Source organism: Dermacentor andersoni, chromosome 10 (genome assembly GCF_023375885.2).
Source record: "Dermacentor andersoni chromosome 10, qqDerAnde1_hic_scaffold, whole genome shotgun sequence".
NCBI classification, from domain to species: domain Eukaryota; kingdom Metazoa; phylum Arthropoda; class Arachnida; order Ixodida; family Ixodidae; genus Dermacentor; species Dermacentor andersoni.
The window spans coordinates 123,657,295-123,877,885 of NC_092823.1; the positions used below are offsets into that span (position 1 = coordinate 123,657,295).

Consider the following 220,591-nt stretch of genomic DNA (forward strand, 5'->3'; position numbering starts at 1 on the left):
GCCGTTCGTAACCATAAGGCAGCGTTAAAGAAACTCAAGAAAGGAACCATATTACGATCATCGTTTGCAAAATAAGCCCAAATGGGTGCCAAGTATGGGGGCGGGGTCTTTTATATATACGTATATTCTGCAGTTTTTGCCACAGGGAACGAATAATCGCTTAGTCTTCTCATCAAGTTATCACAGGAAGGGTCAATATATATGAAGCCTAGAGAAAAAAGTCTGTTACCGGAGACATACGCTTTCCCAGCACAATTCAAAACATAAAGCTTTGTCAGTTGTTAAGGGCGAACAAATCGCTGATAACGTTTTCGGCTCTACAGAAGGCGAACTTGTCCACATCAACTGATATAAACTATAATTTGCCGTGCATGTGTCTATAGCTTCTGGGAACTTCGTTTGAAAAGATCCCAATTCCAGTTCCTCGACCACTGATGTGATCTGCGTTGAGGGACTACACCCTGATGTGGTGGCCCTGAACAGCAAGATAGATGAGTCACAGACCGGAATGACCAATGTCCCACAATATCGCAACGTTATTTTTGCAATGGCATTAGGAGTGTCAAAGTGGAAAAAAGGCATGCGCGTGAAGTGTGGCAAAGCGGTCACGTCGTGGTAGAGGGGGGGAGGGAGAGCTTAGAAGAGCCTATATATATATATATATATATATATATATATATATATATATATATATATATATATATATATGCAACTGACGGTGCTCTGCTCCGCACCTTAATCAGTTGCACTTAAGAGACAAGGTTTGGGTCGAATGAGCTCGTGAACCACACTTTGCAATGCGGTGAACGCAGTTCAAAACATGAATCCGGGACCTCAAAGAGGTGCGACGTAATGCTATACATATAACGCATTTCTCTCGCATTCACCGATAAATCTGGCCACTGGACTTTGGGCATCTGGCATTATGGAGAAAGTTACCTCGCATTGGAACAGCATGTATTATGTTTTTCTTCTTGTAATTGGAGGAAATTATCTCGCATTGGAACAGCATGTATTATGTTTTTCTTCTTGTAATTCGGCATCCGATGTAATGCCACCTAGATGATTATTGAGGTAATATTGTGTAAAAAGAAAGACACAAAGCATAACCCCTTAACTGGGAAGCTAAGAAACACCTTACCTAGAACGTTTTTATTTCTTTATTTCTTTTTGATGTTGTTCAAATACATACCAAATGACATATGACAGGGTTTCTCTGAAGACTAAGTGACATAAAGCGTGTCAAAAATATTGTTGACCAGCTGATTAGAGGCCAACGTATGGTCCAAAACTTGTGTTTGGTACTTGCTTTGGCAAGGTAAATGCGAGTTCTTGAGATCCACATCAAAGGAGACAAAAAAAAGGAAAAAAAAATTCTCATTAGCGATAGCACGACCACCACACGTCGATACCGACGAGGTGTTCCGAGTTTCGTCACCAAAATATCTGCTGCTGCTTACGGTCGACATCTTTGCGATTACCACTGTTTAGCAGGCACAAATTAATGTAAGATGACAGGCACATTCTAATATTTGATGTTGTATAAATTTTGCAGTCATTTTTGTAATATCGACAATATAGCTGAGCTGCCAGTTAAAGGGTTAACCAATGGGTACCCCCTTCGCTGGGCGACCTCACGAAGCCTATATTGTCTGTAATGAAGGGTATGCGTCTTCGTTCTGAACGTTGCAGGCGATAAGAAAGTGCTTCCTGATTTAGCCACGCCCACGTTATTCTACATCTCCATGCTTCCGTTGCAGCCCCCGGAATGCCGGGAAACGGCACTCGCATGCACATCAGTACGGCGTCAGACGCAACGCGCATGGCCGCTGCAAAGTGACTCGAGTCCAGCACAATTTTCCATCCGACTCGCTCTTTTGTGTTTTCTTTCGATTTTTATTTACAGCTTAAATAAGAGCTTAGCTGAAAGTCGAGCGTCCTCGGTAGCGACACAAGACGAAGCGCTTGTTTGCTTTGCGCACAACACAGGGCTACCTTCCAAAGAGCAGGCGAACCATCGCGGCGTCTTGCTGATGCCGATGTCAATGCTGCTCGCGATGCTGTTGTGGCCGCAGCTGGTTGCCGCTGCTAGTTGGTGGCTGCTGACGTATTTTAGTGGTGGCTGATGGAGATAAAAAGATGGAGAGGAGAGACGGGAAAAAGGTTCGGGAGCCCATCTCCCATTTTTTTCCTCTTCCCCTACTTCTCCTCCTGCTCCTTTCTGCTCGCGGCAAACTGTCCGCGCCACGCGAGGTCCACACGAGACGCGCCCATCGCATGCGGGAGCTTCGACGTCACGGTCGACGGTGGCGCCCTCTACAAAATGTTCCTTATGTACACGCACACACACACACACAGGAGATGTGACGAAGCGATGCGATTGTCCCGGGCGTATCACAAGAGGGCGCGCACATTCTGCAGGCGAGACGTGATCGGAACACGCGCGCGTTCACCCGCAACACATGCACGACGCGCACCGCGGGCTTCCTTCTTTTTGTTGTCTCCTTTTTCTTGGCCCTCAGAGAACTTGGAACTTCCAGGGAGCACCGCCGCTTCCTTTGTCCCCAGCCGACGACACGCCGTACTCCAGGCAGTCGCCCGCAGGCGGCGTCCTCGTACTCAGCGTCCCGGGCCGGTCCTGGTGGTGGGACGTCGGGTGCGGGCCTTGGAGCGACGACGGATGGGGTGGGGGCGGCGTCTGGTGCATGGGCCCGCTCAGGTAGTCCATGCTGCCGTAGTAGGGCGACGCGTAATGTCCCGCGGGGGCGTAGCAACCTCCCGACTGGAGCGAGTGAGGTGGGCCGTGCTGAGGCCCTCCGCCGGAGAGGGCCGCCTGGCTCGCCGACACGGCGGGTCCCTGGACGACGTGAGAGGAGGCGGACGAGGTGCCCGTGTGGTAGGGAGACCGCTGGTGGGCTGCGGCTCCGGCCATGAGCTCGGCCACGGCCGGCCCTATGGCCGCGGGACTCCAGATGGAGCTGGCCTGTTGGTGCAGCGGCGACGCCGCCGCGCTGGCCAGCGGGGAGGCGGCGACCAGCGCCGAGGGCTTGTACGGGGACTCGCCGCGACTCGACGATGTCGGGCTCGAGGAGGGCGCGGGACTCTTGGCCTTCTTTGGGCGAGGCTTGGAGGAGGCCGAGCCGTTCTGCTGCTGTTGCTGCTGCTGGCGGCACTTGGCCCGCCGGTTCTTGAACCAGACCTGCGCACATCAAGGAATCTTTTATGTATTCTGACGCGATGAGTAATGGGCAAGTGATTCGACATTGGCCGGACAAGGAACGTCTCAGGAGACAAACGTTTTCTGACTTGTCCTCGTCAGGGCAGCAGTCGTGCTCGTGACGGTCAGGACAAGTCCTCCAGTCGAAACGTTGCCCAGATACATTCCTTGTATTGGACAACTGTTCAGCAATTACGGACGATAGTCACATTTCAGGAATGTTGCACAACACCGCCGTTGATGACTGTTATTGAAAGGTGTAGAAGGCACTCGGGCATCAATTGAGGAGGAACGAAATGAATGCATATGCAAATATTGCAACTTTCAGAATAACCTAAAGGGATATCAATGTTGATTAGGCGTTATCTAAAAGCAGGAAGAATATGTCGAGTAAACACAGCACGAACCCTTCATGTAGCGTAATGCGAATTGTTGTAGTGGCGTGCGACCCGAGATGTCATTTAACGGAGTCTTAAAGTCGCAGGCTCGATCGCACGCATACCCTCATCGCTCCATCGCTCACTCTTACGTTGTGTCCAATTCGTTCATGTGCAGTGATAATGTGCCTCTGCTAATGATGTTCCTTTCTTTTAAATATCATTCAATTATTTTTTAATACATCAGACTGCTGCTATAGCTTTCGTTTAGTGTATTCTGTGACCTTTCGCAGATTACCGCAGCAGTCGCCGCCACTGTGATGTATGTATCATAGTAAAAGACGTAATCGGCACCTTTCGTGCGGTTAGTATATTCTTCTCTGCCTGGTGATAATTACACTCGGTAAACTTAAATTTAAATGATAAAAAATACAGACATTAGTTCAATCAACTAGTGATGTTCCTTCCAGTCTCATTTCATAAGAAGCCAACAAACATTGACACCAAGGACAACATAGGGGAAATTACTTGTGCTTAATAAATGAAATAAAGAAACGAAGAATTAATTTCCATTAATTCTTCGTTTCTTTATTTCATTTATTAAGCACAAGTAATTTCCCCTATGTTGTCCTTAGTGTCAATGTTTGTTGGCTTCTTATGATATGACTAATAAAATCGGGACCCTCGGTTAACCCCCTTTCTTCTCGTTTATTCCAGTCTCATTGTAATTCTACATTTTGGAATAAAAAGGAGCAGCGCTCACTACAATGTCCTTTTTTAATGCAATACTAATATAATAAAATGTTCCCATGCAGTATGACGAGCCATCCACGCCGTACTTTTTGTTAGCTGTTAAAAAACCGTCAACCGGTATTCACAATTATTTCGTAATACGACGGTCGGAGTGCGACCAAACGATATGCAAGAAACCCGACCTTTGAGAGTATGTAATAAAACAAAGGTCCTGCGACGACGTCCCTCTGAAATCAGCATCTGTTTTATTATATCTTGGAAACACGCACGCACAGCCATTCGATGATGTCATAGCTTTCTATAGTGTTCCCCAGCCGGCGTTGCCAGGTGAAGGCGAACGGAAATGTGTGATGTCACTTGGCCGCTGTGTTAATTGAGATAGACCCTGCACCTGCCTTTTTTTTTTTACCGCCTGTTTCTGCAACGATTGGCTCTGATAATTAAAAAAAATGAAGGGGAAAAGGGATTCGAGACAAAGGATAATTTTTACTGACCAAACTTCGTAGCAGCGGCAGATATCAGAATTTGCGCGATAATCACCAATACGGTCACGAACTATTATCATAGCGCTAACGAACCTTTAAATTATTGCTTCTACCATAGTATACATTTTCTAACTGCATAAGTGAACTCTGTCAATGCTCAATGGATAAGCTTACTAGAGAAATTATATGCCGTGCCAAAATTTCGAGACATTGCCAGTAAAATGTTCGTCGAAATACAGTACTCAGTCATTTAGTATGTGTCCGCACCATGAAAGTATATAGTACAGAAAAACTGCTGACTGGAACAGCAACGCATTACAAAGTACATTTTGAGTAATGTTTTGTAATGTAATGTAATACACATTTGTTGCTTTGGGACGAAAAGCTATACGTGAAAACCCATACAGGTTAGGTAAGATCCCAAGTCAATCCCACAGCAAGCAGCGCCAGAGAACACTTTGGGTAAAGCAACGAAGCCGAGATCGTCATCTGTTCGGGCCTCCTTGCTTGTCCCTAAAGCATTCTCTGGCGCACTTTGCTGCCTTAATCCCTTGACTTCCGATGACGAGATAACTGGATGGATGGATGGAAGGATGGATGGATGGATGGATGTTATGAGCGTCCCCTTTGAAACGGGGTGGTGGGTTGCGCCACCAAGCTCTTGTGCTCGCCATCACAACGAGCCGCCTCTGGTGTCCATGACGAGATAACTCGTCGTTAATTTTCGAAAATTCTTGCACATGTGTATGTGTCCAGTTTCTTGTAATTTTTGACAAGAAACTAACACACAATAACTTCCGCCGATTGCGTTTGCACTTGAAAAATGTTTTCGGAATTTCAAACGGCAGTTAAGGGACTAAGGAACAAACCAGCCCAACAACACATTTTTCATCATTCCGACAAGGGTCTAATAAGCTACAGAACTTCAATTTCGTGCAAGACGGTGCCGGAAAACGAAGACGCAACATCCGACAACGCCCGGGTGGCGGACCGCCGGTTAATTCGCTTCGAAGTGCATGCCACGACCTCAAAAGCATACACGCCCATAACACTCAGCCCCCGAGCGAAACTCGCGCTTCATCGCGCGCAAAGCATCGACCAAACGGAAACCGCGCCGGCCGACGCTGCGGGAGTCACGCCCACTGTGGTGAATACCTTTCGCCATGTACTGCCCGCCGCAAAGTGGGTAGTACACCGACAATCGCGCCGCGGTGGGCTGTTCTTATATGCCTCCCGGCGCGGCGAATGCGGGCGTTAAAAGGTTTATTCCGGGCCCGCTCGCGACCTCAGGCAAAGAGGCACCACCGCCGCACATCGGTCACGCACACACACGCGCGCAAACTCACAGACACATGCATTTGCCCAGTCTCTTGAACTTCGCCGCCAAACTCCTCGCGGACAGCACAGTTCACGGAGCACAGAATAAGCGGCGCTACATAGTCTGTTCTGCGGTGAAGTGAAGTGAAACCGAGCCGGCCGACGAATGGAGATCTTTTGCTCTGCGTTAACCAGTGCGGCTTCGCCGGCGACGGGCACAAGACCTTAGAGGGACGTGAGGAAGGGCAATTCCCTGCCGGCCTTCTAGTACACGATGTGCATGGATGCGCGGCCACGCAGAAAGCCTGCCTGCAGGGCTTGCCGCAAAGGGGGGGGGGGGGGGGAGGACAATGGAAGGAGACGCAGCCAGCTCTCTCTTTCCGTGCTTCTCTCCCCCTCGCTTCAGCGAGTAGCTACAGCGGTAGCTGTTCCAGCTGACGCCCCCTTTCCTCCGGCTCCTGTCCTCGCTTAACACACGTCGTGGGAGGATGCCGATAACGCCCCGCAAATAGCCCCGGCGCGCAAATGCAGGCGGCGATGGGGCCACGGCCGTGGGATCAGCGAGGGACACGCGATACAGTGGCTGGCCACCGAGGCACACACAGAAAGAAGGCATCACCGTGCGTGCGTGCGTGCACACGTGAGCAGCGCGAACAAGGAGGCCGAGGCGTACGGTAGAACTCCGCGCTAGTCCCGCTCCCGTTCTGCGCTTTCTTGTACGGAGAGAAAAATAAAAAGAGGGGGGGACGGAGGAAGAGGTGTTCTTGTCGGCAAGCTCACGCTTCTTGAATAAACAGAAAAAGAGTTTTTTCTTCTTTTTTGGGGGGAAAGAGAAGCGGCGGCTCCGCTCCTCTTCGTCATCCCGCACACCTCGCCGTGACGACTGTCTCGCACGTCGCGGAGCGTATACTATGGAGGAGGCTGCTCTATAGCTGCACGCGGGAGGTAGTAGGTGTCTGTGCAAACAAGCCAGGGAGGTTTCGGTCGCAGCGTTGGCGGCGGTCTTTTGCCGCTCAGGGTCCGGCGAAAGTGCGTGGAAGTAGGGGAGGGGAGGGGGCTTCGGATAGGGGGAACCAGGGGCTGTATTCGGCGTGCAGGCGTTCTTTAGAAAATCGTGCCTTTCCGGTTAACGCCGGTAGGCGCTGTCCTTTCTTACACAATTTTTTTTTTAGACTTCGCGGAAGACTAGAGCGTGCTGCGGCAACGAGATAGAGGCGCGAATGATGGGTGCGGCCCGTGCACGCTGTGTTGGCCTAAACTTCCTGTGGATGGATTAAGTTGATTAATTTTTAACCCTTGTCCGCAGTTACGCGTTCGTGTGGAGTAGCAGACAGTACAACCCTCTGGTTAACCTCTCTGCCTTTCCTTCTCTCTCTCTCCCTCTCTCTATCTATCTCTGTATCACATATATCTGCAAGTCGGTGAAAATGCAGTGGCAAATACACCGCTGTCTCACACGAAGAAAATTTGTATACATGCGTCAGCCAATTATGTCCGCTCATATCTAGGACGTCATGGCGGAGGCGATCTTTCAGTACCGGCGTGTCTCTGGAACTATGTTTTGGGGCGCGGAGGAATACAGAGGATGCAGATGCAGTGCGATAATGAGGGCGGAGTTCGAAAATTCTTAGGCTTTCATATACTGGCGATCTTGTAGCGCATCCCATATTTCTCTGGCATATGTTATCCGGTAATGACATCCGTTCTGAGCTGAATCCGCAAAATCTGAATCCACAAATTCACAAAATCCACAAATCAGCTTTCTGACAAGCTGGATACTCGCTACAGCATTTCCTGCTGACGAGACGGTCACTCACTTTTATAGAGCATTTGTGGACCATATTGCACTCCATCCGCTAAATAAGCGCACATTCCGCAGTCGCATTGCAATCCATACATGACTGAAATCGTGAACAAATACAACACTCAACCCTAGACGGAGTGCGATCCGACTGTGGACTATGGAACGTAGCCTTTGAAGTGCAATACGGTATACTGCGAAAATTTCAATGGCTGCATCAATGTGGCATGGCGATCTACTGTGCGTTACTACTGGAGCGTACAAGATACCTGTGGAGTCTTCTCGACAGATTATATGGAAGCTGCTATCAGTGACTGAAACTGACGTTGGAAGCACAGGGTGTAGGCGGCCGCCTTAAAATAATTAATTTTGCCCTGCAAGCCACTCATATTCCAGAAGGATGAATGCCCTGCAGCTCAGTGACTCCGTGTATCACGAGACGGACGATCAAGACAAAACGCTGTATTCTAGCAGAAGAAAGGACGCCAAGAAGGGAAAGGAGCACCACCGGATTTTCCTGTATATTTCCGCTCGTACACAGTCAAAACGTCGGTTCAACACAACCCGATTCAACGAAATTTTCTATTTAACGTGATGATTTCCAAATATTGGCGCATGTTCATGAAGCCTATAATGCTTTGGAAAGCACGAGGCTAAACTTCACGACTTTCTCGATTTACCGAAGTGTACTCTAGGCTATTGTTCAGGCAACGGGCGTCATCGTCCTGTTAAGAAGGCTCCCGTGAAAGAACATGGGAAGCGCTCGAAAGGCTCTGTACATAAGCGAGCTAAGGGTGTATGCAGGCAAAGATTTAGTCATACGTCGTAAGCTAGCCAAAGATGAGACAAGTAAGTAAGTCCCGATGAGGAAGAAGCGGAATATTGGTGGACAGATATAAACAGTCCAAGCCGTCATGATGGCCTGATCACTTCTAATTGTTAGAAATTTGGCGCAGTCGACAGGATACGCTACCGTCAGACCGCGAAAGTCGCAAGAACACGTGACGTCTGCGTCGCTGAGAATTAGTTATGGCAATTTTGAAAATCTTCGCAAGCGTTCCAGTTCAGGGAGTCAAGCTTATAATAGTGAGAGTTGAATATGATCACGGCTCACTCGAGCAGGACCGCTTTTCGCCGTACACGCACTATACAACGCCCACCGGCTTAATTACGTCCTCGCGGGCCGCCGTAATGTTCACGCCCATTGTACACCGAAAATCGGAGCGACTCAGGAGTGCACCATGACCCTGTATTCAACTGTGCCAAATTTGTAACGTAGGTTTACTCTTTTTGTTTCGAATAAATAGACATTCGCGTAAGGTTCCCAACAGTTTCTGATTCAACCAAGGAATTTATTTATCGAAGCAGTTCTCGAAAACGTAACGCATCGACTCTCAACTACAGGCTTAAACAGACATACAACGTTTAACCCCCACCAGAGGCAACGAGCTCAGCATGTGATCGCTTACTGTGAGACAGATACACTCAACCCCGGGAACTGACAGGTGGTCGTCCCGGATGGCCACTGAGCGATACGGTCAGGCCCGCGTCTTAGGAAAGAATAGACAGACGACCTTGTCTTTTCTGCCGACGTCTCTTTCCGTGCTTTCAGTATAGAGCATACCCTGCTTCGAGGAAGAAAACCAACTCCCACTCCCCAGGCATACAACGAGCAATACACTGATCGCGGTCGCGACCATACGCGCGAACACCACCGCCGTCAAGAGGGTGCCCGACGGCGCTTCCGAAAAGACATCGCAGGCGCACGCGAGATTGCATCTGGCTCGCGGTGCCCTGTGTGTGCGGTTACAAGGACTGCCCACGACCGCATTCAAGCGACCTGCCTTGCGTGCAGCTTTTTTTTTCTCTCCCGTTTCTGTTGCGAGTCTCCACCGCGGCGGGGCGCCACTGCGGCCGGCCGCGCTTCCACAACCGTGCACCGCGAGTGGCATGCGGCGGCGCTCGTCGTGTTCGCACGGGCGTTCGTTCTCTAGAGTGAGTGAGTGCAGGATCGGGTGTCTCTCGACGAGCCCGCGACGCATTGTGTCGAGTACAGCAGCATCACGAGCCCACGACAACCCCCCCCCCCCCCCCTCATCCACCAACCCTACATTTTACTTGGCGTTCTCCCATGCCGCGTGTCGACAAGACGCGACGGGGGCGTCCATTTGCATGACAGAGAGCGCGAGCGAGCCGGGACACTGCCACCCTCAACGCAGCAACATCGCGTGTGCCGAAGGGAGTCGTCGTCCCCGCGTGTAATTGAAACCGGGATCTGTCTGTGCGTGCGTGTCCTTGCATCTGTGAGCGTGCGTGCACGAAAACGAGCTGTTACAGCTGACGACAAACCGCCGCGTTCCCGGGCACTTTCACGCTCATACATGGCGAGCTAGGTCGGCTGGCTGCACCTCGCAGCTCTATGGGACAACGGTTCGGCGACCGTGCGGACGGAGGCGTTCGTCGCGCTCGGGGTTCGAGCCTGGTTTCACGGCTCTCCCAGCGCGCGCGGAGCCCGCCACGGAACGCCGCGCGACGGGTCACGTGCGTTGGTGCTGCTTCGCGCGATGCGAGCGCCTCCCCCCGCCCAGCTGGTCGGGTGGGTGGGCGCGGAGTCTGTGGCTCGTGTCACCCCCTCTCATGAATAGCCGATTAGGATTTTCGCGGACTGTTTTGCCCGCCAACCGCCGCGGAAAATTTCGGGGTGTGATTTCGGGGGAGACGATCTAGCGTCCAAACGAGACCGCGAGTTCATGGGAAGAGACGCAGCTGACCGGCTGTAGCTCCGAGACTTTACAGAGCGCAGAATACAAAAGCTGTGAAGCTCTTGCTTACAGTCATGATTGCTTAATGTCATCAAAACCACAGCCCAGGCCGCCAGCCGAGTTCCTTTTCTGGCCCATGAATCTGGGTAAACGGCAAAAAAAAAGTTTTTTTTTTTCCTAGAATACTTCAACTTTTCTTCAATCTCAGATTGCACCAATCAGCAAAGACAGAGGTCCGAGTGTGCGCGGACATCACTGTGCGAGCTTGCTCGTTAGGATTCCATGAAAGATGGCGCGGGAACTAAGGTCCGTCGCGGGCTTCGTACTGTTCTTTCGGTTGTTTGTTCTTCAGATGTAATACGAGGAAGCAGCAACGACGCACGAAATGTGCAGCTGGAATTGCGAAGCACGGGACTGCTTCAGATAGCCATCGCCTAGCTAGCCGACCCTACGACTTGGAAAGCAGATGCTTGACACAGCCATCTGTTTCAAGTAAACAACGATATATATTGAAACATGAATCAATTGCAAGGGCGCCGAAGCAAGAGTAACAGAGGACTCGAATACTGAAGACGTAGAATGCTGTACCACATATGCCGCGCACAGCTTCTCGCAGTTACTGGATTGAAACGAAATCACCAGTTTCCTTAGAAACGAACCAAATGATAGTCGGTTAATTTCTTTCGCATAACAAGTTGCGAACCTTCGTAGTTTCCGTCATGTGTGCTTTGCTATAATAACTACGACTAAATGGGAAGAATCAAATGATAAACTAGATTGATTTCTTTCGCACGACAAGTTGCGAATCTTTCACAGTTTGTGTCGTGTGTGCTTTTGTGTAATAACTACGGCGCAACGAGAAGCTTCGCTACCGAAGAACCCGCTATCCAAAGCCGTAGCTAAGAGCTCAATGCGTTGTCTGTGGTTCTCTTGTGCACTGCACTTCTGTAGCGTAGTCAGCCAATAGGTATTCTACAAGAACGGCAAGTCGGCTTTCCCGCGGACTTTCATTGCATTGCGGCCAATGCGCTGTTGAAGCGTCTTTAAATGTGTGTAGCGCGAGTACTTCTCGACAGAGAGTGTGCGTCCGCTGTACTTGAGACTAGCTCAGCATTCAACTTTCGCTTTAGTTCGGCCAATTTCGTGTTTAACTTGAGCATGGAAGTGTCCACAAGCTTCAGAACTAAAGGCAAACAAGAACGCCTGACGGGGTCCTGTGATGCCCTCAGCATAGTATTGCACAAAAAGACACAAACTTACAGCATTTCAGGCACAAACAGCAGTGTTACTAAGTACTGCACAGTAGCAATTAAGAAGCAGCACCATCAAACTTCCGAGAGTGCGCTATGCTGGAAAGCCAACTAACGTTTCGCAATAGGGGTCCCCCCATGTTAGGGAATCTCTACATTCGCACCTGCTCGTTACAATGGATACCTACTTACGTCCATCGAGAATGGTCATCAAATATCGGCTGCAGAGCGCTGCTGCTAAAAAAGACTTGTTTAACAATTTATAAAAAAGCACATAGGCAATCTCAAATAGTCCACGCATATGGTCTTCCTCTTTTATTGACTTTTGTTACAAACGACAATATAACAGCCCACTTGAAGTCAATTTAGAGCACACGTACCGACATAAATATACTTGTTGCGACTATACGAGACAGTTTGTAAATGCTATATCGAGGAAAGGGATCAGTGGGAGTACTTCATACGCAAACTGTAAATACATGGCTGTATGGTCTATATCGGCTCCATGTACGTCACAATCACTAACACCTTCCATTCCATGTGGTGCGCGAACTTTAAAATAAAATTTACCTAGAAGTCGTTACATAACACACAAGATCTACGCGACCAAAGCCATGACCCTAGATTATGCCAAACGTATTACCCCTAAATATATAATCGAGTCGTGAGAAGTCTCTAAATCTGAACTATGACAGTATACAGATGGGTGGGGGGGGGGGGGGGAGGTGCACATATCCGAGTTAGTTCTGCAATCTCACGTTTACCTCAGTCCCCATAAATAACTGCAAGGACTCTTAGTTCTGCAGCGCCACGTTTACCCCTGTCCCTGCATATGAGCTGAAAGGTACAAGCCGGGCTTACCTGCACCCTGGACTCCGGAAGGTTGATCTTGAGCGCTACCTCCTCGCGCATGAAGATGTCCGGGTAGCGCGTCTTGCTGAACAGCGCCTCGAGCACGTCCAACTGGGCCCGCGTGAACGTGGTCCGTTCTCGCCGTTGCTTGCGAGGAGCTGGTCCTGTCGCTGCAAAGACAGACAGAGATGGACGACAAGGTCAGTCTCGATGTGTACATGCGGACTGCTGGCACAGATTTATCGAGCTGTCTAGTTATTCGCGAAAGCGTGTGGGGGCAGGAGACCAACTGTGTGCGATTCGACGTGCGATCCACCGCATGACCTGTCGTGTATATACCGGACCACAACAACCGCGTCCAACAACGTTCTATCGAGTTACAAAAGCCGGAGCGGCCATGTTTCAGGCACGTCGCGCATCGTGAATCAGCCGCGTAGAAGTACGCACTGTTTCGTTTTAAGTCTGCAAGAATTAACTAATTAACTGTAACGAAATAAATTCTTCAGTTTTACGTGCCAAAACCACTACATGATAACGAGGTTCAAGCCATTGAGGAGGACTCCGGATTCATTTTGACCACATGCATATGGGGTTCGTTAAAGTGCACCTAAATCTAAATACACTATAGTGTTTTCCTTTTTCTTTCTCTCTGAATTTCGCCTCCATCGAAATACGGCCGCCGTATGGCCGCGGCATCGAACCCGCGACCTCAAATCGAGCAGCGCAACGCCATAGCTACTGGGCTATACCATGGTGAGTGACGAAGAGTTCGCATTTCATCAACATAACTATATATTGTTTCAATATGTATATCTGTGTCCTTTTTATGTGTACATCCTACGGCATTCCTGCACTTATTTTTCTTGGCGTACCTTTCGCATACCCAACCACAAAACTTTAAAGACCACCGAATCCGTGAAAACGTTGAATTTTGAGCAGTTCGCGAACGTTGCGAGCAAAACACCGTACAAAACTGTTCACACACCCACACACACATGCAAACACACATATATATCACTGTAGTCCATCTTTATGAATTAGGGACCTCTGCATAACAAGGCGGAATAGTTTGAAGTCAAGCTGATTAATGCTGCAGCATTTACCCTCTAGCAAAATGTTACTGTCAAATATAATGAAACTCAATTTGACAATCTGCGCATGCCTTTACTATAGCGCTATTGGTTTATTTGCAACGCTGGGCACACGTCACGAGTCTTCAGAAGTGTTTTGTGTCGTAATGCCCCCCCCTTTCGTGGTAACGACCATCATCATAGTTTCCTCATCCTGCCGCTTTCACTTGCATGTGTGGTGAGTATAGCTTTCCAGAGTGCGGTGCCAAATCTAGGATAATTTCTCAACTTTCCTCGATGAATACGTCGCTATTACTACAACTTGCAGTGCCTCGCCTAACACTTGGCATTATAACTTGGACCATATGCCTGCAGTTGGGTCTTTTTCTAATGCTTGTGGGATCCGCCCCTGTAAAATATCGGCGTTCTGTTGGAAGTCCTATATATATGCGCAAAAAATGAAACAGTCAACAAACCGGCGTGCAGGACAGCCGCGCCTACAAGGTTTTTAACTCTTCAGACCCACGTTAGCATCAATTTTCATTTCGTGACCTATAGGGATACCAATACGTATGATGCAAGGTATCTGTATACTAATGATGCGTCACAGAGATCTGTCGTAACAGCCCGTATCATGAACAAGTGAATGTGATACCCTGCGCTTCGTGCGCACGTGACGAACATTGTCAGAGCAAGAATATCCAGATTGCTACGTGATTCACTTTATGACAGGATCAAAATATGACGACCAGTAGGCAACGTAAGATCAGGAGCTACGCATTCGGAGCTCACTGTTAGCTTAACGGCTAACAAGTTGTGTGTGTGTGTGCGTGTGTGTGTGTGTGAGAGAGAGAGAGAGAAAGAGAAAGATAAAAGAGATGAGAAAGGCAGGGAGGTTAATCGGAAGATAGATATCCAGTTTGCTACCCTACACTGGGGAAGGGGCAAGAGGAGACAGAAAGATCTCAAAAGAAAAGAAAAAAGTGCACCCACATGAAATGAATGGGAGAGGAAAAAGAAACACACACACACACACAAAGGAACGCAGGTGTGTCACAGTCGTTCAAGCAGGCCGCTTGACCGGAGAAACCTCAGTAGCGCCTTCACCGCCTTCTGGTGTGAAGGTCGCATCAGCCAGCACTCGAACATCGTCTGCTCATAAAGCGGTCGGTCATCGAGGCGCGCCAACGCCATCCCGAGTGACTGTCTCCGGGAGCTGTAGCGAGGACAAGGACAGAGGATATGTTCGATTGTTTCCTCGCTACTGCAACTGTCACAGTCAGCGCTTTCAGCCATTTCGATGCGGCAAGCAAGTGCATTCGTGAAAGACACTCTTAGCCATAGTCGGCAAAGAGCAGTTGTCTCGATTCGGGTAGTCCAGATGGAATGCGTAGTAGAAGGGATGGGTCCAGGCGTCGCATTTGAGTATGTGAGAAACCTGGCGTGTTCCACATGGATCGTGTGGCATCACGCGCTAGTATATGCGAAGCTTCGTTGCTGCATCAGTTCTCGATAGTGGGATGGGTCCCTTCACGGCATCTTCGTGAGCCCTCCGAGCAGCTTCATCGGCGTTTTCATTGCCCTTGATGCTGCAGTGGCCTGGGAGACACTGAAAAGTGATGTCATGTCCTTTCTCAGCTAGCTGGTGACATAGCTGCCTTATATCTAGCATAAGTAGGCATTGTGGTCCACGACGTACAGCGGATAGCAAACAATGCAGGGCTGTCTTCGAATCGGTGAATATGCTCTATACTCATGGTAGATATTCACTGATCATGCGAAGTGCGCTGCGAAGTGCGGCAAGCTCCGCAGCAGTCGGCGTTGTCCGGTGAGATGTTTTAAACTGACTGGTCACGGATTTTTCGGGGAAGATCACAGCTTCTGTAGATCCCTCCACAGTTGTAGAGTCATGAGTATAAATCTGGAGATGGTACTTGTATGTCTCGTGCAGCATGAGTAGAGATAGCTGCTTGAGAGCTGGCGACGAAAGTCCTACTTTCTTTCGAATACCCGGTACTGAGAGCCGAACTTGTGAACGAGCCAAACTCCAAGTAGGTGCCCGGAGCCCCTCGGAAGGCGTAGAATCTCAAGGGAGGCAGCTACAGTACGCCGATATCTCCTGGCAAAAAGAGGCACTGGGCCGGTATTTCGGCAGCGCGGCGAGGTGGTGGAAAAGGCCGCGGGCAACGTGCCTGATGTGTGCTTTGAGCACTTCCAATGTCATATGAGTTGTGACTAGGTAATCTTGAGTTATGGCACTTGTGTCCGCTGTTGATGTGCAGTGCGGCAGTCTAAGACAAGCCCCGAGTGCCTGAGCCTGTGCACGCTCGAGTGTTCGGATGTTACTTCTGCCGGTATTCCTCAGTGCAGGTAAGCTGTACTTCAGATACCCGAGAAACAGCGTCCTGTAGAGTTGTAACATTGCGTTTACTGACGTACCCCACGTTTTCCCTCCAAGAAATTTCAGAAGGTAGGAATTGGCCGTTATGAGTTTTTTCAGGTAGGCAACATGGGGACTCCAACTGAGGTACCTATCTATGATCAGCCCTAAGAATATGTGCGTCCTGGAGTAACATAGATTTTTCCCGTTGATAAACATGGCGTAGGACGTCAGTGGCTTCCGCGTAAACGCGACCAGCGCACGTTCCTCAGGTGAAATCTGGAGAACTTGTTCGGCAAGATACGCCGATATTGAAGTCGCGGCTTTTTGAAGCCCCGCGCGCACCTGATGTCCACACGCATATGTCATCGGCGTACACTGATATCTGGACAGCACTTGGTATGCGTTCCACGAGACCAACAAGAACAAGATTGAATAGTGTGGCTAGCAAGTTGTAAAGTAACGTAATGAAAACGAGCAAGAAACACTGCGTTCTCATCATCTGCTGTGGCAAAGCAACCACATTGCGTTCAGGTCGCCATCCTAATGGAATCACTAAAGCTTTCCTCTGCGCCATGTATCATGTCGCTCGAGTTCTCTATGGTAGCGCAATCGAGGAGTGATGAAACATCAGCTGAAGATTTCATCGCGGCACCCGTCTATTTCTTTTAACCTCTAGCGCTAATTCCCACCATTTACGCTCTGTAATAAATTCGAGCTTAAACGACCCGCTGTAGCCTGGCTTTGTACTTTAACACCCCAAAAGCACGTCGACACACGTTCTCTTTTAGCCACGTGTTCAGTCCCTCTTGTCACGTGTCCGCACCCCCTAAATGTGAACCAGGCTGGCACAGCACCCTTCTAGCACAGTCTCCAGCAGTCTGCGTCGCCCACATTACCACCCATCCCCACGTTAGGACGCCAGGCGCTGGGGTCTCCGTCTCCCATGCCAAAGTTTCCCAAAAGCGCCGATGGGTGGCGTCAGGCGCGCGCCCGCGTACAATGCGCCGCAGCAGCCGCGCTCGCGCTCAGCGTCACGCAGCGCCACGCATCGGCGATAGCGGGCGAAGCGCGCGTGCGCGTCCTCGCATACAGCCACAAACCCGGCTAGGCTAGGCCAGGCCGCGGCAGGCAGGCAGCCAGCTGTGAGGACAGCGCCGCTACGCTGCGGCGCCGTCTGTCTCCGCTGCAGCCGCGGGGTTCCTTTCATCTCGGCCGCCATCTCGAACTCGCGCGTGCAGCAGGTTGCGTAAACTACGCGACACTGCGGCGGCGGTGGCGTTGGACGCTCGCTCGCCCTAGCGCTCCCACAGCAAGACCGCGCGGGCGACCAGTCTTCTTCCGCGGAAAACAAGAAAAACAAGAAACTGAATAAAAAAAAAAACTCGCTTGCACTGTCCTCGTCTTCTCTTACCGTAAAAAAAGAGAAAATAGGGGAGGACCTTGCCTTCCTCGATTCCTGCGCTGCTACGAGTCTTTCAGAGCGGCGGATTCCCGAGAGCCTGCCTTACAGCACGAACGAGCGGGGGTGCAAAGCGGGGCGATAGCGAGAAAGAAAATGCGAAGACGATCCTATTAGAGTCGAAGAGTTACGGTGCCCACTGAAGAGCGTGTAGATGAAGTAAAAGAAGAACAAATAATTGCGCACTGTGTTTGCGCTTCCGATTGTGTTCTCTTTCTTCTTCTTCTTGGTATTCTTTTTTTTTTTGTAGGAAGCGTTTCTTTTTGCACGTGCGTGTCGGAAACGTTCTTGCGCGATGCGTCTCGGTTCGCTGCAGTGTGTACACCCGCCGCTCGCCGCAGCTTCCGCAGTTTTGCCCACCTTGTTTCTGTCTTCTCTCGGTAGGCAAATAAATGACGCTGTTACTCGCGCTGGGCGTTACAGCGGCGTTTTGTTAGGTCGAACGAACGTGGCTTCTCTTTATTCTTCTTCGCCAACTCGAGAACTGCACAATTCTTCAATGCAAATCAATGCACGCTGCACTTTGTCAGGCCGCCTAGTTTTTTTTTTTTCTTGCTTTCACGAGCATGGCAGTATCGAACGGAATATTTAGCAGTTCTTCGTCGAGATGTGCTATTATACTGTATACACCTACAGCGAGGCAATGTAACGGTAATCACTTAGATCTCAAGTCAAAGTAGACCGTGCGGCTAAAGTGGTATAGGATTGGCTGGAGCCGCTCATTTGGGTGGATTGGATGGGGCCGCTGGCAGATCCACAAGAGTAAAACATCCCCAGCTCTCATTAAAGCCTCAGGAATAATAATATTGTATGTATTTTAAGACTGTGTATAATTATAGGCTACGCCGCGCCGAAGCGCCTTCCCACTCGGCTTACCACAATACGAAACAGACCATGTTGCACTGTTTATGACTAGACGTACGGCATTGATGAACTGCTTTGCCTTCACCATTGGAACGGCCAATACTGCCCAGCTGTACACATGCAGCTTTCTCGAGACCTTCACACGTGTGCCTCCTATGGCTTTGTCCACGCTTAGTGCCTATAAGCAAGCGATATGGGCAGTGCTCGACAAATCGACAGTCCACTATCAGAACAGAAAGCTCCATCGGTCAGTGTTCCCAAAGGAGCTCCACACAGAAGACTGAGGTACGCGGGTCTACATGAGAGATCTGGAGGACACCATGTCCTACCGATGCTACGTCAGGACGCTGTATACGTACTACCGTCCTGTGTTTCTCGTCTGTCTTCGTTAATTCGCTCTGCAACAAAATGGATTGTACACGTGCGTTATGTTACTTGTGCTCATTATTTTTCTGTACAACCCCTTACCGATACCACGGGGCATGGTGACCAATCGGAACTATACCACTGGTTAAGATCCCTGCTTTTACATGCATTCATTCGCTCTCTTCCCAATCAGCGGCAATTTTTTTTCGTGTCACATAGTAAACATGGAAATGTGCAGTTTGGTTCCTCTCTGTTTCCGCTTGCTCGCGATCTGTGATCAATTGCTGGTCTTCCGACCAATCACACAAGCCAGCGCCAGCAGATGAAATTCGCGCTATATATCATCGTCTTTTCTTCAGCAGATATAGCTGCTTAACCAGGTAGCCCGATTTGCTATCCTACGCTCGGACAGGGAACAATTGAAGAAATGTAGACTAAAGGAGAATGGAACATACGCTTGGTTAACTGTCATAGCTAAACTGCTCCACTGTCGCACTAGAGCGGTTCACTGAAGCCATGCAACAGTTCTCGAAACTGGTAACAGCTACTCGAGGAGGCGTTACCATGGACAGTTTAGAAGTTTATTACAGTACAAATGCAGAGTAAAGGCACAGTGGCAGGTGGGAAAGTGCGTGCAAAATCATTCTAGCACACTAAATCTTCGCACTGTGGCATTATAGAAAACTCTCGGCGAACAGCAAACACAGCTCAAATCTGCATACTACACAGCTGTATACGGTGTGAGCTGTTTCCCCATGCGTGCACGTATGATGGTCTTCACTGTAAAGCTACAAGGGGCTGCAACGCTACAGCGGCAAGGAGGCCGGTGCATGTCAAAACGTACGCCAAAGCCCCGCAATGTCGCACTATCAGAGACTTGTTGGTCGCATTCGGTCGTATATAGTCTCAGTGCGATTACCTTCACGTCGTTTCAGACTGAACAGCCACCTCACGTCCTGAACTCATGTAAATGAGCAGCGCGCCACGGCAAGGTGCCTCCTCGCCGGCTCATCCGGGGTGCATCAGCGGAGGGGATGGAGCGAGTATACGGTATATCGCGCACCTCCACCCGCCGGCAGAGCGCGCGCCGGTTCTCGATAGGATCTGCGGCTCGGCTCGTATCTTTTCGCGACAGGCGCAATCCGGATAATCCGCTCCTGAGCCAATCGGCTTTGGGGGAGGATTCTGTTGCGCGGAATCAACTTGCGCTTTTGGGCACGCGTTTCCGAAGTCGGAAGACGAGAACGAGATGCTTTCGCCGGCTATAATCGAATCTGATCTCGCGGATAACGTATATATACGCGCGTGGCTCGAGAGCTGTTGAACGAATGGCGTTAACCATGCAGTGGAGCCGTTTCGGTGGTAGTCGAGTGATTCGGCGCTGGTTTTCTGATTACACGTTCAGGAGCTTTCAAGGCGGGTAGTTCTGGAGTATAACTGATTGGTCTGTGCGCGTGCTTGTGAGCAGAGTCTAAATGAGCATTGAATGGGTATTTCCGCACGGTAATGTTCAGCGATCGCGAGCAATTTGTAACGCTTTAGGTGTTCGTAATTACATCGTCAAAAGACAAACCAGATATTCGATCTACGTCTGTAATTTTATGCTACCTCTCGACTTACCATTTATCTGCGCATCTTGTCTTACAACGAACAATCTTAGTTATCTCATCTCTATGTGGCATTGTAGTTCTATCGTGATTATTTTTGCGTTCAACTCATCACAGCAGGGACCATTCCTGCCCTTGTAACAACAAACAATGAAATAATACATTCGCTAAATAACGTCACTCAAGACATGAGCATTCACGACGAGAACAACGCATAAAAAAGCCTTATATATAATATGTGTTCATATGTATATATTGGCGGGAATGCAACATGCTGAATTATTGCCGTTGCACATTCTCACGCTCCCTATTTCTTGAAAAAAGAAAGCAGAGTTATAGACAAAACTGGGACCAGAAAGTTGGAGGTTTCTAACCTTCATTTACTACTTTCCGTAGGGAGTATTAGATTAGCAAAAGCATTCGTTAAGCAAGAACTCAAACTTTTGCGTATGCAAGTCGATTACTTCTTTTAGCTTAAAACTCATGCTAGCTCGAACTTAACACCTTTCAATGTACTCTGGTGGCCTGCATTTGAGGTCCTGAACTTCTGATGGCGATATTTTCCCCCAGGTCCGCGCGCAGCTCTGTAGGGCCCGCGGACACCTGTTGGCTTCCTCGGCCGCGATCACCAGCGAATCGGCAGCCCTGCCAAGAACGCACGCGGTGCCCCGAGCTTCTCCTTCGCATCGCCAGGGCGCGCTACCGTCCGCGATCCGCGCGCCGGGCCGGGACCGCAAGCGTAGCGGCCGCAAAAGGTACCGTGCGGCCAACGCCATCTGTCGGAGATGGCGCAGCGCGGCATACTTCCGGCCGCCCACCACGAGCGAAGGGGGGGGGGGGGGCAAGAGGGGGCGCCACTGCCTTGTTATCGAGCGCCGCCGGTAATCCTCTGGCGACGGCGACGAGGCAAAAAAAAGGGGGCCTTCCCTCCCTGCTGCTGGATTATAACCCCACCCCGGGCGGATTAAAAATCAGCCGCGTCGCGGGAAAGACGCCGCAGCGGCGGCGACACAGCCCGGGCCGTTCTCCCTCGGCCGTTCTCCGATCCCCTCTCCTCTTCCTCACCGTACCTTTGCCGGAGCACAAGGAAAAAGCAGGCGAGAAAGAGGCCGGCGCGAAACCGAAACTATTCATGGCGACCCATCGGCATGTATGATATAATGAAGGCGGTTGGCCGACGCAAATCCCGGGAGCGCCCCCGAAAAATTGTTCCTTTGTGTTCCATATCGGTATCCAACGACTCCCCTCCATCGCCGGGCTCGCTAATCCGCCGGGGGTTCCCGTAATAATCCCCGCTTTTGTCCAAGTGAGCAGCGCATCTGCGCGCGCCGCGCCTAGCCATTCACGGGCGCCGCCAAACAGGGAGGCGGTGGGCGCAGGAGAGAAGGTGGTGCCTGAGCGAAGCCGAAGCCACGTCTCGCGGGTCGCGCGGCCACCGTCGCTACAGTGAGCAACGGTGGTGGGGGAGGAGGGGGAGGGGGCTTGCGCCCTTGCTTACCCCCCGCCGAACCCCAATTAGGAGCTCCGGAACCCCCGGCCGCGAAAAAAAATGTATCTTTCTTTATTTATTTCTCTCTTTCATTCTTACCTTCTCCGGGCAATGGGGAACACCCGAGCGCAAAGAGGACACAATACGCGTCTTAGGCCTATCGCCGTGGTGCAAGCAAGCACGGCACGTCGCTTTCACGGCAACACGCCTGACATTGGTTGATCTCGCCGACGACGCTTCGTGCCCGTTCGGTGCGTCTAAATACACACGCAGTGGCTACGCTGTAGCCCCGCGCGCAGAAGACGCCTGGGTGGCATAGGCTACCGCCCCTATAATAGCCTCCTAGCATTCTTTTCACAGAGCGCCGTGGCAAGTCGTCGTCTGCTACGTCGTCTGCACACTTGCGTCGCGTATATAGCCTCGCCGCATGTGTGGACACAGTGTGCGTTGCTCCTTCTCTCTGCGTCTGCAAGCCCCGACAGCTCCTTTGTGTGCCCACAGCACTTGCTTAGTTCAACACGCTCAGAGACAGACGCACACGGTGCTGAAAGACGTCGCAGCATATATATATATACATACACACTCTCGCAACCAGGGACGATGACAATGCGCGTCTTTTCTCCGGTTTTAAGCAGGCTTTTGTACATGGCACTTGCTCAAACAGACGAAGCAACAGACGTACAGATGGCATATGGTACGGTGGCAGCAATGGAGGCTGGATGCCAGCGTGTTTCTTTACCTTCTTTTCGACGCGGCCTTGAAGGTAACCCCCTAACAGTTCATGTTTGGTTACACCCGAAAACGAGCTCACTATATATATACGTGCCGCGTGTAGGAAGAGTCACAGAATCCTCTTAGGCTTAGCAGAACCGCAAATATGTTGGCTCAGATTACGACGCGCGGAAGGCGATGTCACTGGCACGTGCGCTGGCTAGAACTCGATACGCACTTTTTGTAGGAGTTGTTTGCGCTCTTAATGCCACTGCCCTCACGACAAAGCCAAAGTGCTTAATGCGATTTCCGACGCGTGCGACTTAAACCGCCTTCTGTGTGGACCCGTATCTTCGCCGGAGTTCATCTTAAACCCTTCCCCGCCCTAATCCCTTCTTAACTGGAGAATGTGTGTATATGTGCTTCCGTTTCTTACATGTAATGCCTTTGAGTACATGTGCTGGCTTCGAATAGCCTGGCCTTGCCCTTTGCTCATACCATGTGTACCTGTATACAGCATAATCTCATCCGACTGACTTCCTTGGGCTGTTTTGCGGGTTAAACATTTCGACGTCTCGCCTTGTACGCAATAACTGAAATAATGAAGGTCTAAATAAGCAATTCCATCCAATTTCACAAAAGTGCAATCAAAAGAAAATGAAGCGCTAATATCTGCAGAATCCGCCACTATGGAAACTAATCTAGCGCGACAACAAGTAATGCATAACATTTCCATGAAGTTCATCGCCATAACTTTCAGTCTCCAGATTTTTGTCCTCAGGAATCCGTCGTTAATATGCTGTTTTCAGAGCTCCGATTAGAAAAAGAAAGGAAAGCTATTTAGAACGTGATTTCACGCTGCATCAAGATATTGCATAGGCTTATTTAGTATACATGCTATACGCTAATAATTCTTCATTCATCAGATGCGCTGTATATTCCACAGGAAATCGATTTAGTTTCGAATGTCAAACATCTGCTAACTACAAAAACCTAATCTCAGATGATTAAAAAAAGCCTGAATGAAGCTTATTGTCTGGTCGAAAGAAAATTACTGGCTTCTTTGATTATTGAAAGAAACGAATTTTACTGGTTATCCCATCACAGTGACAAGCTACCCCCTTGCAATCTTCTAAAGCGATTCGCCATACGACAGATGACATGCGTACGTTTGGCTTCAGCAGTAAGTTAGACAAGATGCAGTTCCTTACGGATTCACGTTTTACTTGCCCATTCAAAATGCACGGCTGCCGCAAACAGCGGTTCCTGTACTGGGTTTATAAGCTGCAAGATACAAGATCAGGGCAGCATGGTGTCTCAAGCAATATTCAAAACATGTACTGACTTCTATGCATACGCTTGCGTATACTATACCGTGGACGCATGAAACTGAAAAATGACATTTAAAATTTAAAATTAGAACAGTGAAATCGCAAGATTGCTTTTGACGCATGTTAGTGGCGTATCCATGAACCACACGTCGATGTAACGTCGTTATTTGAGCGGGAAAAGAGCTTTATCCTTTTGCGGAACCTATGAGTACGGGCTTTGGATTGATGTTTGACTACACCCGCGATTGCATTCCACTTGTCCGTGAGAGCAAATATCCGCCCTTGACGTGGAACGCTGATAACCCCTTTTTTGTGCTGGAGCTGCTTCTTGTTCCATGTTTAACGATATATGCTACAGAGTTGTGCTTTCTGATAAAGTAGGTTACTCTGCTTGCATCCAGTTAGACTGTACGGAACTTGATTAAAGTATACGGTCACTTTAAGAAATGCAACCAAGCATGGGGCACGCAGTTACATACGCACAACAAGAAAGTAGCCAGTCTCACTTCTGTCTTCGGTATACGCACGTCAGATCTGGCTTTAGTGCGCACTAAACATTCACAGTGCCGGACAGCGACGGGCTTCAAAGAAGGCTCCCTCCACCTTGGGAAACTCCATATCGCTGATCACGTGACACGCGATGCGCGCCCATAGAAACCAGAGGGCTAACGTAAGATCGTTATCGCTTCGGAAACATGACAGAACCCGTTGACAAGCGGAGGGGGAATCCCCGCGAGTCATCAAAACTTTCATTGTGCGAGCCCACTCTGTTCTCTCGAACGTATACGGGGAGACAGACAGAGAGCAAAAAAAGGAAAGGAAAATACCGAACCTAGGTTACGCACGAAATGTGAACAGTATCAATACGTCCGCGCCGTCGGTTCAACCTAGATATAGAGGGGCACACGGCAACAAAACGTTACACGTGCCTTTTGGAACATCATCGAGCAGGCCGTCGGGCGAGGCCGTGTATATACGCATTTCAACGGCAGCTGGTTTGTGGCACCACGACAAAAGGTTAGGCTATACACCGAGGCTCGATGGGAACGCGTGCAACGTACGGGAGATCGGTAAGTCGATTACAAGCGCACTAGCGGAGGTCGCCGCAGAGTATACATATGCGCATAATTTATATTTTTGGCACATAAGGCGCATCTGCGCTGAATTGCCAATTATGCGCTCGCAAGAAACGGAAGTCAAGCCGCCTAAATTAATGCTAAAGCGTTTCGCTGCGCCATATGTAATCTTTGCGCCTTTTTTGACACTATCGCCAATCGCGACCGCAGCAGGCGACGATAAGAGCTTTATTGTGTTCTTTTTCTCGCTACAGATGTGTTTATCTGAATGACAGACAATAAATATAACGCGCCGTCGCCTTCCCCCTTCTTGATTGCAAATTTACAATTCGGCCGCTTGGGTGTTGAGACTTTTGGCACCGCATGGACTAAGTGGAGTGCCCGCGACTCCTTCACAAGGGAGTAAAACTGCTTGTCCCACATTTAACTCCCATTTTCGAGGCTTAACCAATACTTCCCAAAAAAGGGTGCGCGCATTCCCGAAAATGGAGTGAAATATAAAGCAACTCACCCATAAAGGTAGTCAAATATAGGAGGAGCACTTACGCCTGCATTAGGGGCTGCCCGTATACAATTTTCGCAAGTTTAGTGTATTCTCCGAAAAATTGCATGCATGTTCACCCTGTTTGTATAGTTTCCGCCACTCTGAGTGATCGTGCTCTGTTAGGGCTGCACAAGAACTACAGAAAATGGAGCCAAATATAACTCGCGCGAAATGAATTGTCAGCACACAACTTGTAAGAGTTCTCCTACACTCCCGGGAGTGTAAGCTTAATCTACACCTGTGCCAGATCTTAGCCAACATGTAGAATGCTCAACTGAGGAACATGCAGGTAGTCCTGCAACGCAAGTAGTCATTAGTATTATTGCTTTCAGGATATATGTGAACATCAACAACGGTTAAAATAGAGGCAGAGAAAAAAGCATTTTTGTATTTGGGAGGGATATGGGGTTTACGAATTGTGCCCAAAGTGATTTAGAATCTTCTTTCGCCGCCTTGATGAAGTTTGACATCGAGCTGAATACCTTGGTATTGTTTTGTTACATGGAATGCATAGAGCAACATAACAGGCACGAGTAGGTTCCAAAGCATAAACTGTCGGTGGGACATCTCCTACATATAGCCTAAAGAGAACGCGCGGTTGCCAACAGAAGCTCAAATTGGCGGAATAGACAAGTGTGCACGTACTCGAAGTAAACATCGTGCAAGAAAAACCACATATACTACAACAATATTACGCAAGAATGTACAAGTTCGTGCGTTTAATTTTACGATATCGCTAAAACATTTACACGCAACATGCCGCGCATACACGTTGAGCCAGTGAAGGCAAAGCTGAGCGCCATTTTACTACCGAGCAGCGCACTTGTATTCAAGTTCAAAGCCTGCAGTGCAGACAACTGGTATCTCTATAGCCACAACGTGTTATCCCGCATTCACGTTGACGAGATGCGACGCGAGAATTTACATTGCAGTCTTCACTGTAGAGGAGCAGCCGTCCAGATGTTACAGAACATATTTTACTGCTTCAAGTGCCCAAGACTTTGATCACAGCTGCATTGGGTGATCGTAACTCGCTGGTTGGCACGGCATTGGCGCCAGATGCTGAGGCGATTGCAAGGCTGTAAAAACTCGGCAAGGCGTATATGTACTACGAAGCTTTCCAAGTCCACCGCCAAGCTGCACCAACGACGTTTTGAGGCCAAGCAAAGCGATGGTTCGAGCCCCCTTTGTCTTTAACTGTTCGCAGCAACGTTGATCGACCTTGATCGCACTGATCAGTTATGCGGTGCAAGTCGTTCGCTTGACGCCTTACCGCGGTAATAATATGGGTTTGGTGGTTGCTACCTATTTTTGTCTTTGGTCTGATATACCTTGGTGCCTTGTCGGTGAGTGCATGACTCTGGATACATACTATGAATTCTAAATTATTTTTTAGTTATTTTCGTTTGGTCCACCTAATTTCTAGTCGGCAAGGCTGCTTAGATTGAAAGCGCCCTTTGTGTAAATGCAAAGGAACGACCCTAAAGAGACGATAATGAATTTTCAACAAATTTCCATGAGTTCGCTTACCTCGTACATACGGAAACGCTCAGTTTCGTCCCCCACAAGGGTTGCTCCCAATCTCGTTATCTAATATTTTCCTCACGAAAACACTTTCAGCGCAGAAAATACAGCATTATCTCTGGTCACTTGTCCACATAACTAGTGCCGTATGGTGACGTCATCAAACTGGCAACAATGCGTTCCAGTGTTAACTGTAAGAATGTATGACGCATTCTTGCGGCACGATATGGCTGAAGCTAGCTGGACGTCAAACAGGTTCACCTCAGATATAGCCCCCCTTTCGATGTAAACCGGTTAACTTGCCGGGAGTTCACAACAGTTAACGCGGCGGCAAGGAATGGCACACTGAGTCGGCGACAGTCACGTGCCTGTGATGCTTGGATACCGTTCCTCGTCTTCACGGATTGACTGATTTATTCGGGATTGGAAACGTTGGTCGCTGCAGTACATTATACATTTAAGTGTATGTCGCCAGCTTCTCCACGACGTTAAATTGTTAAATGAATGATAGGTGAAGTGAAACCTTTCAGTTATTACGCTAACTTCAGCATTAAACTGAGGTCGCCAGGCAACAAATTGATGACTGCGATACTATAACTTTGTAGCTGAAGTCAAAACCACCACGTCATACCGTCGACCGCACACAATAAGCAGTAGACGCGCCCACAACGCAGATGTAAGAATTCACACGCGCTGAGTCAAGCGAACCGGCAACAAATGGGTATCGTTGCGCGTAGAGCTTAACGTCGACTCCACTTCGGTTGCACCCATACGCAGGCGCTCTCGGACTTTCTCTGTATAGTTAAGCCGACCACGCGCAACGCTAAGAACGGAAACCGTTCGCAACAGCGAGCAATGCTGGCATCGGAGACTAACCACCGCGTACTGTCTTTCCTCGTGACATTCTTCCAACTAAACCGTGGCAAGAGCCCCCTCCGCCCATATCCTACGCCCTCTTCTCCTTCCACCTTGTAGCCCGCGCCGAACAAGCGTCTCCCGTCTCTTGCGCCGATGAACAGACTCGTCGGACACACAGGCAGGCGGCTCGGTACAGGCGCGTAAGCCATGCAAAGTGTCTCACTCGGCGCGCTTCGGCGCTCTGTCATCAATGCATGGCGGATTCTGGGCATCCATCATTGCTCGGGGATGTTGCCGCTTGCCGCCAACTCTCGTCGGGCGGCCGCGGTGCGGTACGCGCACGTCACGGGGCGGTAAGGGGACGTTCGTCTTCGACAGGAGCGCCTCGGCCGCGCCGCTCATGCATCAATGACAGCGCTAGGAAGGTCCGCGCGCTCGGCTCGTCGCCCTCCCGCCCGCCCGCCGCCGAGCTTCCCTCCGGGAAAACAAGAACTCGGGAGGAAAGCGCGGGAAATAAAAGAAACAATGCCGGATGTTGCCAGGCGCGAGCCCGTCGACGACGAAGTCGGCGGGGGGAGGGCGAGGAGCTCTCTTTTCGGCGGCGAGAGCTACGGGCGTTATTGCGTCAGGCGCGGTTTACAACTGCGTCGTGAGCTGCGGCCGCGTCGGTCGTCGTCGGCGGCGCCGTTTCTTTTATGGTGCGGCGGTGGCCGCCGCTGCGAGGCGCTGGAAGCGCGCGCGCGGCGCGCGAGTCGTAAATGGGCGCCCGCTGTTTTTACGCGGCTTCCGAGCCATCGAGATGCACATGCATGCGCGAGCATCAGAGAGCGGCAACGATTTCGTTTTTTTTTTGTTACGAGGACCTCGCCGAAAGAAACCACCGCCACCACCACCCTCGGTGTTGGCTGGTGCATACCTGTAGGACCCGGACAGGTCACAACAGGACCCCGCCGTTGCCTCTGCTTCGTCGTGAAGTGCGCCGCACTTGTGCGGTGGTAGTCTAGGCGGTATAGTGACGGTGTTGGGGCGAGCAGTATATCGCTGCAGGTGTACGGCTGTGGCCCTCTGCGCGGAGCCCCTAACGCTTATTGCGGTCATGAAAAGCGAGCACCAGAAGAAGACGTACGGGCTTTTTTCTATTTACTTCTTTTTTTTCTCTCTCCATCTCTGGGGTTCTTCTCAAGGAACTTCGAAAATTGAATACGCCAAGTCACGCTCCACCACCGGATCGAGTGCCATTGTTCCAACTTTCGAAGCTTCACACGCCGAAATAATTTGTTGCCTCAACACAGTGGCACACATAAACATACGTGCCCGATCAAGGAGTATTAACCCCGCGGAACGCAATATAACCCTCACTCAGTCAGCAACAAAGAAATGAAAAAAGACCATATATATTTATACTGGAACCAGTATGAGATAGCAAAAAGAAACAGAAACCAGAACAACGCGTGGTGAACGGCATACGTAAGCCGCGATAAGTTCGGAATGCAACAACGAATTTGCGGAGAGCAGACAGAACGACACTGTGGTTGGCACACAGTTATGCACTAAACGACCAGAGACTTGAGACCGACAATGGTGAACCGGCTGTAAGGGGCCCACTGGCGGTGGCGGGTAAAGTTCTTGTTTTTCTTTGTCCTACATACGACGAGCTGCCGTAAAGAGGAGGATGAGGTAGTGGTCTGAAGGTGGTGACCTTACTGAATCCAATTGATCATTCTAATAGAGTAATTTGCCTATTTCCTTTGTTTCTATTACCTTTATTAAATGTTTTACTTTGATGCTGTTCTTATTCGTATACTTATTTTCCGACCCCTAGAATATTTATCGCTAAGTGGCAACAACGAGAACGACGGCGTAGCGCACGTACAGGGCGGAAAGACAATGAAAAAACAGTTCTGAGTTTGTCCCACGCTGTCGCACGCAGTAACAGAATCGCGTTCAAAACAAACAATCAAACGGCTGCCGAAATCAATCCTGTCAAATACTTGCTGTCGTTCTGTAGTCAACCAGGCAAACTTTTTACGCACATTCAACGGAGTAAAACTTTATATTTCGAGGAGTCAGAACATCGCCATCTTTCTGTTCCCCTAACGCTGTGCGAATTAATGTGTGAACAAATGTCTGTGGATCGCGCAACAAAATAGAATACATTCTCGTCTCCAGGGACCTCCGGAGAATTGGGAATCCAAATACGAATCTGAAATTATGTTTTAAATTGACATGCCCGGTTCAAATACCTGATATTTTATCGCTTCGAATATACGGTAACGACTGAATATGCCGGGATATATATAGGGAAGCCTGTCTATAATGCAAAAAGAATAATAATTTATGCGGATACAAAGCACATGTTGCAATCTATGTGAAGGGAAGTTTTCGTGAAACTGTTAATGAAAGGCTATAAATTTGTTCGTTTCATTCCTGCTTCTTTGGCGTAAAGGAATCAAGCGTGCGCATGGGGTCTCACGTACGCGTGCTACGCAATGTGACAAATCTTATATAGGTTTGTGTTCCTTCCTTACTTCTTATTTGTTTAGATGCCTGCTATATAGAGTCAGGAGAATAATTTTTTTCCCTTTCATGGAAGTACGGTTGCAGAAAAGCTTAAGAAAGTGAAATGTTATTTTAGTTGAAACCTAATTCATATAGTGAATAAGTGATTAGCAACTGACCTGCTATCGTACCAAATACCGAGATCTCGCTTCAGAGTAACAATAGTGATGATATAGTCTGTGTGTAACGTTTGCCGTGCCTAAAACAGAATTTGTACATCTCTGTATATATGGGTATTACAGGGTCAACGTCCCTGCTTTTTCTTCTCTCCATATCTAGAACCTAAAGATATTCGGCATTCAATTCGATATTCGAAGTTCGTATTCGTGCTATATGCTCACACTTTCACAACGTATCTTTCACTACTTGGACACACCAATTCAGCTTCCACGCGCAGCCCTAAAGAACACGGTAGCTCCCGTATCCACGCCGGCGAGGCCGTAGCCGCCAGATGTGCGGGTCGGATGGCGGGGGAACTGTAAGCGCATGCCGACACAGCGCCACGGCCGGCGAAGAGGCGGTCGATACACGGTGACCCCGCGTTGCGCCGCTGGGGCTGCGGCGACAGCTAGAACCCCGGGCCTCCGGACACAAGCGGGATCCCTGGGAGGCAGGGTATGCGCGCAATGCACCGCGGGCCCGTATAGGCTTAGCGCGCGGAGCCAACGTCCCCGGCAGCGCCCTCTCCCGACGAGAGCTGCCGGCATCCAGCGGCTCCCGCCCAGAAGCCCGGTCGATACCGCGTCGCCCAATGGAATCGAGACGCCAGTCAATCCCCCTCGCCCTCGCTTCGCCCCCACCCTTCTCTCCACACCGCACTGACGCCGCGGCGCAGACCCTTGGCGCAGCGTGTGGTCCCGGCGCTGTTGATCGCAAGGCACGATGGGACCTCTCGACGCCTCCCTGAGAGGCGTCGGCCATCTACGAGGGCCGTCCAGCGAGGCACTAGAAGCACGCCACTTGGGCACCCGGTGTGTGTATACGGATACGGCTTGTCACTGGCGCACTGCGCGCCTTGTCGCTTATGCACCCCCTGCCAGAAACGCAACGCCGATCAAAGGAAACGAGATGCAGAGTGCGTCTCGAGGGTATATTCCTTTCGAATGTGTCGATTCTGTCATATACGCGTACGTACAAAAGGTTTCGCCAGGAACACGGGCATGGCGGGCTGGACAGGGGTGCGGAGTGCGCGCCCGATTGTGCGAAAAGATTTAACGCGCCGTCGGGATGTATACCGCGTCCGTATACGGGAGGGGTTGCAACCTCTGTGTACGACAGATGGCACCAGCGAAGAGATTTGCGAAAGTCCTGCAGAACTTACTCGAACTCTGCGTGAGTTCATGTATATGCGTAGTGTTCGATTCTACAAAAGCGAGAATCAGACGTTCTTCTCGACGAGACTCGCCAGGCATACAAGCAAGGGTGCATGCAGCTCACGGAAGAACAACTATGGGCAGACGAGAGACCACGCCATGTCTGTACCCTAGCTCATATATCACCATAGTTAGCTGAGCAAATGAGTTTCTCTTTAATTAACACGATACGTACTGCAGCGTGATAGAAGTGACGCAGGACGAAGGTGACTGAAAGACGAAGCGCTGGAGACATGCGCAACCGAGGTCAGCACAACCAAGGCGATCGCGCGATAATGCCCACGAAGAAGCATCGCGTAACCCAGACGAGCTAATGAAGCACGTGTTACGACGATGCAGTGGCAAACAAATAAGAATTCGTTTGGTTCAAGTCGTTCTATACATCGCTAAACTCGGGCTAATTTCTAAGCAAACTAACGAAATTGAACGACAACGTTCATCTTTAAATAGATCGACAAGCAATTTTTATGGTATACCCGCTTTTCCTTTAGTGCAACGGTAAGCTTACCGGTCATATGGTCCGATCATAGAGCGGTAACGCGGAATACGCAGTGGAAAATTTTTTATAAAAACTTTTTTATCAGCAGAGAGGACGTAGTAGTACGACGGAAACCTATTGGAAACAGTGATAGGTGAGTGAGCACGACAGCGATTATACGCCAGCATTGCTGGTGTTAGGACTTTGGTTCTGGGTTTGTTGTTTCGGAGTCGGACGTATCATTGATGGGTCGCTTGCCTATGCAGCCGGAACGTCTCAAACCGGGAATTTCGCATGCGCTTCCGAGGCGTTGTACTATAGCTGATTAAGCGGACCTGTGTCGTTGTCCGTGTCCATCGCCGTGAGTTACTTGCCAGTGAGGAGATGAGGCCGGGAGGTTGCAGTTGAGAAACGGGTTTCTTTACATTTACAGCTAGCATTACAGCGCAAAGCTGAACGGTTATTAGAGCACACTAAATGTCGAATACCCGACAACACTCTTGAAGAAGTCTTCTTAAAGCGATTGCTTTTCCTGTGTCCCTAGGCAAGCGACTCTGATATCATGACCTCGTTCCGACCAATCGGAGTAGTCGACTTTGTGCTGCATTTCACCCATGATGTCACATCTTGCAAAACTCCGCCCGTGATGCCTTCGTATTCGCCTACAATGCCACCGAGAGGCAATCGGGAAGCGAAGCTACACTCCATTTCCACAGTAGTCGTCGGACGTGGGAGCCTTGTAGCACAATTAGCTGGCTCTCCGTGGCCGTCAGTTTGGGCTGGTTGCAGCGACTGCGGTTTCAGACCAACACAGCCGCTTGGCAAGCATGTAGGCTTCGGCAGACGAGTTCCACAATCACAGCGGCGTCGACCTGCCTGAGTATGGGCTCTTCATGGCTTCGCAAAGCTGACGCACACTCCCGCTGGAATGCTGTGCTTGTCAGCAGTTCCACGATCCCGGCGTCCAATCGTAAATCTGGTAAGAACTCGTAACCCATGAAGCCATTCTCCAAGCTCTTGAAGCTGCTGAACTTGGAGGCCACGTCTTTAGGTGGATTAGGAGCTATCTCTCACGGAGATTTGTGTTTGTGCTTAGAGAATATTGCCCGACAAATAGGTATATGACTCCAATACTATCTGTCTTAAAGCCTGCGAAACAACCAACATCGGCATTGAGGTGTCTCCGGCAAATTCACGTGTGCCATTCAATTCCTGGGATTGCCAAGAAGGCAGACTTGTCACCGCTAGTCATGAAGCAGTTGTCTCTGCTTCTTCTCAACGAGTCTTATTTTGACATACACATTTACACGGACGGTTCCAACAATTCAAACAGCTGTAATGGAGCAGTAGTTGTTTCGTTGGAAGCCGTCTCTTTGCAATTTAAATATTCGCACAATACCACGCATACAGCAACAGAACTTGATGCTCTTCAAGGTGCACTCGAGTATATGCTCCAGCAGCCACCATATCGTTGGGCCATGTTCTGCGATTCTAAAGCACTCCTACAAACTCTGCAGTTTGTCCTACGTCATGGGTTACACGAGCAGCTAGTGTACGAAATAAGTCACGCTCGTCATCACGCGTTCGAGAAAGGCCACACCATCGTATAGTTCAACGGTTGCCGAATGATAACTCAAAGGGAAGCTCATTAATTTTCGAAGCGAGATCGGGATGCCTTAGTACACGTACCTATAAGGTGAGATATAAGAAGGAAGAAGAAGCGTGTGCTTGCTGCGGTAAAGCTAGGGAAACTATGGAGCATGTTTTATTAGAATGTGAAGACGTCTACCCAGCGGTCGATTCAGGCACCGCTAGCCTCCTTAAAGCCCTTGGGTTCAGCGAGGGCAGTGGAAAAGTAAACATGTCCGCAGTAGGAATTAGTAAGATGCAATTGGAGGATTGGTGGAAGAAAAGTAGGGAAACGACAAGAAACGGAAACGTACAAAAGCACAGTTCGCAATAGGGGATCAGAAAATTTGGTTGTGGGAGTTCATAGCGTTTTTTTTTTCTTTTTTATTGTTTAACCTAGGTAGGACATTGGCAGTATAATAGCAAGAGCTTGGTGGCGCAACCCACTACCCCGTTCCAAAGGGGACGCTCATAACATCTATCCATCCATCCGGTCGGCGATGACAACGCAGATGAAGCTGCGCGTTTCGCTCATCAAAAACATCATCGGGTACCTATACCACTTTCAAGAACTGATGCTTCAGGACAACTTCAATCACTTGCTCGCCACATCTCACTTATACAATATTTTCACCGGGTTTCACCCAACTCACGCTTACACTCTCTCGACCCTAACTTGCAACTTCGATTGCCACTTGGATTCTCCCGTCGCGAAACAACTTTATTGTGTCGCATGTGGTTGGGCGTCGCATTTACCAATGCCTATTCATTCCTAATAGGGATGGCCAACAGTGCGGCGTGCAACTTGTGCGGGTGCGATGGTACTCAATAGAGCACCTTCTGTGTCACTGCTAATCTTTTGACACTCAACGACGTACTCTACAAGCTAAAATCAATCTGCTAGATAAGAGAGCGCACTCGGAAGAAAAGATCCTTGGACCATGGCCTATGCATTCTTGCATGCAAAAGACCAGAAACCCTTCTGCATTTCGTGAAGGATTTTGCATTGTATGAACGCTCGGGACAGTGGAGATTCCTCTGCGACATACTGTGAATGGCTGACTTATTTTTCTTTTCTTCAGCGAACTTCTTTCTAGCCCGAAAGAACGCGCAAAACAAAGCGCGTGGGGTCTATCCAATATAAAGACTGCGATATTAAACTATATTGGACTGCATGACAACAGCCTTACGTACATATACAGAAATTTCAATGCATACATCTCAAGTATAAGGAGGTTTGACCGCCATTTCGCACCGTTTGCCTTTTTTTTTTCGGCTTTCTTCGCCAATTGAATATCATAACTCCTACTCAAATTGCTAACAGCATGCATGCAAGCTCGTTTCTGCCACAACACATCGTGGTCTTTTCTGGAGGGTTGTTAAAGCTGCACCGCAACCCGACAATTGCGGAGCAAAGCTGGGTATTTGGGAGCCTATACAACTTCGTTACGCTTATGAATTGCGCAAGTAGACACACATTCGGAGATAGTGAACAGGTCTAGCGCTCTATGCACTCTCACCGCGAGTATGTATACTCTGTAGCAGTTGGTATACAGCATGCTCTCTTCCTCTACATGCGTCCTTACGTGCAGAGAATCGCATCTGCACAAATAAACAAGGTGTTGGATGTTTCGCGAGCGGCAAAAGTTGTCCTAGGAGTTTTACCTGTAGTGCTAGTTGGATAAACATACAACTCTTAGAAGGCTGGAAATTGAAACGTGTACACCGAGAAAAAAGCGCTTATTAATAACGGATCTAACTGGATGCAACACATTTCCAGGGCGGTCCCTGTACCAGCCCAGGAAACCCTGCAGATTACCAGCAGCACACCAATCTGTTTTGTAGTCAACTAGCGTATATAGTTTGGACGGATGGTGATCGCAATTGGAAAAGTGCATCATTTCGACAACATTTGCTCACGCAAAATGGGCTGTCTGATGATAACGACTGCTCGAAAAATCGTTCGTTAACTGGCGTCGACCTCGCCCTATGCGTAGGCAGGAGATTAGATAGATAGATAGATAGATAGATAGATAGATAGATAGATAGATAGATAGATAGATAGATAGATAGATAGATAGATAGATAGATAGATAGATAGATAGATAGATAGATAGATAGATAGATAGATAGATAGATAGATAGATAGATAGATAGATAGATAGATAGATAGATAGATAGATAGATAGATAGATAGATAGATAGATAGATAGATAGATAGATAGATAGATAGATAGATAGATAGATAGATAGATAGATAGATAGATAGATAGATAGATAGATAGATAGATAGATAGATAGATAGATAGATAGATAGATAGATAGATAGATAGATAGATAGATAGATAGATAGATAGATAGATAGATAGATAGATAGATAGATAGATAGATAGATAGATAGATAGATAGATAGATAGATAGATAGATAGATAGATAGATAGATAGATAGATAGATAGATAGATAGATAGATAGATAGATAGATAGATAGATAGATAGATAGATAGATAGATAGATAGATAGATAGATAGTAAGCGAGTGAGTGGTTGGGCGAATGATGAGGGGAATCTACTGCCACTGACACCCACACAGTGTCTTGATATTGCACGGCTTACGTCTGAGCGAACAAAACAGCGCAACACTGCACGAATTAACGAAGAAATAACTTCTTGCTAAGCAATGTTGCCGTCATATGCAATATAGGTTGCAGCAGATGACGTGGTGGTGTCGCTACTTTCCGCGAAAGGGCACGACTGTCGGCGGGCCGACACGCCACACAGCACACAGACACAGACACACACGTGTCCACCGGCGCACCAGACGCATTGGACACAGTCCTCAGTCCGGTCACCCCCCTGCCTCCTCCCCATCCTCCCCCCCCCCCCCCCCCACACACACACGGGACGTGCTCGGATTCCCGCACACAGTCGCAGTGTTCGCGCCTCCACCAACACAACAGACCCATGGTTGCAAACAACCGCCCCGTGCTATTGCTTTCCGTTTCTCCACGCTGCTGCTACGCTGTACCGAGAGCCACAAGTGAGGAGGCATACGTTTCTCCTGAAGGAATTTTGACAGACACGGCGGCCACAAGCGTCGCCCGTGACAATGAGACCCCGTCTTGTCGTACGCTTTCTTCCAGCACAGCCTCCCCGTTTCTTACTGCATTTTTCTCGAGCTCGCCGTTCCCGGGTCTCACTGGACACACACACACGCAGTGCAGACACGCCAGCCACCCACGCGCCCGTGCAATTTCAAACTCCGCTGTGGTGCCCACCGGGAAGCGATCGCACAATGCACGGTGGCGGAGAACCCGTCGCGCCAGTGGGCCGATGATCACTGGTAGAACTGTACTGCCACTGGGGAGGCCGTGCGCCGACGCATACAAACAGCGTTGCTCCCGCGGGCGAGACGCGAGAAATGTCCACCCCCGCCAGGCCGAGACAGGTCGAAGAAAAGAAGGGGGGGGGGGGGGCTGCCACGCTCGCGCGCACGCGCAAAGGCACGCTTGTCAAGTCTCAATCAGCGTGTCTAAATATCCTGCGGAGGCCAGCCCCGCGCGCTATACTTCGATAGCTACGCTTGGCTTGGCTTCGCCTCGCGTCCCGCGCCGACGGTTTGCAGAAACTGCGGGCCTGCAGTTCCGCGGAGTCCTGCCACGTGCGCGCGACTCCAGACAGTTCGTCGCCGTCGTTGAACGACTAAGGAGGAGCTGCGAGTTCTTGGTAGGCGAACGCCCTTTGTTGAGACTAAAGAGGTGCCGCGCTAATGGAGAGCTTTAGCTCTAACGCAAACACCGCAAAACGCTTAAGCTTTTGTGGTTTGCCGAGTAACGGGAGAGGTACATGGCCGCTGCAACGCTGGCAGCGACTTCTTGCGAAGCAGAGTTCAACCAGAGAGCACACTGCAGCAACCTATGGCATAATCTATGGCATAATCGGAGAAAACCGTGCAAGAGAAACGAGACAAGAGAGGACCAACCCCGACAAATTGACCCGTTTTTCTCGCGCCGTTTTTTTTTTCGTCCATGAAGTAGTACCATGAAGCTCACGGTTCAGACCAATTTTAAGCTACACCATATCACATTACACCGCGTCGTGTAAAGCGTTGGTATAGTGACATCATAGTTAACGTGCAGTCCATTTATTGTTTTCCTTCGACGATAACACTCGCGCCATACCAAATGTTTTCAAACTCATCGTACTTCCAGAACCGCATCACAAAATGTCGTTACCAGCAGTGCTACTGCCTCCCACGGGGGTGCCGGGTAACGCGGTAAACCGTCAGTGGTAATAAGTTTCCGGACAGGCTAAAACTCGCTGTGGTCACTCACTCAGGTGACGCACCCGTGCGTCACGAGAGCCGAATTGCACAAGAAGAAGAAGAAGCAGAAGAAGAAGAAGAAGAAGAAGAAGAAGAAGAAGTTGATGATGATGATGTGGATGATGATGATGATGAAGAAGAAGACCTCCGAAAGTGGTATACTTACTCCGGAGCAATTATCAGAGGCAACAACGTCATTTCTTTAAATGGTAGCGCCGGCTAAACGCAACCACTCCGTATAAAATTGTTCAACGAGACATGCTACATGCAAAGCATACGGCAAGACCGATATAATTTAAGGATTCATTTGCCGCGATTCTGTTCCTGTCTTATCATCCACCGCTCTCGATAGGCTGATCGCGTGCAGCACCGCTCGGACCACTGAAAAAACGCGAAAAGAAATGGCGTATTGGAATATAATTACGTTAGCCACGAGGGCCCTGAACTGTATATTAACGTGCCTTACTATGCAGCTGGAAGACGTTGCAAACATCTATGACACACTTCAATGTGGCTTACACGTTACTCGCTTTTTAGAATTTTGCCCGCGACGAACTTTCGTCCTTCTTGTGGGCCCTTCCTTGCTCTAACGTTGTGTGCGACCTACTTTCCTGTCAAGAGATAGAGAGAGAGAGAGCAAGGAGAGGAAGGGCAGGGAGGTCAACGAAACGAGTGCCCGTTTACTACCCTACAGTGCGGGTGAGGAAAAAGGGGGAATAGAAAGAGGAAAAGATGGAGACAGTGAGCAACGAGCGCACAATGGATGATGCACAGGGACACTGTAAGTGGTCCCGTACACCGGTACACTTCAAGTAGTGGACTAGTGCACGAATAGCTTTCAAGTTGTGCCTCATTGGATGGTAGCGGAACGGTTGCGTTAAAGGAACTTCGAAACTATTGACGACGACGAACACTTGTTGTGGAACGAAATTATTTCGCGAAGGATGCGACTTTTGCAACAGTGTTTGCTACGTTACACTCGAATCAATACGTGCAGCGTCCACAAGCCGTTAGCGAAAGGTTCAAGACCTCATGTCAAGACAATATTACGGTTACAATACAAAACAGCCCAAACCGCAATGTACAGGACATGCAGTACATTATCCACAGAGTATAATTCAAATATATAACGCAGTTCGGCATATATATATATATATAAAAGCAACCGCACGCTAAATCTTGGCGTGATGTTGATGTAAATAGCAACGAAGCCTTATACTGCAGGCCAGCATGCCGAACATTATAATAATATACTTTAAGAACACTGAACCACTGGCTGTTTCCTTTTCAGTCTTTTCCTCCCTCTTTGTCCTCTTTCCAACCCTATGTAGTTCCCCCTCCCTAGTGCAGGGTTGCAATTGACCGAAAGGTCGCACCTGATTAACTTCTGTGCCTTCTCTCCGTCTCCAATACCTTTTTTCGCACCATACTACACAGTTGAATGAACCTGAGACGGCTGAAGCCCGGTGTACAATATGTCGGCGACGAGTACAACCGAAAGTACAACTAGTGGTACAGGGTACTACTACGTTCTAATGGGTTACCAAGAATGAGTTTCCGAGTGGTTACGGCATCTTCCAACATCGGAGCAACCACCTTTTGGCGACGCGGTATAGTCGTGTCGGTTGCCTCTATGTGCTCGCAAATATCCGTCAAACCGGCCATCTGGTCTGACCAGAGGGAAGTTAATCCAGTCTCGAAAACCAGTTATTTGATTATTCTGATTTCAAGAAACGGATGTTCAGGATATCCGGTTTAAATAACCGGTTAGCCGGATATTCGGGCACGAATATTTGGTGTCGCTGATAGCTCATCCAAACTTTCGGTTCCATTGCACGTATAAATATTACAAATGCATTGCAAATATATTAAAAAAGTTTACAAAGATACGAAGTGTTTTTTTTTTCGAACTTGTATCCCTCCCCCCTGCTTGCACGCCCCCGGACAAAGCGGGGTATCTCTGAATAAAGAATAAAGAATACAAGAAATAAAGGAAGGTAATTTCGGTACAAATAGAGCAGAACAAATATCAGGCTATATGAATGTCCGGATACTATTAACCGAGGAGCCAACCGAATAACCGGTCACTCCGGTTATCCGATTTTCAAATTCGAATAACCGTATAACTGGCTCCTGCGCGAAACTGGTTTGATGTTGCTGCACTAGTTGCCTCATCGTGTCATTATCCGCGTCCTATCCACGGGCGCGTGGTATCGGTCGCGGCTTCGCACTTTGGGAAACCATTCGATCGGACGTATCCGACCAATCGCGCCAGCAACCGTATCCAGAAAGTTTCCACGAGGTTGTAGCAACAATTTTTGTTTTTAGCTGCCGCCCACATTCAATCAAAAAATGGCTTCTCAGACTGTTGGTACACACCCGCTGGAATTTGTTGGAAAATCTAACGAAAATTTGCTGGAAGCTTGCTGGGTGCGTTGTCGGTACGGCTTTTTGTCGCGTATACGGCAATTCTTCCGCGTAAACCTCGCGCACATCTCCTTGTTTCGAGCTTCACTTCTCGGGGTCGGAACGCGCGCGAGACAACACAATACGGGAAGACCACGAGTGGACTCGAAGCCGGGGGCCGCACCGCCATCAAGAGGCACTCTGCAAGAGGGACACCACGCCGAAAGAATCGCACGGCCGTCCTCTCCAATGCACAGCAGGGCCAGGCCAGGCGAAATCTCAAAGGCGGTCCCGTTCTCGCCACCCGCACGAGGCGGCAGCAGCCAGGGCGTCCCCGCTCGCCTGTTTGCCCAAGGGCTGATCCCGGATTAACTCGCGCGTTTCTCGCGCGATTAACGGTTTCCGCCATAACCGCCGACGTCACTGCTGCGAGCGCGCTGCAGACATGCGGAGCGGTTAGGTGGGAAAGACAGGACGCGCAGGAGGAGGAGGAGGCAGTGTTGTACAGCTTTCACCCCGTAAGAAAACAGCCACGCGCGCACACGGCTGGCCGAGATTTCCGAAAACTCTCAGCGGCCCCGGAGGCTGCTTGACTGTCGACGCACCGCGACGTTGATACAGGCGCGCTTGCACAAGCACACACACGCGCACACACGCACAGAGCACGCCGCGGGCGTTGGCCGGGGAGCGCGCCGGGTGCCCGCGCGATCTCAGCGGGGGGCGAACGCAGCGCCGCTGCTGGATGCTTCGCGCACTTTTGGATGGTGCGGGCGGGCGTGCCGTAGCTGGCCGCTGGCTGATAGAGCGCGGGAGACGCTGCCGCAGGGTTTGTTGGTCCTGACTCATCATCCACAACAGTTGGCGAACAACTCTTAAAGTGCTTTACCATGCAGCAGCGAGTACCGCCGAGTGCCGCGCAGAGATTAGGAGCCTATCTTTCTTTCTTTCCTTTTTTCTACAGCTGTTCGTGCACTTACGCCCGGGCTCCGCTGTCGGTGTCTATCGCCAAGCGTTCGTCGCAGCTCGCACCGTTATAGCGGCTATACTAGAGAGAATGGCGAGTTTTGTGAGTAATGTGCTGCCTTTTACGTGCGCCTAAGGTGTCGAGGACTTTTGATCACCCCAGAAAAGAAACGCGAGCATGCTCGCACGTGGAGCATGCGCGGATCTACATATATGGGATGTTCTCACCTCCCTCCCCTAAAATTTATGATTATTATTACTAATATTATGACTATGTGCTGTTTTGTGGCGCAAGGGCCAGATGTAGCCACAGAGAGCCAAGCGAGTGATCATAATTTGTCAAGAGAGAAAAGAATCGCTAATGACGACCTGGCATTGCTGTAGAAGAGCCTAAAATAATTCGGTCTATACATATGCATTAAAGACTGCAATGCGTGTGAACTATCAGTCCGCGATGCACTACATGCGTAATAATTCCAGAGTTGTAATTAGAGCGATAGTTTTAAAGCGACGGTGTCCTGCAGCGTGTGGCAACATGGTCGGTACCGAATCTTAGCCGAGAAACGCCAGCAACGTAGTCTGGATCGCAGCCCCAGAAGCGGCCGCACGACCAAGCCGTCGGAAGGCGTAGCCGGACGCCGGCAGAGCCGGTGCAGCGTACGGGAGCGCGATACAGCGGAGAGCATAGAAGTACTATACCCGGATATAGCGAAGTATTCGAAAGTGCTCGGGCAAAACAAAGGCAATGCAGCGCATATATATAGGTGAAGCGATAGCAAACTCTACCGTCGATATCGGCCAGTACCAAACTATGACGCATCGGACTTTCACGGGCAGTATTTTGATTATTGCGATAGCAATTATATGGACACTCCAAGCTCACTTCTGCCGTCGGCGTCGCCGTCGCCGTGAGCTTCCGTATAGAGTCCAAGGGCGATAACACCGTCGCCGCGCACCGTTGTGTGTGCGATTGAAAGCGTGCGAGGAGAGACGACGATCGCGGCTCAGTTTTGTCCGCGCAAAAGGGAGGGAAGCGGAGAGGAAGCGCGCCGTCTCCTGTGGCGCGCGAGTTGCCGACGTTGCGAGGTACAGGAGCGAGGGGAGGGTGGAGGGCGTTCTACTCCAGCTGCGACTGCGCATGTGACGGCTGCACGCGCCCGTGCGGCCTATCTTGAGAGCGATCTGCGTTGGGGGCAGAGTCTAGGTACATCGACGGTTCGCAGCTGTGTGTGTGCTGTGCTCTCGGCGCTCACTTCGCGTTGAAGCGATAGAAAGCACGAATATCACTTCGCTCGCTGCTGCTGCCGCGTTTCCTCACGCCAGCGTATTAACAGTGCGCGTCCGCGGGGATCGAGCGTAATGTGCTCGTGTTTGCTGTGCGCGTTGACACCATGCTTGTTAATTTAGTTAGCAAACGAATGCTTACAAGTTGATACGGCCGATTAAACTACTAGCCTTGGTATGGCTGTCTTCTAATTTGCTATCGTAATCGATGCCTCACCCTTCTCGCGGAACTCACTCTTTTCTGTAGTTTGCATACATCTGAAACGCTTTTGTCTCTCTCTCCCCCTCTCTTTGCATAAATTCGTTCTCTGTATCGCGGGATGCGCCTGCTGTCGCTTTCTGACTTTCAGCGACGGCTAGGCAACATTATGCGAACCCTGTCACGACGCGCCAGAAAATCATACGATTTGTGCGCTGCGCATCAAATATAGGACAGTGCCTGCGCGCTATGTTCAGAGGGCGCTTCAACTATCAAGGGAAAAGAAAATGCAGTGTGCGTTTCACTAACCCGACCAAGTGTTGTCACGTTTTTGGTTAAAAGGATCATCCGACGTACCATACCACGACCAATCGTAGACGTCATGTGCATCATGTCCTCCTGCATGTAAAGAAAAGAATGTCCTAGAGGTTCTTTTCTTCAAAACAAGGTCGACAATTAAAAAACTTTTCATGGCACGCTTTCTTTTGTAGCTTTACTTTCATTATCAAAACGTGACAGCACATGGTTTTAGGTAAAACGTTACGACATCATAAGCAACGCCTCTCCTCCGTGAGTGCTGCGCAATTATACCGGGGGCGGCGGTCGGGAATCGAACCTGCTACCTCGATGCTTAGCTGCAGAACGCATAAATAGCCATTGAGCCGTTCACGGCAAGTGTTTTTCTTCGCTCGGCACACATTCTGTTACTCTGAAAGAACCACTGACACCAAAATTTCAGACTCGAGATGTTTGTGTTGGGTTCTCCTGCATGCATTGGTACATCTGACGGAGTATTAGTGGCGAACGTTGCGTAGGAAATATTTTTATCATATGGTTTTGAAGCAAGCGGGAATGCTCATCTGAGTTGACAGCACCTCGCGACATTGTCATCAATATGATGCGTTTAGTGACTGCTCAGCCCCTCTGTGACGTCAGAGCTTGTTCGTCTGCTCGCAAGAGACACTACGGCACGACCATCCGGAGTCCTGCTTGTACTAACTACAGCGTGTAACCGATTTCCAAGTTTCGACAAGATGTGGCACTGGATCGTACGACGCACAAACAACGAACTTGCTCAGGCTGCTTGATATCTGCAGTATGGCGCTGCATCGCCAGCGGGCCTGTTATTGACTGGTCCATCACCACAGTCGTGGCGTTCGCATCTATCGCCGCTCATAGAGGCATAAAAATACTAAAAATGGAATGCAGTTTGATTGTTTCGGGCACAAAATAGTAACTAATAGAAAAAGTTATATTGAAAGTGCGCCTGTTCAGCAAATCAGTGCCCAGTGCTAAAACATGGGCGTGATACGGTCTCGCAGGCGGACAGCACATGACGACCGTCTCAGCGGGGCTGGGCTTCTGCAGCTGCAGACGAATTCTGCAACTGCGAGCAGCTCAACGTCCCCGGTTTTTGAGCGCTCGAGATCACGTGCCCGGTCAGCTTCTTATGGTTTTGGCGCGCGTTTTGAACTGACGTTAAAATTGATCATAATTAACGACACTAGCATTAATTACATGCCACGTTTGAACATTTATGGTTGCATTCCCTGGTCATCAGATGCAGAGCTACAGATATGCACTCATCAAAACATAAAAGTCACAAACAAAAAGGCTGGCTGTCAGTGGTCCTTTAATGGCTCAGAAGACAAACATTTTGCACCAAATAATGAAAGAAAAATGTACTTTTGATAGACTGCTTTGCGAAAGTCTAATTTAATTTAGCATTGTACTTTAGCTACTGTCTAAAGGCCATTTATGGTCAGAAAGGCGTTAATATGCACTCCTGCGGGTAATACGAAACGCGTGGCTCCGAGTCGTCAGGGGGCCAAACCACCCAGCGGTCCGCGATGGGCTGCCAGCTATCGGTTGGGAGAAGCGGTGACGCGAGTACACGAAAAGGGCGTCCGGACGACTTGAAAGGAAAGTTTGGAAAGAAAGGGCATCCCCCCCGACAAAAAAAAAAGAGGAGAAAGAAGGGGAGATTGGCAAACACGCGGGTCCGCTCAACGCACAGCTGCATGCAAACGACCCCCTTCCTGTCACCGAACCCCCAACCCTCTTCGCCGCATCTTTCGCTGTTTTCTTTTCTGCTTGTATGTTAGCTTGTTTAGGTCTGCACGTGTTGGAGGCGAATGATCGCCCATCGCGGTTTAGAAGGAGACTCGCTGTATACGAAGCGCTGTTTCGGATAAGGAGATATTGGCAGGTTACAGTTGGATGACCATTGTCGCAGTATAAACAGTGGCCCTTCTGTAGACCTTCAAAAAAACTTCTGTCGGGTCTAGTTAGCGAGACGTCATTCGGTCTCCTGCGCTCGTTTCTGCGCGAAAGGTAGCATAAAGATGAAGTTGCTCGTTCTTGTTTGCGTTGGCTTGGGTGAGGTAACCATGCACAGTAAAACCGCATTACTTCTGTAGGCACGCGGATAAACCTAGAGACAAACCAACGTGCTTGTCTTGTTCAGTGTTTGTTACTGTGTCTAGAGGGTGCGCTGTATCCATGTGTTCAAGAGCTATTTCGATGATTCGAAGTACTTTGCCAGCGCCAGAATCGTAGCCAATAACAACTGTGACATGTGCTGCATGAGCTATGTGTGGGAGATGCTCGAGCTGAACCGGGGTGAGGGGAGGGAAGAATAATAACCGTCTTTCTTCGCTAAATTTGCTAATGTCAACGTGAAGCACGAAAAAGGGGGAAGAAAAGAGGATAGAAAAGGAAGAACTTGCAATGAAGTCAGTGCGCGGCAGAAACGGTAACAGCGGCGCTTAGAGAATTCAGCAAACATTGGATACATACGGACTCAGCGAACATCGAAAGACAATATCTGTGGAAATGGAAAAGGCACCAGATCGGCCGTGGTACACGCCACAGGGATCGTGGTTGCGGGAAACGTTATTGGGGAACCAACGGCGGCCCGTTTCGAGCAGAGGGAGGCGGTATGCGGACGCGAAAGCACCCCTCCACGGAGTGAAACGCAGCAAACTCTGTATAACCATACCACGATTAGGAAGTCACAGTCACAGTTAGAAGGCGTGTTTAGGCTAAGATTGTTGCATAAAATGGAAAAGCGTACAATAAAATAAATTCATCACGGTGCAATGGACCGATAAATCGGAACGCATGGGCAACAGCCCAGGAGGTCTCGCTTGACGCGCTCCAGCTGAACGTTCCGCACTGATCATGCGAATGGTTCACGCTTAACTTTTTGAGAACAGTCTCAAGCGCTCTAAAACGTTGTTTCGAAGCCGGTTTCGTAAAGCCCGAAACCTCAATGCCGTTGTTACAAGCGCGGTATCGCAAGCTTGGCATCATGTATCTTCACAAGCTCCGGTTCCGCAAGATCGGCGTCACAAACCAAATTTCACATCTTCACAAGATCAGCTCGTCAGGAAAAAACATGTTGCTGGGCTAGTTGATGCACGATGGTATATATAGAAATATATAGAGATCTAAGCACTAAACAGACGACCATAATATAGCGAACACAAACTGGGCGGGCACTGTTCTGCACTGTTCTCCAGCTCCAGAAGCTTAATTTCGCAAGTCCGGTTCCAAATCTTCAGTTCCAAAAGTCCAGTTTCATAAGTCCAGTTCCAAAGTCCAGTTCCAAAGTCCAGTTCCATAAGCCAAGTTTCCAAAGCCAAGTTTCGAAAGCAAGCTTTAAAAGGCAAGTTTCAAAAATCAAGTTTCAAAAGCCCGACATCACAAGCCCAGTACCTCGAATACATTTATAGAGGCATTCAAGTACATCAGTGCTCAACAATATACGGCGACGCAGACGCTCACTTTGATGGCTAAATGAATTCGCGATTTCAACATCAAACTGGTTTATCACACGACGAACGACAACTTGCATACAAACTCGCGAATCAGAGAACAACGCCGCGAAGAAACGTAGCGTGCACATATATAGAATCGCTATCTCCAAGAGCCACGGTATACGGGTCTTGCACTCGAACGCGGCGAGTTGTAAGCATGTAACAACATCGAGCAACTTTCCCACACTGTTTCCGTCCCCCCCATCCCCCCATACTACATATACTCTGGCAGCCACGCTGCTCGCATTATCCGCGAATAATAAGTATGAATAACCAAATAAGCGCGAAGCGGCGTGCCAGCTAGTCCTGCAGCAAGGGTCGCAGAATGCCCCCCGCCCTCTTTGCTGCGGGCAATAGAATTTCATACGCGGGTATCGTGTTTCGCGCAGCGAAGTCTGTGCGTACATTTCAATGAGGCTGCAAAAAAGAAAAAAAAGGGGGACAGGAAGGGGGAGGGAGGATTGTCAAAGGGCGCCATTTTGACGCCACGCGGTCACGTGCAAGCTCGTTTCAACGCGACCCGATGGAGCTCTTCCTCGCACGGCGTGAATCGTGAGCCCAGGGTGACGTACACAGTATAACACGCAGGTTTTATGCGAACTAGCTTAAAATGTGGGTTGGCGCAGTGCCTCTGCTTCTTGTCACTCAAATTTCGCAAATACATCGCATTTTTTTTTCGTTCTCCCTATCATTTAATGAAATGTTGCATCCTTGCTAGTTTGTTTCCAAATTTCTATTTATTGATGCGATAAAAAGGTACTGTTTAAGGCAGCTATAGGCTTTGTTTTGATGTAGAGGTTAGCGGTTTACACATATGCTGGTGTACACATTTACACGTAACATTGATTCTCTTGGAAGCGTTCTCGGAAGTGGCTATGACAGTGAACAATCGTCTGCCTCTTTTTTTACTTATATATATTTGCGCCTTTCTCTTTTCCCAAGCGCAGTGTAGCCAACCGGGGGCGGTCTTGGTTGAGACTTTCCTTCTTCACAGCCTCTCACTTTTGTGCTCTTGTACATGTAGCATGCTGCGCCCATATAACATACATGTATGGTGCCTTGTATATAATCTAAAACAGGCAATATTTTAACAACAAATTAAACAGAATGTCAATCTCAAGAAGAAAAATACCAAGCCACCGTTGCATGTGTTCCCCGCCATCGGAAATAAAAGCTACAGCACAGAGATCAACTGGTTTCGATCGCACGTCGGTGATATGAAAATCGGACAAATTTGACAAACAGCGACGTCAAATGTATAGAATACGCTGCATGCATAGTGGTAATGGAATGGACTAAATCCGGCACAGAAGAAGCTAGTTCACGTGCGGCCGAAGCACCACTGACCAGCTGATTTTGCATTGCACATCCAGCACCACGCGACAGCCAGGGTGTCAATACCGACGAGGTTTCTAAACCTCCTTGGATTTGGTCGACACTCCGGCTGCTGCGGATGTTTGACCAAGGAGTCGAGTAATCAAACCTCCTTGGACAAACTCGCAATCTCGTGTTCTGTGATGAACGTGAGACCTTAATTGTGGCCCAGTACAACGCGAGGCGTGTGTAAAGTGGACGGCTTTGGTTAACTAATTTCGACCGCGCGGCGTCCTATAACGCGCACCCAAAGCTTTACGCACGAGCATTTCTTGCATTCTACTCCAACCGGAACGCAGCCGTCGACGTTGGAAACCCAACCCGCGACCTGGTGGCCAGCATTTCTCGTTCAGTAGCATGGACCAGATCAGCCGAGCCACAGCGGTGAACGGTCTCTAAAAACATTGTCAGAGATAGAGGGGGAAAAAAAATGCAAACACAATGGCAAAGGGGAATCCCCGGACGGTCGGACGCCCGGTGGGACACAACCGACCGCTGGCGAAACAATCGGCAACCCCATCGAGCACCCCCCGCTCGCGCGCGCCCACACGTCCCGTTGCGGTGCGAATGCTAATTGTCCGATCGCGCGCCGCGTCCAGCGAGCTAGCTTGACCGTAGCTGCGTCATGGCTGCAGCCTCGTGCGAGGCGCGCGCCAGGACGGGCAGCCACTACTACGCCGGGACGCACTCTTGGCAAGGGGGCGGGGGGGGGGGGATGCACCGGAAATGCCTGCAGCAACCAGCAAGTGGATCGTCGGACGTTCTCACATGACGCCGATCTCCTGCCTGCCTGCTCCTACAGATGCAACGGCAACGGGCTCGCGGAGAGCAACCAGATTGGGAAGGAGACCCACTTCGGTCAGTTGCGAGCGTTGGAAGGACGCCCAACCGAGCCCTTCCCGCCTCTCTCCCTCCTTTCCGCATCGACAGGAGGACCCGCAGCGCCGCCGTGCTCTCTTTATTTTCTTCGGTGCGCGTGCGTTGGCTTCTTGTTCGCGAAGCAGGGGTAACCCCGGAATGACGGGCGTTTTGCGTTTCGTAATGCATTGCCCCCGCCGAGCGGCGGTTATTTACGGCGTCCTCCTCTCCCGCGCTCCGTCGCTTCTCGTTGCTTCATGCCTGTTGCGTGCATCACGCGGCGTTTCGCCGACGTTCCTTGCCTTCGCTGCTCGACTGCTCGAAGCCGCTGATATGGAAAACAAACGATACCGTTGCACCCATTTGCGGGCGCCACAGCGTCTCCTAAGAACAATGCTAGATGGAGCTCCGGCGCTGCGACTGGTGCTGGTACCGCATGGGCATAGCGGTGCAAGGTAAATATAGAAGTTTGAAAATAGACAAAAAAGATTAAAAATATTTATGCAAAATACTATAGAATGGAAAACACACACACACGCATGTATAACATGATTAACTCAAGCAGGATAGGCGACTACTTGTAACCACGCCATTTCAGTGAGGATGCCAATAAATCAACGTCACCATCGGTCAGCTACCTTATCTATAGGGACTTCATCAGGAACTTATCTAGGGACTTCATCAGAAACAACGGAAATTATAGCCATTACATGTATCTGTCTAATCTTACATCGGCGACTCAAGTGCACACTCTCGTCCTTCTCCCACTCTCACTCTTTTTCCTTCCGTTTTCAGATCCCCCAGTGCACGCAGGGTCGCCAACCGGGATCAGTTTTGGCTAACCTCCCTGCCTTTCATTTATATCATTATCTCTACTATACTGTCTAATCTTCGTACTCGTGGGATTAGACATTATTGGGGCATCCTTTATTAAGCTTTATCTTTCTAAATTTCAGAGTAGTCATGTAGTTTTCTAAACGCAGCGATAAGGCAATACGTTTGTGCGCACATTGGATGACCATCGCGAATTGGTGCATTTGGAACGCAATTTTTTTTTCAAGCTTTACCAAAATGTAAAATCAGAAATCCGTTACAAGCCAAAAAGGACGAAGTCCAGGGAAATCTCCGTATACTGTATAAGCATTGTTCCTACACTCAAAATATTATAGCCTTAAAAGCGAAAAAAGGTGTAAATTGATCTATACCAAATACCTTCATTCTTAAAAAAATTTACAGACTTTGGGGCTTATCTCGTCCCACAATGATAATCGTCATCTGTCTTGCCCGTATTTCCTTTCTTCAACGCTGCGAGCCCGGTACTTCCAGGTCACGAACGGCTTGCGCGTTATCAGCGTGACACAGCATTCTCGACAGGAAAGTATAGGGAGTATGCACGTGACGTCACCGAATGCCATTTTGTTGTCCTGTTCACAGCCTCCACTGTGCTGCTGGAGACAAGCGCATGGAGCCAAAGCTAAGCTTTGCGCCGGGCTGGCTGTGCAACAATATGGCGGCTTTTATGACATCAGTGAATAACTCCTATAGCGAGCGACGAGTTTTCAAGAAAGTAGACGCAAGCAAGACTGATGGCGATTATTGTTGTGCGGCAAGATACGACCCAAGGGGTATAGATTTGTTTAAGAGCGTACACTCTCAAAAACGTTTACACCTTTTGGAGTGTATATTTGCCACACAACGATAATCGTCATCTGTCTTGCCCGCATTTCCTTTCCATAAAACGCTGCGCTCTTTACTTTCCTGTCGAGAATGCTCTGTCATGCTTATAACGCGCATCCGTTCGTTCGTGGCTTGGAAGTACCGGGATCGAAGCGTTAAAGAAAGAAAATGCGGACAACACAAATGACGATTATCTTTGTGTGGCAAATATACACCCCAAAGGGTGCAACTGTTCTTAGAGTGTATAAAACGCTGCGCTCTTTACTTTCCTGTCGAGAATGCTCTGTCATGCTTATAACGCGCATCCGTTCGTTCGTGGCTTGGAAGTACCGGGATCGAAGCGTTAAAGAAAGAAAATGCGGACAACACAAATGACGATTATCTTTGTGTGGCAAATATACACCCCAAAGGGTGCAACTGTTCTTAGAGTGTATGAGTGTATGCACCCAAAGGGTGTAAGGATGAGAGTTGTACACCGATTTACCGCGTTATTCACGTTTAAGGGTGTAAATTATTTAAGAGTGTGTGCTGGCGATGTAAACACTATCGTCAGAGTTCTCTCTACTCGTAATTTTTGTGGGAAACCCTTTGGCAGGAGCGAGGGAGCGATCGCTCGAGTCACGCCTGATCTCGATGCCGACGATAGCCAGCTTGAAAAAGGGGAGATTGCGAGCCGGTGGCGGTGGTGACGTCGAGTGGGGCGACATTCGCGACAAGGCGACGCAGCCGCCGAGGGGGATACTGCCTTCGCAGCGAGAAATTATGACCGGGTGGGGGTCAGACAGCCGCACAATCGTTATTATTCATTTTTATAACCTTTATTATGCTGGTTTTTTTCTCACTGCCTCACGTGATTTATCCTCCCGTACTTTGTTCTTAGTTTATATGCTATGTTTTTGGTTTCATGTTACGAAGTTTTTCTTTGTAGTGCCTTCTCTCTCTCTTTCCCCTCTCGCATCATTTTTAGCCTGGCGTGTTAGGTAATGCTCAGCGCCTTTCTATCCTGTTCTTTTTTTTTTCCTCTTAAGGTCTCGTTTGCTACTGCCCCTAAGTATTGTTGTTCAGCCCATTCCTGTTGCTGCTGTTATAACTCTCTTCAGAGCAATCGTATCTCCCCCTCCCCCTTCCTTTCCTTTTCTTTAGCACGTGTTAGCAAATGGTCGTGACGGCGGAACATTCCAGTGAATTCGAAGTGACGAAATGCAGACACCATAAATTGTTATGGCGCGCCGACGAAAAGTCAGTTGCGATCGTACAGCGTGAACAAAAGAGGTTGAAACAACTGTTTGAAGAAAAAAAGCGAGAAAGAAGAGTGACATGTGTTTCAAGATGTACGATCTTCATTGATAATACGGAACCAGAAGGCAACCCCGAGAGAACGGCACTGAGTAAGCCCGATTAGCATATAACGCTAGGGGGAAATGTTTCTGTGGCTCATGCAGTTGTCAGCGTCCAGAACACAATGGGCGACAGCTTTGTTAAGTGCGGCAACCTAGCTGGGTATAGAAACGACGGCGTGTTTCGTAATGTGCTACACACGTCACGTGAATTACCAAGTTCCGGGTCAAATGCATTCGCCCCCTTCGCGGCGTATACACAGCCTTATTGCATGTCGGCTGAACGTTTCTTGCGCGATACAAAGGCGATTTCCAAAGGCAAGCAGAAAAAAAATAATAAGAGCATCGGTCAGCGCAACCGTCGTCGCGCATTCAGCAACAGTTCCACTTGTTTGTATTGCTCTTATGGTTGTGCGTCCATGAGAGTCGAAAAGGTGCCCATTGGAAAGGTAAAATATCATTGGCATTCACTGCACGTGTATAGAGTACGCAGCGTTCCAAAAAAGAGAAACACCAACGCTTAACTCTCATTGACTTCTTATATATCATTTTTTGTTCGGAATTTTTAAAAATCGCCTGTGGCACAGGTCGATACCGTAATTCTTGTCCTTGAGCTGGATTTTTCGAAGAGGAGGGCATTACTTCCACTTCAAAATCGTAACACATTTTGAACTGCTAAAAAAATTCAGTAACTGCCTAATTAATTACTTTGCGGCAGCACATATTGCAATTTACGAATTGTAGCCAGTTAGCTGCGACGGACGATTCCTAAAAATTCTGTAAAACCTAAACATGATCACCCCGTACATATGATGCCCTTATGTTTATGTATAGCGTAAGGTCTTCGTTTCTTTAAGGCCAAGCAGTGATCCATAGACTTCCTATATCGGGTTCTTTATATATAAGGTGGATATATATATAGACATAAATATACATTGCTAAGCGGACTATATATAGCGATATTGCGCATCAGGGAAAATCGCGAAGCATTCGCGGGAGCTTGCGCAGCATTTGCGCAACACTGGAGGAAACTGGTAAAAGACCGAAGCGATTCAAAAAAGATTCGCACAGCATACTGCGCAGCGCAGGCGGAATTTCATTTCTCTCCGCCGCAAATATAAACGAGTCGGATGGAATCATCGGAGTCTGCTCGTTCGTTTGCTCGTTACTTTTTTTTTCTCGCAAGGGCTACACGCGGGTATATACCGAGCAGCACTGACAACACGATCGCTTGCAAGGAGCGTGTTGTTACCCCCCCCCCCCCCCCCCCCCTCTGCTAGGACCGTCGAAGAATAATGCTCGACCGGCCTGCACGGCCGAGGAAAACGTGACAAATAATGTCCACCTGGCCGAATGTGTCGTCGCCGACCGGTACACAGGGACCGCGGCGAGGGCTCTCCCGCTGGGGCGAAGAACCCCGAAAAAGAAGGCCCGGCTCCCGCGCTTGACTAATGTGTCGGCAGTCCCTATTAGAGTGGCTTATAGCTCGCCGCCACTGCCGACGACGACACGAGATATATGCGAGGAGCAGCTCGGCGCGGTGTGGGTCCGGTGGCGGCACGATTATGCTCGGGGCGTATCAAGCATCGCGATGGCAAGCACGCAGAAGGCGACGCGTTGGTCTTGAGCGGGTGCACTCTTATACACGTGGACGGCCGCTTGCTTTCTCTGCGCGTGCAAGGCGCGTGTTCGTGCGAGAGTGCGGGCATGCCTAAGTGTCGCAGGTTCGTATAGGTTGCGGCGCCTACAACGTATTATCTCTAACCTGTACGGTTATACGGTGCGCCTTGGAACCTCTGGTCGCTAAAGCCATACGGCCTTCCCGTTTCTTGCGAACCTTCTGTTATGAGTACACTGAATGTTTGTGTCTGCGGTGTGCATCTGTGTGTGTCTCAGTCTGTAGCGTGCATCTGCGCATGCGTGCGTCTGTATAGTGTGCGCATGTTTGTGCGCATGCGTGTATTTTTTTTTCTGTCGCCAGTAGCGATTACACATTTCTTGCGATGCTCCTAAGTACCAAAAGTGCGACCAAAAATTTATGCAAGCTTGCTTCCTGTCAAAACCACTTCCTTAGCGCGGGACACGCACAGTTGCAGCAACTGCGCATACCGGCAAAGAACGTGTTGCTTAACGCCTTTCGTGGGACAGAACTCGTTTACGTAAATGTGCGCGACTGAAAGGTCGAGCACGAAAAAGAAATAAAAAACATGCGAACAAACAAACATGCGTCTCCATTCGAAGCCGTATGCCATTTTCAGTCCTTACTCAATTTGGCAAACAATGCCTCACTTTTCTCTCCCCCCTCCAATTTACACCCTTAAAACAGAGTGAAGGTGAAAATCGGTGTTTAACTCCCACCCTTAAACACAAAAAAGGAGTGTAATGATGAGAGTTGCTGGCCAGCTTACACCCTTATTCAATTTAGGGTGCAAACTGCCCAACAGTGTAAGCGTGATTTACCCTGTTTACCCGACGAACGTACAGTAGACCCTATTGGAAAATGCAAGCTTGCTTGCGCGCAATTGCAAGTCGCCCAAAATATGGCCGCATCGCTGGAATATAAAAGGTATTGTCAGGTTGGCCGAATTGGAAAGCACAGCAATAGTTAGGCTAAAGTAGCGCTTAAATTAGCACAGGTAACCATGTCTTCGGAACACGGTCATCCATTCATTAGCATCTGTCTCAAGCGGAGATGTATGCCCGAACTACAACACCGCGGTGCTTGACACAAAGGAAAGCCCACCCCGCGTGCAGGTCAACAAACGTCTCGGGTGCGTTGAATCTAATTTTCTTCCCTATAGTGCAGCTTCGACAGAGCGGAAAGAATCGACTCCTACCGTCCACTTTTTTTTTCTGCCCGAATAATAACAGTTCGAACTAAACAAAAGGGAGAGAGAGAGAGAAGCGCGCGCTAAACATTCCGAGGAATGCGACTGTACGAGCGCGCAGAATGGAAACGGGGGCAACGGCCCGGAATTCGTGCTCCAAAGCACGTGGAATTTGGCGATGTACACCCACCCAAACACAACCAGCGCGGTCGTCCTCACCCCCCCCCCCCCTCCCCGCCTTTACGCCTCCGCGCGGTTGAATCGGACACACACGGTCGCAGGTGGAGGATCTTCCTTCGCATACCGCGCCCATGCAAGCGCGGCAAGCACCCCACCGCCACGTGTTCGAACAGCGGCAGCAAAAAGACCCGTGACGCGCGGCGGTCGCGCCGCTGTTGACCAGAACGAACGCCGTCGTACCGTCGTCGTTCTAGGTCCCGTTGTTGCGCCCGTCCCCCTCCTCCTCCTCGGTAAACCCAGCACGCCCCCTCATCACAACCATCGCCCACCCCTCTCCTCCTCCCTATGCCCCTGGTCCGCGCAGCACCTGCGTTACACGACACACTGGGGCGGCCCCCCTGCAGCGAGCTGGGGGTGGCGGTGGTGGTGGGGGGGGGGGGGGGGGTGCGAGCAGTACCAACTTCGAAGGAGAGATGTCCCCTAGCTATGCTTAGGGCCGTGATGGCGGTGGCGGCACGCGGGGCAATCTTGCGCATCCACGCAAGCGCCTGACAACTGCGGCGCGATGCCCCTCTGCCTCCCCCTGTTTCCTCCCCCCCTCCTCTACCGACCAACATCTCGCTGCCGGCAGCGAATGTAGCGGCGGAGCGGCATTGTCTCGCGCGACCGGCGGTGCCTTTGAGGTGGCCTTATCGCGGGACCCACTGCCGCGCCGGACCGGCTCTCTCCGGCGGCGACGGCGCGCGGGGCCCTGATGGAAGATCCGCGCGCCAAGCCAAGCCCGGCCGCGGCGGCGGCTGCATCGATCGGCCTTCTTGCCTCCCCCCCCCACCCCCCCCCCACCCGAAGTGGCTGGCCGCGATGCCGAGCAGGCGCGCCCCTTCCGAGAGAGTTGCGTCGCCGCAGCGACGTACGACCGAGGCAGGGGGCGAGCGCGTACGACTTGCGTATTGCCGTGTCGCTTGGCTTGGCCCGACGCCTGCTGCATCGCATCGCATCGGCGGCCGACCGAACGACGACCACGCGAAGCGAAGCCGCCGCACCGTTTTCGCTCGAAGCGAGAGTCGGCGACCTTCGCGACTCGGGGGCTCCTCACCCCACAGGCTGTGGGACTGGCAGCGAACAAACACCGCGCGGCCGTGGACGCATTCGACGCACCCTGACAAAAAGTTTGCTTAATAGATAGACGGGAATAAGCGAGAGCTGGGCGGGGTGGCCGGCGAAGAAAATTGATCCTATATGTATCTTTTTTCTCTTGTGTCTTTCACGTGTTTCGTTTAGTCGCGTGGAAAATATTAATTAAAAATTTATCTAGAACGGTAGACTACGCGGAGAGGAGAGCCTGTGAACTGGGGTCTCACACTTTGTCAAGACTTCCCACAAACAAAAGAAAAACCGTTTCGAAGGTGAACGGACCACAATAGGCGAAATCGATTAAGACTCACTTCGTAAACACTTTTGTACACAAACTATACCTTAGACTTTATATAGCCCTGAACACATTTTTACAGGAAGGTAAGCTAGACCACGACTAGTCCAGAGACTGTATATATAAATTCATATTTTATATGGGATAGCCAACTTGGTGCACACCGGCTTCGGCCAAGCCACTGACTGCCTGCTTTTTTTTTTTTTTTGGAAGTCCGGCTTGTGTGACAGCGGTGTGTGTGCTGCGCAACTTTCGGAGCGTGAGCGAACGAGTGTAAACAACATTTTCTTTCTTTCTTTTTTTTTTTTTTACTATTTTCCCACCGTGGACGCGTGGGTGCCTGCAGCACGTGATGTGCAATTAAACGAGGCTTACGCTGCCGCCACCGCTGCTGCAACAGAGTTGGGAGCAAGGTCGTTGGGTGCGCGATCCGGCCGAGACGACGTTGCGCTCGAACGGCCGCATGTGCCGGGAGTGACATCGTTTACAAATGCGTTAGAACGCGGTTGTGCTTTCGGTTGCGCCTGATTCGCGCGACTCTACGGAGAACCGTTTTCATTTTCTTATTGCCAAAGAAAGGCAGGTCCAGCGCACTCGTCGGAATCTAAGCGAGGCTTTCTTGTATTGCTTCAGTAAAATGTTCTGCAAAGCGTCAAGTGATGCGCGCAACTGTCGATTATTTCGGACTTAACTCGTTTGCCTGCGCCAAAGCTGCTGTGTTGGAGTTCCACTACATATACGTCAGCATCAGCGTAAGGTTAGAATTGGTGCATGTAACGCGAGATATTTTTTACAATCATTTTTGCCATGTACGTCAAAAGATTGGAATGAACTTCCGTCTGACATTGTTTCCATGAATAACAACGATAATTTTCGAAAAGCACTAGCTAACACTGTATAATAACAAACATTTGTACGAACTACTTTCGGCGTTTTCTTTTTATTTTTGAACGTTACTTTTCTTATACGTCATGTTCTATTACGGTATTTATCATATTTTAAGTTAACATTGTATAATTAGCAAATACTGTGTATAAGCTCGTAATTTATTTCCTTCTTGTTGTATAACCTACTCCCCTCTCTAATGCCGACAGACCCTGAGGGTAAATAAATAAATAAATAAATACGTCTATTATGCTCGGCGAGACGCCGACGCCAAGCCCGACGTGGTCGTCGTCAGCAGCTATATAGGTGCAAATGCTGCACCTGAGCGATTGTAATGCGATAGCATTATCAGGATTACACTGCCTCCAGTATTGGCCCGCGTTGAAAAACTACGCTAATAAATGCTCGCGAGCACACATATCCTGGTGTCAAGATCGGCCCACCAAGTCACCAGGTTTGATTATGTGGCCTCCGGGATCGGTTATTGTTATGCTGCCTCGGAGATCGGTCCAGTTTACCCAACTAGAAACCGAACCCGAACGAGCCAGCTCCAACCACGGCGAATTAGGAAATTGAACTTCCACATCAAAGAAAAACAAAAAAGGGGGGGCGGGGAACCTACGTCTGCCTTCACGCTAGTCCTGGACGAATTGTATACTGGCAAAGCCGGCGGACGCTGCTTCGTAACTACGACGCTTTGAAACCATACATAACGCTGCGTAAGCTTATCCAAAGTTCTGAAACTGCATTACGACGCTATGCACTCATCGTCATGCAAAGAACAACGCGCAACAAAATAATTCATGGTGCAAGGTGCTGAGATGGGATTTGCAGGTAAGTCTGCAGCAAACGCATCCTGCCAGCGTGAAAGGTGAACGCGGTGCGTGACACCGGACGCCTCCCGGAACGGAACGACCCAAAACTGCCACCTGCCGTTGTCATGGATACAGCTCCAACGTGCATCAGTGATGAAACAGTTTTATCTATAAAACAGAGTTTCATACAGTAGTAACTAGAGGGAGCTCTGGCGCTAGTGTCTACGGGAGCTGCAACGGGAGCGGTTGTGCCAGCATGGGAATTATGGGAAGTACATGGATTTGCCCAAACTTCGTCCTTCTGGATTCGAACGGCTTCGTGAACTCATCATTTTCGACGAAGTACTGCTTAATAAATAATAAACTCTACATTATTAAAGTTATGAGAGGGCAGGATTCGAACATAGCAGCTCTAGCACGTAAGTCCGATATTGAAACCATTAGGCCACGGACGCATGCTTCGACAAGCGACTAAAACACCCTTAGGAATTTATCGTGGGCAAGCCAGTGCCTTGAAACGCTTGGCGCGTTTCGATTTGACCACCTCAACAAGCTGAACCGTGGCAATTAGTAGTGATTGCACGTGTTCGCCGTGTTTTCGGACCTTCAAAAGGAATTTAGATTACTCTAGGTGTCCTTTGTAGCTCCATTCTACAGTCGAGTGGGTGACAAATTTTTTATATTTACGACAAAGGAGGCATATAAAGTGTAAGAAACAACGCCATAAGAACGTCTGAATCCACAAGCACGAAGATCAGACAAATCCACGTACTTCCCATCATTCCCATGGTGGCTGAACTATCGCAGCGCCAGGGTTCCCTCTAGCAATTATTGTAGGAAACTCCATGGGATAAAAAGTATGTGGACCAGGGCTGCTGCGAAAAGAAAACACAAATTTCTGCGATGATTTGACACGTCTATAATCTGGAGCTGAAGACAGCAGTTTGGACTTGGCCTTGCACACATCGCAATGCATTCGTCAGTTTCAGATTGACAGTGAGTTGCCAAGAAATTAGCCTCTTTCGCCGAATCCGTGATCCGCCTACTCTTGATCACCGGTGTAAATGGGGTCATTGCCGGAGTGAGTGTAGCACCGGAGCATGGGCCAACCCCTAAGCCAGTGCAACACAGGTACACGGACGAATCCCGCAGCCAGAGCAATGCCAGTGCATTAGCCAATCGTGAAGGCAGTATAGAACGACAGAAAGCTGCGCTAGTTGGTAAGGATTCATAATGCAAAGAAGGGCTAAGGCGTGCAAACACGGACACAAGAGGTTGTCCGTGTTGTCCACTTCTCTCCTCTTGTGTCCGTGTCTGCACGCCTCACCCCTTCTTTGCATTTTGAAGTGCAGTGCAATTCGTGTGGCATACAGAATCGCTCCCCGATCCTTCCGATGAACGTCCCGCATGGTTCCACCAATAAAATGTACCGCACGTCTGTTTGGTATCGCTCGGTTGACACATAGCCACGACAAGGTTCGTTCTCAGCCATGGATAACCGCAAATCGCGCCTCCATCGGCTTCTCAAGGCGAGGCTCAATGAACTAACTGCACGGCTGGTCTAAAGATAGCGAAAAACACAGTGGTGCACCTTTCATCAGAAGTAACTGTGCCACCTTATACTTGTCAGGTTACGTGGTTACAACAGCCGTCTTCCGTGACGGCTTAGTTTCATAAGAAGCATAACGGCGAAAACGATGAGCAATACGAGAACAAGGTGAAAGCAGCAGCCAACGTTTCGATTGAGGAGACGAAACGGTGACAAAACACTTGACAACACATTGACGAATAGCGCTAAGCAAGAATAGCAGCAAACTTTGTATAGATCGTTTTTAACGAGAGCTGTAGTCCTGATTAATTAACGCCAGGGTTCAGGCTCACATTGAACGTTTGTCACGTCGAATGACAACCGAAGTCGAATTCACAGACTTTTCGGTCGTAAGTGCTCTTCCCATTGGCCACCAGCGTTCGCTATTGATGTGTCCAGTATCGCAATTGGCTATCACCTGCTCTTACGAATACCTATACAGCGTAAGAACTCCCTTGTGAATGTGCGCCCTAGCTCGTTCTACGGTGCAACGATTACTCGTGTGTTACTGAGAATGTGTTCCGCAGCAGATACTTCGTCAAACGACGCGAGTAGTACAGAGTGTAATGATGCACTGGCCCGCGATTTGGGCAGATAATGGAACCTTTTCCTTAGCTTTTGAGTCCCGGGCTTGCGAAGTGAGTTACATCGCAATGGAGATGCCGCTTGAATATTGGACCGCATGCAGGGCAAGGGCAGCACGGGCGCGTTGTTTGCTGTGCACACATATCTCAGACTTCGGGAATGGCAAGCACGCAGCTGGTTCGAAGTATACCGCAAAGACCAGGCGAACAGAAGAACAGCTGATAAGAAAGGTGAGACAAGAAAAATAAAAAAAAAACTGAAAAGTCACGGCGCGCATGCCTTCGAAGGCGAAAGAATGCGAACGGGGCCTGCAGAAAGAAGGTCTACGGAATTCTGAGCAAAGAGAAAAACCACATCGATCGTGCTTTCGCTTTGCTTTTTCTCTTTCTTTCTTTCTTTCCCCACCCTTTATAAAGCATAATCCGTTTCTCCCACCAAAGCCAACAACCTGGTTGCATTGGAAGGGCGCAGGGACCCAAGCGTGCCAGCGCGCAGTGCCGTGGGATGTGCCGCCGATATGCCTGCCTGCCTTCCTTAGCTTCTGCTCCGATAAAGAACGCACGCAGAATCAAAGCGAGAAAGAAAGCGCATCGAAAGAACAGGCAGAGAAAGAGAGAGAGAGAAAGGGGGAGGGGAGGCAGAAGGATAAACAGCATGGTTGCATGCACAGCCCAGACATTGCCGCACGCCCTTCGACCGCAGAAGGTTTCGCCGGTGGGCAGGTAGGTAAGGAGACAGGAAGGCCGGTGTGCGAGAGGAAATTAGGGATCTCGTTTCTGTTGACATGTATACAGGGGGGAAGGGGGGGAAGCAGTGCTGCTTGCCTACCTGCGACAGGCACAGAACGCGCTGCGAAGGAGAGAGTAAGGACAGGGGATTGTAGAACCAAAGGCAACACCCCCGCGCTCGCGCCCCAGAACCTAGCCGCGATCCCTCAGCACAAGCAACAACAAGAACTTCTGCTTCCACGGACGGGCAGCAGCGCGGCGGAGGGAGGGAGCAACAAGCGGGAGGAGGGCTTAAGCCCGTGCGCAAACAGCCGGACACGCAGCTGGCGCACCTGCGTGTCCCAATATTTGCGATCGCTTTCTTCGCACGTGCGGCCTGGCCGGCCGGCTCTTTGTGACGCCAGCAGCAGAAGCAACGGCGGCGCAGGAAGGGAGGGGAGAGACGGCAACCAGAGGCGGCCGAAGTCGAAACCCTCGGGGCTGCCTCCGAGAGCGATGCAGCGCGGTGGTGCCGCTGCCGATGCGACTGCCGCGGCTTGTCGCGGCGGAATGCCGAGCGTTCCTTTGTGGGCCATCCCCGCGGGTTCGGCAGCGGCGTGCTTAACCGCAGCGAGACACCGCGACGGCGAGCGCTGCCGATGTCCGCTGCTCACGTCGGGCGCGGCCGTTTCGCCCGATGGCGCCTGCCGCCGCCGCGGAGGAGACCGGGCGCGCGCGAGCGCGCGGCCCTCACGACACCGGCTCGGCGGCGGCAAGCTCAAGCGGGGGAAGAAGGCTGGGACAGCGGCCCCCCACCAACTCCTGCCGCGCGCTGCCCTGCCGGGGGCCTTATTTACGGCCGCCAGACACGCAGCAGCCCGGCCAGCTTCGGCGGCACGGACTCCCTTCTCGGTGCGCTTCCTATAGCGCGATTAAAGGTCTCCCCCGGCGCGCGATCTACGCCCCCCTCCCCCCCTCCACACACACACACACCAACCGTTCGCCCAACTCCGCGGATACCTGCCGACCAGCCAGCACAGAACCACACGAACACACAGAGAACGAGCACTGTGCTTCTGCTGCAAGCGGTGATCCTTCTCGACCGCTGCCCGAAGCCGCAACAGGTCCCTTTCGCGTGCAGTGCTACGCAAGAGGAGGTTGGGATGAGCTGGAAGAGATGCCCTTCGCCAGCGAGCGAGCGAGGGGCCGACGCCACCGTCGTTCCACCGTGGACATCCGCGATATCGAAGCTGATATCAGTGTTTTTTGCAAGTTGCGTACAACATGAACGCGAGCAATGCCTTTTCGCGAGGTGCTGGGATTCGTCTTATCTTTCACCCGCTGAGAAGTCCAGATTAGAGGGCTGTGTTCGCTCGGCTGTGCCAGCTTTGAGGTTTGGTCGTCCGCGATATCGATGTTTGTAAGTTGTACGACATAAACATGAGCAACGCCCCTTCTCGCGAGGTGTTATTCGGCTTATCTCTACCTGCTTGGCAGTCCTGATTAGATTATATTCGACTAGATTAGAGCGCTGTCCGCTCGACCTGGCAAAACTTTCAAGTTACGTTTGATGTTCGCGCCCCGAAGTCCTTGGAGTTTGGCAGAGTTTCTCACTATATTACCTAGAGGGAAATCCGGCGCTGCTGCGCTGTGGTATGCATGGGAATGCCGGTATATTGTGACTTCGCATTGGCATCGTTCTCAGAGCGCCAGGCAAGCACCGCTGCGTCTGTCACAGTGATTCATTTTCTACTAAAACAGCACGTAAAAAGCTGTTTTAGCTTTATTATTACACAAAACTATGTTTTGTTTAACTATGAGAACTTGTTATTGCATGTACAATTATATGATACGTAAAAAGTATCAGCGGGCCGCTAAAGTTGGAGGACAGACGACAAGATTCGTGCTCGCTTTGAAACAGTTTGTCGTCTGTTCTTGTTTTTCTTCCCTCCGTCATGCCTTGTAGTAAGTAAAGATGCAATTTGCGTGCATGCAAACATTTTATGAAGATTTTACTTTAAGAACGCGTTATTTGTGTAGCCATATCCACGTTTACGACGAAGGCTCTTACAACACCAGCCAACACAAGCCCCGCACATACATATACCGCCATTCCCACAGACGGTGGCGCCTGATTTCCCTCCAGGTGTTATAGTGAGAAACTCTATGGAGTTCGGCTCCTTTTTCAGGCTTCGTGGCCGCTGCCCACAGGAAAGCACGAAGCGGTGCGGCCTTAATTTTGCCGACAGTATATATATATACGTGGTATCCCAATAACCAATCAAACGATTCTTGTGACTTATCTGGCGACCATGGCTAACGGCTCCTAGATAGTACAAGGCCGGTGCACTTCTATCCGTGACTCCATCTATACCTTGCCCGACTGCCATAGAATCTAACAGGGACGCTCCCGAGTAAGCCGCAGTGATTTTGACGTCATCGCTTTCATCATGCCAGGCTTATTGACAATGGAAATTTCGGTCCAAGTATCATGATATCATAAAGCAAAGTGCACAGGCCTGTTATATAAAAGGCGCTGCTATGGCGCAATAAGGGAAATGAAACTTTGAGACGAGGTGCTCACTGCAGATTCTTTGCTGCTTAAATATAGTCCTGAATTAGGGAAGCGTGACTCACCGTCAACCCCGCCCGTATTATGCATCCGTATAGTTAGTCCGGCGTGACAACGGGCAGCGATTCAATTCACTGTCAAGCCAAGGATCAATGTCACAAGCCAAGCAAGCTATAGGATCATTCTATATAAGTACACGCGAAGCCTGTCGCATGAATTAATTCAAAAATACTAAATGTCTCGCAGAGCGATTGTGAAACAAACTAAACACGAAAGAATGTCGTGTGCTAGCAGTAACGTTATGCTCCAATTGGCATAGGTCATAACGGCACGTCACATAAAAACGACCGAATGTGCATGTACGGCCGGATCTTCATAAGCATCGCACATGTCCAGATGTGACGGTACGGGTCCTACTGGAGGAATGTTCGACGGAAAGGACGTACGACAGGTGGATTACGTAACAGAGCTCAGAAATTTATGCGGAGACGTCAGGCAATGCTACAAACGCTGCAGTACGTGCAAATCTATTGCATGGTAATGCAAAACTCCTGCAGTGCGCCACTTTTCGAAGAATGATCAGGACGACTGGTAATATCACTGTAAAATAATTTACACCCTTAAAAGTGAAAAAAGGGTGTAAATGTGTCTAACTCCCACCCTTAGAGTGTCACTTATATAAAGCCCACCCTAAGGGTGCGAGTTATAGACACATTTACACCCTTTTTCATTTTAATGGTTAAATTCTTTTGCAGTGCACTGTTGTATGAGCAGAAAATTTGTCGATGACGCCCATATGTGCGTTACGTGATGGAAACAGGGCAGAAGCCCCAGGACATATTTTGTAAGAACGTCATAGCCGTCATACAGCGGTAAATGAAGACGTAGTGATCTTGCCCGATACCTTGGTTTCCCATAAGAATTGGTACTTAATCTCCTGTGTAGACTAATAATAAACGGCGGGAGCACATTCGTGGCGCACGGGCAGGGAGCAGACCCAATAAAAATACACGCATTGAGCTTTTAGAGCAATAAATTTCTATCGGGTTCGACGATTTGTTAGCACGAACCATGGGTCGAATAAGAGCCGACAATAAGAGCAGAATAAACGCAAGAATAATGAACTTGGTGGCATCAGGCCACAGCTCCCGTTACATATGGCAAACTAACAATATCCCTACGTACAGACAGCCAATAATTCCACGCACGCTTGGTGAAGTGCTATAGCGCACACGATTATACGTCAACAAATGTTAAGCGTACACGCAGCAGGGTTTCCGAGACCGGATAACAGGGATGCAGGTTAAGGGATCAAACAGGATAGCCGATATTCTAGTTGAGATGAAGGAGGAAGAAATAGAGTTCGGCAGGTAACCTGATGGCTCAGAGCAGATAATCGGAGGTCAGTTATTATCGAGCAACAAAATGGACGCCAAGTTAAGAGGAGCGCAGTACCACAAGACCAGAGGTAGTGTGATGAAATTAGGAAAGTTTTCCGGCGTATTATGGATCCAGCTGAGAGAATGCGGGAGTAGTCAGAGATCGCTGAGAAGCCTTCCTCCTGCAGTGGATAAACAATTTGGCTCATCATACTGTATACGGGCAAGCTAAGAAATCTCCACAAATTTTGTTTCTCCTTAAAAAATGAAAATGTCGAAGTAATCCTTTGAAAAATAGCCCAAGCTTACCTCGTTCACGACGAGTCGGGAACCCACAGCAGTTACGTATGTAAAAAAAAGAAACGAAAAGAAAAGGAAACAAGAAAAGGGAAGAAAAAAAGAAAGAAAGAGGTGTCGGTCTGTTGACGGAAGCGACTTCTAAAAGACCCGACTCACGCCACATGCGCGCGCTTTCTTTTCCCACGGGAAAATAAGAAAACAAACGACTCTACCTCTCGTTTTTTTGCTTATTCGTTTCAGTCCGCCACCCCCGTGCGCCTGTCGCGAAGCACTCGCAGCCGATTTCAAAGCTGCCGTGCGAGTACCTCCGCAAGTGCGTTCGTGCTTTAAAGTTTAGCACTGTGCCCAGCTGAGGTCGCCTAAAAGGGTTTGCATCAACACACATATCGCAAACCATGTTTTATCGGAAACCATGTGAAGCGAAACCTTCGGGTAAATTAACGGTAAATCGGCCAATTAACTGCTATATTAGTGTTCATCTCCTGCAAGTTGATGAACGCTACTGTTATACACTATGAACTACTTTACACCCTTAAGGTGGTAAATCTTTTTAAACACACACCATTACGCCCTTCCGGGTGTGATGACGAGAGTTGTAGATCGCTTTAACCCGCTCGTACACTCTTTAATGGTGTAATTACCCTGCAATACAATGGTATTCATGTAGTATGTACAAATTTGATTCTGCGTGTATTTGTTCTAGTTACAGTTTCGATTTTAATTGATATATTGTATTGTCTTTTGACGTAGCGTGCTATTGCGCTGTACGAATAGAGCTTTTGCTATGCACTTTTTTGTTGTTTTGAATAACACTTGCCATGCATTTACGTTACCGTAATTCACACCTACCCAATGCCTTCCCAAAGGCATGTAATGTATTCCTAAATAAGGAAAACAAATTGTTTACGGTGTAGGAGGCAGCACATACCCCGAGGGACGTGAAACATTTAGAGTGTGGAAACCACTTCATTTACACCGAAATTAATTTACGCCGCGGTGCATACATTCCTACGGAAACGTCGTCAGTAATATCAAGGAACTTGTGGAAGGACTTGAGCTAGCGGATTAGACGTTTCCGGCTAAGCACGCGAACGAGAGCGGTGTAAGGTTGATTTCGAGCGTTCCCTTCCTGGCCGCTGTGGCCTAATGAAACCAGTGGAGTGATCCCATGGGCTCTCGCTATTTCAAACACATTGTTGCTATGCGTTGACGCCTACGTCAATCAACTTTAAGAGGTTGTTGGTGCCGGCAGGAAAGAAGTGTGTGAATGTGTCTGTCGCGTAATGAGTATAGAGCATCGTGCTCTTGAGTTCGTTCTTACCATCGTAAAAAAATATTATTGTTGGATTGATTGATTGATTGATTGATTGATTGATTGATTGATTGATTGATTGATTGATTGATTGATTGATTGATTGATGGATTGATTTAAGATGCCCCAAGCGTGCCGAGAGGTACACTATTAACCTACCGAACAACCCCACAAAGTATTTGGTAAGAGGCAAAAAATGCTTCGCATTAAATAGCGACATCTGGCGTAGAACGCATGCAGAGCGCTAAGCTACAGACGCACCATCTGGTGTATACGAGACGAGAAAGCACATGACGTCACAGTGAAACACCAGTTCGCAACACAACCGACGGCGGCGTGGAGATTACGCCGACGACGTAAAAAAATATACCCGGCGAGACGGCCGAAGAACGCTTCACGCTAAAAAAATATTTCCACAAATGAACATCAGAATTTTACGGTCGAAGAACGACGACGTCACAGTCCCAGCAACTCTACTTACATTACCAGCATCAGTTCCCAGAAGTGTTAGAGTCCATGAGTTATATATTTCGATATAGTTTGACAAATAACGCTGAACCGCGACAGTGACACAGAAACAAATAAGGATAGTTACTCAAAGGGGTAGTTCATTGCATCTAGTAAGATATTTATACAATTTACATGTTCTTTATTGTTTGCGACATTTTATCAACACTACATAATTTTAAACACTTATATACAACCTTATACAGTCATATAACATTACCTGCGCACTCTTTGCAAATTATCACGTCTTTTGTCAATGTAGTCTTGTCCTGTTGTGCCAGTTTTAGGAGGAACGTGCCCGAGAGCATTATCGTGCCCGAAAATGGCACCAGTCGTATTGCGCATGGGCAGAAACCATAATGCGCCAGTTAAAATTTGCTCTACTTTTTATTTTTGTGCAATGCTCGTGCACTTAGCTTTAGGTGCACGTTAAAGAACCTCAGGTTAGTCATAATTATTCCGGAGTCCTCCGCTACGGAGCATGCCTCTCAAAAATCATATCGTGGATTTGGCATTTAATACCCCGGCACTATTTTAGGTGTAACCCGTCTCCGTGTAAGAAGAGGGTGGTCGACGCGTTTCAACAACCTCCGAAACGTCTGTCGGAACTGAGGGACAGCTGGGGTCTATAGACCGTGCGTGCACTGTGTAGCACGTACCTCGCGTGCTCAGACTTGCTTTACTGGCCCGTTTATCCGGCGATCCGTTTAGCCGGCGTGCAAATGTAGCACTTCGGAGTCACATATCGTGCGCGTATAGCATTATATGCAAATGATAAAACGTGCAGCTATACGCGTGTGCACGTGCCAGGGTGTCCCGCACCGTGCAGCTGCTCTGGAAATGAGCGGAACAGACCTGCCTCGACAGCTGCACGCACGCGACGAACAAACGGCTTGTTTGCGTTCACCAATCGCTCACCTTCTCGCCTGCAAATGCGAATATCTTATTCGCTGCCTCTCTCCCATATCCCTTACTGAAATCATTATAGTTGCACTGTTGTGTTTCTGTTGACTTTTTGTTGATTTCAGTACAATGTCTGTTGACATGCAATTGAGCACCATGCAGTATTTATGTAAGGGTATGCTCGGCTTGCAGGTATCTCACGTTGGAGAAAAAAAACTATAGGCAGCTGCACGCTGAATATGCCCTCCGAGTTCAATCGCTGAAAAGCTTTACGTTTTCAAAGCAAATTAGCCCCGAAACGTCTGGTTTAGTAAAAGCCAATTCTTCGTTTGGAGACGTTCCTGACTTCATAAATAATAAGCCCGACCGACATTTCATTTCCGTCAGAACGTTTAGCTTCGACCTTCAAGGGGGGACGCACCGAAGCACTACAAGGCCATAAACAACAGTTCCGGTGGCGGCATCTCCTGCGACTGTGATTATCTTCAACGTGCTACGAACACTTGTGTTGGAAGACTGCTTTTTGCACTACTAAGAATCTTTTGGTGATATCTTCGTAGGACAGAAAGATCTCACAACGCAAGAACGTCTTCGACGCATACAGTCTTGTTGCACACGGCGCGAAAAGATGTCGCCACCGCTTCGGCTCCCAGCACATATGGGGGCATACCGAGGAAGTCGCGTTCTTTCAAAGGCACAATAAAGACTATAAAAAAAGCAAAATCCCTATCGCGCCTAATGTTCAGTTAAGTATAATGTATCTTAACCGAGGAGCAGCCCCACCAGTATTTTGGGCGAAAATCTAATCAAAGAATAATAAATGTTCGTTTAACAAGAAAACCTGTGTGCGGTTCTTTTGTTATTTTTATCGGCATGTAAGCGGCACGCGACGCGTTATCTTGAGCGTCATAACACGCGACGCAGTTTTTGTTTTGTTCAGTAATCGTCGCAGCGTTATACCGCGAGTGACGCAAGTCGCAGCTGGATTTTATATGGAGTGCAGAAAAGAAAAAGAAAAGCGTAACACGCTGAATAATGCGTACACCAGCGGAAATGTAGTAATAAATCAGCGCTACATGTACACCGGCCTTATCATGACAGTCCTCATTGCACATGGCGCAGCCGCCTTGTTACTGCGCCAGTGCGAATGCCACAAAGCGAAATGATGGAGAGGAATATCTGCAATCGGGGCTCGTATGTTAGCAAGGAAAGTATAGCCCATGGCAGACGCTGTGTGCTGGCAGGTGAAATAGGCGAACAACGGCGTTGGCTTCAAATAGAACATAGCTTGGTTACCAACTGCGTTATTATACGTGTGCTTCCTGCATGCGGTGTTCCTGCGAGACATTTGCCCGTCGTATAACAGCACAGAGCTTTCAACTTCCTCGTTTTCGCGCATCGATGCAAAATTCTTTCTCTCGAAACCGACTGACCCTCCTGTTGTCGCTAAGACTGCTTGCTGTGTTGTGTGCGTGAGTGCGTGCGTGTAATGCACGCTTCCGATAACGGTCAAGATTACAAGTTACGTGCTATAAACACCTGACTTTGCCAGCCTGAACATATTTACGGGTTAACACTTAACGCTGAATGCACCTATTCTTAACCCCAGGTTATTTCTTGCTATTCTTCTGGCCGCCTCTTTCTTGGTGCTTTCTTTCCCTTCGTGTCATTCCTTGCAGACTATATACCAAACAGCTGAATGTCCGCCTGATAAATGCAGCTTTTCAATGAAGAGATCTCAGTCTCTGTCTTGAGCCCTTAATACCGGAACGTCATGCTTTCTACAACTTGGGTTTCTATAAGGTTCACCTGTAATTACAAGGTCGTTTTCACATTCCGCCGTCATCGAAATAGAGCCGAAGCGACGGGAAATAGAAACCGCCTTACCTCGCGTTCAATAGCAGAACGCGTCATAAACACTTCGCCACTGCGGAGGCGAGAGAACCAGTGTTTGTGAGAAGTGAAAATCGATTGCGGCAAAGCTGGCCAGGCAAGTTCTCCCCGACATTTAGAATCAATAGAGTAACGAATATATAATGAATCTACCCGTGCATACACCGTAAATATATACATGTGGTTCGTCTCTGCGGTTAGAGAACTACCGTGCAAATATATATACATATTTTCCCGCCGCGGCCCATGTATTCGAAGCATTTCTCCGAAATCAGCTGCGAAACCTGCTGGTTACACTACAACGCTATACGCATACACGAATCTCCAAGCTTGATCACGATTTCCCCTTCGCCGAAGGCCGCTTCACGCGCTAATTTTCACTCACATGCAGCTCCGCTCTTTTATAGAGAGATCGACAAAGAGTGCGCGAGCAATAAGGACGGTGGCTACACTCGGGGACAAGCCGCACAAAGACCCCCGACACGCGCTCAGCGCATGCGCGCAAGTTAGCCCTATAAGCGTCGGCGATGAGGCCTTAAGCGTCGAACACACACACATCAGCGAGGGGCCAGGATGACGGACGGCTCATCTGTGCCGGCATGTCGGGGCCTTTTGGGCGCCATGTTGCATGCGCGTGCGTTAGTGCGAGCACGAGTGGTGTGCGTATTCGCGTGTACGCACGCTTGGACGGATGGATGGATGGATATACGTGGCGGCGGCGAAGGCGCGAGTAGGGAAGCCGCGCGCAGGCGTTATATGGAGTCGCGGTAGTATAGACGCGTGGGCGGCATGGCGGTACACAGCAGCAACTGCTACTGATGGCCATAGAGCTTAACAAAGGAAAGAAAGAAAGAAAGAAAGAAAGAAAGAAAGAAAGAAGGAAAGAAAGAAAGAAGGAAAGATGTTTTTCTATAGAGGTGACTGTGGTGCTAATGTCTGTACAGGAGCTGCATGCACGAGTCAATATTAGGCATGGTTATAGCGCATGACTTTGCCTAAACTTCGTCCCCCTGGCATCAAAATTAAGGCCTCGTGACTTTTGCAAATAGATCTTTTTTTAACAAGATATCACGTTATACATGCAACAATTCGCGATATTGAAACCAAGATGGTCTCTTGAAAAAAGTAATACAGCAAATATTTAAAACCTAGTGACGCTTTTCAATAATATATATATAACATTTAAAAAGAGAAAAAGACGAACGTTGCGCATGGCGTATATATTTAGTGACGTTTCAGCCGAACGAAGGCCGGTCGAAGGCTCTGACGAAGGCCGGTCCTCCGGTCGAAACTTCAGTAAAAATATATGCCACAACGTTCGTTCTTTCTTCTTTTTTGGATGTTATGCCTTCCGGTCTGGCGCGAAACCCTTCCTCTTTGTTCAGCTTCGTTCAACGCCAAAAAGTGAGAATTAGAAAGTGTCATGCCATTACTCTTTGATTTATGAGCTGCGCGCACGAAGTCGGATATACGTCCCGGCAAGAAGGCCGTCATCACACTTAAATCGGAGGTACGAAAGAACCTGACAACTTGATTAATCGACGATTCGGTGGCATTGAAAGTCCAGGCAGGTTGTACCACAGGCTCTTCCTCGACATTTCGTCGCGATATAAGGAGACACATACGATGCAAGATACGGAGAAAAAAAAAACAATAACAATTACAAACATTTCAGAGCTGACGCGCTTAGAGATACATAGGGGTAACCACATTGACTTTTTGTCCAGCGCGTTGCTGGCGCGTCGCGTCGTCCGGCGTCGACGAGTTCACCTCACGGCATGTGCTATAAGACCGTTTTTAATGTTATGATGTGTTGCATCGGCTGTCTGATTTAACCGACAATGACACGAGAAACAAGATGGCCGAAAATTTCAGCGCGGTTATCGCATTAACACTGACGTTGGCCACAGCTGAAGATCGACGCGCATACATATACGCCGCGCAGCGAAACGTCGAACGTACGCCGGAAATGCGCACAATGTGGTTGCCGCTCAGTGCACTTCAGTATGGGAAGCGTACACAGCGTATACAGTGTACAATAAACATCGGCGTGCCCATATAACAACATGGTTCTCAAATCAAAGCACTATAATATACGCAAAACGCTTAGAACTATTTGATTTATGAACCAAATCGTATAGGTGGCCGCAGAAGCCGAGACCGGCGATCGCTGCAGGAACAATGGTAGTAACAACAAATAAGTGTACAAATAAGCACCGTGGTTGCGCATAATCCCAGTCTGCGTGACTATAGCACGGCCACGGCGTTTCTTGCTCGTTTCGAAATTCACAGGCCCTCCCCTCCACCTGCACTTCATCCGGTGGTGATATATATCTAACCCGCTCCGTTGAACTCTGACGTTGACGCAGGGCTTCTTTTGTTTCACGAAGAACACATTACGTGTTCTCGTAAAACGCTGATAAACCCGGGATGTCATTGTGGACATCATCAAATACCATCATTCTGTCGAATTCCGTAAAATAAAAAAATAAGTTATGGGATATTACGTGCCAAAATATCTTTCTGATTATGAGGCACGCCGTATAGTGGGGGACTCCGGAAATTTGGAACACCTGGGTTTTTTTAACGTGCGCCTAAACCTGAGTATACGGGTGTTTTTCGCATTTCGCCCCCATCGAAATGCGATCGCTGTGGCCGAGATTCGATCCCGCGACCTCGTGCTTATCAGCCCAACACCAATGCCACTAAGCAACCACGGCGGGTTTCAAATTCCGTAATGACGGCATTTTGAGCCAATCAGAGACGCCGTATATAGCAGCCCTCCGGGCCAATCAGGGCTGACGTAAGATGTTCCATAAGGATGTGTTGAGTGGTCTGCAGATTTTTGCTGCAGCGTACGCATGCCTCATCTTCTTGCAAATATTCGCTCCGGTGTGCTTTTTCTATTTCTTTCTTTTTATCCGTAGGCAACCAGCTCGAGCCTTAAATAGCAAAGCCTGTATTACGAGTACATAGGCACACGCACACATATGGCCCAGAACGTGGGAATGTGCAAGCCCATGACGACGATGATGGTTTTGTGTATGCTCACGCCATTTCTGCCGAATGTCTACTTTCTTGCGAGGTAAGAGAACTTGCAAAATTTTCTAGTTTTTCCTGGAAGGCGAGGCGTTTTATCTAAATAGAAGAACAACTAAGGCTTTTAATTATTATTCTTCGCACAATCGCCTACAGCGCTCTGGTTATGAATGTATCATTTTGCCTTAATTTTCATCGTGCATCAGGAGCAGGCACAGTTGTATATATAGATCGGCACGCCTTTCGCACTTACACGATTAGCGACATTTAATGGAATTAGCCGTAGTATTTGACTCGCTTCATGATTAGTGCGTGCGCGAGTGGCCAAACATGTTTCTGCGGTAGCAAATCTTGGATTACGAGAAAATCATAGCATGAATGCGTAACGTACTTCCTTAAAACATTCTCCGTCACATCTTTTTAACGTTGTTGGTCACATCGTCGTCAAAGCTCGATAACTACATGCATCGTGCAGACGATCGGGCAGACGGTCTTAGAGATTGCTGCGTCATTTCTGCGCTTTAGATAGGACGAGGTGCTAAAGCTTTGTGAACAGGCTCCCACGGGAGCCAAAACGTCCTTGTTTTTATTCATTTTTGTGGTCGGCGTCCATTTTACCTTTGACTGTAATATACCATTATTCCGGACCACACGAGTTTTCGCCACACACTTCAGAACGAGGTGTGTTCAGTTGCGGACAGAAAGAGAGATAGTTCAAGGACAGGAAAGCCAGGGACATCAACCAGACGAGCCCCCGGTTTGCTACCCTACACTGGGGGTGAGGGAAAGCAGAATAGAAAGAGGAAAAGACGGAGAGAGAGAGAGAGAGCACTGAGTTCATGTGGGAGGATGCATAGGGACACTAACCTCCGTATTCAGAAATGCGACTTAACTTTAAGCTCATGCTTGACTTGATATAAATGACGCCTGCTGCGAACGCGCTGAAGACGCTCATTGCGTTTCTTTTGGTGCGTTGACGACAGGCGTCGTTTAAATCAAGTCAAGCATGGGCTTCAAATTAAGATGCATTTCTGAATACGGGAGTAAAAGCGGTCTCCTAAGCCGTGCACTTCAAGGAGTCTACTATTGCAAGAATCGCTTTTCGTGCCAGTGTCGTGTGACAGATGGTACACGAATCAGGGCACCTGGACAGCACCTATTCAATTCAACGCTCGTAACACCTTTATGCTGTCCTGGCGAGTATATATATCACATGAGGGATGCCATGGCAACACAGTAGCCAGTTACATCCCCGAGTAGGTCTCTGACATTGGCTTCTTTTTCGACGCGCATAACATGTAGGTGAAGCTCAGGCCGGTTACATAGAAAAGCACGCTCCTAAAGAAAGACATGAGCTACGAGCTTAAATCGTGCGAATGATTAAAAAATAAACATTTATTTTACACTCGCACTGAACATCAATACCGAGATACTATGTCTTAACTATAGTAGCACCGATTACGGTTGAATTAGCTTACATCCAAACGTCAACCACGCGAAGGTTTGTCGAGTTTACAGCTTACACGGAAAATCAGGTGACCATGCATGCATAAAGCAACACGTACAATAAATGATAATGCGCTCGCGGTCTCTGACGCAAAGAATCATTGGCAGTGCCGAATTACTGGCAGCTTGCGATAAAAAGTGCCCGCGTATCACCGGATGAGCATTCGGCGTTTCCACTAGCACATACGCCTGCACTTCGTAACAAGATATCGAAGTCAATAAGTTTACAAGCAGTGATCAGTGATTGAAAGGCCTGGCTGCCTGCCTGAGGACCAGAAACATACCGGAGCAAATATTCGACACAGCCTGAAGCATGTGTTCGCTGCAGCAAAAGACCGGAGACGACTTGGCACAATGCAATGGAGTATCAAGATATTCACCCAGCAAGGCTCGTAGGGAACGCCCACCTTCCAGAAGCGCTGGGCTTCAAAGAGGATGGAAATATTAGCTGGTCAGCGGTCGAGATAAACAAGGGACACTTAGAGTACTGATGGAAATAAGTCAGGGAAGAGATTGTTACAGTTCGAGCCGTTAAAAGCACAGGTAAGTGTACAATATAGAGATATAGGTTTTAATGAAGAGAAATAATCAACGAGAGATAGGCAAAACGCTGGACTGCAATAGGTGTATATAATGTTTGATTAGCTCAAGCAAGTCTGGTGACTATTTGCGCCGCCCCGTGTCAGAAGAGATGCCAATAAATATTGCGATCGTCATCATGGTTACCCCTACCCCGCGAGATCTCGTGCTTTAGAGCTGATATACAAAAAAAGGTGAATGAATTTGTCTTGCGATCAAAGACGGCTGAAGTGTATCGCTGGTGCACAGGCGAGGAGCATACAGCACGAACATACATTACTTCTTTAGTGCAATGTACCTCTTTACCGTTTCTATGGTTTGATTTCATGAACCACGGATCTTAAGAGCCGATAAGAAGCGCACAAGAGAGCTAAAAATAACGAGTTTTTTGGAGCGAGCCACCCCACCGCTTCAAATGTGTTGTCTATAATATCCCTTCTATCTATCTATCTATCTATCTATCTATCTATCTATCTATCTATCTATCTATCTATCTATCTATCTATCTATCTATCTATCTATCTATCATGCACCCACCCATGGAATCACGGGGCCGGTTCGAGTCGACGTTCGTTTGCGTCTATACAGGTGGCGCGGCGGTATACCTAAGTCACCTGTAGATGTGCTTTCCTCTTCAAAAAGCGCTACAAGAGCACATAACCGCGATCGCTGTTTTCTGCAGAAAACAGAAGGGGAAAGAACAGATAAATACATTGGTGGCCGACAGTGCGGATGTCTACAGAATCGATCGCGAAAGAGTCGCGTCGCCACTGCGGAATCAGATAAGGGCGGTGCGCTCCGCCGGGCTCCTTTCCTTCCGTCCGTCCTCGCTTTCGAGCGGAGCGATATCACGGTTCTCTCTCTCTCTCTTCACGTCGATCGAGGCGGCAGTTCGCGTCGAAGTGTGCGCCGCCCGGAGCGGAAGGAGACAACGCGCGCTTGCACGAGGTGTCACGTCGCGCGAGCTTCGCCTTGGGAAGTTGCGGCAGGAATGCATATTCGATGCGTCGCCCTGCGGAGCTGCTCCGCGCATTGTGCACGCCGGTCACGCTTTCGTATACGGAATGACGCGGATGAAAGAAAAGTGGGTGCGGGGGAGAGGAAAGCGGGGAGGGGGTTCATTCTTTCTCGCCACAGCCTCCCTTACACACCGCTGTCAAAAAAAAAAAAAGTGAGTGGAGTGAAAACAAAGAAGACGGGGGAATTAGAAGAGAGGTTCATTATCGAAAACGATCGTCGTTTCTTTATTTGTGTTTTTGCTTAGTTTCGTTACCTTGATCTAGCAAGCGTGACCCTTAGAATACCGCCACGAGCTCCTTGAAACGCGCAAACGACTCACTGGCCCCAGCGGCGTTCGAATTCATACGGCAGCCACGGTCATTACCACATTCTCATTTTCTTTTTCTTTCTTTGCTCGCGCGCCCCGAAAGATGACGTCATGTCATGCCTGCAGCGTCCTACACCACACGCACAAACCAGCTCAAACCCAATTTCGCTGCCAAACGTACATAAACGAAAGCCGCGCGACCTCCCGAAATGTGTGTGTGTGCGTGCGTGTGTGTGTGTGTGTTTGTGTGTGTGTGTGTAGGGGGAGAGAGGAAGGGGGTGCATATTTCCTGACCGTGGGAACTAAAAATGAAGCTTGGGCACAGACGCGCACACGGAACAGTTACAAGGTCGCGCCGGTCGGTTTATCGGAGTCGCACAGCGACCCTAAACCGAAACAACGAAATAAGGCAGGGAACAATGACATCGGACGAAATTCGGAATCCTCCACGGAACGCGCACTCGGTTGAACCCCTGCAGCACCCGTGGTTGACCATCCGAAACCGACGCATATACCGCGACACATTCCCACGAGCCGCGACAGCGGTCGAAACCGCTGCGCTTCGCTTGTATACAGTATAATGCATGCCTGAGCAGATGAATCTTCGGCACACACACACAGGAGGAACGGTTGCCGGACCGTGGTCGATCTCCTCGTTCCCGCGGCGTGTGTATATATATTGTCTTCGCCCCGAGCAAATTCACGGTTCACGGATACGCGAGAAAGGGCACACTGCCAAAGACGAACGCAAGAAGAAATAAAACAACAACAATTAAACGCGCTTCTGCTATCCTCCTCGTTCTTCAGGCGTACCGCGTTCGTTGTTGCTAGGCCTGCCGCCTGGTGCGTATACCACGAATCCCGTAAACACAAACGTGGCTCGGCTTTCCAAGAATTCACGGTTGGTCGATCGGTGCGCGAAGGAGCCGCTTGTGCGAGCACCTGCCTGCAGGCTATATTCCGTGGTGTGTGTGTCAACGCAGGTTTGCATCGCAAAACCTCCGAGAGGAAGAAGGCCGCGCAGCGCGATGCCTATCGACACCGCCGCCGCCACGGTCTTGCGGTGCACTACCACCCTTCGGCAGCGGCGGCGACATCCGAGCTAAGGAAACGCGAAGCGGCGAAGCTGGGCCGTTCGGCCGGCACCGCGACCGTCGAGAAAGTGGGGCCTGGCCCCCCTTCGCCGCCGCGTCTCCCCTCTCTGGACGGCGTACGCAACGGCGGCGGAAGCTTATCAGCGAGGCCGTCTCTCTCTGTGTAGCGCAGCGCCGCGGTTCACATACGTGCGATCCATGCGCGATGCGCTGCAGTCTCGCCGCAGATCCGTATACTCAAAGCGAGGCGGTCGCCGCCGTGGTCGGTGGATGCGTTTTGAAGTGCAGTGAAGAAGCGATCGCGCACGTCGCTGGCAGAGCGGAACGCCGCGTCTTCGATCGCCCCCCCCCCCCCCCCACAAACACACACACTACCACCACCGGCAACTTCTCCTTTCGCTTTCTCTCTCTCCCTCTCACCCGTGGTTCGATGCGTTGTTGATGTTCCCGTGCGTGTTGGGCACGTGCAGGGTTTGCACGCACTGCAGGTGACGCCCGCCCGCCCGCCGGATCAATTGTGCTTACAGACGCTCTTCGCTACCGAGCGCACAGTGGGAGGTGTCCTCACGTGCAAAAGACGCGGCAACCTATACGGAAAGTCCGTTTGTTGGGGAGCTCGAGAAGAAAGTTTCGTTTATCGATGTCCCTGATTTATATAAGGAAATTCTTACAAGCGAAATGGAGTTGGGAGCTTCCAACCTCTCCAGTTGCATCTAGTCGAGCTCTATTACTATACAGGAACGCGCAACGAGCCGCGCAACGAGAAATGATGGGTGTAACGTTACAAGACAGGTAGACAGCAACGGTAATTAAAGCATGGCGAGCCGGTGCAGCTGATATCCTAACTGAGCTTAGGATTAAGGAAACGGAGTTAGGCTCGTCATGCAACGGCGCGTAGAGAGGATAACCGGTGGTCTGTCGGGTGAATGAATGGGCGCCAGAGGAAGGGAAACGCAGCGGAGGGATTAGATCGTGTGATGAGATTAGGAAATTTCGCAGCCATAGGGTGAGGTCCGCTGATGTAATTGGAGGGCGCTGGGAGAGGCGCGTTCTTCCTGTACGGGACATAGTATAGGCAGATGGGGAGCATGTAGAATATGAGAAAGTTTAAATGCTTGTCTGTGAGCTCTAGAGAGAAAGAGAAAGCAAGTAGAGGAAAGGCAGGGAAGTGAACCTGGTGAGCGCCCGGTTTGCTACCCTACACTGGGGAGAGAGTGAACATACTGCATGCATGTGCACGCAGCAGGAGAGTGCACAAGACTGGAAACGGACCGCTCATACTGGTGCACTTCAAGAATTGCGCCAGCGCGCAGATAGACTCTTGCGCCAGCGACGAATGCGACCACGTTCCGCGTATCTACATCATCATCATCATCATCATCATCATCATCATCATCATCAGCCTGGTTATGCCCACTGCAGGGCAAAGGCCTCTCCCATACTTCTCCAACTACCCCGGTCATAAAACATCTACATAAACGTATCTACGTATCTACATAAAACGTCTATAAATATTTTGCGGACTTGTTGGCCAGTATTCATTTGTCCGCTTACATCCGCAAACATTCTGCAAACAACCCGCTGTAGCGGCGAGAAAGAAGGCGCAAAGCACGACAGCTATATACGATGTCCACAACCATTATTGCAGACATTTGCGTACTACGTTGCCGGAAGCAGACCCTTGAGGATTGTAACGACCTCTAATAAACTGAAATATTTATTTGCGTTCGATTACTCTAGTATTGTGCATTGGAAGCGTTTTTGACGACCTAATGCCCGTAACATCCTCTATCCAATGTGTTTATCTTCCCACGATGTATTCAGTTTTCTGACCCTTAAAGAAGAATGAATTGGGATCTTCCTTTGACTAATTGTGAGGCATCGCACACTTCTACATGGAGCGCGCGGTTGGCACTCGGCGATTCATTACAACAAATACATGGCACGATGGCTGCTGACTTATAAAGCCAGGATCCAAAGAAAAAAAGAACGTTTTAACGAACACTTCGCTTAAACAGACTACAGTCAGTGATGCGTAGTTGTGTAATAACCCCTTTTGTATAGACTTATAGGAGATGACATATCATAGGTAGACAGCTTCAGTAGATCAAGAGTAGGCAGGGAACAGTGACGTAAGTGATTGGTAGCAGCATCAGTACATATATCCCGTACATGTCGCCAAGCATGGGAACGGAAGGAGATCACGGGGATGTCGATGAAGAAATAACCGAATGATGTGACAGGACATCGTAATGCTACCGGATTATAGTCGCTCATGTGAAGAATGAGGAGCTAGTTATCAGGAATGCGCATGTACAGTTTACATGGAAGTGTCTAATCTCACACGTCTCTCTCTCTCTCTCTCTCTCTCTCTCTCTATATATATATATATATATATATATATATATATATATGTGTGTGTGTGTGTGTGTGTGTGTGTGTGTGTGTGTGCGCAGGAGCAGGACCACGTGTACCTTCGTTCAGTCGACGAAGGGGCGGACAGAGGCATTTGCCCTGTGAAGATGGTGGGCGCGATAAGCGTGCGGAAGGGTACGCGAAACACCAAAGTGGATCAGAATGGACGCGATGAAAAATAAATATAAAGGAACCTGTTGTTGAACTCGAACTTGTCAAGCACAGGCGGAACCGGCCACAACACCGGCGGACTCGCTAAACAAACGGTGTGCCACTAATGATACACGTTCGCCGAAACATAACGCTTGTTTGTGTTCAGACACCATGCAGATAAGCGAGACCAATGAGTGCGGCGAAGATTAGGACTAGTCGATACGTTGATATACGCAACACACACGACCCCGCCTATACACCCTAATTTGATAGTTCGTCTAAAAAAACGGTCATCTAACAAAAATAAGATAAGCAATCTATAAGTGTCAAAAAGTATGCGTGGGAATGAGATGCATTAGATAGTTGAAATTGTAAGCAGGAATCGACAGCATGTCGGAGAATGAGGGTGTTATAGCCGGGCTTTTTATACATAAATTTCATATTAGTTGAACGAGATCATCCGTGCGCTGTATGTATGTATGTATGTATGTATGTATGTATGTATGTATGTATGTATGTATGTATGTATGTATGTATGTATGTATGTATGTATGTATGTATGTGTGTGTGAGCGAGAGAGAGAGACTTGTAAGCAATGTAGGTTCAGATTTGCCACTGGGAACAGGTCCTTCGTTTTACTGCCATGATTTTCCCAACGCAGCTGCCACATTCTAATAAAGTCTGCTAAACACCAACAGATTTCCTAAAACACAAATGGACTTGCTAAACACCAGTGCGATTGCTACACGTCAATAAACTGCTAGACACCAGCGTACGTAACCGCTAGCAACCACACTGTAAGAATGTTTACACCCATAAGGGTGTTTTCTTGTCACACTGGCAACAAACACCCTTATCGGTTATAAAAAAATTCATAGAGGACGACAACGGAGCTCTTACTAGACATGCGATGACAAATGACATAGTTGAAATCGTAATCATTCTGACAGCTTTGGGCACACAGAAGTATCTGGCAGGAGAGTTTCAAATCTCTCCCTGACGACTGTTGAATGATTTCATTGTTTTCAACTACGTCTTTTGTCATAGTACGTCCAATTAGAGTTCCGTTGTCGGCCTCTATAAATTTTTGTATGACCCTATGGATAAGTGTGTTACCAGTGTGACGAGAAAACACGCTTAAGGGTGTAAACCTTTTTACAGTGACTCCTATACACGTTCCACACTTGTAGGCCCTCTGGGGCAACATTTGCATGTATTCGAGGCCCGACGCATGCGTACGAGCGTTACCATTCCCATATACATTCCCATTCCCATATCTTTAGCTTCTCTTCGCTTGCCTGTGAGCAAATGAGCAGTCTAGTGAAGTTTTATCTCAGGCTGACTACTCTACTATGTTTTTTTTTCTGTTTCACTCTATATATATATTTGCTGATACGGAATAATCGCCGGCCCTCTGATTAGATGGTCTCTTCCTTTCTATTTTTCCTAGGTTTATATCGGCAGAACGTTATGTCTTGGGACGTCCACGCCGTATTTTCGTAACGATTCATTTGAATATTTCATTTTTTGTCACCCTTCGTGATTGACTCGTACATGGAAGCACCACCGTTGTATAAGAGACTCGAGGCTCAGGACTACGGATGATAAGCGATAAATGCAGGAAAATGAAACGTATCGTTACAAAATGCCATCCCTGGACAGTCCTTATTTCTCTGCACGACCCAAAGGCCCTCCTCCATGAGGATTCAAGTGCATTGTACTTTTGCCGAACTGTGCACACCACTAATGATTGCAACGTCACGCGCAGATTATATATATATATATATATATATATATATATATATATATATATATATATATATATATATATATATATATATATATATTTTGTCAGCTGCACCACATCTTTAAATATTGCGTGTGGCAGATAGCAGAATTGTAACGCTTGATCTAATTTACTCAATGAGACGGCCATTACTACCACGAGAAATCATAATGCTTAATTTAATAATTACAACAATTGCATACACTAACTTTTTGACTAATTACTCTACGGCACATGTTAAAATATACGAATTGTAGCCAGTGAGTATGCAAGGTATATCGACTTGGAACGAATTCTCCGGACTACACCAGTTTCTATATACGCCGTCCAAATTGCGGCAAAAATGCACTGTTCCGCTTACTTTTTAAGGAAAACACTGTTTTATGCATTGAGGCACAAAAGTAACTAGAACCACAACCCATTTCGCCTTGACACTTTGAAAATTAATACGAGTCCAAGTGTGCGAATAAGCTGATTGTTTGCTCCTAAACCTTCTATTTGTGCTTTCAATGAACAACGCCTCCTATAACGCGCAGTGTAATGACAAATATCTGATGACGCTGTTGATAGACTGGGGATGTGAAGATCAACGGTGGGAAAGGCTGTTCATTATTCCAAAGCCATTCTGAAAGTATTCGATCATCCATTCGATTCGCTTCTGGCAGTATTCGATTCGTAATTTCGGTCTCGAAAATTATTGTTCACGCACCTTTACATGTTAACTTGACACGGTGTACGCTTCGCGTGGAATCAACTCTATAACAACCGTAGTTCAATGGCAGAAAACTAGGCGTTCCGTTCATTTCTGTGTTTAGGCAAAGAAAATATACTTTTGTTTATCGTAACAAAACAATACCAGACAATTATGTACACGTACATAAAAACACAGCTTTCGGCATCTAACCGTGCTTAGTTTACTTTTTAAAAAGAAGGGAGGAGGCAGGAGGCAGGAGGAGGATAGGCAGGAGTTCGCAGCATACCATTTGGTAACAAGAAACAACTTGAAAAGCGGTTGCACCAGCCACTGACTGACATTTAGCTGCTTGAGCACGAGGTCACGTGATCGAATTCCGTCCCACGGCAGTCACGTTCCGGCGGAGACAGTTCGCAAGAACACTCTTGAAGCGCGCTTTGGGTGCACGTTAAAGAACCCCAGATTGTCAAAATTAAACCGAAGGCCCCTACCCCACCCCCCATCTCCCCCCCCCCCCCCCCCGCAGCTGTGCAGTTTCGGGAAGCTAAACCCCACAGTTGTTTAAAAATCGATTTTGCCCCCCATCTGTCTCCGAGTCCCACGAGTATATAAGGGAAACACATTGCCATCGTAATTACGTGGATTACATTCTAACGTTCTTTTTCCCCCGCAGCAACCTACCGAACCGGTGTGAATACTGCGACTATCTCTGTACAGCACTGTCGCGGTGCATTACCACGTGTAGCATGCGGCTTATTGTTAAAGGGAACACTCTAATGGAAGGCATTTACTTTGCTGGCACTCTACAGCTTCAAGCGGCCTGGCTGCAAGCTATGCCAATTGCACGGTACAGGTGTGCATGCAAGTGTGCAGGCGCCATCCGACCATACGTCATCATTCTGCAAAGTCGTGGGATTGTACACTTTCTAGAAGGAAAAAATGAATTTGCACGGGCTCCACGCTCATGCGTTCCCTTTAGCAGTGGGCCACACTGCGTATACGTCCCCGGACTCGACTGCCACAGGGTGCATTGGAGTAATAAAGCAATATTCCGCGCGCCATTAGGGCTGGCAGAGGCATGCACGCAAGGCCGTGCGAAGCAGCGATATATCCATGGGCGTGAACACGTAACATCGCACATATCCGCCGAGGTCGTGGTCAAGGGCTCCTCGGTGCTCGGCCATTGGCAGTTCGCTTGCAGTCACCACACACTCGGGGCCCGTCCCAACCGGCGAGGGGAACCGGTTCGACCGCGGCCGGTCCCGTCTAGCTCGGCCCAAGAGTGTGTGTGCGTATGTGCATGTGTACACACACACACATACACAGGCGCATGCGTTTACACACTCCACCACGCACGCACAAGAACTCGAACGAACTCGGTGAATGCGCTTCGGTTGACGGTGGGTTCGACCCCGTCTGTTCCAGCAACGACTTGTACGGACACACCCACAGCCGTCGTCGGAGACAATGCGCGTCGACCACGCAGTGTCTCGGAGCAATAGCCGCGTCATCGAGTTGCATGCATAAATAGACGGATCCTCGACCCGAGAATGCGTATGTACGCACGTGTATAGAACGCGTATACATATACGAGCACGCACGAGAACTGGGACGAACGAGGGCGCATGCGCATGCGCTGCCGATGACAGGAGTTCGAGTGCCTGTTTTTAGAACGCGAAACTAAAAACACACCCACTACGTACGAGGACGCGATTGATGGACCAGTCACATACATGCAGGGAGGCTATATCCTTGACTTATAGTCAGCCCCTCACAGCAGTAGCCACGTCATCGAGTTGTACGCGGGTATAGACGGAGGAGCATCGGCTGTCAGATCGAAAGATCCAGCGAGCGAGTGTTCCAGGAAAGAACTTCAAGGGGCGCACTGCTCCTTGGATGCTTTTGCAGAAAGAGCGTCACGCATAGCGTTATGACGAACCGAAGGTTTCTCTGCAGACGCGCTGCTCTCATGCGTCGTGGTTATAACTCGAAAGAACGACAGCAAATTAAGGGTGAACAGGGTGTACGGCGCACTCCGGGGCACTGTTTTCTAATGTTCCATTTCGTTTTGCGCACTTTTTGTTCTTGGGCGATGGCCTCGGACGTACGGCCGCGCGTCGTTATCGGCCCGAGTCCGGACAATCGTCGCGGCTCGCGATGGGTGGAGAATGGAATGAACCGTTACAAAATACAGACCCGGGGCCTGCATTCTGTACAAATACACTTGGTGGTTCAATTGTTGTCGCCCAACCGCGTCGATTGCATATGGCCAACCTTGGACAATAACGGCCGCATTCGAGCCAATGAGAAGATTAAAAAAAGAAAGATTGAAAGAAATCGAATTATTTGGAGAAAATGAGGTCCCCGTTTTTTCTCATTCAGCGTTGCGGATGATTTCTTTCACCGCGGTGTAAAATCCACTACTGCGTATAAAGGCGACCCATAAAGAATAATACTGCGATGCAACGTGACTCGTCAAATTAGTTTTGCGAAAGCGCGCAAGGTATAAAGGAAGCTTCACGAAAGGAAGAGATCGTCATCCACCCGACTATATACAGCACGAAAACTATGTACATTAAAAAAAAAAGAATAAGCATGGTAGTCATGTTGTGATGCTCAAGTTACGCAATAGGGTGTGTTTGCAATAAAGTGGGATTCGGTTTGCTACACAATTTCGACCTTTCTCAACGTAACTCGATCGTACATACAACGGATTCACTCTCGTATGTAATGGCAAAATGCGGCGATTTCCTTAGCGAAAATCGCGTGCGCACAAAATCAGAGGTCTCTTCGGAAGTGTATATCGACAATACGCTAAACACCTCACACGAAAAGAGGTTTTACTAGACGCGTCGCTTTAATTGAGCAACTTCCCGCCATGACTACCGCGTCTTATACATTTCGTCAATCTATCAAAGCGTCAGCCCTTGGTGACAGCGCGAAGCCTCACCCACCCACTCTCTTGCATCGGATTGGTCACCCGAAACAGAAAAAAAAGTGCAAATCATCCTACTTCAACCACCTTCTGTGCGCTTCGCACTCGTTTGCTGCAACCGGGGCGAATAACCGCCATTGTCTCAATGTGGTGCACACAATATGTCGTCTTCATCTGGCACTGTATACATACTGAATGTATCGGCCTACTGAGATAAGTACGCAAGAAATGCGACAAGAAGAACGACGTCGTAACAACGAGGCTCCTAATCAAATCACTAGTGACACACGCAAGCTCAACCGCACAATGTCTGCGCAGTGCACAAAGCCGCGCGCCCAAGGCAAGAACGAATGTTGAGCGATATACGCATTGTCGCCTTTGCGATGTACCTGAAACTATGCAGAGCGTCACTGTAAATTTTCTAAACACGCGATATTGTCTTGTGACGTGCTGCAAAGGAACTTCACGGAAGTCTATTTTCAATCGGCATACCGTCTTATATTTGATGGCACCCCGTAGAGATGGCGTGCCATTTGATGCCTTTGTCTTTTTTTTTCCTGACTGGACTGCGCGCATCTTATGCACGTGACACGCATGCTAGATCGCAGTCTGATGTATTTTTCCTGGCTGGACTGGATATTTTCTGCAACCCACGCATGTTGGACCGCATTGTTTCTACAAAATTTCAGTTTAGTCAAATGATTGTGCACTTGAAGGACAATATGACTTAAGAGCTTCGACAAAACTGGTGCCATATATCGATCAGTTACCTGCCGTCACTCTATAGGCCCAAAAAAGTGATCTTCTGCTGCAAGTTGCTCGCATCGCGTTTTCTATATGTGTATTTTCAGAGTACCGATCTGTGATGGGCTGGCTATAGTGCTTGCGTAATTCTCGCGTATACGATGTTATACGTACTCCACACAGTATACATATATACCACGTAAGAAAAAAAAACGTTGCCCTATATATCTCTGTGATTAGCACACCCGACCTCCAACTGCACATCGCCGCAGACGGACGTGGGTTCGATCCCCATCGACGACTGTGGGATAAGTTTCGTTTTGTTCTTCGCCATAAGATAAGGGTGAGAATGCGGATAATACCAAACGAAGACGGCGTTAAAGAAAGAATCGAACTGGTGGTCACAGCCAAGACACGGCCTCTAGCTTCTATATATATATATATATATATATATATATATATATATATATATATATATATATATATATATATATATATATGAAAAGATAGCAGTAAGAAGAGACGCAGCTTCAGCCAAGGTATACAGACCGTCATCGCAAGTGTTAACTTGTGAAGGACGAACAAGAAAGTGGACGAGCTGATTCATGCACGAAGTGTAAACAAAGTAATCTGAGATGCATTAACCATCAATTCAGGACGGAAAGAACCGGTCCTAGCTGCAAACGCCCACAACATCCTTCAGAGAATCTTACATACGAGAAAGTGATGCACTTAGAGGCCCTACAGTGCCCCACCCTGCACAAACGTACGATGTCCTGCACAAAAGTTCCACAGTTTTACACGGGAACATGCCAGACGAACCTACACTTGCCTACAGACAGGATCCAACACAGGTACCTACACAAGAAAAGTGTACGGTGCTCTACAACGTCCTATAACTGCACATGCAGGACAAACCTATACGAAGTCCTACATACGACAGATTTACAAAGTCCTACAGAGGACAAACTGACAAAGCCTTGTATAATATCCGAGGACAAGGCTATGTAGTCCTACATACACAAAGTGCCCCATTCCTGCACCCAGAACCCTGCACGTCCAACCTGCAACTTCTTGTACGAATTACAGAAGGACACTCTGTTGTTATATGATTATACAGCAATTCAGAGAACAGTTCCGAGTATTCATCTTATTTCTTTTTTCAGGAGAGAACGCAGACTACAGAGATTCTGCCAAACTTGCGGTCACGGCGAGGCAACAAGGTAGTTTGTCACTCGGTGGCGAGTCTGCTACCCAGGTTTTAGATCCCGAAAGGAAACTCAAGTCCTTCACAAAGTCCAATACTATGGTAGTTTATCACAGCGTGGTCAGTCTGCAACCGAGGGTTTAGATCCAGAAAAGAAAATTAAGTCCTTCACAAAGTCCAACAATATGGTAGTTTATCACATGGTGGCGAGTCTGCAACCCAGGGTTCAGATCCAGAAAGGAGAGTTAAGTCCTTCACAAAGTCCAACACAGCCCTATATATACTATATCCTGAAGAAGACGGAGGGAAAGCATGTCGTGTGCTGATCACAGCAGGACATGCAGAACATGAAGAAGTCCTGCGTCTTCAATACTGTTCCAGCACAGAATGGAGATTCCGAAGATGCAGCCTGTGAAAGGCGCGGTCACAGCAAGGCAGTATGTTGCGTTATGTGCGTGTCAACAGTCCAGAGTTCTATACATCCAGAAAGCCCTGCCAATTCCGACACAATGACCCCTACATAGCCATCTCTAACTAAACGATGCACAGAAGCCATGCCGTGGGCTGATCACAGCAAGCCAGCGCGAAAGCCCTGCGCCTTCAGGACTTTCCAGGATAGATCGCAGAGATTCATGCTTTACAAATGAGCGAATAAAACGAGGCATGCAGTAGTCACACAATGCCGCGTCTGCATACAGCCCCACGTTTCGACACGGAGAGGAGAGAAAGACCTGAAAGGTCGCACGTAAAATCCATAGTCATCACAAAGCCTGGCCCTATGCTATCGTAACGACGACACACAGAAACAGCCGGTCATAGCAACAGTCTTGAGTCTTCACGGACATTTCCGGGAGAAAACGCAGACTGCGTATATAGGTTCACGTTTGTCAAATTTAGACGCGGCCAGTGCGAGTCAGTGGGCATCACGTTTTGCAAGCCCAGGGCTGCGATCCTGAAAGGACTCGGCAGGTACGAGGCCTGAGCCCGCAGTACGGCGAACAGGAAGGAAGGACAATGAACGAGCAAGAAAAGAAGAGAAACACGGCTAAATAGGAGAAAAGTGGAACGGCAGTCGGAGGTTCAGTGCGCGCGCGCGCTGTGTGCAAATGCGGTTGCAAAAGGCGATCGGCTCGGAACGCGGCCAAGGCGGAAGAAACGACTTCGGAGCAGTCCGTGCTGCGTCGTATATACATGCACTCTATACGGATATGGTGGAGGGGGGGGGAGGGGAAGGAGACGGCGATACTGCGAGTTGCACTGCCGACTGTGCAGGCACGCACGCAACAACGCGAGCTTGGCTTGCAGCTATAATGCCCGCGTACATCGCGAAGCTGCAGGCCAAGCGCACCTCGCCGCCGAAGGGGGAAGCGGACGAAAAACTTGGACCGGGATGTAAAAAAAGCGTGCGGCTGTTTCTTTCTTTTTTTCGGACGGTTCTATTTTGTTTTAGTTTACTGATTTCTCTGCTGAATCTGCACGTGCCCGACTATCTTCAGTATATTGTGCTTCATAACGTTTACTACAAAACTTACGAGAGGGTGTCTATAACATGCGAGCTGAATGGAATGGGCGGTTCTGTCACGACGGGTTCTAGAACGTGAGATATGCCCCAGCTTAATTCGTTCTTGTGGCTTCGAATGCCTTCGTGCATTCGCGAATTGATCGTTTTCAACAGAATATTGTGTTATAAATGCAAAGTTTCCGAATCAATATATGCATGCGCGCATAGCGTTATTGGCTAAACATGCATTCGAAAAAGTATCCGAGTGCTTGGAAAGTTAGAAAGGTAAAGTGGAATAAAAAAAAAGAAAGCGCCACATTAATGTTTGAAGCCAGATTAGCGAAATTCATGTACTACACATCATTTAAATGATAGCTTAGCGATCGCAGCGCCAGAGTTCCCCCTGGTAATTTTCTTAGGAAACTGAGTTTTCAGGCTGTCGTTCTTCGTCAGTAACGGCTACGCTACATCTCCCTTCCCCATTGCTTCTTTTTTTTCTCTCAATGCCTCTGTGGCAGAGATCGATGAGGGACTGGCGAACGACTTCCCACGTTGTATATCTAGTTGTCGTTTTCTTCGTATACGGAACGGTAAATAGCTGCGCCGGTCATAAGAAACCACCAAAATGACACTCTGAAGTCTCCGCCCATGCATGATTCGATCCTGCAGGCCTGAGACCCAGTTGTGGCCTTCGTTGTCTGTACTGGACCAGCGATCGGTGTTTCAAAAGCAGCTATAATGGTGCCGCCTGCATATCGTGCACAACATTCGTTTTTTCTTTTCTTTTTTTACATCGCACCACCAGCGGCAAGCATACTTCATACTCTCCTAAATATGCCAAGAAGTTCGCTCGAAGTGTAATTACGCCCCCCCCCCCCCCCCCAGAAAGGGCTAAAGCCTCTCGCATCTCGGGAAGCGCTGTATTACTAAAGAAGCAGCTTCGGATGTTCGAAGTCGCGCCCTCGTCTGTATTTACTACCGATCGGAAACACACCGCTCGCTAGGTGCATTCCTGCAAGCTTCTGAATCGGGTGGTGGGACATTTCCTGGAAACGAAACACCGCTCCACCGGAAAAAACGCCCGGCTCCGTCTGCCTCGTGCCACGGCGGCGCCCGAACGCTCCCTGACGCATCGACGACAACGTGTCATTCGAATGCAGGGGGGGATGGAGCTTTCCTCCCGCTCGGCACTAGTGACTCAAGATGGCAAGCGCGCGGTGTTCAACACGCGCGCACGAAACGGCATCACCACAACCACCATCATTATCATCATCGTCGTCATCATCATCGTCATCATCATCCGGAGCTGGCACCCAACGGCCAAAGGGACGGAGTTTGCTCGAGGTGGAGGAGGCGGCTGCGGACGGCCCCAACGCCGGCTCGGTGTTCGCGTCCACGCCCACTCTTGCCGCTGATAAGCCAGCGGGAGCGAGTTAGTGAGCCGGCGTCTCGGAGCGTAGATTGACAGCAGCCGTCCGTTACGCGTAGGGACAAGCACACCGCCCGCCCAGCCGACTCGGCAAAGAAAAAAAAAATGTGCACAACGATCAAACAACCGGAGCAGAAAAAAAGGTCTCGCCGCCACCGACCCTTTCCCCGAAAAATAAAAAAAGGACAAAGCTATCTCTGGGGGGGTCACGTCAGGGCCAGAAACCGGAAAGCAGCAACAGCAGCAGCGGCGGTGGCGGCGGCAACGGCAACAGCACCCACGGCTTTCGGACTGGCTTCTTCTGGCTTGTCGGCAACCAATTTGCTCGCCATGCCGGCGCCGGGGGCCCGACCACTACGAGGCGGCGGCTCGCCAAGGGCGCACGCTGAGGCCCCGTCCGCTGCAGCAGGGGGGACGCTCACGCCATCACCCGTCATGCTATTTTCTCCCGGGGGAGCAACCCCGAGCCCGCGCGGAGCTCGACCAACGGGAGCCGCATATTTCTTTTCTTTTTTTGGTCGGTAGGCGGGGCGGCGGGCCGCCCCGCCCCAGGAAAAGCGAAGGAACCCCGCGATCGTGGATCCAGAATCCACCGCCGCCCTGCCGGGGCTGTTGCGAGGGTGGTCATTTCGGCGAGGGTGGCAAAGACGCACGCAATCCTCCTCCATGTACTTCTTCTTCTTCTTCTTGACGCAAACCAGAAACCTCCTTTCCCTCGCCCTTTCCCCCACCACACGCACAGACACGGACACACGCACAATCGCCGAAACGCGGAGACATCGAAAACAGCAGGTTCCTTGCGGCGCCCGATCGAAAACTGCGCCCTGCGAAGCGTCTTTTGCTCTGCTCTGCGTTTTTTTGTGGCAATCCTGAAGGATCCCGGCGATCGAGGATGGAAGGAGGCCCGTGGAAAACCGACAGGCACGCGACGAGCGGCACGCTGGGAACTATAACGTCGAACGCGCGAAGCTTCTGCGGGCCCGAGGAAACGAACGCATACGACGTGCAACGGAGCGACAACTCCACGCATCCGAGGTTCCTCGCGCACACGAGTGAGTACATACACGCATCGCACGAGAGAAGTCGGGAAGCGAAAAAGGAAATGGTCGCATCGCTACTCACTGGGGCAGCCCGGCGAGCCGTACCAGACTTCCTCGATCATCGGCGACTCCCACTCCTCGCGGTACTTGTCCAGCCGTATCGGCCCGTGCGCTGTTTTGAGAAAAAGGAAAACCGAAGTCGTTGGTGGTGTTGGTGGTGGGTTTTCGCAAGGCGGGGACCCGGGCCCGCACCACGAGAGGGCGAGCGAGCCAAGGCGCATTACCACCCCTCCCTCCCCCCTCCTCCCATACATGCGCGGCACACAATTAGGCATCCGTCAAAGCCGTAATCGGCTTTAGGGCTCTCAAGCCCCCTCTCCCCCCGCAGCCCTCCACTCCGCGTGCTCCTCTTCTTCCGATAGATACGAGAAAAGCCGCTCTCGCAAGCCGCTAATCCAGCTTACCGGGATAGCCAGGGTGCAGCAGATCGACGCCCGCCGAGGTGTGCAGTCCGATGCCGTTCATGGAGTACGCTGCCGCCGCGGGGCCTTTGAGGTGGTGGTACGCGGCCGCCATGGCTGCGCCGCCAGCGGACGCCTGGCAGCTGCCGAAAGGCCCCGGTCCTGCCGCAGCCGCCGGTTGAAACGCCAGCTTGCTCGCCGTCGGTCGCAGGGCAGCCTGCGCAACGCCGCACGACCGGGCGCACTGGGCGCCTCCACGAGCGCGGCTCGCGCGCACACGCCCCGCCCCAGGGAAGGACCCCGTAGGCCCCGCCCACCCCGCCGCCGCAACGCACCGTGGCGCGCGCGCGCGCCCCCACTCCGTCTGATTCTCGCTAGGCCCCGACCACACGACTCCGCGTCAACGCGGCACGCCCCGCCCCCTCCGCGTAGCTGCTCTCTCCTCGCCTTTTATCCCTCTCTCACCCTTATCGTTTGGTTTTTGAATAACTTCAAAGCGCGCCGGCGGCGGTGGGAGGTCCAGTGCCGCGAGGAGGCTCCGCCCACGCCCTTTTCCGCACTTTTTTTTGTCTCGCCGCAGGAGAGAAAGCTCCTGCCTGCTCACGGCGCGTCCGCGCGCGCGCGCCGCGCTCGCGTCATCGGTGAGCGCGCGCAGCACGCCTGCCAGCGCGCGGCTTCGTTCACCGAGCCGACGAAGAACGGGAGCAAAAAAAAAAAAAAAAAAAGAGGGCGCTTGTTTGGGGATCAATGGAAACGGGCACGAGAGAGGATCAGACGGGAATTATCTCCTTAAAGGGAATTTGATCCCCCCCCACACCCCCCTCGCGTTCCTTTTTGGTTGCGGCGAAAGGATAATAAGGCGCTCAATTGGATTACAACACCATGGCCGCCAAAAGCTAATCAGGTGGTGGCGGCGGATGAGCGACGCGCGTGCTAGAAGCGACGGAAGTGGGAGATAAAGAAAGAAAGATGGTGACCGCGGCGATGAGGCTTACGGAAATGAAAAAAAAGAGGGAGAAGAAATGCGGAAGGAAGCACGGACGGAAGAAAAGAAAAATAGGAGGGAGACGGCATTTTTCCGACACGCTGGCGCAAACTGAAGTGGGGCGGGGAGTCAAGTAACGCTGCGCGGATCGTAGCACCGTTCCGCAGGCGGCGACAAAAGGATGGAGTTTGTTTATTCCCCGAGATAAGCCACAGATAAGGAAAAGCTCCGGTGGTTGGTCTTCGCCACAGTGCTTGGAGGCACATTTGTCGAGCAATGGAGCCAGGCACTCGACGGTTGGTACCTGTGTCACCAAGCGACTGTCAGAGAGCGGCGCGCTTTCTTTTTGGGCGAATAGATGCCCAAAAACAACGAAATCCTGAACACGAGGCAGTGAACTTCGGTGGCAGAACGAAACGATCAAGTTTGCCATTGAAGAGCAGTACTCGGCGAGAGGCACAAGGACTGAGATATGTGTGCTCCGGCGCAGCACGTGTTGTCGCCGAATCTTCCTCACGGCTTCCTTTGCGCCATGTGCCCGGACGAAGAATCTGGATATCGTTAGAACTCCTGTAAAGTCGCGTGCCCAACGTTATCTTAAGTGTGTGGCAATAACATGCAAAATGGAATTTCGCAAAGTTTAGCAAACGTTTTAATCAAGCGACTTAGCTTGCAGCTGCCTGAAAGAGGGCTTTTCTTTACTAATTATTCTGCCGTGAAGCCAACTTCTTTTGTGCTTCGGGAGAATTGGTTGTGTGCAGATAGGCACGCGGGTATTCTTTAAAAATATAGGTAAAAAACGAACTGCGGTGTTTGTTGATGCCATAGGTTAGTTATAGCTGCGCAAGACTGATGGAGTGTTGTTCGTTCGGCAATCAGAACACATTCTGCGCCGTTTTACAATTCGCGGTTCTATTATTCGCTGCGCGAATACGTAGAAATGGATGACTAGACTGAACACACGTGGTCTATGTGACAAGTGACTTGAAACGTCACGACCTTGGCTAACCTAACCAATGAACGCGCGGCACGAGATAAAAGCTGTTTGTTCTGTAGCTAGCGCGGTATACTTCTATCCACTCCTATCACAGTTCACACCGAAACCGCTCTCGTCACCTGTAGCGTGCGCCACCTTGCACATCAGCCCTTACAAAGGTCAGCATAAAAGTTATATTTTTCTATTTACTTTTTGTTCCGTTCAGGTTTCTTTTTTGCTGCGTAATTAAACATGATGCACAATCTTTCCATGGTACACGTATACAGGAACGAGCTCACTATATTTACGGGATTCGGTTAGGATTCCTAGCCGCGAGCGCTTCTGGTATCTTTCAAAGATTACAATTTTCCTTACACAACAGAAGCAGTCACCCAGGCGACCTCAGCGCTTTTACAGCCACAAGAATACTGAAAACGAGATAAAAAAGGCAGGTGCAATAGGTAATAAGAGGCGGAATTAATTATTCACAAAAGCGACAGCGCAGAAATTCGAAAACCGGCCGCAAACGTTTCTATGGCCGCGAATGTTGGCAATTTCTATGCATATTTCCGACTAACGACTCCGGTTACGCAGGCAGAGTGTTTTGTGATACAGTTTGTGCCTCACGCTGCTGTCAAATACTATAATCTGTCAAACGTCGCCCGGTGTCGTCACAGCTTCATCACACTGTCGTCGCACAACCGTCACATCGTCATCAAATCTTGGTTGATGCCAGCCTACATCGAGCGCCCCTCCCCCTTTAGTGCGAAGAACAGAACAAGTTTTATTACAAAGCGGCAGTTCGCGAGCTTTCTCCCGTCTACTTTTTCTCGCCTCGATTTTTCCCCCGTCATCGGGCTTCCTCGCATTGCAGCAAACAGCGTTTTATAACGCTCAACAGCGCATTGCGGCAAAGAACGTGCGTCATCGACATTTCTATATATACAGCGTGTAATCCCTTCATGACGGAGCTACTAATGGCTGCTGCGGGATTAAAACGGGCTATTAAACAGACTCGCCACGTTGCCTATACAGTAAAAGTTCGTTACCATTCGCGTCTTCTCTGAATCGAATAAAGTTCTTTCACTCACTCACCAGTCACGTCGAATACTGCGAAAACGTACTGCCAACGTGAAAAACAGCACGATTGGTTGCGCACCAACCTGCGTATACCGTTAACCATTGACGATGTTAAGAGGATATTATTGCGAATAACCACACGAAACTGCAGCAGACAATGAAATCAGCGAAACTGGGGGAAAGGTATAACTGGCGCCGTTAGGACCGCGAGTGGCGCGGGTTAATACTCCCACTCTATATACCTGGGGTATATAGAGGGGGGTATTTGAGTACACGCACTCAAATACCCCGGAAAGTCTATACATGCAAGTGCAGCCGCAGTTAAAGGTCAATGGACAAAGCATTTCCCGCGTAACGCTGCATATAGGTGGGGCTTCGGCTTTCGAAGCACTCGTAGTCGTCTTTTAGGAAGATGCGAGTTGTCGGCTGACGTATAATAAGCTAACAAGATACCAAAGCCATCGGTTTCCCTTATTCGTGTCGATCATTACTTAAGCAGCATTTGAAATTGCGATTCGGGGAAAGCAAAGAAGCAGCTGCTGCCCAGCGAGGAATTGTTGAGCTATGTCACGTTCCTTGGCCCGTCCATTAATGCTGCATGGCTGGTCGCGCAACCAATGAACTTCTAAACTTCCTCCGTGACCCGGTGTCTTCCTCTCACGATTCCCTCAGTACTCGTCGCGAAGAACCTCGGAAGCAAAGAGAGAGAGAGAGTGGTCTCATTAATATACCTTAGAGTTTGTTGAGTGCCGTGGTGTGTTTACTTTAGATTGCGCATCTGCCGTGTACCATGCATACCATTTATATATATATATATATATATATATACCTCATTTCGAGTAGCATGGTAGGTGTGCCGCCTAGCAAACATCTCCAAGGTTCATTAAAGAACCTCTTTCTCTCACTGGTATAACCATTTATCCATTTTCTATATTTATATTCATACATTGAACATCATTATTGTCATTAAAAGTGATTATCACAAAGGAGAAAAAGTAGAACGACAGCATTGTTTTCATCATCTATCGGATGAAGACTGATCCAGTTACATACAGAGGCAGGTGGAAAAGACAACGCCATCAATACCAATATCGCGCTCACTGATATTCTATTGCAGCATGAACCAAATTAACTACCCCAACAACGAGTAATTGCTGTCCTTATTTGATGTTATTTCTCCCGCCCCTTACCGGCAAGAAGATCCGAGTGCAAAAAGTCGCCAACTGCTGGTTTGTGAATATCCAATATTTAATGCGTGATCATGCCACCCAGATTCCACGGAACGCTGAAATACGGACATCACAAAGACGTTTAATTGAATACAACTTATAGCTTTTATTTGGGCCGAAGTAACTTCCACTCCATATCTTTATTGGCTTGTGCAAGGCTAGCCAGTAATCGCTTCAGAAGCAATTGCCTAAACTGTGTAACATGGTACACACAGTCATCATACATGAACATATAACACGGCCCGTTAACACGGCACATGCTCCAGGTACGGTGCTTGTGGCGCCATCGGTGGCAACTGGAGGCACCAAGTTGGTGCATTCAATGCGACTGCACTGACACCCAGTGATCAACCGGGGCTCCCCGGTGGCGCAAGAAGAGCCAGCTGCCGTACGGTCCGATTGTCGCGTTTCAATCGTTTGTGCGTTGTACGTCAATGCTGGCATGCATGCGCTTAATACAGATTTTTTTCACCACACAAATGAAATGTTGTGTCCGTAGTCCACAATTCCGATGCATTGCTGGACATATAGCATGTGCAAGAGCGAATGCTCCGACGTCTTGTTGGGCTTGCCGGTGTCACATTTGGTAAAGGAACTCGCCGTGTAAACTACCGCGGCACCCATGGACACATGCACATGCATGGTGAGCGTTCGTGCTCTAGCAGAACACAGCTTCTCTATCTGTACGCGTAACGTAAGAGATAATATATCGGTCAGCTTCATATCAGTGGCATCGTTATGCTGAGACGGTTTGAGCATTCATGGCCATATATTCCAAGGCGAAAGCCTTATACGTCCATGAAGCGAGAAATCAAGCTTCCGTCCAGCGTTAACATCCTATGGTAACTAAATCCACGTGACTAAGTGATGACGTCACGTTCCCGGCACTGCACCTGCTGCTGCTCGCACTGCGTTTTGCCGCGGTGAAGTTAAGTGAATGAAGGTGAATTAATTAAGGTGGGTTAAGGCTGGCACAAATTAAAGCAAGGTGGATTACGGTAAAGTTTTAATTGAAGGTGATAACTTAGACAAGTCCTCATGCTTCCGCCTTCGAATCACGTAAGGATTCTTAAGTGACTGTCAACTATTTTACCTCCGAAACAGGTTGACTAGCTATAGAAAACGTGCGCGCTAGTTAGCTGACAAAATTTCATATCATTTAACGACTCCTGAACACTTCTTGGTGTGCATGATGAAAGTGCCTGGGCAAAAATCACTTTCAGGACTTACATCCGCATTTTCACTACTGAAGCCACACAAGTTTGCAATCGGGAAACTTGCCTCACGCAGCAACAGCGTGTTGTTTGAATAGAGATGGTAAATCTAAAAAAAATGTTATACAACGAGCATGGTATAATGATGAATCATCATTATACCATGCATGCTCGTTGTTGATTGGTATATATATTTTTTAGATACCCCACCTTGATATAACTTTTCATTTTGCTTACGCTATTCGTTATTATTGAATAACGCAAGCTAAAGGAAATAAAAAGAAAATTTGCGACCAAGTTAAACCGTGCGAGCTTAATCTTGTACCTGAATAAACATCTACAGTAAACATCTACAGTAGGTATACAAACGAATAATACAGGGCGGAGGTGAAGCGCGTTTTTGTAGCTCGAAATAACGCATGTAATACAAGTATATATATACACGCATACATGAAAGAACGCATTAAGATAAGCGAGTGCTACGTTGTCTTACACTTATAGAACCCATAACTTGAAGCTGCGTGAGCTCCTTAAGCCAAGTGATATGCCTGTTTATAAGAATAAAATATACGTCAATAGAGATTTGAGCCCATGTATGTAGTATAGTATCCGCGGGTAACTTACCGTCTGCGGAAGCGGGAAATTCAATACAGCTGTTCGTCGCCCTAAACGCGCTGACAGAATGCAATGAATTGACGTGTCACCAACTTCAAATGTGTATCAATATGGGCATGCGTGGCAGAGTCTCCGCATAATAACGATACATACTAAATATGCAGGCGCTCTTAGGCGGTGGCGCCGCTTATTTTTCTATAAAGAAGCCAACGAAATATACATCAACGGAAAAACGCTTTTTCTATGTGTATACGCAAATCCGAGCAATTCATATGCCAGCGAAGCTTTGTATAAACGCATCTCACGCTCTTTGTAAGTCCTGGAGGTTCGGCTTGCCATTCCCTGAAGAGTATGCAAGCGCTTCACTATATATATATATACAAGAGCGAGCCAGAAAGTCTAAGCCTCTATTTTTTAGCCAAATTACGGCTGTAAACGCGCAGTCAACACATCCAATCCCAGCGGTAGACCTTTCTTGGACCGGCTCGGCCTTATCTTCCGTTAGCTCCGCAGCACAACACTGCTGTCAGTTGTTGAAGATGCGGTTGTGCTTCACACATTCACATCGTACGAGCAACAAAATAAGATTCGTTCTTTATCGAGCAAGGGACGAACACCCATCGAAGTCCACAAGGAAATGCAGCCCACGTATGGGGAAAGGTGTCTCGCTTTGAGAAGTGCGAGGTGGTGGTGTTGCGAGTACGCAAAAGGCTGTGAAGACTTGCATGACAATGAGCGTTTGGGGAAGCCGCATGCGTCGCTGACTGACGACAACATTTCTGAACTTTATTTCTGCGATGGGACGAATATATGAACCGGTGTGCGGACTATGTGGGGAAAAAATATGCCGTTTTACGTACCAAAATATATACTTTCTGATTATGAGGCACACCGTAGTGGGGGACTCCGGAAATTTGGACCACCTGGGGTTCTTTAACGTGCACCTAAATCTAAGTACGCGGGTGTTTTCGCATTTCACCCCCATCGAAATGCGGCCGCCGTGGCCGGGATTTGATCCCGCGACCTCGTGCTCAGCAGCCCAACACCATATCCACTAAGCAACCACGGCAGGTATGTGGAAAAATAAATAGTGCAAGGTACATAGAATAGTACGTAGAGTTGTAATTACCTGTATGTAGCTTATTTTGACTAATAAAAAATAGGGGCAAATACTTTCTGATTCGGGCTCGCATATTATATATATATATATATATATATATATATATATATATATATATATATATATATATATATATATATATATAGAGAGAGAGAGAGAGAGAGAGAGAGAGAGAGAGAGATGCGAGGACGAAACGACATGTATATATGTCACCTATGCAAAGTTCCGTGTAGCTTAAAGAACGATAGCTGCTGGCGCTCTCTTCTTAAGATGTATGCTTGCATTCTTTCGTCGGTTGTTAGTGTGTGCGGTCTCATTCTTCACCGTTTTCCTATCTAGAGCGGCATACAAGTCCTGCGGTTCGGATAACGTCTACAGGGTTGCATGCATTAAAGGGACCGACAGTCGATGTTTATATGACAGCCATTCTTTTCCCTCCCCCATGCAATACAAAACGTGCGCGGGTCAGTATAGGTATTACTGAAGCGTGGACAACGCCATGAAACCTTTTTAATAAGGATTTTTTTTTCTATCTATATTCACGATCGTGCAAAAACGTGATAAGTGGGCGCCATTGCATGCTATCTCTCTAGAGAAAAGCCGACAACTGTGGTCCCGTGGCCGTAAGGAATTATTCTTTCGCTTATCAAGAATACTTGAATTATTTACGCGATAATACGTGTTTTCTTTCTTGTTTTTTTTCCTGTTTCCTTTCGAACTGTCTTCTCCTCGCAATGGTGGTTGGATGGTTATGGGGTTGCCTTAGTGGGCAGGAGGTCGGCAGGTTCGATTGCCAGCCGTCAAAATGGTGAAAAGAAATGTTCGTACCTATTCTACAGCGTCTCTGGTATACGTTATGACCAAATGTGCCAGTTTTGCAAAGTTAGGCTTCATAATTTAATTTTAACTTGACCGTCTTTTTATGCTCCCTGCAGAAGGTTCGATGCCTAAGCCAAGTTGCGTTAGGATATAGCCTACTTATATATAGTACATCTGCATGCTTTAACAATCCCAGTGTACAGACGAATTGTGGTATACTAAACTACTGCATGAGCTATATAATCCCAAACTTTTTAAACGAGAGTGCAAAAAAAAACACGATTGATATAATAAAGAAACTCAAATCGTTTGTTGATTTAAAAAGCCTATTACATTGCACCTATCACTTTTAGAATATCAATGTGTCAACGTAAAGTACTGCTCTGGCAATATTTTTTGCACATTCTTGTACATTAAATTCAGTTATTCCTGTTTTTCGTTATCTCCGCTTATCTATGCAGAGATTTTATAAGATTTCCTTGTACTTCATACTCGCTTTGCGTTTTGCTTACAAAAGTGAATCATGTCTTCTTGTTTTTGTTCCGTATAACTGCCTTTATTGCGTACTCGCTATATTTGACGATTATAAAATTGAGTGATGTTTTCCGTTTTCGTTTATGCCGCCTATCTGTTGAGCAATGTACGGGCGGCAGGGCCTACGTCACGCGTAGGATTTCTGCCTCTAGCCTTGTCATCCGGGACCGTCTTTGTGTCTAAATTAATATCTAAATAAATAAATTCGCATGAAGCCGTTACGGCACAATTAGTTTTCTTTCTTCGAGGGAGACGACAGAACAGCATAAAGAACGTTGCATGGACTCGTTATAAAACGGCACGTGTATGTATTCAAAAAGCGATTATGCGCGCCACCATGGGGACGCCGCAGTTTGGTCGTTTCACTCGTTGCCGCGGTGGCGATGACGCTTGTAGACCTGAGCTGACAGTCAGCATAAACACAAGCGCCAACAAGTCGAAAACGAATGGAACTCGTTGTTGCGTTTCCAGGTGCGCTCGCGTTTTGTAACCGTGGCTTGTTTAAGGTTTCAAGACATTATGTATATATATATATATATATATATATATATATATATATATATATATATATATATATATATATATATATATATATATATATGGCTTGAGGAAATGACGCTGGCCCCGGTAGTAAAATGACGAAAAAAGAGTACGACGTACGTTGAATAAGCACACTATATTGAACTGACGTTTCGGCTGGTGGACAAGCCTTTGTCAAAGTCTGGTCTTTGAGCACTTTGACAAAGGCTGGTCCACCAGCCGAAACGTCACTGCAATATACTGAGCTTATTCAACGAACGTCGTACTCTTCTTTCTTGATGTGTGTGTGTGTAGGGGGGGGGGGGGGTCTACGTTGCCGATGCGTAGCAGGTGTTCTGGTCAGTTTGAAAGAGAATTAAGCTTTCAACACGAATCCTCCCCGATTTGGCTATATATATATATATGCAGCGCCGTCTCTGCTGTACTCGTACCTATATATGGGTGTGCGAATATATGAAGCTTGCGAATAACGAATCAAATTCTTGTCAAATTCGATTTGATCTCCGAATCGAACAGGCGCTATTTGTAACCACGAATATTTGTCGTATGGATTTCGAATATTTTAGGCATTCAGCTAAGCGCGATAAAACATAAAATTGGAGCAGAAGTGCGATAAATTTCATCCCCAAAGGCCATAGAAAAGAAAACGCAAGTTGCATAGCGAAGCACGATAAACATCACTCAAGGAGCGAGCTAGGCTTTTCCGGCCGAGCCGTTGTATCATTAGCATCCACCGAAAACTGCTGAACATGCGAGGAAACTACTCATTTGTTCTTAATCTATTCGCATGCTAGCAAACAACACGCCTTAATCAGCACTATAATGAGACAACCTTCCTAACATTGTGGATTTACAAGCCCGTGATCTCATTTTTATATTAATGATGACAACGGGTATTCATTATGCGAAAAATGTACAAGTATATTCAATTCGACTCGTATTCAATTTGACGTCGAAAGATTAGTATTATGTGACCCCTACTGAAGGGTGAACAAGCAGGCATTGTATAACGTATGCGTTTTTTAACTATAGGTCCACTGTGCACTCATAACGGTTAAGTTATGCGTTCACAAATTTGTGATCACTTGAGGTGGCTCCAACGTTAGCATACAGAAGTTTCGCAGTGGAGCGTCTGGCATGCAGTGGCGGCTTAAAATTGAAATTAGAGCCGAGTAAGACTGGCCGATCGTTAACTGCGCGGCAAGGTGCATTTGAAAGCGTATACAAGGAGTCAACCTGTGAAAATTTCTATTTTACGATTAAAAAGAGCAAGTTCTTGAAAATGCAAGGAAGTCTGCACTTGAAGTTTCAGATTCTTATGTTGGCGGCGCGCAGTCGCCTGCATGTGCTGCGTTTTGAGTGCAAAATCTGAAAAACAAGAGTTTGGCCTTTCTCGAGTAATATTCCTTTCCTTCCCGCCGACCAGCAGAAAGAAGTAATCCACATTAGGGCTTGTAAAGTTCTAGTTAAGCTCTCTTATATAGTAAAGCGCTTAACTTACCCTCAACGCGCCTCTATAAGTAATTGTTTTTTTATTTCTATTATTTGACATTAACATCTTCTGGTGTATTGTCTTGGGCAGTGCGCCAACCCGCCAAAGTCTAACAACTTAGACGGCGGTATCTGTAAGCAGACAAAACGAATCGCGTGCTTCGCCTTCCGGAAATTCGGCATCGCAGGAAAGCAAACTTTATACTCGCGTGTTCATTTGGGCTGCTTGGTACGTCTTGTGAAACAGCAGAACTCAGAAAAGTGCGGTAAAGAAAAAAAGGACAAAAGGACAAAGCTTTGTCGGCGCTCTGCCCTGTATCCCTTTAATTTTATTTGTCCTGCGTCGCGCCGGTTAAAAATTGAATGCCTTGAACAGCTCCAGGGCGTCGCATTGCCTTGCACCCGCCTCCATTCGATCGCAACAGCCGCCGCTTGGTGCACGCTTGTGACGTGGGTTGCAAGGTATGACGCGGGTGATCAAGCTCCACAGTGTAAAGTAATTTACTTCGTTCAAAGCGAAAAGGGTGTACATCTGTCTATAGATCACACCCTTGCGCCAAAGGGTGTAAGAGTGTCATTTATATCCCGATTTACACCTTTCTTCGCTTTTAACGGTGTAAATTATATTAGTGAACTGCTTGAATGTTAGCTTCCCTTCATACTTTACTGATGTACCATCTCCCTCGTAATAAACCTGGGTGTGCGATAGAGGTATCTCACATGCGTTCTGCGGAAGGTTTCTTATAAAAGGCATTTAGACGGTGCGTACGTTGTCTGTTTAATTATTGTAGACTGCTGCGGCCTTCTTATAGGCTTTCGCTCCCTACAATAAGTATGTATATAGACAGAACAAACATAAATAAGCACGTTTTCATTGGTCTATTGTGGTAGGCAGACATTCGCGCAGGTTCCTAGCCTGAAGCCTGTGAAATTAACCAAAATATTGTAAGGTCACAAACCAACAATATATGTGGGAAAACTGTAGATTTTAATGCAGAATTGTTATAGAATTCATTGAGATTTTCCGAATAAATCACTTAAGGGACAGTTGTCACTTAAAGGGATACTCACATGACATTTCCGACTTTTAGTTCTTTTTTTGTCTTTAGATAAAGCTTCTTTGACTCGAAACATTAGACAAGATAGTGGCGAACCTCAGTGTGCTTGAAATTTAGTATAATATCGTTTCTAGGAAAATATGAAATTTGGTGTCATTGAACTAACAATGGCAAGCAACTTTTGCATTCACAGTAAAAAGAGATTTTATTTCTGAAAGCTCGAATGAGCAAATATTACACAACGCGATTGCAGGTATATTCGTGATCATCTTGTATCTGCTGCATGTTTACCATTTTTATGCGTAGCAGTTCTTTCACTTCTTTTATTATTTGCGTTACGTCGGCTTTGTGCGATGAAAGTACTGTCTTCATTCCACGCTTTTTAAAAACTCTGTAGTGACTGCCATACAATATTATTTCATGCGCTGTAGCTTGCACGGCCTTGAATATTTTTTGTTCACTTTTGTTGCTGTAACATGTACGAACACGGGTCAGGACAGCCTTAGGCTATTGGCTCAACAATTTTGTTACACCCTGTGTGTGTACGCTTTGAAGGATATGAGCGAAATCAAACCGGTTTCGGTTTCCCTTCTCTGGAGGTGTGTACTTTAACAAAAGGGTCACGAAGTGTGTATGCTTTGTGACGTCATTACCACAGAAGGCAGTCACGTGGTAGCAGGACTTTGCGGCGCTTTATCTCTCGGTCCAGCCACAGCTCTGTGATGCTGCTACATCGGGCCTCGCAGGGGTATAGCAGCATAGCAGACGACCGTGAGATAGAAAATAACACTGGCTCGATTAACATAAATTTTGACTCGAAATGAAGTTAAATCGACTCTATTTCAGCACAATGAGTTGGCTGGCTAGTTGGCGCGAATCCAAAATTACTTCGTTTAGCGCAAAACAACGGCCACAAGAAAGACGACAGTTGGTCTTTATTGTGTCCGTTGTTTTGCGCTAGACAAAGTAATTATCGACTCTATTTATTTGATCATATAAGATCGGATTCAGGAGTTGTAGGGTGCATCAATTTCTCGAATATGTCTCGTATAGTAGGTTATACAATTTGCGCAGTCATACACATATATTTGCATGAAGTACGTAGACGTGCATGCACCCCGCGCGTACGCAACACTGGACACGGTATGCGGACCGGCACACACGTTGCATGGTGGACATGTGCGCGCTGTATGTGAACTAGTGCGCATTTTATACACACTTGTAGAGCACTATGCTTGCGTGTTCACCAGAACGCCCTGTATGTACCCCGGTGCACACTGCGTCTGCACCAGTGTGCACTGCGCTCATACACTGTTACGCTTTGTGTTTGCACCAGTGCACATTGCGTGCATGCACCTGCACACACTGTTTGGGCACCGCTACACGCTGTACACTGTATACACACACAAGGGCACTCGCTTTTTGCATGTGACATTGTCGTCCGTTCCGCGCTGCTTGGCATGTGTTGGGAACGATACCATCTCGCTCATACCGGGACGCGCGCATACACGTTCGCGGGGTCTCCGGCTGCCGCTGCTCCTACCGACCCGAAGCCGATCTTTGGAAATGGTCCAGTTGCCGCAGCGTTTTCTTGGCCCGTACGGTAGAGCCTTTTCTATACCACGCGGCGCACGCGGCTGTGGATGCAACCAGTGAAAAAACATTCAGCATGTAACCAAGCATACAGAGAATTTGCATTTCCCTTTCAAGTAAGTATACTCTCGGGAGAAATCTCTGGTCATATTATGAAAGAACAAGATTAACGCTTCAACTGGCAAGTTAAGAAAGGCTTCGCCCAGAACATTTTTATTCTTTTGCTTCTTCATTATATTGCCCCCAATACACAGCAGCTGAAATATTGAAGAGTTTGTCTAAAAACTAAGCGAGACACAGTAGGTCAAAAATATTGTTGACCAGCTTCGTTGAAAGTCGATGTACGGCTGAAAACTGGTGTTTGATAGTTGCTTTGCCAAGGTCAATGCGTGTTCTGGATATGCACCTCTACGGGGATAAAAAGTAACAGCTTGCTTTTATTTATTTATATTTATTCGGTATACCTACATCGCCTGTACAGCATTATCGTAGGGGGGTTAAAATACAGGTGGTCACAATGGAAACATATTCACCAACATCAAAAGAATACATCAGTAAATAGAACATAGTTTAAGCACTGAAATGAAAGAAAAAAAAAATCGCATTGGCGAGAATACGACCACCATGTGCGCTAAGAAGAGAATGACGAAGTCCTCCAGTTTTTTCATGAAAACATCTGCTACTGCACACAATTGACATTTTTGTGAAAGTCACTGTTGAGCAGGAACATAAACAGACGTAAATTGAGAGGCACAGAGTAATATTTCGATTTTGTCTCGTTTTTGCAGCTGTTTTTGTTAGGTCAAAAATGTTGTTGAGTTACCAGTTAAATGGTTAAGGGGATCCCGAGGGCCTCTATTTTTTTTAGCTATTATCATATGGGAGAAAACAGACAATGAAAAAGCCTGTGGGCATAGGCTTACTGCTTCTCGTCTGCAGCGTGAAGCAGGGCAGATCAAACGCACGAACAAAATAACACGTTTTACTCACACACCAGGAGGTGCCGCATCGGCCGGTCACATAACAACAGCCCCAACTTACGAGCTTATGCGCGCACTTATGAACTGAGCCCACATCTTATGCATTACACGTGCGTTGCTTAGCCAGTTAGGTTACTACGGCCGACCGTACTTCCGTCAACGTTATTGTGTATACTTGTTTGTATTTCTGTATGTGTGCAAAATTAGCCTTCGTCCAGCTTTGAACACGAATTTAAAATGGTGATGACTGATTATGACGCCAGTATGGCATTCTAGCCAACACTATAGTATGAGACCTGCTGTGGTGGGGCACACTGAGCGTGTGGTCACGTGTTCAACTGGCGGCCACGGGGAATGTCTAGAGAGACAGCGCTGCCATTGTAAAAACAAAAGCCACACCTTGATTTTTTTTTCTTTTTCCGGGGAACTTTAGAGCCCCTGCCACGGCGCCGTAATACAATGGGGCGGAAGACAAAATGCTCGTCCACTGTGCTTTTGGTGCTCGTTAAGCAGCCTCAGGTAGCGTACATTTATCCAGAGCACCTGGCTAGACGGTCTCCCATAGGCCCTGTTTTCCTCGGGAACGTTGACCCCTCATATTAATTAGGTCCACACAACTCTGTAAGCGGAAGGGCCAAAAACCGGCCCGAGAGAACGCTGCAATGCTGATGTAAATTAGTGCTTTTAAAAGGAAAAGAAAAATATAAACACACATACAACTACGCCACAGCACTCAAGTGCGCAGCAGCGAAGCCCGCTTGCGGTCTCCAAAGAGGCCGCGCATTGCGGGGAAGCAGGCAGCCCCGCTGCCAGCGCGTCGGCGAGGCCAGCGGCAGCGTGTGCAACCCTACGGGGCGCCTCGCCTCCGCCATCTTGGCAGCAACCACTCAGCGCAGCAATCCTCCCCCCCCCCCCCCTCTGGCAACGCTCATATATGCCCCCCCTCCTCGATTTCCCAGCGCTCAGCCGAGCGTGGTTTCTTCCCCTCGAAAAAGGCGGAGCGTCGCTAAGGCGGGCTAGAAAAGGAGGAACGAGGGGGGTTGTAACGCAGCCAAGCGCTATACTTGGCCTGCACGCAACGCACGCAGCAGCCGCCGCCGCCGCGGCTGCCAACACGAGACCGGCTAGCGAATTATTCGATCCGGCATTCGCTTTCCTCGACGTCGCTGCAGAGGCCGCGCGCGACCCAAAACAAAACGCGAAAGTTGCACTTTCCCTACCCACGAAGCAATCGCCTTTTCTTTTGCTTTTTCTCTGTTTCTCTTTAATCTAGGTAACACACAACAGTTAGGCCTATCGCCCTTTTGTTCCGCATACACGCATGCAATCGATACGAAAGGAAATACTCAAACTTTTCTTCGGGGCCTCGTGTACGTTGACTAAAGACGCATTCACCGCGTAAAATTATTCGAGGCCTTTCGCAACTGCAAAGCTAGCTTTCCTGCAAGACAGTTTGTCCAAATAATGGCGGCGTAGTCATTTTCTTGCTGACGGTGTCTATAAGCACAGTTTGCTAGCACTTTGAAAATGTGTTCCTTGGTTGGTTGGTCAATCGGTCGGTCGGTTGTACCTCAGTGAAATGGCTCAACATACACTCTGGGGATCGGCCATGGATAGGACGGTACAACGATTCAGGAGTTCGCTCTTGTGGTGAAAACCATACGAAAGGGACAAGCACTAGCATGTGCAGCTATCACTTGGTCATCGTATGACCGATGACCGGCGCCGCCATTAGCTGGGCAAATGCGCAGTGCAGGGAAGCGCACTTGCTAATTAGGAAAATGCTATATATTCAATGGGAACGCTGACTGATCGATCCACAGAATTTAACGTTCTGAAGCAGTGCTGGGTTCATTAGAGAAGCCGCGCAGTGGCAGGCTGCAGAATGATTTTGACCACTTGGGGTTAGTTACATGCAGCCAACTCTAAGTAAGCGAGCGTCCGTTTCTCTTTTTTTTTTTTTTTTGCGGGGGGTGGGGGGGAGAGTGGAGATTTTGCCGACATCGAAACGCGCCTGGGAGTGCAACTCGCGGCTTGGTGTTTAACAGCAAAACGCATAGCCACTGAGCTTCTGTGGGAGTGTGTAACGAAGCTATAATGTTGCATACGTGGGAATCAGATTCGAGACCACATATTACGTGTAATAGTTGCTTAAAAACGAATTCAGTGTTCCTTTTCATATGCTGCCAACCCTATAGCTATTGTGTATATGTATCTGTTTATTTACATGTATGTGTTTATTTTCGATCGTCCGATGCGACCATTTCATAGATACCATGCGTGATGAACGTTCGAGCGAGAAACCAGAGAGGTTTCCGAAAACAAAAATGACATAGCGACTTTTCTCTACGGCAGCTTAATACATAAGAAAAGCAATGTACAAGAAGGTTCATTTGTAATTTTAATACTAGCATACACCTACTCATCTAAGTTTTTAAATAGATATACCACGACCGTTCAATATACGCTGTATTGATTGGTGATAGATTTATTGCGATTCACATAAGGAAGTATGTAAACGTGCCCTGCTCACCAATGATGGTGATTCTCCGTGAGGCACTTACAACGCGACATTGCAAACACATAAAGTCAGCAGCAAGTTCATTTAGGCGTTTCCTGCGAAGCGTGCAAATTGGGCATTCGCCTACAGGATACTTACCATGGATAGACAGACTTACGACCTTAAACGTATTGTCGACTATTTTCCAATCTTCCTGCAAGTAAACTGCTGGAAAGTCCAAGGACCTCATCGGTCAAAAAGAATGAGTTTAGTTTGGTAGCGGCTTTTATCTTTTCGTCCGCTTTCTTTTCCTTTATTTTTTATAATGTTATACATTTCAATTTCACCTACAATCAATTTCCCCCATCTCTTCCTTAGCTGCAATATTTGTCGGCTTTATGTGGCCATGATTATATATATATATATATATATATATATATATATATATATATATATATATATATATATATGTGTGTGTATAAACGGGGTGATAATTGCCAAGTTTTCCGGAATTTTTGGAAGTCGCCTGTTACAGATAACTTAATTCTAGTACCCGAACTGGAATATTCAGCGCGGCGAAATCGAAATACACCCTCGAATAACTAAAAATTCACAGATGAACTTCTTAATTCATCACATTACGGCCCATACTGCAATTTACGAATTGTATCCTGTGTGTTTGCGAGGCATATCCACTTGGAATGAAATTTCCAGGATGACACCAGTTTAGAGGTATGCGCCATGAAACTCGCCACAGAGATGCACCGTTGTTCGATTTACTTTTTTAACGAAACGCTGTTTTATGCACTCAAGCTCAAAAGTGACTGGAACGACCATGTATTTCGTTCCACACTTTGGTAAATATCTCGAAACTGGGGTCATCCTCAAGATTCGGGTAGGTACGTCTTGCAAACTCAGCAGCTACAATTCGTAAATTGCAACATGTGCCGCGAAGTAATTAAGAAGTTAATTAGTGATCTCTAGTGAATTAGTTGAGTATGTGTTTCGATTTCTCGTGATAGTGGTGTCAGCCTCAAAGAATTATCCAGCTCAAGGACAGCAATCATGCTATCTGCGAATGGCGATTTTTAGAAATTCCGAAAAAAACAACTTAGAAATGATCACGCCGTGCATGTGTGTGTCGGTCCCCATACAGAACGTCTACAAGAAGCACAGGCGTCCTCCTGGCAAGTCTTTATGTAGCAGTTACGTCTATATGTAGACTGTCTGTAGACTTATGACCCTAAGTGCAGTGTAGACTCACGCCGGTTATGTTCGAAAGTTTCAAAGACATTAGTATACAGAAGTAATTAGATTTGTTAAAAACAGTGTTATATAGAGCTTTATACAGGAACCTTCAGAAAGTATATACTGTATAAACACCTACAGAAAGTTTGTACAGCGATGACCAAGGCGTTTCGTCTACGAACTTCTGAAGGATTTGTGCAAACAACCCGTTAGAAGGTCCTATGAACCACAACAAAGCACATTAGACCCTTCGGTGTGTAAACAGGACGTGGACAGTGCAGCTCCAAGAGAACAAGTCAGTAAGAAGTCAAATAGGTTCATATTTCTCTGAAGTCCGAGGGGCTGTCTAACTTAAAAAAAGTTATACGCTAATCTCGTTGTATCACTGCTGACTTTCCGTTCCTTTAGTTGACTTTCGGATGGGCTGCATGATAAAATATCGTGTATAATTTTTGCAAGTATCAATTCTTGAGGAGCCGACGGACGGGTAGCATTGATGAAAGAAAGCAGCAGCTATACTTGGTGTGCTGTCGTACAAGCAACGCCTGCTCCGCACCTGCAAACGAAACCATGAACTTTGCAAGCTCAGGTCCTTGCCGTGTATGCATGTACCAGCTGCATGCTTGCAAAAGAGTGTGCGTAGTGCGGACAAAACAAGCAAACAAGCCACACGTTGGCCTTTTCTTTTTCCATTACTCGCCTCTCCGAATAACAAGCTTTAACAACTATAATTTCTGAACACTTGCCCACGTTCATCAATCTCGCCTGTTGGGAACATCATTAGCAGCCGCAGCCTATTTTATGTCCACTGCAGGACGAAGGCCTCTCGCTCCGACGTCCATGTTGAGAACATGCCAGGTCGGTATATAGTCACCTATTTTTTATTTTTTACTCCATTGAATGTAACGCCAACACCTCGACACGTTGGTGGCGTCACGCTCTGAAGCTTCTCTATATATGCCACGCCTCCTCCTTGTCCAGCAAGGCCTGCTCGCACGGTATAAATATATTAGCTCGAACGTAAACGTGCGCGTACGTTATGTCGAGACTATCTGCTGGGCTAAAAACAAAGGAATTGTTTACAGGTAAGTTGTGCAATCGGCCCATCCCTATTACGTCAGCCTTCCCCCCCTCTCCTGATTACACAGCTTATCGCGGGTGTACGCATCCTCCGCGAGCGGCAGGCTTTGATGTGTCTGCGCGCAACACCTTTCGCACGGAGGTGGCCGGCAGCCCGCTGACAATGACATGACGAGACGCTGATCGTGGCAGCAGTCTGAGAGCATGCATGCTTTATTATAGCCCGTGGCTAGGTACCTTTTTTCTTCATCGCAGCCCTGAGAAGAAAAAAATGACGTCGAACATATAGTGTATACACGAGACACTACGAGATACGTAATGAGACGCGTGCGCATGGAACCACGCTGTAACAAGAGGCGTGAAGAGCATGCATATACATGTACGTAATCCCCGGTTTGGCTCCGCCTCTGATAGGGCCTTCCTCCAGTAAGTATAAAGAGGGGGGAGGAGGGGGAGGGGGCGTTACGCAGGTCTACGCGCGTCTGGTTAACGCTCTGTCTACGCGTAACTTTTCTCGGCCCGGCAAGCAAAGCTGACACGTTCGCCGCAGACGCATAACTTGCTTGCACGTATGCCCCGAGCATCTCCCGCTGCGGTTGACGCCTGTTTCCGAGAAGATACTCCCGGCCAACAGCGCGGTGTCACGTGGTTAGCCCGACTACGAGCCTGCGGTGAAGTCAGACACAGAGGTCGCTACACGTAAGGAGATACGCTAAATCAGCTTACAACTTGTTCGTTTGTCACTCCGCGTTTGCACTTAATTCTTTTAGCCCTATGGGTTAGACGAAGGCGAACTCAAAAGGTGCGTTTAAATGCATCGCTGTTCCAGTTAACACTTTTACTATATATAACTGCTTGTACATTTTCAAACAAAGCGTAATAAATAATGCCTCAAAAGCTTCTGAAGCCACAGGCACGAAAATTAGAGTATACTCCATGAGCTCTATACATCCATCGATGCTGTGGTATAGGTGCAGTACCAGAGCTTTTGCTAGTAATTATTGCCGGAAAATATATGGTTCAAGCCACCAGAGTTCATTTTTTTTTTTGTACTGCAGCGTAACAGTTCTGAGCTGGAAAGTGGGTTTGCTATGTCGACCCGTCCTTTCTGGTATACTGCATGGTCGTCAGGCGGCCTCAATCCTCATTGACACCTTCATCCTTATGCAACATGGTGATTGAAATTGATATCACAATCAGAAAAGCTGCATATATACGCGCGCTTTCACAACGTTTGTCGATAGTACACAATGCAGCTCTGTTTGCTGACTATTAGTGATCATTCACCACCGACGCCCTGCAGTCACACGGATGCTCTTCGGGGCTCCCAACTCGAGCTGCGTCGCTGGAACACGCCGTCAGCATTCACTGCTGCCTGCAGCCGTACAAACTTCTAGCTAGCTTCCGACCACGGTTACATGCACTCCGACGTGGAACCGGCAAAACGCGACGTGCGAGACAAAAATGATGAATTACTGGCTTAGATAAGCCGCGCAAGGAGGCGGTCTGCTCGAGTGAAGTTCATATATATATATACTACCGCGGCACCGCGGTAGTTCAATTGGTAGAGCATCGCACGCGTAATGCGAAGACATGGGATCGTTCCCCACCTGCGGTAACTTGTCTTTTCATCCACTTTCACTTTCATTAATTTATAATTTCTTTATCTCAATCAGTAAGTACAAGTAACTTCCTCTAAGTTGTCCTTGGTGTCCTTGTTTATTTGCGTCTTATGATATGATAAATAAAAATCTGGCCCCTCGGTTAACCCCCTTTCATCTCGTTCATTATATATATATATATATATATATATATATATATATATATAAATATATATACATACATACAAGGTAACTTGTTTAACAACCTTTGGTAATCACGTTTCAAAGCAAAAATTTGGGACTCCGACGCAGGTCGTGAGGCCGCCGCCATCCAAATTCCCTTAACAGTTATGCTGCGAAAGCAACACGTTCCCCACCAACACCACGACACAGAATCAAACTGCGAGTGGCGAAATGGGATCTGCACGCACTAACCACTCAGCTATATATTATCGAGCAGCATTAACGCCCTGGTAACTTCTGCGGCGATATTTTCCGCTCCGTGCATGCAGACTCCGAGAACGGCGGAGTACGCGTGCAGGTATTTCGGAGGCCATAACAAGCATGCACACATATAGCGGTCGAAATACGAGGTTGTGCGAATCACCGAGACGTTGTTGGTGATATATGATAAGGGTTTTTATCGTGACAGCCCCGCTGCCGTCATTGCCATATATATCAGCGGAAATTCAAACGCTAAACAATCCGAAACTATAGCCTAAGGCATGGCTCTTCTCCAGGTTCCCCCGAATCTATAACAGTGGTTTAATTCGCGTTCCAAAACTTGCGCTTGGAACTACTACACGCTTCGAAACTGCCCACATAGGTGTGTCGTACTTTCGTGTAATTACTTGTAACATAATTTCTGATCAACTATATATATATATAATTGCCTTTCGTGAACGCGACGGGAGCGCCAATGCACTTTCGTAGCGTCACTCTCTGTAGCTTCTCTGTCAGAAAGGTTTGAAGGAAAATAAAATCAAGAGACAAATATACAATTCGTACGCGCATTATTCTCCGCTCTTGCTGCACCTTGAACGCGTCACGGTACGCTCAGCATGCAAAACGTTCTTGAGAACCAGCGACCGCTGACCTGCATTCTTTACTCTATGGGCGAGCCGCTCCCTGTCTCCTCCTCTCTTGTTCCCTCACCCTCTCGCTATCGTGAGGGTCGGTGAGAAAGGGAGATAGCTACTGCAACCCACTCGGAATCGTGGAGTATACCGAGGCAGTGTCGACGTAGCCAAATCTCTGAAAATACCGGTGCATGTAAAACTGTGCATTAACCATAAACATTAATCAATCAATCACTGAATCAATTTATGAATCACTAAATAAATAACTATTAATTAATTAGTCATGCTCACGTGTCAAGCGTGATTATGGCTTCAATTAGAATGTCCGGAAATTAGCTTTGATATCTCGCCGGCTGCGTGACTGCCAACAAGACTCTTGAATCGTTAACACTGTTGGTCACTTATATACACAACCGTCTAGAAAACGTAGTGGTGCAGGTTTCAAACGACTGGAGATCTTTTTTTTTCCTCCAAGGACCCCACCATAATCATCATAATCATCGACCTATTTTACGTCCACTGCAGAGAATTCTCCCAGCGATTTGTAATTACCCCTGCAGGTCGGGATTCCGATCTATGTCTGAATATTTCCTGATCTCAAAGCACACTCAAATCCGCCGCCACTCTAGGCTGTGTTTTACTTCCTTTCCCACTTACTGTGTTGCTTGGATAGCAGATAAACCAATCAGCTCTCCGCCACTGCGTGATCCGCCCAAATCCAGTAAACGTTCTCTTCAACTCAGCTCACATATTTACCGCTACTCGCGGTTGTTCTTTTGCCCACACCACCATCTTATTGCTTAACGTTACACCTGTCATTAGATATTGTTAGCATTGCGTTATACATTATACCGCGATACAATGGCCCAGTGCGCATGAGTATATATCTTACACCGCTGACTAGCGCGCAACACCATGGCTGCAAGTTACCGTGATCGTGTAACAACATGGCAGCGCCCATACCATACAATACCGCCAGTTTAAATGCGAATTCGCCCTTGCTAGTAGTTCTCCGTCTTGATAGGAACCAGCAAATAGTAAAACCAGTTCATCCTTTGGTCCTATCTCACGCTGAGCAGAAAATATTAGCGATGTTGTGAGGTTATCATCGAAGTCAGCTGCTCGTTTTTAGGCTACATAGAGACACGTCAGCGAGCCGGGAAAGCGTTTTCATTTGCACCAAGCAGATGGCGCCACACCATTAGCGTTCGCGATGTGTTGACGACGCGGAACGCCCTAAAAGCCCGATTCCTCACTGCATCATTAATTTGAGTCTGTACGCTCTAGCACGGTGCACCATGACAGTATACACAATAACGGTGATCTCTCGGCCTGTCTATGCACTGCGGTTCCGCGGAGAAGCGGCGCATGTCCAGAGGACCTGACGTATCACGCATCACACGAAGCTAAAGTTCGCTATATTTCGCTCCATACCTCGTTACGTCGTCGTTAGCTTAATTCTTGTCTAGTTTCTTTGTCATCTTCCGCGTTTCCGCACGATAGGTTAATGCTCACTGATCACGATTATACAGTCATTGTTGAGAATTTCGGCAAGCTGCGCTTGGCTGTGCCTGCCATATAAGCTCCAATTTATTCATAGGTCTGTTTCGTTTTAATAACGTGGGCGTGCACACTGTGACTACTTTCGCTTATGGACATATAGACTGCTTTGCGCAAGGTCAAGAAGCTGACTGCCGATCACGACCTCTTGTTCCCATAGCACATTAATAAACGGTTTTCTACATACTAACTTTCAAATATTCCTTAAACTTTCCTGCTGTAGGACCTCAGTCAGTCGCTTTCGTCGCTATAGCGCTTCAGAAGACCAGAATGTCAACTCCAAAACGCAGGTGACAATCATTCTTTTAAGACCTGAATTCTTCTGGCACGGTAAGCGGTGAATAACGACAAGATTGCATCTCCTTGCGTAGCCTTCTCATTGGCGAGGTCATCGATTTATACTTTGCCGATGTTTCGGGGACATTTCTTAAGACATATACGTGTACTTCCTCTACACTGCGTGCAATTCCATCAGTACCCGGCGAAAGCCCCTATATAAGTTGCATTTCTTACATAACTTCGTTGCACGTTCAGGCGAATGCCAAGTTAACTTTTCATCAGTAGTACCAATTTTGTGAAGTCATCTATCAACATCGCAGTCGATCAACACGTGAACAGTATGGCGCACATTGCTCCTTAAAAATGACGCCTCTGGAACGGCGACGCGACCCCATGGAGGCTGAGGTCTGATGAAGCCAAGAAAACTCTATAGAAGTTAAATGGGGAAGTTTAACGCCCCAAAGCTACACTATAGACATGTGACACATGGCTATGGAAAGCCGGCTTTTTACCCAGCGTTTTTTTTTTTTTTCTGGGGAACTGTGGATTGTTTAGTATAACAAAATTGGCTTTCTTCAATGACATAGAAGTGCTTTAAATAGTTTTGTCGAAATATTAACTCCTGGCATATCTCCACATGGAATCTTGAGCTGCCATGCTAATGTGCATTGTTACGGTTCACTTTGTGCGGCAATATCTGAGGCTAGGCGTGCCGAATCGTCACGCTTGTCAACATGAAAAGACTTGTTCGTCGGGTGTGTGCGACAGGATTATGCGCGGAATGTGCAAATCCTACACTCCTCTGTCCTACGTTCAACCTCTCTACACTAGGGAGGGGTTTCTCTCCGTATTCCTCTGTGTGGGTTGACCCGACGTGACCTACGTTCAACCCCCTTTAAGCCAGGGAGTGGTTTGTCTCCGTATTCTTCTGTGTGGGTTGACCCGACGTGATCTACGTTCACCCCCCCCCCCCCTCTAAGCCAGGGAGTGGTGTCTCTCCGTTTTCCTTTGTGTGGGTTGACCCGACGTGACCTACGTTCACCCCCCCCCCCCCCTCTAAGCCAGGGAGTGGTTTCTCTCCGTATTCCTCTGTGTGGGTTGACCCAACGTGACCACTGTTCCCCCCCCTCTAAGCCAGGGAGTGGTTTCTCTCCGTATTCCTCTGTGTGGGTTGACCCAACGTGACCACTGTTCCCCCCCCTCTAAGCCAGGGAGTGGTTTCTCTCCGTATTCCTCCGTGTTCTCTGTGACCCGACGGGACCTACGTTCACCCCCTATACGTCAGGAAGTGGTTTCTCTCCGTATTCCTCTGTGTGGGGTGACCCGACGTGACCTACGTTCAACCCCCTCTAAGCCAGGGAGTGGTTTCTCTCCGTATTCCTCTGTGTGGGTTGAACCGACGTGTCCTGACAAGGCCCTCTACCAGAGAGCGAGAGAGAATAAGGTTGTCCGGATGGTGGAGGGTATAAGAAAACCAGCAAGCCGCCACGCGGAGACACATCTTCTTTGCCCTTACGTGCAGAAGCACGCACGCTGAACGTTTTTGGGCCTTTTCCCTTTCCCCCACCCCCATTGTAGGGTAGCAAACCGGGTGCTCGTCTGGTTGACCTTTCCTGTCCTTGCTATCTCTCTCTCCCTTGGAGCGCACCGCTCACCCGTAACGATGTATTAACCCGCTGTTATTTGTTTTTAAAACATCATTTCGTCTTCCATGCCGAGGCCTCTCCGATTGTCACCCTGGTTCCAGCTCCAAGCAGACGCTGCTGAAGGTCGCCGAAACCCCGTCTCCGTAAGAACTGGCGGCAGCCGTAACAGCATAAAACACCGGCTCCCAGGCCTTTGGGCACAAAGGTCTTGGAGTAACAAGTTACATTTATGTAACACTATGTACGTTTATGATCACAACAATGCTTTAGCTTTAACATCTTATTACCCCATCTATATTTAGTAAGAACGTCCGTTATGAAGTCTCGTAATTTGAACTCTGTATACAATCTTTCAGGCTCTTATACCAGTACTTTTATGCCTATACGCCTATACAGCCAAATTGCATGATCTATAGTAATTCATACTCAAGATCATCCTCACAATGCAATGTTCATGGCGCTCTTTGGCCATCTGCTAATCCTTACGCCATTAAACTTCATGTATCATTGTCATAAATAGAACATGTCGATAGAAACGAAGAGAAATGGAAAATAAATAAATCTTGTTGTAACTAGCATATAGGTTTATTTCAGCTATATTGACCCAGTCCCTGTTGTGCATTTACGTAGGCCTCGGGTGTCAATGTGGACGTTGCAACATTCGGCCATGCTGTAGACTTTGCTATCTCGTCAGCGCTAATTGGCTCGCACTGCAGGACGAATACGCCCTGCAGAGGCTGCTGAAAACACCGCCAGAATGGCGGAATTTGATTGTCCACGACAACACCCCTCGTTGCATGCGTTCCATTCCTCCACCTCTCGTTTGCACGCAATTCCAATCTTTAAAGTCCAACATATATAGTGGCGTGGTGAAGATGATAAAAACAACCACAACAACAACAACAGCAACAACAACAACTGAGACTTTGAATGTCCCGCTTCGATCTGTCATGTGTCCCGATTAGAACAGTCCGCACATTGCACATAAGCTTATCTTTCCAGTCGTCCGATAGACAAACCCACGGAGGTGTATAAATGAGGGCCGCCACTTCACTTCGGGCACACGGCGCCGGGAAGAAACAGGGCGGCCAGTTCTGCATGCGTATCGCAAGGGAGGCAAATGTGACTTCGAACGAGGCGACAATTAGAACGAGACGGCGCGACCCGACCGCGACGAGCGCTCGTACACACACCGGACATGTAAATGAGAGCGGACGAAGCCAAAGTGGTTGCACGATGATCGAAAGCGTGGTCCGCTCGTGTATACGCGATATCCTCCTCTCCCCACTCGCACGACGACCATCGACAGAGGCCGCGGCTTCCGCCCCAGTGCACAGAATTGACAGAGCAGATGTAGAGAGAGAGATAAGTGGAGAGAGAGAGAGAGAGAAAACGAAGGAAAGGAGGCGGAGCGCATGTATACGCAACACGCAACAGTCAGAAAAGGCCAGCACGACGTTTCGACGAAGCGAAGTCCTCGGAGGAACCCAGTCCCCGTCGCACCCCTTGGCGCGCGGTGTATGTGTGTCTGTGCGTACGTAGATACAGGGAGCCGCACCCATCCGTCGGCTGACCTGTCCCCGTCCGTCGGAGCGCACGCGAGCGCCCGCTGCGTCACTTCGAGCGCGAGAACGCACGCGAACGCTCGCTGCGACACACACACACACACACACACACCAGCACATCTCGACCGTCGATCGACAGGCGCCGCGGCACGCTTTGCATTATAACGCACGCACGAACACACAGACGTACGCGGCTAGCAATTTTCGCGCTGTCCGTCCGCGCGGCCCCGCATATCGAGTCTGTGTAGTGCATATCATCGATCTAGAAATCTGTGCCGCGGCCGAAGCGGAGAGGGGATATATAGCGGGGCGCCAATCGTCCCCGCGCGCCTACAAGCGATGCGGCAGTGTCTTGCTTCTGAAGGCGTAGCGCCCCGGTATATAGGTTTTCTTCGCTGCCGTATATCAAAGTTGAGGCCGCGTACAAGAAACGACGGCTCGATGAACAGGCACACTGTGTGCCTTTCCATCGTTCGGGCGCGCGGCATGCATGCAAGCGACGAAGTTTAGGGGAACCAGCGGCTGCCAGAGGGCGCTGCAGGCTGTTTCAGCGGGCGACTAAAGAAGCGCGACGTCGTCCGGTATACGGATTCGACGAAGGTGGCGCCGACAGTTGGAACTATAGAACAGACACGCTCTTGTAGTGCATCAGCGCTTGCCTCCTTAACTCAACGAGTCCAAAGCCAATCAAAAGGTCAGCTCATGGCCTTGCGCATGCGGAGTATAGTGCATGCGCGCCCCCACGTTCTAACGACCCAATGACCGTGGAGAAGCTCTATATTCAGGACATTGTCAAATTCCGCCATATTGTCAAGCTCGCCATCTCGTCAGCTCTGATTGGGCAGACGGCTGCTATACGGCCTCTCTGATTGGCTTAAAACGCATTTTCAAAATTTGAGAATATGGCGGAATGTGACGACGTCCAGGACAGATCTGAAGCTGCAGGCACCTGTATGCAAAGATGTGGGCTAAAGATTGCAGCAATGAGTCGCACAATGTACGCTTCCTCCACTCCCTACAGGCTTAGCGTTGCGGTAGTGCTGTTGGCAAGGAATTGTTGATGCCTATGCATTATATGTCCCATGAGGCAGAAAACCCGGCGTTGTCCGCAACTAGGGGTAGGAAAAATCATCATCATCAGTGACGTCATCAGCGTCTTGTATGACGTGAGTAGTAATACAGAATTAAAGTTAGAACAAGCTAGAGTAAGGTTTGTTAAGGTGGAGTAGACTGAATTAAGGTGGAGTAAACTGAATTAAGGTGGAGTAAAGTGAATGAAGGGGAATCAAAGTGAATCAAGGTGGATTAAGGCTGGTACAAATGAGAGCGAGGTGGTTTGCGGTGGATTAAGGTTTGAGCAAGGTGAATTAACGTGGATTAAGGTAGAGCTGTGAAGGACACGTGACAATGTACGTCGTCACGTATCATGGGCCTAACCAATCAATTCGAGAAGTCATTATGCTTTCGCATTCAAATCACGTAAGCATACTTGAGTGCCAGTGTTGCAGCGCTGATTGCCCAATCACGATTGACCGACGACGCTCCCCAACTTGTTTGGCATGAAGGTATACCAGAGGCTTTTCCCCGCCGACTTAGGACAGCCAAAGCGTAATGTACCGTCACGTGACGATGCGCGGCGACACGCTGCAGCACTGTGGTCAACAATCCCGTGGCCATAGTCGGTGGCAACCTAAGAATTACAAATACGCTCCTCCCACAAAAATGCAGTGCAGCTGGCCTTCGCCTCCGAGAGAGACGATTTCCTGCTAGTTTCCACTCACAGCTTAATCACTTTGCTCTGCTACTATAAATGCTAGGCTAATCAGAAAATAAAAGCTCGCTGCTTCAAGTTAGTGTTCGCTATGGTTGAGCAGTGATATCGAGATCAGCCACAAAATTTGCCCTGGAGTTCAGGCTTCCTCTTGTAACCAGCAGCACAAAGTCCGGTCTGTACAGAAAAAAAACAGTTTTAAAAATACACGAAAGCGCTTGACGTAATGAAATTTAGTACAGCAATTGCTGAGAGGATGTGCTACGAACGTTTTGGGCTGATGATGGCATGCAATGCATCAACGTAACGTAAGAAGGCTTAACACTTATTTATGGTGGAAAAACGGTTAAGCTTCGAGAAACGGTGTCGAATGAAGGAGCATGCGTCATCGGTACGCTAGGTATAGATGAGGGTGCTTTTTTCTTTCAGCTTCTCCCTCCCAACACTCGAGCACTGCATGGAGGACGGTCAGCGCCTCGCCGCAATTCACCATGAGGTTCATATAGCGTGTGAGAAATTGAGAGCGTACATGTTCCACACGTGTGGCCTATCCGAAGTCGGCTTAAGATGACGAGCTCAGTTTGTCGTGTTTTCGTTTGTTGATGGCCGATTTCATAAAAACGACCCAATCAAATGGAACGTACTTGGTGTTTCAGTATCCAACAGGCGTTGCCAATAGTTCGATTCTTTTACGAACGAAAGACTTCAAACCTACCGCGGGAACAGCTATGGAAGAACTGCAAGGTTTTAATGCCGAGTATGCATACTTCTGTGCACACCTTGCCTCTCCGGAAACAGCTCGTGCAAAAAAACAAGAATGCATACTGGTTGTGCCAGGTATAGAGCAGCCGTTTGAACACACAAAATTTGCAAGTCAGATTTCTGAGTTCTCTAATTGCTCTGTTGGTACGCCTTGGAAGAGCAGCCACGGCAACCCAGTGGGGTAGTCGGATCCGTCCGCCCTCTGGTAGACGAAGGGATTAATGAAGTGTTGACGAATTCTCAGCATGAAGAAAACAAACCGACAAGAAAGAACCAGTTTCTATATGGTAAGAAACGTTCGCTAAACCAACACGCAAGAAAAAAATAGGTAGAAAAAAAAAACTGAGGGGGCTGGAGGATCGTCAGGCCAGGTATGGCGAGGACCAGTGTTTCAGGTCCGTCCCCTCGGACGACGACAGACGAAGGAAATCATGAACTGTTCACGAGTAATGATATGTGATCGGAGAAAGTGACGATGAGGAAGTGCAGCTTCTGTGTAGCATGAAGTGACCAGTGAACTAGGCGGTAGAAATCCGGCAGTCACTGAAGGAAGGAAAAAGTGGAGAAGGAATGGCGGGGAGGTTGACCGGTTTAGATCAACCAGTTTTCTACCCTACACATGGGAGCGGGATGGGGGGAGGCAGTGACTGAAGAGTACCGCCCGCGGTAATGAATGAAAACGCGAATCAACAAGAACTTAAGAGAGAACACAAGAACGAGAAACAATATCGCCAACGAGAAACAACTACATGAGAGAGAACGCAACAAGCACGAGAAGGAATACTACCAACGAGAAACAACGACAACGACTAGAAAAGAGAGAAAAGACATCCTGGTGCTCCGGAACACGCAACCCCTTTTCGCCCGCGTCCTCCTCTTCTGCGGCCGATTTCCTTTTTGTATTGCAAAACAGCCTCCTTACCTCCCACTGCACGCAGCGCCCGGGCGACAAGAGCTGCAACCCAGGCACCTCCGCGCAGCTCCCGCTGCGCGCGCTCGTGCGCCTCGAAAGAAACTGGGCTGCGCAGGGCATGCATTACATCAGCAGCTACCAGTCGCGCGAGGACCTCGAAAAGTCACGAGTAGCGCAGGGAACGACTCTCGTTGGCGGGGCGGAAGAGGGCGAGGGAGTTGTTCCGAACGCAACACCCGTCGGACACTGTCCCGAACCCCCCCCCCCCCTTTTACATACTCCTTTGATCAGAACCACTATATACTGCCATTGCGGTTATTCTTTTTCATTATTTTTATTTTTTTTTGCACATACTGCACACACTGCGCGCATACAGCTCACATACATGCGTATGTGAGCTGTACAGACCACTCCTCTAAGTCTCCTCGCTTGTGTAAAAGAGAAACGTGAAAAAAAGAGAAGGGGAAGGGGGCTATCTTTCGTTATGTGCCGTCTCTCCGCGTGCGGGGAAAGCGAAACGCAAAGCAATATAGAAAGAAAAAAAATTATGTCCAGGTCTCGGTCGACGCGACACCATGGAGGAGAACGTCGGAGAAGACCCTGTCACACTGCGCGGCACGTTTCACTCAGCGCGGTCTTGTCAAGCACGGAAGACGACTCAATAGCGATCGCGCGAGAAACAGACGACAAAAAAAAAAAAAGAACAGACAAACAAGCAGACGATTTTCGAGGAACACTACCGGGCGCTCCCTTTTTGACGACTTAATGTATACACGCTCAACCACCGCCGCCACCGCAATGCAACGAATCTTGCAACCGCTTGTCACGTTATGCGCGTCGAACGGTCCTAACAGTGTGACACACCGTGCAGATGTCAATCAAACGGCTAAATTTCATGGACAAACGGTTCATTGGTTCGGCAAGGGAATGCTACCTATGTACTGTCATAAAGTTAGGGGCTCAGTTTGCTTTCTTTATTTGTTTATTTGTCGTCACTCGATAGCAACAAACATTGCTATCGACGATCGAAGAGTGCAAGCTGCAATGATACCTCTTCACAGTCTTGCTCGCTTATCAACAACTAGGCCACATACTATATATAGTTTTAACGGTGCCCTTGCTACCCTCGGTGCATCGATCGTTATCATCGGATACGATGATACGGAACGTACTCGAATGTCCCTGTACGGAACGTACTCGAATGTCCAGCCGTACGGCGTTACGGACCACAACGAATAATGGCCGTTGCGGTCGCTACATTCACCTCGGGTATAGGCCTTACCATTCCAGGCATCGAGAGGAAGGCACGAATGTCATCGGTGGCTTTGAAACAGGAATCACTGTTGCCATACTACAGGAAGTCCGCAGTAACCACTTTACATGTTTACACCGACGGAGCGGTCGTTCGATCGAGTTCAGCAGATGCTGTGTTCGTCCCGGCCTAGTCTGTGGAGGTAAAATTCAGGGCACCATCTTTGACATCAGCGACCGTCGGTGAACTTCTACTTCGTGCAGCACTTCAATTCATCAATCAAGAAACGTCCCGGAAACGGCTCACCTTCTGTGATCCCAAGGGTGCCCGCTCTCTATAGAGTTTGCCTTCTGCATTATGTCGTGGATCCAATGAACAACATGTCGCAGACACAACAGAAATTGACCATCGGGCAGTTGAGAAACGACGTGGCGTCCTATCTCAACGGCTACCAAGTCACCGCGGTGTCGTAAGAAACGAACGAAGCCGTTGTAGCCGCTCCATGTGCCAATCACAGGGTCGACTGTGACTGAGCGGACGCAGTGGGAAAGCTCCACTTGCAGAAAAGCTTAACTTGGCCCGATGAAATTCTTCAGACTTTACAAACCAGCGCCTTCGCCCTCAGGCTATACAACGACGATGCGTAACTCTGATTTGTCATTAATGGCTCGGAGTACTATTCACCAATGCCTACTCTTCCTAGCTTCCTAATCCGAATGTCAGGTTTACGGGTTCAAAGTGACAATTAATTGCGAACCTTTTGTGTGATTCTCTTCGCTTTGGTGCTCAAGGAAAAGCGCTCTGCGCCACGCTCGACAACCATCCATTTACGGAGAACAAAATTTTTTGGACCATGGTCACAGCCGACGTCAGCCCGAGTTGCTCTAAAAACGCTATTAGGTTTATTTTTTTTAATCATCGGAAGTTAATAAAAGAAAATATTTAGTTATTGTCACTTCAATGCTTCGTGTTTGTGCGGGCAGGTTCTCTTCCTATCTTCGTTTCTTTATTTTCTCATCTTTTATATCTGCTCCCCTTTTTCCCGGTGCAGAGTAGCCATCCGGAGTAGCCAATCTGGTTAACTTCACGGCTTTTATTTTCTCATTCTCTCTTCGTTTATTTTTTTTTTTCATGAAATACTTTTTGCTAAGTCGGTACACCGACAGTGGGGTGCCACTATACGCAGCTTTTACAGCGCTTAAAGTAAAAGAATTTACGCCATTAAGAGTAAATAAGGGTGTAAATTTACACATTTAAACGATTTTTGGATGTGACTCTCTTAAAACGCTTGCACCCTTTGGGGTGTATATTTGTCCCACAACACTAATAGTCATCTGCCTTGCTTGTGTTTCCATTCTTGAAAACTCGGCGCTCGCTACTTTCCTGTCGAGAATGCTGTGTCACGCTGACAACACGCAAGCCGTTCGTGACCTGGTTGTACCGGGCTCGCAGCGTTAAAAAAGAAGAAATGCGGGCAAGACAAATGAAGATTATTCTTGTGAGACAAGATAAACCCCAAAGGGTGTAATTTTTTAAGGAGTGAAGGCTGCAAGTTATAGACCGATTACACCCTTATTCACTTGTAAGAGTGTAAATTATTTTACAGTATTGCATGTAAGGTTTTAACAGAATATTGTATTCCTTCACCGGCTTGTTAGGACAGAAAACACGAGAAAAAAAAAGGGATACGAAAGACGGGTTGAGACTGCCGGTGTAGTGTTGCCATGAGAACCTGGATTTTGAGAATGTCTTAGGTGCATACTCATTTATCAATAACGTACTGCATATCATCTTACAGAAACCAATGAGTCAAACTAGAAAGTTAAACATCTCCGGCGCCCAAAATGATCTGAATGCAAGAACACAAGTTGAAATACGTCACGTCAGTCTGACGTTACAGCACTAAGGTTACGGTAAAAAATTCACAATCCCTTGACAACCTTAGCTCTCACTCGTTCCACTAATAACGTTTTCCCTCAAGATGAATGAAAATGTAGTTTCGAAACAATGCTTCACGGGACTAAGCTGATTTATTTTTCGTCCCCTCGTGGTAACAGTCGCCGCTTAACTTTTGAAGAACAGTAATTTAGTAATGCAGCAGACTTAATTTTCCTCTTTAGTATTCATTTACCTATTTCTCCAGACAACTTACAACAACACAACTTGCCGTCACTTGATCGAACGTTCTTAACTCACAGACAAATTTACCTACAACTACTTCATCCGTACCCAATCAGCCAAAACATGCGTGCTGTTGTTCACTCGGTGTTCCTTTAGCGCGTGGATCACGCACTGCCTCTGACACTCGGCGCGTGCCAACGTGGAGTGGCACCAGCTGCAGATGCCAGCAGCCTGTTCGAACGAGGGAAGACGCTAGCCGCCGCGTCAGGGCCTTGGCATCTCGCCTCGACCGCCCCCTGGTGTTTGTAACAGCGGCATTGCAGCTACAGAGAGAGAGAGAGGTGGGTGCGTGCGAGGCATGCGTTTCGAATCGGCGACCGCACCAGCGTCGAGAGAAAGGGAAAGCCTACATGGCAGGACAGCGCCGGCAGCAGAAGCGGGTTCTTCGAGACAAACGCAAGCAAGCAAGCAAGAAAGCAAAGTTCTACGGAAAGCCATGGCGGCAAGCGTTCTCGTGACACTCTTGGACGGAGGTGGTGGTGATTGCTGTTGTTGTTGTGGCGGTGATCGTGGTAAGAGGAAAGCCATGCCGTGCGACAAAGCGGGGGGGTTGTAAAGAAAACGCTTCTTGGAGTGACAGTCGTCGCAGCGGCGAACTGTTGTGCAGTGACAGGTGAAGCCGTGAAAATGCTCGTTTTCGTGCGGGAAGGAAGGCCAGCACGGCGGCGAGCGTCGTTTTGCTCTTCCAAATTGCAATCTAACCTGAAAATACGCTCAACACCAACATCAGGCTAGTTTAGAACGGTAGAGTTTTTGAAAACCATATTTTCATTCATCCTGCGCGAAAGTTTTGGTTAATATTCTCGAAATTAAAGGTGAAATTTCCGAGATTTTTCGTCAAATACTTCTGCGCCAGTTTTTTCATCGTGACGTCGCGGATTTCAATATATTTTTTTTAGTACTTGGGCTGCTTTGCAGAGGTAGACATTCTCGAAATTTGACATAACGATTATTTGGTTCTTAATGACACTCAGACCCAGTTAATTAATTTAGACACAGCTAGAACTAAAGATACACGACGTCATGGTCAGCCACCCCCGCTAACGAATATGCACCCGCTCGTAACCGGCATGCACACAAAAAGCAAAACAATCTAATCGCATGCAGGTTGTTGCTGTTGGAATGTGTAACAGGTATTACCTATTATGTGCTAAGTAAATGCGTATCATAAGTAGCCTCATATTTCTACAAATTAAAACGGACCGGCGGCGCCACTCAGAGTTGATAGTTTACGGGGTTTTATTTATCCCCCTTAGTCGATTGCAGTCACCAACAAACTTCTTTGTTCATTTTTTTCTGAGTTGAGCTATGGTCCAGAGGCTTTCATTCCTCATTTCTACGCCTCATGTTGATACCAATTCAAACCGGGACAGTAGCGCAGCCGTTGTTAACTGTAACGAGAAATTCGCTATATCGGGTATAACTGTATAACGTGGTTCTACTCTATCGTCAGAGGTCAACAGTCGAACAACGGAAAGCGAATTTGTTTTCACTAGGTCAGCAAATGTTGTCTCACGAATATACGTGCCCTAGTGGAAATGTTGACTCCAGGTTGAGGCTCCCCTTTTTCGGCCGCTGATGGTAACTGAATACCTTGTCGGGCAAATATGGTATCCTTAGCTGCGAAACTGTATGCTTAGCGCAAATTCCTCATTTTCAGCTGCACAACTGTATTCTGGGTGCAAATTTCTTAGTGCAACTTTGTCATAAGCGCAAGTCTGGCGTCCTCAGTTGCGCATGTCTACCTTTGTGCAAATTTTCCTTCGTGCAACCCTGTCCTTACAGCAAGTTTGATATCCTTCGTTGTGCAAATCAGTGCAAATATTCTTTAGTGCAACTTTATCCCAGTAAATGTTTAGCATTGCGCAAGCCCATCCTTAGCAAATATTTTCCTTAGTGCAATATTGGTGTTCTCATTGCGCAGCTCCGTCCTTAATGCACTTCCATCCTTAGTTGCACTAGCTTGGTACCCATTATAGTCTCGTAATTATATCCTTAGTCCTAATTTCCTTAGCGCAACTATCTCTTTAGTGCAATTTTGGTACACTTATTGTTTACCCACTGCATTGTTAGGCTGCCACTACAAGTGGAATATTCTACATCTCCTTACTTCGGGTTTTGCGACTTGTACTGCTGTCCAGAAGCACTTTTTCTAAAAAAGTGAATAGCTTTCTTTGGCTCTTTCTGTTGTTCTCGTACTTGGTCGGCGGTCGGACTCGGCAAGGAAAGCGTTCGTTCGTTCGTTTTCTCTATCTATCTATCTATCTATCTATCTATCTATCTATCTATCTATCTATCTATCTATCTATCTATCTATCTATCTATCTATCTATCTATCTATCTATCTATCTATCTCGTTTTTGTTCGACTTTCCTTTCGTTATTTCGTTTGCTCTTTTTTTTTCGTTCGTTCATTCGGACCATTCGCTTACAATCATCGTCGATGGTTTCTGCGCAATTTTATTTCTTCTTTACGACCGTCCTCGGGTGCAACCTGTCCCGCGGGCCACGTCGCGTGACGAGTCACCACGCTGCGCCCCCCCTCCCTGCCCCTCCTGCCCCCCCCCCCCCTGCCTCTCCCGGTCCCTCCGTCGGTTCACCGGCTCGTCGCGTTCGGCCTCGTCGTCTTCCCAACTGCGGAATGCGAATAAGCGCGCGGCAGCGGTGCCGGGGACGCACCCAGTCACGCGCACGGGGCGCGCGACAAAAGGACGACGGCGACGCGTTTCGCCTCTCGGTCAGGAGCCAGCCGTCCGGTCGGTCGGTCGGTCGAGATGGTCGGCTTGCAGCCGGTCTGACGCTGCTGCCTGTTTGCCCGGGCATACGGGACGGGCTCGCGATGGACGGTGCACAGTCACGAAGCTCATCCGGACGAAGCCGTGCTTTTTTTTTTTTCAGCAGCGGCGAGGCAACGCGAGGTGGGTCCCTCGGCGGGGAAAAACGAAGACGACGTACGTCCCGAGCAGCACTCGCAGACACACACTGCACAAGGCCCGCGCTTTCAAGGCGCTGCGTTTCTCGGCCTGACTGCTACCTACACATGCCGGCCCCTGGGCTTGGAACAGCGGAATGAAGTACAGCGTCCCGCCACATTTCGCCTTCTGCGTTCCGTTTTCTTGTCTGTTTTAATTTGTTATTATTGGAAATTATTATTATACTCTCCCTCTCTCCCTGTTCTCTGGAGAAGAGGCCGGTGGCTAGCTAGGCGGGGGTTCTGCGGACGTTTCGCGTTCTATATATCTTTGTGTATATTCGATTTGTTCATGTTTTTTTTTCTTTTTTTTATGGAGAAGAGGCCAGTGGCGGGCTGACCCAGCGGTGCGGCGCCGGCGATTGCCGGCGTGGAGCCTGCATGCGGCTGAAGAAACGGCGATGGTTGTTGCATACCCAGCCCCGCTTCGGAAAGATATTCCTTCCAAGGAGGTCGTCGTCGATTCATCCGCCCCCCCCCCCCTCTTCTGCTAGTCATATATTAGCGCGGTTGTCGGTTGGGAAGCTATGTATGTGGTCGAGAAATCCAGCTGTAATATCACACACACAAACACACACACACACACACATATATATATATATATATATATATATATATATATATATATATATAGAGAGAGAGAGAGAGAGAGAGAGAGAGAGAGAGGGGCTTTCTCTCGACTGAGGCAAAGTCATACGCGGATATTCGATACAACTTGGTATCGTACCCACAACATGACATTACGATTGTTATTTGTCGTAAGAATGAAGTGTGAACTTTAACAAGCCTGTGAATTGTGCGTGGAATTGTCGCATGTAAACCTCTCTTATTCTTCATTTGTAGGCTTGTCCTTCTGTGTAAAGTGTGTGCAGTGCCGATCAACACAGATTAAATAATCAGAGTGGCAGTTTGGGCAGGTTGGTATTCCATAGGGACGACACTTAAGAGGCCCGAACTGTACACAAACATAGAAGTAAGTAGTTTGCACGAATCAAGTCATTCGGACAATTAAAGCCAGGAATCAACGTATTCAATACACTGTATCTACAAACCTATAGAAGTCAAACCAGTTAGCAGGGCAGATGGCTGGCGCCCGGTCTGAGAACTTGTGTAACGTACCTCGCGCATATAGCTCCTTCAGTGACGATGTCCGCATTTGTGGACGCAACCTATTTTTGCCATTTCTGTGCAGTGGCAACAAGGAATAGAGCACAATCGTTAAGCTTAGGGTAAATTGAACATTCCCCCAACGCAAATTACCTGCCATGTTACTTCTGGAATAAAGTTCATTCATTCATTCATTCATTCATTCATTCATTCATTCATTCATTCATTCTTCTGAGTGGTACTATGTATCGTTACAGAGTACCGCTTTAGTGAAGCCACTAGCGTATTATACGTGACGCTTGACGTGGTTCATGACGGTAACAGTCTCGAAATATTTGTTCTTTATTTTTTGAAATGCTTGCCGCCAATAAATAACTGGTGCATGTAACTACAGCGGGTGATTCAACTCTTTCCATGAAGAAACGTAGCATGACTGACCTTACAATATTCAAATATTTAGTTACTCTGTAATTGTCATGACTCATCATAAAATGCACAAAGAGTTTTTCTACCACATTGATTTGTTTTCAGTGGAGTCTGAAGCGCCCTGGCATAAAACTATCTGTTTTACACATGTATCGACCGTCCATCATAATTCGTGACTGAAGGGGATATATTGGTGGTTGCAATGTTCAGTGGGAAAAAATGACTTTGCCGTAATTTGCAGAACCATGTCGACTAACAAGAAATGTTTGCGCGACGTCTACTTGTCACTCAGTTTCAAAGCCGGAGTGCTGAAAAACTTGTCCAACACTGGTTCCTGCTCGACGTCTTTCTTACTAGAGCAGAAATTGCACCAAAATAAAAAGAATACATAACTATTCATCTTTTAGTGTCGATCATCTCAACCTGCAGCGATATCCGGTCGTATGAATATCTGATACAAAGTAATTTCCACAAGGCACATTGTAAGTATTTTCTTAATTCGGAAGTTCGCCCCCAGGCATGCATAAAACGTACGGAACATGCATAACGCGGGCACAGTTCGATATATTCAATGAAGTCCAACACAGATACATGGTGTAAACCATAGATGCATCGATAGTAGTCAGCTATGGCTTGGACTTGGCTTCACTTTCGACAGGTAGATGGTGCCTTGATGAACGCCGCCTGTAGGACAACTCCACATCTCTTTGCAACTATTTCATAAAGCCAACTTTGATGAGCTAAAACTTATTTATTTTTATTACCTTTGCCATGACAAGAAACTACTTCGAATAACTTCAGAACATATTCTTAGTTCCATTGACATGTGGCCCCATCTGTCGTTACGATAAGCCGATGGAGGCGAACACAATAGGTGATGTCCAAAACAAGGCGTCCATGACGTCCTTCCGGCTTTGCAGTTGCTTCCAGCGCATGCAGCCAGCAAAAGCGTAGCCTTCGAGATCTGGTTCTGCTACTCGAAGCGGGGCCGTCACTGGGTCGCTGGATTCGGACACCACGTACAACGCGGCAGAGTTTAACATAAATCGGAACAATTTTTCCTCTCTAAATGCGATGCCTATATTAAGTAGCTGTGTGGTGGCACCACTTTGTTCTCACTTCTTTTTATATTTTTTTTTTTCAGAAAGGAACCAAGTTGAACAGGACAAGTAGTGCGCATAGCAGATAGCAGACAGTCTGTTAAAACAACAGAATGTGCTCCAAGGGGTGGTAAAATTGGTTGAGGACGGCATAGGATCAAGTTGTGGAATGAACTTAGAAATTTGCTGGCATCCGATTATGTCAGTGGGACGCGAGTCGCGGCTAAATGTAGATCGCTGGGAAAGGCACGGTTCTTGCAGTGGAGATAGCTGAGGATGATTATGCGTGGGCAAATATCATCAAGAACACGAAACCGAAAACAACATTCGTCGGACGGAGAGCAATTGTAGCGTGACTGTACAGAGGCCTAAAAAAGAAATGAATGACGAAGCACGTGCCCAAACGCAAAACGCAGAGATTGCGGGTTCGCGAAAAAAGAAGAATGTATAAAGATTAACGCCATGCATCCATGCTGTCGACGCACGTTAGGGAGTAAGTCGGCGAGGAAATCAATTTCAGATTCACGCGCATCGATAAGAAAGATGCGCGCCTTTACCGGCGCCGATCCGGCCATTCACGGTGGTCACCTTTAGCGCGGTCAGCGCATTCTTCACAATTGTGGGGAAAAATGCAATAATAAAGAAGTAAGAAAGGAAACGCGAAGTCAGCGGTTCTGCAGCCACGCTGCTCTTGCTCCTGCGAACGTTGCTTCACCGCACAGGAAAAAGACGTAGGGGCGAAGCCTCAGCAAAAGCGAGCCGCGCACGCATCGCAGGGAAGCAGGCAAGCAGGAGAAGCCGAACACAAAGAAAGAAAGGAAGAAAGAAACTGCGCGTGCGCGAGGGACTTCTTTTCTCTGCGGAGATCAGGCTGTATCAAGGCGCCGACTCCCTCCCGAGGAAATGCGGTGGAGAAGGGAGCCACTCCGTTGCAGCAGCGTCAGTCGCAGAAACACAGCAGCACGAGCGTCCGCGGCCTGCAGCATAAGCAACAGTAATGACAGTCAGATCGAGGCAGCATCGACGAAGCGGCGCGTGAGAGTCCCTGCCGCACTGCGTGCCGAGTCAGCGACCAGATCCATCACCGGGCACCGCTGACAGCGCTAGCCGCGGCTGGTGAAATAAACAAAATAAAAAAAATGAAAAACCAATTTCTCAGTCTTTTCTTTCCTCGCGAGTCCAAGGCGCATCACACCGTCGGCTCCGACTTTGGCTGGCTTCGGCCGTCTACCTTGCGCTGGCTCTCTTCCGAAGACGAAAGCGCGAAGAGGAAGCGAAGAGATGGAAACGCCCGCTACAGCCGCCCTACCCCCCTCTTTCCAGCTCTAATGCCGGTCTCCCGAGCAGAAGGCGTGCCATTGGAGGCGACAGGGGTGGAAGGAAAAGGGAGTTCTCTGCCACCACCGTCGTGGCACGCGCCTGCGTGCGCCTTGTTTCTTTGCGATCGATCGCCGAGCGTCGCCCGAGGAACGGAGAAGGAAGGCTTTGATCGATAGCCCGGGCCGCCGGCTGTCGCTGCCGACGCTAGCGGCGCGGTGCGGCGGCGCGCTGAAATGTGCCGCGACAGGAAGGAGGAGAGGAGTAGAGAGTTTCCGTACTAGTCTAATAACATGCATGCAGCGCTAAGGAACGCTACAGGTTGAATCGGCCAATCAGAAGAACATAGCAAGCGTGCGTGTTTTAATCCGCGTCGCAGGCGACGGTCCGCGGCCAACGGGGTGTTGTCGTCTGCTGCGGAGAACTGCAGGAAGCAGACGGCACCGTTGTGTAACATCATAAGCGTCAATTACGGAGGGCGGTTGCTTTCGCACCCCAACCCCCGAATTTGTCTCTTAGATGTCTGCGTCACTAACATTTCGGATTGCTATCCTCGGACATCAGCGATCACCTGTCAGGAATTGTGATTTATTCTCGTAAGACGTCACAAAAGCACGAGTACAACACATACATACAAAACACGAGAATTTAGTCGCGTAAATCGTAAGCTTAAGACGCTCACTGAAACTACAAGCGCGAAAAGTGTATAGACGCCATAGATGTAAACGAAGTATATTCATTATATTTATGGCAAATATATTAGATAGCTACAACAAAGTTTTCCCTCTAGTTGCGAAGAAGTTTCACAGAAAGAATTTCAAGAAGCCATGGATGAATAAAGTACTACATGACAAGAGAGAGAGCAAAGAGAGGAAAGGTAGGGAGGTTAACCAGGCGAGCACTCGGTTTAGCTGTATGATGAAATCCACATCAAAAAGAGGATATTCGATAATTTTTTAGAAGGGGTGACTTAAATTTTCTTGCTGCATACAATAAGTACAGGAATAGGCTAAGCAAACAATTAAAGACGACGAAAGTAAATTATTTTAGAGAGCGCTTTTCTTGAATTCAGCGCGATTTAATAAATATGGAGGGAAAATAATAAACTAATAGAAATCTAACTTGAGATCAGTGTTGTCAGGATATTTTGAAGCGTGTCGCCAAAGTGAGACGTAAAAGTTGCTAAATTTCCGCTAAATTTTGCTGCAAAGTCGCTAAAATTGTCGCTCTAATTTTCCGGTAAATTTTAGGTACGAAAACGTTTTGGAACAGTACAATATACGCTGTAATGCGGGGCGTAACTCATTGACATAAACTTCTTACGTTTGTTTACGCTCCTTCTGAGTGAGAAATAAACAGTGAACTTACCAGCAGTGTGTAGTGGGCATTTACTGTACTATACATACCCACATACCTACGGAGGATGACAGCTGACATTTGTCATCCGATTGCGAGGTTCCGAATGCAGCACTATTCAAAAGTCTCACACGGTGCAATCTGATTTTCGTATAGCGCTTAAAAGCACTTTGTCCTCATCATCCCTGAAAATTTTCTTGTTGGCGCTCTTGGAAGGACATGGCAAAATTCTGAAAAACGCACGAGGTCGCATGTTAACGCTGCCATGACAATTACATGACCTTTATGTAAGTTAGGTATACGACGCTTCCGCCCCTTAGTCTGCCTGAAGGCTCTTTCACAGCACGATTTCTCCGAAATTCATGCGATAAAGAAGCAGTGTCTTCAGGCTCGTCGCGTGTATGAGCCCATTCATTCATTCACAAAACTTTATTAGTGTCCTGAAGCCCGGTCTTTTCTGACCGAGGCGGGCCGCGTCCACGTCGGCACCGCCAGGCTGAACCTTGTGGCGTCATCGTGGACCCTGTGGACAGCCGGTAGTTGATCTTGATATGAAGAACTTGATATCATCTTGTGCCAGTAAAGCTGTGTGAGCCCAGCCGCTCATATATATACGTGTGTGTGTGTGTGTGTGTGTGTGTGTGTGTGTGTGTGTGTGTGTGTGTGTGTGTGTGTGTGTGTGTGTGTGTGTGTGTGTGTGTGTGTGTGTGTGTGTGTGTGTGTGTGTGTGTGTGTGTGTGTGTGTGTGTGTGTGTGTGTGTGTGTGTGTGTGTGTGTGTGTGTGTGTGTGTGTGTGTGTGTGTGTGTGTGTGTGTGTGTGTGTGTGTGTGTGTGTGTGTGTGTGTGTGTGTGTGTGTGTGTGTGTGTGTGTGTGTGTGTGTGTGTGTGTGTGTGTGTGTGTGTGTGTGTGTGTGTGTGTGTGTGTGTGTGTGTGTGTGTGTGTGTGTGTGTGTGTGTGTGTGTGTGTGTGTGTGTGTGTGTGTGTGTGTGTGTGTGTGTGTGTGTGTGTGTGTGTGTGTGTGTGTGTGTGTGTGTGTGTGTGTGTGTGTGTGTGTGTGTGTGTGTGTGTGTGTGTGTGTGTGTGTGTGTGTGTGTGTGTGTGTGTGTGTGTGTGTGTGTGTGTGTGTGTGTGTGTGTGTGTGTGTGTGTGTGTGTGTGTGTGTGTGTGTGTGTGTGTGTGTGTGTGTGTGTGTGTGTGTGTGTGTGTGTGTGTGTGTGTGTGTGTGTGTGTGTGTGTGTGTGTGTGTGTGTGTGTGTGTGTGTGTGTGTGTGTGTGTGTGTGTGTGTGTGTGTGTGTGTGTGTGTGTGTGTGTGTGTGTGTGTGTGTGTGTGTGTGTGTGTGTGTGTGTGTGTGTGTGTGTGTGTGTGTGTGTGTGTGTGTGTGTGTGTGTGTGTGTGTGTGTGTGTGTGTGTGTGTGTGTGTGTGTGTGTGTGTGTGTGTGTGTGTGTGTGTGTGTGTGTGTGTGTGTGTGTGTGTGTGTGTGTGTGTGTGTGTGTGTGTGTGTGTGTGTGTGTGTGTGTGTGTGTGTGTGTGTGTGTGTGTGTGTGTGTGTGTGTGTGTGTGTGTGTGTGTGTGTGTGTGTGTGTGTGTGTGTGTGTGTGTGTGTGTGTGTGTGTGTGTGTGTGTGTGTGTGTGTGTGTGTGTGTGTGTGTGTGTGTGTGTGTGTGTGTGTGTGTGTGTGTGTGTGTGTGTGTGCGTGCGCGCGCGCGCGCGCGCGCGTGTGCGTGCGTGTGCGTGCGTGTGCGTGCGTGCGTGCGTGCGTGCGTGGTTACTCGATATAAGTATTCACCTGTTGCATTATAAACCTCCCACTAAAGTCTCTAAACGTCCACCAAACCAACGTAATTAGAGATAGTGCATCAACCCTTAGCGTTAAAACCCATTGAAATATTGAAATCAGTTTTGTAAACAATATATAAAACATGCCTTTTGTGAGCACACTTTGAAACAGGTGAAGGAAACCGTTGCTTCATCATGGTCACAGAATCCACGCGTCGCACAGCCCACTTCGGCTGCTCATTGTAGACTTTGAATAATAACGTGCTTTCAGGAAAGCTATTTTCGAAGCAACTTTTATAACTCAGAAATCGCTAAAACGTCACCATTTGTTCTGTCCCGTCACTGAAAAAAAGAAAAGCCGCAAGTCACTAAATTGAAGAATTTCTGGCTAAACAGACAACAAAGTCGGCAAATCTAGCGACGAAAATCGCTAAAATGGCAACACTGCTTGTGACGTTGTGGAAATTGTTACTCGATCCTAGCGACATACTACGTGGACAGGAATTGTCCAACGCTAGGAATAAGTGCTTCACTGATGTTCGTATGGCTCACGAGAAGATAATCAAGGGGCGAACCCCGCCTTGCTTGAGCGCGCTGTTTCGATGCCAAGCTCCGTTATATACTCACACCGATTACAGTGCGCGAGAAATAGCTACACTGATCAACAAGGTTAATGACCACATGTCAGCTGGATAATGGCGGCTTGAAAACCCATTTCGGGAAAGCATGTTTCGAGCTACATGTACGATGTGCTCTCATAGATCGTAAACCCCATGATAAAAACTAACGCCTTCCCTGACCAACCAAAACATAGTTCGCGTGTGCCCCATATGTAACGGTGGCGACCAAACTTACGTATCCTATTAACGAGCGATCTCGCACTAAAGTGCTCGAAGGGGTCATTAATTGTGGATTAGAAAAAAAATCTACAGTAAGTATAACGTCGCATGTCCCTCTCACTATAGCTTTCTAAAAAGATCTAGGAAGCAAGCGCTCCTTGTTATTAAAGACAAAATTAGTGAGTAATATTGAACACAAAATATAAATCGTCCGACATCAGGAAAACAATTTGTTTATATCATCACATTATTTAAGTAAGCCGGCCAATAATGGAGTACGAGGTGCTGCATTGGATTTATTAGAGAGTTACATATCAAACAGATAACAATACGTAAAAGTGAACAACGTTGCCTCTGACCGGCTGCAAGTAATGGACGGAGTCCCACAGGGCTCTATTTTGAGATTGTTGCTGTTTGTGAAATATATTCATGACCTACCTAACATTTGAAATTCTCCCTGGTGTAATTATGTAAGCAGATGACAACAAGATATTCTTCACAGCTCTGATTGTGATTGTTAAGCGGAAAATATGGTAAACACATGCTTAGGTTATCTGTGGTCATGGCTGCAATATGATAAGTTCAACTTGAATTCATCCAATGCAAGGTACATGGTATTTCGGCCAATGAACACCACTGACCAGTGCTCTATTAGTATTCGGTTCGGGAATACAAAGGTAACGGTAGTAACAATGATAACATTCCTTGGTTGGTCGGGTTACAAAAGATTCTGTCCTGGAATCTCCATATCTCCTGCCTCACACCGCATTTAAGCAAAGCTATTTGATCTATGTACACGCTTACCAAGCTATTACATTTGTCGTTAAAAATATCAATATATTATGCCTTTCTTTATTCTAAATTGTGTCGTATTCTCGTCTGGGGGACCACGACATCATTTTAACCTTAAATCCTTCAAATAAAGACTACGTTGGGCGACGACGGGAATTTTGTTCTCAACCCTTCTTTACTCAATAAGGGTTTCCTGAGAGCAGATCAAGTTTACTCATTCCTTCTAATGCACTATATTAATCGCGACAGGTTACATGTTTCAAACACTACTGAAATGAACGAAAGAGATCATTCACGTTCCAAAACACTACCTGTTCCTTTTACAAGTATTGACTGCGGTAAGCAAAATCTAAGCTATCAAGTAATCACAGCTGTTAACAAATTTTCAAACGATACTGACTTTCCGCGACAACATTCAAAGGAAAAGTTAAACTGCATTTGTTAGTCTGTGATTCGCCTGCCACTTAGTTTTATAGTTTTTGTGGGCATTTTTGTAGTATGGCTTCCGTTTTACAAACATGGCGCCGTTAATCTACTGACTCTTATGATTATTGGTTTTAAACTTGTCCGTTCTTTTGATTAAATACAGTAACGCAGCTTCCTGCTTGTAATGCATGTGCCCCTTGATGTATCTGTGCATGATACACAACATGTACTTCCTGTACCGCTGTTGCAGTGCATTATCATGTGTTATGCTGTATGCACTTTTGCACTGTGCCAAACGAAATTGTATACATCCCCTTTTACACTGGCTCCTTCCTTTTGGAAAAGAGAAACAAACTGCACTGCACATCAAACATCTGCGATGTGGCCGATAGCATTGCTTAGCATTGCTCCCGTGTCTATAAGGTCTACACCAATTATAAGTTATAAGACTTGACTTGTATCGTGACAGACGCATGCATTGTTGCTCGTCAAGTGGACCCCAATAGCGGGCACTTCTCTAAATCGAATAATTATTTGTGTCGTGACGCTGTATCGCTACATATAGTGCAGCCCCCGTGATCGGGAATCGGACCCGCGACCTCGTGCTCCGCTGCACAGCACCATAGCCACTTAGCAACTGCGTTTTGTGAAAGGTAGAAATAAAGAATATATATATATATATATATATATATATATATATATATATATATATATATATATCTGTGTGAAGCGGTTAATTAAATGCTATAATGTGAGTCGCGATCTTGGAGGCAGTGCGATGGTATACTGGGCCTCGTTCCGGACATGGGTGTAATGAAGTGTGGGCACACAGATATAGATATAGATATATATATATATATATATATATATATATATATATATATATATATATATATATATATATATATATATATATCTGTGTGAAGCGGTTAATTAAATGCTATAATGTGTTCGTCTTCTGCACAGCGTTTTGCAGCATAGAGATCACACTGCCTCCGCGACCGGCCCACACTTCATTACACCCATGTCCGGAACGAGGCCCAGTATACCATCGCACTGCCTCCAAGATCGCGACTCCCGGCCAGAAACCTACCCAGCCGACGCGCACCGAATCCCGGCGAAGTGGGCATGCAAAGCTTGGCTGTAATGAATGCCCATGAATGTGTTTTGTTGGCTGCGCTGAGGATATTTAAGTATACCGTTTGTTGCTGCACCGCTTAATTTCGCGGAGAACATAGCCGACCATCTGCACGGGCAGCACAGTTGGAACTACACGTCAACCGATTTGTTACACATAGAGTTGACCCGCGCGTGAGCTGTTCCACGAGACGGCAGCGGCAGCCACGGGTTAGCAAGAAATGCGGGGAGGGGTTCGCCTGTGGAAAGCTAAGCTTTAAAATAAAGAAAGACCGTGCCACCACGCTCGGGAAAGCTGCAACGCTCGGCTCTCGGCCACGACAAAGGAGAAACGCCACCGCGCCGCTTCCGCGAGAGGCCTCTTTCCTCTTCACCGAGGCAGCGCGGGAGACGGCGCGGATAATCCGCAGCTCATCCGCTAGCGCACTCTTGGCCACGGTCTGCAGGGCGCGCGCGCGACGGTGTATACGGTGGCCCGTGTAATCTGATTGTAGCGCCCCCTCCCGCTCTCTCGCCTGCCAATCCAGTCGAGACGAGACGCGGCGGGCCTCCGCACCCCGTTCTCGAGTTCCACGGCGCCGCGTGCGTGTGTGCGCGAGCGTACTAGAGCGCAACCCAGCTACCCGCATGTCACGAGTATTCGACGCACGCGTTCCGTTTCGGCACGCGAGCAGGAACAGCCGCCGTCGAAAGGTAGCACTCCGTGTTGTAGTAGCGCGCGCGAGCGCTGTGTGAGGGTGATGGGAGAGACGAAAGTGTAGCACCTCTTCCGGCCACGCGGTAGGTGGCATAGTGCGCTTGACAGATCACACCACGGTGGTGGCGCGGCGGTCGGTATGTGTGTTCCGTTCTGCCACCTTCGCCACGTTGGGTTTCCTGTACGAAAATCACCAGGGAAAACCGCTACTCTAAAGTGTATGCGGGTGCTGGAAACATGACCTTTCAGCCAGCACGTAGGAATGATGGCTAATGCATGGATTCGCGTACACTTCGTCCTTCCGGTTTCAAGCGGCTTTGTGACTGCGCAAGGCGATCATTGTCAACAACTACTATTGCGCTCTGACGGCAACAATTCGCAATGATTATACTTGCGTGCAGATAGATATCTTCTGTCTCATTGTGCTTGGAAAACTATGATTGCTCTGAAGTATTGAATGATAGAGCGTAAATGAAAAGGAAGGGAGGAGAGGTAGAGAGGTCAACCAGACTCAAGTCCGGTTTGCTATCCTACACAGGGGAAGGGATTTAAGGGAAGAAAAGAAAGTACACGGAGTGTGTCGCAACAAGTTTGGAAAATGTGGCTTGAGGTCTTTGTGCTGGCAAAGCAGCGAATATAATGACTGGGTACGCGACACAGATGTCGATTGTGTGCTCTAAGGCTCTCAATCGTTATATATGTTGGAACCAAGTAGTCTCTAGCAATCATGATTGTTAGGTACGTGAGTGGAAGCGCATCGTACGATAGTCCGAGACATGTCCGTAGAGCCTGGCCTTGCAAACTTTCGAGGTTACGAATGTTTGTTTTACATGTGTTCGCCAAAACCGGCAAGCTGTACCGTAAAAAACCCAGAAACAGTGTTCTGTACAGCTGCAGCATGGACCGTACCAACGTGCCCCAGGTTTTTCCGCACAGGAACCTCAGTATATATGCAATCGCAATTAGTCTCTGCTTCAGGTAGATGCAGTGGGGGCTCCATGAAAGGTCCCTGCCAATAATCACACCTAAAAAGCGGTGCGACTTCTGGTATTTGATAGCCTGGCCATTGAAACAGGGTACGGTGCCATGGTTTTGCTGGTAAACACAATTAGCGCGCATTTTTCGATGGACACTACAAGGCCTTGTTTGCGGAGATGCGAACAGGTTAGGGTGGCTGCCCGCTGAATTCTTGCGCGCACTTGAAGACGAGTCACAGCAGAACACCAAAGACAAATATCATCATCGTATACATTGATAGGTGAATAGTCTTGGGTAATATTTCAGCAAGGCCAACCATGACTAGGCTAAAGAGAATAGCGCTCAATAGCCCTCCCTGTGGGACGCCACCGTGTGCAAAATAGTTGGAAGTCGGGCCATCTTCAGTCAGGACAAAGAAGGACCTTCTGGCCAAATAGTCACGGATCCACAAAAACATTCGGACACCGATTCCAACAGCCTCCAGTGACTTGAGAATCATGTGTAACATTGTCGTACGCCCCTTTCACATCAAGACAGAGCACGCCACTGATATGCGCTTGAGGCATTTTCGTTGTTGTATGAATGTTGTGAGGTCAATAACATTGTATATTGATGACTTGCCTCACCAAAAACTGTCATGGAGTCAGGGTAGACATTGTGGCGTTCAAGATACCATTCCAGGCGCGTAAGAATCATCTTTGCCATTACTTTCCCTATGCAGCTTGCCAGGTCAATAGGGCGATATGACGTCAGATCGAAAGGCGGCTTTCCTTGTTTGAGTAGCGGTACGAGCCTACTAATCTTCCACTGCTGAGGAACGGTGCCTTTATGCCGTGAGCGGTTGTAGTAACTTGACAGCCCTTGCCTGGCCTCTTGTCCAAGATGGGCAAGAGCTGCATAGGTGATGCCGTCGGGCACTGGTGAAGAGGAGCGCCGAGAAGCAGCCAAAGAGAGCAAAGAAGAGCCTTCAATAGTAAATGGAATTTTCATTTCTGAAACACGAGACACATGGACGACACTCGCGTCTTAGGCGTTGGGGGCGACACACGCACCAGCGATCCGCGCACAAAACTCATTCGCCATCTCAAGTTGCGTCTGGCAATGATGTAGGCCTAAGGCCATGAAATGATGTCGCTGTTGCGGAGACGAGCGCAGGCCACGAACAGTCCTGCAGATCCATGAAAGCGGTTTGCGAAAGTCCAATGATTCACAAAGGGACTTCCAGCGTTGTTTCTGCAATTGGTCCGAACAACGCTGGATTTTCTTGTTTTCTCCGGGCCATTCTCAGGTCACAAACTGCCTTCGTGCGACTGTATCTCCTTTCAGCTCGTTGTCGAAGTGCGGTTAGCCTCTCCAGTTCTACGTAAAATTGGGAACGGTTTGCTTTCAATGTTAGGAGGCATGAAGCTTTCCCGATTGCCTCGGTGATGGTATCATCCAGGCTGCGGCCAAGGTCTTCTCTGCACGCATTTACCATGTGTAGCTTAGATTTATACCAGTCGATTCTTCGTACTGCATTCGACGAGGTAGAACTGTTTAGCCCCCTGATCCGCAAATATGTAGGGATATGGTCACTTCCATATATTTCTACGTCAGAAAACCACTGAACTTTCGAACTAAAGCATCGTGAAACCAGTCAAATCCAGGCAACTGCTGTACTTAAGACCTCGCAGGTATGTAGGTCTGCCATCATTCATGACATCATTCGCGGTGTGGACAGTGGACCAACAGTGCAGTGTTGTGAGTGATGCACAGACGAGACGCAATAAATTAGGGGGTTTTACGTGCCAAAACCACTTTCTGATTATGAGGCACGCCGTAGTGGAGGACTCCGGAAATTTCGACTACCTGGGGTACTTTAACGTGCACTTAAATCTAAGTACACGGGTGTTTTCGCATTTCGCCCCCATCGAAATGCTGCCGCCGCGGCCGGGATTCGATCCCGCGACCTCGTGCTCAGCAGCCCAACACCATAGCCACTGAGCAACCACGGCGGGTACCAGACGCAATAGGCTGCCTGTTAGCTCTAACCCCGCAGCGGCAATGTGTTTGACAGATCGCACCGGTGGAGGCGCGGTGGTCGGTGTGTCGATTTCGTTCTGTCAGCTTGTAGCCCCCACCCCTGGCACTCGAACATCTGCACGATTGTTATCGGCTTGGTTGAAGATATGACGCCACCGGCTGGCCGGTTAAACGTATACTGCGGTAAGGCTAGACATATGTCCTGCTAACAGCATACAAGCCGTGTTTCGAGGATTAGCGATCGTTAACGGTAGGAATACGGCTACCGTCTACGCATATACATGTATGAAGGCTTAGCGAACATTGTTAAACTGCGCGAACAAACGAACCACAGAGACAGCATGGGACAAGGACGGGCGCAGACTTGCAACTAATGTTTATTCCACAAAGTGGAATAAACATTAGTGAAATAAACAATAGTTGCAAGTCTGTGCCCGTCCTTGTCCCATGCTGTCTCTGTGGTCCGTTTGTTCGAGCTGTTTAACAATGTTCGCTAATATGTACCAATTCGCCCAACAAGTTCTAAACTACATATGAAGGCTTAGTCTCTTAATATTGGCTGCTGTCTTATACAGCCCTTCTAGCACGGCCGGCACTGTCTCAAAAGTGAAATAATTTTTTTTTTAATTTCTTCCGCCAAAGTTTGTGCTACGTGCTTTTTTCAACACATTGAAATAATTTGTTCATGTGTTTATTCAATTCTGTAACCTCCCTGCTGTAATGCCCTACGGGGCGATGCAGGTAACTAATAAATAATAAAATAATATAAATAATGGCAACGCAACCAGGACGGACGCCAAGACAATAAAAAGACAAAGAACAATAGCTTGGTCCGTGTTCATATTTTTGTCGTCTGCTGTCAGCGCTATGACCCATGAACGCGTATGCCAACTGGTCCAGCTTTCCATACAAACCTGCTGCGTCGCTAATGTATACAGTGCGGCCCCGGACCCCGATTTGGCTCCTATAGACTGCCGCAAAGTATACACCGCTCTCTAACTCGAAGAGAGTTTCCACAAATTCATTTACGTGAAGTCATGGTGGAGGTGGACTTTTTTCATCATAGCTATACAAACTCACTGCTGACAAAGATAGCGCTCGAACATCGTCCTCTCTGTGTCAATGCCAGTTCACCTTTCATCTAAAGTTGCTAGAACTTCTTTCAGTATCAGCGTGCCTCGGGTACTATGTTTTGGAGTGCGATCAATGTCCAGAAGGTAGCCGCAATTGGGTTTCGTTGGTGAAGCTTGCACTGATTTCTTAAGTTACCACCGCTCCAGCCGCATGTCCCTGACAGTCGTCACACCACACAGCGGCGAACGACTGAGGTCGTGCGACCCACCGTCACATGGCCACAAAAGAGCGACACGCGACGACAGTTGTCCACACCGAAATATCTCGCCGTTGATGCCGTCCACGTCTGCTCGCACCGCTATCGGCCCGTAAAATAAGCGTCAGCGTATACAGACTTCCTGCTCCGGCGCCACTGGTTGGTTCAGTGTAGGGTTGCGATTGCAGTAACGTGACTGAAAAAAATCGAGCAGCGAGCGACGCGACCCAAAACAGTCGCCTTTGCACCAAAGCGGACATTAGCGACTATAGTCGCTTTACAACCCACTCAGTCACAAAACATCTGTGAGTCGCCAGTGTGAGTGAGCACTTATGCTTTTAACAATTATCACGCAACCGCAGCGCAGAAACCGACGAAGCACGAATAACAGGGGGCCGATACAAGTGCCGACTTTCGAAGAAATGTTTGTTCTCAGTTTCACCAGACAGATACATATATTGTCACGTGGTAGTGACGGTGAAGAAAGCAGAAACAACTGTGAATGGCGAAACTAACTTTTATTGGGCGAACCTGTGCCCTCAGAAGCAAACCTGTGCCCTCAGAAGCAAGTTACACTCAAAGCACGACAATAGCGGCGAACACGGTCGGCGATCGTCGAAATCTGATCAGCGGGTCAAGGGCGTTGGCTTTTATACATCAGTCATCGAAGGCTCCAGAGTAATCGTTGGGACCCGTGTGCATGTCTTCCAGAAAGTTAATTCTACACCATTCGCGTCGTGCGATGAAATCAGATCACACAAGGTTCGGTGACAACACACGATGACTCCATGAACACATGACCACCAACCGCAAGACATGTCGTCAGCAAGAAAGCAAAAGCCCGAATCGCCCTATAAAAGGGGGCGAAACAAAGCACAATCTGCAAAACTGAATATAAACCTTTGGTCAGAAGTGAGCGCTTGTGTCTTGACCTCCGAAATTCGTTCTTAATTGGTTTATGCGGTGCAGGTGCTCTAATGTGGATTGCCAACGAGCCCGTTCTTATATTCCGTCAATATAATGCTAATTTGGGTCTGTTGGTATCTATTACAACAGTAACGCATGACATTCAACTGCATCTCAACAGACATTTTATTGAAAGCAACACAAAGTCAATAGAAAGATAACGTGACATCTAATTATTGTTATTAGGGATACACACAGGGGCAATTTGAACGGGTAACATGAGATTACGTGCACGAGCTCCCGTGACCTGTCGTCTCTTCTTGTCCCTGCCAGAAGCAGCGTTTTCATCGCCAAACTTACACTTCGTTTAAGCATAAACTACACAATCCTAAATAGCCACAAACCGAATATGTGGTTACTGTTGACCTGTACTCGTCTCTCCGCGAGTCATATATGCATTGGCACGCAGGGTATGTAGGTACACATATACGGAACACAACCCCACCTCGCGAACACGGGCAGACATCTGTCCCCTGTCTTTCGCGTCGTTCCCGGGACATCAAATCCCCATTCCAAAACGCTCCTAATACCCTATAGCCACCCCCCACCCCCCGCTCTCTACGCCCCCTTCGACAACCTTTAACGGTACTGGGAAAATGAACGCGCCCCCTAAGGCACAAAGCCGTCGCCTCTATCACCCGGTTCCGCGAGAACGATCCTCAAGGGACGGCTTAATCCTCTACTTCGCTCGCGGGCCAATTTGTGCCGCCCAGCCTTTGTGCTCGGCGGGCGGTACGCACGCATGTACCGGGCGCCGTGCACAACATAGTTGCTTCTCTGGTCGAGCTGGTGGCCGCCGGGGGTGGCGAACTCCCCGAGAAATTAATGAACAACCCGGGAGGAGTTCGCATGGATGGATAGATGGATGGATGGATGGATGGATGGACGGACGGCACGCAGCATACAGCGCAGGCCGTTCTCGCACGAGGACTATAGGCGGATGGCCTCCCACTCGTGGTCTCTTCTCGTATTACGTATGTATAGGGCGGGCGATCGCAGAGACGCGGGCATGTGAAATGGAAGCAGCCTCGATACATACGCTTTACCGACACGAAGCTGTGTATAGTGGCCAGATCGCAATGGTCACATCTAGTATTGAATATTGAATATGGAATATATCTTTATTTCCAACAGATTGGGGGAGGCATGGAAGAAAAGCTGCAAGTGCAGCTTGAAAAAACGCCCTGCCCCCTGCACCCTACACCCTGTCAACTGTACAGCAAGTTACCTTAACCGGTTACAGAGCTGTGCCCTATGTAAAAGACGACATACTCCGATTGATGGGTTTGCACTCCACCTGTGTTTTTATATATCGTACTAACGAAAATAATTGAAATTAAATACTTGTCATCATACATTGCTCAATATCAGGCTGGCCGTTCGTAGCGTTGGCTGACACTCCCTGTGGTATAGATATAGTGTGCTTTACACACACGTAAGCACACAAGAAAGTTGATGGGAGGACAGAAGCCTTGTTAGCTCAATGGTAGAGCATCGTGCGCCTAACGCAGAACGAGTGAAGTCGGCTTCCCCCTGCGACAAGTTGTCTTTTCGTGCACTTTTATTTCCTCCCCCTTATTTTCATTTTTCCATAGAAATGATCATTTCACTTTTTTTACACTTGGCTTCATTCTCCGTTAGCTTGGAGTGGTCGAGCCCAGACTGCCATACACTTCTAACGTCAAGGCTAGCTATATGCGGGACGTGACAGCAAGATTCGCGACAGGAACACCACCACAGCCTTCTTTATATATAGGCTCGATCCATGTGATGAAATCTCGGATGTCACGTGGCATCCAACGCAGCCATGCCAGCCTTCTCCAGTTGACCACTGCCAGTTGTACTATAGAAATTTATGGCTTATTTGACTAGAACCTTTACGCTTGCAAAATACTGCAACATCGTCAGCATATGCAAGGACTCTGGTTTCTGTGCCGAAGAGCGTTTATCCTTTAATGCATGGGTTCCGCAACAAATGGGGAAGTGACAATATTTCAATGTTCACGAGAGTAACAAATTGAATTATGTCCTTGCTGTCGGAGATCTTCTATGTACTTCAATTGTTATGCATGCCTAGAACTTCTGTGCAAAAACTACATAGAGTACCATCGCAATTCCTATGGGGTTCACAATGGGAACGAACTATCAGGACTAATATATTTCACGCGCTGTTACACGGAGGACCTCGGCTATCCCATCTGGTTTTCCAAGCAACTCGTTGCCAGATTTTGTTTCCTGCACCACCAAACAGACGGTTCCCTAAGAACGATTAAGAGATGACTTGCCTGATTTTACATTGCCTACCCATGTTATCAAACAAAGAGCACAGACGGGTTTCCTAAAGGAAGCTGTTCTCGCCTATCCGATATTGAAGGCCAAGATCTTATCCTACTATATATTTGGCAATCGTTACAAAAAAGAGGCTGTATCGAGATATTGTTGAAACTTTCTTCCCTGTTCGAATGTACCGTGTTATGTATAACTTAGGAGATCAGATCTGATATCCCAAATTATACGTAACACGGTATTGTACACATCTCGTCCGAACGAGACGTATATAATCGGGTCAAGCACATGCTTATCAAGTCGCCCACGAAACCTCCTTTCTTTTTTAGTAAAACACCGGCACCATCTTAAGCCGTAGTATGTTTGCATACCTTTGTCCGTAGATTGTCTGATCTGTAAAAAGACTGAAACAATAGAGCATATTTTTCTAGATTGTCATGACGTAAGGCTCTTGTGGAGTGTATTACAGGGCGCCATAGAAAAAAAAACTTACCAAGCACACCATTTGGCATTCGATTTTTACCATGTGCTGAACAAGAGAGGGTGCCGGGAGATATGTTTGTGTTGCTCTGGATGTGTGGAAAACCCGCAAGGATGCACGACGCGCTAAAGCACGCCCAAGGTCATGAGCGATGTACTACAGTGAACTCTCACTTGAGTGAACTTTAGTGAATCGAAGGAAATAGTCCACTTAATTGAAAGTTCACAAAACTGGATATTCACCAGAATTTTGAACAGCCCAGGGCACAGCAGACATCGGATCAAAAGTATGAAATTGAATTTAAGGACTTATGTAAATCAGTATATACGAAGTGCGTAACAGTTACATTGCTGCCTATCTCATTTTGAAATTGAAATATATATCTAATTTTAATTTTCACTGGTGTTCTTAAGTGCAAGGAGTAACAAAGCTGTCCAGAGAGTCTATGTTTTTGTGCACTTCCTCTGGCACAGCTTGTTGCTGAGACACGAAGTTTTGCAGCTTTCCAAGGCATCCTACAGGCTCGGCTAGAATTACAGGATTTGAACCTGCCTCTGCCATTGAATCTTCCTCGTCGCACTCTTTTTCTTCGGAAAGAAAACTGGAAGCAATTTACAGATCTGATAGTCCAGCACAGGTAACCAGCTCACTGTCACACTGCACATAGCCACCGCTGGAAAGGTGATTTGGGGGTGACGGGCATCGGCCATGCCAGCGCTGCGGAGCGCAAAACTTTGTTGAACTGATTTCGAAAATGAGCCCGGCTCCACTGATCGAGTTCGCTCAACTGAAATATTCGCTATTCAGAAATTCATCTAACTGAAGGATTTTTGCTTTCAATACATAGGAAAGCTGCCGGAGATATTCTAAAAGCTCGTTATTCCGAAATATTCGTTAAACCGACGTTCGTACAACTGAGAGTTTACTGTACTTTCTGTAAAGTGCGATATATATTCTAGATCTGTTCCGGCAACATAGTGAGCTGCCCCAATGGATATTTGTGCTTGCTGACTGGGCTTCCACGAAGCCATAATAATTACTTTTCGTAGCCGAAATTGTGTCATTTTAGCTTCCTTTTAATGTTTCTGACTCTGTTCTCGCGTGTTTATGTGTGGAAAAAATGTAAATAAAGAAAAAAAATGACATGTTCAAATGGTTAGAGCATCGTAACTGCTGTGTATAAGGATCGGGTTTCAAAACCAACCGTTGGACCAACTTGGACCACGGGTATGTAACTCTGGGTACGTATTGCTCTTCAGTGAACCTCCTTGACACCAAGTTGTGTCATTTGGCATGTGTCACGGGGTAAGTGCCGCAATTCATAATAAGCATCACCTAAAATATATCATCAACAATTACGCACCAATCATAATATACAATTCTAATCACCTTTAAAGTCGCGAATCATCTTTAAAGGACGGATGCACCGCCAATCCTTTCTTATTTAGGCCGACAATCCTGTTTACTGAACGTAATAAAAATTATATTCTTTAAACTCGAAGCTATAGGCTAGAACTAACTTAGCAATAAAAAAAACAATATCACAATTTTTTAAACTGAACCTAGTGAGACTTCCAAAGCGGTCTAAATTTTTGTATTATATACCGTGCTCCGAAGTACACCAATAGAGTAAGGAGCATGCAAAATAGCAGAAGCCATGATCTCCGAGGCGATGCAACGTGCCTAAACTCGGATCTACAAAAGATAGTGTGCTGACACACGTTAACGGCAACAAGAGTGTATTTCGTCACACATTCTTGCGGAGGCATACTTCTCGAAACCGAAGCTAAGCGCCAAGATTTGTGCTGAGTGGATGAACGTTGAATATTGCGCTGCTTCAATATCGCCATTCATGCATGCGCCCAAAAATTATTAGTGGTTCGTTAGTATTCCTTCTTTTTTTGGCAATTGGCTAACATCGCATTGCCCGATGTCCGTAAGCACCATCCGCCTCAAGGTAATCTCTGTTGCGAGAGAATTGCGCTACCTACGCCGGACAACTTTTTTTAAATAAATCGGTTTCCTGAAAATTAAGTATTCACCTGTTAAACAACAGAGCGTGCAGCCTTCCTGAGTCTTACACTGGACATTGTCAACTTTCTGTCTGGATCAATTTTGACCCCTTGAGGTTCTTTATTTGTTCAAAGCACTGTTGACGAGTGCGTTTTTTTTTTTCATTCCGCACTCATTGGAACACGCGGCCTCCACCGGGATTCGAATCCATGACCTCGTGCTCAGAATTCTCGCTCCTCGCCTCACAGAGTATAGGCCGTCTCCTCTGCAGACTGGGAGATGCTAAGTTGGGCACCGCGATCTTCCACCACGTTTGTCAAATTCGCACTCTTAAATCGTCACTTCTAATCGGCTCTCGGGGCTACTACGATCTTCTCTGATTGAGTCAGTTAAAACACCCGCGCAGCGGGACTTGACCGATATGACGGAATTCTGTCCTGTCAAATTGCGACACGTCCAAATCACGCCATGTTCGCGTCTCTGAGCCAACCAGAGAGGCCACGGCAGCCCCCTGCGCCAATCACGAACTGATAAAGGTGACGAACTCGACACTACGGCAAACTTCTGCGCAGCACTATGGCTAAAACACGGGGGTCCCCAGTGTTGCCTCAATCCAGCGCGCCCTTGAATGTTTTGCCGCCGTATGTGGACCAGGCGCTGCTGTCGCCAAAGCCCTCCGGCACCGTGATGCGTACACTCGGCGTCAAACCTTCACGATCCGTTTAAACGCGTTTGCGCGTATTCTATTACCGAAATCACTAATGGACCCGTGTTACCGGCGGGTAAATGGTTGTAGGGACTTCATTTCCTTCAACGTACAGTAAAGAACGTACACTAATGCAATGCCCCGAGAAAGGAACTTATCAAAAAGAGCGCACCCTCCCCGCACGGTATGCTGCTTTATTCGAGGCGGGTTCTCCCATTACGCATTCCCTAGGGAGTGGAGGGGGACCACTATCCCTAAAAACGGAAGAACGGCAAGGTGGGGGGGGGGGGGGGTGGAAGGGGAGGTGGCACAAGGGTCGCGCTTTGAGACCAGGAGGGGCAGTTGCTCTTCCGGGGAGAGACTTCGCTAACCACTCTTAATAGACTCGTTTGGCCACCAGGGAATGGGCGGTGGTATGTGCCTTAAAAATGCTCATCACTGTACTACCATCCCCGTCCCCGATTTTCCCCCCCTCTTCCCTCTTCAGAATTCAATGCGCCTGCCTGGTCAGCTTTTGCACTGTGTTGCTTTTAGGTGGGTGATTCCGGTTGCTTTGGCGGTGGCGTTGGTGGGCGTGCCCACGTGCCTCGGACAGAAAGTGGCTGCGGGGAAGAAAATTCCCGTTGCTTCATCATCATCATCATCATCATCATCAGCCTGATTACGCCCACTGCAGGGCAAAGGCCTCTCCCATACTTCTCCAACTACCCCGGTCATGTACTAATTGTGGCCATGTTGACCCTCCAAACTTCCTAATCTCATCTGCCCACCTAACTTTCTGTCGCCCCCTGCTACGCTTCCCTTCCCTCGGAATCCAGTCCGTAACCCTTAATGACCATCGGTTATCTTCCCTCCTCATTACATGTCCTGCCCATGCCCATTTCTTTTTCTTGATTTCAACTAAGATGTCATTAACGCGCGTTTGTTCCCTCACCCAATCTGCTCTTTTCTTATCCCTTAACGTTACACCTATCATTCTTCTTTCCATAGCTCGTTGCGTCGTCCTCAATTTAAGTAGAACCCTTTTCGTAAGCCTCCAGGTTTCTGCCCCGTACGTGAGTACTGGTAAGACACAGCTGTTATACACTTTTCTCTTGAGGGGTAATGGCAACCTGCTGTTCATGATCTGCGAATGCCTGCCAAACGCACCCCAGCCCATTCTTATTCTTCTGATTATTTCACTCTCATGATCTGGATCAGCAGTCACTACCTGTCCTAAGTAGATGTATTCTCTTACCACTTCCAGTGCCTCGCTACCTATCGTAAACTGCTGTTCCCTTCCGAGACTGTTAAACATTACTTTAGTTTTCTGCAGATTCATTTTTAGTCCCACCCTTCTGCTCTGCCTCTCCAGATCAGTGAGCATGCATTGCAGTTGGTCCCCTGAGTTACTAAGCAAGGCAATATCATCAGCGAAGCGCAAGTTACTAAGGTATTCGCCATTTACTCTTATCCCCAATTCTTCCCAATCCAGGTCTCTGAATACCTCCTGTAAACACGCTGTGAATAGCATTGGAGAGATCGTATCTCCCTGCCTGACGCCTTTCTTTATTGGGATTTTGTTGCTTTCTTTATGGAGGAGTACAGTGGCTGTGGAGCCGCTATAGATATCTTTCAGTATTTTTACATACGGCTCGTCTACACCCTGATTCCGCAATGCCTCCATGACTGCTGAGGTTTCGACTGAATCAAACGCTTTCTCGTAATCAATGAAAGCTATATATAATGGTTGGTTATATTCCGCACATTTCTCTATCACCTGATTGATAGTGTGAATATGATCTATTGTTGAGTAGCCTTTACGGAATCCTGCCTGGTCCTTTGGTTGACGGAAGTCTAAGGTGTTCCGGATTCTATTTGCAATTACCTTAGTAAATACTTTGTAGGCAACGGACAGTAAGCTGATCGGTCTATAATTTTTCAAGTCTTTGGCGTCGCCTTTCTTATGGATTAGGATTATGTTAGCGTTCTTCCAAGATTCCGGTACGCTCGAGGTCTTGAGGCATTGTGTATACAGGGTGGCCAGTTTTTCTAGAACAATCTGCCCACCATCCTTCAGCAAATCTGCTGTTACCTGATCCTCCCCAGCTGCCTTCCCCCTTTGTATAGCTCCCAAGGCTTTCTTTACTTCTTCCGGCGTTACTTCTGGGACATCGAATTCCTCTAGATTATTCTCTCTTCCATTATCATCGTGGGTGCCACTCGTACTGTATAAATCTCTATAGAACTCCTCAGCCACTTGAACTATCTCATCCATATTAGTAATGATATTGCCGGCTTTGTCTCTTAGCGCATACATCTGATTCTTGCCAATTCCTAGTTTCTTCTTCACTGCCTTTAGGCTTCCTCCGTTCCTGAGAGCTTGTTCAATTCTATCCATGTTATACTTCCTTATGTCAGCTGTCTTACGCTTGTTGATTAACTTCGAAAGTTCTGCCAGTTCTATTCTAGCTGTAGGGTTAGAGGCTTTCATACATTGGCGTTTCTTGATCAGATCTTTCGTCTCCTGCGATAGCTTACTGGTATCCTGTCTAACCGAGTTACCACCGACTTCTATTGCACACTCCTTAATGATGCCCACAAGATTGTCGTTCATTGCTTCAACACTAAGGTCCTCTTCGTGACTTAAGGCCGAATACCTGTTCTGTAGCTTGATCTGGAATTCCTCTATTTTCCCTCTTAGCGCTAACTCATTGATCGGCTTCTTATGTACCAGTTTCCTCCGTTCCCTCCTCAGGTCTAGGCTAATTCGAGTTCTTACCATCCTGTGGTCACTGCAGCGCACCTTACCGAGCACGTCCACATCTTGTATGATGCCAGGGTTAGCACAGAGTATGAAATCTATTTCATTTCTAGTCTCGCCGTTCGGGCTCCTCCATGTCCACTTTCGGTTATTCCGCTTGCGGAAGAAGGTATTCATTATCCTCATATTATTCTGTTCTGCAAACTCTACTAATACCTCCCCCCTGCTATTCCTAGTGCCTATGCCATATTCCCCCACTGCCTTGTCTCCAGCATGCTTCTTGCCTACCTTGGCATTGAAATCGCCCATCAGTATAGTGTATTTTGTTTTCACTCTACCCATCGCCGATTCCACGTCTTCGTAGAAGCTTTCGACTTCCTGGTCATCATGACTGGATGTAGGGGCGTAGACCTGTACAACCTTCATTTTGTACCTCTTATTAAGTTTCACAACAAGACATGCCACCCTCTCGTTAATGCTATAGAATTCCTGTATGTTACCAGCTATATTCTTATTAATCAGGAATCCGACTCCTAGTTCTCGTCTCTCCGCTAAGCCCCGGTAGCACAGGACGTGCCCGCTCCTTAACACTGTATATGCTTCTTTTGGCCTCCTAACTTCACTGAGCCCTATTATATCCCATTTGCTGCCCTCTAATTCTTCCAATAGCACTGCTAGACTCGCCTCACTAGATAATGTTCTTGCGTTAAACGTTGCCAGGTTCATATTCCAATGGCGGCCTGTCCGGAGCCAGGTATTCTTAGCACCCTCTGCAGCGTCGCAGGTCTGACCGCCGCCGTGGTCAGTTGCTTCGCAGCTGCTGGGGACTGAGGGCCGGGGTTTAATTGTTGTGTTCATATAGGAGGTTGTGGCCAAGTACTGCACCAGGGTGGCCAATCCTGCTCTGGTGAGGGAGTGTGTTACCGGTTCTGGTCACCGGCATCAGGCCACACTCCAGGCCTGTTTATGCAATTTTATCAACACGCGGATTTTTTTTTTTTTTTTTAATCCGGTGGAAAATTGCGCGGCACCGGGATTCGAACCACGGACCTCTTGCACGCGAGGCGGGTGTTCTACCTCTACGCCACCGCTGCAGCACCGTTGCTTCAACTACTACAAAAAAAAAATACTGTAGCATCAGTTACTCGCCCGTATCAAAACTTCCCCTATCCCACAATCTCACACCATCGACATCGTCCAAAACTCCATTGATCTTGCGCAAATACAGCCAACTGGTAACAAACAGCAACATGACAACGACGGTGTGCGAAAACGAGCCACATAATGCCGCTGGCACCACATGTGGTCTTGCTAACGCTGTACGCCTCAACTCTTCTGGGAGACATGTCATTATTTGCGACAGCACTCGCGCATACGCAGCATGTACTACATTATCGGTGACCACACAGTACACGTAGATTTTTTTTTCTTCCTTCTTCTTTCCCTTTAGATTCCAACCACCACGCTTTCACCCAAACTCCACGATTCGAACCCGCGACGCCATGTTCGACACCCAATCGCCACATCCGCTGAGCGGCGCAGTCAAAACGAACAGCGCTCTCTGCTCAATGAAGACTACGCGCGCATTCCCGTGTCCCGCGTATTGAAGAAGCTCGTTAAAACTCGTACACACAAGCGCTCGCCCGGCCGCCCTGCGAAATTGGCCGACCACCGAGGGGCGGAAACTCGAGAACTTGACGCTTCCGCACGCGCCTCCGGTCCACTTCCGGGAGCACGCTGGCGCCACCTATACGCCACCGGCGAATGGGTGCCAAAGCGTGATGGCCCCCGACGTCGCTGCGCACATCTGTCCTCCCGCGGCCGGCGGTCTTTTCAGTAATCCTCGCCCAGACACAGTGAATAAAGAAGGCGCCCGGCGTGAGCAGGGAACGTCGCGTCGCTTCTTCCCACGTGGGCATCGTGTTTCAGCGGACGGCAGGCCCGACTCGAGAGGGCGCGCAAACCCCCGCCGATGGAGCCACGTGTCGACGCGGGAAGAACGCGCGTAGTGACGTCGGCACACGTGTGTCGCCGCCCTCCCACTCTTGTTCTGAGGCAGAAAGTACTTCGCATGGTCGGTGGACCATTATATTACGGTGCACGGCGCGTGCTAAACGAGTCGTATCCGGTTACACTCGTTAAGTGAAAGCACGAACTTGAAGAGAGTTGTATTCTGCCTGCACGTAAGTATTGCGGATCATGGAATACCGGAACACCGCAGTCAATTAAGGCAGCATAATGATGATTATCATGATGATGAATATTTGGCAACCCTTTTAAAACGAGGCGGTGAAATATGGTCACCTAGCCTGCTTGAGTTAAACAGGTATGCTATACATTACTTTTCATTTTTGCTGTTCTCGTCGGCGTCGCTCGCCGTGAGGTTCGGTGTAGACTTAGGTATATGTATGCTATATGTCATGCCATGCTGTATGGCATGCCGTATATGTGGGTTATATTGCCACACCATTCTATCACTAAAGTTGCTCATGCCAGGTCTTACATTCCCGACAAAATTATTCCTCAGCATTTTGAGAATGCCAGCCCACAAGCAAATATCATGAAACAAAGCACCGACAGCGCATGCCTTTTAACCTAAATTTTCTCAGTCTTAACTATTAAAAGTGCGAAACAATAACTGAGCTCAAACCTGGAAATGATACAATTTTATTAGCGCGGCTGTGCACTACCGCCGGGATCGGCGCAGGAAAGAGGTTTGAAAGATACCCGATACGGAAACGTGCTGGTAAAGTCCCTAAGAAAGACGCTGGCTTTACTTAATACATATAACTGAAATTGTCCGTTGGCAAGATTCAAACACAGTACTCCTAGCACAACAGATTGTATTAACTTAGTCAGCTGACGTTTACTTCAATTCATACTGCCACTACTAGCTACGAGCCTCATACTTCTTGGACTTTTCTAACATGTTGCTATCGCATTCATTGCTTTTGTTCGCTCTTATGGTGAAACTGTGGTAATTTTTGCGTACATGCACTTAATCCTTCTTGTCTTCCTCATAACCTCTCTATCTGCCTTGTACCGCTACCTATACCTGTAACGGATCCGGTTGTATCAGTCTATTCCCTACTATTTTTTTGAGCATATTGTAAACGTATCCTAGTTACTTCAACTGCTGACCGGTTGATGCTTCTCTCCTCTTCAGGTCCAAGCGCTTTTGGAATGTGTACGTTATATACGGGTCTCACTGGGTGAATCTCTTCGCATTCTGTTAGGATGTGCTGAGTGGCCTCCGAATTCTTGCTGCTGCATACACATGTCTCATCTTGTTGAGTGTATTTGCCTCGGTATGTTTTATCCTTACCCAACCAGCTCGAGCCTCAAATAGCAAGGCGGTCTTCTTGTTATGGTACAAATTTGCCGTTCTTATTTCTTTCTTCATATTCTTATAAATCTTCATGTTATTTATTGTTTACATTCTTTGCATACAGTTCGCTGTATCTTGTTTCTCTCACTTTCTTTCTGATGACTCCTAGCTGTCTATTTACACTCACAATTACCATGTCATTTGTTGCCAACTTTCTTGACCTCTTCCTCCATTCTGTGTCTACGCTTTTCAGCTTCAGATGCTTGTGCACTTAAGCCGCCCATTTAATTTCATTCATGTTCCTGAGTCTTTCTTCTAAACTAATTCTGCTGTGCGTTTCTCTGACTTCAAAAGAAGCCCAACCCATGTCACCCTGCACTGCCTTATTTGTGGTTTTACCGTGGGCTCCTAATGCCAACCGGCCTATGCCGATGTTTCGTTAACTCCCAACCCAGACAAGATATCCCATTTCAAGCTCAGAATGGGATTTGCGAACATTAGCGCTGGCACCAATACTTCTTTCCAGATTCCACGCACCATGAACTCATATTTACTGTAGCCCCAAAGTGCTCCATGTCGTTAACGCTGCATTCCGCTCCCCTTTTATTTGCAGATTACTTTGGTGAGTGCTTGAGTAAGTCTTTCCTTCGTTTATGTATACGCCGAGGTACTTATATTGCTTGACTATGGGTATGATGCTGTTTAATCGATACCACCTAATTACTCGTCCCTTAATTTAAATATCATAATCCCCGACTTCCCTGCGCTAAACTGAAGGCCTAAGTACCAGCGCTATAATAGCGACTTCTCGCGGCGGTTTGTTCAACCTGCGGCTTACATTGTACCTAGGCTGACTATCGGCTAAGTTCTTTTTATCAGAGAGACATGAAGAGAAGCTTTTTTATTAGATAACAGAATAACCGAACACCGCATGCAGTCATCGACGGCAGCACCTGATGATGATTCAATGGCATCCCCTTTGAAACAGGGTGGTGACAAAACACTCAGCCTGTTTGATTTAATCAGGCATACACTATATGAACAGTGCTATAGTACAGCGACATCTTGCGGAAGTTTGATGAACCTGCTACTTACATTTCTCTTTTGCTGACTTTCGGCAAACTACTTTTGATTAGCCTGTATATTGCACCTTGTTTACCAGCACATGTAGGGATTGTTGTAGTATGGAGCAGCCTACGAGGGTGAGAAGAATGCGAGATCTTTTTTTCACTGTTACGAAATGGGCCGCTAGGTCGGCCGACGCTAGGCTGGTCGAAGCTATATATGCTGGTCGACGCTATATAGGCTGGTCGACGCTATATAGGCTGGTCGACGCTATACAGGCTGGTCGACGCTATACAGGCTGGTCGACGCTATATAGGCTGGTCGACGCTATATAGGCTGGTCGACGCTATATAGGCTGGTCGACGCTATATAGGCTGGTCGACGCTATATAGGCTGGTCGACGCTCGCGCAATAACCTTGAAATTGCGCTGGACTGTACATGAACATTTGTCTAATCTCCGTATTTTATGGCTTCGTACTATCTACTTGCGTTATTCGTTACGTCCTGTCTTCATAAATTTCCAAGAAATTATATATTACTACGAATGAAAGCAAGAAGTTTCTGGGCAAATGCATAAGTATTGCAAATTGTTCCATTTTTAACGGAATATCGTGTTGAAAAATTATCAGTGTGCGAAGACACGAAGCCGTTCGAAACCGGAAGGACGAAATTAAGGACAATACTTGTAGTGTCCATCGTTACCGTATTGTTTCAACCGGCCTACTCGTAGCTCAGAATTATTTCTAGAAACATTTTTAGGAGACATTACGCTAAGTAAACAGCCGGAACAAAAATTTATTTATTTATTTATTTATTTATTTATTTATTTATTTATTTATTTATTATAACTCAAAGGTCCCTGAACGGTGCATTACGTGAGGGCAACACGCAGCAATGGCGACATGCAGCAATGATGCACGACGAAACACACTATAATGATAAAATCCTATCGCGTGGTCAGAGACCTGATATCGGATCAATCTGAATAGGAGTAACGCCACGGAGTGAACCCGCGCCAGCGCATTTGCAGCCGAGAACAGAGCGCTCACGAAAAAAAGGTCTCGAACGTGTATACGTAACCTCCCCGGTTCCGTCGGCTCAAAACACGAGGCCGCGAAGAGATCGAGCGGCTTACACCGTGCGAGACCAAAGCGGTCTTTGCATTGTGCATCGGCGGCGTATATACGGAAAGGGAGGAAGGAGAATAAGAAAAAGAAAGCCAGCCTAATCGTCTTAGCCCACGGCGTGATCGCCTTAACCAACGTACTACAGCTGCTGATAATGCGGCACGTCGGTTGACGGAAAGCCGCTCCCGTGGCGGACGTTGAATGGGGAAGAGATCATCCCCACTTTACTTCTTTACAAGCCCCGCGTAATCACGTGATAGGAACAGAAAGAGCCAGTGGATTGGATTCGCGGCGAGAGCATCGGATGAAGACCGCAGAGTGTGTACACGGTGTTACTCTTGAAACGATTACGGGGGCGCCCAACAAAGGCTGTGAAAATCGTCAATGAGTGCCGTGTAGTGTACGAGACGCATTCCACGCGCCGGAATAACCGGCGCAGTTTTTGACGAGCCTTTTTTAGCCCCTTCAGGTACCGTGGTCACATTTGTGAACGCGACTGGTTTCCTTGCCGGTGCTGTCGAGTGGTGGCAGAAAAAAAGAAAGCACCAAGACACTGAGGTTCGGGTGAATTGAACGACCTGCATGATAAACGTGCCCTCGTTTCACTTCCAATGTGCTTAGTGCTGCTTCAGTTGACCACTTTGCTCAAGGTACTCGCAGTTTGATGGGATGGGTCGTGTACCGTCAGCAAGATAGAAATGTTTTGTTCGTAATGCATGCAGTCAATAATGAAATTTTGCACGTGTTTCAAGCATCACATTGAATTTTTCATCCCAAGAACGTAACTTTACAGACTGTAAAATGATCAAATTAATTACGATATAACTACGTTGGCTCATCAAGAAATTCCCAAAGCACCATACTACCACACTGACTTTCTGCCAGTGGAGCGTGGAGTGCCTTAGAATGAAGTTGAGTAAATTTGGCACATTTATAGAGAGCCCTTCACAGTTGTCCCCTGAAGGAGCTAGTGGTGCGCGAAAATTCGAAACTTTCGAATATCTAATCGCATATCACCTTATTCGATTCGGTATTTGAGTCGAATAGTAATAATTCGGTTTCGAAAGTTACTTTTCACATACGCCCCTTTCAGTAGTTATTATAGGCATGTAATCCACGCTTTGTGACCTCTATCGTAAATTTCACCCTCATTTCTATACCCCACGAATCACTAGATTTACAAGTGGTTATTAAATAAACAAAGAAGTCGAGAGTTTTACCTCGGTGTCTTAAAACAACTAATTTAGTTAGGATAAGCCTACGGCCAGTTAAGCATGCACATCGCTGCATCACCCAACTTGAAATTTGTGGGCATGCCGCTTAAATTTTGAGGTGGAGCAACATGAAATTCGGGGGTGGGACAACATAAAATTTGGGAATGGGCCAAATTGAACTTTGGGAGTGGGCCAATTTGAAATTTGAGGGTGTGCCAACTTGAAGTTTGGGGCTGGGCCAACTTGAAATTTGGGGCTGGGCTTGGGAGTGGGCCAACTTAGAACTTGGGGGTGGGCCAACTGAAATTTGTGGGTATGCTTACGCATACTTAGGCAACGCCAGTGAGGTTTCTGCACAATTCTTTACTTTCAATAGCAATCTATTTTGACTCCTTGGCTTTTATTAATGGTTCATACCCACTATGGTGGCATGGCCAAGAATCAGACGAGTTAAGATAATTAGACATACCTAGAAAGAAACAACAAATAACATATTTTACTTAGATGAAAAAAAGGTCAAATAATATATTTAAGAATTTAGCAAGAAAATTACCCTGATTCGATTAGAATCTTGTTCACGGCTGCAAATACAAGACATCCCTATGACAATGTCCCGAGAGAGTAGAATCGCAAAGACACGATATCGGGAATGGACAAGTGTCAATCTAATACAGTTAAACGGCCCTTCTAAAATATTTTTCTTAAGTGAGAAGAAATGGTGGCGTGATAAGCAGAAGTGGTCCGTCGTCTCACCATATCCACAAAACGTGCAGAAGGGTGAGGGTGCCATACCAGCCCGATGCAGATGATATACGGACTGATATACGGATTAGTGAACAGGACTTGAATTCTTGGACTACGGCAGTAATTTCTATTCCTAGAGAATGGGAGGCGTTGGCAATCAGTGATATTTGCTAATGGTGGGTCCCGAGAGACTTGCATAACTGCCTACCTCCTGAACCTAGCAGCAGTCATGAAAGCTGACGCAGGAAGCATCGAGAGAACTTTACCGTGAACTAAGGACCGCTCTCACCGAGCCATCTGCTATTTTATTCATAACTAGTCCTTTATGTAACCAGATAATGAGATCAGCCCAACTATAGGGTTAACCGAGAGTTATTCATCCAGTGTTCTACTGAATGTCATATTTTGTGTCGATACTCTGCCTTTTCACGCAAATTTATTTCCTTTGCCAAGTGACAAGGAGTAGCCGGTGCCACCATAAAGGAGGCAGCCTTACCTAATATCCATTTCAATAAAAAAAGAAACAGAGGGTAGCCGAGAATCAAGCACACTTAAAATGCCTGAACCACTTTTTGCAGTGAGAGCTGAAAATTAAGATACCGAATCCGTTATTTTAATCACTGTCGACATTCATCAATTCACATTTATAGGGTCAAAATAACCACCGGAAACTTAGCCAGTACCAAGTCAGGAAATCCTGCCAAACACGGCCAGCCAAAAGCGACATAGAAAATGCCAATGCCACATTTTCCTTCGGTTTGTGAGGCGTCCATCGCAATGATAGCGTTTATTTTTAGGCTCCGACATGTGATCTTGTAATGACCGTTTATTATAATCTAAAAGAGATGCTTAATTCGCATTGTTCGGATAGAGATATCCGAGAATAATCTCTTTCACGGCCCATTAGTGGGATCTCACATATTCGTACATCTTAAGGGACCGACAAGTGCCTGTGCGAAGTTTACGAAGCTTACAGTTATATATATATATCATCGCAGGAGGGTCTATCCGCATCACCGATTGGTTTATTGCTTGCACGGGTTCGTGAAGCTTCTTTGTCATATGGTGCCTCTTCTCAGATGTGCATTTGCTCAAAAGTTCTACTTGAGATGACATGTTATATTTGATGTTCGCACTTGTTCGTGTCACATTGTATGAAGCATCCTTTGTTTTATGTAACCAAGCAGAAAAAAATTGAGGTCAATTTCAGTACGTACCATAATCTCGGGGGCAACTGGCGTAATTTTCAAGTTGCACGCTGGATGACACCACGATATTGCAACGCAGAAAACACTGAGTGGCTTATTTGCATTTCTTCAGTGGAACCACGTTACCGTGCACTTGAAACCGCGATTGTTACTAGCCGCTGAGGCTGAATGAATGTGTGTTGCTTAGTGGCGCAAGGGCCAGGTAGCCGTTGAGGCTGTTGAGGTTCTAATATTTTTGTACGCATATTCTTTTTGAGACAGTGTGCAATACAGTTTTGATTGACTGATGAGCAATAGATACGCATGTCAGTGCGTATGATCGATAAGGACGTTGGATGATGTTCGCGTGGTGGTGAACTGGAGACGGTCACGTCCTTTGTAAGTGGCATGACAGTACAAATTTTAAATTACATTCTGGAGTTCTGCGCGCCATAACCACGATATGATTATGTGGCACGACGTAGTGGAAGCCTGCGGAATAATTTTGATCACCTGGGGTTCTTTAACTTGCACCCATTGCGCGGTACAGCGGTGTTCTTTTATTCCGCCCTCATTGAAGCTGCGCCGCGGCCGGGATTTGATCCCGGGACCTCGGGTATATATCAACGCAATGCCAAAGCCACTATGCCACCACGGCAGGTAGCATGACATTACAGCAATACGAATTGGTTGTCTATTTTTGCATAACACGAAAAAAAAAGGAAAGGGATAAAATTGCTGCTGATTGCACCGCAACTGCCAAGCTACATCTGCTGACACCATAGCGGCGATCAGCTGTGGTGTGTGATTGAGATGAGAGGAAAGGTACAGGGAGAGATAGTAGGATGGTGTGATGTTTCCACACCTCGTACCTTTGACACGCTTCCGATTTCGTGCACACCATGAGGTGCTTAGGTAAGCTCAACACACCTCAAGTTTTTTTGCTATAGATAGCTAAAAAATGGGTGAAGTCCGCCTATAGTGTTATAAAGAAAAGGCACGACCAATGGTGGGACCTAACCTATACCTTACAGCACATCAGCCCAATGCTCCATGCTGCGTTATAGGCCACAATCCCATGCATGCTTCTCTCGAGTCAAAGTCGCTCTCTGAAGTGCCTCGCGCCTGTGCCACGTGCCAACTTTTCGCATTCTTCGCTCACGACAGCTAAAGCTCGGGATACACTGCGCGTAGACTGCACTGCCTTCGGAACCACGAAATATTATGCCTATAACGCTGCCGCCTAAAGAAAGAAAACACTCAAACTCGTGCGGTATGCGGGCACCGACTTTCTTTCAAGTTGTCGTGAAATTGCGTACAGTTGAGCACAACCTCTTTTTTTTTCTCTGCTTGACGCATCGGTATAGTTTCTGGCTCATGCCGCGGTATACAATTCCATGCCATATGCTATAGTGCATCTCAATATCGGCAGGCAATCAACAAGTTCCTGTCGTCTGTGCTGTTCATGTGACTGACTGGCTCAGTTCCTAACTCCGTTGCTTTGAGGTGATGTTGTATAAGTCCAATGAGGCCTTTTCAACAGTACAGCATCTGAGTTTATTCACAAGGTAGCAATACCTCTTGTTTGTACTTTTTCTTTACAACCAAGCGAAAAACATATGTACAACTCGCACGAGCCGTATTTTGTGCCGATAAAAAGAACGTATCATAAACATGCACCAACCTTGCCCAGCAACGAATGTTTTGTTTTACTTTTTTATTCTCTTTGGTCGAAATTCCCTAGTGTTCACATGTTCTGGCATGGTCGCAAGTCCAGCATATATTGAATTCCCAATCCTATAACGGTTTTTAAATCAGGCTAACAGCGACAGTGGATAAATACGCGTGGTATCATCGCTTACGACGGGAAAATGTTTCTCGATACTTCGCAATACGCGCGCGTTCTATAGCCTGTTGCTGAAGAACGAGTAGGGCATTTGAGGACGTGGACACCAACCCGACGGCGCGACAAGTACAGAACGCGCGTCGTTGTGCCTGGCGCAAGACGTCGGCGAATAATAAAGGAGACCCACGGTCGTCCAGCTCGTACGCGTCCAGGCTGTGCAGAATAAGGCGATTCCCCTTGAAAAGAACGCGCGAAACAGCGATCAAGGCCGCGGCTGCGTATCTGGGAGCCGTGGCGAATAACTCACGTGATCGACGCCGAAATGCGCCGCGACGGTATACGCTGCACAATCCCCGTGGTTATCGATCGTGTAGCGGGGAGTGTTAGTGAAGACGAGTCAACGGCAGCGCTCACCATTTCTGTCAGAACTTGGGTGCATCCATGGTGACGGAGGGCTCAACATCTCAGAAACACACTTCTCTTCCGCGGCGGTCTGCCAGTCTACCGCCCAATGGGTGTCCGCGGACGCCCAGAAAACGTCATCGTGCGTAAATGGTCCGTAATCGATGTCGTAACTCGTCGATGGCGTCCTGCAATCGCTCAGGTTTGTCGACGGTCGTTCGGGGAAAGTAGACACAGTTGTCCAGTCAGCGACAGCGCTCTCCGTTTCGGTCAGTCTGTCCATGGACGACATCGGCGCGGAGGGAGGGAGGGTGGAGCGGGAGACGGGGGCACAGACCGAACAAGCTTCAGGTTTTGGCTGACGGCATTCTTTCGTGCTGACCGCTGCCCGCCCGTAGATGTCGGTAGTTCAGCGCTTGACTAAGGGGTAGTAAGTTCAGGGACCGAGGGCGGTCGTCATGAGCGAGCTGTAACAGTCAAAGAACATGGCGCAAGGGGACCGGCCAGCAGCAGCGGACGTCGTCTGCTCGCGGTAGGCTGCCAAGAATGCCGGTTGCCGGTGACGCATGCCGGGAACTTGAGTGAAGAAGGCACCATATTCGAGAATGTCGCTGCGCATGCGCGAGATGGGTATACACTTTTCGAGCTAAATGCTATCTACCGTCATAGAGTGGAAGAACGATGTATATCGTTCCCCGTTTAACAGCTTAGCCTTTACCGTCGCGGAATCCTGCACAGCTGTCTGCTTTGCTAAGTCACCGCAGTAGTTAATTAAGCTGTCTAATTAGAACGGTAACAACACATTACTTCTTGGTAGCCAAGGGTAGGAGAGCTATGAGGACGTTAAATTTTCGAAGTAATTTTCGGAAAGCCTTCGTGCTTCCGCTTTCTTGAGGAGAAAAGGGGGGAGGGCGAGGAGGAAGGGGCGACAGTTTTATTGCAACAAATTCGGCAGAGGAAACTTAAGACTGCTTACGTGTGGGAGTGAGAAAGCATTATAGCGTTTGTAGACTTCGAAACGCCACGAACGCGCTCGTTTTATACACTCATGGCGAAGCACTACCCCCTCCCCATTGGCTGCGCCGTCACGTGCCCAATTACGCTCACTTAGCCACACCTTTCTTTAGACAGCGAAACCGGGGATTCGCCGTGGCGTCGGGGAAGCGTGCTTGTCTCGCCCCACAAAGGCCCGGGTTCGATTCCCACCCGCAACGAAACGCACGGAATTTTCTTTCCAATGCCTTCGATTTACTCCCACGCCTTACAGGAACCTCCCTGACAAATTTGACGTCCATGCGAGCATTCCTTGCTTGTTATTATTTTCTCCACCGTCGGCCATTTTCGGTACCATCGCTCGGTCACGCCGCCGACTACGCCGACGGATTTTCGCGTAGTGGGGCATATAATGTTTTCGCATTAAAAAAGAAAAAGACTCACAGGAAAGCCGACTTTACACATTTTCGCAAAAAAATTCTTGCTCGATTACGCGGCAGTGTAAAAAAGTCTTTAGTCTACCTCGTTTCAAAAATGGAATGGGGATAGATAGAGTCATCCTGTGTCGCTGATGACAGCGATGGCTGCAATTGCAGCAAGCGAACACAATCAAATGGTTGTGCGCCTCATGTGGCAGCTCGAAGTCGCGGGCTATATCTCCGGCCACAGCAGCAGCATTTCGAAATGGGGGCGAAATGAGAAATAAAGAGAGAGAAAAAGAAAACGCTCGGGCGCACTTCAATTTAGTTGCACGTTAAATGGCCTCAGGTTTTCAAAATTATTCCAAAATCTCCCATTGCGGGCGGGCCTCATAATCAGATATTCATTTACACCTGTAAAACACCAAAATTTGATTCAGCAAATTAGCACGCTCCTTCTAAATGCGATCCTCCCAGTGAAGAAGGGGAGACAGAACAGATATCCGAGAATTGCCGTAAATACTCGACTAAAGCCCGCTCTCATGCAAGAGCTGCGCCCCCAACTTGCCAGTCCAAAGTTAAAACAAAATTCGACAAAGAACTCGAAGATGCCGACCAGACGATCGAAGAGTGTGACTGCAGCTCGCATGCGTACTCTTGTGAGGAGCTATGACGTCACAGCTCGTCGGCGTCTCATCACCACGTCTCGGAGAGTTAAGGTTGTGCGAACTCCAACGCCAAGCTCGCGGGAACACAGCACGCACAGAGCCCCCAGCCATATCGGCTCGCCCTCAGCCTTTGCACCCACCGCGGTTCAAATTACACCCAAGATGTGGCGCGTGCGCCGTGTATGAGCTTAGCCGAGCGGATAGCCATGCGCAGCCACCACCGGACGACTCGTTTAAGCGTTAAACATTGCATGAGATTAAGTGCGTCGCATAGCATAAACATTGCATGACATTACACGTTACAAAGCGTGAAAATATTCAAAGTTTATGCGCGCTGCACTTATAGTGTGTATATATTAACCGCTTTATTTAACCGCTTCACATACATACCAACGTGTTTCGAAACTGCATAATTAATTGTAATGCATCTGTTTAAACGGAAACATTACCAGTGCGATATTGGTCCATGTCCTAGTTCTCTTGTCTGCGTTTATACTTTCAAAAACAGTTATTGGTTGGTGTCCTCTTTAATAGCTTATCTCACTTTTTGTTACCACCCCCTCCATTTTACAATGATGTTTCTAGGTTGTCAACAGGCGTTGATGCCGGAAGGGTATGATTTAAAAGCTTTGTTGATTATCCTCTCACAGGAAGAGAGCAGTGAAAGATGTGCTTAGAATTCGCAACAGCCTCACCAGTGGTACCACTCTAATAAAGATGTGCGAAGAAGCAGTAGCAGTTATCGCAGTGGTATTAGTACTGCTACAATAATATTAATAAGAATAATAATGGTAACGTTTATAATTAAAAAGACAGTATATTTATCAGGCCTGCCAAATCCACATTATACCGTGTGACCCAGCTAACGTTAGCCAAGCTGTTCAACGAAAGAGAGAAAGATGGAAAAAAGCACGATGCAAGATATAATCTTAAGACCAGCGGTGTTCGATTATGATACTTCTGATACAGCGTAGATATTATGATCGTATGTTGTACCATGTTTTTTAAATACATTCTTTTCGTTAAACAGCTTGACGAACGTTAACTGGGACACCCTGTATACGTTTGACTGGAAGAGTACAGCAATATCAGCCAGCAGTACTGCTACTATACTATTACTACTCCTTGTGCACTACTTTCACTCTTAAGTAGTGAAAGCAGTTCAGTAGTAGTCGGAGTAGTAATCAAGCACGTTGGGCGTACAACGCGCGTAGGTTATAACGCTGCGGAATAAACGACCGCGAAGTTGGGTCTTTCGGGAACGTCGACAGCATTCACGAACGAGTGCTCGCTCATTTTCGTATGCAGCCAGAGTGCAGCCAGTGGATACCCCCGAAAACGAAATTAAACGAAGAACGAACAAATAAGCGCGACGCATAACGTTGTACGGCTGGGCCACAGATGCGTGTCGTGTGCACACGAAGCCGGCTCGTTGCCGTATCAGCGCCAGATATCTCGTCTCCGAGGCAAGTCGATAAAGCATCGCCCACAGACTGTGATCCGCACAAGCGTCTCCTTTCGCGGTAGGCGGTCCCTGCTCTACCATGATTTAGGTCGTCACGTGGGGTAGCCCTATACGACGAGGAGGACGCCGATTAGTATTCGGCGAATGAATTGTGTGCGGTGTTCAAAGTCCGCAGATTACGGTTGCCGGTGCCTTTCGTCCGTATAGACTCGATTTACTTGCCTCTTTCGGGTGAAATTAAACGGTCTCGATGCGGAAAAAGGGTATTTCCACTAAAGCACGCTGGGTGGCGCTCTGCCACATGGAACGATCGTTTGTTGACAAGAATCACGGATCTTAAGGGGCGATAGTAATCGCCGAGGAAAAGTAATAATAGCGAGCTTGGTGGCATGAGCTAACTCGCAGTATAACCCCGTTTCAAAGGTGGTACTGAAATTAAACATCGATCTATTCAGCGATATAATTGCTTCTCATCTAGCGGCAATGGCCTCGTCTAAAGATAGCCTTTTAATTGTTTCTATAGTGCAACCGCTTCATGGTTAAAATGTTTTGCTTTGAAAGAGACAAGCACGTGATCGGCAGGATTCGACTAGCAAATCTAACTCTGCTAAGTGTTTTACCACTATAGTAATTACTGAAGTCACTATCGCTGTCGGAATGCGCCCATTGTATGCCGTGTGGACAAATCCATCACATTTGTGTCAGTAAACGGGTAATAAAGCCAACTGAACATAAGCGCGCAGCGCGTTCACGAAGTATTCGGGGTAGGAACGCTTGTTGACCTGCCGGAAATTGTGTGTTGTCTAAATGTCCGGGTTACTGACTGAGAATGCTGCTCGCGGCATCATATCGAATGGCACACAGTCGGCCACAATAGCTTGCAGGATACGGGACTTGCGAAAAAAAAAAAGCTGCATTACATCGAAGCACGGGCACGTAGCCTCAAATTTAAAGTTTCGATCCGTACTGCAGTTACAGTAAGTACACATTTGTCACAGAAACCGTGTCCCATGAACTTTTGTGGCCGTCTGTACAGCAAGAGCATGAAGCACATCCAGGACCATGATGAATTGCAATCAATCATTGAAATTTGTGTTTAAAGTTCAGGAATGGTAAAAACAACGTTTAACTTTGCTTTTGGGGGGGGGGGGGGCGATGAGTGGAGGCTGACATCTGAGTTGTCGGTCGATGGCCATGTGGCGCACGTGCATTACGTGGCAACCGAGAAGTATTGTCAGAAAGGAAATAGCACCAGAAACTCGAAGACACCAAAGTGCACATTCAAGCGCTGATGCTATCGTGCTCATTAAAATGACAAATAACGAAGCCCAGCCCAGTATCGTCTAGATCCTGTCCCTCGCCAGGACATCTGCTGTTCCCCATGCAGTTGCACTCAGTGGGCTGCTTTATCTCCTAAAGCAGGCGCAACATGGCGTACGTATAAAGGTTAAACAGGCGAACTTCCCCGACGAGATTCTGCCAAGCTCTAACAAGCATAGGTAATTTCTTTTTTTTAAAGAACGCTGACAGTCAACCATTTACGTGTTGTTACATCCTTACGCAACCACGTCAGTGGGCACAAAGTCCAACTTGCATATTATACCCCCCCCCCTTTCCACTGCTTTCACCCCTTACGTACAGCGCCCTCTAGAGGCACACCGTACCTGGACCACAGGCAGCCATACGACCTAAGCGCCCCCTATCCTTTAGTTGTTTATCTTGCTTCGTTGCGTCCGCCGAGTTCGTGCGGTTGGGGCGACCAAACAGGGGCACACGGCACGGCCGGGGCTTCGAGAGCGTCACCGTTCGGCGGGGTCACATGGGTGCGGTGTACTAACGCTGGCGTCGGCGCCGAAGACTCTCAAGAGCAGCCAGCGGTCTCCCGTCTGGGCAGTGACGCGCCGCGCTGTCGCGACCCTCAGCGGTGCTTCACCGCAGAGGCGAGGAGCGCAACGCAAAAGCGCGCTTTTCAGGGGCAGCGACCAGAAACATCGACGGCTCTCCGGTCCAGGCGCGGTCGCGCTGTTGGTCTGTCAGATGGCACGCTGTTACCCCCCCGCCCAAAAGCGCCCGCTGATCCGCACCCCCGGGTCCTCGCCACTTGTTTGCGCTTTCGTACGCGGTAGTGCATTTCTTTCTCGCTCTGTACCTTATATTCATTGAGTGTGCGTTCGAGGGCCTTGCGTACAGCACCCAAGCCGTCTTTTCTCTCTCACGGCTCTCTCCCTCTCTCTCTCTCTCTTCCTTTTTTTTATAGCAGCCTTCGAGTACGACTCCTTAGCGGAACATCGCAGAGGCACCTATTCTTCCGCTTAGCTGCGCACAATTAATCAGGGGAGTGGTCGACCACTGGGCCGGTATAGCTCGCCCCTTGATTAGTAGAGCACCCTTAACGTGAATGCGAAGAGGGACCACGCGCAACTGGACATGAATTGGGATTACAGATGGCGTTCGCGGATGACTCCCTTGTACAGGACGTAGAGTTTGAGCGGCGAGGACTCGAAGATCCGTGAAATCGTGTGAAGTCGAGCCAAGTCAAGTCAAAGTCGATTTCATTTTTTCAGTACAGAAGAAAAGGAGCAAATAAAATAATAAGAATGGCGATGGTAAAAAATAGAGAGAGAAAGAAAGAAAACTCGCAGGTCCTCATGTTGCAGCTGAGCGATGGTGATGCGATAGCGTTATCAAGATTGGCTCACGCAAGCCTTTGATTACGCTGACTCAGACATGGGTCCGCGCGACAAATCGCATTTTAAAGAACTACTACAGAAACTCCTTAGTGGTACTTGTAAGATAGCAAGTAATCATTTTTCAAGTGGCTAATATATACAGGGTGTTCAAAATTAAGCTTTACGGTTTTCTTAAAATAAGCACTGAGAGGCACGCGAAGACCACCTGTGCAAATAAGTTATGTGGCCAAGGAGGCACAAAGTGAGATGATAACCATCGCTGTCAGCAGCCCAATTAACTAGAATTGAATAATTAACTTTTTTTGGACTGCAGTGAGTAGGTATATGTGCTTGTATAGAAAAGTTAGAGGCAGTCATGTTTCGACACCATATCAGTTGGAAGAATTTGTCTGTGCTCCGAGATATGCGACCCCAAATTTTATTTGTACCCTTCCCATCTCACTGGCAGAGAGGGGAAGGGGAACAGTTATCATCTTTGCCTATCCCTCCGCCCTGTTGTCAGACCAAATGCCGCACGCAACAGCCGCGTCACATCAGCGAGGAGCTCTGCGCCGATCCTAACTCGCTTGCATGCGTAATCATGCGAACACAATTAAAATTTGGAGTCGGATATTTCGGAGCACAGACACGCTAGAAGAATACTTCCATTTGATACTGTGTAGAAACGCGACTGCCTCTAACCTTTCAACACAAACATACCCGCTTACTGCAGCCAACAAAAAGTTACTCATTCAATTTTAGTTAATTGAGCTGATGACAGCGATAATTATCATCTCACTTTGTGTCCCCCTGGCCACATAACTTATTTGCACAGGTGGTCTTCGCGTGCCTCCCAGTGCCTAGCTTTAAGAATCCCATAAAGCTTAATTTTGAACACCTGGTGTGTGTGTATGTATATATATATATATATATAATCATTAATCTCCGTAGTCATATGCGTAGTGATAAGGCAGTCTCATATTTACTCCTGTAGGACCCCATGTATACCTATGTAGCGCATCATGTCACGCGTTACCGACAGACAGATGGACAGACAGATTTCCGGGGGAAGTAGCCCTAGAATGCTTACGCATTAAAACCCCGTACGAGGACACTTATTGGGCGCTGATCTCAGGATCGGTCCTCCAATGTCTTTCATTAAACTTGGTTCCGAGATCGGCTGGCTGTATTTTGCGTCGACACCAAAACCGAAGGCCGGTGAGCGCCTTTATAATGCTGTCACATTACAACAACAAAAATGCAATACAAGGCTCTTTTGCAGGAGTCACGTATTAATGTAGCCATTACGTCGATTCATGTAAACATTATACACTGTATACGATGCGACCTTAGCGCACGCGTAAGGCTGTGTCGTATCAATACTAAACACAACAAGGCGTTGTGGCTCAGTGGCTGTGGCGTTCTGCAGCTATAGGCACGAGGTATCGGGTTCGATGACTTGCCGCAGCTGCCACATGTAGATGGGAGTGAAATGCAAAACAAAAAAAAACTACATAGTGTGCCGTGCATTAGGTGCACGTTTAAAGAACGCTAAATACCGACACAACTTCTTGCTGAAATCATTAAAAAAATTTTTCGGAAATAATATTTTCGGAAACAGCTAGGTTGAGCATTGACAGAGAAAATAAGTGCCCAAACCAACGTTTCTTGATTACTGTGCCGAAACTTCCAGAGCCAATGCTCCATCCGTTACGTCACTAACTGCATGGTATTTCTTCACGTATTTGAGCAGTCTTTGACAGAATAAAAGTTATCGAAACCATCTATAGGTTAAGTATCTGGTTCGTCCAGACTGCAATCTATTGTTTTTCGTTATCGATGAAGAATTAGCTATAGACCTGAACAGAAACTAAAAATGTATGACATCACGACGAGTTGCATTGCGTTTGTATAATAACTTGCTTTGTATTAGGAAGAATGAGCACCGAACTCATGCATGACGTCACAAGTAGGGCACCTATTGCAAATTTTATCTATACGCTGGTAAGGCCGAAATGCATTGCGAGTACGCTTCAAATCGTCGACGTCCTACCCACACAATCGGTGTCGTGCAGTGGGTGGGCCCAAACTTAAATAGGTGCAAAATTTGACCATGGTATTTTCCCGTAGTAAGCAGCTTTCATCGCAGAGCAAATGTAAGCACGCTCCTGAAAAGATGCTCTACAGTACCAAATTGATATAGTGTATGTTTATCAGTCGCTTTAAAGGGGATCACTCATATTGTAAACGTTTCCTCATTTAAAGCCTCCTATGTTAAAAGAAACCAACAGTTATTCTTTCGGGCGCCACCATGTGACACCATATGCATTGGCTTAGGCAATCTGACGTCATAGGTGGTTCGGTGCTCCGTGTGTTCTTGTAGACCTCTGCCGGAAAAAAACAAAACTGGGTTCTTACGCACAAAAAAAAAAAAGAAACACGATAGGATTATGAGGCACGCTGCCGTATAGGGCACTCCGAAATCATTTTTAGCCACCTGAAGTTGCTTTACGTGCACCTAAATCTAAGCATACAAGCTTCTTTTTCTTCTTTTTTTTTGCATTTTGCTCTCATCAAAATGGCGGCTGCCATGGCAAGGTATCGAACACGCGACCTCGTGTTTAGCCGCGGAACGCCAGAGCAGCTAAGCCTCCGGGGCGCTTAGCCGGAAAAATCGAACACTGCACATTGTCTAAATGGCCTGAAGTGCAGAAAAGGTGTGAAAGTGCTACAGGAAAAGCCGGTGCAACTGAAGAAAACAATCGTGACGGAGAGGCACGCATGACGTCACGCACGCACCATCTACCTGCGCAGGAATTTCAAAAAGACATATTTAGAGTTCGTTAATTTCGCCTCAAATAACGTTTTCGTACCGCGCTGCGGCTTTGGTCAGCATAGCGCTACTGGTAGCCCCCTTTCACATAATATGAGTTTTAGTTTCTCTTTCTTCTTTTTTAATGTTGAAAATTCCCAGTCAATCTATTTAAGTGTCGACCGCAGTGGCAACGCTTTCATTGATAGATGGATACGTCTTTTCTCTGCTTGATGCACACCCACATTGCTCATGCGCAAACAACCGCGACCCACCGCGCCAGGAACAGGAGCAAACCATCAGTCCACCGGATCGCGAGCGTGTCCGCTGCAGCCGCTTGGACCGCGAGGTCATCTAGTGTCGTAAAGTTCGTATAAACGTAATGCATACAGGAACTCGCGTTCCCCCGTCCACGCCGACCGTGCGGTACTTTCCACTCATCGTTACCAGCCTTCTCTCAAACACGCGCACGAAGGCGGGCCAGCAGAAAGCCATTGCGTTCGAACGTGCCAGACGCCTCAGTCGCCCCCTCTCCCAAAATCCATCGGAGATTCGCTTCCGGAGGAGCGCGCGCGGAGAGTTCATTTAAAAGGCGCGAACCGCCGCTTCTGCGGCAAAAGCCAACGCTGTAGCTGCCCGTCGATAAACAGTGCGTGAGCGCGGGAGGGCTTTGTACCCCGTCCTCGGGCAGTGTATGACATTTGGGTCCGGACCGCACAGAGTGCCATCCTCCGGCAGGCCGCCGGCTTCCTGCGGGGAGCAAACATCGCAACAGAGTGAAGAATCGAGGCTGCGTGCGGTGTGCGCATGAGCGGGAGGGCAGGGTGACGACGACGCTGAAAAGACCCGGCGGTTCGAAATCGATGGCGAGGATGCGCAGTGGCAGCGCGGCCCGCACAGCAAAGCAAGCAGCAGCAATAGTAGCGGGTTGGTAGCGGACGTCGGGCAACGCCGCCGCCGACGACGACGAAGTCGGCCGGCGACGCCAGCGCCCCCCCCCCCCCCCCTCTCGGCGACTCGAGCGCCACGGGAGCTCTGGCACGCGAGAGTGCGTCGCCGCGGCGCCAGCGCCCGCAATGTGGGTAGTGGGGGTTTACTGTCCCGTAGGGCACCCCCATCGCCGCGGGCGTCGGAATGGAGACAGCTGCGGCGACAGACGCCACAACACGGGAAGCCCATTTCGGGACGAGGCCTCGTACGAGGCCCGAAACGTTCCCCACCACCCATCCCTACATATCCGCGAGCCCTCGAAAAAAAAAGGGGGGGGGGGGGGGGCACCCTCTCTAGCGCCTCTCTTCTTCAACAGGGGGCGCACCGCCATGCAAATGCGCACACTTGACTCTCTCTCGCGGGCGCCCGACGAAACGCCCCCACCTCATTTTGGAGTGGGCCCGCGAGTTTTCTCCACGCTTACCCCCCCTTCCTTCTATCTTCTAATGCAGAACGACCGGCCTCGGACTCCGGGTTCAACAGATGGCGCGGCTCTCACGCGGGCCGATGAGAGAGGGAGCTGCCATCGATCGCCTAGCCCCCTGGCGGACGACGCAGCTCGTCGCCGACCAACGACGACGCCATGTTGATGCGCGCGGAGGAGAGGAACGAGGCAGAGTGGAAGAAGGTTATCCCGCGCCGCCGCAGCGTCGTCGACGAGCTGCCTTTGGCTTTGGCCTTTAGCCGAAGCCCGTGAGAGGCGCTCGTCGCTGCTCCGCGCTCGATAAATTAGCGACGTTTCGGGGCGGCCGCGGCGTCGCCCGGGCAACAAGCGGCTTAAGCACCGGTCTCTCCGTGTTTCCTCCCTCTCTTTCTCTCTCTTAGCTTTTCACGCTCTTCTTCCCTCTGTCGAGTGGTGAAGGCGAGTCAACAGGCCAGTGGCGGAGGCGATCCGCAGCGCAAACAGGGGGCCGGCCCTAATGTGAGTCAGGCGCAAGGGGCTCCCAGCGTTACAGTAACGTGTAGAGGAGCCCCGGATATCGCGCCGCCCGCAGCCAGCCGCCGGACCCCCGCCGCCGTTTGCCGGCGCCGAGGTTGTATCTATCGCTGCGGCCGCAGGCACGAGCTTGCCGGGCCGCGCGGCCGCCAGCAGAGGAGATGTGCGAAGACACCTCCTCACCCCCTTTCTCATCAGCTCCGAGCATTGTGCGGCGCTGTGATATGCAGAGACTCGCGAGGCGTTGTTCCGTTATGCTCTGGCACCGTGGTTGCCTCCGAAAAGAAAAAGAAACAAGAAAGCCTCCTGCCACAGTCCTGCCGTCACCTTTTGCAGGGCTATCCGCTTTCATTGGTCGGAGGACCACACCGCAGGTCGAATCTGTTCTGCGCTTCTTTCCCTTAGCTCAAACTACTGAATAAAGCTAGCCGAGTTTGCTTCCTAACCTGTACTTCAATCTTCTTATCTTTTTAATGTTGTGCCTATCACCTCGTGCTCAGCAGCTCGTTGCTTAGTTCTTAGCTTTTGCTCAAGATTTTCACCTTCAAAGTTTCAGCAACGTAAGTTACTACCGGTGCACCGTGAAAGCATCGGTTCTGTTCAAATTTGAGCTTTGCCTGATGTCGATGATAGAGAGAAGATTTGATGAGAGGAAAAAATGGAGAGGTTTGGCCGTAGGTACGTGCATATGGCCTATAGGTACCATTCTACAAGGGGGGGGGAACAAAAGAGAGGAGGAGGAGAGTTGATGAAAAAAATACCATGTATGCGATAAACAACTGCTATCTGATCAGTCCGACTTGATTCAGTGTCCCTGACAACTACACAAGACACACACTATATACAAACACAATATCTATGCACGTGTACATCACTCATGTGCTTACATAGAATATATAAAAGATTGTATGATACGCGAAATATACAATCCATCATACATTTAAATAACAGCTCACGTCAATCACTGGTAGGCATCACAGCACAAGTTCACATCCGCATGTTGAAAAATAGGCTTCACACGAAAAATGTGAAAGTCTAAAACAGCTTTTGCTACTCGTAGTCTATTACCAGCTTCTTCCCAGGTCCCACGAAGAGCTTCCTCAGAAGTAGGCAGGCGTCTACTGAAGACATATCTCTCGAAGATACCCTTCAATCTTGGGCTGATCCTGTTTTCATCCCCCAATCTTTAGGTCCACCACAGGTGAAGGCCTCTCCCAGCGATTTCCAATTATATTGTATGTAGTGCTCTTAAATTGGCTTGTCACCCGCTGTGGTTGCTCAGTGGCTATGGTGTCGGGCTGCTGAGCACGAGGTCGCGGGATCGAATCCCGGCCACGGCGGCCGCATTTCGATGGAGGCCAAATGCGAAAACACCCGTGTGCGTAGCTTTAGGTGCATGCAGGTTACAGAACCCCGGGTGGTCGAAATTTCCGGAGTCCTCCACTACGGCGTGCCTCATAATCAGAGAGTGGTTTTGGCACGTAAAACCCTATAATTCCTTTTTGCCTTGTCAGTTGCGAGGTTCTTGGTTCATGTTACCAGCGCAATAAAAAAATTGGCCACAAACTATAACTGACACTTACTTAACAGAGCTACACGAGCAAGAACCATAAGACGAACGGTCTTCAGGGCTAAAAGATTTTCTGGATAAATAAAAATTGATTGATTGATTGATTGATTGATTGATTGATTGATTGATTGATTGATTGATTGATTGATTGATTGATTGATTGATTGATTGATTGATTGATTGATTGATTGATTGATTGCCGCTCGCGTGCGTGCCATCTCATCCTCTGACTGAGACACTCAATTTATTTATTTCGTTGCCAAAAGAAACAGCCCTAATGCAGTTGTCGCGAATTTGTCTGATAGCTGCTTCATAGACAACTGCTCTACAAACTGCGCGCCGTTTGTGTCCTTCTATTACCCTGGTAACATGATCAAGAATGCAATCAAACCACTGCCTTGCTGTCAGCTGACTCCATCTTGCGACTATCTTATCGTGTATCTATGTTATCACCGCATCTTAGCTTCTGTCGCCATCGACGGCGTTTTCTTCCCCATGGTACCCTTTTTGTCACTCCGGCTAATAGTTACCGGTTTAGTGACCACCGGTCAGTTGCTCTGTATACATATATTATGACGTTCCTTATTTCACGTCTTCCTCGTAATCTCGACTACAGTATAAGCTACTTGAATTTTCTCTTTAAGCTACACTGTCGTCTTCTTCTCTCTTAAGACGAAGCTTTAGCTCGGGGCTATACTCCGGTGCCACCTATTCGAATAATGTAAAATGCAGAAACGGTTTAATAAAACATTGCCTAGACCTATTTCAATGAAATTTGTTGCTTTTAAGTGAGGATGTTAAATTCTAGTGAATGTGGGAAGCGGAATTACGATTTAGGACCTGTAATATTTTCGAGAAACTGCCGTAAATTGATACGTTTAAGAAAAAAAAAAGAAGCACGAATTTTACAAACCCGCGAACTGCATCCTTTTGTAGTCTTAACTTTTCATTCTTATCATATTAATCTTACGCAAGCGTCAATTCATTCCCTCAGTGCTGCGAGGCAAAACTCTAGGGATACCAAAAAAAAAAAGAAAAGGAAGAGGACGGCGGAACGAGGCAATGGAAAAATATATATGGCAGACTTTTAAATGTTCCAGAGATGAAACTATAGAACAACATTGACTACAAATCGAACAAAAGCAAATAATTTTCTTAGCCTATGTTTCAAAATCGAGCATGCCGAGCACAGAAAATGAAAACGGTGTAAAAAAAAAAGGAACTTTCGGGCTCCCGCACAGAAGCACTGTTGACGGTAAAGGCTAGTGTTGTTACTCGACGCACGACTTGCACCTGCCGGGAGTGCGGGAAGTTTGTTGCTTTCGCTGGATCACATGAAAGGCTGCCACGAGGAGTTGGTTAATCTTCATTATTACTCTTGTAAAACTCAAGAACACGCTAGTTTACCACGAATGTGGTCATGTTCTCTTGTATAACGGGTTGAAGTACGGAGTGACGATTTTTAATCGAACCGGAGTGCTTTAAGACAGGGCATAAACGGCGGATGCAGCTTGTAGGCCAGTTTCTTCACTGAGCGTCTAAGACATTCCACGTGCAACGGATGCGCGAGGGGCGCTTTCTGCGGTAGCGGAGTCCCTATATGAGGCCAGTGTTGAAGATTTTATGCATAATTAAAGACCGAACTTGAGTAACGATGTTGAAGGCCAGTGTTGAAGGCTTTGTTCACTATACATGTAAGACCGGAGCTGAAAGCGTTAGACATATTTTAAGGTCATTGTTGAACAACCTTATCACTGTGTACAGCTAACGTTGAAGACTTTAAGCCCTTCCGTTAGCTCCGAATTGAAGATTTTATGCACTACGTCAGTTCAACGTTGAAGACGTTAAGTACAATGTAAGGCGAGTGTTGAGCACCTCAGTCACTATGTAAAGCCAGCGCTGAAGACGTTAAGCGCTATCATAAGGCCAGAATTGAAGAGTCTAAGAGTCTATGCACAACGTAAGTAAGTTTTGAAGATGTTAAGCGCTACCTAAGGCCAATGTTGAAGACGTTAAGTACCATCGTAAAGGCAGTTGACTACATTAAGATCGTATGCCAGAGTTCGAGACTTTAAGCACTATCATAAGGTCTGAGTTGGATGCTATGCACTACGTAATTTGCTTATGCACTGCGGAAAGCAAATGTTGAAGACGTTAACTACAGAGCAAGACCTGTATTCGGAACACTATTCTCTATGCAAATCCACTGTTGAAGACTTCATGCACTGCGTATAGTCAATGTTGAAGGCGTTAAGTACTATGCAAGACCTGGGAGTCTTGAATACTTAAGCCCTATGTAAGGCTTAAGAGCTTAAGCAATATTTAAAACCAACGTTGGAACGACGGAATCGCCCGTTTCTTGCTGCACACACGTCATCGCTAAGCAAGAAACGAATAGACTGAGAAAAAAATTACCGACGATTACGTTACTTCCTAATGCGAAATTTGAGCGCAGCAAATAAGCTGTTTCACCTTTTCGATAGATTGAGGCAAAGAAATCGAGCAACACATGTATGCGCTATCACAGAATTTTTTTTTTTATTTTTCACACGTATTCCTTTAACAAAGACTCCACTAACAGTTCTTGACAGTCATGAAGGAAGCTTTGTGGTCGGAGAAATAGACTGATATATGTTCGACTTGGTACACCAATGCTTGATTCTCAAAGACGAGATCTATACAAGTGCCTCGCGAGGTTGTCACAGCCGTGGGACGCGTTACGAGCGAGAGGAACGGGATGTTCTCCCGCATAAGTGTTAGGAAATTGCTGTTTGTCTTTCTGTCAAGCCGCCACCGATCTGGCTCTCTGATTGCCACCGCACAGGGCGAACGGCAGCGGCAATTTCGGCTCGGGCGGTGCACATATACAGATCCGCCGCCACCGATCTGGCTCTCTGATTGCCACCGCACAGGGGTTGCATTGGAGGAGGAGCGAAGAAAGGAATTAAGTTCGAGCCGGCGCTTTGACAACCGGAGACTCGCAGGAAGAGGGGGGAGGGGGGCGGCGTGTACACCCAGCGGCAAACGATGGGGGCAGAAGCGCGCGCAGCAAGCGGACAACACGATAAAGGGAGGAGGGAAGAGATAGCAGCGACTGACTGATGCCGCTGACGCCAATAGTGAGTCAACCCCAGCTGCGGAGTTGGTTTCAGGGACAACGCCGCCGATGCCGACACAAACAATATGATACCCTCGCTTCCGCAGCGCTAAGAACCAGGTCTAGCCGTGGGAAGGTGGTCACGTATTCGTCGACGTGCCGGGGCCTACGTGAAATAACCGGCGCGTCGGCAACTGAAGAGCACCCTATCCGCCACACAAGAACAGGGGGAGGGGGGGGGACCCTTTCCTGCTCTTTCTGCATGGCGGCGACGGTGTTCTATGCAGTCACGTAATCTTGACTCTCTAGCGGCGTCAGCGGCATCCAGCGGTATCAGTCGGTCGCTGCTAGCGCTGGGGGAATGAAAGGGGGGCGGAGCTGGTTACGAGGCCGACGACAACGCCGACGACGACGCGAAACCCAGGAACGGACGCCAAAGAGCTGCGCTCTAAAAAGAGCTTCTGCACAGATCATTGACTTGAGCTGCCGAACTAGGCCTGTATATAGGGGAAGCGTCAAAAGTGCTGGTCACCTGCGAAGCTGGCTTCCCGCACCGCTCGCAGGCACACACGGTCAGAGCACTTGTCAGAACTCGGTATCATTAGGAAGTTCCCCGTAGACCACATGCTTCAACTTTCCGATACGGCGATTCGTGAAACGCATAGTAGATACGCTGATCACTGAATCAAAAGCGCCAACTTACAGTTACATTCAACGTGTGATGCAGTGACCTCGATTGTTGGCGCATAGTTACGAGCAGCGACAATATTTCAAGCGAAGGAAAGCATAGGGAAAATTAGCAGAGCATTGAAATTGAAATGTAGAAAATAATGAGGGGAAAGGGAAAATGAAAGTGGGCGAAAAAATAACATGCCGACGGTGGGATGTTACCTTGTCGTCCACTTCCACTTTCCATTTCCGTCATTATTTTCTACATCTCAATTTCAACGCTCAGCTAATCTCCCCTATGCTTTTCTTGGCTTTATTGTCTGTTGGCATAGATGGTTTCGAGTGACAAAGGTCGAGCTCCTCGGTTTCCCTTTTTCTCTTTAATGCTTATTCCAGCGCTACCCGGAAGGTTCGTTACGGAAAACAATTGAAACAGAGCGCTAGCAATCTGTCCATCACAACTATAAGGGCCTTTGCTTAGCCCCTTTTGTCTATCCTGCGTTTCACTCCGTGCCACTGCCTTCCTTAACTGTACTTAATTACTCGCAACACTCAAAAAGTGGTGCTCGTTTATTATTGCTGCCATGCGAGGCATTGGGGCTCTGTTACTGAAACTCGACGCGATGGCTTAGCGCCTATGGCGTAATGCTGCTGGGCGCGAGGTCGCAGGTTCGATTGCCGTCCACGGTGGAGCTCGTCTCTGCATGGATGAACTACAGCTGCTTGTGCACTTAGATTCAAGTGCACTTCAAAGTATGAGTGACCTTATCCACCCTCCCCCTCTAATAAATTTACGAGAAACCTTATGCTGGGGTTCTGGAAAAAAAGTTGAGCAACTTGACTAGTCTGAGGTCACATACACGTCATCAATTATGCGTGCCTGAGAAAAGCAAGAGTTGAACTTACGGAGAGTATTATGATGTACAAAGCAAACTGACCTAGGTTACAACTTTGACACGGCTCCAAGGTAGTCACGCATTAATGAGGCAGCGTAAGCTTGCTTCCTAACCGACAATACTGAATTCGGGCAATACACCGAACCCAAAGCGTAACAAAGTACTATAACGCACGGAGTGCACAGTTTACAGAGAAACTCAGTACACCAGGCGGTGAAAATTAATCCGGAACCGTGTATGCCTCGGGACATTAAATCCTCCGAATCAATTAACGCCCTTTCGTTAAAGGCCCTCCATTAACCCCTCCCGACTGCCTCCCTGACATTCACGATCACGCCGATAGCGCGCGTGCACGCGTCCTACTACAAACTGAGGTGACGGCCGCGCTGGGGCTGGGGGCGCAAACGCGACGGGGTAACAACAACCACGAATGCTGCGACGCTAGCGTATTAGAACACCCGCGCCGCCTGGCGGCGGGAGCGCGCGCACGGCGCGCTCTCGGCCCAGCAGCGCTAGCCATCGCCGCGTCGCGCCGGCCGTCGTTCCATGCCCAAGGATGGGGGGCTACCTGCTACAGGTGCCTCGCCCGCTCGCGGGGGCCCCGGCGTAACTGGGCGCCTGGCATAAATCGCCGCCGCGGCACAGCAGCCATCGAGCGCGCCGCGCAAACAGCCGGCGCCCAGCGCGCAGCGGGGCGCAAAAGGAGCGGGACGCCCCGCCGCTCGCGACCGGTCCGCCTTCAAAGAGGGCCGACGCCGGCGCCGCTCAGCGGGGGGAAGAAGAAGGCCGCGCGCGAGCACACGCCGAAGAAGAACACGGAGGAAGAAGTTGCGGAGGAGGGAGGGGGGGGGATCTCCCTTTGACCGGGGCCGCCGGCGGGCATTGCGGCACTGGCCGATAACTCAATCGCCCCCCGGAGGCGGCTGCTGCTGCGGCCACCGCCGGCACCTGACCGACAGGGAGAACGCGGCGCGCGCGTCGTCTTGTTCGTCGTTCTTCTGCTTGTTTCCTAAGCCTCGCGCTGCGCGCGCGCGTGTGTGTATGTGTGTCTATGCGTGATGTGTATACCCGAGACGACGTACCAGACCTCACGGACGAGCGCCCCGAAAGGATAAGACAAGGCGCTCGCGCCGGGCACGAGGTGCTTTTGCTGCCTCGGGCGGTGGTGGACGAGGGGGAATGAGGAGAGGGAACGCCGAAGAAAGCCGGGAACAGGGCGGAGGGCGCAAGGAGTTGGCGTCGAACGCGCGATTGATTGAAGGTGTGAGCGCAAGCCCCGGAGCCCATCAGCCGAACAATGTTGAATGCGGCTATTAACAAACTTGCCTTCGGCACCCGCTGGCACAGTCGCGGAGGGGATACGGAGAGTAAACATGGCACTTAAACCCCCTCGGCTCGCGTTGGCGGCGTACATAACTCTTCTGCTGACACGCGCTCTCAAAGACTGATGCAGTTGTAGTAACTATTACTTAGATAGTGATGCTAGTTCCGGCGCCTTACATTCGTCCGCACAACGTCGCTGAGCCAATAGCGGGGCTGCATTTGTCGAGACAGTGGCGGCCATAACGCAAGATTTTGCTTAAACACCGCCACGGCTCGCGTATACAGCTGTATGACTAACTATTCCTTGGCACGGGCTTCTTCAAGCCTGAGGAAGACATAGTAAATATTGCTAAGATAGTAACACAACAGAGTTCAGGCCATTACGCGGCCCTCTTATGTACTGACATTGCCTTATCTTATTTGCGTCGTGCTTCTTATCAACACAAAGGTCACCCCTTCGAGTTGGCGGTGTACTTGATTGATGGCATCGGGCTATCGAGTATGTGTTTTTAAATGCCGTGATGTTCAGGGCGATGATCCAGGCCGAGCGTCCTCGGCCTGAGATGTTGCATTCGTCGCCTAACACCGGCGCAAACACGGGCACCGAGTGATGTTTCAGGTTCAGGGTTATTCAGATAGCATATTCAGATAGCAGTTCATGGGACTATAGTTATTATAGAAATAGATTCTAAAGTGGTAAGTTGTCCAGGGGTCCTCCTGTTAATGAGTGGTTGGCGTAATAATGAGTTCAGGTAACAAATGATTGAAATATAGCCTCTCTTGCCCATGAGTCATAGAAGAAACTGTCGTTTCGACGAAAATATATGACAAGTTGCTTAGAAGCAAGATGGCAGCCAGACAAGAAAAGTTACTGTGGAACGTTGATAGAACATATCTGTTAGAGTCATATGAAGATGTACTTCGTTTGCATTTCCCTTTATGACAGCACGATACTGACCAACCCCTCGATACAAAGGAGCATCTATCTATCTATCTATCTATCTATCTATCTATCTATCTATCTATCTATCTATCTATCTATCTATCTATCTATCTATCTATCTATCTATCTATCTATCTATCTATCTATCTATCTATCTATCTATCTATCTATCTATCCTGCCCTTCTTCTTGCACGGCTTTTATTTTCTTTCTCTTTATTATATCTCAAACGCACCGTGGTATTGAGGTACTACACGAGGGGTTGGCTTTTACAAACAGTAGGTAATTTCTTCAATGTATTTCTGAGTGCTTAGGAATACAGTGGTGCACAGGGTCGACGGGCGAGTGATTCGAGTCGCTCACAGTTCGGAAAAAGAACATGCTTGCGTGCGCATCAGTTTTTTGTTTCTGTTATTACTATCGGTCATACACCTGCCAATCCTCCCAAATGGGTCGTAAAGCTTACGTATGCGTGCTCCTTTTACTAATTTACAATCGTTACGTCACGTTTTAGGAAAGATACATTCTGTCCACGAAAAGGGTTCACTCGTCGGTATCTGTCTCTAAACTTTCCTTTATTTTCATTTTTTTTTATGGTGGAAGGGACGCCAGGGGCTACTTGCTTCGAGCAAGTACCTGAAGCAGGCGCAATAGGCAATAAAAAATTTGCTGGTAAAGTCACTGATCTAAAAATGACATGTTGCTTGTCAATCTCTGTTTATCTAAGCTTGTCCTCTTGTGCGCTGCGTCTGAAGGTAAGAGATTGTTAATTTTAGGTGCGTATGCATTCGTCAAAAGGTGTGTGCTGAGAGCAAGATTAAAGAAACGAAAATCTCCATGCATCTACATCACCCCCCTCCCCCTCCCTTCTCGGTGTCAGTGTGGAGGGATTTTACGAATTTTGAAGTTGGAAGGTATGCTGTTGGTATACGTTTCTCACATTTTGTTTGATGTGTCTTTTGCCTAGACTTTCCATTTTGTTTTTTGTTCCCTGCATTTCGTTTCATTTTTTTTCCCTATATGAGGGGTTTGATGTTACGTGTGTTCAACATACAATAAATGACGGGCATTTTTTTGTGCATTCTGTTGTACTAGCAGTTCACGATTAGCTATAGATTTCGAGCTAGCTATAGGCAACCTGAATGCGTCTTGAAAGGATCAGCCCGAGCCATGGGAGGCCACTCACCTTCTCTTGTATACGGACTAGAAGGCCCAACTGCATGGCTGACTGACGAATCTTGACTTGTACGTTGCCTTGGCAATACTTTATTCGAATAGTCTAAAGTCTACGTAGTTGAGTACATATTCTACGTTTAGAGACATAATGAGAAACCTTGTTTACTGGATTCTGGAGGTGTTTGCTTGTTAACAGTCGAATAAAGGTCGTCGCTGGAAAGTCTGATGGACGTTTGCTCTGAAGTTTACATTTGTCAATAAGCCGCAGTGGTGGCTAAGATGTCTATAGCAGCTAAGCACAAGGTTGTCATGGGTTCGAGTCCCAGCCGTGCTGTTCGGATTGCGACGAGGGCGGAATGCAGCAACTATTCTATACCATATACGTTTAAGAACCCCAGCTGTCCGAAATTGATTTGGAGCCCTCAAATAAGGCGTCTCTCATAGCAGCAGTGTTGCTTTGGGATGTAAAACCACACAATTTATTGTTTCGTTCTCTATGCCACCTGCTTATTATTATTTTTATTTAGTTAGAACAGAAACTTTGGAAATTGCCTGTTACAGATAACGCTTTTCCGCCTTTACAGTTGTACTTGTGCAAAATGCGGAGGTTATTTTCGCGAAATATTGCAATGTGTACGTAGCTAATTCTTAAAAAAATGCAAGATTCCCTCGTTCAATTTTATGTTGTTCACTTTAAAACGTATGTTTCAATCGCGAAATGGAAGCGGGGCAGTGGTGAGCCAATGTTTGCTTAGCATATTCTAAGTCTAGCAGTTCTTTCGAGACATCCGGCCTTAATATGTGCTATGAAATACACGGGCGTTCGAGCTAATAGCTTCTCAAAGGTGTTCGCTGAGCAGTTCAGGGTGATTTAATTGTAACGCGAATGTTTCTTTCAGCACATTTTACAGGCCAACGTATCTCGAAAAGTGGGCTACGTTTAGGATTACTGCTGAGCATGCATAACTTCACCACTCAGCTTCAATTTCGTAATTGGAACATATGACCTGAAGTCAATAATTAGAAACTTAATTAACGATTTCTTATTTGTCCACCTGAACATAGCGACTTGTCCGCAAGAAACGTCCGGCTCTTCAGGTAGTGCGCTTCACCAGGCAGAATTGCGGTATTTGTTCCAGGCGATCTAAAAAATTTTTTTAAAAACTGCATATGATAGCATGTGGCTTTAAATACGACCTTGAACTTTTTGTATACATCTTTGCAGAGTTCGAGGAGACGGCCCACTTGAATGTCTACGGAGCGCAATAGACTGAAGAAGTACGACTTGTTAATGCTGCCATCATTTATAAGAGCACACGCCTTGCCGACTAACTAGACAATGTGGACTAGTCAACAAGAGCGGCTTCTTAAGCAGATACTCGCCATCTCCTGCGGCTACGTCCACGGACAAATGCCACACGAGAGAACGCGCTTAGGGATGTCGTAATGCGGACAGACCAGCCCTCAGACGGAACGATAAGTTACACAAGTAACTTATGCAGCTTCTTCACAGAGGATTGAACGAAATTATTGAACTGTTAGTGCGATCGAATAGATCGCATAACTGCGCAAACAAACGACCACAAAGATAGAGCATACAAGGACAGGCGCCGACTTGCAACTAATCATTATTCCACAAAGACCACATATAATTACATCTCAGGAAGACACCACTGGCATGCGCTGAGAAAACATAATCACCCAAAAACTTTCTTTTCAAGCAACACGCAACCTAACCACGTCCATCAGTAAATCTCATCTAATTGTTGTACATATAAACTTAGGTCTCGCTGACACAATCATCTCTCTTCTTTCTGATATAATACGCCTCGCGTAACTATCTGGCGCGGCTATCCCCCCTCTATTGATGAACGTAGCTGAATTGCGTGTTGCTTCAACATAACGTTTTTGGGTGCTTACGTTTTCTCCGCGCACGCGCAGGGGTGTATTACTGAGATGTACTTATATGTGGCCTTTGTGGAATAAAGATTAGTTGCAAGTCTGCGCCTGTCGTTGTGTACTCTCTCCTTGTGGTCGTTTGTTTGAGCAGTTATCAAAACTGTTTGCTAATACGCACCAACTCGCCCAACAAGAACTTCTTCTCAGATAGAATATAGTTGTTGGCATCACCAGACAGCAGTTTCATTTCCGGATATATCTATAGGTACCCCGCCAAACATCCCGGAGGTAGCAGAGTACAAATTTGCGGGCTGTTCACCTGGGTACATGCCAGCGGGTTCGTGCCGGTCTTCTATACGAAACGCCTAGTCACCAACTTCGCTATGTTCCACTCGGTGTGTGCCGCTCTTCAATGAGCCTCCTTAACGCCGAATCGAGTCACTGTGTATGTTCCCCTGCAGTGGGCTCCCATGGCATACCCATACCGTGCATATACTCTACTGCATACATATATACCCATACTATATACCATACATACCCATACTGCATAACCATGAGTATGCGCGGGCTTCATGGCGGCACCGCCAGAAGGCGCAGCATGTGAGCGGAGCCTGGCTGCAGTACACGCCTCACGCATGACCCGCTTCGGCAGTTCGCATAGGTAGTCGTCGTGTAATGAATGAGTACTGCCCGAAATTTAATACGCCGTATGGCAACCCGCGCTAAAAGAAAAGTATATAATAAGGCAAAACTATCCGCGACAAGTCTATCTACGTTTTATAGGCTGTCCAAATTCATTTTTGTATGTAATGAGTAAGAAAAAAAGGGCACGAAAACACAACGAAGAAGGGAAGGACCAGGGGATGAGTGCTCACATTCGTTGAAGTGCCCCAGAATGCATCATTGACATACATATACCTTAATCTAAAGCGAATATGATGTGAGTAGATACTTTCAATCGCGATGAATCATTGTTTCTTCGCATGTATAAATGGTAAGGTTGTATACATACATACATACATACATACATACATACATACATATATATATATATATATATATATATATATATATATACATATATATATATATATATATATATATATATGTATATATATATATTTAATTAAAGGAAAAGTTCTGTAGGTCCGGACCGGTTCATACGTAGTTGAAGAAACGAAGGAGCACACTTACAAAAATTGAATTTTTAATGTTTTAACGTTTCGGCCGTGGCACGGCATTCTGACGAAGGCCTTGCCCCCCGGCCGAAACATTAAAACATTAAAAATGCAATTTTCGTAAGTGTGCTCCTTCGTTTCCTGAACTATATATATGTGTGTGTGTGTGGGGGGGGGGGGGGGGGGGTATAAAGTAGGTTGGTGGTTGGTTGAGTTTATCATCATGATCATATTTATGTCCACTGCAGAACGATGCCAATTTCTTAATTTCATCCCACCAGATAATTCCAGCTGTCTTTGACTGCGTTTCCCTTTTCTTGCGAGTTGCTGCATGTTCATGAGCATGAAATAAAGACTAAGAAAATTGTGAGTGAACAGAAATACGCCGGACGAGGGCTCACTTAGAGCTACATTTCTTTATTCCAGAACACACACACACCTTAGGTGCACCAAATTTTTAAACATTGCCTGTGGCAGAAAGCACAATTCTAATTCTTGACCTAAATTACTCGATCAGGCGGCCATTACTTTTATGAGAAATCAAAATACTTAAATTAATAATTAGCATGAGTACGTTAAATACCATTTAATATTTATTATTTCGGTCACTATTTCAATCTACAAATTATAGCCGACGAGTTCGCAAGGCGTTTTCACTTGGAACGAATTCACAGAACTGCACCAGTTTCGAGACATTAAATTTCAAAATGACCGACGAAATGCATTGGTATTCTACTTACTTTTGTGCTTCAATGAATAAAGCAGCGTTTTCTTTAAAAATATAACTGGAACGCCATGCATTTTGTCGGACGCTTTGAAAATTAATATGTCTAATATTAAAAGATTAATAATCTATATAATCTCTATACACGTATGAAACTTTCATTTCTTCTCTGCAACTAGGTCTAGTCGCGGTTATCTTGTTCTGGGTACTGTACAGCTGAGCAAAGTATTTCTCTGCTGCCCGGACTAGATTATAAAAATTGTTGACGTTTCCTCGCGTACCTTTGACTGCGCACGTCTTGTTCCTGCCAATGGCAAGCATCTTTCTATATGTGGTTATGGTGCCAGATTTTTAAGAACAGATGGAACTTCGAGAGCTTGCCCAATCACTCGGGGAGATATAGTAAGATAGCATGCAATAAAGAGCCGGTGGGGACATGGTGCAGATTAGAGAAAAGCGTAAAAAAAAAGAATATAGAAAAGCCTCAAGCAAGTTTGCACAAATTTGAAGGCAATCGGGAAATGATGCCAAAGGAGCTTGAATCAGGTTTGGACAACATTGCTTAGAATTGGGGGAAGGGGTCTATATTTTTATCTTATGTCGCAATGAGCAAGTCCAAGTACCGGAGGCAATCCTTGGAAACTTTTCTTTTTCTTCTTTATTTCCACGGTGTTATTTCAGATCCCTCTTGTGTTTTGTGCAACCCGCTTGCTTTCGGGTTTGGGAAACTAGCTGCTGAGGTGGCTTCTCCACAGTGCATCACTGTTAAAACTACGGAAGACAACCGTATTGCTAGATCATTTCGTTTGAACTCAGTACGCACCTCCTCCATCGTTGTTTCTCTTGTGCATCACTGCAAGCCCGTCACGTTTTACTCGCACTAGGAAGAGAAATACGCAAGCTTCGCACACAGTCTACGCTAGCCTTATAATGTGCCGCTGGCAGCCGCGCGCCGAGAATATGATCGACCACTGTGGGAAAGCCAACCTAACAGTTTCTTCAGGAAAGTTCCGACTGGACCTCCGGTCCCTTCCCCAATTACCGGAAACTTCGGTCTGAAGAACACTGCCTTCGGCCAAGCACTGTGCCACGGGTCCTGTTATAAAGCAGCAGTAACAGCAGCCGCGGAAGCGTCCAGCATTTGCCAGTGCTCCCAGCACTTTCTCCGTCCCACGCAATGTCGTTCAAACTTCCCTTCACCCATCCGCCCGACCCCGCCACCACCATCACCGCACACACACACGCTCAGTGACACACGTCCCGCGTTCGCGACGACATCGTCCCGTTGGCGACAGCAGAACCCCAAGCGCCGTATGCAGGACGGCCGGAGTCCGGGAGGAGGGTTCAGTGGGGAAGGGGGGTTGCAAGGGGCCAGAGCTAGCCGCGCGGCTCTTTTTCCTTGCTGCGGTGCAGCGCTTGTCTGTTTATTCTGGGCGCTAGGCCGCTAATGAGCACTTCGGGCTGAGCCAAAACAAGGCCGCCGGCCCAGCCACCGGGACAGCCCGTCTCTCGCGCTCTCTCTTGCAATAACAGCCTCGAATGCCCGCGGTCGTCAATATTTGCGGAAGGGCAGCAGCTTAGACCGAAGCTTTCTTCTTATTTTGTTTCTCTCTCTCTCTTCAGGCACGGCGCATCTGGCCTCGATCGATTCCTCACCCGTAGAGTGCACGCCTTTCCCTTCTCCCCTTTAACCAACCCCCCTCTCTTGACATTTCTTTGGAGAGCGCACAGCGGTTGCCTGGCAACGCGTCCGCCATCTTTGGACTTTCCTGCTGCCCGGGCCCCGCGATGGTTCGCGGGCCCAGATTGGTGCCCCGAGGGCTTGAACTCCCCCTCCCCTCCTCCTTTCCTCTTCCTTTGACGCAACACATTTTTATTTCCCCCTCGTCACGTGTTTGCTTTCATCTAGTGTTTGGCGGTGTAGCGTTGAGTGGGGTCCTGCAGTCTCGTCGCCATTGTCACTTTTGAGAAGAGAGAGATTACGCGCGAATCGTACCGATGGTCGGTGTATTGTCGCCCCGGCATTTCCTCGCCTAGGAAAAACAGAGGGAGCGTGAATGGTCCGACCAACGCGACCGGCGGTGCAGGAGGCGTTGACACGAGCTCCAGCTGTTCCAGCTTTTTTCGAGCTGGCCATCGACAGCCGATTAATTGTAAAACAGTGCGTTCTGCTACAGAGATTCCCGCGTCATCGCTCCGTTTTGTGCTCTCGTTATTAAGCGTGAGTATCTCTGATCCTAGACACCCTGTTTCCACTGCGGATTTGGGGTAGACGGTCAAGACAGGCGTTCACACTCGTCCAGCACACCGTCAGGTGGCGCTGTTGTGACGCGTGTCACAACAGTAAGAGGCGATCGGAGGATTGGTGGAAGAAAAGTAGGGAAACGACAAAACACGGAGACTTACAATAGCACAGTTCGCACTAGGGTATCAGAAAATTTGGGTGTGGTAGTTCATGGTGTTTTTTTTTCTTTTTTTTATTGTTTAAGCTAGGTAGGACATTAGGCAGTATAATAGCAAGAGCTTGGTGGCGCAACCCACTGCCCCGTTCCAAAGGGGAAGCTCATAACATCCATCCATCCATCGTCGAACGCTGACGCACTGTGCGGGATAAAGAGTCATGAGTGCGAAGCTCCGTTACGCATAACCTACACATGCGAACAAAGCATCATCACTTAGTTGGTAAATCATGTTGTCCCCATTAACCATATCAAACCATTATGAATGAGACTTAGGGAGTTATAGCATGGTGTACATAAACTCATTTGAGGAAAGTACAGCACCTTTGAATTTTAGAATGTATGTATCCCATAAACCACGAACATTGCCTAGAGGTACATTAGATGTATCAGATGGAAATTGAAGACCTCCAATAGAGGTTGAGATTGCTCTAGTTTACGTGAAAATAACGTTGATAGTACTGTAAACAGCGTTACCCAGATGACATTTTGTACATTCACATTACTGTGTGGGAACAGTTTGGCATATTTTTATTGACGGACTGTAAATATAACATAAAATTTCAATAAAATTGCTGAGAAATAAAAACTCGTGAGACTGCCTGGCGTATCAGGGCTTTTGCATATTGCTTGCTACGATGAATGCTACGTCCTCAGTAGGCGCTATGTGACAGGTGCAAAGGCAGAATGCCACACAACAAGATCAGACACTGCGCGTGAACGCGCACCCGCCTCGTGGGCGTGCAGAGTCCCTATTCTTCAGGACCTCACACCTGGTACAAGTATATCATTGAATTACATCAAATTTTAAGAGCAATTCAACGCACAAATAAGGGAGTAGATGCAAACATGATAGTCATGAACTATAATTTGAGCAAGTCAGAAAACATGTTTATCATACGGAAATCGAAAAAAAAAAAACGCTTATATATATATATATATATATATATATATATATATATATATATATAGTAGGCAAAGGGGAATTCTTCAGGCTACCTTTCAAACGTAAAGAACTTGAGTGGTGCTACAAGGTAAACAGAACAAGTATTTAATTGCAACAGTTTCGATCGGTGGACCGATCTTCATCAGGGTTTACAAAAAAAAAAAAAAAATCAGGGTTTTTGTAAACCCTGATGAAGATCGGTCCACCGATCGAAACTGTTGCAATTAAATACTTGTTCTGTTTACCTTGTAGCACCACTCAAGTTCTATATATATATATATATATATATAATATATATATGGACGAACATTTATAGCTACCAATTAATGCTTGAATGATATCCGGTGTACATCCAATATACGTTATCTGGTAGCCTAACAATCATGTAGATAGTACGTCTTATAAACAGCCACGCTTTTCTTAAAGAAACGGCACGTACGCGAGACGTAACATCTACGTGACTTCAAGACGTTGACGGTTGGATCATTTATAGACGTTGGAGACGTTCGTGGTTCACACGGTACGTGTACATAAAAATTATCGTTATATTTTTTTATTTGTATTTCTTCCTTCCATTTATCTTTCATCTTTTACAAATGTGTGCTTGAATTATAGTAGTATAATTGCATCAACTCATGACCAGCCGTAATGCTAGGGGCTCAGATGAAATGTTCAACTCCACTATAACTTGTCTTTCAAGTGAATAAAACGTTGATTGATTCATTCATTCATTCATTCATTCAAAGTCAATATTTACAAAGACTGTTTTGTATTCTCCTGCGATAAGCGAGCATGCTTCTCTGGGCAGCGCGGCTTTAAATTATTCCGAACGATTGAATAGACGAATGGATTTTGACAGCTTCCGTGTCGAAACAAGCGTCTGGCTTGTCCGACGAAGCTCCTTCTCTTGTGCGTCTGTTACCGGCCCCTAGAAACAGAATATAGCTATAAGGCTCACAAAAGATATAATATTAAACCAGCAGTGCCGCATATTTTAGAAGTTGCAGAAACCCTACCGTGCGCTTTTCGCACGTGAAAGAATTATACTCAGTAAATGTGAAGGTTGAGAAACGTAAGACAGTAATTTGATGCTAAATCTGATCTCGAAGTAGCACAGCCGGCATCATCGACATTAACGTGCTCTCATGACGCAACGCAAACCTTTCTGACGACATGTAGCAATGAGCCCATGTATGATAACTTTTATTGATGACTTTTTAGGCTAGTGGCTCAAACTATGCAGATCAGCATGGTCGCCGATCTGCATAGTTTGAGCCACTAGCCTGGTCTCAGCCTTTTTTGTTGGTTTGAAAGATCCTACTAAATTGTCAACCATGTACGCGTTCTCTGGATGCAGAGCTGCCGCACACGTCACTGACGCACTAAGTTTAGCCACGTGAAGCTCGCGCATCTAGGACGCGTGACGGACTCATTAACAATTTATAAAACCAATGTGGCGTGTCCGACCGTTAATGTACGAGCGAGGGGATCATATGTGCTGGCGTATGCTGCCTGAGACAACGCCAATGCAATGCAAGTGTGTGTCGAATCAAAAGATGGCGATTTCTCTGAAACGGTACACGGACGCCATCTGTAACTGCGCAACGTGTTCCGCCGTGATTTTTTTTTTTTTTTTTTGCCGTAGCGGTGACAGATGGCGCCACAGTTCCGCTGCAATGACATCGCGAGCTGCCTGTGTGTGGTCATGGGCTAGGCCTTCATCGTTCGACATCGCGAGAACCAATCTCAAAAATACAGCCGAGATAATGCCTTAACTTTGCTGCCGCGGTGAGATAAAGCGTAGCGAAAGTCTACAACACTATTTTTCGTGAGTCGGGGAGGGGGGGGCGGCAAACGGCCTAACACACCTACCCGTCCGAACTGAAGCGGAACAAATGCCTCCATCCGGAAGTCTGCGGCAAACCTAGAGATAAACCACTTCTGTGGTAAAAAAAGCAGTAAGGCTATAGTGGCTCAAACTAATCGATGACCATTCTTAACTTTACTAGTTATTTATGCTGACAAAACACTGTGCTCTTTTTGAATGTGTAAGCATTTTTATGCCTATCCAATGATAAAACCCGTCCGTCCGTCCGTCCGTCCGTCCTTCAAGTAAGACAATCGCTTTCAAGATCTATCGCCCGCAGCAGCGAGTGGATTCATCCTCGTGCTTCCTCTCGCTTCAACGCGAACTAAGTGGCGAGCACGAAGCGCGCACGAAGCTATCAGCACTAGGCGCACTCAGTCCCCCATCGCAGATCGCTTTCAAGATAGGGCCGGCGCGGCGGCGCCAATGGCAGCCGCCGCCGGAGTACGACTGATCACGGTTGATAATGATTGGTATCGAGAGGAGGCAGCGTCATCGACCACCTGTACATACGAGGTCGACCAAACGTAACACTGTTCAATTACAATACGCAGCACGCATCGACCAGTGCTCAACTTCCACGAAGCAGCGGCACCATCAAAACGCGCCATCATATGTAGATGTAGATCCTTGTGATCTACTGGCATGTGCTCGCACTGGGGGATATAACACGAGTGAGCACTGTCGCTGCTCCTCTCTTCTTTCGTCGTATCATGCTGGTCTCAGTCAACATTTCGGTTTTGCAACCACGCTTCTCCGTTTCACGATTCTTTCGCGGTGTTTCTCGCAATTATACCGTGGCAAACACGGCAGCATACGACGACGAAACAGCAGGTGATTAGTAGCAAATGCTTACGTATCATTTGGATAACTCCCACAGGCGATTCTGCGTGTAATTTTTCATTAGTGATGGTTCTCAGCGATGAAAACTGCGAGAGAGAGAGAGAGAGAGGGAGATAGAGAGAGAGAGCAACGTTGTTACGCATCATCGCCGCTCGCGTGTTGGAGCCAGAATAACTTGTCTCCGTGTAGAACGATTAACGGACCGGTAATCTGAGCCGCACAATCTGATTATCCTAGCGCAAGCGTATTAGCGGCAAACACGGAACCGCGACGTACGAGCCGAGGTGTTTATATTTTCTCTTCTTTCTTTTTTTTTTTTGTTTTAGCTCTCTCGTGTGGCGATTCGCGGAGCTCCGAAGTTACGGAAGAGCTTTGTGGCTGACAAGCACGATGACTCTGTCAAACGAGCATTATCTACACATATTTTCGATGTTGCGGAAACGCTGCACTGTAAAAAAGAAAAAGAAAGAGTTGACACCCTTTGGGGCGTATCCTCTCCCCAAAGAAGAATCTGTCTTGCTTGCGTTTCTTTTCTTGAAAACCCTCCATTCGTTATTTTCCTGTCAGGAATGCTATGCAAAGCTGATAACGCACATGCCGTTCGTGACCTGGAAGTACTGGGCGCGCAGCGTTAAAGAGAGGAAAGACTCGCAATATAGATGATGATTACTGTTTCGGCCCAAGATACCCCTTGACGGGCGTAAACTTCTTTTAAAAGTGCACGCACGTTCCTTGCACGTAACGGCATCACGTTCAGCAAGCATATGAAGCTTCAGAAAGGTAAATCACTTTAATTCGACAGTAAATTTGCTCTCACATTGTCAGCGTCAGACATAGCGTCACTAACATCATAGTGAAGTCGTCACGCAGAGTAAATATTGCTGACGCCGTTTCGTAACAATAAGACTCAGTATCGTGACGTTACTCACGAAAAAAAATGCAATATTGCTGTAAGCCTGTTTTCTGGCTGTGCTGGTGTACGGCGGCCGCATGCAGGAATCGCAGGCACGGAGCTAGTCGGTGTGTCATGACGTCATGACGCATTCACCTCCTTGATACCGAATACGAAACCGGTTCGTAGAAACACATATCGTGGTAAATTATTCGGGGCGTTTTTGACGCTTGACGGTATTTCTGTGAGATTGGTATGGCTCGTACCTTCATTTGACGCAAAAAAGGTTGCAAACGTTACGTCAGTATTCCTTGAACGAGAGTAGGCATTTGGTATAGTTGTAACGGTATTTAGGGATGGAACTATGCGCAGCGTTATGATGATGATGAAAAACGTTTATTTGCTCTATTTTGCAGTGATTTTTGCGGCTTCAGATGGAGTCTTCCATCTTCTCTCCAGGGTCGGTTCCCCTAGTCCAGGGCTCCGCTGCCCTGCGTGCACGCCTTACTAGTCCTTGTTGGACTTTCAGGATGTCGCTGGATAGCATCCTCTCCCACTGTTCCGCACTCGGGTTTTTTATTATGGCTAGCCCATCTGTTTTCTGGCAAGCCCATGTGGTATGGTATAGGGTTGGTTTGTCTCCACACCATGGGCACTTGCCCTCGTAGTGCGTGGGGTAGATCTTGCTTAGCATGTTTAGGAACGGGAATGTTCCCGTTTGTAGCTGTCGCCATGCTACGGCGTCTTCTCTATTTAGTTGTTTGTGAGGGGGCGGGTATTTTCGTCTGATGCCTCTGTAGTAGTTTAGTATCTCTGAATAGCTTTGGGCTACCGGCTCGGGTTCCTCAGCGGGGTCGGGATTGTTGGATGCTCGGTTTGTTGCGTGCCCTCGAGCTATCCTATCCGCCTCCTGATTTCCCGTAATGTCGGTATGTCCCGGCACCCAAACTATCGTGTGTTTGGCCTGGTTGTTGACGGTTTTGCCACTTGAGCGGAGGATGCGGAGCGCGCTGTGGCTGATTCTGCCGTTTAGGTAGTTGCGGCATGCTGCTTGGGAGTCTGTGAGTATGGTTAAGGACCTGTTGGATCGGTAGCCCTCCGCTGCCGCTAGAGCCACGGCTGCCTCTTCGGCCTCAACTACCGCACAGTTCCGAATTGATGAGCTGGTGATTTCTTTTAGGTCCGTGTTGATCACCGTTGCGACTTTGCTTTTCTTGTGGTTTCTGTCCTGAGTGTAGGTAGCGGCGTCTACGTACACTGTGTCGTGTCTAGTTGCCAGTGTTCTTTGTACATACTCTGCTCTTGCTTGTCTTCGTGCCATGTGTAGGTTCGGGTCCATATTGCTGGGTATCGGTGCTACTTTGATGGTGTTTCTGTATTCGTTAAGTATTAGGAAGTCATTAAGGGCACATATTGTATGTATGTATGTATGTATGTATGTATGTATGTATGTATGTATGTATGTATGTATGTATGTATGTATGTATGTATGTATGTATGTATGTATGTATGTATGTATGTATGTATGTATGTATGTATGTATGTATGTATGTGTTTGTTTCACGTGTTCTTTAAACTGTGATACCTGAAGTAAATCGAGATGATCGTAAGTTGACAGCTAGGCATACGCGTCCCCTTAGATGCACCCCGTGTTTTCGCACTCTGCTAGTTCTGGCTCCAGAAATGACTGTACCAAGACGATTAAGCACTCTTTAAGGCGATGGTTGTTCGGGCCTATCCGTTGTCTGTTGCCACCGAACCTTGCGTAATCTCAATAAAGAATGCAGTCGTCAGTCAGCGCTGGTGTGTGTACCCCCTTCCTCTCCTTCGTCTTGTCGCGCTGTTCCCCTGTCGAGTATGCACCGACTAGCCCAAGCCGCCACGGTGTTGTGTAACCAGACTGCATGCGCGACACGAATTGTCTCTCTATATATAGTTTGCATAGACGTCATCGCGACCGCCACCTTTAGGTACAAGCACGTCAAGTAACGTGACGGCATGGCAGCACGACAGGCCCATCTTGTGTGGAACGACAAAGCGATATAATAGTGATAAACCTGTGGAAAACAGTCACCGTCAATAAGCAAAACAATGTGCGCGTGATAATACAACGCACTGACGTCATCGTGGCCGCGATGTTAGGGTACTAGCGCAGCGAGAACTGCGTCCGTGACGTCACATGAAAACTACCTATAGCACTTTCCGGAAGGCAAGCGAGTGCCAATGACTACGCTGGAACATTCGACGAGTCATCTATAAAAGCCGGCGCGCTTGACCCGCATATCAGATTTCGACGATCGGTCGACAACTATGCTTCTCACCATATCACTGTGCTGAGAGTGTTACTTGTGTTGCTGGGCGCAGGTTCGCCTGATAAACAGTTATTTTTTTTTATTGACTTGCATTTGTCACTGTGGTCATTTGAGCCTTTTTTTTTTGCGAAGGACAAATCTTGAAACTTTGAAAGTTCTGTTGTTGCTCAGTTAGGATGCAGTTTAGTCCACGTTTACCAATAGGAAAAAAACTAGGCTCGCGAAGACGCTGTCTAAATTAATGACTTCAATGAGCCGTTGGTGCGGGAACTTCTATAGGTAGCGTCATTATCGCGTCTTTTCTGGTATATTGTAGAAGGGCAAATTACTAACGCAGCTCAAATAGCTTTTGTTTTCTCTTGTGCCCCTTCAAGGTCTAACTACAGACTACATTTATTATCTAGTTCTCCAAGAACACCGTTAATACACGCATATAACGTTTCCGTGCGTTTCTAGTCACACTAACAGCTTCGCTGTGAAAGCTTGCTGAGCTATGCATGGTGGAAGCAACGTGGACATTTGGCGACATACAGAAGCTGTCCGTATACCATTAAAAAGGAAGGTGAGTTTGCATAATGCGTTTTTCCCTCTATATACAGCGTTCGTAGAAATTAAGAGAAATTATTAGTTAATAAAAAAGCAGAGCACGCCCGCACCAACAATACTGTAACAAGCTTTTCGTCAACTTAACAAGTGAAAAGCTTTATAAATATTTACCAAGATTTAACACGATTTAAAAGTGAAAAGTTAGAGAAAACATAAAATAAACCTAAGATGTAGACGATGGACTATACTGGCAAAGACAAATTAAGGCGCTGGGTATGGGTGGGCTCGGGGTAGTCGGCGCCTATGCCACAGCTCCCACAGTCTGGAGACTCAGTGCGTCGCATTAGGTGATTAGGTGCACGCAAGGACGTGTTAACGCCACTCCCGCAGCATAAGACTCAATAATATGCATGAGATCACCTCATGAGCATTCCTCTTAAACTTACAGAGCGTGCAACTCAACTTAATATTCACTGCAGGTTGAAGGCAAATCCGGGAAAGCAAGAAATATGGAAATAATTTTGACGCTACGCAACATTTCAGCACACAATGGGCGACAAACTTGTAAAGAAGCAATGCCGGAAGGAACGCAATAACTACTTTGTTTAGCGCAAAACAACGGACACAATAAAGACGACAGGACAAGGCGCCCTGTCCTGTCGTCTTTCTTGTGTCCGTTTTGCGCTAAACAAAGTAATTATGGATTCGCACCAACTAGCCCGCCAACGCATTAGAGTAGAATCTCTGTAAACAAAAATCGCTTAAAGCGAATTGGCGGGTAAACTGAACAGGCTCTCAATCGGTTGGCTTTTTATGTGAACAAAGTAAAAAAAAGAAACAGTTTTCGTTATTAATAACTAAAATGTTCACAACTCTCTACATCTGGAAGTACTGAATCAACCTCTAAAACTATCTAATAACCTAGTAATTTACACACCGGATTCTGCGAGCGAATGCTTGAGTACCACGTCTGCAATCAAGTCAGTTTTGACGGAAAGCAACGCCAGTCATCATACCCATAGAGTTCCCTACTAAAACTACTGAAGGGTCCAAGTCGTAGAGCAGATAGCAGACAATGCAGGGCTGCCTTCATATCGGTAAATAAGCTCCATCTTCGTGGTATTCATCAATCATGTGGAGTGCGCTGCTAAGTGCAGCAAGATCCGTATCAGTCGACGTTGTCCGTTGAGGAGTTTTAAACTGAATGGTCACGGCTTTTTTGAGGGAGATCACAGCTCCTGTAGATCCGTCAGCATGTGCTGGAAATAAGGCAGCTACGTCACCAACTAACAGAAAAAGGACCTGACATCACTATTCAGTGGCTCCCAGGCCACTGCGGCATCATGGACAACGAACATGCCGATGAAGATGCTAGGAGGGCTCTAGAAAATATTGGAAAGGAAACCATCCCGCTGACGAACGGATGTAGCAACAAAGCTTCGCATACTCGCGCGTGATACCACACAATCCATGTGGAACATGCCAGGTTTCCAGCGTACTCGACTGCACCGCCTGGACCCATCCCTCAGACTACGCATTCCATCTGGACTTTCCCGAATTGAGACAATTGTTCTCTGCTGACTGCGGCTTGGAGTGTCTTTTACGAATACATTTGCCTGCCGCATCGGAACTGCTGATAGTGCTGCCTGTTATAGTTGCTGGAGTGACGGAACAATTCAACATATCCACTGTCATTGTTCCCGCTACAGCTCCCAGAGACAGTCGGTCGGGACGGAGTTGGCACGCCTCGACGACCGGCCGCTTTCTGCCGGCAGATGCGATCTTCACACCAGAAGGCGATGAAGGCACTCTGAAGTTCCGCCTGTCAAGCGGCCTGTTTGAAAGACTGTGACACTCCTGAGTTCCTTCGTGTGTGTGTACGTGTTTGTGTGTTCCTTTGTTTTTCTGTAATCTCCCTCTCTTTCTATTTATGTGCATTTTTCTTTATCTTTCTGTCGCCCCCTGTATACCCCTTCATCAGTGCAGGGTAGCAAATTGGATATCTACCTTCCGGTTAACCGCCCTGCCTTTCGTATGCCTTTCTCTCTCTCTCTCTCTTACTGAAGGGAACTCCTGCGCTGCGATCGTCCAACTATAACGGGAATGATGCATAAAATTCCTAACAATATCCACTATAGAAGCAAATCTGGCGCCACCGTCATATATATGCGAGTTTCCTAACGGGCACTGTGTACAGCCTTGCGAATGCCGGGATGAGTGTGCGCGAGGCTTCGTCTCTAACGTGTATTTGCCTAAAACATGTTCAGGGCCACGCAGATAAAGCTTTTTAAAAAATAAAATCATTACAACAAGCTCTTATTCACTTCAAGCTACACCCGTGTACTTAGATTTAGGTCCACGTTATATAACGAACCCCAGTTGCTCAAAATTTCCGGAGTCCCCCACTACGGCGTGCTTCATAATCAGATCGTGGTTTTGGCACGTAAATCCCCAGAATTTAATTTACTTAATTTAATCATGGTAAGGGAGACCACGAAGCGAGCTAGTTTACGTGAATGTTATTAAGCGTCGGGCGATCGCGTGAAGTGATCGAGCGAGATTGCAGCTTAATACGTGCATGGCGTACGCTTTGTGCTCGCCCGACAGTGGAGGACGCAAGGCGCTGGGGCACCCTAGCGCATGGGGCCACGGTACTGCGCATGCGCAGACCGTCTGCGCATGCGCACTACCGTGGCCCCAAGTGCTAGGGGGCTCCAACGCCTTGAGTCTCCCTAATCTAAAACGCTCTATACGAGCGTTTAACGGCGGGTCACACGCAGGCGTCTGGCGAGGCCATGACAGTGTCGCTCTACGGCAATTCAGTTCGAGTTTCCTGCGAGAAACTCTTCGAAATTAATTACGAGGCAGCAATTAGCAGCGTAGCTTCGGGTCTTGCATTAGCTTCAATCGTGTCTTTTTGAGTTAAATACTTACTATAATTTTAATTACCCCTCTCTAGTGATCTTAATATTGTGCCTATGTGGTAAAAGCAATCGTTAGGAAAGGGGTTAGTTATCGCATCTGCCGCCTTTTAAAGAAATCTCGAACGCATTTCTCCCTGTGCTCCTCTATGTTCGTCAAATGCGCTCGCGCTACAACGTCTTGTGACACGACAACAGCGGTGTGTATAATAAATAAATAAATAAATAAATAAATAAATAAATAAATAAATAAATATCGAACGTGCGCCAAACACAACCATTTCCGGAATTTGGGAGTTTGTCACCCCATACGGTGTCAAACTAGGAAATTTTGTGAGGTCCTGTATTTTGCTCGGGTAGTTTAAAGTGTTATGTAACTCGTTTTGAGATTCAAATAAAATGAATACAGGTAATAATAAAACAATAAAACGCCCGCCAATAACACTCTGTCTCTCTCCCTGGTCTTTTGTCTTTCCAATTACGACACCAGATCAGCGTGCGCTGTGAAACGTATGTACGTGTCCATACATCACAGCCTGCAGCGCTCTTCACATACCCGTGCATGGCCTTAAGCCTCTTTGGTCGTTACGAAAACTTGAATTTCGCCACTCGGCTTATCTTTGTTTACACGCGCTTTTTCCGTCAGACAGTAAGAAAGGGGGAAGGGGGCGGGAATGATGATGCAGAAACAAAGTCCTCGCTTCGCGGCTTCTGTTATACTGTAATTTTGCATGGGGCCCATCCAGGTTGTAGCGCCTTCATTACACATTGATCGAAGCCAACCGTCTTCACAGCGAGGTTATTCACCAGAGGAACAAACACTAAAGTAACTAACTACCTATATAAATAAAATTTAAAAGTGCGCATCCCAAACACTGTTTGAATCGATGTTACACGAAGCATTTTGCAGCTGTCTATAGCTATCGAGCATCGTCTGGGGTTCAGCGAAGAGTAACTGCACGTTGACCAGCGAGTTTGTGCATGGCGGGCGAACGTATGTATCGAGGAGCCTGTGTCCGTCGATGACGATAATGTGGCGAAAAAATTTTTTAAAATAAATTATGGGGTTTTACGTGCCAAAATAACTTTCTGATTATGAGGCACGCCGTAGTGGAGGACTCCGGAAATTTCGACCACCTGGGGTTCTTTAACGTGCACCTAAATCTAAGCACACGGGTGTTTTCGCATTTCGCCCTCTTCGAAAGATAATGTGGCGACGACAGCAGCGATGGCATGACAACTGGTTTATTGTACCCCGGCGAAGAAGATCTACAGTCACTACGCCGATCCCGAAGGCAGTACAACGTCACATAGCGTCTCAAAGCGATGGTGTGGTGTGTTTAATGGTGCAAGAGCCAGCTATGGCCAAACAGCGCCATGACGTATGATAATGAATTTTCTATTTTGTGGGAAATTATTAAATTAGTGAGAAATGGTAGATATACCTTGGCTGTATCAGGGTCAAGAAACAATTCGCTGTAAACTGCGTAAAAACTATTATTGAAATCATGACAATGGCTAATTATGTGTGCTATGAGCATAGAAGTTCCGTTAAGAAGACATGATATAACAAAACATATGCAAATAGCACTAGTGCCTCGAGGGGGTCCTTCAGGTCAAGGACTGAGGGGCTCGTGCTGTGAAAACATGTTACATTGCAGGTGCAGCATGCAAGGCGACGCTGCGCTACAGATAACCTGTCCAGATGATTTGCAAGGTGTTTCCATCTGCTAAAAATTGTAGGACTGTTTCAAAATCAAAAAGTGACTCGTGGCCCAGAAATAATGCTGCAGGTGAAGGGGAATTCGCTCACAATATGCGGGATAAAAGTACTTTTTACGCTGGGCTTCTATTTCAGGGCACTGGACAAGAACACAGACAACAGTAAGAACGTCGCCGCACCTATCCCATGTCGGAGGATCACTCCCAGTAAGGAGATAGGAGTGTGTTGCATATAGGTATGTCCTATCCTTAACCTGCAAAGAAGCATTTCTTTGTGTTTGTTATTTTCTCGGATATCCATTTCCCTATTTTTGGTTTGATCACATGGAGCTATATATGAAACTTCAGCATATATGCCACTGCCTTTGCCAGTATTTCCTCAACCCGTGGCGCAAGAAAGCTTTAGGTCAGTAGGGGGGGGGGGGGGGGGGGCATAGCTATGTGTCTATCTGTACATTGAAAAACTACCGACGCGGAATTTTCATCGCCAACTACATTGCCTTTTATGCCTCTATGGCCAGGGGTACCCAACACACTATAATCAATTGGTTGCCCATGTAAGTTGACCATAACAAGCCGTACAGCACATTGTAAATTGAATTGTGTTTTAGCAGACTCACAAGGCTCTAACGACGCTCAATGAGTCTGTGAACACGATTGTTTTTGTAATATTCGCTTGTCTTATGTGTTTAACTGTCGTGAGAATTGCACATGCTTCCACTGTAAACATACTTGTATGCGGATTTAATGCACCAGACATCGAAAAAGGCGGTCCCAGAGCTGCGTAAGCAACACCAGCAAGGAGACTTCGAAGCGTTCGTATAAAATTCAGTACAGGAATGCTTCTCCCGAACTTCAAGAATATGCGAATGTATATGTGCATCAGGCGCCCGTTTTTATATTTCCACGAAAGAGATGTCACGCTTGAGGATCTGCCACTTCCAAGGCGGTGGAAACCTATAGCAGGAGTCGTCAGGACATTCTTTAGAAGGGGGACGTCCGTTTCTTCTGACCGTGCTTCCAATCGGAGGGACGAAGCAGGCCTATACTGGCTGGTTATAGTTGCGGGCAAGCAGTGAATAATGGAATGACATGGATGTTCTACAGCTGATTTTACTTTCAAGGCGTATATAGGAAGAGCTTAAATATGTGCTTTGGAAGTATAGAGACCATTGGTCAGATTCAACGTACATGCTTTGCACAGGGCTAGCCTTGAAGGAGCCCGTAGCAAGCCGGATGCCAAAGCGCGGGATAGGGTCTAACATTTTCAAAGCACTATAGGCGTATCAGAATTATAGACTATGGCTCCGTAGTCAAGACGCGATAATATCAGACTTTTGTACAATTTTACAAGGCGTTTCCTGTCACTTCCCCAGGATGTGCCTGACAATAGTTTCAGCAGATTCATAGCCTTGGGGCACTTTGTCTTAAGATACCTCAGGTTCGGGACAAAAGTTAACTTCCTGCCTAAAAACATTCCTAAAATTTATCTTCACGGCTTACAGATAGTCGCTCTCCATTGGGACCTATTCGAGGTCCGGCAGTATATCTCTCTTGTCAGAGAACAGGACGCACGTCCTTTTTTTTTTTTAGTGTAGGACCATTCTCGTCCACCCACTTTGACAATTTATTTAAGCCAAGCTGTACTTGTCGCTCGCAGATACTCAGGTTGCAAGATTTGTAACCTATCTGGATGTCATCCACATACACAGAATAAAACATGCAGTGCGTGGTATGACAGTGTGGATCAAGTTCATTTTGACAATTAGAAGAGTGCAGCTCAGCCCACCATCTTTTGGAACATTAGCCTCCTGCGTAAATGGACGGGACAGAACGTTACCTACTCCAACACGGAACGTGCGTTAGGAGAGGTTACTCTGACATTCAGTAAGTTCCCTCGGACGCCCATTCCAAACCGATCATGGAGGATTCCAAAGCGCGAAGTTGTGTTGTATGCCTTCTCCATATCTAAAAATACTGACAAGAAACACCGTTTGTGCACAAAGCCATCACACATATTCGTCTCGATGCGAACAAGGTGATATGTTGTGGATCTACCTTCCCTAAAACCACACTGCAAAGGATCGAGTATCGTGTTGCTTTCAAGAAAATGGATGAGTCGCCGGTTAAACAATTTCTCAAAGAGTTTGCGGAGACAACTTGTCAGAGCTATAGGCCTACAACTACTAGGTGAGGAAGGGTCCTCGCCTTCTTTGAGAGCAGGAATTACAATTGCTTCTTTCCAGGCGGGCGGAATGCAGCTGGCAGAGAACGTGGCGTTAAAGAGCGACAGTAGTCTTCTGTGGGTTTCAGGGTGTAAGTGTGTGATCCTTTCATACATTATTCTTTTGCTTCCTGGAGCGGACTTGCTATAATTTAGTGAACCCTGGAACTCCACCATGCTAAATGGGCGATTGTAAACTTGATTAGATTTGTCTTTCCGACACAGAGGCAATCGCTCTGCTTGTCGCTGATATTTTAGAAATGTATCTGTGTAATGGGATGTAGTGGAAATGTGCTCGAAATGTTCTCCTAGACAATCTGCCTGGTCCTCAAGAGTGTCTCCTTGTGTACATACTAAAGATAGAGGATTAGTTTTGCGGCCTTTTATTCTGTTCAGCCTGTTCCAGGCTTTTCGTTCGTCTGTGCAAGAATTGATGCTACTCATGTATTTTTCACAACTTTCCCGTTTAGCACGGCAGCGTGTTCTACCTTGTGGCTTAATCGCCTTGATGCTAATTAGGCTGTCTGTGGTTGGGGAGTTGCGGAGGAGATTCCAAGCCTCGTTTTGCTTTTCCCGGGCTTCTATACACTCCTCATTCCACCATGTAATACGTCGTTTTGAAGACGACCCATACATACTGATGCAGTATAAATAATGAATGCTGCTGTGTATGCTGCAGCGTCGCCTAGACTAAGTACATAGACATCATTCCAGGGTAGGTGTGATGTTCTCGAAACGTCGTACAGTCGGATGAACCGATTTTCTGTCGAGGAACGTGTGCAGAACACTCATATTGTCTTATAAGGTTTAGAACGATGGGGAAGTGATCACTTTCATAGCGGTTCTTAATCACATCTCACTTCAGATATGGCACAATTGAACTGGACGCTATGCTTATGTCTATTGAAGAAAATGCTTTGTGTGTAGGGTAGTAGAATGTTGATTTTTTTCTTGTTAAACAAATAGGCATGCTCGAAGAGAATAGGAAGTTTCCTATTATTCGTCCTCTCGCATCACAGCGAGAGTCGCCCCACAGCGTACTATGCGCGTTTAGATCACCGACGACTATGTAATGGTGATGGATCTCATCAGTAAAGCTTTGAAATGTCGTTCTAGAGAGTTGCTAACTTGGAGGGATGTATACAGACGTGATGGTGACTATTTTATTGAATAGCACTGCTTCGATAGCGACTGCTTCGAGAGTGGTTTGGAGCTGCAGTTGCCGACAGGCGACGCCGCTGTCGGCCATTTTATGGGTCATTCCACGCCGACTGTCCCAACCAAGTCCCAGCTCGATAAAAATACACTCTCTAAAAAAATACTAAAAAAATACCCGTATATAAGCATTACTTGTACAGTATCTTTCCAAAATATTTTGAACGGTAAAAGAAATTTTGACCACGTGAGCGCCATTTGAATTTCACGAAATGATGGAAAACCAGGTGTAAGAAAAAACAAGTTCGCCAAAAATCGGCCATTTTGCGCATTATTTCAACATTTGGGGTTTTGCCTTGTCTGAACATTGTTCTTTCATTATAAAACGGTTTCACGAAATAAGTTATTGTTTTTTACTCCTTACCACAGAGGTGAAAATGCGCAAATTCTAGCGTTCTTGCGGCATTTTCGCAAAAGACGGTCATGGAAGAAAACCTAGAGTTACTTTTATAGAACTGTCCCTAGAACTTACTACCTTCTAAAATTTTGTTTTCGCCTATGTGCTGCTCACAGGCTCCTAAAAAAAAGCCTGAATTTGGCAAAAACGATATTACGGCCAATGTTTAGACGTTATTTACGCACTAAGGTGGTTCATGAAAAACGAAGCAGAAAAGCGGAAATCATCGAGAAGAATAACAACTTCCGCCACGGAAATTTTAATCAAAGTAATTTGTGCTTTCATTGAGGGAAAAATCTTGAATTTTACTTCCACCATTGCCTTATTTTGGTTCGCGCTTCCACTTCACCTGATAGCCTGTTGGCGGAAAATACAAACCAGGGTGGTGCGCATGGTGGTCTATGTGATGGGAAATAAAAACCGAGATCACCAAGAGTTCGTAAGAATTTGAATCTTGAAGGTACGCTCATTAAGGTAGATCGAAATTGCGCACTTCCACGCTACTGGAAGTATACATATGCCGCCACCTACGCGTGAAGCGGTACAGCGGGGCACAAAGTAGGGTAAAGCGGGCTACGAGACCCGAAGGAAACGGAGACGCCAGTTGTATATATATATATAGCTACTATAACATTATATAATAGACCCGGAGTTGGATAAACTACAGCAGGTTAGCCCTTGCTGCCTGGAAAACTGGAAGTGAAACGAACTGGAGACAGGAGAGATGAAAAGTGAGAGAGGGAGACGAAGGTTGGAGGGAGAGAGAGAGAGGAAAAGGCAACTACCTACTTTCGTCGGGCGGGTCAGTCCGGGGGTGCCGTCTACGTGAAGCCGAGGCCAAAGGAGCATGTTGGCTTCGCCGAGGGGCCGTAGAAGACCCAAACTCCTGGCGTCGGCCCAACCTCCAGGATCCTCTTTTCCCCGCACACGGCTAAGCCACGCACGGTTAAGCGCGCGGGGGTCCGACCCTCATGTGCTCGGATCCACGGTGTCGCCACACACTAAAGAGACACACTAAAGGGCATCGCTCTGAGACGCCCACTTTGAGACGGCCGCAAGGGCGTCTCAAAGCGATTCCTATCACGAGGAAACAACTCAGGATACTATAGGCCGATCTGAAAGGCGACACAGCGTCGCAGAACGTTTCAAAACGTTATCTAGCTGCCACTTGGGAATGACTGGGGAAACTGGCGCGCTCTTGCTCTAACAGACAACTTCTTGCTGCACACGACGTGGTGCGTGGGAAGCACAATATTAAGGCTAACAGTTATTCGTGCGCACCATTCTTGCGTATGTGGCCTTTTTGAAACTGTCGCACGTGCTTTCGCTGTGCTGAGCAACCTGTTGCTGTGCGGCATGACGCACGGGAGTGACAGTAGCAAGGCGAACAGTTATTCGAGCGTGCCATTCTTGCGCATGTGGCCTGATGGGCAACTGCTGCACGTGGTCTCGCTTTGTTAAACAACTTGATGATGTGCGGCGTGAAGCAGGGCAGTGAGAGCAGTAAGGCCAACAGTTACTCGCATGTAGCACCCTTTGCACATCAGGCCTTATGGAAACTGACACACACGCTTTCTCAGTTTTAAGCAAGTTGTTGCCACAAGACGTGACGCGCTCGCCAATTACCACAAATCACGAGTTCGCGTGCGCACGAGAGAAATATGCGTGCGTCTGTGGACCGACGGGTATGGGGCATCGGTGTTTTATGCTGAGGGTCCTTGGTTCAATTCCACCATCAGACACGCCATTTCTTTTCATTAAAAGGGCCCGAAACATGGTACGACATGAATCCACCTACCGACCAACCGATAAGTCCTCGGAAAGGAGCAAATAAATATTCAAATTAATAAATACACCCCTGCAACGTTCTCGGTGTAACATCAACTGTAAAAGGAACAGTATTTCAGGAGTCGGGCTTCTCCTCACAACTCCTCTTATAGTGGGGAAGCCAGCTTCGAATGTGGTCGTTACGTACGTGCGGGTCACACTGTAAGCCGCATCGAAGGTTGCGCAAGCTGGCTGTCCCGGGTCAGAAAATGTTGGATAAATGAAAAGGCAGAAAGAACTTATCTATATTTTTCAGTTTTTGTGCAGTTCTAATACTAATTATCATTTCTTTTTTGGCGTTCGCCTACAGTTGTACTTCATTTCTCGCTGAATGGTCTAGTTCCGTCATGCGTTTGTGCCATGTTTTTAAGGACTCAATATCAATACATCCAAGGCTGCGCGGTCGACAGCGGGTGATGTCACAAAACGCCAAAGCCGCCATTTCCTAATATTTTTTGTCTCCGCGTTATGATCATGTTTGTGTTTTTCGCACTCTAGTCAAGCGCGTTTTCTTAAGCGCAATGTGTTGCAGTTTTTTTCCATAAAATGTGCAAAAGCGCACAAGTCAAAACATTCATATGCGAAGTCGCGACGGGTCAATCGATGCTCTTGTATTAGAGCCTATGCACTTGTCTCATAAACGCCTGTAAAAATTCTGCAGCGTTTCTGTTAAGTTTTGATTGCATCCAGTCGACTTTCTTTTGAAATGGAATTGAACGACCTGCACGATTTTTAAGGGTGTTTCGAACATTACCGGATGACACAGGACAGCGCGTTGTATTATTGTATGCATGCCTGCGAAAAAAATCAATGGTTCGTAAAATGCAAGCGACTGTGAAGTTTATTCCTGCAAACATGGCAATTAACCATGAGAATAAGTGTCCTCGCATCGATAAATGACACGAGTAGCAAAAAATTACACAATATCGTTTTAAAAAGAAGATAAAGAGATGCTTCATGGGCAATTATTCCTTAAATGAGAACGCAAAAAGTTAACAACTAAAAGAACAAAACACTTTGTAATGTCCGCATATTGTTAGACTTTCTGAAGCAAGTCGTGTTATTTCTTCAAATAAAGACAACAGCATTTGCAAAATAAAAAGCAAATAATCATCTGACAAAAATAAATCACAGTAGAGAAAACACCCTTAGCAACGCAACCCGATGAATGCTTCAATGAGCTTCTAAAGTGCTGTGAGCCATTACCATGCATACTTTTGGCACATGCTATTACCCCGGCCACCAGGTCATACTTGTCTCGCAGCAGCTTTCGAAATCTATTGTCATCATCATCCCCACAATCGTCATCTTCATCACGGGTTAGCTGCGAATCAAGAAAACAAGCAAGCCTCCGCCGTCTACCACAACCACTACGAGAATAGGGATAGAGAACCCGAAACGAAGTGTTTCAGCTGCAAAAACGTGTGGTTGTGCGCCGTTGACGTTTTCACTTGGCACTTAAGTGATTTCAAGTCTGAATAAAACGTGATAGGATACAGAGGAAGCTTTTTTTTTGCTTCTTTTGTTTTTTCCGTATGTAGTGCTCTTGTTGTATTCCATAATAAACTCCGAATATTCACATCAAGAATATGTTCTTGTCAAGCGTTTTCTTTAGTCTCATTCTTACCATTAATCTATATTGATGTGAAACTGTTGTTACTATAACAAGAGCTGTTCAAGAAAAAGTCGTTCTACAGAAACCAATCTGCGGCGAAATGCCCGGTATAATTACAGGGGCACTGCCTAAGTTATGAAGAACATTGTTTCTGATAGTGAATATAGTGAATAACACTGAATGGTAGAACATGAAATGTCACTCAGAATCCAACATTTCGAGACAAAGACTTGTCTTCGCCATGACAGTTATAACTGTTAGTACAAGTCCCTTCGTCGAAACGTTTGCTTCAGCGACATTCCTTGTTCTACCACTCTTAATGTCTTCAAGCCTCCATCTTCCTGTGAACCTCTCGCTTGTTTTGGACTGTTCCAAATACTGTTACTTGGGGCTGTGCTAGAGAGAGAGAGAGAAAAAATGATAAATGAAAGGTAGGGAGGTTAACCAGGACTGAGCCCGGTTGGCTACCCTACACTGGGGAAAGGGAAAGGGGAAAGGGAATAAAGCATTGAACAGTTACCTAAACTATACCGCATTCTTTTTCTCTAAATATATAGCAGAGTTCTTAAACAAACGGAGCTTTATAGCGAAGAATCCCAGTTAATATGCAAGGAAGCCTAAATGGAACCAAACTAATAAATTGTTAACCTCTTTCCACATAAGTTCACTAATTAAGTGGAAAACTTTTGCAAGTGTGCTCCGCTTACTGGTGGAAGTGAAGTGGAACGCAATTTAGATGTTTCACCTACTTGATGAAATTTATGCGGAACGATAATAGGAGTGATACACAGTAATACTGGCAAGAAGCTTGATCAAAAGAGCCGACGCTTAAGAGAGAGGAAGCTGCAGGTCGGGCGCTCCTATCTAAATACATGGGAACCGAGAAATAGTTTTTCACGATAACCACAGCACAGAATTCGATGACGTTTGTTGCATTTAAAAGAAAAAGTTAATATCTAGTGACTGTAGGCTGCAGAATTTCCATCTAAGCCATTTTCTTTAATAATGTTTCTCTAAAATCTCATGTTATCGAAAACCGAAACTATCAATTTCACAACTATAACTCGGCAATGAAATGTAATATCTCAATGTTGAGAACTCCCCATAACGATAGATCTAAGACGGACGAAATTGGCGTATTACAAAGCGCCTGAAACATTCCACTAATTTGCGAGTAGGACTATTACAAAACCCCTGTAAACATTGTAATAAATTCACGTAAGCCCTAAATTATTATATAAAACTCGCCTCTTTTGATACTCTAACGGATGCAATTTACATAAATGCATTATCTGCTTCTGTTGCAGAGGTGCAAACTTGTAAAACGTCCATCTTTTTTAACTTACCAATTAAAAAAAATTATCGTAACGACTTCCATGTCCTAAATCAAAATTCTGCTGAAACTGTCACTTGAATTTAACTTTCCCTCTCAAATGCAACAAGTTTCATTAAAATTGGTACAGGTGTTATTTCAGAAGAGAATTTCCGCGTTTTGCATGTACTTGAACAGGCGGAATCGGCATTGGCCCCGAGCTAACGCTTCCTCTTATAGTCCTTATAGTAAGCGAAACATTTTTCCAAGTGCGTTACGCTTAGTGAAACCTATGCAGAACGGGATTAAGGGTGCAGTGTAGGTACCGAATGTGTATCATGGTAGTCACACCAGCTGCTCTTGAAAAATTCTATCAGCAGCAGCAACAATATTTACAGAGAAAAAGCACGCAAAGCGCGTACTGTACATGAGAAAGGACGTTTGCGTTTTGTCTGTGCAATTTGAAACTAACGTGGCACGCAAAAGCGACAAAACGAAGTTTCAGCTGCAAGAAAGTGCTATTTTAAGCCAAGAACTTTTTAGGGCAACACCAAGTGTTTTCAAGTTCTGAAGCAATACTTCTACACTGTAGCAGCCGTTCTTTTTGTCCTGTTTCTTTCTTACGCGTTTTTCTAAGAATATATGACAAACAATCGAATACTGCAAGAGCTGCTCCCTAAAATCATATCTGTGATAGCTGTTCCTAAAGCTAGACGCTCCAGAGAAACCTCGCTGGCGTAAACTCCCGAATATAATGTTCCGTCTATCAGGAACGGTGTTCCAGATAGTGTTATCGAGGTTTTGTTAAACTAAGTCTATACAAAGTTACCTGAACCGTTCCGCACTTATCTGAAACAGAGCTCCTGCCGGATCTTGAGTGGAACAAGAGTAAGAATATGTACTTGCTGTGCTGATGGACCATATCCCATCTGGGACGCCTTTATTTAAATATCACAGTGATGCTTGGTTCCACAGACGCAGTAATCTGCCTTTAAATAAATCTCGCGTATCAGGCGGTCACCTGTGAAATACAAGCATGCTGCCTAACATCCAGGAAGACACGGCACACTAGAAGGCTCTGCTCATGGCCTCTGCGGGCGGCAAGCGCTCGATCACGTAGGCGATGCTACGATTTCATAGGGTTCCTACAAAAGTCACCAGAGGAAAAATATGGCGCTGCGATCGCTCAACTACCGTGGGAACGACGTTTAACACATGGATTTAGGCAATATTCGTGTCAGGTATACTGCGACATTACGTATGACATTCCGGTGGTTTCGCAACCTTTCCGTGTAATTCTTACGGAATGTATATGTATTCCATACAAATATAGAAACGTAAGGAAAAAAATATGAAATTATTGGAGTGCATACGGAACGTTTCAGGTAAGGCTGTGGCTTCCGACGTTCTTTGTGGCCGTCCTTTATTGCGCATTGTATTTCTATTTTTTCAAAGAAATGAATAGTTTTCGAAACACGGTACGGCTATGCCTGTGCGCTCACGAACAATAATCGGGAATCGTTGCACAGATAACTCGTACCTTGCTGAAAACTATCAATTTTGTAATGTCGTCATGCACTTCAAGCCAAATAATGGGAGAAAGTTTACGCAGATCAATGAACAAGCCATCATTTCCATGCCGGGTGTATATCCCCCTACTTCCAGTTACCGTATACAATGGAGTGAGAGGTCCTTCTAGTATCTTGCGCAGAAAATCTGAGCGCTGCTCCTCCTAACGTGGCCATCTGTGGAAGCTATAGGAGCGGAGCGAGCCTCGGTAATGACAACGATAAAGAAAATGGGAGAAAACAAGTTCCTGCATGATAACCAGGTAAGAGACGACAATGCAGCTAAGTTGGTCAGTCATGTCCTTCACCTGGCGAGTTTCCCGCCTCCCCGTGGTTCTGGCCTCGGTTTCCTTCCTTCTTCTAGATGCTTGCCCGGGTGGCGTCGGCCATTTGCATGGCGGCGGCCAAAAGGGAAAGCCGACGGCAGCCAGCAAGCAGCCTAGCGGCGGCAGCATCGATCGAAGCTGCGGGCTTGGGTGGGTGGGTGGGGGGTTGAAGGGAGGGGGGGATTAGGCCGCTGACGGATGACTCTTCGCGCGAGGTTTGGAAGAGGAAGAAGAAGACGACGACGACGACGACTACGAGGAGCGTTGCTGCTGCTGCCGCCGCTTCATCACTGTCTGCACTGCCACAATGGCTGCTGGAATGCGGTTGCGTTGCCGCCGACGCGACGGCACGCGCCAGCTTCTGATGGATGGATTGGGGGAATGGCGGAGCGGGGAGGGGGGTCTATTGCGGGCGAAGCCAGGATAGGAGGGTGAGTGGAAAGGGGGAGGAGGTGCGGCGGCGGCTGCCGGGGTGGTGGAAAAACGGCACGCGGGGCGGAACCCGTCGCCGCCTCAACGCCGCTAATTGCGCCTCATTCCGAAGCACGAATATCCACACACACGCACACACGCGCCGCCGCGGGTTGCGGTAAAAGCGTGCAGCGCGGCCAAAGCTGGAGGGTGGCGTCAGCCAATCGGTGCAGACCGGCGGACGTGAAACGGTGTTCCTCCGCAGGCACGTCGTCTGCTCTACGCCGCGCGAAAAATGACATCCGAAGGGGAGAAATTAAAATGGCAGTTTTCAGTTGCTTTGAAAAGCCGTTGGTTTAAATCCAACAGATGTCACTGTACATTGGCCGTAAGAAAACTTGGAACTACTTCTCACAGCGTATTCGTTACCTGACCGTGTTTCGCCCCCACTGCAGCGAGTCTTCTACTCAACGCGAAGGAAAACGACGAAACAGACGGCGCGGTGAGAAACCGACAGAAGGTAATAGCCATTTTCAACTATCCGTTCACTTAAAGTGAGAAAGTTGCAGTACATCAGCATATGAAGCTTGGCACTATTTTTTCAAGCGTATTAGTTACCTCAGCGTTTTCGATGAGGCCACGGGTCGTCTGTAAAGCAAAAGGAGAGAAAGAAAAAAAAACATGTGGTTTCACTCTTTCATTGAGCGAGTGATCCAACAAACGCATACGTAGAGTTTGTAAGACATTGTTCCGCTATTAGGAGAGGAGCACGGTGCACAGATGTTACGCCGAACCGGAAGGCAGCAAACAAGTGCAGACGTCAGTGCCCAAAGACCGCACTCACTTAGCGATAAAGCGCCCAGAGGAACAGCTAATCACCGCGTCGTCAGCCAAGCCAACATCTGCACTTTCTCATTTAATAAGCGACCACCTCTCAGCGTGCTCAATTATCTGGCGCCCGTCGTACAAAATTGAAAATGGCCACCGACCATTTAGCGGTGTGATTTTGCAAACGGTTGTTAACAGCACGTTTTACCCGAGAAGCTCCTATACATGAATACACGAGAAAGGAAAAAAATGTTTTATTACCATTCACTGTACAAAATTTAACTATATTTGCTGCATTTGAATAAAGAAGCTGATATGTACTGATTGTAGCAAGTATATTGTCAGCGTGGGCTAGGAACACTTTTAGAAAGTTTTTGATAATCGCAAAATTTCAAGAAGCTCAAGTATAATGCTATCAGCTCTTAACTCAGCAACAAGAAGCGACATCACAATTCTGCAATCTAAGCCTACTGCGACATCTGAAGCGGACATAATGTATTCTATTTCAGTCTGTAATATACGTACCACCGATTTGTGAGTAGGCCTTTCACAAAAATCCCGTAAACATCGCAACAATTTCAAGTCAGCTATACCCTCATATATATATATATATATATATATATATATATATATATATATATATATATATATATATAATTGTCCACTTCAGACTTTCTATAGCAATTTAAATGAATAATGCGAGTACTGAGCTGTAAAGTTGCAAACTTCATTCTTCATTTTTATATAGTTGGGGATTTTCGGCAATTTTTGTTTATATTCCAGACCATATATATCTAAAACATATATAATCAGAATTCGTTCAAAGTCGACATGCCTCGCACAGTCACTAGCTGCGAATCGCACACTTAAATATGGGCTGTAAGTTGAATAGCTTAAAAGTCAATTAACGTGATTCTGTTAATTATTCAATTAAGCATTTCGATTTCTCGGAATGCGTATTAGTAGGTTCCGTATTAGTAGGTTCTGCATCTTGTCCGCATGCAGAATAGAAGAAAAATTGGGTCGCGCTTTATTGAGTTGTGTATGGTCGTATCAACATTCCTGCGTCTTCTGAGCCGTACATTCACAGTGCATCTCAATGCACCTAACAAGGCACAGAATCAGTTTACTAACTTAATTACTCTTGTGTGTTAGGAGCGTTTTCGATCTGGAAAAAAAGGCGTGGTTCTGCAGCTTTGCCTGCACGGCGACATATATGGCCGAGATGTTCTACCTTCTGCAGTTACATGCACGCGTCAATGAGTATTTCAACGAGTATTTCAATGAGTATTTCAATGAGTTGTCGGGGGAAGAGCTTTCTGGAAGTTCGTCAACACGCTTTGTGATAAGCGGGAACAATCGCGTCGTTTCTCATGCTGCAATGTTAGTGGTACTTGTGCACTGTATGTACGTTTTCGAATCCGCGACTGATTTTTTTTTCTTCACTGTCCTTGAAACACCTGTTCGTTCCTGTGGCTACTACTGTATTACTCGACTGTCCCTCAGTCTTTTTTTTTTTTTGCGTGCAATATAAAAACCTTATCTCGTATGTCACCCATGTTGTAGCTTTTGAGGACTCGCTGTTTTCACGTCACTTGCCACGTCACGAATTGTTTACCTCGGTTGTTTTTTGATATGCTCCGATAACTTTTCTTCTCTTCACCTGTAGCAATGAAATTTATAGCAGCTGTAACTTTGGAAATAATTTTCGCGATTTTTTTTTTCGAAATGTGTGTGCCGGAAGCTCGCCACATAATTCGCAGGAAGTTCGTAAACAAACAGGCTATTTTCAAATTGTTACACTTGAAAGCATCGCCGTAAAAAATAACGTTTCTATTGCTCTCCATTAATAAATTGCGATGTTTTGAACGAGAAAGACATTCTATAGTCGGTGCGTGAGGCATGCATTGCTTCCTGGCTCATATATAATACAGCATCCTGCACTTATGGGTTGTGTTGTGGAGAAGCGCAGATGGTTGTTCTCTTGCGAAAAACAAAACAAATTTGGCGGCAAATTATGCTGTTCTTTATGCTATACTTATGATTAGCATCCCTATTGTGACGACTTTTGTCGGGAAACAAAATTTTTGAGCTGTACCACATAGTGCATCGTACAGCACCTCACATTACATAGCCAGTAACGTCTATTGTCATTTCAGAATCGAAATACGCATATCGTGCAAGGATAGAAGGATACTAAACCTTGTAACGTTATCAGGTCAGTGTCTCGTGGGATCAGAGCAAATGAGAGTTCAATTTGCGTAGTCGGGGTGCACCTTTACTATTTAGTTATAGCTGATTCGTGCGATAAGGTCATCCGCGTCCGATTACAGGCGCTTCTTCGTGTTCGTGGTGTTCCAAGCTGGGCCCCGTCTTGGGACCGCAGCAGACACCCATGCCGCCGGCGTAGGAAGTCTTAAACAACCCCGCGAAAAGTTAAAATAACCAATCGGACGATTACCGCGTTTTTTCCAACGAGTTCACGTAATTTATCGACGGTTTATTTCGGGCTAAGTCATTTGTATAGAAGTGCAAATGCGCGATCTGAAAAACGAATTGCACCACGCAGCTGCAACGAAATTTATCTGCGTGCACAAAGTCGGAAAGAAAACTAAGCGGCGCTGCAGTGAGCAAGTCGAATGCTCCAAAGGTGGAACGAGCGATGTTTGCAGTGGCTCCTAAATTTCTTGCGAGCAAATAAGCTGACAGAGATCACCGCATGGAATGAGAAAAAAAAAAACAGAATCGTCTGCATGCTTACAACGCAAAACTATATATGTTATCAAAACAACATGTCGCCTCGCGGTATAACATGACGTGTGCTCAGACCTTCTGAGCTATAGTTATCGTTCACTACCACCGTGTCTGCGGACAGAAGTACATTAGCGAGAATATTAGTGCGTTCCAAAGCATTCGTAACGCTAAGGCTCGGGCAGAAAACTGAACTAAGAAAACTAACTTAAGCATAAGCGCACATCACCATGCGCACATCACCATAATTTACTAAAGAAAATAAATGATCACACTCCACGATTTTAAAAGCCCGCGTGATGTTTAAGACAAAAAGAAAGCCAGGGTGTACTCGCCGGGAAGGAACAAGTCGTCCCGAGTGAAGTGTTTCGGACAAACCAGTATAGTGTCGTCACCTTTGGTCAACGCGTGTCGCCTGCTTCTTTTGGGAAACGATGAAATGAAACATTGCGGTCTTTCCACCGCGATGGTATACGCCCCCACAACGGGACTCGGCAAAAGTTTTTCGACATCCTCACTTTTCTGGCTTGTGCGCGGTGCGACTTGAGAAAATACGAGGCAACTTTTCAGCGCGTGTAACGTAATAGGAGAACCTGCTTCGCTTCAAACCTAAGTCACCATTGCAGTATCTCTATGAAACGGGCCTGCATGTTATTCAGTTCCATATTGACGTTATGCCACTTCAAAACCCAAGCGACAAAAAAAAAAAAAAAAAAAGAGCCTGAACATCGATTGTGTGGCTCTCGGTGCGGCCGCTAGGTGGTGAACGATAATGTGCAGTCGTAGGGAGTCTACATGCAAGCGCTGTTTTAGCGTGGTGCCAACACCAATATGTTGACCGTTATGTTCCGCCAAATTTGTCGAGTAGCCATTTTGGACCCCAATCTCGCTTGAAGTCGCGGTGCATTTCTCTTTCTTTTTGTCGCTCTCTGACGTACCCGTGTTGGCACGCGATTTATTACATTGTTTTATACCAAGGCGCACATGAAACTAGTGTACTGGAAGTACAATGTAACGAAACCTGCATGTATACCTTTAACATGTAGTTGCCCTTTCCTTTCATTTTGATAGATCAAACATTGTTTTCCTATTGCATGTAGCGCGACACGTATAATGCAACAAGTTATAGGCACGGTTGCGTGCTCGTGGTTGTATTATCTCACGCCAAGAATGTGAACTGCATTAAGCATTGTCGTTGCCTTCCACTTGTACGTAATATATAAAGAGTGTTTTTGAGTGTGCTGCAATAAAAACTGCTTACTAGCATACATGACAAGTAGACGTGCCATGTACTGCGCTCAGACACGTTTATGTCACCTGGCTGCTGAGGCTGAACTTTATTTTAAAAAGTTCATTAGTTTCACGTCACCAAGGGTTGCAGGAAACGTGGTCTATCGGCTGGTATTTCGCCATTTTGTGTCCCACATCTCATAATTTGTCGGAAAGTTTATCCCGCCAATTTAGCTCGCGGCGGCAAGTACCTTTACCAAGGCTGTCACCACCCTAAGACAGCGCTTGCATGTATACGCTCCATATGCAGTCGCGAATCGACAAACTTCATGTTCGTGAACAAGAACCCTACAGCGTCGCTAACGCGCAGAATAATAATAAAAAAAACTTTATTGAGATTCCTCATCGATCTACTTCACTTCGTGGTCGCCATAATCTGCTGCTTGGCTTGCTTTTCTGCCCGGCGACGAATAAGCCCGGGATCAATAGAATCATGCGCCTGCTATAACCAGCAAGTTTGCGGTAAGCAGCGAACTGAATGATGTCACTGCCTGAACCGGCTGTATAGAATCTGCGGCGCTTCTGCAAGGCGAATCCTTCATTTAGCCAGGGTCTGCGGGAAATGGCGAAAACAACGAACGAGCAACACCACTATAGCGCTCAGTATGTTCTTACCGCATAAGTACCACCAGTGTTCCCACGCCGTGGCTTTGTCGTCAATTTCACAGCCATCAAATTGGCAACCCAGCGCGGGCTGGACAGGCAATTGGCTACTGGGGCGGAGATTAAGTGTTCCTGTTGTAAGCAGGTGTGCGACAGTAACACATTCTGCTCTATACCTGCCGACACCCAAGAATTCAAGTACAATTAAACTTCACCCACAAAACTGCACTGCATCTGCACTCCATGCATCCGCGCTCCCTATGATGTCAAGGAACTAGCGAACGTATAAGTGGCTGCGGCACCTTAAGAGTTCTCATCGAGTTGTACAGCACTGTATTTGCTACTGTATTTCCAAGTTGCCACCGACTATAGCCGGAAGAGGCTCATTATGTTTCGCTATATCTGTTGCAATCTAGCAATCCGCGCCTATCTCCACTTTATCGTGCAAAGTTATCTACGCCCGAGTCGACCACTGCGTTTCTTTTTCCTTCACCAGAGCTCCTGTCGTCTCTTGCCGATCTTCACCGCGGACCATTTAACGCTCCCATCGAGTGAACCAGAACATTAGTGCCGTTACATGTATATAGGGGTCATTCAAACCGGCGACCAAGCTGGTCGTAAAGCAACCGGTCGCAAATGGCCGCTTCGGTACGAAAGCGACTGGTTTGGGTCAGTCGCTCGCTACTCGTTTTCTCAGTCGCAACCCTACTGAACCAATCAGCGGCATGCACAAGAACAAGACGTCTGTGTACGCTGACGCTTATATTTACGCGGCGATGAAGATGCGGTATACAATGTGGGCAGACGTGAACGGAATCAACCGCAAGACGCTTTCGGTGTGGCGAGAGCAGGTCGCGCCGCCTACCGGTGCGAACTCGATCGCCGCGAGACGCTCCTGGGCCGCCAGTCGCGGTCAGTCGCGCGAACTCAGTCAATCGCCGGTGTGAACGCACCCGTAACGATAAGGGCGACGCCGCCGCATATCTTCGTGACGCCGCACTCAGCCAGCTTCTCGATAACAATCATGACTTTCCCGGTTATCTATAGGCCCCGTTACAGTATAG

General features: G+C 47.6%; 1 protein-coding gene across 6 annotated transcripts; it reads right to left on the bottom strand.

Moving 5' to 3' along the window:
• Positions 1–1,137: 1,137 nt before the first annotated feature.
• On the bottom strand, positions 1,138–164,751 carry LOC126544931 (uncharacterized). Of its 6 annotated transcripts, none has more exons than XM_050192481.3 (5): positions 92,172–92,521; positions 91,790–91,879; positions 43,666–43,707; positions 12,824–12,984; positions 1,138–3,199 (listed from the first exon to the last, which is right to left on the bottom strand). In XM_050192481.3, exons 1-5 carry the CDS (start codon positions 92,281–92,283, stop codon positions 2,519–2,521), a joined length of 1,086 nt encoding a protein of 361 aa, XP_050048438.1. In that variant the 5' UTR covers positions 92,284–92,521; the 3' UTR covers positions 1,138–2,518. The 6 variants fall into 6 exon arrangements, with proteins under 6 accessions (XP_050048438.1, XP_050048437.1, XP_054933936.1 ...); XM_050192480.3 differs by having other exon boundaries at positions 43,618–43,707; positions 92,172–92,497; XM_055077961.1 differs by lacking the exons at positions 91,790–91,879; positions 92,172–92,521 and adding an exon at positions 164,238–164,751.
• Between the last annotated feature and the right edge of the window lie 55,840 nt (positions 164,752–220,591).

Coding starts and splice junctions, on each gene's coding strand:
- LOC126544931 (XM_055077960.1), bottom strand. CDS start 164,517: ATGTCGTCCATGGACAGACTGACCGAAACGGAGAGCGCTGTCGCTGAC. Junction 43,708..164,237: donor CCCAAGTTCTGACAGAAATG/GTGAGCGCTGCC, acceptor CTTTACATGCAG/GAGGACATGATGCACATGAC. Junction 3,200..12,823: donor TTCCGGAGTCCAGGGTGCAG/GTAAGCCCGGCT, acceptor TGATGTGCGCAG/GTCTGGTTCAAGAACCGGCG.